This window comes from Rhinolophus ferrumequinum, chromosome 14 (assembly GCF_004115265.2).
Source record: "Rhinolophus ferrumequinum isolate MPI-CBG mRhiFer1 chromosome 14, mRhiFer1_v1.p, whole genome shotgun sequence".
Classification (NCBI taxonomy): domain Eukaryota; kingdom Metazoa; phylum Chordata; class Mammalia; order Chiroptera; family Rhinolophidae; genus Rhinolophus; species Rhinolophus ferrumequinum.
In genome coordinates, this window is record NC_046297.1 from 14,303,283 (window position 1) to 14,591,640 (window position 288,358).

The 288,358-nt window shown below is 38.2% G+C and overlaps 3 protein-coding genes and 1 pseudogene across 7 annotated transcripts; 2 read left to right on the plus strand and 2 right to left on the minus strand.

Annotated features, from left to right (window-relative positions):
* Positions 1-37,252: 37,252 nt before the first annotated feature.
* On the minus strand, positions 37,253-37,799 carry LOC117034053 (translationally-controlled tumor protein-like; annotated as a pseudogene).
* A 13,419-nt stretch (positions 37,800-51,218) lies between these two features.
* On the plus strand, positions 51,219-135,646 carry PDE7A (phosphodiesterase 7A). 3 transcript variants are annotated; one of them, XM_033126385.1, is made up of 13 exons: positions 51,219-51,420; positions 93,400-93,460; positions 97,349-97,432; positions 110,910-111,061; positions 112,784-112,847; positions 119,276-119,371; positions 121,438-121,538; positions 126,079-126,210; positions 126,427-126,518; positions 128,781-128,844; positions 129,424-129,520; positions 130,166-130,246; positions 133,878-135,646. In XM_033126385.1, the coding sequence occupies exons 1-13, from the start codon at positions 51,283-51,285 to the stop codon at positions 134,060-134,062; spliced, it is 1,347 nt and encodes a 448-aa protein (XP_032982276.1). In that variant the 5' UTR covers positions 51,219-51,282; the 3' UTR covers positions 134,063-135,646. The 3 variants fall into 3 exon arrangements, with proteins under 3 accessions (XP_032982276.1, XP_032982274.1, XP_032982275.1); XM_033126383.1 differs by having other exon boundaries at positions 128,700-128,844; positions 133,878-135,645; XM_033126384.1 differs by lacking the exon at positions 51,219-51,420 and adding an exon at positions 86,694-86,868 and having other exon boundaries at positions 128,700-128,844; positions 133,878-135,644.
* Positions 135,647-141,554: 5,908 nt separating this feature from the next.
* On the minus strand, positions 141,555-197,462 carry MTFR1 (mitochondrial fission regulator 1). Of its 2 annotated transcripts, none has more exons than XM_033126647.1 (8): positions 197,355-197,462; positions 177,565-177,707; positions 170,654-170,752; positions 164,653-164,768; positions 146,366-146,589; positions 144,476-144,725; positions 143,846-144,014; positions 141,555-143,060 (listed from the first exon to the last, which is right to left on the minus strand). In XM_033126647.1, the coding sequence occupies exons 2-8, from the start codon at positions 177,628-177,630 to the stop codon at positions 142,992-142,994; spliced, it is 993 nt and encodes a 330-aa protein (XP_032982538.1). In that variant the 5' UTR covers positions 177,631-177,707; positions 197,355-197,462; the 3' UTR covers positions 141,555-142,991. The 2 variants fall into 2 exon arrangements, with proteins under 2 accessions (XP_032982538.1, XP_032982539.1); XM_033126648.1 differs by lacking the exon at positions 197,355-197,462 and adding an exon at positions 185,382-185,459.
* Positions 197,463-206,028: 8,566 nt separating this feature from the next.
* On the plus strand, positions 206,029-241,593 carry ARMC1 (armadillo repeat containing 1). Of its 2 annotated transcripts, XR_004424991.1 has the most exons (8): positions 206,029-206,223; positions 211,083-211,303; positions 216,764-216,855; positions 228,106-228,295; positions 237,804-237,920; positions 238,003-238,077; positions 239,130-240,451; positions 240,654-241,591. XR_004424991.1 is itself a non-coding variant. In XM_033126533.1 (7 exons), the coding sequence occupies exons 2-7, from the start codon at positions 211,121-211,123 to the stop codon at positions 239,319-239,321; spliced, it is 849 nt and encodes a 282-aa protein (XP_032982424.1). In that variant the 5' UTR covers positions 206,029-206,223; positions 211,083-211,120; the 3' UTR covers positions 239,322-241,593. The 2 variants fall into 2 exon arrangements, 1 of the variants encoding a protein (XP_032982424.1); XM_033126533.1 differs by having other exon boundaries at positions 239,130-241,593.
* The last annotated feature ends 46,765 nt before the right edge of the window (positions 241,594-288,358 follow it).

Here is a 288,358-nt window from a genome sequence, read left to right on the forward strand (position 1 = left end):
TCCACCTCTCAAAATCCTTACCTTCATTTACACCCAGGGAAGCCTGCATTCCCCTTCCCCCATGCACGCGTGCAAACACACACACACACACACACACACACACACACACACACACACACACACACACAGAGCTAGGGGTTCCTGTCTCCCAGTTAAGTCCCTATCCCCGCCCTGAGTCAAACCAGAATATCCCTCCTCAGTCCACCAGAAAAGGTGCGTGCTGACCTGCGGGTACTGGTTCTCTGGTAAACTCAGGGGCCACCCTTCCTACCATGTGGGGTAGGATGTGTCTAAGATGATTGGTTTCCACCTGGGCTCTCCATCTAGGTGGACATGGACAGGATCTTGATGCCCATTACTCCACACTCTCCACTGCGGTGAAACAAAAGCAATTTAGAAAGATAACAGTTAGTTTTTAACAAACATTCAACCTATTTGTTTTACAGTTTTTCTTTCTCACTAAGAGTAGAAGTTTCTTGAGGAAAGAGAGAATGCCATGTCCTCCATAACATTGTACTTGCTACTAGGAGGTGTTTTAACCATTACACTGTACTGGTGGGTAGCGAACTATCTTTAGAAAATGGACAAACTTGATAATAGTTAAATAGCATAAAGTAAGGGTAAAAAGCATAGAATTAGACAAATCTGAATTTGAACACATGCCCTGCTACTTAAAAGCTTGTGACTTTGGTGTACCTAGAATATTTGACAACCAGAATAGATCATTATTTTTAACATCCTCTCCTTTATATAACTCCTCACCGAAAAGGTATTTTCAGTAATACTCATGTGATAATTGCTAAATTGTTGTTATTTTCTTGATTCTTTCATTTTAAACCAATTAACAATTTTTAAAAGTAAATTTCAAAGCTAAAGGTATTCAAATTCAGCCAAATATTTAATGAATGACCTAAAATTTGCATTTACTAAATAGAAAGATTACAACTCACAGTTGACAGTTTTATTACTTTAATTTTAAAGAAAAACAAAAACTCCAAATTATTCACATAGAATGATAGCATTAGAGTGACTCAAGTTCTTTGTCTTCACAGTCATATGCTATCATTGTTTATTTTAAATTTAGTATTTAAACACAGGAATATGTAGTACAACAAGGGTTCAAAATATGAATTGCACTCAAAGTAAGCTCAAACAATTTCAAACGATCACAAACTTATTCTCTAAACAAATAGGGGCAGAATCTGTAACTCTTGTTCTCAGAATTAACTTCCATGTAGAACCCAGTGTTTATTAAAGGGAAAGTAATCTTTAAAATGTGCTAATTTCAAGGCATACACTACATCGTTAAAATTCAGTAATACCCACAACAATTGCCTAAAACTTGGACCAACAAAAGATTTTTTTCAGGAAGGAGTATTTTGTCACTGACATTATTTATAATTGCTGCCACATAATGACTACACACACACACACACGTTTATAAGAGTATATATTCATAGTAGCCAAAAAGTGAAAGCAACTCAAGTGTCCACTGATGGATGAATGTATAAACAAAATGTGACATATACATACAATGGAATATTATTCAGTCTTTAAAACGGAAGGAAATTCTGACATGCTAAAACAAGCATACACCTTAACGACATTATGCAAAGTGAAATAAGCTAGTCACAAATGGACAAACGCTGTGTGGTTCCACTTACATGAGGTACTTAGAATAGTCAAATTCAGTAAGACACAGAATAGCATGGTGCTTGTCAGGGAGGGGGAGGAGGGGAATGAGGAGTTATTGTTCGGGTTCAAATTTTCAATTTGTCAAGATGAGAAGAGTTTTGGAGCTGGATGGTGGTGGTGGTTGCACAACATTGTGAATGTACATAACGTCACTGAGCTGTACACTTAAAAGTGCTTACGATAATACATTTGTTATGTATGTTGTACCACAAATTTCTAAAATGCTAAAAAAAAAAAAACCAAGGTAGTCTGAGTTTCAGTCAGTTTTATTTTTATATTTAAGTTCTTTGCAGACAGTGCACCTTCCTATTGCCTGAACTCAGGGCAGCCCACCCCACACCCACCCCTCGGTGTTCTCCTGGACTTGGGGAGTCTCAGTTTTCTTATTTGCAAGATGAAGATAATTTCTTTAAGGAGTTGTTGAAAGAATTAAATAACTGCCCTTGGCAAGTAGTAAATGCTTGGCAGTGCTATTGTTATATTCATATTTAAATGATTTTTAGGTGCCATGACATCAATTAAGTCAGGGAAATGAGAGAATAATGTTGGCAGAACTAGAAACTGGCAACATAATTGGGTCCTTTTTTAGGCGCGAATACTGGCAGTGTATACCAAAGTGCAGTGTGCAGCTTTGACCTACAATTTCGCTTTGGTGAATATGAGTTCCGGTGAGGGTCCAAGCCCATCCCACTGCTTCTACTGCCCACCGACCCCAAGCTAGCATTCTGCCGGTCCTTGAAATTAATAGAAGCCAGCCTAGCAGAGTTAAGGTGCTCCCTTTGGCTAAACAGCACCTAAAGGGTAAACTGAGGCACCACCCTCAACAAATTATCAGCATCTTCTTAATCTGTTTTCATCTCCCATGGCAATGTTTGGCAAATTAGAAGAGAACATGGAGCGATAGCAGCAACGTTTAGCTATCATTAGGGCTTCCTCTCTTGTAAAGTTATAATGATAATTTTTAGAATACTTTTCTGTATGGAATTTATCAATTGTCAGAGGCAGCATCTGCTTCTGCAGCATGAAGGAAGTTGTACTTGTTCCTGCAGAAACAGGATGTCATTGACCACATCTGACATGACAACACAGGGAGGAAGCTCGGTGCCTTTGCTAAGTGTGTGCGACCAGCTGCAGTGACAAGAGTTAAACAAAAATAGTAGGGGAGGATAGAAAAGCCAGTGTAACATATAGAGCATACACCACACAAAATATTTACGGCGTGTTTTCAGTTCCAAAACTAGGACGAGAAACTTAATATACTTTTGATTTTGTTTTTATTAATTATGAGAAACAAATTTTCCCCATCCCAGCATATTAGGCAAGCTATTTCAAACATAGTTGTATTACAAATGACAACTACTGATTGGGATTGTAAGATCCAATAGCAGTAATGTCACCAGATTTAAGCAGGAAAATTATTTTTTCTGAAGGGTGAATAGAAAAAAATACTGAGCCCTATTTTTCAAAGGAGGTAAAGACAAGTGATATAAAGAAAATTACTTCAGTCTTATCTGGCATACCACAAACAAGTATCCACAGTGAGTCTAGGCAGAAGTTTTTAAATTGAAGGACATTTTAAAAGGCAACCATTGGAATGACAAAATGAGTTTTAGTACCACCACCACCACCACCACCACCACCACCACCGTCTTTTTTCCTGAATCCTGGTGTAGGTGTACAAGGGGACATTTTGAAGTGTAACCCAAGTTTGAAGAAGAAGTGGGGATCATATAACCTTAATTAGGTACAGGATTCTTACTAACAAGAGAAAGGCAGGAAGGAGGAGAGTAAATGAGAGAGAGAGAGAGAGAGAGAGAGAAAGAGAGAGACCTAAAATGTCTTTTCAATTCTTGTTATTCAAATTGCGGTCCAAGAACTACACTGTCAGCATCACCTGGGCACTTGATAGCAACGCAGACTCTCAGCTTCACCCCACCCCCCACTTATGAAATCATAATCTGCATTTTCAAAAGATCCTCCAGATGATTTGTAGTGTATCAGAGGGAACAGTACTGTGTTCCAGAACCATGCCAAGGCTAGATGGTGGCAGGGCCTCAGCCATACTCTCCTTCACACTGGGAACTGGTGCCTCAGCTGAAGAAAGCAGAGACAGCCCAGGCTAGATGGCAGGTCAGGAGGCATGGAGGTTACCAGAGCTAAGGGAGGGCACAGGCACAGGTCCGGGCCTGGGACAGATGGTGCCTGTGGCCACACAGAAGGCACACTGGGAGGCACAAAGCCATGGACTGAGGCCTGTGCCGCGGATGTGGCTGGAAACCAATCCCAAGTGCCTCTGCTCCGAGGACTCTGTGTGGTTAGAAATCACCTCTGGAAGCAAAGGGCTGAGTGACACATTCCCTGTGTGTCTGCCTGGCTATCCAGGAAGCCATTTTGTTGTGAATTCTGTCCCTCTCACGCAGAAGGGCTTCGGAACTGAGGTTACTCTTGAAAGTGTCAAGTAAAAATTTTTATATTAAAATAGAGACAGTCTGTTGTCACATAGCAGCCTGGTCGTCTGTCTCCTTTAGCCTTTCCTTAGGAAAGAGGGTCGCAGGGTTGTATATCCTAGGGGTTGAGTTAATAAGTCTCTTTTCTAGGTCCCAGTATGCAGGGTCTGCGGTCGAAGACGAGTAAGATTCCTCTAGGGAGGGACGACTTAAGCCAGACGGGACCCCGGGGACCCCCATGAATATTGCTAAAGCTTAGAGGAAGCTCTCCTCTTAAAAGTTCCATCACAGGTTGCTGACGCATGGCTCATGCGGCAGAGACCTTGATGTGCAAGGAACAATAGTGGAGCAGAACCTCCTGGCTCCTCGTTTATCTCATGGGAAAGCAATACAGAGACCCGCTCCCCCCGAGGCTTAGCATACCACACCAGTGACCACCTGGGGACAGTTTGCTTAGGTTGCTTTGGGACACAATGAATGGGTACTGGCAATAAGGTGACTGTCTTAAGCGGTGTTTGAGATGTAACAGACCCTGCCCAGAGTCACGTAGTGCCTTTTGGAAAAATCAATAAATACTCAGGAGAGACCCGATTCGGGGCTCCAGTCTCTTGTGGCTGCGAGTCCCTTGGTCCTCTGTGATTTCTTGCTATATAAGTGTTTGTGTCTTTATTTCTTAACCTAGCCCTCGCCGCCTCCCTCGTTTCTCCCCACTGCTTGTGTTGTGCAGGTCGCAACACCAGTCAACAAAGGAAGCTTTGCTGAGGTAATAGAGGTTTTAGGAAGGAGTGTATTAGAGGACTCTTGACTACTTGGGAAGGAGATTGTCACTGAGGAATAAGTGACTCATTGTGAAAGATGGAGACATTGCTCTCTACTCTGAGGGACACGTCTACCAACAAACCTCAAGCTCAGGAAAGCCCGTTAGTGCACGCCTTCTCCAGCAGCTCCATATAAAGGAGATGCCAATAAGAACAAACAACTAACCACTCCCGTCCTCTTGACAAACAGGATGTCATTCTACTGATAATCAATTTAGACACATAAAAAGGGAAGTATTTTATAGAGGTCAGAGAATCGAATGATAGTTCAGCAGGTTAATTCTCAGTCCAGGAATTTTGACGTAGCCAAAATAAATAAACTGAAGTTCTGTCGGGCAAGGAAGGATGTCAGTACAAACTGAAACCATTTGTTCTACAGAAAATATAAAACCTTCCCTTTTCTGGAGGGTCTTGGAGCCTCTTACCATAAGAACACAGGCCCGGCACCTCAGAAGGTCAAGAATCTTCTGAGCAGTGAGAGTTCAGCTCCATTGTTAGAGTAATCAAACCTGAATGGGGTATCCTTTGTTTACAAGGGCAGATTTCTCTTTACAGTTAGGAAAACAAAAAACAAAAAACTGATTTTAAGTAAGAATGTTATGCAGAAGATAGAGTGGCGGAGACCTTAGAGAAAGATCCCTTCCAATAACCAGAGTACACTCCTAGTTCTTGGAACCTGCTGCTCCCTTCATATTTGTCATTAAAAAGCTTTTTTGTCCTTGTCTAGACAAGTGCTATAGGCTGCATAAACAGTGAATTGCTGCATAAAAGCCTCTATTCATCCAGAATGAAAATGTGTCAGTGTGCAGTCTTTTAAGATTCAAGAGGGGCCTTTGTGCAGAGAAATAGCTATTTACAGTTACTTTGGTTTTACATTAATATTTAATTATTAACATTACAAAATTGAAAACCTAATTTCCTTCCTTTTTAAGTGCAATTTACAAGTCATGTTATTCTAGTTAATATTGTAAAAAATATATAAATCATTTTTACTTAGTCTTTTATTAATATTTGATGAAGTCAAGCTAAATTATTTTTAATAATCATTCCCATGTATGAACTTAGTTAATTCCCCAAGTTATTTAGTCACTTCCTTAAATATTTTATCTACATTCACAAATTTTACATATTTACTGTTCTCTTTTAAGATTTCAAATACTTGACAGGGCAAACAAAACAATCCTTACAAGCAAAAATTCCGTAAGCTAATAAATGTTACACACACACACACACACACACACACACACACACAGCGAATCTCAAGTTATCCTAAAAATATAAGAGCTATTCATAAAATTAACCAATTAACCAAATTCTTAATGCCCATCAATTTAAAATTATAAGTCTGAAACCAATAATGTGGGTAAAGCTGAAAGCACATGGGTAATCTGTCAGATTCTCCTAAGCATTACAATTTAATAGATGACCGCGATGATTACTTATTTGTATCCTTTACACAAAAGTATTATTTGCGGGTTTGGTTAATATTATTCTCTCTAAGTTGAATTCTAAACTTCGTGGGGTTGGAAGGACATTTAGCTGAAGAGCCGTGGCATTGCAGTGCCCCAGTTTAGTTGAGCTGATTGTGCCGACCATGAGACATTGACACTATTGCTTACCAACCAGTGACTCCAGGCAGAGACACAGCCCTGAAGATACCTGCTTGCAAAGGGAAGAGCCGTGACAAGAGAATTCTTATGCTTGTTCCCTGGGTTTGTTTTACCTTTATTTTTTTTCACCTTTTTCCTTTTTTCATGATTATAGCTTAGTTTTGGTAGATGGAATTCTACAAACCACCTTCCACGCTCCCCTGATTAACCCTGGCTGAATTAAACTAATCCAATTATTGCATGATTGGCTCTGAATTCTATGTAGATCTTTTTCAGACAACAGTTCTTCAGCCCTATAAATGTCATCTCTTAGATCATGAATTCCTGTCAATCCTCTATCTGGCTCTGTGGCTACAAATCTAAAGTCATACTCGTGGAAAAATGTGACACTAATCATTAGTATACTCTAACTAGAATCTCTAAATCCCTGCAAGCAGACTGTTAGAAAGGTTAAGAGTACTGACCTACACCATTTCCTAACCATACTTGTATGACCTTTGGCTGTGTCACAAAATGGATTGATGAAGTGTGTGTGTGTGTGTGTGTGTGTGTGTGTGTGTGTGTGTGTTCAAAAACCCCTATATATATAGATGATACACAAAATTGGGACTATACCGAAAATATTTTTAAATTGTACTTTTACCAATTGTTCTGTTTTCTCATGTAATTAAATTTTCTTCAAAAATGTAATAACTGCTGGGAGTTCTACTTCTGGAATGGAGGAAGAATTTGCTCCATGGACCCACTCCCCAGCAAAACAACCATATCTTGTGAACATTATAAAACAAATCACCATTTAACATCTTTGGAAATTGGCCTAATTTCCAAATATACAGCAAATGAAGAAACACTTATTCAAGAAACCTAAATATCCATTAAGAACAGCAAGTTTGTGGCACTTGAGCCATAACTCATTTCCCCCCTCCCCACTCCCAGCTCAGCGTGATGGCAGTTCCAATCTAGGTGGGTGTGGCCAAAAGAGGGTAGGGCCACCCCTGTCCTCAGCTCATAGTCAAGGAATTGCTATCTCTCTGGGAGAGTCAGGCCCACTAGCATTTCTCATCTCCTCAGCTACAAGTTGCAAAGGCTAAATCCTTGGCGAGTGTGGCTGAGGGTGGAGGCTCCCTTCCTCCATCCAGCCTCCCCACATGTGGTGGAAGCTCTCCCCCAGGCATGGCAGGCCAAGAACACGGGGACCCCAATTGACTTCACTTGAGGATATCCCCTCCCCCCATGCCTTACTCATAAATCAGGTGTGGCACTCTGAAAAAAATGGGCCCCTGTCTCTGCACTCAGCTCATGAGCAGAGTCTGAGAGATTTTGCCCAGGAGGCAGCTAGTCCTTACGAAAAGAGAGCTCTGAAGTACAGCCCAAAGGAACTGACTTTATTTGAAACAGAGAGTGGAGAAATTCAAGCCTAAGGATGCTCTTGAAAACAAGAGATAATTTGGTGGTAAGCAATTAGTAGAAATCTGGTAGCTCAATGAGAGCAAGGAGCTAAATTTGGCCAGCCTAGTTTACCAGAGAAAACCAGAGGAAACAACAGCTATGAACTCGTAGTTTTCAGAAAATAAAAAACCTCAAAGATTGGTCTCAAAAACTACCCCTGCAAAGGAAGTTTACTGTAATTTGGTCAGACTATGGAGCAAATTGTGCCCAAGCCACTGCTGAACACAGTAAGGCAGTCAGCCAGCAATTAATGGAGTCTAACAGCGAGGTGTGACACCAACCAAGGCAGATGGTGCAAAGGCGAGATCAAGGGAAGAGACTGTCAAAGAATGCCATGCTAAACCCAGGGTGACTGTGCACATGCCCGTGGGTATACCCTCTGAGGGGCAACATCAGAGACTTTACACTGTGGGGAAATAGACTTGATCAGTATAGTCCAGCCAAGTTACAAAACAAACAAATAAGCAAACAACAAAAACAAGCCCCAAGGGTGAGGGACGACAGTATCCAGTGTTGTTACAATGTATTACCTAAACTGTCCAGTTTTCAACAAAAAATTATGAGACATGTTAAAAACAAACCCCAAAAGTATGACCCATAGATGGGGAGTTGAGGGAGGAAACCAACTATGTACAGAAACTGTACTCTATGATAGTACCCAGATGTAGGATTTAACAGATCAAAGCATCCATTATAAATATGTTCAAAGAACTAAAGGAAACCTTAAAGAAATAAATTGAGGTAGGATGATAGCATTTGATTAAAGAGAAAGACATTATTTAAAAAAAAAAAGAACCATATCAAAATTCTGGAGTTGAAAAAAACAATAATTGAAATGAAAATTTCATTAAGGGGCTCAATAGTATATTTGAACTGGCAGAGCTTAGAACCAGTAGATTTGGAGATATATCAGTATAGATCATAAAGCCCAAAGAACAGAGAAAACAAAATGAAGCAAAACAAACAGAGCCTCAGAGAAATGTGGAATACAATTAAGCACACCAACATATGTGTAATGGGAGTATCGGAAGGAAAGGAGAGAAAGGACCAGAGAATATATTCAAAGAAATATTTGAAAACTTCCTAAAGTTGATGTAAACATTAATCTACACATCTAAGAAGGTCAAAGAACTCTAAGTACAATAAAAATAGAGACGTTCACATTTAGAAATACAGTAAAAATGAACTATACTTTAAATGGATGAATGTTATGGTATGTATGGAAATATATCTCAGTAAAGCTGTTATAAAAAATGTAGTGACTGCAGTAACTTACAATGACTACAAGATAATTTCTTATATGGATTTGATAATCTGTGATAACTTTAACCATTAGTCTCTTTTGAACAATTATGTTGTTTTTAATTTTAAATATAACAAATAATGTTATAATAAGCATCCTATACATAAATTACATCATCTCTGATATTTCCTCAGGATAAATATTTGCATAGATAAAAATCTGAAAAGGAAATATTTTACAATATTAACAATTCTTATCTCTGAGTATGGGAATTATACGAGGTGTGATCAAAACTACGGTGAATGTTTAAAAAATTTATTACACTAAAAAATACCTTTACATTAATCCCCCTCACTTCGAACACACTTATCCCATCATTCTTGCCACTTTCTGAAGCAGTTCTGGAAGTCCTCTTTCGTGAGTGTCTTTAGTTGCGCTGTCTTGGCTGCCTCAATATCCTGAATCGATTCAAAACGGTTACCTTTCATGGTCGTTTTGACTTTGGGGAAGAGCCAGAAGTCGCACAGTACCATATCTGGTGAATAAGGTGGAGGAGGACAAACTGTGATGTTTTTATTTGACAGAAATTGCCGTACCAGAAGTAATGTGTGACACGGAGCATTGTCATGATGAAGGATGAAACCATTTGCCCTTTTCATGTTAATGTGTTGTTCACGATCCATGATTTAAGGCACACTTTAAAACACACCTCCTCTCAACCGTAGCTCACACCACACTGACTGCAATGAACAAGTTGAAACTTGTCACACAGTTACTAAGTTTTGACGTGCCGCTTCCTGTATTGAAGATTCCTGAGTTTCCATTGGCTGGCACTCGGCAGCAGAATTCACTGTATTTTTTTATCACACCTCATAGGTGAGTTTTATTCGACTTTTCTTCATTCTCTATACTGTGTTACTTTTATAATCAGAAAAAAATTAAAATGATAGCCTTTATATTATTTACATTTATATGAACTTAGAAAGAATGAAGTAGTTGAACATAATACATACATAGAAATAAATGATGCGTCATACTAAGAAATTTTTAGATCTTCCATTATTGACATGAATAAGGAATCTACCTTACTCCAGAGACCATTCAAGAATATAGAGACTGCAAATAAAAAAGGAATCCATGATGACTAAGTTCCTGCTATGTACTAGCACTATGCATATGGATGCCTGATAAAAAGGCACATATCTAGTGGGACCCTTTCATTTCAGTAATCTATAATTGAGATGTTTAAAGAAGAGTAAGAAACAAAGATGTATGTAGAACCATTTCAGATGACTTATGGTTAACTTATATTAGATAATATATTGCTTGAAGTCTTGGACTATACCTGACGCTTCTTTGTATCTCCCATAGCACATAGTAGGTACTCAATCATAGTCGTTGATTTTTTTCTAGTGCTCAGTAGGATATAGGCTCAGAATCTTCTATTAGTGTAAGATGATACTGCACTTTCATGAAGAGACTTTAATACCAAAAAATTCATTATAACTACATTTAGATAAATATACAGAGGGTGACAAAAAATGTACACACATTTTAAGAAAGAAAAAACGGTATTAAAATTGTAATAATATAATATGTACTGATAACAAAGATGAATACAATTCATGTGTATACATTTTTTGACACCCCTGGTATTATTTAATGACCCCATTACGTGTTAGCCTCTGGTAACAAAATAAGAAATTGCCACACATTTCAGAGAGTATTTTATCAGCATATAAGCACTCCTGTAAATGTTTCTCTAGATTTTTGCTTGGACCTCTGATCCTTCTAGAAGCAGCAGAGGTATGTGTGGTCAGGGACCCATTTGCAGAAAGATCGATTGCCCAGACAACATCAGTAGGGCAGCTGACTGGGAGAGGCCATACTAACTCAGGGTGAGGAGAGAGCTGGAACAGCAGTAAGATTAGAAAAATGGTTTAGGCCAACCAAGCTGCTCTGGAGGCAACTGTCAGCCCTAGGACTTAAGAGACATCCCGGAAGAGAGAACCATTGAGGTCTTCTCATTTGCTGGATGGGAACTATGGATCAAGAGGACTTAGAGATAAACTGTCAGTTTGACCTTGCTTAGGATCCAGAGGCTGGTGAGTTCTAGAAATATGACAAATGTGATCAATGTTAAACCCTTTGGCCTGTCATACAAGACTCTTTAAACTGGCTCCCAGCTTCCTTACCAATCCTATCTCCCAGTGCTCACCAAACTTGGTCGTGATAGTTATCACCGAGGTGCCGTCTAGTGTGGTCATAAAGAACACACAGTGTGGGGCTGCACTGCCTGGGTCTGAATCCCTGCTCTGTCACTTCCTCGCTGAGGGACCTTGAGCCAGTTGCTAACCCTCTTTTATGCTTCAGTTTTCTCAAATGTGTAATGAGGAACATGATAACTCCTGTATCTTAACATGAGGTTGAGATGAGTTTACTAGTTTAGTGCCAGTAACAGTCAGCCATGGCTAATCTTCCTAACAGTTCTTTCACATCTCCACACTTTTTTTAACTTGTTTGCTCTGTCTAGAATTCATTCCACATTGCTCCTTCCCCTCTATTTCCCTTCTGATAGCCAAATGCCAATCAGCCTTAAATTTCAACCAAAGACTTACCTCTCCCAAACCCTCCTCCGTTCTACAAAAGTATTCACTTTTCCTCTGGACCTCCAACTATTTACTCATTACTTTTGCCCTCTTTGCATAAAAAAGAATAACTGTAGTACAGATGTGATGGGGCATGAGCACTCAGAAAAGAGGCTTGAAGAGCTTCTATCAACATATTGCGAAGGAACACACACTGTGCTTAAATTGTGAATGTAAAACAACTAAAGATGGAGAGAATAAGAGTTTTCTCCAATTTGGCATAAAAGTCCTGATTACTTCCTCCTTAAAGACATTTCCAATGCCTTCTTCTCTCACATGGAGAACAAGAAACAGAAACTTAAATTTCATCTTTGAATCTAGGAAACATCTGTAACCCCAAACCGCATTATACCAGTGGGGAAATCAGATGGAGGAATGATAAATGACAGCAGAACACAAGGAGGTCAAATCTAAGTGCCTGCAGAGGTAAGTGCCAGACCAGAAGTAAGCCAGTTTGATTCACTCGATCTCCATATGGCTCAGAAACTGGAGACACCAGCATCTTGCAAGGCAAGGTTGAGTGAGTGTTAACAGTAGGAAGATTATTGGAAAGTTTGTAAAAGGAAAAATTGAGTCCTCACATCTTCATTCCCAACTCTCTCAGCCTGGTGGTCATCCTTCTGGAGAAATGTGAACCAGAGAGGATACTAACAAAGAGAATGGTGAAGGGAAATGCAAGAGTAAAAACAGAATTTTAAGCAGAAGTCTGCATATTAAAGCTCAAGAATCCTGCCAGCTCTCCTTTGAATGCACTAAACATAAGCATTCAGGTTTATACCTTCCAGTAGGGGACTGAAAGATTCTTCCCGAAGAAAATGACCAGACACACCGGTGAAAAGCCCTTTAGCTATTGATATGTGGGGTCCATAGTGAGAAAGCAGGCTGGCCATACCCCTACACCGGGGTTTTTTAACTTAAGCACTGTTGACATTTTGACCAGATAATTCTTTGTTGGGGTTGGGGAGATCAGGGAGAGCTCTCTTCCTGGTTTGCAGTTGGCCGTCTTCTTGCTGTGTCCTCACAGGGAGGACAGCCTGGAGATAGGAAGCAAGCTCTCTCAAGCCTCTTCTTATGAAGGCACTAATCCCATCGTTCGGGCTCCACCCTCGTGACCTAATTACCTCCCAAAGTTCTCATTTTTCAAATACCATCACATTGGAGTTTAGAGTTTCAACATATGAATTTTGAAGTGACAAATTCAGTTCATAGTACCTGACCTCTGTCTTTTTTTTAAAGATTTTTATTAAAATATAGGTATTATATTAGTTTCAGGTGTAGACATTGTAGATATTCAACATTTATATGCCTAAAGAAGTGATCACCATGGTAAGTCCAGCAACCATCTGACACCGTACTATGCTATCACAATACTCGTATTATTAACTATATTCCCCATGCTGTATATTACATCCCCATAACTTATTTATTTTATACCTGGAAATTTGAACCTCTTATTCTTCTCCACCTTTTCCCCCCATTTTTAATTTTTCAATTACAAGTCACATTCATCATTACTGTATATTAATTTCAGGCGTACAGCATAGTGTTTAGACATTTATATAATTTAAGAAGTGATTCCCCCTGATGAATATAGTACCCACCCGGCACTATACATAGTTATTACCATATTATTGACTGTATTCCCTATGCTTTACTTTACATCCCCAGGTCTATTTTGTAACTACCAATTTGTGCTTCTTAATCCCTTCACCTTTTTCACCCTGCCCCCCAACTCCCCTCCAATCTATCACCCAAACAAATATAGTACCCATCTGACACCATACATAGTTATTACAATATTATTGACTATATTCCTTATACTATATGCTATATCCCCATGACTACTGTGTAACAACCAATTTGAACTTCTTAATCCCTTCCTTTTTTGTCGGTATACTTGATTTGTCCCAGAGGCCCCTTAAACTGTCCTCATGTTTTCAGACTTTTTTTTTTTTCCTATTCTGTTTTGATGTTTTCTACTACCTTATCTTCTAAATTGCTGGTTTGATTCTCTGCTTCATCTAATCTACTGTTGATTTCCTCTAATGTATTCTTCATTTCAATTATTGTAGTCTTTATTTCTGACTAGTTCTTTTTTTATGTTTTCTATCTTTATTTTTATGTTCCCTGTCTCTTTGTTGAAGTTCTTCCTGAGGTCATTGAGCATCCTTATAATCAGTGTTTTGAACTCTGTATCTGGTAGATTGCTTATCTCCATTTTGTTTAGTTCTTTTTCTGGAGCTTTGTTCTGTTCTTTTATTTGGGAAATGTTTCTTTGTCTCCCCATTTTGGCTACCTCCCTGTATTTGTTTCTCTGTATGAGGTAGGGCTGCTATGTTTCCCGGTATTAGTAGAGTGGCCTTATGTAGTAGGTGTTCTGTAGGGCCCAGTGGTGCAGTCTCCTTGCTCACCAGAGCCAGGTGCTCCAGGTATGTCCCTTGTGTCAGTTGTATGTGCCCTTGTGCTGTAGTTCAGCCTTGGTTGCACTTAGCACATTGTCAGTGAGAGGAACTGACCATCAGGCTGATTGACTGTGAGGACTGGCCATTACAGTGGAGAAGTTGTTGTTCTGGGTCTGATCCTACAGAGCAGGGTTAGCTTTAGCAGGACTCTGGTGCCTGCCCAGTCTGCCATTTGGGTGTGTTGTCCTTGGAGGTGGCCAGGTGATGCTCTGTCTTGGTCCAAAGATGACCAAAGAGTGTGCCAGCTCTGGAGTCTCCTGAGAGACACCCTGCCACAGGCCAAGTTTAGCTGCAGCCAGTACCCTGCCCAGGGCCACCGGGGTGAGCCACAAAACTATCCGCAGGTGGTTGCCACCCACCCTGAGAGGTGCATCGAGAGGCCAAGTCACAAACTGAGGCTGGCTGCCACTAACGCTGGGCTTGGAGCTGCTTAGCAAGAGGCAGGAATACACCAAAGCCAAATGCTACTTGTTTGGGTTTTGGAACCCTTTGAAAATTTTAGGAAAGTCTGCAGCATGAGCCAAGACAGGCCATTTGTATGGAAAAGACACTGGAAACAGCTTTGGTGTACCTGAAAGTTAGGTGGGGCAGGGTCTCAGGGACTCATCAGGGCATGGTGAATGAACGGGGTTACCTAGCTGATTGAGACTCAGATATGGAGGCTGCCTGAATCTGCATGCTGGCAGGGGGAGCGCTCAGCAAAGAAAAAAATGAATCCTGCCAGCTCCTCTGTCCAGGAAAAAGCTGCCCTTTCAGCCCTTGCCCTGAAGTGAGACTATTTAGTTCCTCTCTGTATGTCCCTGGTGCCTTTTGAGCTGCTGCCCCAGCACTGGAGATTAGAGCAAGTGAGTCCATTAACAAGTAAGTTCATGCACAGACCCTTTAAGAGGATTGCCTGCAACCACCCCTGTCTCACTCAGCCACAATCTCCACTGGTTTTCACAGCTAGAAATTATGGCGTCTTCTCTCCCTGGCACTGGAAACTTGGGCTGGAGTGCCTGATGAGGGGCTGCGATCCCTCACTCCTCGGGGTTTGGGGGGGGGGGACTTCTGCAGCCAAGTATCCCTCTTGATTTTTAATGGTCACACACAGGTGTGGGACTAGCTCATTCTAAGTCTCTGCCCCTCCTACCAGTCTCAAGGTGGCTTCTTCTGTATTCCTTAGTTGTAAGGCTGTGGTTCAGCTGGACTTCAGGAGATTCTTAATGATGGTTGTTCTGTAGTTTAGTAGTAATTTTGATGTGGTTGTGAGAGGAGGTGAGCACAGCATTTACCTACTTCACCATCTTGACCAGAAACCCTGACCTCTCTTCTTCATCCTAACAGCTGATTGGCTTACTAAACATAAGCAGTCCTGATAGCAAATGTTCCACTAACAAACAGATGGAGCAATTTGATATATATATATATATATATATATATATATATATATATATATATATACACACACACACACACAAAAGTGAGGTTTCATCCCTACACCATACACAAATGAATTATGAATTCTAGGTCAATTAAATTAACATATAGAATAACTTTATAATCCCGAGATGGGAGAGGCATTCTTAAATAAGAGGGAAAAAAAGAATCCATTCTTTTTGTCATGTACTATCTAAATTTTATCCACTAGGCATTATTGGCAAAGTACCTAGGGTTATGTCATTTTTGAGAGCCCCTGGTATATTTTGTACTGAAAAGAAAAATAATGCTGGCTACAAAATTTTAAAACATTTAATTAAATGTTTATAAAATATAGTATGTCAACTGGACGATTCTTAACTTCTCTCAATGATCATGTAATTATATATAATACAATTTATATCATGAGAACAAAAACATAATTTATACCTAATAGAACTGGAAAACTCTAAGAATTATTCCAGTGTTTTGAAGCTGTCAGAGAGTATATTTCACGTAGGACATAGGAGCAGTTTAGTGAGATTGATTGGATGCAGGGAAGAAGATGTGTCTTGGTTTGGCTCTGAGCAGCTCTGGTGACGCCCAAATGCCCCTGTTGTGTACTGTCCAGAGTCAGCGCCACTTGGCCCTCATCGTGTTCTCCTCTGAGGACGTTCCTTGTCAGTCATATAGATATCAGAAATACGACACAACTCTTTAAAATGTGAAACTGTTTTCTGGCTTGGATTTAACTTTTTCTTCCCAGAGTTGTGCCCTTCTTTCCCCTTCAAAGAAAACCGTCTAGAAATTGATTTACATTATGCAGTTTTATGCATGATGCATGATCAGTGAAAGACAGTAAAGCCCAAATATAATTAGCTTCATTTTTGCTCTTCTGATGCTATTTTCCTCTAATAATCTCCTAGGAAAGCAGTATCTGATTTTACATTCCTCTACCAATTATTGTAATGATTCTATACACCACCAATTTAACAGGATCCGTAACTGACAGCACCAATTATTCATAATTGTAACTTTTAATACTCACATTTACATTTATATCACCTCTCTATTCATTTGGCAGTGAGAAAAAAAGAGGACAAAGTTAAAAGAACTAGTTTCTTTTTTGATTCTCCCCTATAAGTACAAGAACAGCAGATAAAGGATATTTTAAAATCCTGAAAGAACTAGTTGTATATCTTTTACACTTAGACAGTTATTTGAGTATTGGGGGCCTATGATATCAAAATGAAGGTCCTTCTATCCATGCTTCTATTATAGCATTTCTTACATTCAATTACAATTAACTTTCCCCCCACAATAATCTCTCTTGAATTTAAGAAGTTATTTATCTCCACATCCTTAAAAACAGCATTTTCTTATCACCTACTAGATGCTTAATACATGTTTCTCAAATAACTAATTTGTACCATACCACTGAATTGATATAGAAATTATAAAACTGTATCATACTTTATCATCAAATAATAAACTGCTATTTACAGTTCATTTCAAGGCTACTGGAATCCATCTCCAGTAATTCTCTTCTCTGTATAATACATCATAGTTTTTTATTAGTATTGGATTATCTCCATCATCATAGTGACACACTCTGATTCCCTCTTATATTAAAAAAAAAAGTTATCTTGACCCTTTTTCTCTCTTCAACCATTGCCCCAAGTCTCTGCTCCCCTACACAGAGAATCCCTCTAAATGTTTTCTATATTGTTGTTTACAACCCCAATAGGGGAATGGGTGGGGTGAATGGCTTGGCTAGTTAATCATGTCCTGGAATCAGCAAAAATGGAAAATCAGAGACAAGGAGGTCTGGGGAAGACGCACGTGGATGGATTTCTGGGAGTAGGCACAGAGAGTGTGGATCTTTGTGGTTGCTTTAATAGTTACCAGAATATACCCATTGCAAGGGAAATTCTCAACAACCAGGTGGGCGGAAAACACTTCTTAGCTGACCCAGTGCCTACAGTGTGTTCACATACAGAGTAGTCATGGTGACAGGGTTGGAGGTTGTGCATGGGCTCAACATCACAGGTTCTCTCTCACCAGGGCTGACCTCACTATTGCCACTGCTGACACTGACCTGAGAAGCAGCAGAGACCGACGCTGTGTTCTCAGTATAGTATCCCTTGAGAAGACCAATTGTGCTCTTGGATAAATTGATTATTTCAGATCCTTTCAATCCTGGAGAGACGCTAATTATTCTTTGTCACTTTCTTTGCATAAGGGTATGACTTTTCTGCCTGCAGAACTTTTGACAGCACCACTCTCTAAGGGTTTATAGAATGTACTTTGCCAACATGGGATCTTGCGTAACACTACCACAGACCAAAGGAGCCATTTGACAGCAAAAATGTATGTCACGGTGGGCATGTGGCCCTGGGATACACTGATCCTACCATATACCGTGTTTCCATTGCATCAGTCTGATAGATCTTTGGAAAGGTGTGAGGAAGGTGCCAGCTTGGAGACAATGTCCCATAGGGTTGCTGCAGAGTCCTTCAGGATGTGAAACGCATTTAACAATTGTATGATCTCTGGTGCCCCTTCCTCACGAGTGTTCTACACAGATCCAGGACCCAGGAGATTGGCTCCTCTCAGCATGACCCTCTGGGCCCACTTGCAGAATTTATGTTTTCCACCCCTGCAACTCTGGGCACTTCATTCAAAGTGGGCAAAACTGATGCAGTAGATTGTGATAAATCACATTTGTATATTGTCATGCCTAGAGCAAATACCAACAAACTGTATGAAAGGATCTAAATGTAATGGCATCAAACAACAGAGCATCAGAATACACAACACAAAGCTATCCCTGTTGTGCTATCCCCACCCCAGAAAGGGGGCTGGCTGATGGGCTAGAACAACTTATATGGATACAGTGGGTTTGGGATAAATTCTTATATGCCTTATCATAGCTGCCCTGCAGGGAGTGAAAAGAGAGGGAAAATATCACACTCAAGAGAGAGCTCCAAGGACCAAAGCCAAAGGTTTGGAGTACTGACCACAGGAAGGAAGGCCTTAGAGGAGAATACAGTCCAGGACTCAACAAGCTGGGAATACAGAGCACAGAACTGTAGCTTGAAACAGGCAAACAGCAGCAGGAATACCGAGGCAGAGTGAGGGATTTCTTGCTACAGTTGAACAAATGGCATGTCCAGATAGCATGTTGGGTGAAATCCATGGATCCTTTTAAAGGGCCTACGATGCCATGAAAACTTGCAGATGAATGCATGATGACCCAAACTTTTTCCAAAATAATAAAAAATTACTAACATTGAGCACTTCCTATTTGTCAGGTAATAGTATCATATATGCATTATCTCATAATTTTCACGATGGACCTGTTGTATTAGTTTTCTATTGCTGCTCTAACAATTTGACATAACCTTGGTAGCTTACTACAACACCGATTTATTACTTTATAGTTTTGTAGGTCAGAAGTCTGACATGGGTCTCACTGGAATAAACTTACAGTGCCCACAGGGCTGTGTTCCTTCCTGTACACTCTTGGCAAAATCCATTTTGGTGCCTTTTCCAGCTTTTAGAGGCTGCCCACATTCCTTGGCTTGTGGCCCCCTTTAAAGCTAGCAGAGGCAATTCAAGTTCTTCTCACGTCCCATTACTCTGAACTATTCTGCCTCACCCTTTCACTTTTAATCACCCTTGTGATTACATTGGGCCCACCCAGATAATCCATAATAGCATCCCCATTTTCAGTCAGCTGATTAGCAACCTTAGTTCTATCTGCAACCTTAATCCTGCTTTACCACGCAAGGTAGCATAGTCATAGGTTCCAAGCATTAGGATGTGGACAGTTTTTCTGCCTACCACACCTATCAAGTGGGTTCTATAATCCATAAATTACCATCAGAAGCAGTGGTTCCCAACTAGGGGTGATTTGTTCCAGTAAAATGTGCAATGTCTGGAGACATTTTTGTTTGTCAAAATTGGGGGTGGCGGGGGGAAGTGCTACTAGCATCTAGTGGGTAGAGATACCAAGCATCCTACAATGCACAGGACATTCCCCCACAGTAAAAATTATTAAAATGGCAATAGTGCCACTGTTGAGAAACCCTGGTCTAAAGAAACGGAGATTTAGAGAGGATAAGTGTCTGACCGCAATAACAGCTCATAAGTTTCAGAGCCATGATCTGCACCCAGGTCCACCTGACTTTGGATGATAGACCCGTTCCACCTTCGCCACATGCTGCACTGTACCATGAATTGTCCTGTGACAAGCAAACCTGAATGTCCCCCTCCTTACACAGCAAAACGAGGATTTCTTTCGTCTCTTATTCTGAAGATTTAAATGTGCAGCTCCAAGTGCTTTGATGATTTGGACAATGCACTCTTATTCAGTAGTTGAAGCAGGTGTAGTTGTTACATGGATGCTTTCATTAAATATAGTTCGTTCGGGACTTAGAGTAATAAAAACAAAATGTGTGGAGGAGCATGCGCTGTCAGAGCTACAGGTAGGAAAGGAATTGGTCCTGGGAGATGAAATGTCACATCAATCTTTTGCTTTTATTCACCCATCTCCTCAGTTACGGTTGCTCCACTTACCGGGATGTCAGCACTGACAATATGCAGAAATATGTGTTGCCTCTGAGGATGGATAAATACCAGAGTGCGTGCATGCTAAGTGAGTGCTGTGACCCTTGGAAAAATCTCATCCTAGCATATTTGTGTAAATGATGAACCGTGTTTGAACACAACACGTCATATTTATCATCCAACATGTGAAAAAATATTGCTGTAGCATAATATAACAAAAAGTACATTATCCAGTCACAGAAGATTTTTCTAATGATAATGTAACGTACTGTTCTCAATAATCACATCGTTAACAACCTACTGCATCTGAACATCAACACTGCATAAACCATTACATCATTAAACACTGAAAATAATTATATCAACATTATTATTTGCTATAGCCACATGTTCCCTGAAGCAGCAAGAATTCATTTGAACATAATTATAGCACCTCAAACGTACAAATATCAGCACGAATTTAAAGACTTTAATTAGAGAACACCTTTAGCTTTCATTGGGTAAACAGTTACATTCCAACATCAATAACAGCAATTCACATAATTACATATTTGTGTAAAGGGTTTGCTTGGTCTAAATTATTTAACAGTTTGAATCCATTTTACTGCCTTACAGAGTTTCAATTTCAGGGTATCAAGGTGCCACCAAAAAGAAAACAACGTCAGCTAACTGCAGCATGACATGTATGTAAAGGAAGTTGCACGTCTTTTAGATGTGGTCACTAATGACTTAAGTTTCCATAAAAATCAATCACCCTGCTGCCTCCCCTAAGTTTTACTGATTAGAAAATAAATCCATTTTCCAAGAAGCTCTAAAAGCTAGTGACTTTCTCAAGGTCCTCCAGCTCCTGAAATCAGATCGAAGACCAAATCTCAGGTCTCCCAATTCTGAGATCCTTGAGCTGAGAGATTGCATATTCCTCATTCCTGCTCTGCCCTGAGGGGCTTACATGGTGTCTGACACAGAGTAAGGTATGATCTGACTTGAATTCTTAGCCTAATGCTCTTTCTACTTCTCATGCTCTTACAAATGTCGTCTTTTATGTTCAAAGCTAATATTCAGCTAAATTCCCAGTCTATCTGACCCTCTCCCATAACTCCTGGATGGGCCAGTAAACCAGGAACAAAAGGGAACTTACCAGCCTCCTGGACCCTGCTGCAGGTCTATGGTCGACGTCCATTCTGATTGTCAGGTGTCCTTGCTGTAGACGATTAAAGGCTGTGAACGTCACCCTGATTTATATCTAACAACCTTCAAACTTGACATTGAGTAAGTTACCTAACCTTTCATCTTAAAATGAGGGTGAGAATAATAATGGTTCTATTAATGGGGTTGTGAGGGTTACATGAAATCATTTGCATAAGGTTCCTTACACAATGCCTGGCATATAATAAACTCTTAATAAATGTTAAGCTATTATTATTTTTCTAGCAAAAGTTATTTGCTTCAAATAAGAGAAGTCATTGCACAAATATTTAAGATGCGCAAAATGCCGAGGTTCAAAACACAAAATCTAAAACGATTTTTAGGGAATTAGAATAAGAATAATTGTAGCCAATTATTCTTGGGTAGCAATTATACTGGGATAGAACCTTTCCTAAATACTTTAACATGTTTACAAAGTGCTTTCTCATACATGATTGAATTTATACCATAAAATGAAAAATAGTGGCTGGTCTTAGAGATTCTCTGGTAAAGGTAGCCTCATCAAAAGAGGAGTTATATATGACTTTAATTTGTGGAACACTAAAGAAAGCTTAATGCGCAATATATTTCTCCAACCCAGATGCCACAGAGTCTGAATTCCATTATTGTAGTAAAGATAACAGCTTTATTTTTGCCAGCTCTTCTTTAAAATGCGATTACTTCTCCAATTGCTGATCGCTCAGGCTAAAGGCCTGCAACATATATTTTTAAGACATATATATATATAATATCTACTGCCCCAGAGGAACTGGGACTTCTTAATATACTATAAAACAGAACAATTGGGAATAAAAAGAGAACAGAATCTATTTAAAAAGAACAAAGAAGTAGAGAATACCAAACTTCAAAGTGTGAAAGGTGGGCACCGAATTTATTTTAATGCCTTAGCAACTATGACAGCAGTTGAAAGCATCTTGCATAACATGGTCTATGTTTTTGGACAAAAAAAAAAAAAATTGTCTGCAAATGCATACTTTCTCCTGGGAACAAGTAGTACTAGAAACGTTGCCAAAACTCTTCTGGTTTGAGTGTGAATCTCTTAGGATTGACTCATTGTCTTATGGGCAAGAGGTCTGCTGCGGAATTTAGAGCCCTCCCATATTGTTAGGATTACTCTCACTGTAGAATGAAAATCTGCCTGCCTTTGCCTGGTTAACGTTTTTGCCGTTCCTATGCATGTCATGTAAAACCATAAGGTCAGCCAAAGTTAGGCTCCACTATTAAAATCAAAGAAAATATGTTACAATTAATTTAACATGTCCAAATTCATTATTTATTATCATTAAAATATAAGAAAGATTTCAAGTAATCAGAGTATGAATAATGATTACAATTACAATACCATGTAAATAAAACTTTATAGTGTACAAAAATATTTTCACAGACATTATTGAAATCCACTGATGAATTCAACAAATGTTTATTGAACATTGATCATGTGCTAGGTGTGTATTAGGAAAGAGTAGTGTAAAATATAGTATGGTTCTTGCCTTCTTAGACTCACAGTTTAGTGGAGAAAGTTATACCTTGAAGAAATAATTAATAAATTACACTTGTTTGAGTGCCACGATGGAGAAATATGGGGGCCTGATCTAGAGTAGGAGGTTAGGGAAAGCGTCCCCGAGGAAGTGAAATTGAGACAGGTTAGCTAGGAGGTCCCTGGTGGAATAAACAAAGACAGTCATATCCTAAAACTCCAGGTTTTGAAATCACTCCTTCGCTCCAGGACATAATGTAACAAGGCCTTGAGGTTAATCATAAAATTCCTTTTGGCCTGACAAATGGAGCTGATCTGATAGATAAGAGTGGGTTATTTTGCTAATTCCTTTAGGATGGGTAAGCAGAACAAACCTGGTAGACGAATTTCATTAGAAGGCGCCAGTTCCCTTCTTCAAACAGTTCCTTTCTTCAAACAGCTTCCCTTCCCCAAACAGGCAAGGGAAGGTAAAAAGTAAGAGCTTTTGCCTCAGTCATGGGGCACCTCCATTCGGGGGGCCCCCTCCCGCTCGGGAGCTCTGACCCTTTGCTTTCAATAAACTCTCCTCTTTTTAAAACTCTTTGCCTCTCCTGGGTCCCTGTTTCCATTCTTCCGTCTCACGAGATGCAATCCCGGCGCTCACTCACTCACTCCAAACTCCTCATTCGAGGACTCACAGAGACATATTCCTCCTTCAAAATGAAGGTGGAGACCTAAAGAATAAGGGAATAAATGTTAGCCAAGCTAAGAGGAGAGTGAGCGTTAGAAGCCAAGGCAAGAACCTGTGCAAAGGACCGGCGTTGGGAAAGGGCACAGCCTATTCTAGGAAGTGATAAGTGAAGAACAGGGTGGCTGGGCATCCAGAGCCTAAGACCAGTCACGTAAGATTAGCGCAAATAGGGAGGGAGGCCAAGGGTCACATCGTGCTGAGCCCTGAAGAGTACAGTCCTTTAAGGATTTAATCATAGGACCTCATACATTTACACATTCGGTGGATAGTGCAAGGCAACGCCAGCCATTACGCATGGGGGGGTTCCGCGGAGTTTTATTTAGTCAGATTAAGGGAAGTTTAATTCCCCCGAGTGCCACCCCAGCTGCCTTCAAGCTACAACAGCCTACCACTGTAAAAGAGTTACCTTGACTCTCAAAGTATCTAAACGACTTAAAGAGTAGACTGTCAGGGTATTGGCAGTTAACAGTTAGACTTTCTCACCTTAATTCTAATTCTGACTCACTGCTTTATGACTGTGGGCAAATCTTTAGCTGCTCTGAGCTTCAGCTTTTTTTATTTACAGAATGGAGATAAGTTTTGCCTCACCTGGTTATTGGGAGGATTAACAAAGAAAAGCACTTTGCAGAGATACAATAAATGCTCAATGTTGATAGTTTTATGATTCTGAGTCAGGCGATGTTTTCCTTAGTGAAACTCTTAAGTAATATTTCATTCTAAAAGGTTTTCGAATGCCTTCTTTCATATGCTTAAAAGACAGCTTGATAAAATAGAAAAAGCTTTGGAGTTGAAAACACCTGAAGACAAATGCCAGTCCTGGTTCTTCCTAGCTGAGTGACAATGGGACCGTTGAGCCTCAGTTTTTTCATCTGCTCATTGGAGGCAATAAATTATACCTCTATTGTCATTTAAAGTATTAAATGACATAACATTGGTGAGACTCACACTATAGTGTCAATTACATAACAGCTCAGCAGTAAATGACCCCTACTTTCAGCGCCTTTTCTAAGGGGAAAACATTTCTGTGCTGCATTTAAGGAAGTAGTATAGACCAGTGCTTCATGGAGTTTGAAAATGCATAGGGAACACTCGGGGATTTTTTAAAATGCCCATTCTGTTTTGGTAGGTCTAGGATGATACCCCACGATTAAGCATGTCTGAAAAGCTGCCTGATGATGCCGTCCCAACTGGTCCGGAGACCATACTTTTTAAGTAGCTCGGGCGTGGATGATCTGGCTAGGTTTAGTTTACAAGTACCTTTAACCTACTAGCTCTATCAGAACAAGAGTTAGCTAATGCTGGGATGTATCTTGGTAGGACTCCATGCTTCCTGGAATAAGGACATAAAATCTGAGACTTCTTATTTGATTTCATTTACATTTCTTGACCCTGAAATAGGAACATATTCCCACCATGGAAAAATCTAGTAAGCATCATTCTTAACATAGAGGTTTGCTGATCACTTATTTGAGGGTTTCTCAAAAATGCTAAGAAAAACTAAAAATGAAGAGAACAAAAATTGCCTATTACGAGGAAAAGCAAAGTTTCTCTTGCTTTTCAACTAAAACAGTGATTATGGAAGCCAAGAAATCTAAATTCTAAATGTGGCAGAGAAGGCAACAAAAAACAAAATTCCTCTTTTTTAAAAGTATAAAATATATATAATCTAAAACTTACCATTTTAACCATTTTTAGGTATACAATTCACTGGCGTTAAATATATTCATATTGTTGTTCAACTATCACCACTACCCATCTCCAAAACACTTTCATCACCCTAAACAGAAATTCTGTCCTGTTAAATAGCAATGACTCCCCATGTCCCCCTTCTCAGCCTCTAGTAACCACTATTCTATTTTCTGACTCCATGAATTTGACTAAGGTTCCTCATACAAGGGGAATCATACTATATTTGTTTTTTTGTGTCTGGCTTATTTCACTCAGCATAATGTCTTCAAGGTTCATCCATTTTGTAGCAGGTGTCAGGATTTCCTTCCTTTTTAAAGCAGAACAACATCCCATTGTATATATAGACCACATTATTTGTATTCCATTCACGCATTGATAGACTTTGGGGTTGTTTCCACCTTTTGGCTGTTGTGATTCGTGCTGCTATGAGCACTGATGTACATACATTTTTTTTTTTTTTGAGTCCCTGCTTTCAAGTCTTATGGTTTTATAACCAGCGTGAAATTGCTGGGTCATAATTCTATGTTTAATTCTTTGTTTTGAAGAACCACCTTTTCCACATAGGCTGCACCATTTTACATTTCCACGAGGAATACCTGTCTCTTCTTAAAAGAGAAAAACCATGTTTTTCAATAAGGAATCATTGTTTGAAAGATGCAATGGGATTGCAACTCCTTCCTAAAATGGACTACTTTTTGGAGCCTCTGATCAGATAAGTGAGTTGGTTTTACTGAGTTATTAAGTACCACGTATTTAACTCCAAACGTTATTTTCTTTCTTCTGTTCCTGGTTCTTCAAAGAAACTCCTTTAGACAAGGAAGATATTAGTGTGCTATAGCAGAAAGAACAAGGCGTTTTGAGTGGTATATCAGAAAGAACAGCGATTTGTGGTTGTGAGATCTGGCTTCCAGTATTGACTCTGCCTCGTACTAGTTGTGTAACTTTGAATAAGTCGCTAAGCCACTCTACGTCACTTTCCTCAGGTGTAAACTAGAATGACGTGGAGACCAAATGAGATAAGGCATGCCATTGATTTCCATAGAGGAAACAGAGCCCCAAGCAACACCTTCCAACCACCACCAACAAACACACACACACAGTAACCTTCAGTAGAGCAACTCCACTTTTATTCATTTTATATATTAAGTTTCCCCGGAAGATTGGTTTGAAGAAACAGCTTTATAGTTAACAGAAATTGAGAACTGCTGAAATATGTGTACCTGCTTCCTCTCCCATTTCTTTCTCTTTAAGTATTTTCAACTCTTTTTTGCTCCTTCCTGACCCTTGTCATCTATGCAGCTCTCCTCTCTAATGGAGGAGGAAAGGGAAAAAGGTAACTTCTTTTAACCTCTGCTGCTCCTCCCAGATAATTTACTATTTTTCTACTTTCTTTCATTGCTCAATTCCTCTAAGGAGTGACCCAGCTCTGTGGCTATTTTCTTTCTACTGCTCTCCTTTTAGTCCCTTATTATCTGAATTCTGGCCCGAGGACTCCATTGCAACTATGTACTTGAAATCAACTTCTCTCTAAATTCCATTCCCATTCTCTTAGCAGCTTTCAAAATGGCTTAACTTTCTTCCTCAAAACGTCTTTCTTCCTGGTGTTCAGGGAAATGATCAGATTTGGCATACCTCCCTCCTTTGGCAGCAGCGTCCTTGACTCTTCCTATCCCAGGACAGTGGTGGGTCCCCAGGGGTCAGTCCTCAGCCATCTGCTCCTTTCCCTGCTAGCCCTTCCTCAACTTCAGCGGTTACGTTGTGAAGACCCAGATATAACTAGGACCTCTCCTGGGCTGCAGTTCTCTGGCTTCAATTGCCTGCTGAACATTTCATTTCAGATGTCTGGCGATTGGTGATATCCATAATTGAAATCATTAACCTAGTCCCCAAATCCCTCCCCCTGCAGACTGCCTGTTTATGTTATAGCACCAGCAATCTCACTGTACTGAGATTTTTACTGAGTTACCCTCATACTTGTGTAATCCCCGTCCTCACCCCTCTAATCCCCGATCTGATTAGCCACAAACTACTATTGATTTTTCCTCCCAATGCCTTTGAAATTTCTTCTCCTTTCTTCACTCCTTCCTCTATCATTCTAACATAGGCCATGTAACAAGACTATTACAGTAGTCTCCTGCAAAGACTTATCTCCGGTGTCTGTCTTTCTTCAGCTTTTCCTGTGCACCATTACTTTATTTTTGTCAATCTCCTATTAAAAACCTTTCATTCCTCCCTTTTGCTTCTAAAATACAATTCAAACTTCTAAATTTTGCATGCTGAGTCCTCTACAATCTGATTTAACTTACTTTTCCAAACTTATTTTCTAAGTCTTCCTTACTTTAAATTGTAACTTACTTTAGTCAAATATACTGACTCAATCTCTCGTCCTAGTTCCAAGAAGCAAGAGTTCCAAGAACAGAGAGTGTTATAAGCTGATTTTGAATCAAAGTCCCAACTCTGGTCCATCTCCAGAAGTCATGGTCATGCTCAGGTTTGCCTTTTCTGTGTATGGATAGAGGAGTTTTCTACATAGGAAGTACAGATGAGGAGAAAATTATTTCTAGTATTAAGAAAATGCTAAGTCAGTGCCAGCACCAAGAAAAGAGTGGTGGAGAGGCTTTAGCTCCGTTTTCCAGACCTACCCTAATTTACCTCCTTTGGAAGCTTCCTCAATCTTATGCAAATATAGTCTCCATGCTTCTCCTCCTCCCCCATCTAGAGAGCCCCACCCCCCTTCTGAGATGTCCTGGAGCAGCCATGAAAGTCTATACAGGATGGCACATTTGTTGGATATTTGCTGTGACCCAAATGACAACTGACTTAAGTTTGTTTATTTGCATATTTGTTAACGAGGCTACAAAATATAACCATTGTACTTAAAAATATTAGAAAAACAGGGGCGGCCGGTTAGCTCAGTTGGTTAGAGCCCAGTGCTCTTAACAAGGTTGCCGGTTTGATCCCCACATGGGCCACTGTGAGCTGTGCCCCCTGCAACTAGATTGAAACAACTAGTTGTCTTGGAGCTGATGGGACCTGGAAAAACACACTTAAAAGAAAAAAAAAAAGTTTAAAAAAAATATTAGAAAATGATATTTGGTATTCCATACGTACAGAATTGGTCCAATATTTTGCTTTCTTGACTCTCTTTATCCATTATTAGAATGAATAACAGACCCTACTGTGTATACGAAACCAGAAAGATAGTCATTATGACAACTATTAACTCACTTTATTTTCTCTTCACCAAGATATTTTGGATTCCTTATTGTCCTAACTAAAAGTTGATGTTCATCTCATGGAATAAATATTAAACTTGAGCATAAAAAGAAGAACCATTTTAAGAGAATGGGGAAAATGTAGTGGATCTAATAAACAGATTAAGAACTTGACATTGAAATGAATTTGTGAAAAAAAGGAATAAAAGAATGTTGGAAATGTCTTTACATTGTGTAAGAGATAGAAATTCTACAATCTAAAGAGATGTTGAGTTTCCTAAGTTATACTTCTGTGTTATTTTTTACAGTTTTATTGTATAGATTTCACATACCATAACAATCTCCCATTTACAGATTACAGTCCATTGGTTTTCAGTATACTCACAGAGTTGTGCAACCATTACCAGAATCTTTTTGTAAAACCTTCTTGGGCTAAAAAAAAAAAGCCTAAAACCTAATCCCTGGCAACTACTCTTATTAATCTACTTTGTGTCTTTGATTTGCCTATCCTGGACATTTTGCATACATGGAATCATTAAATATGTAGTCTTTTGTGACTTCTTTCATTTAGCATGTTTTCAAAGCTCATCCATTTTGTAGTATTTATTACAGCAGTACCTCATTCCTTTTTATGGCTGAATGATACTCTATATGCCACATTCTGTTTATCCATTCATCACTTGATGGACATTTGGGTTGTTTCTACTTCTTGGCAATAATTAATAAGGCTGTTAAGCACATTTATTTTGGTGTGGACATATGTTTTTATTTCTCTTGTACATCTATGTAGTTGTATAATTACTGGATCATATTCTAACAATATATTAAATAATATATCTAACATATATTAAATAATACCAACTCTATGTTTAATATTTTTAAGGACTGCCAAACAGTTTTCCAAAACAGCTGCACCATTTTACATTTCCATCAGCAATGTGCTAGGGTTCCAGTTTTCTACATCCTTGCCCACACTTCTTATTATCTGTCATTTTTATTTTAATTATCTTAGTGGGTATAAAGTAGTATCTCATTGTGGTTTTGAGTCATCCTTAATTTAACAAGAGGAAACTGAAGCCTTGAGTATTATGCTTTGTGCCCCAACTAGTCATGGGCAAAAATCTGATCTATAAAGCTGTGTTGTCTTAGAGAAAGATATGGGAGAATACCTAACTGTTACTCTTAGTTACTAGAAAGTAGAGAGAAAAGGAAGTGGGGAGAGACTATTAACTTTTTTTTTTTTTATGTTTACCTATTGTTAAAATGAGCATTGTATGTATATACATTGTGTGTGTATATATATATATATATACACACACATATATACACACACACACACACACACATTGTATATATGTATATTTTTGCTGTAATAATTATAACAAAAATATCAAAAAAACAAAATAAGAAAATCCACATCTTCTGATTTCTAGTTTTTAATCCTTTGAGGTTTGTGTTAAATTCTTTTTGTGCATAAGGATTACATATATACATATGTATTATATAATATTGATATTAGATAGCATATTTATAATATTATATACATATAAAAACTTAATATACATACTAGCAAGGTCAAACTTAGCCAAATAGAATCTGAGTGTTCTGTGGCAAGAGTGACGCAATGGCTAATGATTTGCTGGAATGTTGGATAAAAGTGTTACACTATCAGTGTTTTCAGATTGTGGAGCATTGGCTGGAAGAAATTTGTTTCTTAGTGATTAAAATGGGAGATATGGTGGGTCATATTCTCCTTGCAATCCTTGAACACAGTTAATAAACATAAAAGACTCATGACTTGATAAGCTCAAGTAAGCACCAGGTTGTGCCATTTGGCAGATTTGCTGTCATGCTTCTGGGACTGATTTTTCTGATCTGGTGTGACACAATCTATAGAAAACCATTTCTACTGACTGGTTTAGCAGTTCACAAACCTCTGTTGAGTCATTCCTCCAAAACAAAGAACACATTAAATTTTAAGTAATTTCAAATACTTACTGGTAATAAAACCAATATGTGGGTAAAATTTATGAAATTAAAAAAATAACGCCTGATGTATCTTCTATATAGCGTCTCAAAACTTTTTTGATATAATTTTTTATTCATCATGTTGCACCAGAATATGCAGAAAACTTGACAGATACAATATGTTTCCCATTAAAAATTTCCATTAAAAATTTGATTTTTAAGGACTATGTTGTTTTCCTTTACAGTTTGAGCAAAACTGTCAAGTAGTGTTTCGCAAAGCTCAAGTGAAAGGAGAGAGAGAAGCAGACAGTCTCTTGATCTAGTTATTACCAGTAATCAACTATATACTACCTGTAAGATTTATATTTGGGAAAGAAACCTGATAATAAATACTCCAGAAAAAAAGGGGGCCTAACTCAAGAGTAAAGGATAAACATTCAAGCAGTAGTGGAAGTAGAAGAGAGTTTCTCTGTGCTTTTCCTGCAATACCATTACCCTTCTGTAGGAAAGTCAGTCAACAGGAAACCAACCAGAGTGAATAGCACTTTCTGAGGCTCCAGGCATGTATGTGTTTGGGATAGATAGGATCAGAAACTACCCAATCTCAAAAGAATAACAGAGAATGCAAATTCCACAGACAAGAATCTACCACCAACAATATGCCTTTGCTTGCCCCAGAGCTTCAGACGTTTGGAATGAGGAGTAAGAATTAACTAATCATCATGGCAAGGATTTATCGAGGCAGTACCAAGAAAACTGGTTCTAGAACACTGTAATAATCTATAGCTTGACATGTTCCTGAGACTCATTACACTTTCTAAGTAGCTGAATTTGTAAATACACTTAAGATGAAAAGTAGGCTCCCCTGGGCACAGCCTTAGATAAGTAGGTAGGGAAGACAATTCAGTACAATGTTACTATGTATGTTTTGGGGTTGTATAGTTTAGAGAAAATTCCTCTAGTATAAATGAAAGTATCCATTAAAAAATCTAATTGGCAAAAACCCCGAAACTGGGCTTTAAGAAAATGTTTAACATTGATATTCCTCCAATGCTCTAAGCAACTAAGATGTTTTAAAATGAGAGAGAGGAAGTGGAGCTAAATAAATGAAGTAAAATTTAAATGTTTAACCAAGTCACACACACTTTTCCCTAAATAATTGCACCTAAACCTATGCTCATTATATTCACCAGCAGAAAATATGTAATTCTCTTTTTAAATATATCCTAGCATCTTGCCTTGACTGTACCTTTTCTTACTAACTTCATTTCTTGTTTGATTAGTTCATTCAGATGCCAGAGATCAGCTTGACCTAGCTCATCTCATTCAGAGGCAGATCCAGGTTTTGTACGGAACAGAAGTTTACATAATTTGGGGACCGTCTTTAAAGAAAAGAATACAAAATTACAAATGCAAATTAGGTAAAACAAAATAGAAGGGTAATAGAAATAGCAATACGCTTAAAATTTTTAAATGCTGAGAAATACCATAAGGAATACAACTCCAGGAAAAATCACATATTTTTATTAACTAACTGCCTGACATACCATGATAATACTTTTCTTCCAGATTTTTTTGTTTAATACTCTTTAGTAGCTTCTTTATACAGCAGCTATTTTGTAATATCGTCTTCTATAAAGAGAATAGAAAAGGAAGTCAGTCTTTCCTCCATTATACTGATTGATCGAAATTTGTTTTAGATATTGAAGTTTAGGATGCATAAATCACCCCGCGTCATATACAGATAGATTTGCTGTTTTCAGTGCTGCTACAGGTGTGTGCCCTAAAATCAAAAGAATTTTGATCAATTCTATTTTACACAATTCGCATCACAAAAGAAGGACATACATGGTGTCTTGAACATTGTAGATGTTGCATCATCATACATAGTCCAACTAGAAAGCGATGGGTGTGCCTAGGCTTCAGTGCAAACTGAATCCTCTGCTTACAATTCTACACAGCTGATGATTGGCAGGATTTTGTATAGGCTAGCTTAGGACACTTCAGACACATTTCTCCACCTCGTACCTACACAGTCCTGGTAAGAGGTACGATAGGACCCATTCCTGTTGTGTAAACCTTGGCTTTGCATCTCTAAGTCATGACACTGGGGGAGGGGGTCAGAGCATAGTGGGAGGTAAAAGCATTCCCAGAAGCTATAATTTAATGACAGAAATGACTGCGAACCATATAAATATATTTTATGAAACTTAAACTAAATGTATCACCAGTTGAACTTCCCCTTACCAGGACCCTGTAATATCCACAGCCACTCCAACATACCGAACACGAGGGCAAGTGCTACAGAAAGGAAGTCAAGGGCAAGAGAGTACGGTTAACTGAGGGTGACTAAAATACCTTTATTCTGCAAAATTTCCAAAAACGTATGACGTATGAATACATTGCTAAGACCTTTCCCAACGTCTTGAAAAGACCTGTGCAAAAAAAGGAGACCTGAAGCTTCAGCATTCAATCAATCTGTCCTGCCCTCATCTTGTCTCAGTGGCATTTGTGGTCAACACACGGTGAAGTGTAAACACATCCACACAGAAATAAGTCATGTGATTTGAAGTATTTCGTCTGTTTCTCCAGAAGGGAAAAAAAATCACTTTCTGTTATAGTGAATAACTTTAGTTGAAGCCATATTCCTCTGAGTCTTCAAGAATTCTTTAATGGAATTGTCTGTGGGAAATGAAGGGAAATGACCTACCGTTGTTTCTCTCCGAAAATTAGACTAACAGGACAATCAGTTCTAATGCGTCCTTTTTGGACCAAAATTAATATAAGACCTGGTCTTATTTTACTAATAAGACCGGTCTTTATAATATGATAATAATATAATATAATATAATATAATATAATATAATATTGTATATTAATTACATAAGACCGGGTCTTATATTAATTTCTGCTCCAAAAGATGCATTAGAGCTAATTGTCCAGCTAGGTCTTATTTTCGGGGAACACGGTAGTTGAGAAAACAAGGAACAAATACCTTGTAACAAAGCCCAGCGAGAATGTTCTGAGTGCCAGCTCAGCGAGCCCACCTTGAACTCTAGTCCAGGGCTGTTATCACAGGTATGTGACAGCTAGGGCAGCAGGTATGGCCTAGAAGAAAAGAGGCCCCAATAGGGGGAATGGAAAACATGAAAGATGATCTGTGCTATCTTGAAAATTTATGCCTGAGACTGATCTTACCAGGTTACCTAAAATAAATTTAGATGGCGACTCTGAGGTTGGATTTACACAATCAGAAGGAGAATAGGCAGTATTAGCAACGTGTTTTAGCTCCCGACATAAAATTTATCCTTCCAAATTAGATAAAGATTATTTGTATCTGAAGGCAGGAGTGATTAGACGACTTCTTAAGTCATTCATCTCAATTTATGATATAATATGAGAGAAGAATGAAAATTTATTCTCAGAGAAAGATGAATGATATATATTGTAGATTCAAGGACTATTCTTTTAATATTCTGTATAACTCATGTAGGCTATTTAAAGCCTTTCAATATTTTGGATGTTATAATTTTCCCATGGGCGAAAACAGAAAGAAGCAGGTGAGGCAATTTTTAAATGTGCTTTGAAAAACCATAGAAAAATCACCAAGATATTATTCTCTAATACATTTTCTTTAGGTTCTTCTTGAGTGATTTTTTTCATTTCTATTTGTATAGGAATATAACAGAATTTTGCAATTATGTTTAAGTAATACACGGAATCTGAATTATTAACAGGCAATAATTGCTAGGAAAACCAACACTTCTTTTACAGCAGTCTCTCTAGATGAAAATTATAGCTTTAATGATCCTTAAAATACTAAATTAGAAAAATCATGCAAGTTCAACTGTACCTAACACTTCCTTTCCTAGGAGCTTTGACCTTCTAGCAAGTGAAAGCTTTCTTTTTCTTTTCACTTCTCCTTTGTAAACGTGATGCTCAGATAATTTTCTCATGTTCTTTGTCCTGGTAATGTTACATCTTCCATGGCAACACTTAGCCAGTCTATTATAAATAAGCTAAGCAAATCTTGGTTGCTTTAAAAAAAATGGTATATCGTTCCTTAAAATGTCAGATACTCTATCTATTTACTTTCCCACAAAATTGAATGAAATATTGGGGGCAGGATACTTTAAAACATGAGCATAAGTGAAATTTAGGTCAAACTGGGAAGATAACATGCTAGAGATTTTAGTAATCAGTGCCAAGGTTATATAATGACAATGCTCTCCTTTCCAGCCCTTCTCACTTGATGTTTATGAACACAGGCTTAGTTAAAAGTGGCCTACGGAGGTAAATGGCAACAATGGCTTTTGAAAAAAGAGCTTGCAAATTATGTCATTATTTTAAGAAAAAGGATCTGAAACTGCAACTACATAAAACTATTTACTTACCAACAGGATTGGAAAGTAACGTGCATAAATAAAAATGGGTACTTCAATAGCAAGCGGGTAATATTTTTTTCAAAAAAGTTTTTAATCTTGTTCTCTCAGCATCTCAATAACAATGATTTGAAAACGGGTGCATCAGCCCAGTAGTGCACCACAGCAGCCAAAGGCGGGGCCTCTCAGCTAGCCATGCTGGGGGACAGCCCCATTGAAAAGCTCACCTGCAACAAACATGATCCCACCACAACAGAAGGGGGTGCGCAGCCCACACAGGGGACACCCCTCGAGTATCCAGAGGGGATTGTGCTGCTGGGTCCCAGAGGACATCTCTTACATCAGGACCACTTCCTCAAGACCAGAAGACTTAGGTGATATCCCTAATACATAGAAACAAACACAGAGACTTAGACAAAGGAACATGTTCCAAATGAAAGAACAAAATGAAACCTCAGAAAAATAACTGAATGAAACAGAGATAAATGACCTACCTGATAAAGAGTTAAAAGTAATGGTCACGGAGATGCTTACTGAACTCAGGAGAAGGATGGATGAACACAGTGAGAACTTCAACAAAAATAGAAAATATGAGAAACTACCAATCACAAATGAAAAATATAACAACCGAAATGAAAAAAATACACTAGAGGGAATCAACAGCAGATTAGATGTTGCAGAAGAATGGATCAGCAATCTGGAAGTTAGAATAGTTCAAATCACCCAAGCTGAACAGCAAAAAGAAACAATAATTTTAAAAAATGAGGATAGTTTAAGGGATCTCTGGGACAATATCAAGTGTACTAATTCTCATTATTAGTGTCCCAGAAGGAGTAGAGACAGATAAAAGGGCAGAAAACTTATTTGAAGAAATTATAGCTGAAAACTTTCCTAACCTTGGGGAAAAAAAAGAGATATGCACGTTTAGGAATCAGAGTTGCAGGCAAGATAGACCTAAGAAGGTCCACAAGATATATTATAATTAAATTGTCAAAAATTAAAGATAAAGAGAGAATCCTAAAAGCATCAAGAGAAAAGCAACTAGTTACTTACAAGGGAACCCCCATAAGGCCATAAGGTGATTTTTCAACAGAAACTTTGCAGGCCACTTCCAATGCATAATAACTTTTTAAACCTAAAACTTCTGCCAAAAATATCTTAACTGATTAAATAAATATAAGTGAAATCAAGAACGTTAAACTCACAAAATAAAAAATGTAAATTTTAGAAGTATGGAAACAATACCCTTTCCCACCAAAACCAGAACAAAATCCATTTTGAAAGAAACTTTATGTTTAAGGTTTCTGAACTGGGTCTGGAACATCAGCAATTGGAACGAATTCCCAAGGAGAGAAAGGAGATTACTTTTAAGAATTTTGCTGTGTCATTTCTAGAAGGTTCCATTTTGAAAGACTAAAATCTCTAAACTAGACCAAACTTTACTGCTTCACTGGAATTCAGAGTTAAAGGCAGTCTGATGAAAACAGATGCCGCCATCTGCCATTATAATCTTAATGACTGTTATCAACAACACTGCAATTCTTTCTTGAAGCAAAAAAGGAAGCCAGTTTGGTTTGTAATGTAAAAAGATGGCCAGTAGTGTTACAGTCTTTCATGGCTAATTTAAATAACTTAGATCAAATAGCCCTGTGTGGTCTTTCTTGGGCAATTCACTGAACCCGTTTGAGGCTTGTTTTCTCATCTGTAAAATGTGAGGGAGAAAAAAAAAAAAGCTACCTCATTGGGTGGTTATGAGAAATAAATGAGATAATGTTTACAAAGCACTTAACAATGTACCCAGCACATAGAAATGACTGCAATAAATGGGTAACTGTATTCTGTGAACAATCAAACTTGACCTAGCCTGCCTTTCAGAGGGTGTTCTCTGAGAATAGTTTTTGAGCAGATGACTGCTCTGAGTCAGGGCCTTCACCTGAGAGCAGACCCCGGGATATTTCTGGGAAAGGAAGAGATCTTCTACAAGACTGTAAGTCCCATGAAGGACTATATATAATATCAAATTTTACAGAAAACATTAGACATTTTTAAAATCTGAATTTTTTTTTTGTTTCAATGTATTTTATTTTTAGAAAACCTACATGACGTGTTTTTCTTAAAAACAATGCCTCCGCTCCAAGTATCATCAAGGTCAAGAGAAACGAAGAGCTCAAGGTAACACTGGTCTCATCTGTCCTGGTCCTGGTGTGTGGATGAAAAGCAGCAGCCGGTTCTGATGGTGACAGGTGATGGATCCCAGTGGCCAACTGCGTTAACATTTTTGCATTTCTAAACCATCCTTAAAGAAAATCATACATGGGGTCACACCATCCTCGCGGTAGTCCAGCAGAGCAACCATGCCACCTGGATGCTTGTTTTCACCAGTAAAGAACTGGTAGTTTTTGAAATTAGCAAGGATGTACTTGATTTGTTCTGCAGCCCCTGTCCTAAATGGTTTTACTCTTTCTGGTCTGTGTTTTTCAAGTTTCACCCTGATTAATTTCATGTAATCTCTGATGTACTTCTTGTAGGCTTCTTTTGTGAAGCTGGTTCCCTGCAAATGATGGTTCATGACAACAGCAACACCAGTGACTACTGTACTTTCGGTTCCTTCGCCCTCAGGGCCTTCACCTGAGGCATTTCCACCGATGAGCGAGTCACTAATGTCCCGCCTCTGTCCTGCTGACCATCTTCCCCTCCACCTCCAGGCACAGCCCGTCTGAGATCGCCTGCCCGGATGTTGTCGATGTCGGAGAACATCTTACGGCTGATGAGGTCCGGGTAGAGGATCATGATTGTTGCCGGAAGGAGAACGGTGCTGGCTGGCTCAGCAGGAGCTCGGAGTGGGTGCGTTGCAGCCTTAGCAGGGCTGGGGGAGGAGGGACGGAAGGGAGTGGGCGCAAAAGGAAAATATGAAAAATTTAAAGTAGTATCGAGTAGTTTAAACAAGAAATTTTAAATCAAGATAGCTATGGTAATTAGAAAGGTACTCTCTTGACTAGGAGAAGTGTAAGGTATTCTTTTTTTGGAGCTACTGTGGATACGAAAATGAACCAGACGTGAATTCTGCCTTCATGGAACTTACAGTCCTGTGGAAGAGTTAAGACATAGCCACTGGACATGGCCACTGGACCGGTTAGTGTACACTTATTGCTTTATTCTGAATCCTCTTATAAACATAGAGACTTTCCCATTATATGAGAATTTGGGAGAGACAGCCTTGCCACCTCCTATGAAAGTCAAGAAGTCAGGTATCCTGTGCCCTGAGACCCTCTGGACATATACCTAGGAGTAGCCAAATATATGTACCCACCCAGGACTTTCAACCCTGAGCTGGTGATGAAAGATGAAGGATGGTGAGAAGAGATTGTATTGGCTCCTAGATCCATCAGTGGCTGGTTATGGCGACAATATAGGTGGTGGCATCCATGCCACATGCTTCTGTCTAGCCTACAGATTATCCTGCCTGTTTTTCAGCCGCACATTCATTGGGGAGAGTCTCCACCACATCATTCAATACATTGTTTTTGTTGTTCTTTTTCTTTAAAATAATCAAAGTTACCTACTGTTGTTTGCAACCAAGAATCCTGACTGTTCTGAAATTTGCCCTTTTGGAAAATTTCATGGGGACTAGAGCAACTGAGTTTTACCTTGAAGAACCGTGTAATTATTGGCAATGTGGTACAAGAACATTCCAAAGTAAGATAACTGCATGCGTGAGCAAAGGCATTGGGTGGGAATTGACTCATTCTTTCAATATGTATTTCTAGAAACTGTGGATACAGTGGTGAACAGGATAAAATAGTAGTTGGAGGTTGGGGAAAGAGAAATGGGGTGGAGAGAAAGGGGTGAAATGACCATGGAATTGTACGACAGAAATGTAACTGGATGTGGGCAATGAGGGTGGGCAAGGGGGTTTGCCCCCAAGTGACCAGCAAGGCCGGTATTAGCATAAGGAGGAAGAAAGTTGGGCAAGGAAGATGGTCATTTCTACTGTAGACTTAGTGAGTTTGAAGTTGCAAGGGGCAGCTTGGTGCAGAAATCTAGCAGTTAGAAATAAGGGACCGAAACTTGAGAGAACCATAAGACTGAAGATCAGAATAGAGATGTTGGAATCATGTCCATAGAGGTAAGAGATGGTGAAGCAGTGGGGAGATGGTTGTGGTGAAGGGATACGGTGTGTGGATGTAGTGTAGACTAAGTAGGAAGAGGGTCCAGCAGAGATCTTTGAAGAACATCTGCCTTTAGGGATCCAGACAGATCATACGTAAATAAATATAATGTATTTATACATATATGTACATAAATAAATATAATACCTACCATGCAGAAAGAGGAGTGCCCGAAGAGAAGTACAGAGGCGCTTATAGGACTTGATGAGTGAGAGATTGCTTTCCGCTGATGGGTTTGGGGAAAGGCTTCATGCAGGATGGACCTTTACACTGGGTCATATGTTATGTGGGATTGAGACTTGGGGAGCCTGGGGGCTGGGTGGGAAGGAGAGGATATTCAATTCGGAGGGAATAGCACGAGCAAAGATATGGAGACGAGAGGACAAGCTTTGCGGATGTGAGTAACTGAAGACTCCGGTGTTTTGTGAGTTGTGCAGAAGCCAGAGCATTCTCTCCCCGTCACTGCCATTTCCGGTCACTTATTTTCCAAAATGGTTGGTATATTTTTTCAATGATATCTTGCATTCATGCATGTGAAAACATTTTTATTTGTACTCCGTTGTGAACTTTCATCATTACTACATTTAGTATTATAAGTCTGAACAGTGTTTGTCGTTTCACGTAAGCATGATGGAATGGGAGAGTTGTGTCATCTGAGGATTATCTGGCAGATGAAACTCTCCACAGATTAAGAAATACATTTTTTCCAGTTATCTCTGTCATCTGACCAACTTTGTCTAAAGTAAAAGCGAATTGTTTCTTGTGACTGTGTTCCAGCTTTTTTAGACATTTGGTTGTTTTTTTTTGTTTTGTTTTGTTTTGGAGGACTTTTTTTGTAAAGCACTCCTTTGGCTTAACTCTTTTAATATTTTTGTTTGTGTTACAGTTTATCTGTTCATTTGTCTTCCCATGTGTGTACAGTTTTATCTGTGGTGCTGACTTGTAGACTGTATGGTTTATCATAATTGCCAGCAGGTACATTATAATTACAGTATTTTGCCTGCTGGGATTGGATAGATCGCTCCAACCAAGGAAACATACAAGAGCTAAGCTGTCAAGGCATTTGCTGCCAGTAAGTATTTGGGTACTACTGACAACATTCATGTCACCTCCAATAGGCCCAGTCTGAATTTAAAAGTCAACATATGGAAAGCATTAAGGGAAATAATGATAAGCGTACAAACTTCAACTTGGTAAATGACTCTTTCTCTGTGAACTATGAGAATATTTGAAAAGCGAAAGCAAGTGTCATAGACTATCTGAAGTTTTTTTCAGCCTTTCCTGAAAAACAGTAGAAGAAAAAAACACACATAATAGGAACTCTAATGAGATGTATCACTGGCTATGATTCCTGTGGTGAAGGGAGGCCGCAGCCATGCTCTATCAAACCCCATCTGGGGGAAGAGAACTACTGTGAGCATTGAAGAGGGTGTGTGTGCTTTCAGAGCAAGAGTGGTGACCTGCCTCCATGGGTTTTTTTCTAGAGCTCAGAGAGGTTGGCTAAGGCAGTGAACTCTCACAGCACATGTCTCGTCCCTTTCTATTGTGGTAAAAAACATGCCTAACCTAAAATTTTACCATTTGAACAATTTTCTAGTGTACAATTCAGTGGCCTTAAGTACAATCACAGTGTTGAACAACCATCACCATTATGTATTTCTAGAACATTTTTATCATATCAAATAGAAACTCCGTCCCCATTAAATAACTCCCATTCCTCCCTTCTCCCAGCCCCTGACAACCCCTATTCTACTTTCCGTCTCTCTGGATTTGGACTATTCTAGGTGTCTCGTGAGTGGAATCATACAATGTTGGTCCTTTTGTATCTGGCTTTTTTAGCATAATGTCGTCATGGTTCATCTACATTGTAACATGTATCAAAATTTCCTTCCTTTTTGAAGCTGAATAAATTCCTTTATATGTATATGCCAGGTTTTGTGTATTCATTCATTCATCATTGGACATTTAGGTTGTTTCCAACTTTTGGCTATTGTAAATAATGGTGCTATGAACATTGGTGTAGAAGTATCTATTTGAGTCCCTGCTTTCAGTTATTTTGGGTATATATCATGCGGTGAAATTGCTGGATCATATGGTAATTCTATGTTTAATTTTTTGAGGAACTACCAAAATGTTTTCCGTATTGGCTGCACCATTTCACATTCCTGCAACAGTGTAAAAGGATTCCAATAATCTTCACATCCTCACCAATACTTGTTACTTTCCATTTCGTTGATAATAGTCATCCTAAGTGTGAAGTGGCATCTCATTGTAGTTTTGATTTGCATTTCCCTAATGACTAATGATATTGAGCATCTTTTCATGTACTTATTGGCCACTTGTATATCTTCTCTGGAGAAATGTCTATTCAAGTATTTCGCCCATTTTTGAACTGATTGTTTGTCCTGGGAAATTTTTTAAAAGCTTCAACCTTGAATATTTAATCATTTCATTTTCTAAAGTCAGTGACCACTATTACTAATTATATTCATTTATTCCCAAATGAAAAAAATTTGCATTAAACTTAACTGAATTTTGAATACTGACTCCTTACACTCTAAGAATTTAAACTTTTACTAATTCTTAGACAATGTTGAGGTTCCTCAATACTATTAGAAGGATTATTCTAGTTGCATTTAAAAAATTGACTTGATACTGCTAATATGTATATATATGTTTGCTCATATATATGAGCAAGCATATGTATATATAATTTATTTTGCTACACTTGTACAATTTTAATTATTATAAGTTGTTCACCTAAAAAATTAAACCTGGGATTGTTCAATAGTAATTTCATTTTTATCCCTCAGCTTTAGAGTTCTTTTAAGTTTTTGAGCTACGGATACAATGTTCAGATGGATATTAACTGGTTTATTTAATAACTCCTACAGTTTCTAACCTAAAGAAATTCAGGGGATGTGAAAGAACCCCATTCCTGTGGTGATTTTTTAACCAGAAAGGGGGATGATATTTACAGTCTTAGATGGTTATCTGTAAATTTGTGCTGTTTACATTTACATAGTGCCACCTCCAAAGATGCCCGGAGGGCAATGCCATCTCTCTTCCAGGCTATTATTTAAAAGCTTTTCAAAAGATCTCCTTGCTTCCACTCTTCATCCAGAGACATTGGCTACAGAGCAGCTGGAGAGATCTGTAAAATATACAAATCCAATAATACCATTTCTCTGATTAAACAAAACAAAACAAAACAAAAAACAAAACACAGTCCAGTGGCTTGCTATCACACTTAGATAAAATCCAAATCCTTAGCCAGGCTTCCAGGGACTACATTGATCTGCTCTCATCTCCTTCCACGGCTTCTCACTCACTGTGTTCCCTCTACACTGGTCTTATCCATACACAAGGCCTACGTCCTGTTTCCCTTTATCCAGAAAGTTCTTCCCTACCCCCCAGTCCTTGCCTAGCTTACTTCCTTAATCGGGACTTGGCTCAGATGTAATCTTCTCAAGATTTCTTCTGTGACCTCTATATTCTACTTTCTAATATACTTCCTTGTTTTATTTTTCTTCACAGCACCTAGTAACACTAGCTTGTGTTATGTTATATTGTTATGTATTTGTTTATTGCTGTTCTCCTGCATTAGAATTTTCACTTCATTAAGTCAAGGACTTTTCTCTGTCTCATTTTATTTCAGTGACTAGAGAGTACTTAAGATGTAGTAGTTACTTAACAAATATTCAGTGAATAAACAAATGAATGAAAAAAATTGGAATTGAATTTTTTTTTAAAAAATCATGAGATACCACTATACACCTATCAGAATGACTAAAATTGAAAAGTAGACAATACTAAGTACTGGAGAGGATGTGGAGAAACTGGAACTCTCATCCATTATGGGTAGGAATGGGAGATGGCACAGCCATTCTGGAAATCAGTGGGGCAATTTCTCATAAAGTTAAACATCACTTACTATATGATACTATCATCGCACTCTTAACAATTTCCTCTAGAGAAATGAAAACACTTCTTTGTGAAATGGACACCCAAAAGCACCGGATAGAATGTCAGACTGTGCCCTTTTGGTAAAGGGCTCGGTATGGAGATCAGGACCCAAAACTCTGCTAAAGAGAGGAATGTGTCAAACATTCATGCTGTTTGTTTCTCTCTAAAAATGCTCCATGCATGTTTTTGTGGTAAGAGTAGACATTGAAATCTAAATAACTATGACAATGCAAACATTAAAAAACAAATTTTTTTAAAGACTCCCCTCCCCACAGTATTATAATTTTGATAAAAACCCTATATATTTGTTTCCTGTGGCTACTGTACAAAGTTTCACAAACAGGGTGGTTAATGGTAAATTTTATGTTATTCTGTGTAAACCGGGTGGCTTAAGACAAGATAAATTTATTCTCTCACAGTTCTGAAGACTAGAAGTCCCAAATCAAGGTGTCAGCAGGGTTGATTCCTTCTGAGTGCTCTGAGGGAGAGTCTGTTCCAGTTGTGTCTCCTAGTTTCTGGTGACAGCCAGCAATCCTTGGTGTTCCTTGGGAGTAAATGCATCACTCCCACCTCGGCCTCCATCTTCACATGGCCTTCTCCCTGTGTTTGTGCCTTCACGTGGCTGTCTGGCTGTCTTCATATGAGGACACCAGTCATAATGGATTAGGGCCCATCCTAATTCAGTATGACCTCATATTAATTGTACTAATTATATCTTCAGTGACCCTATTTCCAAGTAAGGTCACAATCTGCGGTACTAGAGGTTAGGATCTCAATGTATCTTTTCTTTGGGGGTGGGGGGGATGGAGTGGGGAGGAGCGGACACAATTCAACCCATAACACCCTGTAACCAGCTGTTTTAAGATCTTAAATATCTCATTACTTGAACTATTTTTCAGATGATACTGGACCTTGAAACAAGGCACTGGAATTAAAAGTGTAGGAAATGTAAATAACATAGGTGCTTTCTTTAAATCTGTCATGATTTCATATAAAAATGATAGTTAACAAGTTCAGGTACTTGATAGTTTGAAAAAATATTTAGAAACCAATTTTCAGGCCACTGTAAAAGATTTTGTTGTTCTAAGTAATATTCATTCTGTTCAACATTTTACAATGTTATTGTGTGTGGCCCTTGTTCTTTATTACTATTCTTCCTCAGAGGTAGCAAGAGAGAACAGTATTTTTAAAACAGAAAGCAAACCTCAGACAGGCATACTCTTAAATATTTATAACTAGAGACTAAAATTTGTTTCACGTTTGCCAGTTCTCCCACATTCCTTAATTGAACAGATGGCTTCTATACTTTGTCAAAAAGAAACAAAAACAAAAAACTAACTTGATCAGTTTTTGTTGACTTTTTTTTTAACCTCAAGTGTGGAAATGAATTTAGAAGAATTGACCCTCTGTGAAACGTGTCCTGCTTCAGGTAAGATACACAGAAATTGAGTAGCGTGATTGTATTAGTGTGTTTGGGCTGCTGTAACAAATTACCATAAACGGGGTGGCTTAAAACAACAGAAACTTACTCTCTCACAGTCTAAAGTCTTGAAGCCCAAAATCAAGGTGTTGGCAATGCCCAATGCCAAGCTCCCTCTGAAGAGAATTTGTTTCGTACCTCTCTCCAAGCTTCTGGTCGTTGCTGGCAATCCTTGGTGTTCCTTGGCTTGGAGACATGTCACTCCAATCTCAGTTTCTGTCTTCACATGGTTTTCTTCCCTGAGTGTATTAGCCTCCAAATCTCCCTCTTCTTATAAGGAAACCAGTGTTGGGTATAGGGCCCACCCTAATTCAGGATGACCTTATCTTAATTTGATTACATCTGCAAAGACCCTATTTCCAAATATGATCATAGGTATGAGGAGTTAGGACTTCCACTTATCTTTTGGGGGACATAATTCAACTCACTACAATTATTTTAATTTTTTTAATGAGAGAAATAATACACACACATAGTTTTTAGATTTCAATAGTTCTATGTTATAATAAACCTAGTAGCCTCTTGTTCCATCTCAACACTCTACCAATGCTTGTTCTGCTAAAGCAAGAATGTTCACAGTTTTTAGTTGTTCCTTAAAATATTGAGCTCCATATTATTAACTCACATCTCAATTTTAGATATTACTTATTAATATTCTACTGTGGAAGATGAAAACTTAGCTTCCTAATACCACTCAAACAAACACACTTTTTGTCTTCTTACACCTCTCAATATAGTTAGTTATAACACCATATTTTTGTTAAATCAATGTTCAGTAATTACATTATTGTGAATGCAACTCTTTATAGAAGAGGCATACCATGTATGATGATTACATTTATTTTCTTTTACAACACTGTTTTCTTGGTATTAGTAATTTAATCTTTTTTGTGGAGCTTAGTAGACTATATCGTAGTAATAAACTGATTCCCAAACTCTGCCAGAGCTTCTCTCACTATGTCCAGTTTCTACAGGTCGTCTATTAATTTCACTCTCATCTCAGAGCCCCCATACTCCATACTGTTCCCATATGCCTTGGTTTCTCTCTAGGTCGTCTCTGTGGCTGTGACCTATGGACTATCATTCTGGGTCCCCCTTTCCCTCTTTCCTATGGTGAAGCTCTCATTGGCTGAATCCCAATATTTCTCTTTCTTGGTTTCCTCCCTCCTTTTGCTAGAGCACATCTTTATTTCCTGAGGAAAGGTGCCAGCTAAATACTTGAGTTCTTCAAGGTATGAAAAATATCTTTATGTCACTCTCACACTAAATTCATTTGGACCAAGGTATACAGATTCCTAGGTGGGAAATCAAATTCCTTCACAATTTTGAAAGCTTTATGTCAGTGTCTTCTGGTTCTAGGTGTTTTCACTATAAACATCTGTGCCGCAAACATTTTTGCTGGAAACGTAATCGCAGCACGACTAATTGGGCGTGAGGCAATTTCACCGTAAAAGATAAAATAACTAGTTGACAGTTTGGTTTACACTTGGCAGACTTAATATATTTAAGCTAGTTTGATTTTATGGGTCAGTTTTGGTTTTATTAGGTCAGTTTGGTTTTTGCTTTCACTCCCTAGAAGATTTTAAGTTCTTATTTTTGTCTCCATTGTACTGAAATTTCATGATATGCCTTGGTGTAGGTCTTTTCTCTATCCATTGTTCTAGGACAAACTTGGCTATCTCCATCTGGAAATGTGTGCCCTTCAGTTCTGCTGAATTTTCTTGAATTATTTCTTCCCTACAATTTTCTCAATTCTTTCTTTCTGAAACCATCCTTATTTGGATGTTAAACCCTGTGGACTGGAACTCCAATTTTAATCTTTTCTCATATTACCAATATCGTTAATTTTTTCATTTTGCTTTTGGGACGATACCTTCAACTTTATTTTCTAACACCCCCATTAAATACTTAATGTTTGCTATTATAGTTTTCAGTTTTAAAGAGTTATTTTATTTCTTTTTATATCATCCTGTTCGTATATATTATGACTTCTCATCTAAGAATATTATTGGTTTTCTTGGAGAGGGGGTTCTCTGTATTGTTTGTTTCCCCTTGTTTGTTTCTATTTTCTCTCATGTTGTGGAGTTATTCAGGTTCTGGTAATGCTTGATTGTTCTTTCCTATTTAAGGATGACATACTGATCTGTTTTTTGTGAGCTCCATGTGCATGGGTAGGACTTACCTTAGAATTATATGTGGACCCACTTATTTGGGTAGAGGTCTCTGAACTAATAATGACTGTAAAATGTTTGCCTTGGACAGGTCCACTTTTCTAAAGAGTAATCTTCCAACTTCTTGCCCCAAGGAAATAAACTTGGCTATCAGCACGTAGTCAGATTCACATTTATCTCACCATTTTTTATATGGTACTCTACTCCCACCCTCACCTCTCTCTGCCTGGTGAACCCAAGCCGGAGGCTGTTCGGTTCAATCCATCCAATCTTCTGCAGAGGTGAAGGGGAGCGAGTTACCTGTACGCACAGGATTGAGGAAGAAATCTGGGGTTCTAAACACTTGGTTTTTGTTTTTAATTAGTTTCATGTGTACAAAGCAACATAGTGAGTAGACGTTTATATACTTCACAAAGTGATAATCCCCGTAAGTCTATTACCCATCTGACACTATACATAGTTTTTACAATATTATTGACTATATTCCCTATGCTATACTTTGTATCTCCATGATTACTTTTTAAAATTCTAGTTGACATTCAATATTATCTTATATTAGTTTCAGGTGTACAGTGTAGTGGTTAGATGCTTATATAATTTATGAAGTGGTCCCCCTGATAAGTCTAGTACCCATGTGACACCATACATAGTTTTTACAATATTGTTGACTATATTCCCCATACTGTACTTTACCTCCCAGTGACTATTTTGTAACTACCTATTTGTACTTCTTAATCCCATCACCTTTTTCACCCAGCCCCCAGTCCTCCTGCCATCTAGTAACCATCGGTTTGTTCTCTGTATCTTTGAGTCTGTTTCTGTTTCGTTTGTTTATTTTGTTTATTCTTTATATTCCACATATAAGTGAGATCATATGGTATTTGTCTTTCTCAGTCTGACTTATTTTACTTAGTTTAATACCCTCTAGGTCCATCCATATTGTTGCAAATGGTTAAGATTTCATTTTTTTTATGGCCGAGTAATATTACATTGTATATGTACCACAATGTCTTTATCCAATCATCTATTGATGGTCATTTTGGTTGTTTTCATATCTTGACTATTGTAAATAGTGCTGCAGTGAACATAGGGGTGCATATACAAGGTGTGATTTAACAATACAGTGAATGTTTAAATAAAAAACTTTATTGCTGTAAAAGACACATTGCCATTAAGCCCCCCTCAAAATACTCCCCCTCACTTCAAACATACTTATCCCATTATTCTTGCCACTTTCTGAAGCAGTTCTGGAAGTCCTCTTTCGTGAGTGTGTTTAGTTGTGCTGTCCTGGCTGCCTCGATGTCCTGAATCATTTTGACTTTGAGGAAGAGCCAGAAGTCGCACGGCAGCAGATCCACTGAATAAGGTAGATGAGGACACACCATAACGTTTTTATTTGACAGAAATGGCCATACCAGTAGCGATGTGTGACACGGGTTCTTTCCATTATGATCACAAAATACAGTGAATGCTGCTGCCAAGTGCCATCCAATGGAAAGTGAGGGATCTTCAATACAGGAAGTGGTGGTGGAACCTGAGTAACCGTGTGTGACAAGTTTCAATTTGTTCGGCGCAGTCAGTCGGTTGTGAGCCACGTTTGAGAGAAGGTGTGTTTTAAAGTGCCATAAATCATCCTCCATCATGACAATGATCCATGTCACACATCGCTTCTGGGATACAGCAATTTCTGTCAAATAAAAACTACAAAGTGTGTCCTCATCCACCTTATTGATGGGATCTGGCACTGTGTGACTTCTGGCTCTTCCCCAAAGTCAAAATGATTCAGGACAACAAAGCAGCCATGACAGGGTAACTAAAGACACTCATGAAAGAGGAATTCCAGAACTGCTTTAGAAAGTGGCAGGAAAGATAGGATAAGTGTGCTCGAAGTGAGGGGGAGTATTTTGAGGAGTGAACAGAGGTGTGATATACAAGGTGTGATCCATAGGTGTGCATATACAAGGTGTGATCCAACAATACAAACAATAATGTGTCTTTTACTGTAATACATTTTTTAAACATTCACCATATTGTTTGATTACACCTACTATATTATAAATCTCTCACACACACATCCTATTAGTTCTGTTTTAATGGAGAACCTTAATACACTCTCCAATGCAGTAAAGAACACTGAAAACAGCTGAAGTTCTGGTCTTGAGATATCACATGGGTGGTGGAAATGCATGGCTCTAAAATACACTGAACAGAATTTGGTGGCACAAATGATTTATGGTCTTGGAACCTGATTCCTCGTCTGTAGAATTGAGAGCAAATATTTACTTATGTGGCCATTATGTACAGTTAAGTTAAACATTGTATGTAGAATACCTATCGGCTCGCAGTGGGTACTCAGTAAATGTTAGCTCCCCTCTCTGCTGAAGAGCGATGCATTGCTTAGTTAGTGCCGAGTCTTATTAAATGATTTAATTGAACTGAATCTCTTGGATATTATTAAATGTGATAGTTATTTGGTATATACTGTCTGATATCACACCAATACCACCTTCTGGGTGGTTAGTTGTACACACAATTGAAACGTTATTTGAGGTTAATCCTGCCACCTATGTGTGTGAAATCTAACAGGGCAAGTTATGTTTCCCTAAGCCTTGTTTCAATTTAAATATTACTACCTCAAGTGGTTTTTGTCAGAATAGGACAAAGTGCTCAGCTTAATCCTAAGCATACAGTAAATGCTCAATGCATCTACTAGATGTTGTGAGAGTATTTACAGTGTCAAAGATGAGTTGGGCCAGTTGTTGCACTAGAGGGGAGTTTATCAACTAGTGAAGATAAAATCCATGAAACCACAGGGAAATTTTTATTTCCTTTAATGACAGAGAGCAGACAAGTAAAAAATACCAATGGAGGAGATAGAAAATTTTAAGTGCTAGAAAAGAAACAGATGCCATGGAAAGATGGTAAGTCTTGCAGACTTTCACTGATTTATGGAATCATGAACATTTGGTATCTGCTCTTATCAGTAATGGCTATGAAGTACTTTCCACTTTGCCAGTGGCTAGTCGTAAGTGGAATGGTGGGTGCCCTGAGAGCGAGCCAAATTAACAATTTTGCCAGCAGGCCAGAATGCATTTGAAACAATGGGTTACAGCTGAAAAGCTTTGACATTTAAGGATGTGAGAAAATGAACCTGCAAAATTACATATCCAGCTTACAAACCAAGTCAAGAGCTTTTCATCTTCTCCTACTTTCTAAAACTCAAAACCAACAAACAAAAACACTTTTCGTAAAAGGGCAAGCAGTCTCCTTTTTTCCTTTGTCTTCTCAATGTCATCGTTTCTCATTTTTTCCAGGGCACACTCTCACTTCTTTCTCAGTCTCGGTGTTTTCCCTCCACTCCTTCGCCCCTCTTCACTCTCGCATTCTGCGCTCGGCCCCGGACAGTCCCGGGACCCGCACCTGCAAGGGAAGCGCCCCAGCCCGGGCCCACGGAGGGACTGGCAGTGACGTAGCCTGGAGGACGGTGCCCGCGCGGCCCGCTGACGTCACTGCCGCAGCGGTCCCGAGCGAAGCCCAAGAATGGGAATTCAAGGAGGGAAAACACGGCGGTGACCCCGCTGTCGGGGCTGAGCGCTGCGACTGCCCTGCATACTGTGGGTTTTGGGGGTCGACAGGCCGGAATGGCGCCTCTAGCGCAGGCCGAGTCCACCCCCCACCTTCCGCGTGCCCGCACGCAAGATTTTACTGATAAGGGGAATGCCCCCACTCGGCCGGGCCTGTGCGCACGCGCCTGGGGTGGGGGGCAAACGCGGGGGAGAGCGGGCGGGCGGGCCGCGGGCTGAGCTGGGGCGGGGAGGGCGGCGTATAGCGGGAAGGACAGTGACGGAGCGCGGGGCTGCGGGGGAAGGCGGCCGACTCCCTCCGCCGCTAGCCCATCTCCCTGGGCGCTGCGGCGGCGCGGGGCCTGCGGCGCGGCGTCGTGACGTCACGGAGGCGGCGGCCGTGGTTGGCGCAGGGTCCCCGGCTGCAAAGTGTGAATTACGCCGGGCTCGCACCGCCGGCGGAGTGAAGTCAGGCTCCGGGGGAGGGGAGGGGCAGGACGGCGGCCGTGGCCGGAGCTGGTGCTCGTCCCGAGCCCCGCGCACACCGGGTCTCGCCACTGGCTCCAGCCGTCTTTTCTTGCACCGTTTTTTTCTGCCTTTGCTCCGCTCCTTCGGCGTGAGCGCCCTGGGGCGGCGGGGTACCCCCTTCGACTTTGCCTGTGCTGCCTTCGCTTGCACCCCTGAGCTGGGCGCGCGCAGGTCCTCGTAACTGTCGCCGCGGCCGCTGCAGCTCCTTCCCGCCGGCGACCGGGGCGCAGTGTTCGCGTGGGGGAGGCGTGAGCGCGGCTTCCCGGTCCGGGGTCGGCAGCCGCCCGCCCTGCCCCCGCCTCGGCCCGGTGCCCCGCAGCCGCGGCCCCTTCCCAGCGCAGGGGCCGGCGGCCGCGGCAGGGCGGGCGCCGCGCGGAGGCAGGGCGGGCGTATTCAATGGAAGTATGTTACCAGCTGCCGGTGCTGCCCCTGGACAGGCCGGTCCCCCAGCACGTCCTCAGTCGCCGAGGAGCCATCAGCTTCAGCTCCAGCTCCGCGCTCTTCTGCTGCCCCAATCCCCGGCAGCTTTCACAGGTAATCGCCGCCGCCGCCAGGGGCACACACTTGGGGGCTTCTCTCTTTGTTTCCCTCTTCCCACCCGGCTTCACCTCCGCGACACCCTCATTCCTCGCGGTTCACCCAGACCTAGCATTGCCCATTGTTTGGGGCTTTCTAGGCTGCCCCTTCGATTTGAGAGCCTTTGTTTTCTCCTGGGGGCTGTCCACTCTCTGTCCCCAGCCTCCATGCGGGTGAGCTCCGAGAGCCCTTCAGACCCTCCCTAGCTCCCTCTCTCCTCCTCGACTCAGCGGGTTAACCCTCAGTAATGACTTTGTCTCCCTCCGTTTCTCGACGTCTGGGTCTGGAAGTTGGGCCTCTTCCTTGTGGCTCTAGCACACCTGTGTGTCCCTCCACACACACACACACACACACCTGTGCCGGGTTCGCGCCTCGCCTCCTGTGCTCCCGCGCGCCCGGTGGTGCTCGGATGGTCCTGCGGTTCTCCAAACAATAGGCCGATTCCCTGTTGTGTTCTCCCGACTCCATCGATTCTGTGCATGGATATCAGAGAAACAAGTATCGAGGGTGCTTCCCTGAAGCTTCGCTTTCCGCCAGGAATCGGTTTTGTTTTTAATCTGATAAAGAGATTTTAGGAGAGCAACTGCTGATGAGCACTCACCGGAAGACTTTGTTTTGAATGATCCAGTGCCAGTTGCTCCTGAGAATTTCGGGTTTTTGCTGTGGTGATGCTGTTGGCTCACTTTTTACTTCTTGCTGATTTTGATTGCCAGATTTAAAATAGGGAGGCAAAAAGAATTTTGTTTACATTTAAACTGAGTGCCCTCTATTTCTGCTGCCAGAATGTTATATGTTCATAATCACTTTATAATTCAAATGTATTTATTTTTCCTACCGGTTAATATTAATATTATATATATATATGTGTGTGTGTGTATATATGTACACACACACATATATGTTCACATATATGTGTGTGTGTGTGTGTGTGTGTGTGTGTATATATATATATATCTTGAGCCAGGTCTGTTGTTTTTTTTTTAAACAGGTAGTGTGGAGCACCTGGTAGAGATTTTCCTTATAGCAGGTGTGTCCAGTAAATATTTGTCATTTGCTGCTTGCATAGACCAAGAGCCTGTATTTGGGTTTCCATCTGAATTGTTTTTATTTAAAATCAGACTTCTTTCACAGGACAAGGTAGTATACTTATGAGGTCAGAGCCAACTTGTAAAAATTACTGTGCTATTAAGTGACATTTTAAATAGCACTACATTGTTATTTTGGAAGTTGGGTCCAGGATCTGCCTTTATAGTACTGCTTAAAGCATTTTTAGGTTGCAAAATGAATGTTGGGGAGAGATTAATGCACAGCTGAAAAAGATTTTTAATGATAGTAACTTTTCACTTCTAAATATTTTACTTTCTCAGCAGTAAATAACTAATACCCGTTTCCGGTTCAGTCTAAAGAATAAAGGCAATCACTAATCAATTATAAAATCTAAAATATGAATGGTTACTTATGATCCCAGAGGAGAAAGTGAATGAGAAGGGAGATTCCAAGGGAATTAAAACACGCAAGGCTGATGCCAGGGGTTTGACCTGACGTCTTAATTAATCCATAGAGACCAGTTTCAAGCTGAACTCCTTCTTGACTCATTACCCCGCCTTAGAATTTAATGGATAATGGAATTTAAAAATTATGATTGTGGCAGATAAAGCCAATATTGTAGAGTCACACCATATTTTACACTTAAAAAAAATTTCTATACGCCAAAGTGAAGTATATTGAAACATCTGAAAATTTGGACAGAAATTTTCCTCAGTTAACACTTTTTGCTAATTAATGTTGCTGAACATTAAAATGATGGTAAATTTACCACAATGCTGAAATGGGTATGATTATCATTACCAAGACTGTATCGTTTAATACTAAAGCATATGTTGATAGTGATTTCTTGAGGGCTGGATAGGAATTTGTAATACAGAAAAAAAGAGGTGCAAAATCTTGGAATCTTATTCAGAGCTTTATAAAATAAATATTTGGTTAAATCAAAAGGTTTCTTTACCCATGAATCTTCAGTTCCTAAGTATAAAGCTACAGAAATTATAAAAAATTTAGGTAGCTCGTAGTTTTATTTAAAAGACTTTAAAAAAACCCTGTTTTTTAATTTTTTAGGCAGTAGGTAGAACAGTCTTTTTGTGTTAGAGTTTTTCTATTTTAAAATATGTTCAAAACTAGCTATCTTATCTTTTCTTTATTTCCACCGTAATATTGGAGCCCGTCTCATACGTAGCGATACTTAAATATTTGTAGAATGAGTGAATAGATAATGAAGTTGTGACTGAGCATCAATTATAAGTATGAAAACAATGTAAGGACTTGCATCAATACTTAGCAGTAGCTCATTTATCCAAAGCTTGGTTTGCAACTTGTACAATATAGACTTTAGCAGATTCAGGAAATAGAAGACTCTGCACAACCAAAATAGAGTAGGAGGTCCTCTCAAAGCCTGTGTATTTAAGGCAAAATTCTGACAAACTTGTTTTCCTAGTAGTAGCAAATTTGAAGGGGGGAAGGGAGGATGCTAGAGTCAGGTTCACACTGATGGCTGCAAAAGTTGACAGCTGACACACCAAAAGCCAGGGATCAGAAAAAAAAACTTTAAAGCTTGCAACTTTTACAAAGGCACCCTGGGGACATACAGTGTAGGGGCTTGAATGTTGTACGGAAACAATCATTATTAGTCAAAATAATGTAAATAGAGACTATTCTTTTAAAGTTTAAAGATCTGTACTGTTTTTTGTTTGTTTGTTTGCTTGTTTTTCCATCTTCACAGGAAACAGTTTAAGTTTTGATGCTTAAAAGGACAAGTGTGCGTTATCTGGAAAATTCATTTATGTGGAATACCACCTTTCCCAAGGATGCCAAGGAAATGAGGCATTAACTTTTTGTTTTAAACCAGGTCGTGTACTACTTTAGAGTTTTAAAAATCCATTTGAAAAATAAGGATAATAAAAGCTTGTTTTTGCCATATTGGAGTATCTATTGTTGATAGCTGGGTTTAAAGATTTACCTTGCAGAATGAAGTTCTTATTTGGGGGGAAAAAAAAACATGGTGAGAGCAGAAATTGTCTTGTTCACTACTGCTTTGCATAGGTAGGTGCTTAGTAAGTGTGGAAGTTGAGTTCCTGTACTGATGGCAAGCCAGAGCCCTGCACCTGGGATTATTTTAATCATATTTTCACTGCACTGGAAACAGGTCTTATTTGGGTTAGAAATTTGAGGTTTAATTTTTAAAATTTATTATAAATCTATGATATGTATTATTGAACAAAATATTGGTATCTGACATGTAAACATATGCTTTTAATACCACGATAAGCTAAGTGTGTTTTCTAATTTAACATCTATGCCTTTTTTTAATAGACTGTTTTTTCAGATCAGTTTAAGTTCACAGGACAATTGGGTGGAGGATCCAGAGGTTTCCCATATACCCGCCCTGACCCCACACCTGTATAGCCTCCCCTGGAATCAGCATCTCCACCGGAGCGGTGCGCTTGTTACAATTGCTCAACCTATGTTGACATATATCATTATCACTCAGTCCGCAATTTACATTAGGGCTCATGCTTGGTGTCTTTTTTTTTTTTTTCAAATACAGAAATGATTCCACAAATATTTACTGAACACCTTCTGTGAGTGAAGCTCCTTGTGTTAGGTATAAAGAGATGTAAAGAATTAGTAGTTTTAAAAAAACACAAAAAAAACTCACCTGTGAGCCTGCCAACCTAACCAAGTTTTTCTTTGATGCATTACCTACCTTACACGTATGTATTTTCACCTGTGGTCATAGTGGACACCTGGGTTGTCCTTAGCAGTGTCCTTAGTTATAACAAATTATCAAGGTCTTAGACGTGCCAGAGCAGTCCAAAGCCCCTGGACAAAAGTTGGTTCCTCCTTCAAGAAGCTTCCAAGATTGCGGTGGAGAAAATGGTATGATTATAGGGGATACCGTTTTTGTATTGAAGGTAAACCTAAATATCCTGGGTAAATCAGGGGAAGCTTCACGTGCTAGTTGAGGCTTAAACCAAGGCCTGAAGGGTAAGTAGGTGTTTCTGGATAGACAGGTGGGTGTAGGGGGAGGAGGAAAGGGATGGCCCAGGAAGCTGTGAGAGCTGCACTGTCCAACAGAACTTGTGATGCTGGATGTGTTCACTGCAGAATCCAGTTTAATAGTCACTAGCCACATATAGCGAGGTGAGCACTTGAAATGTGGCTACTTTGAGGAACTGAAGTTTAAATTCAGTTGTATTTAAATAGCTCCACGCGGGCCGTGGCTCTTGTATTGGCAGAGCAGATGTGGAGCTGAATTTAATAATCATCAGTGGTGCAGTGTTGCTCTATCAGCAGCCCATTCTCTGAATGTTGAACATGAGTGAATATCAGGTTCTTGCTGTTGTGTGCAAAACTTCATTTAACACCTTTATGCACGCTGGGTACAGTCTTTACAATGGAATCACTAGGTTGAGTCAGTAGATGAGAACATTTTTTGGCTTTCTAGAATGCTCTGTCTTTTTACAGTACCAAGCTAAATGATCATATCTCCTTCATTTCCAATTATGTATTAGGTTATAATACTGTATAATTATTTAATATGCATTATATATATTTTATAAACATTTATATAAACGTTTTAGTACTTTGGTAGATGCACTGTGGAACACTGAGTTAGTTTTAACTTGCAGTTAAGCAAGCCTGTACACTTTCTGAAGTGTTTTGTGTGCATTTGCATTTCCTCTTGTGAAATTTCATTTGCATATCTTGTGCTCATTTATTAAGGACTCTTACATATCTGCTATCAGTTTGTAAATGTGCCTTATTCTAAATTACTTTTAGCACAGTTGTTGACTTTTCACAAATCTACATCCAGAAGCCAGTACAGGGGATATAGTCGTGGCGTGGCAAGCCCTCTGGGAAGTGGTGTGATGCCCCCAGGGGAATGATTCTGTCCCCAGGCCTTCCTTCCCTCATGCCCACTCCCCAGGTGCTGCTTCTGTTGGGACCTTGGTTTTCTTTTTCTGTTTTCAGAAATGTTTCATACTTTGATTTAAATTTAATACTACTACCATGTTTTGGCTTTTACTTCTGAACCAATATATACTTAAACTACAAATATATGCTCAAACTTAATATTATTGTAAATTTGTAGTGTATTTGGAGTCTAGTTCTGTTGAAGGAATAGGGTATTCAAATTGCTAATTTGTAAGTTGTCATCAGGAATACATTCAGTCTATGGAATGTAATTTGCCCAGTTTTTGCTGCCTTTTTTCTGGGCCTAGAGTTCCATCAGTTGTACATATTGTCTACTGAAGAATTTTTTTTTTTTTTTTTAAACACAATTGTCCTGCAAGGGGTAAAACATTACGCCCTTTACTGGAGTTAGGAAAATTAAGGTGCTCAGTTTTGGGTAGAAAGAGGGAGAGGTACCATCCTTTCTCTTTGAGGCAATTTGATAAGACTTCTGGTAATATGTTAGCATAAATTTCATCACTTCCATGTCTCTCTCCTTTTATTCTTTTCAAACAGGATCAGAGCAAATTTAAAGAATTGACCTCTTTTCTGGGGATGGATATAGAGAAATGTTTGGGAAGAGAAGAGCTGAAGAAAGGGGAAGTGACAAAGTTAATTCAAATTTTTGTCTAAGATTAATAGTTATTTAGTTGGACCAAAGACACCTAGGAAATTTAGGTGCTAAGGAACCCTCATTGCATGCAGAGCCTCGTGAAGAAATTAATTATTTTTTCTGTACTAAAGACTATATCACGTTTGTGTTTATATGAAATCTATTTCTAATTTTGTTAGAAGTGTCTCGACTAATGATCTTTTCATATGTGGACATTCTTAAAATCCCTTTGGCCACTCCAGAAAACTGCAACAATTAATTTTTAATCTTCTGATTTAAAAACAACTCAAAACTGTTTTATTCTGGGTGCAAATTGCTCATATTTTATGATTCATTTGAATTGAGAGAAAATTCAGTGTTTATTCTCTTCCACATTTAAATGGCCTATCTATTCTTGCCTAAAAGTACCGTAGATTTGTTGATGTATATGTTGTCACCAAATGTATCTTTCAAAAGGTTATTCACACATAAATGATACTTTTGCATGTTTGCATTCAGGTGTAAATGTTCCTATGATCAGTACATGAGGAAAGGAACAAAAATTACGTTCGCAGTTGAGCCTTCTAAGTTTGCAGGGCCTCACTTTGGCTGCTGCCAGGTACGCTGCCTAAGGGACCAGTACCACCCATCTTGTGATTGACGGCAGAAGTGTTTCCTGCTGAGAATTTTGAGTGGGAATGTTGAATTACTGCTCCATGCCTCCACCTGCTGGTAGGGATGGCTCTTTGTTTTTTGAAGATGATGGCTAGAGGGAGGAGAGGACAAAGGGAGGACAGGGCAGAATTTGGGGGGGAAATAGTTAAATGGTTAAGTAAGTTTCAGCAAAGCCTGCTTTATTCCTCGGAGTTTTGAGTAGACCAAACTCTAGCTCAGAACCATGTAAAGTACTTGGCAAATGGTTCTTAAAAAAAACGCAGTGATCTTGGCTTCAGTAATTACTATGCTTATTTTCATTTATTGACTACCTCTTGCATGCCAAATGCTGTAATTGATGTTTTTGACCTTTAAAAAAAAACTCTAGAAATGATTGTACTCCCATTTTACCAAGGAATAAACTGAGCTTAGAGACATTAAATCACTTCCCCGAGGCATCATAAGACCTTCAAAAAAGGCCAGTCATGTTTCACAGCTTCCCTTTAAAACTGGCCTGCCTCGTTGGTGAAGGTGAATGGAATATAGGTAGGCTTTTAGTTTTATGGTTTATAGATCTGTTAACTTGTGAATCTGGATAAAAAATACAAATTTGATGATTTGAGATGATTATTTGAAGTGATAATCTTTTCTCTGTTCTTTTCAAATTATATCTGGAGTATTTTGTACTAGATGTCATGTTCTAGGAAGACATGACTAGTTAAATCATACTCTATTGAGGATAGTGACCAGGGTGGTGAGGTGATTTGAAAACACATCGTTTGATATGTGACTGAAGAAATTGGAGGCATTTATAGTCTGGGGAAAAGAAGACTCAGGATTTGGGCCAGGAGGGGTGAGGTTCCGAGTTGACATGAATTTTTGGTGGACACTATTCAGTGGACTACATCATTTAGCACTACAATGAATTGCATTGTAAAGTGGTAATATTCTCATTCCAAAAATGTTCAAGCAAAGCTGAGTAGCCAAAATTAGTATCTTCAGCAGAAGAGATTTCTGTATTGCCCTTGTGTGTCCTTGAACCTCCTTGGTTTCAGTTTATTCATCTGTATGTTGAGAAGCTGATTTCTATAGTCTCTTTTAACATTAATGTTCTATGATTCTGGGTCATAAATTTTCTTGAGGACATTTTATATTTTATAAATGTGGTATGCTAATATAGAGATACTTAGATATTTGAGTAAATTAAATTATAGCAGAAAGCTTATCTTAGCTCCGAAATAGGCAAAAAATTTTTTGTTAACTATCCTTGACCAAACTCACTTCATTTTCTATTAAAAATGCAATGTATTCCACCATACATCAAACCACGGTACTTCCATTTTAATAAATCACTTTGAATACCTACTACTATTTGCCAGTGAATAACACACTTTTGCCCCACCTACTTAACAGTTATTAAATTATTAGCTAACTAGATCTCAGTTTCTTCATAACTTTATTTTTACTTAAATGATATTCTGCCTAATAGACGTGAGTTATTTTTTTATGGTTAAGTTTTTGGGTTTTTTTTTTTCCAATTTATTTGGGTACCTGTGTTTTTTCCAGGACACCTCAGCTCCAAGTTAAGTGGTTGTCCTTTAGTCTAGTTGTTCAGGGCGCAGCTCAGCTCCAAGTCCAGTTGCCGTTTTCAGTCTAGTTGCAGGGGGCAAAGCCCGCCATCCCATGTGGGAATTGAACCGGCAACCATGTTGTTAAGAGTACACACTCTAACCAACTGAGCCATCTGGCCGCCCATATGGTTAAGTTTTTTTAAAATAACTTTATTGATTTCTGCTTACAAAAAATGATATTGTTTAAAACGTCATAAAAGTACAAAGATAGTAAAACATAGCCACTGTAACATTTTGCTGAACTAACTTCTATATTTGTATGTATTCAGATATTGGTGTATACAATATCCTCCATGTTTTTATTCAGAGATATTATGTAGAAAGTTACATTAACAGGCGAATAATATGTCACTTTGCAGCCAGTATTTTTCCAAAATTGTTATGTTTACCTTTCCAAGACAAATATGGTTATATTGCATCATAAAACTGGATATAGAGTTTTGTGCTGAAGTAAGACACCATATTTTATGTCAGGTGGGTACTAGACTTATTTAGGGGGTCACTTTGTAAGTTGTATAAATGTCTAACCACTATGTTGTACACCTGAAACTAATATGATATTGAATGTCAACTGTAATTGAAAAAATTTAAAAAATTTTTAAAAAGACCATATTATCTCCCATTGATGAGCACTGGAATGTAAATCGATCATTTCCAGTGTTTCAGATTGTTACCCAAAAAACCTATGCACATTTGTCTTAACAAATTTCTGCAGTTGCCCCTTTGGACAAATTCCAGGACTGCAGAAAAGGTAGTAGTCATACTTAAAATTTTGATTTATATAGTAAAGACCTACTGTCCTCCCAAAATGTTGAAACAAGTTCTCCATACATAAGAATACCCTTTTTCTCATACCCTGCTAACATTGGGTTTTGTCAGTTTTTGCCAATATGAAAATGTTTCCCTCTTCTCCTAACCCCCCTCCCTCTTTGGCATTTCCTTTATTACTAGCAAATTGGAACATATTATTCCTGTTTGTATTTCTTCCTGGAACTGTGTGAGTCTTCCACCAGTTTTCTACTTAGTAGTCTTATTTTTTTCTATAGATCTTATTTCTGTTGCCCTGTTGAAAGTAAAGAATCCTTCAGAAATAAGACAAGGATGTCCCCTCATCATCGTGAAACAATACATTAGCACTCCTCAAAATAAAATGCTTAGGTATAAATCTAACAAAATATGTACCAGACCCATATGAGGAAAAATACAAAACTCGGATGAATGAAATCAAAGAAGAACTAATTAAATAGAGAAATATTCCATGTTCATGGATAGGGAGATTCAACATAATGAAAATGTCAGTTCTTCCCAGTTTGACCTATAGATTTCAAAGCATTCCCAGTCAAAATCCCAGCAAGTTATCTTGTGGATGTCAAGAAACTGATCCTGAAATTTATATGGAGAGGCAAAAGACCCAGAATAGCAACTCAGTATTGAAGGAGAACAAAGTTGGAGGACTGACGCTGATTTCCAGACTTACTGTCAAGCTGTAGTTATCAAGACGGTGTGGTAGAGTAGTCCCCCTTATCCTCGGGGGGATACCTCCCAAGATCCCCAGTGAATGTCTGCAACCAGGGATAGTACCAAACCCTATATACACTACTGAGTGTCTCTGAAAATAAGACGTAGCCAGACAATCAGCTCTAATGCGTCTTTTGGAGTAAAAATTAATATAAACCCGGTATTATATTATATAATAATTATATTATTATATTTATAATATAATTATAAAATTATATTATTATATTATTATAAAATTATATTATTATAAAAAATATATTATCTTATATTAATTTTTGCTCCAAAAGACGCATTAGAGCTGATTGTCCGGCTAGGTCTTATTTTCGGGGAAACACGGTATGTTTTCTCCTGTACCTATATACACACCTTTTCATTTAAAGGAAGCACTGTGCGGCTCCTCTTTGGAATAGTTGTTTATAACTGGAATTTTTCATTTAACGTTTTTGACCTGTGGTTGACCACAGGGACAGCAGAATCACAGATAAGGGGGGACTGCTGTATTGGCAAGAGAACAGACAAATAGATCAATGGAACTGAATAGAGTGCCCAGCAATGGACCCACAGAAATACAGGTAACTGATACTTGACAACAGAGCAAAGATAGTCTAGAGTAAAGATAATCTCTTCAACAAATGGCACTGGAACAACTGGACATCCACATGCAAAATAAAATGCATCTAGCTACAGACCTATATTCTTCAGAAAGATGAACTAAAAATGGGTCAGAGACCTAAGTTTAAAATACAAAACTATAAAACTCCTAGAAGAAAAATTAGGAAAAACCTAGATGACCTTGGGTATGGCAATAACTTTTTAGATACAACATCAAAGGCATAGTCCATGAAGAAAATCATTGGTAAACTGGATTTCATCAAAATTAAAAACCTCTCCTTTGTGGAAGATAATGTCAAGAGAATGAGAAGACCAGCCACAGACTGGGAGAAAATATTCGCAAAATACACTTCTGATAAAGGACTGTTATCCAAAATACACAAAGAACTCTTAAAATTCAACAAGACAAGAAACAGCTCAATCAAAAAATGGTCCAAAGACCTTAACAGACACCTCACCAAAGAAGATATACAGATGGAAAATAACCACATGAAAAGACACTCCACATCAGCTGTCATCAGGTAAATGCAAATTAAAACAATCAGATACCATTACACACCTCACCTGTAAGAATGGCTAGAATCCCAAACACTGACAACATCAAATGCTTGTGAGGATGTGGAGCAACAGGAACTCTCATTTATTGCTGGTGGGAATGTAAAATGGTGCGGCCACTTTGGAAGACAGTTTGGCAGTTTCTTACAAAACTAAACATACATTTACCCATATCCCGAAATCACACTCCTTTAGTATTTAGCCATAGTAGTTGAAAACTTGTGTCCACACAAAAACCTACAGGCAGAAGTTTGTAGCAACTTCATTCATAATTGTCAAAGCTTGTAAGTGACCAACGTGCTCTTCAGTGAGTGGATAGACTGTGTAATGAATATATTAATAGTAAACCAGTGGTACACAAACTAGGTCATGAAAACATATCCTTGGAAGTACATGACTGGAGAGTTGCAAGGGAACTGATTTCTAGGTTGTTTCACCTTTCTTCTCTTCCCCTCTGACACTTTATAAAAGAAAACTAACAATATTAAGGAATACTAAAATTTAGCCATTTGTAAACTGTTATTATGTATCCCTTAACTTCTTCAAAGCACTTTTATAGTTACATAATATAGAAATAAATACTGTGTACTCACAATACTATAACCATTTATAAATTATGTATTTCCAATTTTTCACAGTGATAAATTCATGATGACTGTCCTTGAAGGTTAATTTTTATCTACATTTCCACTGATTTGCTCAGGAGATTTCCGAAAATAAATTATCAGCAAAAAGTATTTTCTAAGTATTAATATTTTGATTCACTTGCCACATTGCTTTTCAGAAAACTTTGTTTATAATCCTACTAGCATTACATATGTGTAGTCTTCAAGCTGCACACTTACTGTTAAAAACGTGTCAGTCTCAGAGCAAAAATGGATATCATTCTCTTGCTATACATTTCTTTGATTATCAGTGTAGGTAAAGACAAAGTATAGAAATAAAAAGGGTTCTATTTCCCTGTTCTTTCTACCTATTCCTTATTCTGTCATCTATGGTAGAATCTTATTCCCTTGTAAAAGGAAGTAGAAGGGATTCATGGGCTTCAAGGTGAGAATGACACAGGGTTTAACCTGTTTCCCGTATCGACTTGTGTTACTGTGGGCCAGTAACAACTTAAAGCTTGTATCTTCTCCTGTAGATCAGCAACTGCCCTCACAAAGTGGTAACAGGGTATAGTAATTAAGACACACAACCAATCAAAATCGAAGTTAATCCTCTTCTCCTTTCTCTCAATTACACATAGTCGTTCAAATACTGGAAGACAGCATGCTCTGTCATCTGTTACCAACCACTCCCGAATGTGACATTTGGAATAAGGCTCTTTGCACATGTAATCCAGATGAAGTGATATGGGATTAGGGCAGAACCTAAATCCAATGCCTGGTGTCTTTATAAGAAGTGAGGACACAGTGAATCATACACACGATACACACATGGGGAAGAAGATGCAGCAGAGACGGGAGTGATGCAGCCATAAGCCAAGAACGCCCAGGAGAGCTGGGGTACGCCAGAAACTGCTAAGCGGCAAGGAAGGCTTCTCCCCTAAAGCCTTCAGAGGGAGCATGGCCCTGCTCACGCCTTAATGTTACTTCTAGCCTCCAGCACTGAGAGAGAACAAATTTCTCGTTTTAAGCCACCCAGTTTGTGGTACTTTGTTACAGCAGCCCTAGAAAACTCATACGAATGGCTTTGATTGTTTTAAATGCATTCATTCTTTCAACCAGTAGACATTTACTGAGCACTTTTTATATGCTAGGCACTCTGCTGGGTATATCAAAGATAAACTAGACATGTTTCCTTCCTTCATTCTTGGAGCTTGGTCCAATAGGAAACACTGCTATGTGAATACATAGATTGCAGTACATTTGATACATATTCTCGTTAGGATGATGCATGAAGTTCAGTGGTGGCAGATGGAGCTGGGAGAGCCAGGGAAGGTTTTGTTTTATTTACAGAGATCTTTGTGCTTGGTTGCAAAGAGCAAAAATTAACCTCTGTGGGAATTCTGCTTGATTCTGCTACTAGTACTATCATTCCTTCCTAGTTCGAGGCATGTTTGACCTCCTGCAATAGCATCCTGGCACTAAAATTTTCTTTCCAGAGATCCATTGAAGTAATTTTTAAAACGCAGTCAGATGTTGTCACTGTGCACAATACGTCAGTGGGTTCTTATCACACAGTGAAAATAAAATCCAAACTCCTTTACATGATGTGTCCCCACATAGTGTGATCCCCGCTTGCTTTTCAGTCTCATCTCCTTTCACAGTGTTCTTCTTGCTGTCTGAACTTGCCAGGTTTGAGCCCATCTTTGACTTTGCACCTGCTCTTACCTCAGGTTGAATATCTTCCTGCGGCAACTTGTCCTTCAAATCTCAGCCCACTCTTTGCAGAGGAACCTTTCTTGACCATCCTATTTAAAATAGCCCCCATCCTTCTATCAGTCCTATTTGGTTTGTTTATGGCACACACCACTAACTGGATTTATTTATCTCTCTCTCCCTGGCTTTTACCCCAATAGAATGTGTGGTTAGGAAGCAGGGATCTTTTTTTACGGTACTCACTGCTGGGACCCTAGTGTACAACACCTAGGAGGTGTTCCAGACAGAAGAATGAAGAACAACTTACTCTTTTCATCTCATGCTTATCACATCAGATCTTATGTCATTAGAGCTCTCTTTGGGATGAATCCCAAATTGTATTCTTATAATTGGATTTTATAGTCCCACCTACTCCCATCCCCCACAGAGCTGCCCTCTGTGCTATTGGAGCTATCTTCATCTCTAAATTGACGTGATCTTATTTAAGAATACAGTTAAGTTTAGAAAAGTTGCCCAAAGTAACACAGCTGTGAATGGTGTTTCTAAGGTTTGAACTTAGATCTCTCTCTGACTAGAGCTCCGCTCTGTTGTGCGGGTGGGGGGACTGCTGTTTTTGGTGAGCGGGAGGTAAAAATCCAGGATGAGAAGAGGAGCCCTGTCTATTTGGGATAGAAATAGCAAACAGTTACTGTGTGTTTCTCTAAGAACTGGGTGATATTAAAAGGAATTCTAGTAAGTGACTTGAATTTTTTTTTGGACTAATGTTAATAATAGTGCTTTTTATAAAATACATGGAATATACAAAAAATACAAAGAAGAAAAAAGTAAACACCATCCATAGTCCTACCACCCAGAGATAACCACTGTTAACATTTTAGGACATTTTTATCCAATATTTTCTATGCAGAAACAAAATATTGTGATACCATTTTCGTACATAAATCTTTCTCTAAATTTGGAAGTCATTTTCTAATGTATTACTAGAGCAAAGCATATTATCAAATTTCTTTCCAGAAAGGTAATAATCAATTTATATTTCCATGAGCAACATGTGAGTGCCTTTTCATATCTTGCTAATATTTTTAGTTTTTATTTCTTGGATGTTTGTTATTAAACTTGAAATATATATTTATTATTAATTACCTATTATGTATCTTCTAGGACTTGTCTGTATTCATTGCCTATTTTTCTGTTGGCCACTTAGTATGTTTTAAATAAAAATTTGAATTGTTTTATGTTGATAATGAATACTTTGTCAAATTTGTGGCAAACCTCCAATGTTTTGCCATATTTTTAATGGTGGTCTACGACACTGCTAAACCCTTATCTAGCAAGTTACTAGTCTCTTTAATGAAGTCATCATGGGAGTCAGTTTCTTATTGATAGAAATTTTTAGTATTTTAAATTCACAGGTAAACTTTTTTTCTTCAACATACTAATTTGATAAAGATCTTTTCCATTTTAATAAGTTGTGTGGAGTAATTGTCAATAGACATCGCTGATTATGTCTAAGGAAGGTGATGGTAAATATTCTGGAAATGCAAATGTGGAGTTGGAGGAAAACATTTTTATGCTTGGAAAAGTCGTGTGGAAATGAATGACTTGAGAACTTCTGAACATACTACCGAAATACTGTCACTGTTACAGCAGTTGGCACACAGCCAAGCGAATGTGTTTAATTTTGTAATAATACCTCAAATTTTATAGTAAGAGAAATGGAAAATAGGACCCATTTTAGATAGCTTTTCTAAAATCTTTTTAAAAGAGGATATACATTTTTAAAGATTTATATCTTATAAACATTTAAAAGGATTTTTAAGGGCTTATAATATTAACATAAAGAGGACAATTTGAAGATAAAAGCAAAACATGGTTTGTCTGAAATGTGTAGAATCAACGTTTTCATTTTTATTTGATTCACAATGAAAATACTCCAAATTCACTTTCAGAAAAACTTTCTGGAAGTGACTTCAAGGATTTTTGTGGCTGGCCTCTGTTCATTTCCATTTGAGGTATAGTTTTAATAACTTTGTCAAGGCTTTCCATTTTCATTTCCCCATCAGCAGTGTTTTTTAATTTTCTTTTTCTTTTTAAATGTTAGCACATCTTAGAGCAGGACTCAAGTGGGCTATGCAGCAAAAACCATTGAAGATATAAAAATAAAGTTTTAAAAGTTTTATTTGTATTTATTTTTAACCTTATTGTTTTAGATCCTAATCTTATCCATGCTGCATTGAGAACAGAAATGTGTATGTATACAGGAAGTCCTCACTTGTTGATAGGTCCCTGGAACTGTGGTGAAACATATAACAGAACCAGTTTTACCATTGGCTAAAGTTCCTACGCCATCTCATTAATGTTATGACAAAACGACAGTATTTGAGGACCTGCTGTAATTTGTAAATAAATAAATGCATTGCAAGTTTGGAGACCACACTACCTCAGAGAATCTGTTGATTGCTGTGAATTCTTCCACATACACACAAGCCGTGCAGAAACCTACAGAACATTTCAAAGGATTCCTGGAGTCCATCATTCTTCTAGAATACCTGGAATTCCATTTAACCATAACCTTCCTTGCCTCCTGAGTCCACTTAGCCGCAGCTTTTTGTCTACTGATTTATTTGACTTTATTAACCCACTCTGATTTTAGTCCTTCAAGTTACAGCCCAGGAATAACTGTTGGGACAGCTCACCTTGTATACTGATCTGTCCTGACTCCTGTGTGATTAGACTCTGGACTTTTAAAAAGTGGACACTGTCTATATAGCTTTGTTCAGCCTGGTGCTTCACACATAGTAGGTATTCAGCACATGTAAAAAGTGCCTGAGACCTTTCTGAAGTCCTGTCGGTGGTGCAGTCCTGTGGAGTCCAGCTTTCTGCTCCCCGTTCCGCCTCCCACTGCATGACATGCTGTCATTTCTGTTGGAAAGGATCTTATGCCATCTCAAGATGGCCACTGTTAATTCTTTGATGACGAAAGGGTTTCTGGACAGCCTCTTGAAGTGGTATTAGTATTCAGATCCCCTCATATGAAGCTGGTAAAGGACGTCAGAATGAGGGACAGGTTTCCAACCCTTAAGGACTTTATAACAGGTCTCTGGATTTCTCCTGGGGCCTTGGTTGTCTTAACAGGTTAGATCCCCTGTTGTTGAGTAACCGTGTGACTGTAGACAGCCTTTATCTTCCATTTTCCTAGGTCAACACACCCGCTGTTCTTAGCACAAAAGTATGAAACTAGAGAGTATTGAACCAAAAGACAGTGGTTATAAAATTTTGCTTGTTAGAAACTGGACTGGTTTGTTCGGGTATAACAGCAGTGATATCCAGTTGAAATATAGTGTGAACCCATATGTAATTTAAATATTTTGTAGCCACATTTTAAACAGTAAAATAAAACATGTGAAATTAGTTTTAATATATTTTGTTTAACCAGCTATATCTAAAATATGAATTTAACATGTAATCAGTATTAAAAATATGTTAATGATGTATTTTATATGTATTGGTGAGCACACCTCATTTCTGAGTAGCACCATTTCAAGCACTCTGTAGCCATAAATGGCTAGGGATTCTCTCATTGGACAGCTTAGCTACACAAATAATGATATTTTATGCTATATCTTGTTAGAGGGAGTCAGGGCCACTTCTTTTAAAAAAATTTTTTAGACAAACTTGTAGTTACATTTTATGAGGTTCTATACATTTCTCCCATTCAAACCTTTAATTTTTAAGAGGCTTGGAAATATCAAGATACTGTAAATTAGCTGCATTTTTATAAAGAGTTTCAAATATGAGGAGACAGCAAAGTTTTTATCAGCTCTATTTTGTCGTCTTTGGGCTGAGCTATTTTAGTTTCTTCTTTTTTGGGTGTGAAGAACTTTAATCTTAAAGCTATGCTTTTCATTATGGGACCAGTTCAGATCCTTCTTCAGAAAGATTTCTAGTTTGAGGGAAGCTGCTGGGTAAGGAAATGCATAAAGCTTCTTTTTGGGGCAGGTTTTTCACCCTGTTTGCAAGGTGATAAACGGTTTCAAATCAGATTGAATTCAACAATTTCAACTTAAAATTATCAAAGTAATTTAAACAATATTATTGAAAGTTTGAAAAGAAATAATTACTCATAATCCCACCATCATAACATTATTATTTTTATGTGTTTGCCATGTTTACATAAATATTTTAAGGTAGTTGTGATGGGTATATTTAATTTTGCAGCTTTTTGGAATGTGTTACTTTTGAAAATAGGATTTATAACGTTACTTGTTAATAACATTTTATTTTGTTGTCATACAATAGCCTGGAAATAGGTACCTGCTGGTGAAGTGATTCCAATCCACAAAGTATTACAGGGATCCATTTGTCATGGTTTGTGAATTGCTGCCAGTCCACACTTCAGCCTGTGGGAAGGGGAAAGGGAAGAAGTTCAGGGCAGTTTACCATTGAGGTGAAAGGAAGTTTTAGTATCTCTCCCAATCTCATTGCATAGGTGAGAACTTAGTCACAAGGGAGAAATAACATTGTAGGAACATGTTTATAACAGCTTTCTCCATATTTTGGGTTATTTCCTTGGGATGATTTTTATAGAACCAAGATTACTGGTCCAGTATGAACATTTGAATAGAATTTTTATTTCTACCTTACTTTTCTAAAGCAACCATTTCAGTACTCTGGAGATTGACCAAAGGTTAATTGTATAGAACTTTGAAAAGTGTCATGATGTTGAACTTAGAAAAGTGGAATCTGTGGCATTCTAGCTCAGGGCTACTCATATTTCACCCCACTGCCCCATCTTGTTTGCATGGAGATTCTGCCAGCACGAAGCAGGCCATAAAGACCTCAGCTTGAAGGGGTCTCAGCTTGTTGGATGGTGGGTGATGGCCAGTGATACTGTCTGTGGATATGAATTTTCAGAGGGGCAAGGAAGGGCCAGTGGCTCAGCTCAAATAGCCTGGATCTGCAGTACTGTTGGGGACAAACATCATCTCTGGATGAGGCTGCACATAAATATAGGAAAGACCTGAGAAGGCCCAAAGTATTCACATAATTTTGACTGACCATGAAATTGCATGCATGTACCTAGGATATTTGAAAGGGCCCTATGGAAAGAGAAAGCAAACCTGGGGCAAACTTGAAAATAGACTGAACTTCAAATGAGCTCTCTGCCCCACACACATACCCTTACTGGCTGAGGTGTTTGAGCATACAAAACCTCCCTCCAATAATAAGTTGATCACTAAGTTATGCAAAGGGGCAACCCCTAGGAAGCCAGACTTAAAAATAAAAACAAGAATATATTTAAAAGAAAACTGAGCAGAGATAATCAGTGACTGCATGCCACAAGGAGACAGATTTCACTTACTTAGCCCACACATGCTACTAAGCAAAACAAAAGAAGTAAACAACACAGTAACTACACTTTTAAGGGAAAAAGAATCAAAATCCAGAGTTGCCACAATGTATTATACTAACTCTCTAGATTTCACAGCAACAACAAAATTATAAGCCACGTAAGGAATTAGGAAAGTGTGACTCATGCGGGGGGTGGGGTGGGGTGGGGAGGAGCAGTCAGAAAAGTTTCTCTGATGTTAGATTTAGTAAGGACTTCAATCATTATAAATATGTTAAAATAACTAAAGAAAACCATGTTTAAATAATTAAAGGAAAGTATAACAATAGTAAGTCAACAAATGGAGATGCTCAATAAAGGTATAGCAATGAGTAAAAACAGTTACAACCAAAAACAGCAAAAAACAAACAAACAAACAAAAAAACAAAGAACAAAATCACCCCTTGATATGACCTCCTGAGAAGGTACTTCATCTCTGTAGTATTCTTTCCCAAGACTTACAACCTGAGTCTGATCGTGAGAAAACAACAAAGTGTGCAACTTGGGATCATTCTACAAGAGCACCTGACCAGTACTCTTGGAAGCGGTCAAGGTTAGGAAACACTGAGAAATTATTACAGATCAGAGGAGACCAAGGAGACTAAATGCAATGTGGCATCCTACATTGGACCCTGGAACAGAATAAGAACATTAGTGAAATGACTGGTGAAATTTGAATAAAGTCTATAGTTTATAATTGTGTACCAGTGTTAATTTCTTTTGACTAAGTACCACAATTATGTAAGATACTAAGATTAGGAGAAGCTGGGTGAAGCATATACAATGTTCCTGTTTTTGCAACGTTCCTATAAATTTATTCCAAAGTAGAAAGTTTTTTTTAAAAAAAAATCAATCGGAAATTCTAGACTTGAAGAATACAATACCTGAGATGAAAAATTCACTAGAAGGGCTCAACATCAGTTTTGAGATGCCAATAATAAAAAAAAAAAAATCAATGACTTTAAAAACAGACCAATAGATGTAATTCAATCTGAAAAACAGAAAAACAAATGTTTGAAGAAAAACGAACAGAATCTCAGAGATCTGTGGAAAACATCAAGCATACCCTTATGTGTAATGAGTGTCCCAAAAGGAAAGAGAATTGTGCAGAAAATAACCTTTTGAAAAACTTTCCAAATTTAATGAAAAACTTTAAACTGCGCATCCAGAAGCTCAGTGAACCTCAGTAGGATAAATACAAAGAAACCCATGCCTAGACACAGCAGTCTGTTGAAAGAGAAAATCTTGAAAGCAGCAAGAGAAACATAACTCCTTACAAACTGGGGAGGGTCAATATAATTAATGGCTGTCTTCTCATTAGAAGCACTAGAGGCCAGAAGGCTGTGGAATGACATGCTCAAAGTGCTGAAAGAAGGAAAACCTGCCTATGAATTATTCTGTGTTTAGCAAAACTATCATTCAAAAATGAAGGTGAAATGAATACATTCCTATACAAAGACTGAGAATTCGTAGCAAGCAGACCTGCCTTACAAGAGGTTGCCAGCAAGTGACATCAGATGGTAACTCAAATTCACAGGAAGAAATTAAGGCATTGAAAATGTAAATATATAGGTTACTATAAAAACTTGAAATACATTTTTTTCTCCTTCCTTAACTTTTAAAAAAAGCATTGAGTTCTATCAAAAACTCAATTTAGTATCTGTAATATTTCATTCCCACTCCACCCTCTCCATATTATAGTTCATTCATCCTAGTTGGAAACAAATTGTTCCCAGGTGATTGCCTTTTGGTCTGTAGAATCTCAAAAGTTTTGGTTTTAGGACGACTTTCCACTCTAAAAAACTTACTGAAGACTCCAAGGGATCTTTTGCTTATGTGGGTTTTATGTATTGATCTTTTCTTGTATTAGAAAATAAAACAAAAATTCAAATACTATTCATTTAAAAATAATAATTATACTAAGTAATGTTAACATAAATAACTTCTTTTAATGAAAAAGTAAGTTTATTTGCCAGAGCAAAAAAGTTAGCAAGGAGAGTGGCATTGGTTTACACTTTTCAAATCTCCTTAGTGTCTGGCTTAGTAGAAGACAAGCTGGATTCTCAGATACAGGCTTCCACATTGAACTTGTTGCTTTGGCTGAAGTAGATGAAGAAAGGCTTACCCCACTCAGATTTAGTTGCAAAAGGGAGGTGTATGTTAGTACCCTTTCCTTCTAATTGTGAACATTTTTCTTTGATGTGATGCCAAAACTGAAGAAGTGGTAGTTTCCAAAAGGTTAGTTACAACAGGGAATACAAAAACATATTTTTTTATTCATTGTTACGTGAAGCACTGTACTTTGTTACATTAAAAGCCATTGCTCCTGTTTATCTTTAAAGGATAATGGGATCAACAGAAATTTTCTGTCTGAAGTAATTACATTTGGGGAAAAAAAAACTGGTAGGGTAATGGAGTGTTGCATAAGAATGTCTTTTGAAATGCTTTCAATTAATTAGTATTTGAGATTTCTAAACTTTATGTCTTCTGTAAATTACGGTTTAAACTCCTGGAAGCTAGAATCACAGATCTGTCATTACTATGTACTTAATTTAAAACTTAGTTATATTATCATCATCATTGTTGTTGTAAAAGCCATACCTCCTTGTGGTAAAATTAAATAAGTCACGAGGCTATAAAATACAAAGGAAATCTCTCCTTACCAGTTCCCCATAGATAAGCAATGTTTATAGTTTCTTAAATGCTTTTCCTGAAAATTTGTTCAGATGTCTTAATGTGTGTTATATGTAAATACATGGTAATTTTTTTTAAGCACATGGAATCATACATGTTCTGTAAATGTACACATTTTGAACATCTTCGTATCAGTATAGTAGGTATGTCATTCTCTTTTAATTCCCTGTGTTATTAGATTGGTTATCAGAAGAACACATTTTTAGTAGTAAAGCACCATTTTTGAAATTCCCATTTGAATATTGCTCCTGATTCTTTGTTAACATTTTAATGGTCAAATACAATAAAATCAGTCGCAAACCAAATTCGCATATTGCAAAGTATCTGCTTTTTGTGAAGTTCCTGGAAGTGATATTAAAGAACTCAAAGCTGTTGACAGACTAACAACTGAAGAGAAAATTATCAAGGATGGATGACTACTAGATGCTTTTCCCCACTACCTGATCTTGCATACGTGTTTATTATTCTAGAAGAACTTATCATTTGTCAAAAACTACCCCCTTCCGTCTCATTACCCCTAAAATATTATTGGTATTTTTACTGGAATTGTTTGAATTTGTAGGTTCGGCAAGTTGGCATTATTAGAATTAACCCAAATAAAGTGGTTACAGCAGTGCGTATCATAAAGTAAGCAGTCAAAAAAGATAAGCTGCTGTGGTGGATATTCTTTTTGCCCCTTCAAATATATTCTTCATTCTTCCATCTTGCTCTATGCCTCATGAGGCTCACCTATGTAGAATGCATCATCCAGGCTCTCTTGCCCCTGGCTTCTTGTTGGGTTTGGCCAACAGGCCAACCGGAGGTCTAGGAGGAGATGGGAGAGTGAAAGGAAGGAGAGGTGAGGGTGTCATTTCCCAGCCTCTCACCCTGTAGGTCTGTATTTGTCTACCTAAGCCACACCTTTTGCCAGGTGGTTCATCACAGTGAGTGTTCACTAGGATCTAGTAGGAACGTGGTAATGGCTTCCTGTTGTCGCCAGCCCCTGGGAGCTTCACGCTGCCCAGACCTTTAGTAAATACTAGTTCTTGCACAAATGTCTCTTTACTCCTTCAAGAGTGCCTTCAGTTTCCTGCTGGGAGCCTGACTGATAAAGCTCTCATCCTAATACTGAATCTTTCTATTCCGGTCTTCTTTGAGATTCCTCAGTAGAGAGAAAAATTTTCTTCATAGGATCCTATATTGTTGTTTACATTCAGGTTTACTTTCATTTGTTTGCAATGGAATCTTTTATCATTGTTTTCTGTTTATATGTAGCAAACTATTGATTTTTGCATGTTAATTTTCTAATCAGCTGCATTCTGAATTTTCTTATTGTTTCTAATAGATTTTCAGTATCTTTTCTTATTTATTTCATAATCACTGGCAAATGCATCACTTGCAAATAATAGTTTTGCCTTTTTACCTTCACTTTATTTGGAGTATTTATTTGAGGGGGGTTCATTTTATTCAAATGCGTTTTGGGGCATCTACTGAGATGCTTAGTTTTCCACCTTTGATCGACTAAGTTGGTAAATTATCCTAGTAAATATTCTAATTAACCTGCTGTATTTCTAGAATGATTCTTACTTTGTTAAGACATATTATTCTCTTAATGATTCTACTTGTATTTTCTTTAGGACTTTTGCAGCAAATATTCCTTACTGAAAATGATCTATAGCTTTCTCTCCCCCATCCAGTGTCATGTTGTGGTAACAGTACCCTGTTGATATCATCCTTGTATTTTTTGAGGCAAGTTTAAAACAATAAAGCAGAAGAGAACAGAGATTTTTTTAATACAAAGATCTTTCAAGCAGTGAGGAAATTAACTTGTTACCAAGGAAACTGGCATCATGCATTGCTGGTTATAAGGCTGTGTTTTATATCAAAGTACAGTTGTTAGAAGACTTAAGATATGTATGTAATCTTATGACATCTATGTAAGATATGAAATGGTGGCATATAATACTGTCTTTCACTTGATAGTTCTTTCATTTACTTGATCTCATCCTATGAAGAGAAATGGGTAGGTAACAAATGAGAAGGTTTAAGTTCAGAGAGAGATTGCTGTTTGCCAGAGGTCATATGGCTAATAAGGTTTACCTCTAGACCAGGTCTTCTGACTCATGGTCAGTGGTCCTTGACTTCATTATCTTTAGCAAGAGAGTTAATGTAATTTCATGGACCACATGCATATTTTGAAATAGGAGAGATCTTGGTTCAGGTTTTTTTCCCCTCAAAATGATCATGTGTGAAGAATTCACTCTTAGAACATGTAATTCAGTTCATGCGTACAGCGTCATCTTGAGGTAGTCAGAGAACATGGTTATAGCTTTGTACTGTAGATGGTAGCACATTTTAAAACTCGGGCTACCTTCCTACCTGCAAAGGATTGTAGGGGCTCTTCCTAGACACATGGAAGAAAAATAACGTCGTCTTGTGCTCATGAACAAAAACGCTAATTTTTTTCCTTTTAAAAGCATGAATTGTATTTTTCTTTATTAAGGTAATACATATTCATGATGGAAAACTTGGAGAAAAAATAGGCAGAAATATAAGAATCATCTGTAATCCCACCACTTAGAGATGATGACGTGAGCATACTGGTGTGTAGCTCAAGTGTCCTGGTCTCTGTCCGTCTAAATGCATTCTCTCTCACTGCGCATGGATTTTTAATGTACATTATATTATCAGTATTGTGAAATATTTTATCGTAATATTTCAGATACTGGAATCTTCTCTAAGTAAAATCTTACTGGAAACCCACATATGTGCAGCAATATTTTAGTGGTAAAAATTTCATATTACTAATTTATAACTTTATTATGGGAATAAAAAGGTTGGATGAACAGAAAAATTTGAAATGGGGTTCTGACCAGTGGTATGATGGTAAATGCTTATATTTTCTGAAGGAAGAGTAGCCTTGATTTGTGGTGTTCGCAGATTCCTGTGGTGTGCATACTCTTACCATGGTTGATTTGAAGCTCTCACTGCATGTCACTGAGTGACTTGTTGGGAAGAGTTGTGCAGAATTGGCTGCCTTAAGCCAGAGTGCGCAGACTCACACACCACTGGCCGTACAGCTAGGCTGTATTTAGTTGCAGGTAGTAAAACACTGAAGCTGATTTCTTCAAACAAGACTTGCCAAGGTTGAGTGGCTATGTTTTGGTTAATTCAGCAATTCAGTGTCATCATCACTGACACCCATTCTTTCTGTCTTTCTGTTTTGTCACCTGCAGTATGTTATAGTTGTCCTCACGCTAGCGTCCATTATGGTTGGAAAGTGGCTTTAATAGTTCCATGTATCCAGACATGACAACTTCCAGAGGAAGAGAAGGACTGTCCCTTCCCTTTGTGTCGTTCTAAGCGCAAAGAAACCCATCCCATGAGGCTCTCCCGGTAGAATTTGCATCACACGTGGCCATTTCTAAACCAGTCTCTCTGGCAAGACAGGTGCTTTGGACCAGTCAGGGCCCTCTCTTCAGGTGTGAGGCTGCAGCCACACTGCTCTGACGCACACACACACTTGGGCTTGTCATCTTCCGGCCAGTGGTTCCCAATTGAGAATGGCAGATCCCAGGAGGATCTGGGCTTTTGGCAAGGGATTCCTGAATCCCCACGTATTTGAAATAGTAAAGTTAAATAAATCTCACACATATATGCTAGTGTTTTTCACATTTAAGCAGATACTGTTGTGATTAATGAATAAAACTCATTTAAACATAACTGTTGAACTCACAGTGTTCTATTTTGTGCTTTCTCAATCAGTTTTGTATTTTTTATGAGATGGTCAGTCAGCTGAGGCCACACAGGAAAGGCTCAGGAGAAAACAGAAGTATTATACTCACAGGTGCCAGAGGCAGGAGGCACGGCTCCTCACGCAGGGCCACCTGGGAAAACACCAGTGTGGTCAAGAGGCAGAAGAAAGGATTAGGCCGTGGCTTTGACTGGGGTTTCCAAGGGGGAGGCAAGGCAGCGCAGAGCCAACAAACAGTTTAGGACTGGCTAATCGCAATAATTTGGGTGGGCCTTGGGGTATAGGAGTGGGCCCTGCTTGCCTGGTACCTGGCCCAGGGATGGTTAAGGCCTCTTGGGGTGCAAGGGTCTGATAAAGGTCCGGCTGTGGGTTGGTTATCAGAGGCCAGCTCCTGGCTGGGCCCTGTGCTATCTCTAAGAATTGGCTAGGCCAGGGAGGGGCAGGTGTTCCCCAGGCAGAAAGGTTTTGAAGATGTCAGAACATTGTAATATACAGATGCGCGCGCACACACGGAATACAGGATGCTAGAAGAATAACTCCTGTATCATGAGGAGGTGTTTGACACTTATTCCCACCAGCCATGTGAGGTTTCCTTAAAGAGCAAAATTGTGATTTAGACTCTGAGCCACTTGGACAAATTTCTGACTAGTTTAACATTGGAAAATGCATGCCTGTTCTTGATGTAGAGGGCTGAAAGTGGACTATTGCCATTGGGTAGCAGCTGGCAGAAATTTGAAAAGGGGAGCATTGTGGTCAAACTTGTACTTACTAGGTTAATGAGTGTTTTTTTTTTTTTAATTCCTTGACTGTTTCGTATTATAACTTAGAGAAACTAGCAATTTAAATAGGAGCTAGGTGGATTAATGTCTGCTCTGTAGAGAGGGCCAGCCATTTGACAGAATTTGAACCGAGTCTTTGATATGCCTGAATATGTTGTTGAATCACTGGTTAAAGGACATTAGATGATTTTTAAAGGTTTGCAAATTTTTGTTAATAACTTTTCATTTGGACTGTGTCAGAGAATTGGTACGACACTTTGGTGAGGTTCCTGGATTATTTTATGCGTATCACAACTATCTGTTTTAATCCTCACTACAACTTTGTGTTTGAGTACCTTCCCATGATCTAAATGGAGGAAACAGGCTTTCGAATGTAACTTGTATCGAGACTCCATGGGTAGGAAGGGTAGCCCTCAGACTGGAATCCATGATGACATGACTCAAAGCCTCTGCTCCCCTAGTCCAATTTTAAGAGGATATTGGTTTGTGAATTCCAAACTTTAAGGAAAAATAGATGAAAACATTTTTCCTATGTATGTTTTTTATTGTGCTAAAATACACCTAACGTAAAACCTAACCATTGTAACCATTTTTAAGTGTTCAATTCAGTGGCCTTACTTACATTCACATTGTTGTACAACCATCACCACTATCCATTTCCTGTTCTTTTTCATGGTGCCACCCAATAACTGTGTCTCCCCCTTTGCCTACTCCCAGTAATCTCTATTCTACTTACTGTCTGTATGAAGAAAATATTTTTTTTTTTAGAGAGAGAGACTTTTGTTGATGTTAGGTGATATAAATTAAGTTTTAAATTTCTTTGTGGAGTGATGATTATAAATGCATTTCTTTGGAACAAGAAGTACCATGTACCTCAGTGCAAATTAAAAGTTATTTTTGCCTTTTTTAAACAAAGCATATAATTGTATACACTAAGTACAGAAACCTTTGTGATTTCTGCATTTTATTAAATATAAACAAGTGGTGTTAATTTAAGAGAAAATAATTCTTTTATTCTGAACCTTACTAAACTACTCTTTTATGCATTGTTCTAGTTAGAGCTCCTTAAAATAGTGTGTCTTAATTGCCTTTGCAATTATGTTCATCAAAATGGCAGCAAATCCAAAAGATGACAATCTTTTTGCTCGCCTGCATAAATTTATATCATGATTTTCTAGCCGATGGTTGTCAGATTGCACATAATTTGATTCAAGCTATTTTTTTAAATGAGCGCAGAATGTCATTATTATTGCTCATTGTATTCCATTAGTCGTAGTTACTGGGAGGTTACACTTTGGCCAGACCTGGGCTTTGGTCTTCTTTTGGTTCCATATAACCATGAGGTTGTGAAAAACACAAAGCCCAGGTTCACCCACTTTACTTTGACCTTGCAGTGAAAGCCAGCGTTAGTACTCTGCTTACCCTTGTGCATTCCTGCCTTTACTTAGTTTTTGCTGAGTGTTCATTATTTTCTTACCAGCTCCTGGAGTCATTTCAGTAGATATTTTCAGTATTTTTCAGCATTTTCAGTTGTTCTCAGTGTTAGGGTCAGTTCTGTAAACTAGTCCACTGTTGAAAGTGGAAGTGCTCTCAGAGACTTTACTAAACATTCATTCATGCCTCTTAGTAAATAATAATAATAGGAATAGAAACATAGATTTTTTTTCTTGGTTAGCTATAATTTATTCTTGGCTTCTTCCAAATCTGTCTGTTACAGAACTGGATGAAAGAAATTTTAATATTATCCGCTGTATTTTGCTTTCATCTTCTAAAGGGACTAAAGGAGCTTAGATTGAGGGGAGGAGCTAAAAAAACAAAACAAAAAAAGCCTTCTTTCTCTAGCCTAGATCTGGGAGGAACTTTAAGTATAAAAGGGGATTCAGTTTGAGGTTTGTTGAGCAATGGCCTTTTTCCTTTTTTTTTTTTTTATCACTTGCTTTTGTATTCCAAGCTATTTCTTACTGGCTTTGAGATTACTTAGGTGTAAAAGGGAAAGGAATGTTATTTGTATATATGTGTGAGAGAAAAAGCAGATAGCATGGGAGGTATGTTATTTAGTTTGTACAGTTACCATTTGTGAGTTTTAGCCTTTTGTCCTCCTAGTCCTTTCCTGTTTGTGAGCCTAAAGATTTTAAACCATCTTTTCTTCTCTCCTTGGGTAATTGAACGCAGCCTATGGTCTTGCTTAGTGTAGAGCAGGGGTGTCCAAACTTTTTTCAACGTTTTTCACCAAGGGCCATATGCGGTAAAATACACAAACAGCCGGCCACTCACTCGAGGTGAAGTACGTATTGCCTCACCTGGTTTATTTAAGTAAACTAAATATATTTTTGGAATTTGCTGCGGGCCAATTAACAATGGATTGCGGGCCGCAATTTGGACACCCGTGGTGCAGAGCATTCCTCCCAAATCCCTCTCTCCTGCCCACTTATCTTTCAAGGCCTTGAGACATGCAAGCCCAGCTACCGAATGAACACTTCCACTTAGCTATCCCTGGAACACTTAGCCCTCTTGAAACATTAAAGAATCATTAAACCCTCTTGAATGCCTCCCCTTTCTCTATTCCCATGACCGCTCCCCTGATCGAGACCATCATCTCATTCTGGAGTAAGGCAACAGCCTTCTTACAGGTCTCTTGGAGACTGAAGTCTTCCACCACATGAATCTGTTCCACACACTGGGACCCAAAGTATTTCTTCCAGAATATCATTTATGCATCATTCTCCTAAATAAAACCTTTCAGTGGCTATCTTTTCTCCTTTTTACACAATTCAGACTCCTTAAAACTGTTGAAAAGTCTTTATTACATCTCTAATTTCAACCACTGCCAGCGCGTCACACTCTTAACTACATTAAGCTTCCTTTGTGGGTGGAAGAAGATAGATTCTGCGCCTCTTTTTGAAATTGAACTCTGTGTGTGCGTTATGTGCCGTTGAGTGAGCTCCACCTCCTGGCGACTCTGAATGAGTGGCGTCTTCAACAGCCCCATTCAGATCTGGTAGACTCATGCTCTTCTTTCATGGAGTCAATGCATAATTCAGCTTTACTGGGGTATAATTATACAGTTTGGTGAGTTTTAACAAGTGTGTACACCCATGCAGCTAATACCCCAATCAAGATACTGTATGCTGCAGTCACCCCCAAAAGTTCTCTTGGGCCCCTCTGCAGTCAGTTTCCCCAGCCATTGTCCCAACCACTGTTGATTAGTTTTGCCTGTTCTGGGACTTCATATAAATGGAGTCATACAGAATGTACTTTTTTTCCCCCTAATTTTTTTCATTTAGCACAGTATTTTTTAAGATTTAGCCATGTTGAATGTATCAGTAGTTTTAATTTATTGCTGAGTAGTATTTCATTGTATGGATACACCATAATTATGTCGTTATCAGTTGATAACTGATTATTTCATTATTAAGAATAAATCTGCCATGGACATGTTCAGGTCAGTTTTCGGACATATGTTTCATTTGCAGAGTTCTGATTGCTGCCCGTCGGTGCCAGCCCTAGGTATTGTCTGTCTTTCACATTGTAGCCATTCTTGTGGTGTGTAGTGGTAGCCTGTGGTGGCTGAGCAACACTTCATGTGTATTAGCTATTTTATATCTTTTGTTGTGATTTGTTTATTCAAATATTTAGCCTGTATGTTTATTTGAATTGTCTTATTAAGTTGCATTTTTAATATATGTTTAATATATTCTGGTTACAAGTCCTTTGTCAGATTTATATGTTGCAAATAGTTTCTTGGAGTCTGGTTTTCTTTTTCATATCTTAACACCGTCTTTGGAAGAGCAGAAGTTTTGTATTATAATGAAGTCCAATTAACATATTTTTTTTCTTTTATGATTAGTGTTTTTATATCTAGAAATGTTCACTTAATCTGAGATCATTTCTTGGAAATTGTATTATTTTAGCCTTGATGTTTAGATATATGATTTGTGTTAATTTTATTGTATAACATGAGATTGCATGTTGAGGTTCATTTTTTTCATGTTTATATAGCTTTTCCGGTGCTATTTGTTGAATAGACCGTACTTGCCCTTGAATTACTTCCGCAACTTTTTCAGACATCAATTGACCATATAATTGTGGGTCTGTTTCTGAACTCTCTGTTCAGTTCTATTGCTCAATGTCTGCCTTTATGTAAGTATCACACTATCTGGATTACTATAGTTTCAAAATAAGCTTTGAAATCAGGTAGTGTAAGTCCTCCAATATTGTTCGTTTTTTTTTTTCCCCCCAAAAATTTTTGGCTATCCTAGGACTTTCGTGTTTCTATATAAATTTAGAATTAGCTTGTCAATTTCTAAAAAAGAAAAATATGCTGGAATTTTAATTGGAAATGCATTGACTTTATAAATTAACTGGGGGAAAATTGACATCTTAACAATATTGAACCTTCCAATCCATAAATGTGTGTATTAATGTTCTAGCGCTGCCAAAATGAGGTGTCACAAACTGGGTGGCTTAAAGTAACGGATGGTTATTCTCACAGTTCTGGAGGCTGGAAGTCAGAAATTAAGGTGTCGGCAGGGCCTGCTCTGAAGGCTCTAGGGAAGGAGTCCTTCTAGTACATTTAAGGAAGTCAACATGGCTAGGTCGGTGGGGAGTGATGGTGGAGCCATTTCCTGTTGAAAAGCCTTTAATAATAGTAGCTTTCTTAGGAAGGCTTCTTTGGTATGAAATTGAGTCATTCATCGTATTGAGGGTTGAATTGGCCGAGACCTTGAAGGTCATTTATTCTAGCCTGCCCTACAACCTCTTAGACACAGGCTGGTTTGAGACAGCTTCTTCCAATTTACATGGTTTTTGTAGAAATTCTTAGAAAGTAGATAATATTGAGTCAAATTCTATTTTCCACAAACTTCTACCATTGGTTCTGCTTCCACCTTCTGTAATTTTACAGAATGAAGCTAAAATCCTTAGATTATTTTATAGCAGTTTAACACCTGTTCTCTCATTTTATTTCTTTGCCTAAAGCATCTCAGTTTGTAAAACTATTCCTTACATAGTATCTTTATCTGCATTTTAAAAGGTCACGAATGTATGCATCTTCCAGTGTAGGATTCCGAACTAAACTCAGTCTTATGAAAGTTGCCTGTATTGAGAATAACGGAGCATTCTTGGTCTGGATAATTTTCTGACTTTCAGTGCTTCTTTAGCTCGCCTTTACTTACTGTCTCTTACTAATTTAGAGTTTAAACATTCTGGCCTTTTTTCTATTTTTTTAAGGAAACTTTTAAAACCCACTTCCATTGTTCTATACCCGTGCAACTTAATAATATCAAAATGTAGGCTATTTTTTAAAGTGATTTTGTAATTAAGTATGCTGGTTTACCTTTTGTGTTTCACACGCAGATTTGATACACATTTGTCTGATCTGTACCCCAGTAAATAAAGTGTGGAACAAGACAAGGTCAAATGCAGAGTTTTGTGAGTTACCTCTGGAATTCTTCCATTAGTTTGATTTCAAGTAGTTAATTGCTGAGTACGTTTGTTCAGTCAGCTAGGAGTCTGCCTAACTAGTGTGGGGCTCACATTGCTCCGTTTTGTTCTTAAGGACATCACCAGACATGTGCAGCCTTGCTGAAATGAAGTCGTCTTGTGTCTGTGACATTCTTCTGGTCCAGTGTCCTAGTCACCTTATGCTTACGTTATATACATTGCATAACCCTTTTCTAAGTCCAGACTCTACAGCTGTGGAATCTATACCGCTGCTTCTTTTCTTTTTCTGGAAAATTGTGACCATTTCTACTTTTCTATAATTTTAAAAATATTACGAACAATGGTTTGATAAGCATATCTCCAAGTTCTTTTAATATCACCATAGGTCGTTTTCTGGTCCAGAAGACTTGAATGTTTGTAAAATGTCACGGTGTTTTTATTACTTCCCTCCTGCTAGGACTAATCACTTGTCTTGCCATCAAATTCTGGGATACTGTATAACAGAAAACTTAATTCCAAACTTTAAATCAGTATGACAAAAAGGTCTTAACTTGTAAAACTCCTGTGTTTCCATAGTTTTAAAATAATTTTTGTTACCAAACCTAATTTTTTTGGTCAGTTTTGTATTTCTTGAAATTCATTCCGTTTGAAAAAGAAAAAGTCCTGATATGTGGTTTTTAAGTAAAAGAAATGAAAAACCCACCCTGATTTATTATTATCAAAATTTGTGGAAGTCAAAATTATAAAAGCACAAGTTTTTGGCTATAGTGCTCACATTTTTCTACTACAAACTTGGTTATAGTTTTCTACAGACACTACATTTGTATAAAGAACTCTGGGATAGGCTATTTCCGTCAACAGGATTCCAGAATTACAGACGCTGATGTGAATGCAGATGAGGTTAGCCTAATTTGGGCAGGAGAAGGACGTGCTGAGTCCCAGTATGGGTAGCTGACGGCTGTTGCCAAGATTGACAGGTGTCCTGTGGGTGGCAGGAAGTCCCAGGGATAAAATTTGCTCTCGGATTGCTTCTCTCAGACACAATGATCAAAGTCATACCTTTGCTTTCTATTGATCACACATACTCATAAAATAGTGAAGTCTGCTTTTAATACTTTAATTTTTTTAGGTATTAGTTCTATAAGCCACAGGAAGGTAAGAAAAAGTTTTATATGTTCCTCTTACAGTATCATATTCTGTTTTGGAAAGTTGAGCTTTATATTATGCATTAATTTTTCTAGTATAGTCAGTGACTTTTCTTTTTTTGGCTACCCTGCCATTTCATTAAGGCTTTGTGAGATGAAAAAAGTTAGTTAACATAACAGAATACATTTGTTATTGGTGTAAAAGAGGCAACTATTTCTTAATGGGGTAATAAATTACATGATTCAATCTGGAAAGATTAATTTTTAAGAGAATTTACTAAGAAATAAACATAACATTGTAAAGGAGTGTTCATACTAATTGGGTAACAGCTTTTGATTTTATTTCATCTTATTGACATTTTTTTATGAAGAGAAGCTTTATAACTTATCAAGATAAATTAGTAGTATTTCATATCTCAAAGCAAGTAGTTTTAAAGCCATTAGGTGTATGCCATTAAGAAAATTAAGTGTACTGTTTTAAGAGAAACCTGTGTTCCCTGAGATTTCAGTGATGTAAACGTGTTATTAACAGAGAAGGATCTCTGATTTTAAGCATAAACTTAATAGCTGTTTCTATTCAAATAGGAATTTTCTGATCTGGGAGGATTGTGTCTTAATGAATCTCTGTATTTCAGTGTCAGACATACAGTAGAAATTTTAAGAAGAGGGTGCTTGGGGAACCATTATTAGGGAGCCAGCCTATTCACTAGTGTGAAAAATGAAAGCCAAGACCCCAGGCCTAACTAGGGCTCAGAAAAGGTTTATATATTTAATTCTGATTTAGCTACAATTTATTGAAGTTCTACCATGAGCAGGTTATTATTTTATAGATGTTATGTAACTCCTGTGAAGGGAGGAACATTAGGCCCACAGAGGTGGTAACTTGCCCGGCGTCCCTCAGCCCTTGGCCATAAAGATGGGAAACAAACCCTGGCTCTTGGCTCCAAACCTAGCAGAGTTTTGAGATGGTGGAAATAATCTCAATAGAAATTCATTGAAATGGTAGAACTTTCAGGGCTGCCTTGCTTACTGTCTTTTTTTTTTTTCCCCTTTCCCTGTGTCTCAGTTCTGATTCTTTCTCTCTTCTCCAATTCAATCCTCTTTTCGACTAGAAGAAAGGGAAGATTCTTGAGCTCACCATTACCCAAAAAGACCTTTATAAAAATGTTTAAGTACTGTACCAAAAATAGCAACAGATTGTTGTATTTGCTTCTCAGAACTTAACGTTTTAAGCAGCTGATTGGAAAGGAACTATGACGATAAGTATTCTTGGACTAAGCCTTCGGTGTCGTGGGCTAATTTGGAGCGTGAAACGAAGGCTAGAGCGCAGGTAATGAATGACCTTGAGTTCATTTTAGCCACTGGCTGAAGCTCCACGGCCCCTGAGAGACGACCACCAGCATTTCTCCTGAGCGTGGAGCTGATTTACACTCTGCTGCTCTGTCCTACCCCTGGGCTTCCTTTACGTCTGCTTACTGTTTAATACACTGGAATGCCGAGGGTAATCGAAGACCCTGACCATCTCATGTCACACCTAGTTTCATGACAAAATTAAAAAGTTACCTTGATTTGTGCAAGGATCAGCATCACGGCTTGTTAGTTCAGTAGATATATAATGTATAAGGTGTGGTGAGAAATTTATGGCCACGTGTTATGAATGCCTTCAATGGAGGAAAATTTATCTTTACTCTTGTAAATTTATGATTCATTTTGACAGGTCTAGAATTAACTTCCCTTTTTAAACACGTTGTACTGAGGGTGCAATAATGAAAATAGCATTATATTTGAACGATTTGGGCTGTTTCAAATATTTTAAACCATCATTTGTGTGTCATTGGTAAGCAGATGACTCTGTCTCGTTGTGAGCTGCAGCCCATGCATGACACAGTCCAGTCACAACCTGCGTGTTTGTCCGGCCAATCCTCTCTACCTGCCACCACCCCGTCACCTCTGCAGCGTCCCCCTAACTGCCCTGCCAGCCCACACCCCACCCCCCTGCTTCAGCAGGTTGGGATCAGCTGTTAGGATGGAGACAGATGACCTTCGTGGGGCCTCACTCGGGCTTTCCACGTTCCGTTCCCGCACTGCGGTCTCCTGTGCACGTCTTCCGTTTCTTCTCCTTACGGGGCGTGGTGTCATCTGCGCCTTGGCCGTCACGCCTGAACCTTCATTTCGGCTCAGGGACGTTTCCCGGAGTCAGGGAAGAAGTCCCTCCCCTTTCAGCTAGCTCAGAGCACGCTTTGTTGGCACGTCCTCCGTTCCTTTGTTGGCAGTATGGCAGCTTCGTTGCACTTGGTACAGTTGCAGTTGTGTGTTTATACTCAGACTTGGATAATGTGGACTCGGACTAACCTATAAGCTTCGCCAGGACGGGAGCCATGTCTGCTTTTACTCAAGGATTAGGCCCTTGGTGTCTACATGTGGCACAGGGCCTAGTACATAAGAGTAGCTTAATAAATACGTGCTGAATATTTGAAAGTTTCATGAAAGGTTTTTCTCAGCGTCATGAGGATGGATGTATATAGGCCCATTTTGCTATTACAGATCTCACTCACAGGCAAGAGAATGAGACATGTACCAAAAATATTGTAATATAAGCTAGATTGCAATTAGGGCTCGGAAGTAATATACTTTGCTTGAAAAATGCCCTGTTTGACTAGCGTTTGTCAATAAATTCAAAATGAGTGAATTACAATGTTAAACAGCACAGACAATATTTATAAGAGCCTCTAGCATTCTTACACCATGCTAGCTCTAAAGGAAATAAAAAGTTGAACAAATTCAGTATTAAAAGTAGAAAAGATAGAATAAAATGCATTAATATCCTTAAATGCCAGGACATGTGAAAGAAATGAAGAAACTTTTAGTACTGCCAGACATTTTGTGCAAGTTGTTTCCGAGCCCTCTGTTGGTATGAAAAGTGTAGACGTGCTCGAGGCTACCCTGGGACCTCTTGTGTCTTCATTTGGCAAGACTGTTAGGCCAGCCCTCACTGAGGTTTTTCCCTTTCCTCTTCCAATGTTCCTGCCGCTGTTCTACCCCAACCCTGGGTTGTGGCATTGAGCAGGCGCGGGGGAGAGGCTGGCTGGCAGGCGAGCTCAGAGGGTCAGGTGATCGCTGTGTGAAGGCAGCTGCTTGAGGTGCAGGGCAGTCAGTGCCCCCTGCGCCTGCCTCGGGACAGCTGGTGATTATCAAACTCCTAACAAGCCTTTCTCGCTCATTGCTCGCTGCGAGAGAAGGGAGATTATGCCGCGGGCTTTTGATTGACCCAATGGGAATTACATTGATCTGGTGTCTGGCTTTGGTTCTTATCAAGTGGATCGCCTCTAAGGTAGGCCATCTTTATTTTTAGGATTGTGACATTAATCATTAGTCTTTACATTTGGTAGGAATGAAATTTCTGGTCAGGTTTCTTCTCCTCCTGCTTCAGTTTTTATTTCTCTGATTAAAAGAGGTATGAGGTTTACCTGTCAGCTGAAAAACTTAAAATTATGGTGTGTAATGTTTATTCTTCTCCCGCCTTATTCCTCCCCAAGGACTTTTTATGGTATCATTCTTCGGTATCAAAGTGGCTCTCCTCAGGATCAGTCCTTTAAAGAAGTTTTTATTAAAGCAGTTCAACTTTTAAGATGATACAATTATTAAACAATTTAAACTTTTGGTGTACATATTTTAAACATTCTTTTCTGGAGATAAAGAATTTACTAATGCTTATAAATGGAAAGCACAGTTATTGAGGATTTCTAAACAATTACTGTGTAAAAAACTAAATACTACCCTCTATCATGGTGTCTCTTGAAGCCCTGCTGCTACTAAAATGTATGCCTTACTTATATATTAAAAACATTTGAACTTACTATAATCCGTTTTTGAATTTGAATTCTAAATATCAGACTTGAGAAAAGCTTGATAGAATGCTAGCCATTTACCATCTGGATAAGAGTCTAAAGTAGAAAATATTTAAGATTACTACTTGAAATTATTTGAAATTATTTTTTCTATACTTGCATTAAAATGAGTATATCTTTCATCTACCATGCAGCTTTTTTCTTCCTATATGAAGACACTGAAGAATATTAACTTAAAATCTATAAGGCACTATTTGCTAAGCAATACAAAAGCTTCTAAGGTTAAATTTCTTTTTCAAGCAAGGTCTGTAATTTTTCACATTTAACATAATGTCTTAAGCATAGTTCTCTCTCACTTGAAGCAGTTCTTTTTTTCTTAGTGATATGATTGAAAAACTCTTAAAGAAAAGCAGTGTACTCAAAGTTTTTAAATCCTTGTGTTTTATAAGTGAAGAATTAATTTTGTTGCACTGAGAGCTATTTACTCATTGTGTTTAAAGGATTAGCTTACCAAGTTATTGAATGAAGGTCAAGTTAATATTAATAATACATTAGTTAAATTGTGGATGTTTTCAGAGACTTTACTTTTTTATAACTACCAAAAAATTTAAATTACGTTTTTAAGCAAAAAGATTGTTAATATTTTGTCACTTTTTTTTTAAGTATATTGTTTGCATAGGGCATAAGACTGGGCAAGATACTGTTCAGTGGACCAGTGCAATCTTCGAATCGCAAACTTGAGCATGTTTTTCTAGCATATGTAAGATGAATATACTCTGAAAAAACTCTACTGTCTCAGAGAAAACAGCTTTCAGAACTTTGCCTGGGCTTCATCTTTTGTAGTATGTTACTATTTTTTGGTAATGTTACCAAAAAATTAGTTTAGTGCTACTGTATCTAAGCCCTTTGACCATCAGTTTACTGCTTAGCAAAACAAGCCCAATAAAACCTCCCTCTTGTGCCGGTTAAGTGAGGTTTTGTATGAAAGCACCGGGGAACATTTTCTGACACAGAGTAGGAAAGAGCTCAGCAAGTGTTAGTTAATATATTGTTACTTTTACCATGTAAGGGAAATGCCCACGCTTTTGCATAATAGATCATTTTAGTGGAAACTTGAACGAGATAAAAACAGTAGCACTTAAAGTATCTTTGCTCAGTTTTAAAACATGTCTGTCTTTAAAAGTTACGTATTAACTAATCTCAGGAACAACTTTTACGCCTTTTGTCATTTACTTTGTAAGTCATGTCTTGTGGAAGAGTGATTCACCCTGATTCAAGGAGAGTGAGTGTCTTACCCGGGCACTCAAAACGCCTGTTAGTGGCAGTGGATCCTGTACAGTTTAACTTGTTTGTGCTGCGGCTGTCAGTTTCTGATTAGCTCAGCCTCGCCCATGTTTTGACCTATACTAGTTGCTTTACAAGCTGTTCCCAGATGGCTAAATTAGAAAAGTCACGAGTAGAAGCTTCTCAGTTATTTCCATTCACTGGTGAGGTGAAATGGGAATGTGGAGGATAGCTCAGAGTGTTTTATGACAGACAACGTGACACAGGATTTTGATTAAATTTGTTTTACAATTTTTAGTAAAAGTAGAATTTTACTGGTATGTGGCTTGTAAAATGATAAACTTTAAAAATACATATGTTAAGTCTGTGCTGCAGTGTTGGTGTATAAAGCACATAAAATTATTTTTTCATATGATTCTTACACGGAAATCAAATTTGGATTGTTACAGTTCATAATTTACACTGTATTTTTTTCAAAATGAGTCACATTAGATTATTCTACCTAGGTTGCTTAATGAGAGAATTGAATAGTGTTCATTTTAATCTTGGTCCTTGAGGTGATGAATGATCGATCACTCAGGATGTCGTTGTTGATGGGTTCAGACACACATTTTAAGTCCATTCTTAAAAATATTTTTTGTCTCATTTTGATTTATTTCATGAGTTTTGTCTTGTGGTTTAGTATAGCATTTAAGCTAAGTATTTGTGGACCAGAATTACTTAAATTAGTGAATAGAATAACATGAATATTTGGCACATCCCTATGTAATTTGTTAATATACTGGGAGTGCCAAAAAAATGTATGTACATGACTTGTATTCATCTTCTGTTATTGGTATATATTGAGCATTACCATTTTAATACAGTTTTTTTCCTTTCTTAAAATGTGTATACATTTTTGGGGCATCCTCTGTATATTTAAAATTAAATTCTATGCTTTTGCCAAGTTTTTATTATGATTAATACAGACCCTAACCATTTCAGTATCTAAATTAGTGCCTCTATAAATAAAAGGATTATCTTAAAATAAATTTAGTATGTCAAAGTTATAATCTATATTATGTTCATTACTCAGTTTTTGACTTACACTATTTTACTTAACAGAGAGCTGATATTAGTCATTCTCAATCTTTAATATGTGAAGTGATAAATGAGGTTTTCTCTTTCTGATTAGTGGCTATTTTAGTAAATACCCTTCCAGCATGAAAAAAATAATGCCAGCCACTCTCCTAAAGAGGACCGTTATAACAGGTTAAAATTTGTTTTAATGAGCTATTATCCAAGTCATTATTGGACACTAGCAGGTTGATGGGTATTGACCAAGACAAGGTATTACATAATGACATCTGTGGCTTCATTGATACGATTTAGCTGATAGAAATATTTATTTCCACATATGTGCTTTCCAGGCTACTAGGTGTTCCTCTAATGTGGCAGTATTAAGGGGAGACCTATGATATAGTATCTTCGGGGTGGAGCCTGGAACAGCAGGTGTGAGTGGTGCCTTTTCATACCAAGTGATTATGGAGACTGTTTGCTCCAGAACAGCACGTTTACCGCCAAGCAGCTGGGAGGCCTCCTTAGGATGCGCTGTTAGGGGAAGACGCTGTGAGCCCGATGCTGCCAGGAGCGCGTTCTGTATGGTGCAGTCTCTTGGCGTGTGAGATCATGCTTTTCTTTGCAGTTTTCTTTATAGTAGATTCTTATTTTACTTTTAATTTGATTTATTTTGTGAATATATAAGAACTACACGTGCTACAAAACTCAAAAGATACACGTTGAAGAGTCATCTTCCTTCCTTTGTGTCCGTCTGCCTCCCTGGAGGCTACCAGTGTTAGACTTAGAATTTTATTTTTGCTTGAAACTTTGGTTTCTTTTACATTTCATCAAAGGTTGTTTTTTTTTTTTTTTTTTTTTTAAGGATACATGAAATCATATAAGAATTTAATTGATGCTTTTTTCTTAAATGGTAAGCATTAAGGAGAGAATGATTTGGGAGTTGTTTTGCATATTAAATCCAAATGAGGGCTTTAAATAAAATAAATTTTCTTTATAATAATAATGAAAGTATGATTATTTTTCCTTGAGATTTTTAGGTCTATGTTGAGTTGTAAATCTTATAACAGTTTTGTCAGGGAAGATCATTAATCTGATACTTAAAAATGTGATCTCGCTGCTGTAATGTGTATTTCTTTTGTTAATGAAATCAAGCATTTTTTCTTGTGTTTATTGGTTTATTATTTCTTGTAAATAGTATGATTGTGTTCTGTTTTCCTACACTCTTTATTGTCTTCTAATTGACTTGGGGAGACACAAACTTTTTGTCCTTTCCTTTTTAGGGAAAAATTAGCCCTTTGTCATATCTTGTTGAACTTTTATTTCTTGGTTTGAGGTTTCTTTAGCTTTTGTTTATATTTTACTATACATAATTTAACTTTTAAGTGGCCAAATTGATCCATTTTCATGACTTTTAGATTTTATGGAACAATTAGAAAGGCCTTTTCTAGTTAAGATTTTCTTTTTAATGCGGTCATGTTTTCTTTTAATATTTTTGTGCTTTAATTTTTTTTACATTTAATTTTGTTGTTTCATGTGTAATTTATTTAAATAGGAGGGTAATAATATAGCATTTTTGGTTTTCCAGATAGCCAACACTTAATCTATTATTTTTTTATTAATTCAATATTTTCCTCACAGATTTTAAATCCTATATTTATCACATAGAAAATTACTGTATATTCTTGATTTGATTCTAGATTCTCTGTTGACTATTTTCACTGTATCTTTATAGTGTGCACACTACTTTATTAATAGTTTGTGGCACTAGTTCTATTTATTACTGTTTTTAAAAGGATTTCCTTACCTGTTTATTTAACTAATATTATTGATCACTTTCAATGCTCTAGGCACTATTTTAAATGTTGGGATTTCTAGATCTGGGGATACAGCAGTGAATGAAGTCTCTGCCGCCACAGAGCTTAGTTTCTAATAGGAGGTGTAGTTAATTTTACTTGCTAGATTTTTAATCTGTCTTTATATCAATTCTGTTATTCATTAATTTATCAACTTATAAATTATTTGTTTATTTGCAATAAATGCATTTAATCATTTATTTACCAAGTATTTATTTAGAATCTACTAAATAATAGCTACTGTTTTGGGGGCCAGGGAACAGTGGTGAATGAGACAGACACAGTTCCTGTTCTCGTAGAGCTTTTATTTTAGAACAAGCAAACGTGGTCACATCAGCTAAGTGGTGATGTAGAGGCCATGCAGGTAGGTAGCTGTGGAAGAGCGTGACTTCAGATTTGGTAGCCTGGGAATACCTCTGGAGAGACGACTAGAACTAAGAGATGAGGACACAGTGATGCAGTGACCCTGGGCAGGGGAACAAGTGTAAAGGCTTCTGTGCATTTGGCGGGGCTGAACGAGAGCAAGGAGGCTGGCGGGACTGGGTCAGAGGGAGGCAGATCATGGAGTCCTTTGGAAATCAGAGCGTGCTGATTGGACTTTAATCCAAGTGTATGGGGAGCCATGGGAGGAGTCTGAGCAGTAGTTGAAAGGTTCACTCTTGCTTCTGTGTGAAGAGTGGGCTGGGGGACAAGAGCTGCATCAGGAAAACCAGCCAGCAGCCCATTGCAGAAGTGCAGGGGAGAGATGCTATTGCCTCAGACAGAATGAAGGAGTTTCGATAGAGGAAGAGAGTTGGATGTGAAGGTAGAGTTGGTAGAACTTGTTGACGGTGCTTCAGCTCTTATAATTTTTGTTTTGTTTTAGCAATTATTTTTTAAATTTGCAGTATTTTTTTATTGAGCTATAACTCATACCATACAATTCACCCATCTAAAGTGTACAAGTCAATGATTTTGAGTATATTCACAGAGTTGTGCAGTCATTAATTTGAGAATATTTTCTGGACTGCAGAGAGAATCCCTGTACCCATTGGTATTCACTCCCCATTTCCTGCCAGCTCTCCCAACTCTAGGCAGCCACCAGTCTACTTTCTGTCTCTATGGATTTGCCTGTTTTGGACATTTCGTGGGAATGGAACCATATAGTATGTGGTACTTTGTGACTGGCTGCTTTCACTCACCATGCTGTCCTCAAGGCTCAGCTGTATTAGTACTTGATTCCTTTTTACGTCTGAATGCTACTCCATTGTGTGGCTACACCACATTTTATCCATTCGTTAGTGGATGGACATTTGGATTGTTTCCAATTTTAGGCTATTGTGAATATTGTTGCAAGAGACATTTTTATATCTGTTTGTTTTATTTCTTGCTAGCCTCTGGGCCATTTGGTTTATTTTGTTCCATTTCTAGCTAATGGGTTTCTTCAAGTGTCTGATGATTCTTGTTTGTCTGCTTATTCATCCACATTTAAAGTAAGGGAACAGTAAAGCAGTTGAACCATTCTGTCTTCCTCAGTTCTGTTTCCCTTTGTAGAAGATCTCTCCCCAAGTGGGCTTGTCTGACATACTTCAACATTAAATTTCCACCTACTGCATATTCCTCACTTTGTATCCATCTTTATGGTCGTGTTTAACCATATTGTATTATAATTCTTTGTCTTTCTCACTACTATAGATTTCAAGAGCAGATGCTATATCTAATTTCATTTTTGTATATCCAACTTTTCTTGCACTGTGCTTCACAAATAATAAATACATGCTGGTGAATTTAATACATTTAATTGTCATGCATTAAAAATGTATATATGTTTTTTTCTAGAGGCGTGGAGCTATTTCCTATGACAGTTCTGATCAGACTGCGTTGTACATTCGTATGCTAGGTAAGCATTTTTTATTTTGTACTGATATCAGTTAATTTTGTTATCTACTGTTATTTGAAATTGAGATATCTTTCATTAAGTAGTCTTTCATCACTGTTTGCAGCAGAAATAATCTATTACTTTGAAGTTTAGAATCTAGAAACCAGTATTGAATGTGATGTGAATGAAGAGGCATTTTAGAGTCATAGGTAATTGAGAAATCTCTGGCGTAGTACCTGGGACTCTGTCACTGACACCCAATATTAAATTGCATCCTGAGTGTTCTTCCCGAAGAGTCTGAGATTTGTATTATAGTTGCTAAATACTAAAGAAATGTCCATGCTAACATAGAGGGGAGGCCATGAAATAGCTAATCACGTAGTCCTGTCACTGCATGTATTTTGTTCTCAGTTGGCTGGTGAGAAAGACCATTTGTCTTCTCATCTCAGTTCTTAAATTTTTAATGTATTACTCAAGTCCACAAGGTAAAATGAATTTAGATGTGTATCTATGTGGAATTCTCTCTCTCCCTCCCTCCTTCCCTCTCTCCCTCCCTCCCTTCTCTCTGCCAGATTTATCTCTTGATCCACATCCTTGATCCCTTGTACTTTTAATTCATACTATTAAATATGTGCTATTCAGATTCCTATAGGCAGGTTTACCCATCTTTTCTTGGAGGCATCTTCCATGGCTACCCTCCCCATGTTCAGAATTCCTCCCTCAACTCTATGATTTTGAGCCATCCTTATTCTTCACCTACCTCTGTTTTTTTGTTTGTTTGTTTTTGCGGGGGTGGGTGGGTGCCTCTTGCACTAATTCCTTTTCATACTCTTCAGCCTAAGTGCTCTCCAGTGTTCTGGTCTTGCTTTTTCCTTTTGTTTCCTCTTTAGCTTCACCTTGTGTATCTTATCTGCCTCAGTTTCATTCTACTCTAGTACATATTTTCTTCCCACGAATGTTCAGCCCTTTCCTTTTCACTGTCTCCATTTCTCCCTCCAGGATTCTGCTTGCCTTAAAACAGCACTTTAGACACACATATATGTATTTTTCAATTCTGTAGAACATCTCCACGTGGGTGTATTATGGGTACTTTATATTTAACATGTCTGTTAAAATAAGGATTTATGAGTATGCTCCCCGGGCTGTTCATTTTGCAGTCTTGCCATCCCAGAAAATGTAACTCTGTTCTTCTGGTTGTCGGGTCAGAAGCATCGGAGTCCTTCTGGACTCTTATTTCTTACATACGCTATGTCCACGTCATCAGCAAATCTTCCTGGCTGATACCTTTAAACTCTATCCAGAGTTCTACCACCCCAGTGCTGTTACCACCCCATTTAAGCCATAGATGTTGTTATTTTTGTGTTGTTAACTGGAGTCACACTGCTGTGCATTGGAGGGCCAGAATTCTCTTGCATAACTGAAACTTTACAGCCTTTGACCAACAGCTCCCACGTCCCCCTCCCCCCAGCCATAATTACTGCCTCGTTTATTGCACCTGTTCCTTAACGGGTCTCCCTGGTCTACCTCCGTGCCTCTACACGATTCTCGTCTACCCAGCCAGTGTGGACTTATTCAGACATGAGTTAAACCACTCTCACTCCTTTGTTCAGAATTCTCTCATGGTTTTCTACCATAGAGTAGCAGCCAAAGCTGTAACGGCCCATGAAGGTCCATTACGATCTAGCCCAGGACCTCTCTGACCTCACCTCCCACCAGGTCTCCTCACTCCAGCCATGTGGGCCTCTCTGCTTGACCTTGAACATGCCAGGCATGCTGCCTTCTGAGGGTATTTGTACTTCCTGTTTCTTACGCCTGGAGACCTCTTGCTCCAGACGGCCGTGTGGCTCACGGCCTCACTTCCTTCGGGTCTCCGCTCCAATGCCTCCTCTCCAGTGAGGCCTTCTCTGACCACACCGATGAATCTCTCCTGCCTCTTACTCCTCTTAGCTTGCTTTCATTCTCTCCACGTAATCTTTGCCGTCTCCACAGGATGAAATTATTTATTTGTTTTATTATTTGTCTCAGTGAAAGGATAAGCTTCACGAAGACAGGACTTTATGTAGTTTGCTCACTGCTGTATTTCCCGTGCCTGACGTGTAGTTGGTGCTCAGGAAACATTTGTGGCAGAGTGAAGGAATCACCACGTGAGAGAAGTGATTAATCATTGTAGGATGGACTCATGGTAGATGACGTGAGCCTTGACGGAAATGATGGCCTTATTTGGAGAAACAAAGAGCAAGCAGGAAAGCTTTCGAGGCAAATAGAATTGCAAGAGCTCAGGGTTAGGGACTAAAGACTGAAAGGTTATGAACTTGGAGTCTGTGAAAGTATCGTGGGAAAGGTCCTGTCTTTGGAGCCCCCAGACGGAGGTTTAAATCTTCACTTACCCTTCATACTAGCTTTGTGGCATGGACATTCTATATTTCAAGTCTCAGTTTCTGCATCTGTAAAATGGGGTAAAGATCCTATCTCTCAGCTGGATGGGAGGGGGGTGGGGCTAGGGGAGAAGGTAAAGGGATTAGACAGTACTAATTAGTAGTCACAGTATAGCCACGGAGATACGAAATACAGTTTGGGGAAAATAAGCAATAACGTAAAGATTATATAGGGTGCCAGATGGGCACTGGATTTATTAGGGAGACCACTTCATAGACTGTGTAGATACCCGACTACTATTATTTACACACACACACACACACACACACACTGCTAAAAAAATGTATACACATTTTAAGAAAGGAAAAAAACTGTATTAAAATTATGCTGATGGTAAACACTTTGAACACCTCTTGTAATTGCAGAAGTCAAATGTGACTTGTATTCAACTTTTGTTATCGATTTACTAGGTTGGTGCAAAAATAATTGTGGTTTAAAAGGTTAAAAATAATTGCAAAAACCGCAATTACTTTTGCACCAACCTAATATATTGACTATTAGAATTTTAATACATTTTTTTCTTTTTTAAAAATATACATTTTTTGGCACCTTCTGTATATATATTTATATAGTCATGGGACGTGGAGTACAGCATAGGGAATATAGTCAATGGAATTGTAACAACTATATATGATGTCAGAGGCGTAGTAGATTGGGGGGGAGTTATCACTTTGTGAGGGGTGTAAATGTCTAACTATTACATTGTTTTGTTCACCTGAAACTACTAAGAAAAGATCCTATCTCTCAGTTGGTTAGAAAATTAAATAAAATAATGCCTATAATAGGCACGAGAGAGTGCCTGTACACGGTTTTCAGTGGTGCTATATGGAGAAGTAGGTCCAAACGTCGTATCGATACATGTATTATAGAAACAGTACTGAGCTGTTTCAAGAGCCAGCTAAAGACCTTGGGTACACCCACTGTCAAAGACAAAAGAGAAGATTGCTCAGATTAAACATTTAAGGCAGACTTTTTAACAATTTTAATTTTCTGTACATTTAAAAAATGATAAGCTGCTTGAGAATAGGTTATATATTTTCTATTTCTTCATATCCCTTGTAGCCTGAAATATAGTGCTAGGTACAGAGTAGACACTTCATAAATATTTGTTTCTCGCTGTGGCTTTTTAAAGTTTTGTGGTGAGCATTTTTTTTAATTCCATGTGAGTAATAAAATATTATGTTGAATTTTTACTTGAGTCATCTTTCAGAAAGCTAACTTTAAAATGTAGATTATAATCATTGTATTGTAGGAGTAGATTTTAAAAAGACAAACTTCAGCTAGCCTTACAACTCAGTACTGAAAAATTTGTAAACCTCTTCAAATAAATCAGCTCATAGCTACTTATTCCGTATATATTATTAGTGGGCCATTACTTCTGAATATGATACCACATAGACCTTTGTTGCATAGAGGTGCTTCTTCTCAAATGGCTGCCTTCTAAACGTATGTTTTATCCTTGATTCTGTCCAGGAGATGTACGCGTAAGGAGTCGAGCGGGATTTGAATCAGAAAGAAGAGGTTCTCATCCGTACATTGATTTCCGTATTTTTCACGGTAAGTGTTGACAGACACAATATTTCTCTCAGACTTTTAGTTAACTTCAAATCTTCATAAAATTATGTAATTTACTAAGGGAAAAAGTATACAAGAAAAAACTATATTATGTGTGGAATGTTTTAAAAACACTGGGTTGTGGTAAATGACACTTTATTTCTAGATAATGTTAGAAAAATGTTTAGAGACAGTTAGAAATATGAAAGCTGATATAGTTTTTCTTTTTAATTTAAATATGAAATTACTTTGGTACATTTTTTCATATATATATATATATGCATATATATATATATATATATATATATATATATATATATACATATATATGAAGTTTTTTTTTACTCCAAATATTTTTGTCTTCACTACTCCAGACATTTCTGTGCAAATGACATTTTCTAAAGGTATTGCCTAATTGACAAGGTATATCCTTTCGGTTTATCTGAAAATACATATCATCTTTGTTTGGTGATGCATATTTTGGTAGAATGCTTATTTTTAAAACAAACATGTGGGTCTGGCCCATAATGGAGAAAAGGAAAAAAAACAGAATTTCTAAAACCGTTAAATATGAAACACATTAAATCTGTTTTTGGAGAAGTTCCACTTTTGGTAATTTGACTAAATTATTTGGATTGACACTCCAATTAAAAATATGAGAATAACTGGGAAAAATATTAAAGACATGTATTTAAGTATATCAGAATGCTGTTAAGGCAGAGAGATGAGCCTGGCATTTTAGGCTACTTTTCCCCGTTAGTATCTATTGATTCCGGGAAAGGTGGATGAGAAGCTGAGCAGAGATTTTGATGGACACTTAAAGCTAGAAAAGCATAAATGGATGTTTATTGCTCATCAATGTTTGGGGGTTTGTCCTGGTAAACCCTAGATGCTTAAGTTGGAACCCCACAGTGCTATACCTTAGAAATAAATCCCGACTTTGAAACAGCTCAGTCAATGATTAGATTAAGGTGATCTGTAACTTTGGTACCTCTAACCACCTGCTTGAAGTGGCTGTTAATCCTCTTTGGAGGAAGCTGACATTACGCTAAATCTCAAATTCCCTCTAAATTTTTCATACGAATATCAAGCACTGAATTAAAAATAAAAAGGCATGAGGAGACAAGACAATGTGACCAAAAATGAAGAGGAAACAACAGGCAATAGAAATAGCCACAAGGGATCCTAATAATTGAGTTATTGTACATGGGCTTTAAAATAACTAAATGTAATTACATTGATGGAAGAGAAGATACAGGATTGAGAACTTCATTAGAGAACTGAAAATTGTAAAAGAAGAACCAAATGGAAATTCTAAGACTGAAAAATATACCATACCTTAAATAAGAACTCACTGGGGATGGTTTTAACAGCAAATAAGGCCAAAATGAAGAGACAATTAGTGAATTGGAATATAGGTCAGAAGAAAATATTTAGAATGAAACACAATGAGGAAGAAGGTATAAAATACAGAAAATACATGGAATATGTTCCAGTTATGTATTGCTCTGTATTTTGCTCAAGAATTTGTCAAGAATTGTGAAAGATCTGGGATTCTACCTTGTAAGCTAAAACATAAATTAGCCTGTTACTGCTTCCTGGATGCTGGCAGAAGACATAAGACCCGTGGGTCGGAGACAAAGGATTTTATTATTCGTGACACAGCAATTAACGTGAATATCATGTTGGTTTTTCTAGCGACCCCCATGTCCTACGCTGGCAACACAGAGGGGTTTAGGTGGATATTTTGCAAACAATGAGTTTGTATCACATCTGAGGAACAATGAGCTTGAGGAATTTAGCCCCTTTTGTAGTAAGACTACTCTTTGTTCCAGGAAAACATGTTACATATTCCCCAAGGTTGCTAGGCGCAAACACAGGCCTGAGAAATGGCCCAGGTAAAGATTGGTCAGGGCTTGGCATTCTAGGCACATCTGGCAAGAATGTGCATGGACAGGTAAGGCCTCTGTGGAGGATTATCTCTCCCAATAGGAGCAGATGACCCAGAACTTATAGGCAGGAAACAACCTTTTTCATGATCATTGTTCTGAGGGTTAGTAATTGAGTCCGGGTTAGATTTGTCTGTGCTGCACAGTATCGTGATCTTTATCTGGGGTAGTTGAAACAGCGAGAGACGGCTGGGTGGCTGCACTAGATCCGTATGTCTGGGGCCTTGGTTCCTTTCTACATGTTATTTCCTGAGGCTGGAACATCCAAGATGGCTTCTGCACTCTCATATCTGGTGCCAAGGCTGGGAGGGCTGGAATTTCTGGGGCCGGCCAGGAATTCTCTCTCTCCATAAATGGTAGTCTCAGGGTAGTTGGTGTTGGCAGTTGCCTTCCCCCAGAGCAATCATTCCAAGAGACAGGAGGAAGTGAAGGATCTTCTGGTCTCTGATGGTTTGGGCCTGGTACAACATCACATTTTATATTCTGTTGATTCTCTCTGTCACACAGCTTGCTCAGATTCGTGCAGAGAAGACATAGACCCCACTTGTCAAAGGAAGTAACATTAAAAAAAGTTTTAATCTTCTATCTTTAATTTGGCACAAAATAATGTTGAAAGGTGATTAGGGTCCCAGGAGAAGCGAGGGAGAGTATAGCAGAAGCAGTCTTTAAAAAGATAACGACTGAGAAATCTCTAAAGCTTGATAAAAGACATTAAGATACGGAATCAAGAAGCATTATGAATCCCAAATATAGTAACATTAAAAGAAAACCACACCTAGATGTGGCACTGAATAACTGAAAATCAAAAGAAAAGAAAAACTTTTAATTTTCAAAAATTTATTTTTCAGTTACCATTGACATAATATTGTTAGTTTTAGATGTATAAAACAACATAGTGATTAGACATTTATATACCTCACAAAGTGATAACTCCAATAAATCTACTACCTATCTGACACTGTACATAGTTATTGCAATATTATTGACTATGTTCCCTGTGCTGTACTTTACATCCCCGTGACTAGATACAATATTTTTTTTCAATTATAGTTAACATTTAATATTATATCAGCTTCAGGAGAACAGCACAGTGGTTAGACATTTATATAATTTATGAAGTGATCCTCCCGATAAGTCTAGTACCCAGTTTTTACATGATTGACTGTATTTCCCCATTCTGTACTGTACATCCCTATGATTATTTTGTAACTATCAATTTGTACTCTTTTTTTTTTTTTTTTTTTTTTTTTAAGGAGGGCACACCTCACAGTGTCCATGCAGGGATAGAACCGGCAACCTTGCTGTTAGTAGCACCATGCTCTAACCCACTGAGCTAACTGGCCACTCCCCAATTTGTACTTCTTAATCCCTTTCTCACCCAGCCCCCAACCCTCCTCCCATCTAGTAACCACCAGTTTGTTGTCTGAGTCTGTTTCTGTTTTGTTTGTTTATTTTGTTCTTTAGATTCTATGTATAAGTGAGATCTTATGGTATTTGTCTTTCTCAGTCTGACTTATTTCACCTACCATAATACCCTCTGTGTCCATCCATGTTGTCCCAAATGCTAAGATAAAGAGAAAACACTTAAAAAGTAGTGAGAGAAAAAGAAAAATTATTACCTTCAAAGGAGTGATTATGAGATTGCCAGAAATAGATTGTGTTTCATTTTCAACAAAAACCAAGACCAAAGAACCATTTTCAACCAAAAACCAAGAAACTAGAAGACAAAGGATAGATAGCTTCGAAATGATGGGGAAAAAAAACCAAAAAAACCTGCCAAACTAAAATTTCATCCACAAACTCTTCTAGAGAATAAGAGAAAAAAGGATACACTTCACAACTTATTATGTAAGGCCAGCGTAATCTTGATACTAAAACCTAATAAGGATATGACAAGAATAAAAAAGTTACAGCTAATATCACTTGTGGATATCGATGAAACATACTAAATAACCAAAATCCTATCCAAGCATCCTAAATAACCAACATAATGCATGACTTATCTCTGAGGGGTGAGGAAATGCCTAACCCTTAACAATAAGACTAGTCTTTTAAAAGAGTTTTATATAGACTATTTTTATCAAATGCTGTCAAAGTGAACACTGAATTCTGCAAACTAAGGCTGTAAGAGTTGCTTAAGGGAAAGAATGCTGATTATACAGTTTATTCTCACGTTAACATTTTAGATCTAATTTTAGATGATAAAGAACTCATTTCTTTGATTTGTAATAAAGCTTGGACTGTGTATATATTCACTTTAAGTATTGAGATATGCCTATTTTGAAACCTTTTAAATAGGCCTATTTATTTCTATAGTATGTAAAAGTATGCAGTTGTCTTCAGGATGAAGTTATGCTGTCGTGTAGAATAAATCTGATTTTGTTAAATAGCCTGAAGCCATGTGTTCAGAAATATTTGAACCTGAAACTAATATGTCACTTATACCTCAATAAAAAAGCATTTGCTATCTGTAATAACTATAGCATTGTGTGTATTCTGTACCCAAAAAGACATTGCATGTATTATCTCATTTAATTTCACAACAGTCCTGTGAGGCTTATTTTATAGTGAGGAAACAAGGATCAGAGACCTTAAATAACTTTCCTGATGTCATAAAACTAGTGAAAATGGCAGAACTTGGATTCAAACTCCAAAGCCCATGTCTTTCTCCACTCTGCTGTACTGCGTCTCCATATGAGCACGTGATAGTCTACTAGGTGAGACCATTGCTGTAAGCACCTAGCTGACCCCCCCATTTATCCATGCACAATAAATGTAAACTTATCCCATAGATGTAGATGAAAGTACTTATTCAGTGTTAGTAGCCTTTCAGATATGGCTCCTGTTCTTTTTGAGGAAAATTAAAGAAGGGGGGGTTTAGAATAAAGAATGTCTTCAGATTTTTTATTCAATTATTATTCAACAAGACCTTGCCCTAGAGTTAAAAACTTACAGCACCAAAGTAAAAAAAAAAAATTTTTAAGACAGTCCCCAAGGGTAATTCACGATTCTGTGCATCTCAGTGATGTGTTTGGGTCTAAGGTGGCAGATGGAGTGACTGGAGGGCTCCCTCTGGTGGGCCATTAAAACAAGTCGTGGTCACGTCTCAAGATCCAAAGGCTTTTCTGTTAAAAAGCTCTCTTGTCTAATAACTGAGTATCAGTGGCATCTTTGGCTGTGCCATGCGGATGAGAGAGCAGAGAGGCCGTGGGACAGATGGGAGGAATACTGCTCAAGATGTATTGATTCTTCAGCCCTTTTGTTTCCTTAACCTGTTCCCTGTGTTTCCTGACCACTTTGTAATATGAGGGAAAAGAGAAAAACGTCCCTTCTGAATTTGCCTGCTATCCCACATTTCATTTTTTTGACTCAGAAAAGCTAAGAATGGGTGACTGGAAGTAATTCCCATGGTCATTCAGTAACACTCTCATTTAGTTGTGGTGGAGGCTGATTAGTTTGCTCATGGTCACATAGTGAGGTAATGTGGTATTTTAGAAAGGAACCAGCAGAGCCAACAGCTCTTTAATAGTAACTTGATTAACTCACTGAGCCCTGTTGGCTTTCTAAGCGGGATCGGAATGTAGGTAACCATGTAAACTAGAACAAGCCTGGGACTTGAAATAAATAGACCTAGCCTAGCAGAAGCTGGGCTTTAATAAAGACAATTTTAATTTATTGTGTATTATGCTGTGAAATAAATAATGGTGTATCTCAAGTTATAGAATGAGCTCGTGAAAATACTGGTAAAAGGCTCAGATTTTATGTAATATGGTCAGAGGGTGAGGTTTTTAGTAAATGTCTAAATGAAAGTACTAGTTAAGTTCTCATAGTCAGTTTTCTGTTCCCAGTTCCTTTTATATATTCCTAATTACTTGTTCAACTTGATATTCTTTCCTCTCTGTAGTGGCTTCTACTTGCTTATTTCAATATAAGAATTTTGCTTCTAATCATTACAGAGGGAGGGAGTGTGTGTGTGTGTGTGTGTGTGTGTGTGTGTGTGTGTGTGTGTAAAGGGGAAGAATGGGGGGAGCAAACCAGAAGAAACTAGAAATTTCCATCTTAAATGATCTCCTCATGGTTCATCCTTGATTTATAGTTACCGATTCCACAGATTATATTTTGGAAGTTATTCTAGGACAGACAGTTCTGGAAATCTGTCTAACTGTCTTTTAGAAAACTTACTCTTCAGTTTGGCATTGTGTTTTAGAAGCCATTGAAATGCGCTCCTATGTGCTTATTCTACATCTGAGGATTTATTCTCAGGGAATCAATTAGGATGTGCTTAAAGATTTAGTTATAAGAATTTTGTTACAGAATTGTAAGAAAAATAAAGGTTAGAAACAGTCTAACAGCAAAAAGGTTAAGTAAATTATGATAATTTCATACCTTAGGATAATACATGACTAGTCAAAATGATGGCACACATAAGTGTATTTATTGACTTGAAAAGGTATTTATGAATTTCAAGCAAAAAAATATTATGAAATGTCTTCAATAATAGAAAAACTATATGTACACTTGCATATAGAAAATAATTCATAGAGGAGCATTTGAGATCTTGCTCTCTAGCATCTGCCGTCAGTTTGGCTCAAATAAACTTATTAAAATCCTCAAAAAAGAAAAGAAAAGAATTCATACAAAAATATCTAGAGCCCTAGGCTAACAATGGTTGTTTCTGGACAGGCAGGCCTTTCCATGCAAATTCTGCCCTTTCTCGAACCTACATTGAGCAGAATATAATGCTTAGGGCAGATTTCCCAGAAGAAGGGACCAGGAAGGGGTTGGATGTCACTCAAAATGACAAGGTAGGAAGCTCTCTAGGTGTTGCTCTCACCACCAAAACAACCACTAAACGGGTAGCAGGGGTGGGGTGGAGAGTCGGGGTGGGGGGACAGAATCACCTATTTCAGGACTCTGGATCCTGATTGGACATTTACAACAACAGGGGAGTGCTCGATGGAGGGAACGGCTGCTGTTCTTTGGTAGTTGGGCTGTGTGTGTGGACCAGTGATCATCCCCGTGCCTCAGCTCCTCAGACTGTGGGGATGGATAGTGGCTTATGGTCCTGGAGTGGCTTGCTGAAGCCAGTGTGGGCAGTGGGGACCTTGTGCTTCAAAAATTTATATTAGAGTGCATGTTTAAGTTAATCTGGCAGATCCTAGAGGTATAGGTACAGATGTTTGCTTGGGTTTGGGCCCTTTTGGTTGCAGAGGCTTCACCCATGGCATCTACCAGAAGATTTAAAGAATCAGTACTTTTCTTTCACCCACCCCCACCCTGCCTTTTAGAGCCAGACGTTTCAGAAAATCTATGTTGGGTCACTGGCTGACTGCAGGAATTTCAGTGACCACACACAACAAGGAATAAACAAAGGCAAATAGATATGCAAAGGCAAAAATAGTTTGGAAAAGTCACAATATAGATGGCTCCAGCCCACAAACAAGCAAAAACAAACAGTCCTGGAGAAGTGAGAGATTGTATTTCCAGTATAATACTCAGAATGTCCAGTTCTCAATTAAAAACACTATAAAACACACAAAGGAACCAGAAAGTATGGCCAACTGTCTTAAGGGCTCAATGAAGTAAAGCTAACCATGGACAAAGAATGAAAGGAAATGAAGAGAATTAGAAAAAATTAGAATCTCAACGGATAGAAATTATAAAGAGGAACCAAATTCTGGAGCCGGAAAGTACAATAACTGAAATGAAAAATTCACTAGTGGGATTCAACAGCAGATGTGAGCAGGCAGAAGAAAGGATTAGCAAGCTTGAAAATTAGACCACTGAAATTACACAGACTGAAAAGAAGAAAGAAAAAAAAATGAGAAATGAATAGATCCCAAGAAACTAGTGGAGGAACATTATGCGTATCAATATATAAATCATAGGAGTCCTAGCATGAGAAAAAAAAAGGGGGCAGAAAAAAATATTTGAAGAAATAATGGTGGGAAATTTCCGAAATTTGATGCAGACATGAATATACACATCCAAAAAGCTCAGCGAACTCCAAGCAGGAAAGAGATCCACACTGAGATACATTATATACAAAATTTTAAAACCGAAAGTCAAAGAATTTTGAAAGCAAGAGAGAAGCAACTTGTAATAAATAAGGGATAATAAATAAGATTAACAGTTGATGTTTTGGAGGCTGTAAGGGGTGGGGATGATGTATTTCAAATCCTGAAAGGAGAGGGTGGCTATCAACTGAGAAATTTGTATCTGGTCAAATTATCCTTCAGAAATGAAGACGAGATTAATATACTTCCAGACAGACAAAAGCTGAGGGAGTTCATTACCAGTAGACTTGTCCTACAGGAAATGCTAAAGGGAGTCCTTCAGGATGAAATGAAAGGGCACTAGAGAGTAACTCAAAGCCATAGAAGTAAAGGATACTGATTAACTACATAGGTAAATACAAAAGCCAGTAAGTATTATTGTACTTTGTTACTATTCATTTATAAACCTATTTAATGGTCTGTGACAATAACAGTATAAAGGGGAAGAGATGGAGATTAAAAAAGAGTGTACACTGTTGACACTAAGTTGGTATTATTCAAACTAGGGTGTTAGAAGTTTAAGATATTAATTGTAATCACCAAGATAACCACTAAGAAAATAACTAAAAAAATATATAGAAAAGGCAAGAAGAGGGAATCAAAATGGCACACTATAAAAATCAACAAGATGATGGGGTGGCCGGTTGGCTCAGTTGGTTAGAGCTCAGTGCTCATAACACCAAGGTCACCGGTTTGATTCCCACATGGACCAGTGAGAAACAATGGCTTGAGCTTGGAGCTGATGGGTCCTGGAAAAACACACTGTTCCCCAGTATTCCCCAATAAAAATTAAAAAAAAAAATCAACTAAAGGCAATAATTGAGGAATTAAGGAACATAAATAAAACATAAAAAATGGCAGAAGTGAATTCTTCTGTGTAAAGGCAGAGATGGACAAATTGGATTGAAAAAACAGTCCATCTGTATGCCGTGTAGAAGAGACTCACTTTAGATATAAGGACTGTACAAAGAGGTTGAAAGTAAAAGGATGGGAATGACATTCCATGCAAATAGTAACCAAAAGAGGGCAAAGAGGGCAGGGCAAAGAGGGCTGGGTGGCTATATTATTGTCAGACAAAGTAGACTGTAAGTCAGAAAAGGTTACAAGAGACAAAGAAGGACATTATACAATGATAAAATGTTCAACGCAGAAAGAAAATATAAATTATACACACATTAAACCACAGAACCCCAAAATATATGAAGCACACATTGACATCTTTGAAAGAAGCAGCAGACAATTCTACAATAAGGAGACTTGACCTATTTTCAATAATGAATAGAACCAGACAGAATCAATAAAGAAATAGAGGACTTGAATAAAACCCTAAGCCAATCAGACCTATCAGACATGTATGGAACACTCCAGAGTACACATTCTTTTCAGACTTTCTCCAAAATAGACCATATGTTAAGCCACAGCAGAATTCTTAATAACCTTTTTCTTTTTTTCTTCCTTTTTTTTTCTCTCTCTCTCTCTTTTTTTTTTTAGTATAAGGGACTCACCCTGAAGTACAAACTTAAATGTTTTACTTGCCACACTTGGCCTATGAGCTGGCCTGAGAAGGGGTAGGTGCAGTCCACCTGGGCCCAATTTAGAGAAATAGCAAAGGCGTGTTGGTAAGAAGCAGAGGAGAGCGCCATTGGGGTGGCGAAGCTCAGAGGGCTCCTCTGTCCTCTCCTAAGATCTCGCTCCCATCCCCGCTGAGCACTGGGTGTAAAGGGTTAGTCCTGGAAAATTCAGCCCATTCCTAATGACTCTTTAAAACAAAGACAGTGGCATGTCAGATTAAAAAAAAAGCAAGATGCAGACCAGGTTGTATACTATGCTGCTATTTATGTAAAAGAGGTAGAAAAATATATAATGATGTTTCCATATATTTGATGAAAAACCTCAGGAAGGATACACAAGAAATTCTGAGAAGAAGATTATCATTTTAGGGGAGGCCTTGGCACTTGGTGGGATGGTGGATCTGGTAGGTTGAGGTTTTTCACTGATCTTTCCTCTCTCCCTCCCTCCTTTCCTCCTTTTCATTTTTGAAACATGAGTGAATTACATATTCAAAAATTAGATTGGTGAGAAAATCAAATATCCACCCCCGTCACCAAGTTCTGATCCTGTATTAAGTCTTAGAGCTTCCAGGTAGTTTTAGTTGCCATCTCTGCAAGTTCTCGTGGGATTTTCAGTTCTTTCCAGAATGTAATCTTAGGTGTAGGAGGCTCCTCAGGCCCTCTGTGTGAAGAAAATACTTTTCTCTAGATGATTTGCTGTTTCATCTGGACAGGATCTCTGTCCTTAGACTGTGAAATAATCAGTTGTGAGTAAGGCTGGTTCTATCATTAAAGTAAAAGTCTGGAAGGCGTTGGGCTCCTATTATGAGTGAGAATTTCACCTTGAGTTAATGTCTAACATTCATTCTCAACTTGAGATGGTCAAAACAGAAAGTCCCAATTTCAGGGCTCTGTGAAACAGGCAAAAGACATGAATTATTGTTAGTTTTTTTCAGATAAGGAAAATGAGACTTTGAGAACTTGTGACTTGTGAGAAGTCATCCAGAAAATAGGAGAAAGGCAGGGGGAAGGTATAACCGTGACCTTGTGGATAGAGTCCTGACTTCCAGACAATGCCAGTTGTCTTAACTGCTCATGGTGTGAATCCTGCCATGTTGATATAGAAACTTGGCATAGCAGATTGAGTTGTTGGGGTTTTCTCCTCAGATAAAGCTCATTCATTTTTTTGGATCTTATACAATTATCCTCCCAAAGAGATTCTCAAATTTCCTTCAAGGATGTGTTCATTAGTTTGGGCATATAATTTGAAAGCAGTGATCCTACTACCCTGTTTCCCCGAAAATAAGACCTACCCCGAAAGTAAGCCCCAGTTAGGATCATCAGCCAGACAGACGCATTTACGTTATGACAATGTTCCAGAAGAAGATGACATGACTGTGTATTTGAATAAATGTAGATTGTTGTACAAGAAAAAATAAAACATCCTCTGAAAATATGCCATAGTGAGTCTTTTGGAGCAAAAATTAATATAAGACCCGGTCTTATTTTTGGGGAAATACAGTATTAGTGTATATGCATGTGCATATCCATGATGCAGTGTAATTGCCAGTAATAAAATTATTACCATTTGTGTGTAAGATAAATTGAAGTCACGCTCATGACCTCGAACTCTTTTAGGTTTTACTTTTCCATAATGGATAGAATATGTGTCTTCTGCAACATTTTGTGAAACTGTAAAGTACCTTATAATACAGAGATGGTGGTGCTACTATTGTATCAATTAGAGCTCATCTGCTCCCCATATATTTGTGCCATTCCATTCTGTCTCTTCCAGATCTATTCTAGGAGAAGACTAGAAAGGTTACATTAAATACTTACATTCCTGTACATTAGCGTTTTTTCTGTGTTGCTTTTTGTACATATTTTCATCTAAGTAAGAATAATTTTGAATAATGGTATGTATAAAATTTTTATAATACACAGTTAAACAATACTGTAAAGATATGAGTAATACTGTGGACACAGGCGTTGTAAACAGACATCTATGCTTTAAAATCCATTTGTCACCTGTTATTGGCTGTATGTCCTTGGGCAGGTTACTTAACTCTTGTAGATTCAGTATTCTCGTATGTAAAGTGGAGGATAATATTTATCTTTTGAGATTGCTGAAGGCTAAATGACATACTTTTTGTAAAGCAAATAACATTGCTTTCACTGAACTTAGGCTACCCTAGTTTCCTCAAACATACTAATTCTAGTTCAAACATAATCACTTGACATTAATAGTTTTACCATTTGGTTCCAGTCCTTTTAATGTGCATTACATTGATAAAGATCAAAATTTAACTCCACAATTGTTCTAGATGTTTTCTATTTTAGACTCACTGGAATGAAAAATAAGGAAGTAAACCTTAATAACAATGTGCATTATTTTATTTCTCGCTTATGTGAGTATACAGAAACCTCAAAACTCATCAGATATTCCAAAAACAGTATGCATTTATTCAACATGTATTCAGTACGTTTTACACATACCTACTTGGCACTATTATTAGGCTTTGGAATACAGAGATAAAAAAATAGTTTGTGCCTGCGTTAGAGGTCATCGTTTGTTGAAGGAGAAAGGTACATAAGCAGTTATAATGCAATATTAGAAGTAGTCTCATGGGTGTCTGCACGGGAACAATGACAACCCAGAGGCCATGCTTCCCATCTCTCTCAAATGTGTATGTGCAGGTGTTCAGGTGTGCTTCCCAGGTGAGGTGACACCTGAGTCGAATTTGGAGAGAGCCAGAACCTGGGACAGGGAACATCCATCTCTTCCAGGCTAAGGAGATGGAGTTCATTACAAGATAACGAGGAGCCAATGAATACTTTTATTGAGAGCAACATGAACAGATTTGGAACTTACGATAATTAAGTAGAAGCATACCTGCGAGCAATGGCATCAGCATCGATTTTATCATCTATGTTGCCACCATTTATGTAAACCTATTATTATACATCTGACTTGTGTAAACATTATCTCATTTAATCCAGAACCCTTTGTATTAGATAGTATCACTATCATTTTATAGATTAAATAGAGGAGTTAGTGACTGGACACACAAGAGAGAATATGTTTGATTACCTGCCTTTGCACCTGGTGATTCTAAGTTAGTGGAAGTTAAGATGAGAGTTGATGATTTATTGATCCTTCATCTTCGTTTTCATGAGTTTATATTGTGAACATTTCACTGAATTTAGTTTGATTCTAGAATTTAAAGATACTATGTTCCCTAGAAGATAACTTTTAACCCAAGTCTTTGTTGCTCAAAGAAACTTTGGTTTATTCTTACATGAGAAGGAAAAGGTTGTTAGACTTACGGAAAGAGAACATTTCAGTCTCCAATGAGGAACCACACCTTTTCTAGAATTTGTCGTCATACATAATTTTTATCCCTTTCCTTTAGGTCTCTTACAGGATATAAACTATTTTATTCTGCATTCCATTTCCTTTTCCCCTAAATTGTCTTAAGGAAACATTTGAAATGATACCTTATTAGGATTTGAGATGTGTAATTGCTAAAGTCTTATGTAACTTGGGACCTGGCTTCTCAATATGAAGCATAGTTTGAAACTAGAGTTTGTCTTTCTGCTCCATAATGTGTATATAGTGTATTGAAGCAATCGAGTGAGGGATAATTCTTGGAAGTTAAAAAAACAGACAAACAAAAAACAAATTAGTAATCTAGCCCCACTCCTCATTATTAGCTTTCTGAATACTGTCAAAATTACATATTTACCCCTTCGTTTTTAGTTTTTTAATTGAAAATACAAATAAAGTACCTCTTCTTTCCTAGAAATGTGGTATAGCAATTAATTAATTTAAAATAGTATTTGTATATAACTAGAAAAGGGTATTACAAAGATAGTATATGCAGTTTTGAGTTGCTATACTCACCTTTTACTCCTTTTATTTCAGCTCAATCTGAAATTGAAGTTTCTGTGTCTGCAAGAAATATCAGAAGGTTACTAAGTTTCCAGCGATATCTTAGATCTTCACGCTTTTTTCGTGGTACTACCGTTTCAAATTCTCTGAACATTTTAGATGATGATTATAATGGACAAGCCAAGGTTGGTATAGCTTTTTCAAGAAAATGTTAATTTTTTCATAAGTTTAATGAAGCCTTTTTTTCCCCCATATGGTACTGATTTATGGAGTCTTTTTGTATGAGAAAGTCACTTAAGCCCATTTTTCAGGTTTTTCCTTTAAAGTAGCTGTTCATTTCATGATTAAGTATTACAGAGCAAGGGGCATTTTTGAAGTAACTAAATAAATGAAAGTGTTTTCATTTATTATGACATTAAGTAAAAAGTAGATCAATAAAACATTAAGCTATAAGATCACACAGACTGTTAATGCTGGGAAGAATATTATGGATTATCTGATCGAATTTCTGTGTTCAGTAGATAAGGAAATGATGGCCTAATTGAGCAAGAGACTTGTTTGAGCCCACCCACCTGACTCAAAGGTAAACCAGTGCAGCAAGTTAGGGCTCATGACTTTCAGACGAACGATTTTTCATAGTCTCTTGCATCAGTGAGGTATTTTGAGAATTTAGGTGCGTATTAATTATATCCAGTGATTTTTGAGCATTATTTTCTTACAAGAAATGTTTCAATGAAAGTAGAGGTTAGGTGAGCTTGTTTTTGACCAAATGAGAATTTTTAATAATCTTACATTTCTGATATTTTTTAAATTAGTCTTTGACTTAATATTTCAGGCCAGATTTTGTAAATGTGTGTAGATAGGGCTGGGGTACCTTTATGATGACATTCAAGTGAAAAAAATTTGCTTCCCTGTTTGATAAAAGAAATCAATGGAAAGTGTTCATGCTTTTTTTAAAAAAATCTAACGAGTTCTGCGTTTTAGAAGGAGAATATTGATCTGTGTGTGATTATATCATAATTGATCTCTTCTAGTAGTATCTAACTATGCTTATGTCAATTTATTCATAAATGCATGCATACAACTTTGAACTTTTGGAAACAGTAAATTTTTTTTCTTAAAAATAAAGTCCACAGAATTTTTAAGTTGCATATATATAGTGTAAAAATATAATCTATTTGGTTTTTAGGATCACTGTGTGGTTTGTTTGCTTGGCTAAAGTACACATCAATCTAAAAATTAATGCAGTATGTGCTATTATTTTATAAGGATATTTAAAGAATATAAATAAATGCCCATAAGTTTGGAGTACTTTTTAAGAAAATGAATAATAAATAATTTAAGCATGGTACGATATAGATTTCAGGTGCCTAGGTTCCTGAATCAGACTGCCTGAGTTAAGACCCCTGCTCTATTACTTTCTAGCTGAGCAAGTTACTTACTTTTTGCCTGTTTCCCCCATCTATAAATGAGGATTGAAAACAATGCCTCTTGCTAGTATTGGTGTGAATAGTAAGAGTGAGTAAAGCACTTTTAACAGCACCTGGAATATAGTAAGTACTCAGTTATTATAACTTATTTTTACTAGATTTTTAAAATCTAGTTTCTGGACCGTGCAATGTTTGAATCACACTTCTGTGAGTTAGAATTCTTGAAAGATTGTGGGCGTATAGGAATATGTTGAAAGAAACACTAACCAAAGTAATATTTGGTTTTTTAATGGAGTTTAATCCCTTTGGACCTTTTTTGGAGCCAGTTGGAAAGGCCATGATTAAAAGGACGATGATATTTAGCATTTCTTAAAGTAAATCAATCACTTACCATTTTCATTAACTTTTCTGAACTATCTATAAAAGAGAATGTTATTGAAATTAAATTATAGTAGGAATGTTTGGTTTTCATTTCAGTGTATGCTGGGAAAAGTTGGAAATTGGAATTTTGATATCTTTCTGTTTGATAGACTAACAAATGGTAAGTGAAGAATTTGATTTTCTCAAAGTAATGTGTTGTCTAGATTGATACATTGATGGGTTGTTGCTTTCATTTACAAGCCCTCTGCTGGTAGAGGGGCCATCATTTTGTCCCTTCTTTATGACTGATTTATAAGCCTGGAGAATCAATCTCATAATTTCAGTTTTTGATTATTCTTATCAGCAATCCAAAAAAATCATCACTTGGCCATCCCTAATTAATGCTACTATTACTAATAACCCAAAGTGAGAGTTATTATATCATGTTCTTGTTTTTTCTTTTTTGGTTTTTTTTTTTTGGATTGTGGCCATTTACGATGACATCTTCTGATGCCATATTCCAGCTTTGATAGCTACAGACACTGTGTTTCCCTGCAAGTAAAACCTAGCCGGACAATCAGCTCTAATGAGTCTTTTGGAGCAAAAATTAATATAAGACCCGGTCTTATTTTACTATAATGTAACATAATATAAGACCGGGTCTTATATTAATTTTTGCTCCAAAAGACTCATTAGAGCTGATTGTCCGGCTAGGTTTTGCTTGCAGGGAAACACAGTATGTGGTAGATTAACAACTTTTCGAGAGCTATCCTTTCTTCTAGCTTTGTGATTCTCAGGCTTTTCTTTCTCCACACACTTGGGAGATATGGCATATGTGGTTCCCTCTGGCACTACTTCTCCATGGTGGCGTGGGGAAGAGCTTCTTTAGGGGGCTTATTAAAATCTAGAGTAAGAGTGGTTTGAAGAAAAACGGGTGATTCTGCTTTGTTCACCCCTTCCTGAGTTTTGTTTTGGGGAGAGAGTTCATGTTCCCTTACTCTCTTTGGGAACAGGAACAGGATTCCCTTTGGGAAATCAGTTTTTTTTTTTAAGCGTTTTTAAAAAACAAAGTTAGCATACAATGTTAGTTTCAGGTGTACACGATATTTATTCAATATTTATATACTTAAAGAAGTGATCACCATGGTAAGTCCAGCAACCATCTGACACTGTGGAAATCAGTTTTATTTGGCATAAAAAAATTGGTGGTACATGTAGTTCAACTAGACTTTGCCCCTTTTGTCTAAATACCTTTTTAGTAAATGAAGCAGAGTGGAGAGTTCACTGAGTCAGTTCTTACGGTTCAGATGTAATAAATGTGTGGTTCACTGCTATACTTTAAAATCACCTCTCTCTTTTTTCTCATTTTGTTTTGGATTGAAGTTCCTTTTGTAAGGAAGCCAAATATGGAAAATGCACAAGCAAATACAACTTTATTCATCTTGAGAATCAGTGTGGTTCTAGCTTTGTAGTATCACTACATTATTCCCTTTAAGCTGTGTGGCGTACATAAGTGAAGATACCTTTGTAGTCACCTTCTGTTTGTCCACACGCTGTTGACAGAAAAGAAATCGATGGATCTCAGGCACAATTGTACAGAGAGTAAAGTTGACCTTATCAGCAAAGCCCCCCTCCCAGTGAGTTCCTGCCTTTTTGTTTTTCCCCTTTTCTATTTTTCTCCCCTCTCCTTTGCCCTTTGGTGACTGAGCGAGTGTGGTGTTCCTCTCCCTGCCCCCACTTGGGCCTGTCCACACAGGACAGGCTCTGATGTCATTTATACAGTTGTCCTTCTCTTCTGCCTTCCCCTTTTTGGAAGTACACGTGCTGAACTGTCAGGTGGCTGGGCTGCTTCTGGGTCTGGGAAACTCCCTTTCCTAATTCAACACGAATATTACTTTAGTTATCCCATTACTTTAGATATCTCTCTGTAGTTATCTCAAATAAAATAATGCCTCCCTTAGCCCCTTCAAGGTTTAGCCTTGTATAAACTAACAGTTCATAGCCTAGTATTAGTCTACTGGGACATTTGTCACTGTTGAAATAGTTGACCTCTAAATTTTGTTTTTTAAAAGTGCTAGTCAGGGGGCTTGGTGATGAAAGTGGAGGAAGTTTGGATCGTGTAGGATGGGCAGAAGTAAAGGCCCACTATTTCAGTTAATTTGTTTTCCCTTTAATCACCTCACTCCTTTCTGTGGAGAAGATGGCTGAATGGTTTCTACGTAGGGTTTAGTTAGCTGCCCACCTGTGATTTTACAGATGCTGAAAAATATATTCAGTTAACTACAGCCACGAAAAAGTTACAGGAATTCTATACATGAAGAGAGATTATCTAGAAACAAATGGGCAGAAAAAAATTCCTTTAACTTGGCATTCTTTAATCAGCCCTGCTTTCATTTCAAAATGGCTTAGCGTGAAATGAATTCTGGGTGATATATGTACATGGGATCCAAATGTATAGTTTTCCCTGCTTGTTTTTGGTCCAATACTTTCTGTATTTCTTACTCTGGTAATTTCCCAAATGGTACTGCAGGGAAGGCAGGGAGGAGGCAAAATCAGTGATTGCCACCAAGACAAACGTCCCCATCTGTCCGCTGTGAGGAGGGGAGTAGTTACTGTCCGGTAGGGTATATTTCATGTTCCTTTTACAAGAATGAGAGTAAGGTTATGTGAGGTAACAAGATGTGCCTTGTCACCCCTGAAAGCCACCTGGCGTGTGAGGACCCTCGTTCCAGGTCTGTGTTATGCAGGCAGCCTAATGCTGCAGCTCCCCCCGGAATCGCATTCCAAAAACTATCAAAGGCTGCTCTACCTGCGGCAGGCCTATGCTTTGGTCTATTTTTATGAGGGTAGCTTTTCTGTAAGTACAGTTTTCTTGTCCAAGAAAGTGTTTGTTTCCATTTTCATATAAAATAAGTTCTACTGTGCCTGTTTCTTATTTAACATATCAACTAAGCATCACTTGTTTTGAAATGTTTCATTGATTTGTGTTCTTATTCACTGGTATTAAAATATTCAGTTGTATCTTATGAACTGAAATGAGAAAAAAGTGTTGCATGCAGTTTTTCAATTTGGTATGGATTGTGCACTTGAATAGATTGGTTCTTACTAGATTCCTGGAGTTCTTGGTGGAAGATGTCACATACATTTCTTGAAGTTTGTCTGAATTCCCAAAGAGGGTACTTTGCCATTAGATTGCAGCTTTCTTAAAACTTATTCCTAGAAATTGCAAATTTGTTTCATTAGGTTTGGAAAACGATTTTGGGAGAACACTGTCATAACCTAAACATACAGAATGAATATACATTTTTAAAAATTTGAACTATAGTTTACATATGACATTGTATTAGCTTCAGGTGTACAATATAATGATTTTATATTTGTATATACTGCAGAATAATCACAATAAGTTTAGTTAGCTTCTGTCACCATACACTGTTAAAAATTTTCTTGTGATGATAACTTTTAAGACCTACTCTCTTAGCAACTTTCAAATATGCAATACGGTATTATTACCTATAGTCACCATGCTGAACATTACATTTCCAGGGCTTATTTATATATTTTATACTGGAAATTTGTATGTTTTGATCCCCTTCACCCATTTTATCCACCCCCAACCCTCACCTCTGGCAACCACCAATCTGTTCTCTGTATCTATGAGGTCAATTTTTTGTTTTTGTTTTTAGATTCCACATATAAGTGAGGTTATATGTGGCATTTGTCTTTCTCTGACTTATTTTACTTAGCATGCCCTCGAAGTTCATCCACATTGTCACAAATGGCAAGATTCCCTTTTTTGTGGCTGAATTATGTTCGTGTGTGTGTGTGAGAGAGAGAGAGAGACATTTTCTGTGCTCATCCATTGATGGACACTTGTTTTCATGTCTTAGTTATTGTAAATACACAGCAGAAAACATTGAAGTGCATGTATTTTTTCGAATTAATGTTTTCTTTTTCTTTAGATAAATACCCAGAACTGGAATTGCTGGATCATAAAATAGTTCTATTTTTAATTTTTTTGAGGAACCTCCATAGTCTTTTCCATAGTGGCTGCATCAATTTGCAATCCCACCAACAACAGTACATAAGGTTTCCCTTTTCTCCACATCCTTGCCAGCCCTTCTTATATTTTTGATAATAGCCATTCTGACCAGTGGGAGGTGATATCTCGTTGTAGTTTCATTTGCATTTCCCTGATGATCAGTGATGTTGAGCACATTTTCATTTACCTGTTGGACATCTGTATGTCTTCTTTGGAAAATTTTCTGTTCAGATCTTCTGCCCATTTTTAAATTGGATTATTTGTTTGACTATACATTGTGAAATATCTTTGGATATACCCAAGAAAAGTTGGTTGTTACAATATTAATAACAGAAATATAGCTCACTTTTTCACAAGTGCTTCTAAACTCATGTCTGCTTCTGGGCTCATGTCTGTACCAATAGAGTGTTATCAAGATTTGAATGAATCTTAACATTTAATTTCATAAAAAGAAAATATTAAAATTTTTTTTCCCTTTTGAAGGCGATATGTCAGGTAGTTTAAAAAATAAATTTCTTTTGCGTTGCTACATACTTTCCAGTATTGCTCATGCAAATATTGTTCCAATTAGTTTCCTTTTTTCTCAGCCATGAGTTTCTGTTGGCAATTGTTTAGGCAGTTTTAGGTAATGAGTTTAGCCCAATAGTCCTCTGTAATCCTTCCTAAATATTTTTACAAAAAATTTTCAATGTGGGACTAGTTAGGCCTTTCATGCATTTTTATAAGAATCATAGATTTCTTTAGGGAATACTAGAATCATGTTTATGTTACTGTAATTGTCTGAATGCTAGCAGTAATTATGCACTCATACCCTTTAAAACACAGTCTATTTAATTGTTAAAATAATATAGTATGTGTGTCCTATAGAGGAAATCTACAAAACTTTGAGAAATAATGGAAGGTACAAAAAATGGAGAGTTGGAAGGGAAAACTAGACATTATAAAAATGTTTTTCCAAAAACATTGTTTTTCCAAATTTAATTTCTACACTTGGTGTGACTCCAGTTTGTCAAGGACAGAGGAGTGGAAGTGAGGGTGAAAATGATCCCTATGGCATGTAGCAGCTCCTTTAGAAAACTTGGCTGTGTAGGGGAATAGAGAGGGTGACAATCGGAGGGGGCCAAGAGAGCTGGAGATTCTTTGTAGTTTTAAGGGTAAGAGAATCGCAAGCATCTGAGAGCTGATTCTGAGACCGGGACAGCAGAGGGAGGGAGGGATGTTTGGATTTAGTGGGACTAGGGTGGGGGGAGCTGTGGAGGAGTAGAGGGGTTGGCTTTGGAAAGAAAGGGAAATTTGTCTGTTGTGTCTGTGAGTGTGTTTCTTTTTTTGTCTTGTTCCTTTGTTGCTTTCAGTTTTATATCCCACATATCAGTGAAGTCGAATGGTTCTCGACTTTCTGTCTGACTTATTTCGCTTAGCATAATAATCTCAAGATCCATCCATGTTGTCGCAAATGGCACTATTTCATCTTTTCTTATGGCAGAGTAGTATTCCATTGTGTATATAGTCACATCTTCTTCATCCAATCATCTGTCGAAGGACACATTGGTTGTTGGTTACCAGAGGGTAAAGGGGGGAGGAGGGATATTAGAAGAGGATAAACGGGATCAAATATATGGTGATGGAAGGAGAACTGACTCTGGGTGGTGAACACATAATGTGATGTATAGATGATGGATTACAGAATTGAACATTTGAATCCTATGTAATTTTACTAACCATTGTCACCCCAGTAAATTTGAATTAAAGAAAATCATATCCAGTACAGAAAAAAAGGGGAAATTTGAGGTCTTGTATTTTTTTGTGACATATGAGGTGGTTGAGAATGAGGGTTGAATGGACTGTGAGTATGTTGAAAGTTTGAAGAGAGTAGAGAAGGTTTGAAAAGAAGTATCTTGGAATATGAAAGAGCCATGTCACTAGAAAAACATAAGATTACTGAGTAGTGTTGACTGTGAATTTATAGTGCTAGAATTCTGCCTAGTTTTAAGATTTTTCTTCTCCTCCCCTCTTCCAGCAACTTTCAGATTTTCTGCTGCAAGTATGGGATAGGCAAGTGGTTGAGTTCAGAGTTTGGTTCTTGAGGTGATTCCTCCTGCTGTCCCTGTGTGTTTCAGAATAAATACAACGTCCACCTAACGAGGTTGCAGCCAAGGCAGTTTGCTCTGGGACTTCCCTGTTCAGCTAACACAGGGTGGTAGAGGGGCTGTTCCAGAAGAGGTTAGGGGCAGCCATGTTTTAATTGCTTTGGGATGCCTTAAAGTCATTGTGGGACAATTTTCAGTTTCCACTGATTCTAACTATTTTGGTGTCTTTTAAAAAAAGTCAGTCTATTTGAAAATGTTTATCTTATTTGGTTGTGGAAAATGAAACAACAAAAAAATTTTTTTCTTAGAATGGGAAAAAAGATGTGATATTTGAAGTTCATAACTGGTAAAATAAGAAGATGTAAATTTTAGACAAAAAGTAAGAATTAGTATTCTACATGTTGTATATTCGAAACCCATATTTGGAAAAATAATGCAATTAATGTTAGCTACTAATACCGCCTTTTTTTTTTTTTTCAGGTAATAGTCTAGTAAGTTTAACCTTTCATTTATTTAGTCTTCATGGACTAATTGAGTACTTCCATTTAGATATGATGAAACTTCGTAGATTTTTAGGTAAGTGATTCTGACCCATTTGATAGTAATGAGATTTATACAAGAACTTAAAATATATATATTATGTGTGTGTGTATATATATATGTGTGTGTGTGTGCGTGTGTATATATATATAATCAGTTAACTATTACTCTAAAATAAACCACCCCAAATTTAGTGGCTTAAAATGACCCGTATTAATTTAGCTTCTCAGTCTGTGGGGCTGTCGAATGCTGCTTCTAGTGTGGCTGAGCTCATTTATGCGCTGCAGGTGCTAACAGGTGAGCTGCATGGTGGCTTTGCAGGCCTTGGCTGGGGCTTCAGCTGGAATACAGGGCCTGACCTGGCTGAACAAACTCTACATGGTCTTCTGTTAAATGAAAAGGAGACGGGGGAGTTTGGCACCATAATAGATTCACATTAAAAACAAAGAGAGAAATATTTCTTTTACAATAAGCCGAGCTTGTTCAAAGAGCGGTGGCCAGTTTCCCAGAGAGTGCTGGCTTGCGCAGACTCCTGGAGCCCCCGTCTCAGCGCTGGCCGGCCTCATTCCGCCACGTCCTGGTGGCCAGAGCAGGTCAGATGGAAATGAACTGTACCTCTCGGCAGAGAAGCTGAGAAGGCTGAAAGCCATGGGCGGTGGGGCTGGGGGAAAACTGAGACAGTTTGCAGTCAGTCTCTCTCCCATTGGCCACAGCTTTCTGATGAAGATGGCACAGTCTCTGTCCTTTTCTAAATTTTTGAAGGCAAAACTTTAAAAGATTAGGTACATTGCACTCAGGTCTCCTATTTTGATAATAAACTTCAAAGATTATTTTGAATATGTTTAAATGTGCAGGATGATATTTACTTAAGACTGCTCTGCTAGAAAAAAAGTTGTTTTTCACTGAATAAAGAAATATGTTAGAAAAACATATTTAGTAGCATGAGGATTCTTTTTGTTTTTTTTTTAAGGAAGAAAATATTTTCTTTCCTCTTAAGTACCAAATTAAAATAAATGTATTCCCTAGCACTTTTGAGAAACTTTTAATGCTCATTTATTTATAAATTGCCCGTAATACTGTACTAATACATAAATTATAAAACATATACAAAAATAGATATTAACAAGAGTATTTAAAAAGGTTATTTTAAATGACAGGATCAAAGTAAAGACAGAATTCTGATGCTGTTTCCCTCTCACCAGTGGGTCATAGTTCACCACCTTGGGGTTGGCTCGCTTTACTTGGAAATCACTAGATTTTCCTGTTATGCTTCTGGGACCAGAGGGCAGGTTTGACGACAGCCGGGACAACCCTACCTCTTTTTCTACTTTTACATGATCATATAACAGACACTGAGCAAAGAAGGCAGGATCAACAAGATCCATCCGTACTATTGAGAAATGAATTCCAGATCCAAGACTTACCTCACTGATGATGTAACCATAGGATCATTTTCTGTACCACAATATTTATACTATTTTAGATTTTTGTTCATTGATGAATTTCTAGTATTACTCAGAACAGTACCCGGCACAGTTAATATATAGAGTGCCAAAATAATGTGTACACACTTTAAGAAAGGAAAAAACTGTATTAAAATTGTAATATCAATATATACCGACAACAGAAGATGAATACAAGTCACGTTTGACTTCTGCAATTATAAGAGGTGCTCAGAGTGATTACCATCAGCATAATTTTAATACCGTTTTTTCCTTTCTTAAAATGAGTATACATTTTTTTTGGCACCCTCTGTATTTGTTGAATGAATTGTACTATTTTTATTAAACCAAGAGACTCTTTTTATCTGTTTAATAAAAACTACTTAAGACAGTTTTTTTAAAAAGAGAGTTTTTTAAAATGATAGATTCACATTTAAAAAGAGAAAGAGAAAACACATTTATTTATAATTTTGAAATGAAGACCTTCTCATTAGTGGTATACACGTGAGTTATGAGGTGTTTATCATCTCTGAATCTGAACAGTTAGCTGATAGCCACTTGAAAAAGCATAAGTGGAGAACTTATAATTTTCACAGTTTTTGTACTTGGACAAGCCTCCCATTGACAATTAAATTTGGGGTCTTTTTTTCTTTGATGCAGTTATGATTCAAGAAGATTACCACAGTCAGAACCCTTACCACAACGCAGTCCATGCTGCAGATGTTACTCAGGCCATGCACTGTTACTTAAAAGAACCTAAGGTAAGGTGTGGACATTCACAGTAGGTGGAAATCCTCAGAAAGCCCCTTTGCTTTACTTTCTAATACATTTTCTTCAGTTAGTGCTGTGACTCCAAATCAGAAGTTTCCTGAACTTCACAAGAATGAGATGGAGCTGGATTGAGTTTCCAAATGTGGCTACCTTTGAAAGCGCAGCAACTGTGGAATTGGGTGATTGTTGAGAGAGCAGCTGGAGAAGTCAAGTGAGGGCTGATCACACGAAACCTCGGATGCTGTCTCAGGACGTTTGGCATTTAAGCTGAGCTCCACGAGGGTGGGAATAGCACCAGTCCCGCTCGGTGAATGAATAGGGAGCCATGGAAGGGAAGCAAGAGACTTTAGAAAACTACCCAGGCTGTGGTGTAAAAACAAGTCAGACAAGACGAGAAACATGAGTACCTGTCAGGGGCTATTTTCAGTGCTCCTTGAAAGAGCATGGTGGCCTAAGCGAGGCAAGCAGCCATGGGGAAGGAGACAGGTGATGGTTTGTAAGGTCTCCTGGGAGTTAGAATGACAAGGACGTGCTGTCCAAAGCACATGGGGGAATGAGGTAGGGAGAGTAGCTGACGAAGACAGCCGTGGGCAGTTGAGGGGAAGGTGGAAGTCTTGTGAGAGAAAGAATGCAGCAAAAGGAGCAAGTTTCGGGGGTAGGGCTGGTAGAGAAGATGACTTCCGTTTTGAATATGTGAAGTTAAATGTGTTTGTATGATACCCAAATGGATATCTGTCTAATAGAGACTTGAATAAAAGAGTCAAGTACAGGAGAGGGATCAGAGGTGGAGATACAGATTTGGGAATCATCAGCTGTAGACGTTAATGAAAGTCATGTTTGCCCATGGACGTTTCCTCCCCTGGAGGTTCTCAAATGACATCTGCCTTCTCTTAGCCCTGCTTCTAGACTCCTTGCCATGGGGATCTTAGTTCCAGCTTAGTGTCAGGAGGGAAAGCAGGCTGACTAAACGACTTTGTGCTAGGTGATGCCAGCTTGAGAGTATAGCCACGTGGCTGCCAGTCTTCTCATATTTCAAGAGATTGTGGAATATGTGATAATACCCCAATTTTTAAAGTTTACATACATAACTTTTTTAAAACTCAACTTTGTTGTGATATCACATATACAATAATAAAATGCATACATTTGATGTGTACAAATGTACGCTCCCAAGGGCTTCAATTTTTTAATTAAACTTAAAACAAAAAGCTCTGGGCCACGCCTGGGAGAAGTTGATAAATAATCACCATACAGCCAGGTAAACGGAGGAGTGGTGGAGGTAAGTGCCATGTTCTGTGGGCCGCAGAGGAGGTTAACCTAGTCCACGTCTGTGACGGCTTGTCCCCTCGCATCCCCCACTGGCCACACTCCACCAGGAGCACTGGGTGGGGTCAGAGGAGCAGAGAATGTAACAGTGGGGACAGCTGGGGAGGAAAATGGATACAAACGCTGTCTTACCCATGCAGCTCTGGCAGTACTAATTTTAAACAGTTTTGGCCTATGTAGGTCTGGTACCAGTAACTCTTATTCTGAATACTTGTTTGCCTATGCGGCTCTGATAATACTTATTTTAAACCCTTTTCATCATTCATATATTCAGTGAACTCTTAGTCAAAGCTTCAATGAAGGACACGGATAGAATCACTAAGCCCTAAGATGCAACAACTCTCTTCTCCGTTATTATAGTTTACATTTAAAAATAAAGTCACTCAAAGTCTTAAAAGTGAATTCTAAATAAAGCTTTAAGGTTGTATCTTTACTTCCTGGGTCTTCACATGGCACCACGTTTTCGAGTGTTCAGTCACTCAGTACATTTTCCCAGTGCTGGGAATCTGGTGGTAAACAGGACAGGAAAGGTCCCAGCCTTTAGGAAACTCACCTTCCAGCCGGGGAGGTGATCATTAAACAAACAGATATAAATAGAACTTTGACATTTACTGTAGTGATTACTGCTGTGAGGAAACCAAACTAGAGAACTAGAGGAATGTGCTGGAGTGAATGGTAGGGATTGCAGCCTGAGGCAGAGTGGCCGCAACCCTGTAAACTGAGTGAATGTCAGAGAAGGAGTCCTCCATAGGGAAATCCAGGTGCAGAGGGAATCGCAAAGAAAAAGGGTTAAATGTCACGTTCAGTGAGAAATCTACTTCCATTTTTTATCTTATGATTTATATGTAAGAGCTAATTCCTAGCTTCTTCTGTAAGTGACAAAGAAATATTCAAAGCCCAAGAAATTATTGGAAATTTAGGGGAAAGTTCCTTCTCTCTACACGCATCAGCTCTGACTGTAGTATTTATTTATATGTCCTCAAAGCTGAACTTACTTAGATGATAATTTTGTTCCAGTTGAGCCTAGTAGCAACAGTGAAAACTGAAGTTTTTCATTGAACACAGGAAAACTCAGTAGATTTCTATCTGATTGAAAAAGAACACTGATGATACACATGACACATGTGAAATCTGACTTTCATAGACATTAAGTGGTTTGCAGTTGCTTCTTCATACAACTTTTGTTTACTGTCAGGTATTACCAGATATTATCACAGGAATGGAAATAACATTTCCCTTTAACTCACTTAAAATTTTTGTGTTAATATCATTGACGTCCTTGCCTTTGTTATAAAGCTTTTATAGTTTTCTGATGAAAGGTACTACTTTACAAGCAGAAGTGTTGCATTATTATTCAGAAATTTTTTTTTGCAGTCATGATTTGTTTTCAAACTTAGAACTTACTTTCCCTTCACAGAACTTTTAAATATTCAGTTGTTTCTTCTCATGTTTCTATTTTTAATGGTTCGCTCTTTAACCTACTTAAAATTGTTTGATGTCATGTATAATCATACATTAATTTTTTTTAAATAAGTAATTCTGGGTTATTGGATTGTCCCACGATGGTACATTCTTCTGCCACTTCCTCTCTGTTTAAGTTATCATAAAAATACGAGTATAACACTTTTATAATTTGCTTAATAAAACCCATAAGATATCCACAGCCATCCCCACACATTTATATATTGGGGAACGAGCAGGTTACTTTATGAGCAGGACGCTGCATTTTGTATGCCTTCTGTTCCTCTTGATTAGTAAGCAGTGCTTTTAAAAAGCTGTCTTTTTAAAACTGCTTTTGCATATCCTAAAGAGGAGTTATTTTCTTCACCACCTTCTCCCTGTTCATTGAGCTTCTCCATATACGAGTTATAGGTAATACAAAAATAAATAATACGCATTATCTGCCTTCAAACAGTTTATCATTTCGAGGGAATTCAAACCCTTAGTGATTTTTTTTTTTTTTCCAGCCTGAGATGAACTTGACACAGGGTGTGGAAAAAGATACATTCTGGCATAGCAAGAAAATACTAGATTTTGAATCAAAATGTGTTTTTTAAAAATGCTCATATTCAAGAATTCTTCAGTTTTCATCTTTGTTTTATCATGTGCAATATATGTTAGTTGAGTAGCATAATCTATAAATATACCTGCATTGCTGGTGTATGTGAAAAGTTTTTACTGCTAGGGCGCGGATCATACAAGTTTAGAGAGTGCTGCCCTAATGTAAAGCTAAATAAAAGTGTGCTGTGCCGAGTATTTATGGACGAGTATTTATGGCAGGACGTGTGAAGTGCTGTAGGAACACAAACCAGTCATCTGCTGGGGAAGAACCTGGAGGCAGAGGACGGGGGAGGGTGTTCAGTGGGTTTGGGCCTTAGAAGATGAGCAGACTTGGCCAGAACATGAAAAGAGAGGTGATATGTGAAAAGCAGGTGATGTACTCAAGGTGATTGTTTCTGTCATTAAAACCGTCAGTTAATAAACTTCTTTATTTTGATTACTTTATCAGATAATGATTATTGAGAGTAATATTTAAAAGATGCTTTTTCTGACCTGGTTAGATTATTTACGCTGTTCTGAATGTATCTGCTGGGAGCGGATTTTATTACAGACTTGACATAAACTTCTGCTCCATGACTACTTACTTAGTGGCTTCCTTAAATTAGGATCTCAGAGTTAACTTTGCACTTTAGATTCTTAATTGAAATCCAGGAACCATTTTGTTGATAAGTAAACACCCTCAGTCATAAGTCTTCTATATGGTACACTTAAAAATCTGTTAAGAGGGTAGCTCTCGTGATAAGTGGACTTACCATAATGATTTTTTTTTTAAAACCTTATAGGTCTTCTCTGTTTGGTAGTGGCTACAGTAATAAAAATCCGCACACCTGTGTGTGTTGTTTTAAAGCCGTTCTTTCCCAAAAAGACGGTTTGTACTTGACCTGCCATTTGAGTTAAGCTCGTTTCAGAGGAAGCAGTGTAAGGTGGGGCCCGTGGACTCTGTGTGGGCAAGGACAGTGGCTGCTTCCCCAGTGTTGTGAGACCCGCACCGGGCAGGCCCTCAGGGGCCTTACTGAACAGTCTGGGCAACACAGAGCGGGAAGAGATGTTGACGCTACGATGTGGGCCTGTTCCAAACGGTTGTAATGGTGCAGAGTCGATTTCAGCTATGTCTGTAATTAGTTATCCTCTTGTCAATTCTAGCTTGCCAGTTCTGTAACTCCTTGGGACGTCTTGCTGAGCTTAATTGCAGCTGCCACTCATGATCTGGACCATCCAGGTGTTAATCAACCTTTCCTTATTAAAACTAACCATTACTTGGCAACTTTATACAAGGTTAGTGTAATTTTATCATCAAAATTTAATATTCTTGTATTCTAGAAAATGTTATATGCTTTTAAGAAAGTGAAAGTGGTAAACAAGTGCTCGTTGAAGGTTAGGATTTAACCAGGTTGATATTACTTCTAAATTCTTTTTTTCCCACCCCAAACAATTCTTTATGTTCAGAAAGAGGCTTACCATTAAATAACTCAGATATGCCCTTTCTTGTAGAATACCTCAGTACTGGAAAATCACCACTGGAGATCTGCAGTGGGATTATTGAGAGAATCCGGTTTATTCTCACATATGCCATTAGAAAGCAGGTAGGTTGGATTAAGACAAATTTTATTTCCTATGAACTATGAAAATTAAGTTGGCAAAACAATTTTAAAAGTTTTAAAAATTACATTATTCAGATGTTCCACAGTTTTCAACTTTTCTTAAATTTATGGGTAAATTATTTTATTTTACAAATTTATATCAAAATTTTTGGAATTTGAACTTATTCTACAGTGTACTTAGTAGTATTTTGTAGTGAATTATTATGAAGGATCATTCCATACATTTGAGTACTATAAAATTCACTCCAAATACACCATGGCTCAGTCACAGTTTATTGCTTATTTATATCAATACCGTGTTTCCCCGAAAATAAGACTTAGCCGGACAATCAGCTCTAATGCGTCTTTTGAGGCAAAAATTAATATAAGAACCGGTCTTATTTCACTATAATATAAGACCAGGTCTTATATTAATTTTTGCTCCAAAAGACGCATTAGAGCTCATTATCCTGCTAGGTCTTATTTTCGGGGAAACACAGTAGTTTTACATATTTCCATTTATGCTAATTTGAATAAAACCTTAAGTTCTGAGTATAAATTAGATAGGAAGTAAACATTTTATGTAATAAATAGACTCGTTAAAATCTGTTTCAGGCAGTTTTCAAAACTGATAAGTAAAAAGAATGCTCTTTATATCCTCAACAGGATAGTCCTGGAGTCACTTCTGGATAAAATAATGATGGAAAGAACAGAAAACACTAATTTTTTTTTTAGAATAGATTATTTAATGTTAAGCAGGCCATTTGAAAGCCTAATAAAAAGCATTAATGTAACTGAACCCAATATTGTGGTGGTCGTTAACAAATTCCTATGTCATTGGTCCATAAACAAAAGCTTTTAAAAATGAATGCCTCACTGAGAGAAAGATGTACTTAAGAAAACCATGTAAGTGGATATAAACCATCTAATTCTAAAAAAAGGTGAGGCATAAAAATGTTTGGGTATTAACTTTTAAGTTACTGTCATTGTTCTTTCCTTTTTCCCTTCCATGATTTAAAATAACTATAAAAAAAAATGAAGTGTTTTATGTAATGACCATAAGAAAAGAGCTGGACTTTATTTTTTATTTTTTTAAATCTTTATTCATGGATACCATTTGGAGTTATGACAATACTTCTGGTAAGTAAAATTGTTTCTTGCTGTAGTACAAATATAAAAATTGCTTAAACTGTACACTGTTTGCATATATAAATTGTTTTTCTTGATTAAGATAGATTAAAATGTTTGCTTTGTTATTCCCTTTTCACCATGTTTTGCATTTGATTAACCCCATTGAATTCTCAGATTTAATACGAATAAAAACAGTAGCGTTCCTTTATATTTTATTTAGGGTTTCAGTTAATATTCAGTATTATAAGTGTTTTACTCTAGTGACAGCTCTTTCTGATCATTATACACTGATAATGTTTGCTACGGCCTAATGAAACAAAAGGCAGGAATTTTTCTAAACGTTTATTTTTATTGTTATTGACTTGAGACGGTTTTTAAAATTTCATGTATTTGTTATTTACATTAACATGTTTCCTTTTCCCTTCCAGAAAATTTGGATAGTCTTATAGATAACTGATTGATTCCGGAATATACATATACAGCTATTCAACTACATATTGTACAACTTTTACAATATTCAACTATACATATAGTTGAATCTAAATTTTATTAGACCATTTGGTGAAATTCATCAGGATTTAATCAGGCCTCTTAGTCAAAATGTCTGCAGGAGTCAGTTGTTGAATGTGCTCTTCTTCCTCTATGGGAACCTTCCTTCTGCCTTTCAGATCTCAGGCACCAAAAAACAAACCAAAGTTGTTTACCCTCAGCACATCCTAGCAAAAAATTTTCTCAAACAACATACCAATCCTACATAGATTTTTTTTTTTAAGGCAAATAATTCCACCTTCGCTGACAAAATAAAAGCACTCTTTTGGGAATGTTTGCATATTGGTATTTTCCTACATACTGTCTTTTAGTTTTGATTATTTTAGTAGTTTTTTAATGTATTCTTCAAAAATCATTTTTTGTCATAGGTTAAAAGTTGAATGGCAATTAGAATATATTACGGCTCTGTAAAGCTTTCTGAGTATTAAGTTTAAGGGAAAAAAATCAAGAAGTAACTGTTTAAGTGAAAGTCTTGTGTTTTCTCTTTTATTTTTCTAATTCCAGGCAACAAATGGAGACTCAGATAGGTGCTTTGATACTAGCCACAGACATCAGTCGCCAAAATGAGTATCTGTCGTTGTTTAGGTCCCATTTGGATAGAGGAGACTTATGCCTAAAAGATGCCAGACATAGGCATTTGGTTTTACAGGTAAAATGGAACTTGGAAAGATTGTATTTCTAGGGCAAAGCTTTTGTCTAGTAGAATAAAAATGAAACATTCCAGTGTAGTTTCCAGAGTGGTTAAATCTTGACAGAAAGCTATGCAGTTTCCTTCCATTCGTAAAATACTTTCCAGAAGGAGAACTTGCTCCCTAGGAAAACACCATCGCTTTTGTATTTCTCATACTGGAGATTTCTAACAAAAACAGCTTTTGCAAGATTTGGGTCCCAATCAACTAATAGCATTTTATTTTAATAAGTTCTCACATTAAAAAATGAAAGAATTGCATGATTTATTTATGGCTTACGAGTATGGTTAATTCAGTCCCGTGCGTGGCTCTTTGGTATTATCAAGCCTGTACAATTAGGTTAGCAGCCTTTTAGCATTCCTGCAAAAATGATTGGTAGACCTAATAGCTTTATAAAATTCATATAAAAACAATGAATTTTCTGTTGCAATATTGTTTTAAGTGTTCTTTTTACCACTTTAAAAGTATATTACCACTTTAAGAGTACAATTGAAATTTTACTTTCTTTCTTAAAACAATTTTAATGTTTTGTTTGCTAGATGGCTTTGAAATGTGCTGATATTTGTAACCCATGTCGGACCTGGGAATTAAGCAAGCAGTGGAGTGAGAAAGTAACCGAGGAATTCTTCCATCAAGGCAAGTTCCAGTATTGAGTGATACTTAATCGATCCAGTTCATTTCTTAGCATCATATAAATAAAATAACTCGGACATTTACAGGAGTTTGATATTTTCAGTGACAATTTACAGTAGATGCACACATAAGCAGTAATGTATGAATTGAGCATCTGTGTTGAAACTTAGCAGTTCTCTTTTGAAACCATCAGGTGTGTCCGTGTGCACTTGTGAGTAGTCATAGGTCAGGTTGGAAATTGTCCTGAACAGAAAGATTTCCTTGACCTTGCTCCTTCCTTGTTCTGTGCGGAGGTCATGGCCGTCTGAACGTGCAAGACATTTTCATGGTTTAAAGCAGAAACCAGAGATCGTCATTTCACGCACGTTCCTTTTAGAAATCTAAGTTTTAAATTAAAATCCTGACAGAGTTACAGTCTTGGGGTAACACCTAGTAAAAGCTTTCCACCTACTCCATTTAGAACAGGGTTTTAGCTTGGCAACCTTTTCCATGTTTGAGTAAGTTAAAGAACTCATTTAGAAGCTGTCCTCTTAGAATTAAGGGTGTTACGTTGTTCCTAAGGGATTTACAGGTAAGATAAAGACTTTACTTACATATTTAACCAATAGGTGTGTGCTACATTAATAATTTTGTTTTTATAACTTCTAGGAGATATAGAAAAGAAGTATCATTTAGGTGTGAGCCCACTCTGTGATCGTCACAGCGAATCGATTGCCAACATCCAGATTGGTAACTATACAGACTTAGATGTGGGCTGGTTAGAAAAATGCCCCTGGTTTTAATTTTGTCAAGAAGAGAGATATGCATTTGAAATACAAATATTAAAATTATGCTCATTTCTATTTTCTAAATAATTAAAAATTTTACCCTTGTTTTTCCTTTTTTTCCCCCTTATAATTTATTTTCATATGATCATAGGTCCTAAAAAGCATAATTTTTGCAGAGCTAATAGCAGTCACTTTGTGTTCTAAAACTGAAAGAATTCGTTATTTGCCCACGTGGAAGCCTCTTTTGCCTAATTCTGGGGCTGCCATTTAAAATGAAAACGGTGACTGCTGAGTGCGATTATAATGTGGACAGTTGTCACTATTGCTGACTTCTCTTTTTATTGCTGCCTGTTGATTAGGTCCAATTCCTCCACATCTTGCACAGGCCTCTTGTAACTAATCTTGAATTGTCCCTTCAGTCTTCTCCCCAGCAACTTCCCCTTACTCCTACAGCACCTCGGGCCCCCTTAGTGTTTCCCATTCACAGGAGCTTCTTCACTCTGTACCTTGCTGGCCCTTCTCATCCGCATGACAGATTCTTTCCTTGAAGCTTCACCTCAAATGCCGTGTCCTCCAGAAGCCACCTGACTCTCCAGGCAGAGCTAGTCACTCCCTTCCAGGCTTCCAGATGTGTCTCACAGCTGTAGGGTTGTTGCCTTTCCCTTGCTGGGGTATTCCTGAGGCCGAGCACTGCACCTGGAAGCAGGGGGCACCTGAGAACTCTGTGGGGCCCTAGAGAAAGCATCATGGAGGGTGCTGGGAGCTTTGTTGTAGAAGAGCATCCGACGGAAAGCGCGACTGGGATTGGCCGTGGGGGGCTTGAGTGGAAAGTGACGGGACGGGAGGGGTAACTCAGCAGGTACTGAAGGAAGGATGTGATTTTGGTAGCTGGTGTTAGAGCCTTTGAGAATTAGGTTGAACATAGTAAAATGTGTACACAGACTTCAGAAAGGTAAGTCTGTAGGAATTCAGAAGAGCGCAGTCCTCTGAAAAGAGGACTGTGCTGTGGGGTCAGATTCAGAAATAGGGAGGGTGCCAAAAAAAAGTACACATTTTAAGAAAGGAAAAACTGTATTAAAACTGTAATACTCAATATATTCCAATAACAAAAGATGAATAGAAGTCATGTGGATACATTTTTTTGGCATCCCCGGTATAATTCTTACATTGTAATTGTAAAGGATCCCCATGTGGAAGACGGTGGGTGGTAACTGACTTGCCTCCAGAGGGATAAGTGGGGGTGAAGGTCTGGCCTGCGGTGTGGGGCACAGACCTGTGGAAATGGTGTGGAAATGCTGGGTCCCCGAGGAGCTCGCACTGGCCAGGGACGCTGAGGTGATGAAATCACTCCAGCTACTTTCACAGTCTTTGCCTGAGTAAATTACCCCCAGATTAATGGGAGAATTTACAGATGAGGTTTTTAAAAATTGCAGTTTCTAGAAGAGAAAAGGAGTTGGATCTCTTAAACTGTTCGTCTCAGTCCGTAGATGTTGTCTGGACCGGACAGTTCTAGACTGGTTGTCAGAGGGGCAGAGACAAGGTGAGGGATGGTCGTAGCTGGCGTCTCCTCACAAGCACCCTCGGACACACGCGCTGCGAGTGTTCCCTTTTCCAGATGGTTTGCCCAGTCTATACAGTTAACAGGCGTTGGTCTTTCTGACATCAGGTACTAGCTGGAAAGGGGCTGGGAAAGATTCTATTTCTAGGGTAAATCATGTGCCCATTAGAAGAAAGACGACGCTGCGCAGTGAGTACTCGGAGCCAGCATAGAGGTCAGTAAGCAGGAGCCGTGTGCGATCGATAGTTTCTTCTTTGGTAGGAACAGTAGTTTCAGGCACAAGAATATCGTGTGCGGGGTGAGAGCAGGCACTTGCCCAGGTGGTATCTGGAGATAAGATGGAGCGCGTGGCCATGTCAGTTACGTGGGTTCCCAGGTGCCGGAGCAGCTGATGGGCAGAGTCCTGCCCTCGAGGGGTGCAGGGTGGCCCGGCCTAGTCATTCCTACCAGGTACTTAAGACCTAAAAGAAATTTTAGGTTGGTATAGAGCCAGAAGCGATGGTTAAGTTGTCGGATGTTAGAGGCAGGATCCAAAAGCTCGCAACCAGTTGGAACAATAGAGAGTCAAATAAGCTGAGTCGTGTAAAAGCTGTAACGAGGTCCAGCTGCTCGTGCTAGCTGTGGCACCTGGAAAAGACAGGGCTTTGGGTGGTCGGCCAGCCTGTCCCGTGGGTATGAGCACGGCTGCCAAAGAGCTGCTGTGTCCCTTGTGCCGCAATGACGTCTGTTACCTCTTGCTCCTCACCAGAATGTTGCTCCTTGAGGGCAGACCCATCTCATCTTCACTGCTCTATCCCAGCCACCTAGGACAGTGTCTGGATATATAGGTTCTCAGCTAGTATGTGTGGAGGGGACGAAAGAAAGAAGCCTATTCTGACGTCATTGCTATTAGATTGGTGCACAAGTAATTGCGGTTTTTGCAGTTGTTTTTAACCTTTTAAACCGCAATTACTTTTGCACCACCCTAATGTTTCAGTTGCCACAATTTGTACTTGAGAAATTCAACCATTAGACCATAGGTGACTTTTCCAATCAAAAGTAGTGGGTGCTGCCTGCTTTAATTTCCGTGAGATTGTTTTGTTGGATACATGGAACCTGTTGTCTGTGGTCAACATGGTCTTTTGCTGCAAAGAAAATGTTTTGGAGCTGCTGAAAATTTAAAAACTGGTTTATAGGAGCAGTGATACAGTTTGTACATTTTCCCTGTCCTTCACATATCCAAAGTCAGGAAGATAATGTTATTCGTTTCTCCTAATATATGAGATTTGATTGCTCAGGTACTTTCTAGGAGGCTGCTTTTCACCCTGCGTAAGCTGCTCTCGTATTACATCAGATGTGTGCTCTGGAGTGCTGTGCAGCCTAAAGGTGCAAACAGTCCTGAAATTACTCATCTTCCTTTTCCGACTATGAATTAAGGGGGATCAGTCATATGAATTGTTTATAAAGTAGGGCCCTGGTATACTTCTAATGTTCACATTAATAATTGATGAATCTCCTTTGTTCTGTTTAGACTCATAATTTTTGTCACGAGTTTTGGCTTTATAAGTTCTGAGCTAAATGAAATGGCTAATTGTAGTCATGACCAGGTGTGAAGATTCCATCCCTGTGGGTATCAAGCGGGAAACAACCCCCAGGTCCCCTTCAGTTCAGGCTTTGTCCCCACTGTCCTGGAGGGGATGCCCTCTTAGCCTCCAGCCGTGTCGCGGGAACTGCCCCTGGAATTGAGTTATGCCCTGTGTCCCCGCGGAGTCCATCCTGCCGCTGTTTGCTGAAGTAAAGGGAGGTGGTGTGCGCCTGGGAGGACTCGTCAGAAAAGGTGGACAGGTGTGGCAGGCACCTCTCCTCCAGGTTCCATCGAGTTACTTGAATACGTTCTTCAAAGATACAGGAATTGCCACACACGTATATTAGAACTTTTGAAAAATAAGGTTTAGGTAATACTGGAACAGGACTTAAGAGAGTAAACACTGTGTAGATGTTTTAAAGATAAAGTTTCAGAACATTCGTTGATAACGTTTTCTCTTATTTCCTCCAGGTTTTATGACTTACCTAGTGGAGCCTTTATTCACAGAATGGGCCCGGTTTTCCAACACCAGGCTGTCCCAGACGATGCTGGGACACGTGGGGCTGAACAAAGCCAGCTGGAAGGGACTGCAGAGAGAACAGTCCAGCAGTGAGGACACCGAAGCGACGTTCGAGGAGTTGAACTCACAGTTATGACCTCAGGAAAATCGGTTATCATAACCCAGAACCAGTGGGACAGACTGCCTCCTGGAGGGTTTAGAAATGTGACATGGGGTCTTGAGGTGAGAGAACTTACTCTTGACTGCCAGGTTGCCAAGGGAATGATGCCAGCATTATTTATGTCCCAAGATTTCCTCTGTTGGATCATTGGAATCCACTTTTTAATTTAAGACCTGAACTTACAGCAATATGCACTTGGCTTTCACATGAAACCTTGAATATGCAAAGCCCAGCGGGAGTGAATCCAGAAGGAGTAGCAAAGGAAGTTTTGTGGCGTGCCACGTGTTTCTCAAAGCATTTATCCTTCGAACCATGAAACTTGAACTGAACCTTTCAGCAGAAATCTCTTGGAATTTCACCAGTCTGATGCAACATTGTGTGTCTGTACCTTCCACTAAGTTCTCTCTGAGAAAATGGAAATGTGAAGTGCCCAGCCTCTGCTGCCTCTGGCAAGACTCGATGTTTACATATCAACTCTGAAATACTGGTTCTAAATTTGCCTTGGAGCATAATTGTGAAGGAACCACTAAGAATTTTAAGATCAAACTGTAAACTGCAGCTCTTCCCCCCGGTTTGCCTTTTTTCTCCTTTGGATGCCACCAAAGCCCCTGTTCGCTCGTTTTCTTTTGTGCACTGGAAACTGTGCATTCTCAGAGTCCCGCCAGGCTTTCACTCCAGTGCTGCTTGGCAATGCAATTCTTTTTAACTATTCGTTTTTAATGTGGGGCGGGAGGGGAAGAACGCCAGTGTCCTAGCTGTATTATGATTCTGCAGTGAAGACATTGCATGTTGTTTTCACTACTGTACACTTGACCTGCACATGCAAGAAAAGGTGGAATGTTTAAAACACCATAATCAGCTCAGGGTATTTGCCAATCTGAAATAAATGGGATGGGGAAGTGTGTCCTTCGAGCAAGGGTACGGAAGTCCCTTTCGCTGCAGTGAGTGAGGTGTGTCGTGTGTGAATGGATGGTGTGTGTGCGTGCATGTGTTCTATTTATCCACGTGGGAAAGGATCTGAACTGTAAGCCTCTATTTATTATTTTAGAATGTGACGGTGAGCAGCCACCCTTGGGGGAGGGGAAGGTAGGTAAGCTGTAAGATTGCTCCAGTTGCCTTAAACTATGCACAAAGCTAAGTGACCAAACTTCTTGTTTTGATTTGAAAAAAAGTGCATTGTTTTTTCGTCCCTCCCTTTGATGAAACGTTACCCTTTGATGGGCCTTTTGATGTGAACAGATGTTTTCTAGGACAAAATCTAAGGACTAATTTTAAACTTAAAACATTCCACTTTTGTAATTTGTTTTAAATTGTTTTATGTATAGTAAGCACAACTGTAATCTGGTTTTAAGAGAAACTGGTGCTTTCTTTTAGTTCCATTGTATTTCCCTTGTTACTGTAAAAGACTGTTTATTAATTATGTTTACAGTTTGTTGCAACAGCCATTTTCTTGGGAGAAAGCTTGAGTGTAAAGCCATTTGTAAAAGGCTTTGCCATACTCATTTTAATATGTGCCTGTTGCTGTTAACTTTTGATGAATAAAAACCTATCTTTTCACATTTTTATCTTTGATATTTACCTCACCTTATAATTCAGTCCTCTGGAAATCGTAATGCTAAATTACTAGGAAATCAAAGCTGTAGCTCCTTGGCTCAAGCATTCACTCCTCAGGTATTTATTTATTCAGGCAGAGTTGGGTGCAGGCCCGCCCTGGGGGGCATCCCGCCCTGGGGGGGATCCACTACCAAGAGCTCCTGAATGAGCAGGCTGAGGCCCACGTCACAGTTTGCTGAGTCCTGCTAACACTTGGTGGAGCCCAGCCTTTCATTCCCACGATTGGAAATTGCACCTCCTGCACGTAGTAAAAGACTACTGTACCGGCCTTTTTAAAGTAATAAGAAATGGCCACTTAATTCTTGGTTGATACCAATGTAATAAAGGTCCGCTTGGCGTCTTCTGTATCTTCCCAAGTCCAATTCATTTGAAGGGATGCAGTACAGACTTTTAAATCAAACATATTATTTGCACAGAAGAGTGACATCCAATAGAATATAGGCGAGCCACATAAGTGATTTTCAACTTTCTAATAGCCACATTTAAAAAAGGAGACAAACCAGATGGAATTAATTTTAATTCCATGTATGTATGTATGTGTATAGCATAATCATTACAATATGTAGTCATTATGAAAAAACAATTGAGATGTTTCACATTCTGTTTTTGGTACAAAGTCTTTGCAATCGGTATGTATTTTACACTTACAGCAGCCACGTTTCAAGTGTCCAGTATCCACATGTGGCAAGTGGCTCCATTTTGGACAGTGTGGATGTAGATGGCAGTGATGGCAGAGCTGTGTGTTACCCGGGGAAGGCCAACTGGCCACTCGTATGCGGTGACATCCCCTTGGCCAATCGGATGCTTCCGGAGTCTGATAAAGACCTTTCTTTCCAAGCTCGGAGACCTCGTATGACAGCGCATGGAGAGAGACTATCTCATAGCAAGCTCACCTTGACCAGGCGCACAGTAACTGATGTTTGTCAAGTGTGATTATTTAAATGCAGTGAGACACAGAACTGTCAATCATTCTCTCCTTTAGGCAGATCTTGGGAAGCCAACTGGGACCCGCCTCCCCGCGGATGCTCGCGCTCACGGAACCGGGTGCCCTGCTCCCCTGGACGATGCTGGAGACCCTGCCAGCAGCTACTTGTCCATCCACATCAGCTTCTGATTGGCTTCAATCCCACGTCAGTACCTGTCGCCTCGTGTGTCTGAGCCGCCTGGGCTCCAGCTGCTGTGTGGCTGCTGCTTCTGCTCTTGGCCACTCACTCAGTTTCTTATTTGATGCTCAGAGAGGATTGTCTTATTTCCATTCTCGGGGGTGGGGGGTGGGAGGGAGACGCCTCAGACTGCCCCCATTTCCTGCCTACACCTATAATAAGCCCATTGTTTTTCGTTCCGTATTATGTGGGAATCACCGCCTATGGCTCTGCTTTTTAAATATGACCTATATTCCTTGAACATGAATTTTCTATGAAAATTTGAGTCAACAGTTCAATAATTTAGAAGATCACATTTAAAATAAATAATTAGATATTATGGAACACAAGGCAAACTTCACATGAATGTTTAAGATAAAACAGGAGACTTCAAAGAATTATTGCGCAGGTAGCAGCCCCCTGGGGCTCCAGGTCCCACTTCCGTTGGAGGCAGCGCAGGGGAGCGGAGTGCATCTCTGCTCTGGGGGTGAAGTCTTTGCAGAGAAAATGTTGGCCAGCCTAGCTTAGTGGGAAAAAGTGTGGTTCCTGGTCAGTGTCTGTACTTTGTAAATGTGACGGGTCATGATTCCCTGTATAAAAGAAGTAAATATTTTATGTCCTTTGCAAACATATTTGTACCTGACGTACAGGTTAGAGGTGCTAGGAATTTTTTGAAGATTTCGTAACAGTCTCTTTTTCCAAAATGCCTTTTTGGCTCTTCCAGCTTTCATAAAACTTGCACATCAGAGGTTTACAGTGTTTTCATGTGTTTTTTGTAAAATGTATAAATATTTTAAATTCCCTGCCAGCAGTATCTCCTGCTTGGGAAGGTACAGTGACCGATCGCTGCCCTGCATTCAGGAATGCTTTTACGTAAACGTGCGTAGGAATCACCATTGCATCAGCTTACAGGTGGAGCTATGGTTGTGCGGGAATGAGCGAGGCCTAGTCTGAGCCATTCCTCACTTGCTAAGGGTCTGCGGGGACCTGGAAGGCCCCCAGAGGTCTTGGTCTGTAGGTAGAATGACCACACTTGGGGGCGCGCTGAGGGGGGCGCACAGCAGGTCTCCACCTTCTCTCGTGCTCAGCATAGGGCTAGTGTAAATTGGGCCATCAATAAATGCCTGTTGAACCGGTAACTTGGAGTTGTAATTATGTGTTTCCTTTTTAGCTATCAGTCTATCATGAAGAGAAATTTTAATTAATACTGGGCTGAAGTTATGTGGTGAGCAATATCTGAGTTCCTGTTGGTACAGAGCCCTGCGCTGGATGCAGTAAAGGTATTAAAAATGATAAAACATGGTCTCTGTTCTCAAAATGTTTGGGTGACAATGATGTTTGCTCATCAATATGGCAGGTTTTCATACTGCACAACATGAATGCAAGGTTTGGGGCTATTGTTTACAATGAATGGTTCAGCGCATTCTCTCCCAACATGTTCGATTTGCAGTGCTTTTAGTGCATTCTCCATCTCATGTATTGAGTCCTTCAGCTCCAGAATTTGGTTTTTTTATAGTTTCCATCTTTCACAAAGTATTCCTGTTCATTAGTTTTATTCCTGAGCTCATGAACTGCCTTTCAGAGTTTTCTTGTATTTCACCGAGTTTCTTCATGACTGAGATTTTGAATTCGCCATCATTTCGGTCAAGATCAGTTTCCCCATGACTTTGCGTTTGGTTGCTAGAGAACTGTCTTTTTCTGTGTTACCTTGGTGATTCGTGGTGCTTGATGTGTTGTTTCTCTGCAGTGAGCAACCTTAGGTGCTGGTTTGATTTTAACTCAGCAGGTTAGAGGTCTTTCTTTTGTTTGCCAGTAGATGGTGCTGTAGACAACTTTTTGTTATACCTGCGTTACATGCATCCCTGTGGTCAGGGGCGCCACTACTGTGCTGAAGGATTGTGGGGGGCGGGTTTGCGAACCCGCCGCGCTGTTACCTGGTTCCCTGTGGTCAGAGGCAGTGGATGCATTTCCGCCGCTGCTACTGGGCTGCGCTGCAACCAGGAGGTAAACTTCAAGAAGCCAGTGCTGCTTCTACCCCGAGCCCTCCGCCGGGCCACACTGACGACCCCACCCCTCCCTACCATGCTAGCTGGGGCTGCGGGCCTGTCCCTGGCCTTCGCGCCCTGCGTCCCCTCCGCCTCCCCATACGCGCACCTTGGGATGGACCCGTGTGTAGATCTCAGGCTGCGAGTGTGCGAGCAGAGGAACCGTTGTGGGGTTACTAGTTGTGGAAGGAGGGATACAAAATGGGTTTTCTCTACCATGACGCTGTGAGATGCTTTGAGCAACAATGTGTTTATCATTGAGCCACATCCTATAAAGAATCAGGAGGCTGCATGATATAAGGTATATATTTAAGCTTTTGGAAGGAAGTATCTCAAAGGAATGTTTAACGTACCAAGTCGAACATTGGCAGAAAACAGAACTTTTCAGTTTCCATCTAGGAATCATCACAAAATAGGGAGTTAGCTTTTTCCATTATCGGGACGGACTCAGATTACTTCAGGTTCACTGGGGGCTTTATCAAGAGGATTCACCTTCATGACAACGGACACAAACCCTTGTGAGGGCTGCAGAGCAGAACCCGGGTCTAATCACTGAAAGGAAGCTTCTTGCCACATCTGCTTGCTTCTCCCACTCCTGCTCCTCCCGAACTCGTCTCCTCTCCGCCTTAGGGAGGCAGTGGAGCGTAGTAGCGTTTTTATTAGGTTGGTGCAAAAGTAATTGTGGCTTTTGTAATTATTTTTAACCTTTTAAACCGCAATTACTTTTGCACCAATCTACTAAGTGTTCTTTACAGCTAGACACACCTGGCTCATTTGTCATATATTAGCCGTGGGTCCTTGGGCAAGTTACCTAATCTCCCGAGTAGCTTCCTAACCTGTAAAATGTGTTTCCGAAAAGTAAGATAATGTATTGACTGTTAAGTGTCAGATCACTGGCCTATTTCCTCATAATCTGTTTTGTATAAACCGCTCAGGGGTACGGCTGTATCTCACAACGCCCTTATTTGAGCTCCAGGTGACAACTGCCTCTCTCCAGGTTTCCTGTCCCAGTGCCCGGACTGGAATCTGACGGGACCAGCTCCTCAAGGCCGTGTCCTTGAGCATTACCAGGTGCTGGGCAGTGAGCTGGGCTGAGGAGTATCGGGGTGACCTGACCCCCGAGATCAGTCTGGTGTACTTCTCTACCCTAGTTGCTAACACCAGTAGTTCAGATCACTCCCCAACAGTCTGGTTCTCATCCTCTTTCACCCTTTGATAAAAAGCACGACTGGCCAAATGGGATGGCCGCACTTCGTACCGCCACTAAGTCCTGGTATGAAGAGTTGGGCCTTTCTCCCCAAGTTAAGGCTTTTCCAGCCAGGAAGAGAGCACTTGTGAGTGACGGGCCTACGTAGCCATAGCTGTTTGCTATGGAATGGAAGGCACTACTGGGGTTCTCTTACCACTTACCTTCTTGAAAATGTCTGTTACACTGTGACCTTTGGAAAAGGCTGGAAAATCTACCAGAGGAGAAAGTTTGAGAAACGCCAGCTGTAGGAACAGTCAGGTTTCTAGCCCATATGAAGTAGATTAGGACCGTCTCAGAGGAAATATCCAACAGAGAACTAGCCCACGTACAAGGCTTACGAGGAGAAACTAAAAAGAATTATAAGAAATAGGGTCAATGGGATAGCTCAGAAGAATGTCGAATCTCTCATTTGAGAAGGGGAAGGACTCAGGAACAGCAGAAGGAACAGTGATATTGTCATAAAACCAAGTGTCTCGTTCTGCCCGACAATCCCAGAGCTGACTTTACTGGGTTAACTCCTGAAAGTTTAAACTTCGATCTGCCAAATTCTAACCCAGAGAGAACTTCTATTTGGGGTTAGTTATCGAAAGGAATTTGTTTTTGGTAGTTGTTACCTCATGTCATCTTCTTTACCAATTAGACTCATTATACAGCAAGAGGACAGGATTTTCTACAGAAGAGCTTATGACAGGGGAGACAACCAGAAGTAAAGACTGTGCGCCACCAATGCACGCCCCGAGCCTGTGCAGGTGCTGGGGCCCAGCCACGGGTCCCGGGAGACGTCAGTCTATTGGGAACTACAGTGACCTCATGTAAAGTGACGTAAGTAACTTATTTAGCACTCCTGTTCACAGATTGTGTTCAAAATCATTATTTCACTTAGTCCTCAACAATTTTTTGAGCTGAGCAGTATTCCCATTTTAAAAACAGAGGTGTGACGTGGCTGAGGTCACACACGGATTGTGTGTAACTCCAAGTCCAGTGCCCCCTGACACATACTAGCTACATAAGTGAGTCCCCGCACTAGTCAGAATCATTGTAGACAAAACAGTGTACCAGTTACTTAACTTTTTAAGCCTCAGCTATAATATGCACAGCTTAACTATTTTTAAGATCTTTCACATCAGGTATTGTGTTGATTGTGAGAACCAGAAACTGAATGAGATGGGTGTTGAGGAAGCCGGAGAAACAGATTTCACCAATTCCAGAGGTAGATTATAGGCTTGAACCCTGAGGAAATGCATCCCAAGGGACGTCCTTTTCGTTTAATGCTGAAATTCCTTGAACAGAAAGGTGAATGAGAAGTGATACAGTTGAAGGAATATATTTCCACTTGAAAAATGTAGAAAGCAAATTCTTTAAGCTACATGTGCAATATAAAATAATCTTACCTATCGTAAAATAAATACATAAGTAAGTTTATGGTCCAAGGAAAACAAAGGTTTGCTTTATTTCAAAACAGTAACTTCCTTGTATTGGAGCACTGACCAAAACTCAATACTGATACAAATATAAATTTCTTAGGAGGTCAAAATATGTCAGGTGAACTTTCTGAATGTCTCTTAAAGGCAGAATTTTTAAACCATATAAAACAATCAGAAACTGTGTACATCAAACAGCATGTGTAAAATAAGAGACGGTTCAAATTTAAGCTGAATAGCCAAACCATGTAAATTACCTTAATATTTGCTAATATCCAGAGCATTGCACATATTTCCAATAACTTAAAAGTGAATGTCTGTCTACTCTTCCCATCTCCCAATCCCCCCCTCACCCAAGGAAATACAACTTTTAAAACTATATTTAAATAATAAACTCAACTATTTACTTATAGTAGGAGATTCTGGCATTAACTATATATAGCTGAGTTTAACAAATACAGAAAATCATGAAGATTTATTATCAAGCATTTAAAAAGGATCACTTACAGCAATTCATTAGAAGCCCGAGAAAGGCAGTTCTCCACTTTCTAATAACACCTAAGGTTTATGGTGCATAATGTAATTCAAGAGAACAGCATTCTGACCAATGACGAACAACATAGAGGAAATTCTTTCGCCTATTCAGTGTTTAAAAATGTTTTGATATTGGTCAAAATAGTAAACTCCATTATGCTGGCAATTTCCATAAGTATTAATTTAGCAACAAGTCATCTTTATGATGCCATTTACTAAAATGAAAATAGCTTACTTAAAAAAGAGATTCACTATTTGAAAACTACGCTTTCCTCCTCAGCACTGACGGCACTGAGGTGAAAGCCGGCTTCGTGGTCCCCGCCTTCCCTTTCTGAAGGAAAGCATTATGGAACTTTAGTAGTGAGCATTATCTGGGTCCTAGTCAACCCATCTCCAAGACACGTGAGAGTGTAACAGTTCTGCTCAAGGTAAGAAGATTCCAATCTCAGATATTTCACTCCAACAAACTGTTATGCCAGCTCTTCCATCATTGAATAGTAAATGATCACTGAAAACGAATGATAACAGTACCCTCATTATACAATTTTACAGATTGTTTTATATCCAAATTATGCGTATAGAACACTTGTACAGGTAGTGTTAAGAATTAAAAACTCACATCTACAAATCTGTATAATTGTTTTCAAGATTGGAAATCTAAACATACTACACATTAAAAACATGTCAGAATTCATGCATGTTCTGGAAAACTTCAGAAATGACCTTCTCAAAAGCAAACTTAGAGTGCTTTTGTTATTGCTTAATCCTCTAGTCAGATTTAAAAGGAGACTACTGAATACTAAATTCAAGTATTTACTAAATAGTGTTGATTTCTACTAGCCAAACAGCCCTAACAAACCAACAACTGAACCAGTACAGTCTTTCTTGGCTTATTGTCTACTAGGAACTTGAAACATTTTCAATCAAAGCCTTCATTTTTCCTGTAGACTTCAACATGTGGGGCCCAAACTAGAAGAGAAACAAACAAAAGGTATAAATAAAGATACTGGTTCATGTAACAATAATGATGTACCCCCGCCCGTCATGGATCAAAGGATTGGGATGTTATGTGAAAAACCACGCAGCCAGATAATGTGAAAACCTTTATGAATTGACACATGGTTATAAACATGACAGAAAAGAAAACTACAATCGTCTTAGCAAGACCCTAGCTTACTTGGAAATACCACCGTTTCCTTTTCAGTGTTTAAAGAGTTTAAAAAATGCTGGAATTTCTAAGTTATCTGCCTCTCTGAAATAGATAAGCACATGTTCCCCAGGAATAAAGGGAATGTCCCGATTAGGAACAGGAGTGTCCGTGACATCTGCTTATCTCCACCTAAGCCATGGCCCCCCTCCTGCAAGGCCCAGGGTGAGTCTCACCCGGTTCAGACTTGTACCCGGTGCCCAAGAGAAAAGTGATCTTTCTTTATCTTGAATTTCTATATCACAACATATATGTTGTCCTAAGATATAAATTTTATTATACTAAATTTAACATTATGTTTAAATATAAATAAAACACAGCATGGAAATTTTACCATTGGAAATGTTTAGTGAAACTAGGGGTTAACTGTTGCTTCTTTCTTTATGCTCTTCTGCATGGAAACTGCTTGTAAGTAGGGGCTGAATCGTGGAACATCCTTTTGAATCTTGCAGAGGACACAGCTGATTACCTGGTAAAATGCAGGTGCTCAGCAGCGGTGGGAACTAGCACGTGGTATGGGAAGGCAGTGCGTGGGCCCCACACTCACCAGCACGGTCTCGGATGTGGCCTCCGGTGCAGGCTGTGGAGCTCCTTTCTCGGCCTCACCATGGCTGTTGCTTCGATACCGGTACGCAAACTTCTTTTTCAGAGCTTCTGCGATGAGGGCAGCAGGGTCGGAAGTGTCCACCGGTTTGGGCTTTAGCTCTTGTTCTGATCTGACAGAAGTGAACAGAAACCAAGGGGACATGTTTCAATATGCTGACAGCACTTCCGTAGCCTCACAGAAAATAAAGACACTGACAAACACTGATGGCAGTGAGTTGGAAACCCTAGATTTAAAGCTCAGTAAAAGAGCACTGGTTAAGCTCTTTCAGGACAATGGCGGTGTCCCTCTCCACAAGCCCAGTGAGGACCACAGCAGGTCACACACAGCTTTATTGAAAGGCTGACTGACAAGACTTTACATGAAAGGGCTTTAAATGCAGTGAGAGAAAAACTAAACAGTGAGTGACCTGGAAGTGTTTATTTTGCTAATCTCTCAGTTAAATATGTATAGCAGCCACTGGGGCATCTGTTTTAAATTAAAAACTTAGAAACTGAAAGTTCTCTAGAAGCCCAGTACTTTTACATCACATTAAAAAATGAGGGAAGCGAGAGAGAAGGTATGTATCCTCACCTTTTTACTGACCGAAGTTTTACACTGTTCATATCTTTAAGGATCTCTAGCATATTTGGCATATCAGGTTTCTTTGGGCTGCTCTTGTCCGAAGTCTTTCCAGCACAGGCTTTTTTCTCTCTTCGTGCTCTGATCAGATCGATGGCAGATGTGCTTTGGGGGGGTGCGGGTAGAGGCGGGGGTGGTGGGGGAGGCGGGGGTGGAGGGACAAAAGGTGGTGCTGGGGTAACAGTGGTAGAATCTAAATCACCTACGGAGATAAGCAAAAATCAATTTTAAGCCTGAGTGTGATGGGCAAATAAAAATTTTTATGTTAAGGACCTCTGTATGCTTGAAAACATTATCCCTAATAAGAATCTCAGTTATGTAAGCAGAAGGAAGTTTCGGTTACTTGGTTAGAATCTAAATGCCTGAATCTCAGTCATGGTATCATTTAATCCCAAAACTCTCCAGATGGAAAAGTTCCATTTAACTTAACAGGAGTGTTTTTGTGATATCAAATGTTCAAGTCTGACTGTGGCATGATTTTTAACTACTTTTAGATGAAATAATTTAGTACTATAACTTTTTAAAAAACTATTTGATAAATTTATGTTCATTTTAAGTATATTTACATATAAGACTTTCTAAACATTAAAAGCCTGCATTCGACTAGAATGTGTTTGAAAGAAAAGATTTAAATTTATTGCTGAACCAATTTCTGGAAGAAGAAAAAAGTGTTATCTTAATTACTCCTTATTTTGGAAATTAAGTATAAGAATTAACGTGGTTATAAAATAAGAACCTTGAAATTTATCTTTCTGCATTATTAGAGGCTAGTTTTTTGGTTGGGTGAACTATACTGATTACGGGGCACTCGATGCAAAAAAGTTTTACTCAGGGATTTAGATTATAACCAGAACACCTGTCATAAATCCCCAAATTATCTCACTATTTATGGCACTTTTCCTAGTCTGGCAGAAGAGAAAGAGAACTGCAATATAAAGTTGAGAAAAGGGCAGGACCGTTGGAGTTTACAAAGTTACACGCTGATTTCATCTAAGTAACACCGATGCGCCTCTGGCATTTGGTACCCGGAGTGCATTTATCTGCGCTCTGTCCACCTCGGCCGTACAGGCTGGATGACATTAAACTCAGGAGCCCCCGCAAGTGGCTCCGAGGCGGAGTGACTGTCTTTACCCTTCAGACACAGTGGGGTAACGCCGAGTCTAGTCAGCACTCAGGACAACACAAGGAAAAACAAGTACTACCTGCCAACAGGTTAGTGGACTAGGATTTTAAGGCTATGGTTTCTTCCCCAGAGTGAGAGAGCCACACAAACCAAAGCAACAGGATCCGCCCAGGAGTCAGAGGACCTGGACTCCATTTCTACTCTGGCCAAGAAAAATGCCTATTAAGTAGCGACTGTGCACGAAAGGCATTTTCTATCATCGCCACATTTCCTCCCACAGTCACTCCGTATCACCTACTGTAATCCCCATTTTAGAACAGGAAAGGAAGGTAAAAGGTAAAGTACTTGCCTCAGAACTTGCAGGTAAGGAAACGGCACTCAGTGGAGTGCTGTTCTGAGATGACTTTGCCTGACAGAGAGGGTCGGTGCCAGCACCACGGACCACTGAGTTCCCCAGGGCAGTCATCTGAGCAGCAATTTGCCGACAGGAATTTCAGTGTTTTCCAAATACACTCACTCATCACTCTCTCTGACAGCATTGAGATTGTTCAAAACAAAAACCACTTCAATGTGACCAGGTCCTAGACTGGACTATGCAGAGGACTGACCCTTGGTTTTCTAACAACCCCAATGGCTGTTACTTGCTAATAAACTTCAAAATCAGTGATATTCTCCTGATTTCCAGTTTGCTGGTTAAAACAAATGTAGGACTTACTGACCTGTAATGAGATTTTGTTGTTCTTGCAGGATCACAATTTTGGCAATCTGAGCTCTGAGAGCAGCAAGTTCATTTTCAAGAGCACAGATCTTCTGCAGTGCTTCCTCGTTCGCCAGTGGTGTCTTCAGTGGAGACTCTTCTGGAGACAGGTTCGGTAAGGAAAACGGCCTGCTTAGGGGCTTCTCGGAGAAAGGAGGATCGTCCTGCAGGGACTGGACCTCTGTCCTACAAGGAAGACAGAAGGCTATCAGGCTTTGAGAGAGAATATAAAAAGTCATCATGCCAATTAATCAGAAAACACCTGAGAACCACTTTTCAGGCTGACTTTGCATAAATCCCCTCCTGTAAGTTTCAAAACAATAAAGCACTTGGCAACCTAATGTGTATGTGTGTGTGTGTGTGTGTGTGTGTGATATACATACATACATACACATATATATATATATATAAAGAGAAATGCAATTTAAAGTTAAGAAAAGGGCAGGACCGTTGGAGTTTACATTATATAATATTTTATATATATACATATATATATACATATATATGTATATATATATGTATGTATATATATATATATGTGTGTATATATATATATATATATATATATATATATATCAGGCCTGGGTTTCTCGTTAACCATCATTCTTAATCTCTAGATAATATGCACAAGCCAACACTATCCTATCAAGAGGCATCACTGATTCCAACAGTGCTTTTGCTAATTCATGTTTTGATTTGGAATAAGTGAAGACACTTTTTAATGTACTTAAAAACGGTAAACTAATTACTAGTTATATTTGACAACAAAATTAAATCAATAATACATTAGCCCCAGGGTGTTGGCTTCTGCATTTCAATGTCAGTATTTTTCATGTATAATATCAAATTGTAAGACGTAACAGTATGGGCCAAATACAGCATCAGAAACTGAAAAGGAGAAAAAAGAATAATTGAACCCATGTACTAATACCTACATGGTAACTAATCGGTTAGGTGTTGAGAATTTTTTTAATGTGCACTGCTCCTTAGCTCCCAAAGGAAGTCTTTTGGAGCTAAGAAAAAAATTCAGATTTCTTCTGAACTGTCAATTTGTATATGTACCATTTCTTCCAATTTTCTACAATTAGTTTTTCCTGCCCTCTAAGCCCTATTTCTATCCTTCCAGTTTTATTGAGGTATAATTGTCCATAAAGTTAATTAACATTGCCCAGCTTCCCTCGGTTTCATATGGTCGTGTGGCCGAGTTTTGGCTAACGAGGCACGCAGGCAGTGTTGTGAGCTAGTATCTAGGAAGGCTGCCGACAGGGAGATGAGTCCACGCAAAGCTCCTTCATCCGCACCCCTTCTCCTGAGAGCCAGCAGCTAACCTTGACATGGAAGCAAAGGATGGCAGAGAGCCTGGCTCGGTCCCTAAGGATGCTCGGGGGCCACTGTCAGCTCCAGAGTAGAAAATAAACCCCCATCCTGCTGGAGTCACCATTATTTGGGGGTTCTCTGTTACATGCAGTCAGACTTAATCCTAACCGCTATACAACACTAGCATTCAGTTCTATTTTAGTTTTCTTTCACTGGATCTTCGTTCTGCCTGTGTTTTGAATGGGGAAGTCTTGCACTCTTAGGTTATGGTATTATGCACTGAATTCAGGTGTTTTTCTTCATATCTAATTTTGTTTATTTGCCATGTTAATTGAACTACCATACTCAGAAGATACTTGCAAATTTTTTTTTTTTTACCTGTAATGTTATCAAACAAAAATATATGGAGAATTAATGTCCTAGCTCTTAGCTAGCAACCAGCTTTAATACTAACTATATTATTTGGAATATATGTGGGCTAGGGAAATGTGTTTGGCTTGCAAAGCTCCAATTACCACTTTCTTATCCCCACAAGGGGAAGGAACAGGTAATGAAATTTCTTAAAAAGTACACGAAGATTAGACAAAGGTGAAAACATCTATACAGAATAGTACCAATGCTTTGAATATATTAATGTTCTTTGAAAGATTGTTACATAAATTAGAGATTAAATGCATATGCTTAACCAACCTGCAATAATAAGATTAAATTTTTTTAAAATCACTGTGGCTCTTTGTTGATGCACCAGGCTAAATTCTAATTTCTACCTACCTTTTGTAGGGTAGATCAAACCATTTTGTTAAACAGCTGTATACAAGAAATACATTAAGTTACAAGCAGACAGAAATTAGTCAGTCTAGTAATGAAGTTTTGGGATATTTATATAGAGTAATTAATTTCAGTATAATGTCAAATACTTTAATATGCTTCTTCAACTATATTCTTGATAACTTTATGTTAACAATACTGAATGATTTTTTAAAAACTACTTGAAAGAACTAGGGGAACTGGGGGTAGGTAGGATAGTGATAATGATAGAATTCTAGTCTTAAGAACAATCTGGGTAAAATACAGAAATCTCAAATAAATGTAGACTTAAAATATCACATTTGTTCAAAACAACAGTGGAGAAAGATGCAAGAGTAGTGGTAACAGATTGAATTTAGAGGAAGGGAGCAGTGTTCTGGGGACAGGCTGGGGCCACTGCTGCCACCACTGTCCCAGGTGAGAGGCAGCACCTGGAGGATGAGCTGGGTGGGAGTGGAACTGAGCGGACAGGGGAGAAAACACACAATCTGCAGGTAAAGACTCATCTCTCCTCCCACTGTCTTTCATTGTCACATCCCTAAAAGAATGAATATATTCATATCTGGAAGTGAGGGCGGTTTGTTTTCATACTATGTGTGAATGCAGACATTTTATGAAGTCTATATTATAACAGCAAATAAAAATTTTGGATACTAGTATCTTGAGTGCTACCAAGAAATGTCGTGATACTATTTATTCAAGAACTAGTGGTCATTTTTGTAGAGAGCATTTCCCCACCTCAAATTATCACAGGAACCAAAAGTATTAAATGCTTGTAAGTTTGTTTTTAAATGTTTTCAAGAAAGATAATCTTCAAATCCCATGAACATTTACTCTAAAGTATCCCAAACTGGAAAAGATAAGACAATTTGGATTAAGATATCAACTATGTGGCATGTTTGAACAGCTTACTTTCTTGAAACTATCTTCTAGCCAAAATAAATTGTAAGAGAAAATTAATATTTAACAGCAACTACAATGTTAAGAAGAATTAATCTTCTATATCTCCTCATAACTCCTGCAAGTAAATTTTATCCTTTTGTTTTCCCATCTACTGAAAATTAAGGACAAAGCACTCGTTAACCTTGAATACCACTGTGCCCAGGTAAGAGAAAAAAAAGCTAGGGTCTTTAGCAAAATTACAAAATGATTTAAGTGACAGTGTCAGATCATCTGTATTTTATGTCTATCCTATTTTTATGACTTTGATTATATAGTTTCTGCACTTCGCTATGTGAAATACTATTGATGGTTATGGTTCAAACAAAGTAATTATAGGAAATGTGTAAGTTTAAATGTGCATTTTTAGAAGCTGAAAAAGGAAAGTAATCCTGAAATTACTGGAGATTTGACATCACAGGAGCTCGAGAATCAAAAACGAAAACAGAAATAAGAGTTGCTCTGTAATATTCTTGTGTGTAATTAAAATTTAGATTTTATGACAATTCTGTCACGTTTCCCCACAGACATCTGCTTGATGAGGCAGTCAACAAATAATTCCTTCTCAGAGCCACCTGTTTTGCCATCCTTCAGAATAGAGGCTATGAAGAACTAGAATAGAGGTAGAATTAATCCAAACTAAAAGACATGCTCTTCAGATTTTTTGTGTAAAATTCAATTTTAAGAAACAAAAACAAAAGAAGTATCAAGTATGGATGTCCCCAGAGCAGAAGACAAAAAGCCAGTGTGACTGTTTTTTAAATATGATTTTGGCTCCAAAGTGATTACGGCAGAGGGCACAGGCCCCTATGCAGAGTGGAGTGCACCTGAATTAATTATCTAGCTCTCTTATCTTTTCAATGTTAGAATCAGGGACTGGCACTTTTGGAGAACAACTTACATAAACATGAAAGGCTTTTTAAGCTCCACTATTTAAAAATCTCTAAATTCAATATAATGCATGTCTGGGGTCCTTTCCCCTTATCTCAGTTAATGAAAACTCAAAATCTGCTATTATTTTTAATTATCTGTGTCCTAGGAATGGTGGTGTTCCTGAAATGGTTATTACTGGCCCTCCCTCACCTTTTTAGAGAAAGGTATAAAAATACACCACACTGTCAATAGGATCCAGTTTAGTTCTCTGAAAACATGAAGTTGGGTAGAAAACGAATAATCTTTTCAAAGTGAGCAAGTAGTTGGATAAAGATGCCTGGACCGGGGAGGTTACTTAGACTGAGAGAAGCCGTCCACGCAAGAAAGAATTTATGGTGGGGCGTTGGCAGGAGGCTACAGGCCCAGACCATGTGGAATCACCACATTAGCTGTTCAACACAAGTCTCTTATATTTTAAAAGTCAGATCTTCCTAAAAATGGTATTAATGGAAATGAAGTTTCTCTCTGGGATGCAGTGTATTATTGATGTGTATTATCAATTAATGTCTAGTGTCAAACAATGAAAATTAAAACGGGAGCGAATAACACCTGCTGTTTGTGCTGCGATCCCCGGGGTCCCGGTGTGCGCCCGCTCAGCCGCTCACTGAGTCACTTCCTCTGGAGCCCGGTTACTCACGGCCGTGCTCTGTGGGCCTCTTCCCTGACACCCTTAGGGCAGCACATCCCACTTCACACTTACTGTTCACATGTGAAAAAGCACAGGCTGGATCTTTAGTCCAAGTCCTCAGGCTCACGTTAGTCACTGTCCTTCCAGCACAGACTTTTATAAATACGCTCATCTTAGCAATCAGCGAATAGCCATTGTGGTGTAAGGACAAGCGCTACCTGAAATACCTTTAAGTCCTATGAACCTATAAATTTGTTTAACACTCAATTTGATATATATGTGGCACTTAGAATTAAGAATTAGATACAACTAGAAATTAATGTATTACTATAGAATGACCAAACCAGAGTTCAACTGCAAGTATTTCATTATTCCTTAAATAACGGTCTACTCCAAGTTATTCAAAAACAGGATGACAATGTGTATGTCTACTGGAAGCCAGAGATTACAGTCTTTAATTTTATCATGTTTAGTGCAAGTATTAGGCTGTGTGTATCCAAAAACTACACATTCTCCTTAGGCTTCTATTATGAAAGAATAAATCAATTATCTTAGATAAGATTATCAGCTATATTGATTGTTTCAGACAATCTTAATGCTTCTTATAAAAATGAGACTTCTTTTCAATTCTGAGGCCACTCTGTTAATTCAAAGGGAAATGAAAATGTGTATAGAAAAGAAATGAGGCCCTACTGTGTGCGTGCCACTTTGCTCAGTTTTCTCATGTTATCTTTTAAAACTCTCCGTTCAAGGTGGGTATTAATACGTACTTGCAATTTAGAGATAAAGTTCAGTGCATGTGGAAAAGAAATCATTTGTACAATTAACCAATTGTGAAGGGCTCACGTGTATGCTGTTTTGCCAGAGACACAATACTGTGACAGAAATATCACAGTGACAGGTAGATAAGAGTACTAGTATTCAGTAATTCTCAAGACAAAGTAAAAATCCATCAACTCTCACCCGTCTTTCTGCTTTGTCCTACTGTTTAAAATATACAGTAAATTTGCTACCTCTTCCAACTGTACAATAATCTGTTTTTCTGGTGTGTGAAACGGATGAAGCAGAGCTTCCCCAAAGCTCCCTCCCAAGGGAAGATGGTGAGACTTAGACGTGTCAGCCTGTTTACTGGGTATCAACCAGAGGAAAAACACCACTGAGAGGACCCTTCCCAGCTATCTAGATTTATGCACATCTACAATTTGTTACAATCCATGCAAAGAGTGATATAACACCATACTGTAGAAGAGAAAGTCTGCCCAATGTTCCTCGTCCCGTGGAACTAACCTTGGAATTTGGGGCACACTTCACTACCTGTTTCCTTTTTTGTGCAAGTTCGGATTATCTTTACCTAGAGGGCTTCAGGTACCTTTTCAAAGACCCTTTAGCCAATTATTTTCAAAATCACAGACACAATCCAGTATCCAGAGCCATTATGCCAACTCAATTCCTCTATGCTCACAATCCCCATAATGACCACTCCATTATGTCATATTCAGTGTAACATGACGTGGTAAAAACCCTTTAGAGACTTCTTTTTCCAGGCAGACAGAACAGATGTACTCTTCCCTATTCGTCCTGCTCACTATTACTAAAAACACTGGACAGCATATATAAGACAGATAAATGTAAGAAGACTCTGAAAGGTGGAGAGAAGGCCGACTGGCTGGGACCCTGGGATCCAAAAAATAACACAGGAATGAGCTCCCTGAGTTTTCCTTTTGCCTCATATTTCCTAAGCTGAGTGCAGGAGTCAGTGGTAAGTCAAAAAAAAATTTAAAAAATTAGTTGCTGCAAGGGGGCGGGGGGAAGCCCCAACAAAAGACTGCTCTCTCAGCTAAAGGACCGAAAAAAAGGCAGCCTCCTAAGACAGACAACTTACACAAAATAATTGCTCTACTCCAGCCAAACACCACAGAAAACACTGTGGCCCCACCTCCACCACACAGCAAAGGCCAACTCCCACCCTTGCCAGGCTGTAATGTGCCCCAGACCGTGCAGGATGGTGTCAGAAAAGGCAGGGAACAGAGCTTAACAAGGCACCTCACCGCCCTGTGCTATCAGTGGACACAATATGGGGAACCTGGAATTCCACCCCATCTAGATCTACTTCTACCCACTGGGGTGACGTCACAGGAGGCCTTGTGGGAAGCCAGAGCTCTCACCTGCCCAGCAGTGTTAAGGAGCACTGCCCCTCGGGGGTGGACTTCTGCTCCCACCTGGCAGTAACAAGGTGGCACCCACGCTTCTTCTACCAGAGTGTCATCAGAGGAAACCAGCTAAAAGGTTTAAGTAGGATCAAGTTTCATGTATCTTGAGATCACCTCCTCCCTCAGTTACATCAAAATTACAACTAAATTATAGAACAACCATAACAGAACCACCACCTGAAGACTAGCTGAACATGATTCCTGTAACTCAGGATATAAAGAAAACAACATGTCAAGACAAGCAGGAGGGGCGGGAACCGCAAAATGGGCAGGTCCACCCCCACGGTGTGGCGATTAAGAACTGGGAGGGATGTCATGGCTGCAGAGATCCTCCGAGAAGTGACTGTTCCCAGCCGGGGGCACCAGTGCTGGAAGAGGAGCCCCCATACATCTGGTTGTGAAAAACCAGCGATTTTGTCACACAGACACACACAAAGTCTCTCACTCTAAGCTCCAGCACAGGGACACATGGTGAGGAACTAAACTGACTAACTTCAGGGCGAAGGCTGGCGGGATGGGTTGGGGCACTCTGCGATGGAAGCACTGGCAGACACCATTGCTCTGTTGTTGAGCTCTTCTCCCGACCAGTCAGCCTGGCAAAAAAAAGACGCCAAATCTGAGCTCTCCATTACCATGGATAACATCCTTCGCCCCCGCCCTGGTGATTCCCAGGGACCCTGCCCCACCCAACTCGCATACCAGCCTCTTCACCACTCGTCCACCGGAGTGGCCCAGCTGGGCTCATGCTGCACACTCACTCGAAGGACTGCAAACCCTACATGAGTGGGGCTGCCCTAGGCTTCCACTGCAGACTTTTTCAAAGGTCTCCAAATCCCACACCAGTGGCGGCTGCCCTCCACTCAAGCGTCACACTCTCTAAAAGGTCTACAAACTCCACACTAGCAAGGGCCAGCCTCGACATGCACTGTAGCTCCTATCAAATGACCCCAAGCCCAGCACAAGTGGCTACTGGGATCAATTTGCATTGTAAATCCGACCAGGTGGCCCCAAACCTGGCAAAAGTGGCAGCCAGTCTTGGCCTGTAACAGCTCCAGCTAAGTGCCACAAGAGGCAGCCACTCTCGATTCAGTGTAGCCTCTATCAAGTAACCACAAGCCCTGCACAAGTGGTGGGTGAATTTGGCCTGCACCGGGGACCCTCCAAAGAGTCTCCAGACAGCACCAAAGCCCCACCCAACTGGCTCCACAACTGACACATCCAAAAGGCAGACGTGGCCCAACTATAACTACTGGTCATACAACCCACACAGGACCTACCTGGAACACTCAGGTGACCAGGGAATCGTCACCACTGAGCCCCACAAGACACTTTCTACAAATGACCACTCTGTCAAGACTGGGAGATGTAGCAAATCTACCTAATTGTATTACATACAAAACACACAGGGAGGAAGCCAACACGAGGAGACAAATAACATGTTCCAAATGAGAAAACAAAAGTCTAGAAAAAAATAAACAAAATGGAGAAAAACAATCTAGATACAGAGTTCAAAACATTGGTTATAAGGGCACTTAATGACCTTAAGAAAAAAACAAGACAACTCAGTGAGAACTTCAACAAAGAGAAAACATAAAAAAGAACCAATCAGAACTGAAGAAAGAAAAGAAGGAAGAAAGAAAGGACGGAGGGAGGGAGGGAGGTAAAGAGAGAGAGAGAGAAAGGAAAAGAAAAAAAAAAGGGAATGAAGGAAAGAAGGGCAAAAAAGAAAAGGAAAAAAGAGTGACAATACTAAATGATGGTGAGGGTGCAGAGAAACTGGTTCAGCCATACATCGACATTGGGAAGGTAAAATGGTACAGCTATTCTGGAAAATAGTTTTGTCAGTTTCTTAAAATTGAAACATACAACTACCTTATAATCCATATGACCCAGAAATTGCATGCATGGGCATTTAATCCAGAGAAATGAAAACTTATGTTCACTCAAAAACCTGTACACAATGTTTCTATTCCAAAAACGAATCAAGCCAGATGTCCATCAACTGGTACATGGGTAAACAAACTGGTCCATCCATACCAAGAAATACTAAGTTCCATTTCAAAATGGCAACACAGAAAAAATAGCAAGATCCTGAACTCACCTCCCACGGTCACACCAAATTTACAGCTACATATTTTCTTTGGAAAAAAAACGTAAGACCTAGCTGAGCAATGACTACCCATCAAATGAGAGGCAAAAACGGGAAAAAGAAAAAAAAAAAAACACACACTAAAGGTGGCAGGAGAGGCTGAGACACAATCTCACCATAAACCCCATCCCGGTCACACTGACCCACACTCAGGAGGAAACTCAAAACCCACAGCTTCTTCCTGTGGAGGGAAGAGTTTGAACACATCGGACACCACAACTTTTAAGGCCTGCACCTGAGATGAGCTCCCAAAACATCTAGCTGTGAAAACCAACAGAGCTACAGTGAGCTGAGAAAGGCACTTAAAGTGCTCGCGTGCTGGGACTCTCTCCCCAGAGTCCAGAACATCCTGCCCAGCTGCTGCTTATGTAAAAGTATCATCCACTAATCTTAAAGCATCGGCCTGAGGGGATCCCAGGGAACTTTCCACACATTCAGGGGCCTGCTGGGATGTGTTCTGGGGATGGTGGCTGGCAGGCTCCAAATTTAAGTGCTTCCCCCGACTCCCCTCAAAACTCTAGGCCTTCTCCCCTCCGTCCTCTGCAGGCCCCATCTTTACCTTCCTTTGTGTCTTGCTCCAGGGCAGCAGAATCTCCCAGAGCGGACGTTTAATATGTGTCTGTGCCCCAGTTTTTATGTCTGGTGTCCCAATTTTTGGAGCTGCCACCCATGGGACAATCCTTGATCACTTGGCTCTGCAGGCGCGGAGGTCTTGCACTCTTGGGTCCCCTGGGACCAAAACAATTGACAGTTCTTGGAAGACTACCACCCCCACTGCACAGACAGCACACCGAAACACATCCCCAGTCTTTCTGAGAAGAAAGCCTCTTTACTTGTCCAGGAGCTCTGGCCTGTGGTGCAGGCTTCAGGGTTGGCACACACCTAGAGGTCTATGGAGGTGCTTTCAGGGAATGGAGGCTGCTTGATGGCATTTTTGCCCTCTCCCTTTGCCTCACTACAGCTCACGGTATCTCCCAGAAAGCTTATACACTTGTTAGAGCCCCGATTTCTGTGGTTGCTGCCCAAGGGACACTTCCAGAAAGCCTGGCTCTGGTGGCCAGCAGGGCTTACACATGGGGTCTCACAGGACTATATATATTTGCATACTTTAAAAGCGCTGCCTGAAGGTCTGGCTTCTAATGAGCCTGAATCTAGATACTGACTGAGATCCTCTCCTTTGGAACAGTGACAGGTCTTGGCATACCCTCAACTACCTGGGACGATTAAAAAGAAAGCAAGCTGCTCAATCACAGAAGTTTGAGGAACAACCAAGAGCTAGGCCAGGGTTGAACGAGAAGGCTCATCTTCTACAAAAGATCACTCGTTCTAGACTGGGAGAAGTAGCTGTTTCATCTAACCCATAGAAACCAACACAGAGAGTCAAGCAAAATGAAGAAACAAAGGAATATGTCCCAAACAAAAGAACAAGATAAAACCTTAGGAAAAAACCTTAATGAAAAGGAAACAACTAATTTAACTGATAAAAAGTTTAAAGTAATGGTCATGAAGATCCTCAACACAGAGAGTCCCAAACAAATAGGCCCACATCAAGGCACATTATAATTAAAATGCAAAGGTTAAAACAAAGAGAGAATCCTAAAGGCAGCAAGAGAAAGGCAACTAGTTACTTACAAGGGAGCTCCCGTAAAGTAGTCAGCTGATTCTCAACAGAAAACTGCAGACCAGGAGGATTGGCATGAAATATTCCAAGTGATGAAAAGCAAGGACCTACAACCAAGGGTACTCTACCGAGCAAGGCTACCATTTAAAATAGAAGGACAGTAAAAGAGCTTCGCAGACAAGAAAAAGCAAACGGAGTGAGTTTATCACCACCAAATCAGTATTAGAAGAATTGGGAAAGAGACTCTTTTAAGGGGGAGAACATAAAGATGAATAATAAAATGGCAATAATTAGATATCAATAATAATTTTAAATATAAATAGATTACATGCTCCAATAAAAAGACACAGGGTAGCTGAATGGGTAAGAAAACAAGACCCTAACATATGTTGCCCACAAGAGACCTACTTCAGATCGAAAGAAACACACACAGAAAGTAAAGGGATGGAAAAAGATATTTCATGTGAATGTAAACAAATAAAAAGCTGGGATAGCAATACTTACATCAGACAAAATAAACTTTAAAACAAAGACTATAATAAGAGACAAAAAGAAACATTACATAATGATAAAGGGATGAACCCAACAATATGATATAATCCTTGTAAACATTTATGCACCCAACATAGGGGACCTAAATATAAAGCAAATATTGATGAACATAAAAGCACAGATCGACAGTAATACAATCATAGTAGGGGATGCTGACATTCCACTCCCAAAACATCTAGCTGTGAAAACTAAGACAGATCTGAAAACCAATGGACAGATCTTCCAGACAGAAAATCAACAAGGAAACAATGGCCTTAAATGACACACTACACCAAATGAATTTAAGTGATATTTTTAGAGCATTTCACCCCAAAGCAGCAGAATATACATTTTTTTCAAGTGTACATGGAACATTTCCCAAGGTAGACCACATGTAAAGCCACAAAACAAGTCTCAATAAATTTAAGAAGACTGAAATCACATCAAGCATTTCTCTGACCACAGTGATATGAAACTAGAAATTACAAAAACAAAACAAAACAAACCCTGAAAAACACACACGAACACATGGAGGCTAAATAACATTGATGTAGGTGATGTTGGATCTGCCAGCAGTTTCTGAATGCGGGCAGGGATCGTGTCTCGTGAAGCCGAAGAATGGAAACACGGACCAGGGAGAGGCAAAAAGTTTTAAAAAGAGGATAGTTTATTAGAGGCAGGAGAAGAGGTTGCAGCTCCCGAGCGGGAGGGGGTCCCCAATGAGGAGTGCCCCATGACTGAGGCAAAAGCTCTTACCTTGATATCTTCCCTTGCCTGCTTGGGGAAGGGGAGCTGTTTGAAGAAAGGAACTGTTTGAAGAAGGGAACTGGCGCCTTCTGATGAAATTCGTCTACCAGGTTTGTTCTGCTTGCCCATCCTAAAGTAATTAGCAAAGTAACCCACTCTTATCTATCAGATCTGCTCCAGTTGTCAGGCCAAAATGAATTTTATGATTAACCTCAAGGCCTTCTTACATTATGTCCTGGAGCGAAGGAGTGATTTCAAAACCTGAAGTTTTAGGATATGACTGTCTTTGTTTATTCCACCAGGAACCTCCCTGTCTACCTAGGGACATGTTAACTCTCCTGTATCAACGTGCTACTAAGTAATGACTGGGTCAACAACAAGATCAAGGAAGAAGTCAAAAGATGCCATGTGATAAATGAAAATAAAAATACAAGACCGAAAATCTATGGGACACAGTGAAAGCAGTCCTAAGAGGAAAATTCATAGAAATACAGGTCTACCTCAAGAAACAAGAAAAATCTCAAATAAACAATCTAACCTTACACTTAAAGGAAACTAGCAAACAAAGCCCAAGTGAGTAAAAGAAAGGAATTAATAAAGATCAGAGCAGAAATAAATGAAACAGTCTTAAAAAAGGAGAAAAGATCAATGAAACCAAGAGCTGGTTTCTTAAAAAGATAAACAAAAGTGATAACCCTTAACCAGACTCATCAAGAAAAAAAGAGAGGATCCAAATAAAATCAGAAATGAAAGATAAGTGACAACTGACACTAAAGAAATACAAAGTATAACATTACGAACAGTTATATGCCAATGAATTGGACAATCTGGAAGAAATGAATAAATTCCTAGCAACATATAATCTTCAAAGAATGAATAAAGAAACAGAAAATCTGAACTAACCAATTACTACTAACGAAATCAGTAATCAAAAAACTCCCAACAAACAAGTCCTGGACTAGAAGGCTTCACAGGTGAACTTTATCAAACAGTCTAAAAAGAATTAAAACCTATCCTTCTCAAACTATTCCAAACAATTTGAGAGGAGGGAAAGCTCCCAAGCTCATGTTATGAAACCATTACCCTCATTCTAAAACCAACAACATGACAAAAAAAAAAAAAAAAAAGATACGCCAATGTCCCTGATGAACATAGATGCAAATATCCTCAAAAAAATATTAGCATACCGAATTTAGCAATACATTAAAAAGATCATACACCATGATCAAGTAGAATTTATTCCTGGAATACAAGTTGGTTCAGTTCTTGCAAATCAATTAACATGATACACCACATAAAGAAAATGAACAATAAAAGTCATATATCATATCAATAGATGCAGAAAAAGCATTTGACAAAAACCTGCATCCATTTATGATAAAAACTCTCAGCACAGTGGGAAAACTCTCAACATAATAAAGGCTGTGTATGACAAATCCACAGCTAACATCATACTCAATAGGGAAAGGCTAAAAGTGTTCTCCTTAAGATCAGGAACAAGACAAGGACTTTCACCGCTTTTATTCAACATAGTATTGGAAGTTCTAGCCACAGTAATCAGACAAGAAAAAGAATTAAAAGGCATCCAAATTGGAAAGGAAAAAGTAAAACTGTCATTATTTGCAGATGACATGAGAACCCTAAAGATTCCACCAAAAAACTTAGACTAGTAAATGAAGTCAGTAAAGTAGGATACAAAATTAATATTCAGAAATCAGTTGCATTTTTATACATCAATAACGAACTATCACTAAAGAAATTAAGAAAACAGTTCCATTTACAATTATATAAAAATGAAACAAAATACCTAGAAATAAACTTGACCAAGGAGGTAAAAGACCTACACTCAGAAAACTATAAGACACCGAAGAAACTGAGGAAGATACAAATAAATAGAAGCATATACTGTGCTCATGGATAGAAAGAATTAACATCATTAAAAAATCCATACTAACTAAACTAATCTACAGATTCAATGCAACCCCTATCAAAATACCAAATGGCGTTTTTCACAGAAGTAGAATAATTAAAATGTATATGGAACCACAAATCGCCACAGTAATCTTACGAAAGAACAAAATTGGATATCAAACTATATTACAAGGTTATAGTAATCAAAACAGTATGATACTGGCATAAAAACACACACATAGATCAATCGAACAGAATAAACCCATGCTATATGCTCATTTAATCTGTGAAAAAGGAGGCAACAATAACAGTGTGGCGAAGAGTCTATTCAATAAATGGTGTTGAGAAAACTGGACATATGCATGCATGCATGAATGCAAAAAAAACACACAAAAAACTGGACCCCCTTCTTATACCATATAATAAACTCAAAATGGTTTAAAGACTTAAATGTAAGACCCAAAAACCATAAAACTCCTTTTAGAAAATATAGGAAGTAAACTCTCAGACATTACCCTTAGTAATACTTTTACTGATATATCTCCTCAGGCAAGGGAAACAAAAGAAAAAATAAACAAATGGGACTATGTCAAACTAAAAAGTTTTTGCACAGCAAAGGAAACCACCAACAAAATGAAAAGACAGCCTACTGAATGGGAGAAGATATTTGCCAATACATCTGATAAGGAGTTAATATCCAAAATTTATAAAGAACTCATACAACTCAACACCAAAAAAACAAACAATCCAATTAAAAAATGGGCAGAGGACTGAACAGACATTTCTCCAAAGAGGACATACAGATGGCCAACAGACATATGAAAAGATGCCCAACATCACTAATCATCAGAGAAATGCAAATTAAAAACACAGTGAGATATCACCTCACACCTGTCAGAATGGCTATCATTAACAAACCAATAAACAACAAGTGTAGGAGAGGATGTGGAGAAAAGGAAACCCTTGTGCACTGTTGAGGGGACTGCAAATTAGTACAGCCACTATGTAAAAACAGTAGGAAGTTCCTCAAAAAATTAAAAGCAGAACTATCCTATGACCCAACAATTCCACTCCTGGGTATTTATATGAAGAAATTCAAAACACTAATTCAAAAAGGATGATTGTATCCCTATGTTCACTGAAGCACTACTTACAATAGCCAAGATACAGAAGCATCCCAAGTGCCCATCGATAGACAACTGGATAGAGAAATTGTGGTATATTTATACAATGGAATATTACTCGGCCATAAAAAAGAATGAAATCTTAACCATTTGAGACAACATGGATGGACCTAGAGGGTATTATGCTAGGTGAAATAAGTCACACTGGGAAATACAAATACCTATGATCTCGCTTATATGTGGAATCTAAAGAATAAGATAAACAACGGACATATAGATAAAGAGAACTGAGCGTTATAAGGGGGCGGGGGGCAGGAAAGGCTGGAGAGCTGGGTGAAAGGATTAAGACAAAATAGTCATGGGGATGTAAAGTACAGCACAGAGAATATAGTAATAATGTTGCAACAACTGTGTATAGTCCCACGTGGGTGCTAGACTAATGGGGGGATCACTGCATAAATTACATAAATGTCTAACCACTATACCATACACCTGTAAGTAATATAAAATAATACTGAATGTTATCTGTAACTAGAAAAAAGAAATAAATTGAAAAAGGAAAAAAAAACATAAAAGTTTTCTTTGGACCTTACTGGGGACTACAGTCCGGGAGCAGAGCTTCAAGAAGCCTTGATACTGCTCTAACTCTGAAGAAGTGAGTACCGCTTATTTAGGCAGAACAGTAAGCAGAAATACATCTGGTACACCAGAAATTTCAATTAGGGTACATACATTTCAATGATTGACAGCTGTATATTGAATAAAAGGAATATATAGAAAGATATGGTTGAATTGCTGTGCCCCTTGGCATCAGGAAGTCTGAAAACAATCAAATCGCCTGGAAGCTTTTAGGTGATTTTTATCGCGATGTAGCAAGAACAGAAGCTGTTTTTCTGTGATCACTCACCTGTAGTGTTGAAACCTTGCAGGAGGTATGTGTGACTAGCCCCCATGGTTTGTTTTAGTGAGGAATTTTAGGGAGGCTCATTATTCTTTCTTAGTTACTGATTTAGTCAGAGGAACTTAAGCACCCTTTCCTTTCCTCATTGTCATACCAAGAAATACTACTCAGTAGTAAAAAGGAAAGAACTATTAGTATACATAACAATCTAGAGAATCACTAGTGAATTGTGGTTAGTGAAAAGTCAGTCCCAAAAGGTTACATAGTGTATAATTCAATTTATATAACATTCTTGAAATGACAGAATTATGAAAATGGAAAAGAGAGAAGTGGTTGTCAGCAATCCAGTAGGAGTTGGACACGGGAGGGTAGTGGGTGCGACCATAACACGGCAATGTGAGGGAAACTTCTGGTATGGAAATGTTCTGCGTGTTGAGTTTATCAGTGCCAATATTCTGGTTGTGATATTGTACCACAGTTTTGCAGGGCATTTCCACTGGAGGAAACTGGGCAAAGGGTACAGCGAATGCTTCTGCACTACTTCTTACAACTGCATGTGAAAAATCTACAATTATCTCAAAATAAGAAGTTTAATTAAAAAGATAAATATCTTAAAAAAGCAAGTGTCTTTACCTGCTAATCCTGCAATACCTGGTCTGTGTTCATCTACTGCTATGGCCTCACTTCTACTTGTCATTCAAATCGAATTCTTTCTATGCTCTTGAATTACTTGATGCTTGTCTTATCCAGCTAATACCACTCAAATGAAATTACTTTTGTTAAAGTCAATGATAATCTTCCAACTGCAAAACAAAATTGAAACTTGCTAATTTTCTGATGTACACAGCCTCTGAGTTACCTGACACCGGTGACTTTACTCCCCTCCCATGGGACTCTCCTATCTCTTCTTCCATGAGAACACCCTCTGCCATTTCTTCTGCCTCCTGAGCTGCTGCTTCCTGGGCTGGGGTGGAGAAGGGTGCTTCTCATTTTCTCTTTTTTCCTGATTATTCTCCATGACACACTGACTGTCAGCCATTCTAGCTACATGTTGAAGTGCAAGCATTTCTTATCAGTCTCCAGCTACACAAACTGTTTCTAGAGCAATGTGAGTGTCCCATAGGAAACTCAAATACAGCCTATTCCAGACAGGACTAACTCTTCTTATTCTCACCCATCAAAAAAAAAAATCTGTTTTCCTATATTGCTATTTATTCATCATTCTCATAATTATCCGAGCCAGAAACCTCGGAGTTATGGTAGACTCTTCCCTTCTTAACCTAATTTCAATATTGAAAATGTTTTTAAGTCTTTTCTTCTTACTAGCTCTTGACTTCGTCCCTCTTCTCCAGGTCTTCTGTCAGTTTCTTAATTTAGTCTCTTATTTGGCCTATTTTCTGGCCTGGCTCCCTTTTAATCTTTATACTATTTACAAGAAATTTTACAAAAATACAAATTTGATAATAATACTGTGGCACTTAAAACTCTTCCATGGTTCCACACTGCTTTCAGGAAAAAGTCTAAATTTTTTAGCCTAACGCATAACCTTTAAACCTCTGCATACTTCCCACATTCGTGTCCCACAGCTTATCCTTCTCTGGAACTCTCTAGCCTCACTGAGCCATTTGGAATTTCCTAAAAAATGCCATGTGGCCTCTACATTAGTACCTTTAAACACATTGTTCACCTTTCCTGGAATACAGCCCTATTTGCTCCTACTGACCCTCATCACTCCGCTCTAGGCCCCTGAGAAGCTTTGGCACAGCTCTCTCATCCCACAGAGGCCTTAGTATTTACTTAGACGTTACAGTATCAATATTATTGACTTCCTCTTTAATTTCCTCTAGCACACCAAGTATTCCTGGAAAGCTGGGACTGTATCTTATTTTGTCTCTGTATCCTTGATCCTTGAAAAGAATGAAGAGTTGAATATGTTGAATATCTGTTTATTAGACTGAGGCATAGTAATAATTTATACAGGCTCTTTCAAATAAATGGAAGTCCGTCTTACATATTGTTTTCTTTGAATCACAACTTATCTTCACTCAGAATTTTTAGGAAACATTCTCCAATGATTACACAAATTCCCTAATATGACCCATACTGACTCTCCTGCTCCAATAACACCACTATAATTACTGTACTTATCTAAACATATTTATGACAGTTCTTCCTGGTCTTTCATATTAGAATGTAAACTTCTAAAAGGCAGACAATTCTGTAATTCAAAAGGTCTTAGGACACAGTTATATGTCTCTAGGAACTTTAGAAATACTAGCTTGAGTCTTAAAAAGAACAGAAGACTGCTTAAAAAAAAAACTGGGTTAGTTACTAGAGATCAAATTCCATTATTAAAAGGAAATACTGCAAAGGTATCACCTTTCAAAATAACAAATATCATGTGTCCCCTCTCATAGGATTCCAGACTAACCTTCGTTTTGTGGAACACTCGCCTCCTTCTGTGGCCACCCATCCAACATCAGCAAAAGACACCACTGCATCCTCTCCTGGGTCACTGGGGCTCCATTCTGCGGTAGGGCTGGTGAGCTTTAAGTTACAAACAGGGAAAGTTTGTCATCTAGCAGCAAAATGTTAGAATAAAACCTTTTAATCTCCTGAAGGAAAAGCATCAACTTCAGTGCTACAAACATATAGATAGTTTGTAACATTTCCATTAAAGGTTCCCATGAAAGGGACCATAGTTATATCACACTGTTGCCTAGTAGCGTATGACAATCTCTGAATTCTAATTTAATTTTATTCAATTTTTATTTTACAGATCAAGTGAGACTGGTTAAAAAAAAAAAAAAACTCTGGTCATCCTAAAATATTAAGAAAACTTTTAGAATTTAAGTATCAAAAATCATTTTTTCCCCTGAAGGATCTAGTTTTTAAAAAGCGTAAGAACAAAAATAAGCAAGTGATCAATTTGTGCTAAATCTGGGAGTATTTTTAAATGGATATTATATATGCTGTTAAAATACTGAAAATACATTTTTTAAAATCCTTAAATCTTTTAATTTTTAAATAAAACTATTAACTATGTTAAAAACAAAAAATACAAATAGCAGAACAGAATTCTCTAGCTAGCTCTAGCTAGAGAACACATAGATGAAGAAACAGAATATTTTCAAATAAATACATCAAAGAAAAAGCACGTTAAGTTCTGAAATTTACCTGAAAAAACATGGAAATATAGTTTAACTGAAGTAAAGTTTTGTTGTAAGTGTAATGCCTCAAAGCCAGATAGATGATCAATGAATAATAATTAAAATATAAAGTTATCAGATAAATATCGCACTTCCTAGAAGTTGGAATGAGGTTCAAAAAAAAAATACACTTTTTTTTTTTGAAACTTTTATTTATTCAAGTGTTTCTACAGGACCCATCAGCTCCAAGTCAACTAGTTGTTTCAATCTAGTTGTGGAGGGCGCAGCTCACAGGGGCCCATGTGGGGATCGAACCGGCAACCTTGTTCTTAAGAGCACTGTGCTCTAACCACCTGAGCTAATGGGCCACCCCTAGACTTTTTAATTGAAGAAAAATTTTTACAAGGCCAAAGAGATTTAATTATTAACATATTTTTCAGAAAGGTTGTTACTGTAACCCATGCTTTGTTTGAACCTTAATACTACCATCCTCAGATCAAGCTTTTGGAAGCTACACTCAAATAATGCTTCTTCCTCAAATGCAAAACATACGTAAACACCTAGTACTACTATAGTTAAAAGTTTAACATCTTTAATATTATGAATAAAACTTTAACTGAACATATCAGCTGCTGGTATGTGTACCCATTCTGATATCGTAATTATCTAACATTATCAACTTAATAAAGTAGCATTAGAAAACTGACATTTTAACAATAACATACTGAGAACATCAAGTATTTAAAATGCCTTAAATTACTGCTTTTGGGGAAGATGGGGGTACAGGCAAGAGAGAAAACAATTTGTATCAAAAGAGTACAGATTTAAGAAACTAATCCCGAGCAAACACAAAAGTAATAGTAAGCTTTCACAATAGCCATGTTTTACATGTGGTGGAGTAACTGTGGTCAGAAGAGAAAAAAAGTGTAAGCTTCAGCAAGTACTCTCAAGGGATATGATCAAAGAAAAATCAAAAATTAGATTTTTGTACTTCTCCCTTATGCATTTCAGAAATTTATCCAAGTAAGTCAATAAACAGATATTCAGTAAATGGATATCTGATATAACTTAAATAACCTTACTGAAGTACGTATCACATCTTATCTCAACAGGCTGAGAAATCTGGTAATATTCTCTTCCTAATCATTACTACAAAACAGAATGTATATTAATATTCCTATATCATCACAATAGGGCGATTCTAAGTGCGTTATATGGAGATCCTTGAACAGGAAGGTCCCCAAGCCCTGTGGAAGCTCCCAGAAGATGTATTAACGGGCTGTTTTGTACGAGCGAGAGATCATAAGAGTAAAACCTGAATGGTGCCTTCCTAAGATGCTAGTTCATGAAGATCATCTGATCATAATTCTTTGTTTAGAAAATAAAAATTTGTTTCAATACAGTTACTAGTTTCTAGTTTGACTTTAGGACTTCTTACTTTCCCATAAAAGTACAAAAATTGCTGTTTTCTTCCCCGATATTTCTGTTTATAAAAGGATGCAAAATGATACTTTAAAAAATAATACTCAAAAATATTGTGACAGCTTTTCATCTTATAGCGTAATTAAAGATGAATTATTTCTCAAATTTATACCTGTAATACTTTATTTATTAAACATGAAAGGTTGCTTTTCGCGTCAACTTAAAAAAATTATTTCATGGTCTTAGCTTGCAATCGTACTAAGCATGGATTCCATTAAGCCGCTGAAATATCATGTCTGTAACATGTGCCCCATGAAATGAAAGGGTTAATGATAACGTCAAAAACCAATTACAGAACCGATAAGATCTACGTGATTTCTAATGGTGATTTATGTCACTAAAAAAGAAGCCTAGGGCCAGCCAGGTGGCTCAGGCGGTTGGAGCTCCATAGTCCTAATGCTGAAGGCTGCCGGTTGGATTCCCACGTGGGCCAGTGGGCTCTCAACCACAAGGTTGCTGTTTTGATTCCTTGACTCCTGCAAGGGATGGTGGGCTCCGCCCCCTGCAACTAACAACCGCAACTGGACCTGGAGCTGAGCTGCGCCCTCCACAACTAAAATTGAAAGGACAAACAACTTGACTTGGAAAAACGTCCTGAAGTACACACTGTTCCCCAATAAAATCTAAAAAAAAAAAAAAAAAAAAAAAAAAGCAAAAGATGCCTAACGAAGTCCCTGGAGAAACCAAACTCATTAAAAAAAATAAACAAAACTGAAAACGTAATAATACTAATTTTTTTAAAAAACCATTTCAGTTGTTGCTGCATTTCAGTAACTACACTAAGCAACATAAGCATGGAATGGGAAGGACAGCTCAATTAGTAAAGTACCAGTTAAGGTGATGTCAGTACAGGCAAGGGGACTTATGATACGTAATTCTTTATGATTTATGATTTAGACGCCACGACTGACATACATGGATGACTGATGGGAAGTTTGAAAAAGAAAAGGCCAACTTACTGAAGATTCCAGCAAGGTCCTGTCCTACCATCACTACTACTAGTAGAAAACAAAACAAAACAAAACAAAACAGTGAAAGGAATAGATTTTACCCCCAATATCAAGGACATTATAAAATTTAAAATTAATGCTTATAAATTTATAAGTATCCAAGTTCCTTTCAGAAAGTATGAAAAACATTTTATTCAGAACAAAAATTCAGCAGTAGCATTTTATTTTTTACTATTTAAGGAGTTTAATTGAACATGTTATACAATTTATCTAAAATTCAATTATATTTCAAGAATTTTACTAAAGTAACTTCAGCTAATTTAAAATATTCTGATAATGTAAAACTATACCAAGGTAATTGATTCATTTAATAAAATGAATAAAAGAAAATACAAAGCATGCACAAAAGTTGAAATATTTTATTAGAAGAGTAAACACTGTCCTCATGTGACTTTTCATAAAATAAACACCCTGGCACGAAGAACGAGGATGCTCTCAGTTTCTTGCCAAGAAGGGTGTAACAGTAAATAGACTCAGTCTATTTTACCACCCTTTGTTTATAGCCAAATAGAGAACATGCATTCTTAAAAGCAACACAGGAAAATAATGATCTCTGGCTTTTTTGTTTACAGACTTATTTTTTTCTTTCAATTCCTACCATAGTAAGGAAAACTGAAAACAAAATTTCTGTTTTAAAATAGTGACATACAGTGATACAAAAAACCAAGAGGTATGTACACCTGTGTCATCACACTAATCTGAAGGATGTAACATTCAAATATTCTAGCCAAGATTCAGCCACTAATGTTCTGAGTAATATAGTCACTTTTTAAAAATTGAGCATTCATTAATGCTTTCTATTCATGCCACACCTAGAATGGGGAAAGGGAGGAAGAAGGGGTGAAGAGAGAAAGAGGAGCATGAAAGGGACCAGAGAGACAGGAGGAAGGAAAAGGAGTGTGTCTATCTCAAAATAACCTATAAGGTAAGAAACAGTATCCCTGGATCCAACTGTGGTTCCCTAGTTCCCACTTTCCATAGTAGTGCTGACCCGTGTTGGACTCCTGGACAGTTCAAATACATTCCCACAAATGAGCCAGAAAAATAGCAAACATGCATTTTCAATTTTATTACTCTAAACGGAAACTTTGTTTTTTGAAGACTGCATTTTTAATATTTCTCATAGATGTAGTAAAAAAAGATATAGAGCAAAAATAGATTTAAAGTATCTAAGTAGTAGAAAAAATACCCACTTCAATACTGATGTTGAATTTGAAAAGACTCAGTACACTACAAAATTGCCTGAAAGTAAAAATCTCACTATAAACATGTCCTCTGTCTTCCACTACATTCTCAAGTGTCACCAACACATATTTCTCTTACTTTACTCCTCTCCTTATGTTAACCCATCTTTTTTCAAATGCATCTTCTGTACTAAATCTAATATTCTTATTCTGCTCATACCCTTTTACGTGACTAGTAACACCGAGAAACAGAATCCTTCCAAGGAAATGAACTTGGCTCTAGGACTTCATCAGCCCATGACTGTTGAGGCAGACTTGGCTGCTACCAGAAAATGCTCGATTATCTCCACGTCCTGTTACAGGTCTCTAGCTACATGAACACAAATGTTGAAGCAAGTTCTCCTGCCACCAAATTAAGTAGATAAAAAAATTTTAATGGAATTGAGCAATCAGAAAAAAAAATTAAACCTTAGTTAACGTAACAGTTATTTGAAAGAAGCTGACAAAGCAATCAGTAATTTGTGTCTTAAATGAATTCTCAGAAATTACTACCACAGAATTCTTCATTCTGATTTTTTTTTTAAAAGCCTATAGTTTGATAAAAATTACTTCTTAGCAAGTTCCAATTTGTCAATTTCTAGACTGATGCATAAAGTTTTCCCAATTTGTAAATGGAATTGTAAGCACAATGAACAACATTCAAACAATAAACACTAATTCCTACCACTTACTTAGGAACAGATTTTTCACCTCTACCTCCCAGGAAGAGTGATTTATAAGCATGACATGGTATCAAATAAGCTCACAGGGGCACTTCTGAGCTGTTGAATTATGAGTTAAATATACTTTCCACATACTAATCTATTATTTTAAATTGGTATTGATATCTGAACTTTATATTATTAAATGTTAAACTGAAAGGTTTTGCTGTATTATTGAAAAATAAGAACAAAATTATGTGATACACGTCTAACACTGTAACAATAAGGAACAAAAGCCCAACCAAGAAATAACTTATCTCCAAGCAAAGAGTAGAGCTGCTCCTGAGCTGGTGCTAGAAGAGAAAACTAAGACCTGAGGCTCCAAAAGCAACCCTAATTCAGGGTTTGACTATCACCTCCTTCAGAGAACCACAATTACCTCTTTGTCTTAACAATGTTGCTGCCAAGGCAAATAGTTCCTACCATTAATGCTAGGTTTAAACCAAGGATGAGAAAGCAAGTTACATGGAATGCACAAAAAAATCTAAAACTAAACTATGGGTACAGAGTAGCTGTTCAAAGAGAAAGGTGTAATAACAAAAGCTCCTAAAATAATGTAAGGCCTACGTTTGAGGTCACCTGGGAATTAACAACTGCTTGCTTATTATGTGCTTCTAAATCCTCAAAAAGGTATTCTTACGAAGGATAAATGTCTTAAAAGATTTTGAATAACCACCTCACAAAGGAACTAAGATTAGAAAGACTTTACTGTGGTCTTCATCCTCTTTTATTTTATTGATAGTGGCATTAGAAAGGGGAAAAGGTTCAAAAAATACTTTTAATGCTGTCTTGCCTACTTATATTCCTAATATACATATTAATACAAACTTTTGAAATACACAGTACCTGAAACTGAACTCTTGGACACTGGATCAGAGATAAATTAGTACCAATTTTCCTTACAATACTTCGAGATGAACCATATGGCTTCCCAGACCAAAGTACCTGAGAAAAAGGAAAAACCAAAAGTTTAATTACAAGACTTACAGTATTGTTGTAATAAAACACACTGTACAATTAACTGCATAACATGCTGACACATTAATTATGGGATGAGAAATGTCTAAATGTTATGGGAAATGAGCTAATATTTCTCAATTAAGAATTAAAGGATATATATATGGCTGGTTATTAATGCAATAAAGTTCAATGTATTATACAAAAATATAGAAAAATAGTAATTGTAAAATAATACTATATTTTAAGTAAAAACTATTTTCATACTATTCTGCAAAGAAAAGATAGCAAAATATATATAGTATACTATATATTCTGTTGTATTTTTAGAATTTTATATACACGTAAATTTTTTAAAACTATGAGCTACTTTTGCTATCATGGACTTTCAAAACAAATCCAAATGAGTACACAGTTCACAATCTAAATTTGTACCATGTACAAATGTACCATGATGCATTCTGTTTGCTACACAAGAACGCATGGGGCGGGGGGGTGCAAAATCCAATTGTACTCCATATTTTTGTGAGGCCGTGCCCTAGGGGAAAGGCGCCCTTCCTTAATTTACACAAAGATACTAAAAGGACTAGTGATGGCCCTAATGAGCAGAATTTCCCAGATGAAATCATAAGACACACAGGACATGATGCTATGCTTAAAGCAAAAACAAATCCCCAGAGCAGAAAGCAAACAAAAAACACATGTAGAATGTTAAATCATTACAAATTGTACCTTGAAATTTCTCCCCAAGTATATGATCTTTCCTTAAAGAGAAAAACTATCCATCTGTTTTGAGTGCTACACTTGAAAGCCTGGACAGAAAAGGAGGTAAAGAGAGGTAGTATGCTATTACAAGCAATTTGAAAAGAAAAGAAAGAGAGAGACTGATATGACTATTATAGTTAATCAATTAAACTTTAACATTCAATTATATCCTAAAAGAATAGTTTCAAATCAGCTGAAATGTATTCTGAGCAACGGACACTGACCCCTTCCCTTCCGCCACCGGTTCAAGCCATTGTTTCTCAGACTCAGCTCCCTGGCCCAGGCTGGTATGATGAGATTTGTCCCCGCTTCTCCCCCTTCCCTCCCCTCCCCCGCTGAGGCAGTCGGTTGCCGCCCGTTGATCAGCCGCTCCGGGCAGCTCATGCCAGCCCAGCCCTAGGTTGAGCTGTTGTTCACAATCTTAGCTGTAGAGGGTGCAGCTCAGTGGGCCATGTGGGAATCGAACCAGCAACCTCGGTGTTAGGAGCACAGCGTTCCAACCACCTGAGCCAGGGGGCAGTCCCAGACACAGACCCCCTTTTTAAAGTCACCCCATGGCCATTTTAATTTAAAGAATGGAATTACTGTAACATAAATAGTACGATTAAGAAATAAGTGTTATAAAGAGTGGTGGCTCCAACACATAATCCAAACTAGACATTTAGACTATTCTAAAAGTATGAAAAACTTGTAAAATGAGCATAAAAGCAATCTGACTTCTTAGGGTTTAGAAACCAAATCCAATTTAGGGATAACGGTATAAGTTAAAGTAGGATCATATAATACCTCTGGCATCTGCCTCAGCTGTTACATAATTCTTACCATCAAAATGTTCAAAGTTTCACTGACTATTACCTGGTAGAATTCCAGAAAGTACTATAACCTACACTGCCTATTACAACCAACAAAAATATAACTCTTGTTTTGAAATATAAATTTAAAAGGTGGTACAGATTGAAAAATTGGTCAATAGAAAGACAAAACATCAATATTGAAGTATGAATATTATGTAAAGAATATATGAGGCAAAGTTACCGTGACACTTAGAAGGGAATTACCTGTAGCTCTGGAACTCAAATCATGCCTACCATGCTTATACAGAGGATGTTTACTTTAATAGTGCTAATAACAAGAGGACTAAAATAAGGAAAACATCTGACTAGAGGAAAACGGGAAGCATCAGTTTCACAAAGTTAGCATAAGAGGCCAAGAAAAAATAAAAACATGGGCAAGTAACTCTAAATAGACAGTATTTAAGCAAACTCTTTACCTTATACATATTAATAGGTCTTGATCTTTTAAAAACAAATCCATGAAGCAACAGAATTTAGACCATTTGGTCATCATTTCTTGAGTCTTCCATTTAGTCACAAGTCAAAACTCCCATCGGAGTAGTGGAACACTGCGCATCACAATGTGACAATTCCACAATCTAAAGTGAATCTCCTGTCCCTCCCAGTAAGCAAAGATCTTAACTGGAGATGAAGAGGACAATAGTTCACAAAGAAAAACTTAGAAAGGATTTGCCAAGGTCAGGAACTAATGTTTCTGCCAGCTTCTAGCATTCCTGGCTATGCATGCTTCAGGGCTATTTCAACTATTACCTTCCCATCTGCTTAATATCAGAAGGAAAGAACACCAGGCGCCTTCTCTCCAACACAAGGTAGACAAAGACCGAGCTTTTACTTAAAGGAATAAGCACACTACTTAGGCTTATCCAAATTAAAGAAGTGAAAAAACAGATTGTTCTATGTGATTATTTTTTCAAGCACACATAGCAGACTAACATAATGTTGTTCTTCTGTTACTTGGGAACTGCATAGAAGTTAGCACCAGGAAATAGGAAGTGTGTATGTAATATAATGATTAGAATATTTAGAAAGAAGAAGAGCCATCCCCTTTACTGGATTATAGAAAAAAGTGAGGGGAAAGAGCAGCTGATTTCCAGGAACTCTAAAACTAGGTCTTTATTTTTCCTATCTAGCCCTCATGGAGGGGGAGAAATTGTCAATGGCTGTGAAGAAAGAATGAACAGATGGTACTGAGAAGTCGCCACCTGTATACTTGGGAGGCCCAAGTGCATCTCCTGCCCTAACGGTGGCTGAACTGTGTCATGTCAGTGTACTTGCTTGGAGAAGGAAAGAGTTTCTCTAAAGATAAACTTTCATTAATATTTTTTCAGATATAAGAAAGAAGAAAGCCGTCATTACTAGACAATTCAATGTTATTAATAAGAATTCATTTCCCTTATAAAGCAATTAAATAACTTATTTAGTAACTACTAACAATCTAATAATGAATCTGTGTGGCGTGTGTGCTTCCATGTCTGTGTCTATTAAGGACAGTCCATAACATTTAGCAACAGAGTTTAAAAGGCATGACAGCAAGGAGGAAGAGGACAATAGGAAATTTTTTTTTAATTTATTGGGGTGACAATTGTTAGTAAAATTACATAGATTCCAGGTGTACAATTCTGTATTACATCATCTATAAATCCCATCGTGTGTTCACCACCCAGTGTCAGTTCTCCTTCCATCACTATATATTTGATCCCCCTTACCCTCATCTCCCACCCCCACCCCCCTTGCCCTCTGGTAACCACTAAACTGTTGTGTGACTATGAGTTTTTGTTTCTCATTTGTTATGTCTTGTTCTTTTGTTGTTTTTGGTTTATATACCACATATCAGTGAAATCATGGTTCTCTGCTTTTTCTGTCTGACTTATTTCGCTTAGCATCATACTCTCAAGATCCATCCACGTTGTCACAAATGGTCCTATATCATCTTTTCTTACTGCCGAATAGTATTCCATTGTGTATATATACCAAAACTTCTTTATCCATTCATCTATCGAAGGACATTTTGGTTGTTTGCATGTCTTGGCCACCGTAAACAAAGCTGCAATGAACATTGGAGCACAAGTGTGGAAATTTTTTTTTTTTTAGTTGAGAAATGCTATTGCAGAAGTCTTGAAGTGTGAGGCTGGAATCTGAAGCTGTCATCTGTCTCATCATGATGACTGCACTCAAGCTTTATGTGCTAATTCATTTATTATAGACTGGTTTAATCTCCACTATTATTTGAGAGGCACCATTTAGCAGGAAAAAGTATAAACTTAATTCTAAATAATTTTCCTCAAGATAAACTATATAATATTAATGCAAGGGTTCTTATTCTGGGGTTCACATATCCCTGAAATTACAAGCAAAATTGTGTGTATGTATACACAACATTTTTCTGGGAAGAATGTCCACACCATTAATCAAACTTTCAGGGAGTCTAGATCCAACAGTGTGTGAATTCCTAATTTCAAGGGAGCCAGGAGAATATTAACAGTGTTAGGAGAGCAGGGCAGAGATAGGAAGATGAAACTCTAACAATTTCAAAATCCTCCACTGAAGATAACACTTCCTCCAGTTCTCTTCTTCCTTACTCTGAACTCCCAGCCACATTCACATTCTTCTTCCAAAGCACAAAAAGAGAACAGGGTTCAATTTTTAAGTATTACTGGAAATATATTACTAATACAAATTACATATTTGCTATAACTTTTTTCAACATAAAATACTGAGATTGATCAGAATCACATTAGCTTCATATTATTCTTGTGTTCTCTATTTAAAAAATATTTTTGCTTCAGGACATAAGTATAATGATAGACTGAGAACCAAGTTTGGACAGATGTGAATACTTTGTTTTAAATTCAAACAAATGCTGAGGCAAATGGAAAGCAGTAAAAACACAGAAGGCCTGACAGCATATAAGCCTGGCTTTAAAAGTAGGCTCTATCACTTAATACCTATATAAAGCTGCTCCCTCTATGCTTCCGCTTCCTCATCTATAAAATGGAGACAATATCTACTTCCTGAGCCTATGACCATTAAATGAGTTAAAGTATTTATATATAAGATGTCTTTAACATATATTAAGTCTTTTCCTGTTTTTATTATAAGAGGTACTAAAGTACACTAAAATGAGGAAGGGTTTTAGAATCAGAATTGAATTCATATTACAGCTCTGCCATGTATTAGGTAACATTGGTCAAGACAGTTAAACACTCTGAAACTCTGGTTCATCGTCTGTTTAAAAAAAAAGGTGCCATTCTAGTGAACATACATAATATATGTAAAAGAACTGGGCTAGTAAGCCAATCAGTGCTAGCTATTATGGTGGTGCTGATGTGTACAGTAAATACAAAAAGCTACTCATCACCAGATGTTCTCATGGTTAAAACAAAACCTTGATCTCAAAGGTTATACTTTTTTTTTTTTTTTGGGCAGATAAAATACATAAAGTATGCAGGCAGTTTCTGCTCTCAGAACACTTTTTCAAACACAGTATCAAGTTCGTTTATATCAAACCACTGAGACATTACGTATTTATCATTGAAAGGTGAAGCTAAAAAGTTTTTTTGAATTTTCAGATGCCCAAAGGTAAAACCTTGGTAGACCGCACCTTTCTATTCTTAGGCAACAGGCTGAGCGATCTTGTAAACTAAGAGACAATAAAGGAGCAAATTGCTTTATGTTAGAAGAAAACTTGTTTTATATAAATTTTCAGTTAACTGATTAAAGTTGATGATTATGTTACATAAAAAAATGATCTTGTTCACCTGCTATTAGTGGAAAGGGCCCTCAGTTGTGATTACAATATTGGGAGAAAGTTAATGTTCTGTGAGCTGGTCCATTCTTTGATAAAAGACACCCGTTTACAGCTCAAAAAAAAAGCTCAATAAAGTGTTATCTGTTCCTGAAAGAAAACCCTGTACTTTGGCCTCAATCAGCACCAGTCACATTCACCTGACTTGGGGCGCAGGTGTGGGGATGACAGAGCAAAACCAAAGGAAACTAACCTCTACTGAACAGACCTACACTATATACACGCCAATGTACTAGGTGCTTTATAGACAGCGTCATTTTACCTACATGCTAACTCTGCAGTAGTCCCTCTTACCTGTAATTTGTAGATGAGGAAAGTAACTGGCAAACATAAATTTCAGACCTAGGTTTGTTTGAATCTAGGACCTACATTCTTTCCACTAAAGTATACTTCTTACTAAAATTGCAAATAAATAGGAATCATAAATTGTAAAGCTTCACTTTTAGGGAATCATAAGTAATAAATGCTTCACATTTTTCTGAAAGCAAAAGATTCTTTTGCTGTCAGTACTAAAATGTTAATCACAAATAAGAAAGGTGGTGTAGCTGCATTAAGTGAAGTCCAAAATACAGGAAGATGTAACTAAAATAGATGAAAATGCTATTAACTTTACAAACTATTTTCCTATTCTTTATCCTCAAGCTAATAATCCCAAAATTACACAGTTATATAAAAGATAATTTTATTTGGTTCTTTGCTTTTTATCGCCAAAGAAAACAGATGTAACTTTGGGGGAATTAGGAGGGGTCTCACAGTTCGAGTTTTTAAGATATTAAAAGACACAAAAACAAAAAAGTAAAAGTAGTGCATTAAAAATTACACCCATCTTCAAATTATGTTTTCTGCCGGTATCTTTAATAAATAAAACTTAATTCCATGTCACTGATGTCAAGATCAGAACATCTTTGGCACAGGATAACCATATTATACTAATCTTTTTCTTTATATCTATAGTTGTTATATTTTAGGAGACATGACTTACCTTTTACTTTAAACAGTTGTGTGACAAACTACATTATAACACCATTCAATATTAATAGTTCTACAATACTGAGTTGTCATGTGTTAGTCAAACATATTTTATTCAACGATTTCTATATATATTTAAGACTTTTTCACCCTAGTAACAAATGCATTGCTTTTAATAGTCAAATGAATATTGGTAAGTTTTCAATGTAACCCAGAAAGTTACTCCCTTACTTGGGATGCTAGGTGAAGATTTACTTCTATCATTTAAATAGGAAGCAAATTAAATAGTACATAAATATACTGAATTCAAAATGTTGGGGTCATATATAGATTAATTTCACTTTTTCAGAAAAAATGCTTAAAACATCTAAATGTCTGGATTTTAAAAATGAATTTTGAGCACTCACCGATTGCATGCTTACTCCAACCTGTTGTAAAACCATCCTAATTAGGCGTTTAATCCAGCCAAGCATTTAGATGGCAAAGTCTCTCCAAATTTGCATTTCAAGTACTTCAGGCATACATAGCAGCACATGGTCCATAAAGCACACTGAAATTTTTAAAATGAAATAATGATTATTTAGAATCTTTATCTATCTGCAGCATGTCTGACAAAGTCAGTCTAGTCTAAAACATTTAAAAAGTAGTTTAAAACATTTTAAAAGTGTGTAAATTTACTTAAGAGAAAACAGTTTTGCTTGTAATCAGCTTTGAAAACACCTAATGATACAATTTCTGAAGTATTTTTTTTCAGTCAAGGTTCTTAGTTGGAAGCAACAAAAACCTACTTATGGGTAATTTAAGAAACATTTATGAAAAAATACCGAGGAGATAACAATCTTAACAGAATCTGACTTACAGGCTACACAGCCAGGAAAGACATCCAACTGTAGCAGAATTGGTCCTGGGAAGACACCACTGTAACTGCTACTGCCACCCCTGACAAAACAGTTTCCCAGGGCGCACTTTTCTGTTTCACTGGCTCCTGAGTTGCTGTCCATATTGATGGCATTTGCTGGCCAAATCTACCTGACTGTGGTTATAAGCAAGTTCTGTCTCCCACCCAAAATCATAAAGCAATTCCAGAAATATGGAACAGGAATTCAGATGCTAGAAGATCAAAAGTAACAACAAAAGTCCTTTCACACGCACTGACGCACTATAACCACTGCCACTCAGCCCTCTCCATCAATACACTGCATATCTGATAGAATTAAACCGTTAACTCGTAAGGTGTAAACTAGTTTACTGGAAGTGTTGGTCTCCAGTGAGAAAGGAGTTTGCACCAGACTATAAATCAATGCACTTCTTCCTCATCAAGGTAGTCTTGATTAAAAAACAAACAAACCAAAAAACCACAACAGCTAAACAAAACAGTATACTTAGTGATACATTTCATTTACATTCTGATGTAGTAAATTCATCCCATCATGGACCAGAAACAAAGAGTTTGTGTTCTATACTTTGAAAAGAATTTTATGAACAATTATAGAGGATGGTGGTGGTGGTGGTGGTAGATTTGTGCCACAAATATAGCAGACCCTGGGTAAAACATGAACTAAAAAGAGTCAGGCCCTAACGACAGATGATAGTATGTAATAGATTCTAAACACTAGCAGGAAAATACAATTTGATAACTATGAAACGGTCATGCCTAGAATTTTGGTGAGACGTATACTTTAATGTACCAATATCTATTATTGCTTGTAAGAATGAACATCAAGCATTAATGGGGATAAAAAATGCAAAGGGCTAAAAATAATGTCAAAGCTGGAAATGACTGACAAAAAAACTGATCAGAGGAAAAGGATGGTTTTATGTAGAATTTGAAAATCTACTGCATTTTTTTGAGATAGAAATTAGAAAAGTACACAAGTTTTAAGGGTCCAGCTTCATGAATTTTTTTTTAAAGTAACTTTTTTTTTTTTAAAGGAGAGTGCAGCTCACAGTGGCCCATGTGGGGATCGAACCGGCAACCTTGGTGTTATCAGCTCTAACCAACTGAGCTTACCGGCCACCCCCTTGATGTTTTATATATGTATAAATCTGTGTAGCCACCATCCACATCAAGATATAAAACATTTCCAGAACCCTAAAAATTACCTTGGGCCTCTACTCAGTCGATATCCATGCCCCATCTATCTAACCACTAAACTAACTTTACAAGCAAATATTAGAATCTGTTGTAGGGATGGTACACTACAAATTAAAAATAAGGAAAGTTCTTCACCTGGCATCAAAATGTTAGAATAAAGCTTTTTTAGGAAAATCATCAGCCCTTAAAGGGTTCGTGCCCAAACTCACATGTTCCATGCTCCAGCACAGAAGCAGCAGTTTGAGAAGCGCCTGGGTCATACGAGGAATTAAACTAACTTCAGGGCAAGCATTGGAGAAGCAGGCACTGGAAGGAACTCTCTCGGGACAGAAATGCTGGCGGATACCAACATTCCTTTGTTGCGCGCTCCTCTCACCTAGCTGGCGTAAAATCTGTTAACTCTCCATTAACCTAGCTACCACCCTTCACCCTGCCCTGGCGTTTCCCTGAAACTACTCCCCATTCCACCCAAGTGCCCGGGCAGCCTCGTCCAGCAGCCGACACTCTACATAAGCAGCAGCCAGCGTCAGGCACGTACCAGTCAGTCTCTCCCAAATGCCCTCAAGGCCAGCACAAGCAGTGAGCAGCTTCTGCTCACATGAGAGCTCCTATCAAGTGGCCCCAAGCCTGGCACAAGAGAGACTGGCTTGGGCTCGAGCTGTAGCTCCTACCAAGGGGCTGCAAGCCCAGCACAAGTGGTGGCTGGATGGCTTGCATCATAGCCTCTCCCAAGTGCCTCCACGCCCTGCACAAGTGGTGACAGGGAACAGCCACAGCTTCCATCATCACTCCTACCAAATGGCCCCAAGGCAGGCACTGCACCAGGGGACTCAGCCTGCACCACAGCCCCTCCCAAGCCCCGCCTCAGCTCACTGCCCTTCCTAAGAGGCTCCAGACCCAGCACACCCAGCCTGAACCATGCCAGCGCTCCACCACCTACGAACCCAACAGGCTGCCCAGGCTGGTACCAGGGCCCCACTAAAGCAACTTCCACTCCCGCCAGCCCCCCGTACAACAGCTTGTGTACTGAAATCAGGACCCATCCTCACAGCCAGCTTCCCTGATGGTCAACCACACCCAACAATGTGCCCACAGCAGTCTCAGCCCAACCATAATCAGTGGGCATATGCAACCCATATGGGGACACCCCTGGAGCACCCAGCTCTGGTGAACCGGGGGGACTGCAGCTTTGGGTCCCACAGGACACTGTCTAAATAAGGCCACTCTTACAAGACCGGACGACACAGTGGATCTACCTAGGACATAGAAATAAACAGACTCAGCTAAAATGAGAAAACGTAGTCCAAATGAAATAACAGGACAAAACTCCGGGAGAGGAAGGGTGGGGGAGGGCGGGAAACAGGAAGAAATGGAGATAAGCAATCTACCAGATAGAGTTCAAACGATGGTTATAAATATTCTCAACAAACTCAGGAGAAGAATAGATGAATTCAGTGAGAACTTTACCAGAGAGAGAGAAACATAAAAAAGAACCAATCAAAACTTATGAATACAATAACTGAAATGAAAAAAAATACACTAGAGGGAATCAACAGCAGATTAAATGAAGCAGACAAATCAATCAGTGATCTAGAAGACAAGGTAATGAAAATCACCCAATAGGAACAGCAAAAGAAATCCAAAATACTGAGGAGAGCTTAAGGAAACTCTGGGACGACATCAAGTATACCAACATTCACACCATAGGGGTCACAGAAGGGAAAGAGAGACAGGAAATAGAAAGAAAACCTATTTCAATAAATAATGACTGAAAACTTCCCTAACTCGGTGAAGGAAATAGTCAAACAAGTCCAGGAAACACAGAGTCCCAAACAAGATGAATCAAAGAGGTCCACACCAAGACACATCATAATTAAAATGCCAAAGGTTAAAGAGAAAAAGAGAATCTTGAAAGCAGCAAGAGAAAAGCTGTTAGTTACTTATGAGGGAGCTCCAATAAGAAATCCAGCAGATTTTTCAACAGAAACTCTGCAGGCCAGAAGGGCATGACATGTTATAATCAAAGTGATGAAAGTAAGAAAACCTACAACTAATAATACTCTACCCAGCAAGGTTATCATTCAGAATTAAAGGAGAGGTAGTTTCCCAGATAAGCAAAACCTAACAGTTTATCACCACTAAACTGGCATTACAAGAAGTATTAAAGGGACTTAACTTTAAGTTGAAAAGAAAAAGTTAAAACTAAAAACAAGAAAATATAGAAAAAAGTCTCACTGCTAACAGCATTTAGCAAAAGTTATCGATTAACCAATTATAAAGCTACTAGGAAGGTTAAAAGACAAAAGTAGTATCATCATATCTAAATACAATAAATTAAGGGATATATACACACACAAAAAATGTAAAACATAATGACAAAAACATGAATGTGGAGATGAGTAAAAAAATGTAGTGCTTTTAGAACGCATTCAACTTAACCATCAACCTAAAATAGATGGCCATAAACATAGCTTGGTGTGTGTGTGTGTGTGTGTGTGTGTGTGTGTGTACACATGCAGAAGATGACCAAAAAAATGTATACACATGTTAAAGGAAAAAACTATTAAAATTGTAATAGTCAATATACACTGATAACACAAGATGAATACAAGTCATGTATATACATTTTTTGGCACCCCCATATATATGAATCTCATGGTAACCAAAATCCAGAAACCTATTAATATACAAAAAAATATAGAGAAAGGAATCCAAACAAACCACTACAGAAAATCAATATATGAGAGCAAAAGAAGGAACAAAGAAGAACAACAAAACAAAGAAAACAATTAATAAAATGGCAATATAACTACATAACTATCAATAATTACTTTAAATGTAAATGGACTAAATGCTCCAGCAAAAAACATAGCTAGGATGGCTAAATGGATTTAAAAATAAACAAGATCTGTACACATGCTGTCTACAAACGACTTACTTCAGATGGAGATACACATAAACTGAAAGTTAAGGGATGGAAAAAAGGTATTTCATGTAAATTGAAACAAAAGCTAGGGCAGCCATACTTTATCAGACAAAATAGACTTTAAAACAAAGGCTGTAACGAGATAAAGGGTATTACACAGTGATAAAGGGACCAATGCAACTAGAGAATGTAACTCTTGTAAAACATCTATATATCCAATGTAGGACCACTTACACACATAAAGCAAATAGTAACCGACATAAGGGGAGAGACCGACAGCAATACAACAGTAGTAGTAGATTCTAACACCCAGACAGATAATCCAGACAGAAAATCAACAAGGAAACAGTGGCTTTAAATGATACATCCGGGAAGATGGACTTAACAGACATTTACAGAATATTCCACCCAAAATCAGTAGAATCCACATTCAAGTGCACATGGAACAATTTCAGGATAGACAACATCTTGGGGGCACAAAACAAGTCTCAATCAATTTAAGAAGACTGAAATCACATCCAGTATCTTCTCTGGTAACAACAGTATGAACTGAGAAATCAATTACAAGAACACTGGGAAAAAACAAACATGTGAAGGCTAAACAACACGCTACTAAACAATGATTTAACAAGTTCAAAGAAGAAACATAAAGATATCTTGAAACAAATGAAAAGGAAAATACAACAATACAAAAATCTACGGAACACAGAAAAAGCAGTTCTAAAAATGAAATTCATAGTCATACAGGCCCGCCTCAAGAAAAAGAAAAATCTCACATAAGCAATCTAACCTTACACATAAAGAAACCAGAAAAAGAACAAAGCCCAAAGTGAAAATAAAGGGAAAAAATAAATGAAATAGAAATTAAAAAAAAAAACGGAAAAGATCAATGAAATTAAGAGCTGGATCTTTGAAAAGATAAAATTGATTAGCCACACTAATCAAGAATAAAAAAGAGCCCAAATTAATCAGAAATTAAAAAGTGACAACTGATATGACAGAAATACAAAGGATTACAGAAAATACTAAGAACCATTATATGCCAACAAACTGCACAACCCAGTAGATAAATTCCTAAAAATACACAACCTTCCAAGACTGAACCAGTAAGAAACAAAATCTAAACAGACCAATTACTGGTAATGAAACTAAATCAGTAATCAAAAAACTACCGACAAACAAAAGTCCAGGGGTCCAGACGGCTTCTTAGGTGAATTCCATCAAACACTCAAAGAAGAATTAATACCTATCCTTCTCAAACTATTATAAAAAAAAATTAATCGAAGAGGAAAAACTCCCAAACTCCTGCCATGAGTCTAGCATTACCCTGATACCAACACCAAACAAAGACATCACAAAACTAAGAAAATTACAGGACAATATCCCTGATGAACATAGATGCAAAAACCCTCAACAAAACATTAGCAAACTGAATTCAGCAATACATAAGGGGGATTCATTCCTGGTATGCAAGGTCGGTTCAATATCTGCAAATCAAACAATGTGACACACCGCATAAACAAAATGAGGGATAAAAATCATATGATCATCTCAATAGATGCAGAAAAAGCATTTGACAAAATCCAGCATCCACTTATGATAAAAACTCTCAGCAAAATGGGTACAGAGGAAACATGTACCAACATGATAAAGGCTACATAATTACAAACCCACAGCTAACATCATACTCAATGGTGAAAAAGCTGAAAACTTTTTCTCAAAGGTCAGGAACAAGACAAGGATGCCCACTCATCACTTTATTCAACACAGTATTGGAAATCCTAACCACATCAATCATACAAGGGGAAAAAAAGGCATCCAAATTGGAAAGAAGTAAAACTGCCATTATTTACAGATGATATAACACTGTATATAGAAACCCTCAAGATGCCACCAAATAATAGAAGAAATGAATTCAGAAAAGTTGTAGGACACAAAATCAATATAAAAAATGTTGCATTTTATACCCTAATAATGAATTTTAAGAAAGAGAAATTAATAAAACAATCCCATTTACAACTGCCTAAAAAAAAGCAAAACCTAGGAATAAGTTTAACCAAGGAGGTAAAAGACCTATACTTGGAAAATTGTAAGGCGCTGATGAAAGAAAATGAATAAAACACAAATAAATGGAAGGATATACTGTGCTCATGGATTATAAAGTTAAATATCGTTAACATGTCCATTATTCCCCAAAGCAATCAACAGATTCAATGAAATCCCTATCAAAATGCCAACGGCATTTTTCACAGAAATATGAAATCATTGTAACATTTGTAAGGAACCACAAAAGACCCCGTATAGCCAAAGCAATATTAAGAAAAAAGAACAAAGTTGGAGGCATCATGCTACCTCAATTCAAACTATACTAACAAAGCTATAGGTAATCAAAACAGTATAGTACAGGCACACACACAGAAAGACACACAGACCAATGGAACAGAATGGAGAGCCCAGAAACAAACATATGCTTATATATCAATTAATCTAAGACAAGTAAAGACAGTATCTTCAATAAATGTTTCTGAGAAAACTGGACATACATACATACCGTGTTTCCCCGAAAATAAGACCTAGCCAGACAATCAGCTCTAATATGTCTTTTGGAGCAAAAATTAATATAAGACCCGGTCTTATTTTACTATAAGACTGGATCCTATATAATATAATATCAGGTATATATAATATCAGGTACATATACCTGGATCCAGGTATAATATAATATCATATCATACCGGGTCTTATATAAGACCAGGTCTTATATAATATAATATATAACACTGGGTCTTATGTTAATTTTTCCTCCAAAAGACGCATTAGACCTGACTGTCCGGCTCGGTCTTATTTTCGAGGAAACACGGTACTAACCTCACATTTTGCTGTGGCTATAAATGTACTACCCCCAATCTCAACTGGGCCCTCATTGCTGCCTAGCATTCTAGGAAAATTTTATTTTCTTACTCTTCTTCCTCTTCCATTCTCCAGAGCTCCAATTTCAAGCATTCTCCATGCTATCCAAATCTCTCCAACCCTTCCTCCATCATTTCTCATCAGATGACCAAGCACACTACTTCAAGTAATAGAGAAGTCATCTGACAAGAAATCCCTCAAAGTCCTGTCACTCCACATGCCACACCTGCACCTATTCCGACCCCCTCTCCTGTTCCTCCTTCCAACTAAATGCTTAGGATCCACCTACTCACCTCACAGATCTCATTACACCAGCTCCATCCTCTATTACAGAAATTCTCTCTCCTCTCCCTTTTTAACTTCAATCACATGCCATCTTCTGGTTTCTACCATCTGCATTTAAACCAAATAAAAAACTGAACTCCTTAACATTCCTCCTTAATCTGTTGCTCAAATGTATTCCCTACCTCAGAAAAATGTCATCAATATTGTCAGTTATTCCTTCTTTCTCTTTCGTTTTCTACAATGAGTCAAGTTCTATTTTTCCTCATAAATGTATCAGATCCCACTTCCATTGCCCTTACTGTTATTCTAAGCCTGCTCTATTATTAAAAAAAAATCTATTAATGAGACTAGTTGCCCCTCCCCCAATTTTGTTCTTCATTCTCAATATTGAAGTATGTCCTTTATAAGTTGGTCTCTATTCTTTCCTATCCTCCCCATCTTTCACACTCTACTCTTTGATCCTGTCACACAAATAATTCTAGAAATTTAACATGCTCTCTGGACTTTTATCCAGTATTCCACTTCCTTACTGTACCCCTATACCAAGCTAGCTCCTACTAATCCTTTGTTTCAACTTAGTTATCACCGCCTCCAAGAGGTCTTTCCTGATTAATCACAATTAGGGCCATCCTGTCTGTGTGTACTTCCCTACGTAGCACATTAAAACAATGTACCTAAAACTGCTTACCTCCTCCACTGTACTTTAATCACCTTAAAAGCAAAAATTCCATCTTATTCATCACAGCAACCCCAGAATTTAGTAGTGTATGGCATAGAGTGGTCAATTCCTATTTGAATATTAAATGAAAGACATCTAAGCCCAAGCCAGTACCTTTTCTACACTCTCAATTGTAAGCAAATATCTAAGAAGAATTTTGCTTCCATTTATCGGTGAATGAGGTAATATTCACCGATAATATTCACTGTCCTTCCACTGAGGACAGTAAATAAGCTGGACAAAAATCATCTATTTGAAAGCATCAGAGAACTACCAAGGCAGAGAAGTATAACCAGGCCAAGAGCTGGTTCTTTGAAAAGACTAATAAAAAAGATTGACCTTTAATGAGATTTGTCAAGGAGAGAAGGCACCTATTATCAACATCAGGAATGAAAAAGGGGACATTACTATGTATCCTACATGCATTAAGAAAAGCATAAAAGGCAAAACAAAGCTACACTATAAGTTACTACGGATGGGGGTTGGTAACAGAAGAGAGCACGTAGGAGTTTTCTGGAGTGCATACAAATACAACTTTCTATTTCTTAACCGGGGTGGTCATTACATAGATATTTGCTCTGTGATAAGTTATTGCACTGCACATTTATGTTTGTTCATTTTTCTGTTACACTTTGTCTATTTTATACTTCAAAACAAAAAACGTTTGGAAAAAGATGTCTCAGAATCACGCTGCATTTTGTTTCCTAGGTGCTGTTGGACTATATAACTTCTAGAAATTTTATAATGGCATGGCTTATAGTCCCATCTATTCTAGCATAGTTATCATTATGTATTATGGGGAAGAGTGGTTGGCAGGGCAGAAGAAAACACCAAGACTATATGAGAATTAGATAAACTTTGAAAATAGACTCTTTTCACTCCACAAATACTATGAAAAAATATACTAGTGTAGAGTCAGACCAATTAAAGTTTATAGCTATCACATCAAAGTAATGCAAAATACAGTAGACCTCCCTTATTCACGGTTTTGCTTTTCCCGGTTTGTTACCCAGAGTCAACTGTGGTATGAAAATATGAAATGGAAAATTCCAGAAATAAACAACTCATAATTTTTAAATTGTGCACCCTTCTGACTGCTGATGAAATCTCACACGGACCCGTTCTATCCCATCAGGGTCATGAGTCATTCCTTTGTCCAGTGTGTCCAGGCTGTATATACTGCCCGCCAAACTGCCACAGTATCAAAGTACTGTGTGTGTCCAAGGAACCCTGAGAGTAGTAATTCTACATCACTAGTAGAATTAAGGATGACCTACGTCATTTGCCTCAATTCATCTCATCACGTAGGCACTATATCATTACCACAACACGAGTACAGTACAATATATTTTGAGAAACCATATTCACTTAACTTTTATTACAATATATTGTAATTGTTCTATTTTATTACTATTGTTAATCTCTTAATGTGCTTAATTTATAAATTGAACTTTATCATAGGTATGTATGTATAGGGAAGAATAGTACACATAGGGTTCAGTACCATCGGCAGTTTCAGGCATCCACTGGGGGTTGTAAGCGTATCCCCTGAGGATAAGGGGGAACTACTGTAATACTGCTTACAACTACTGCAATTTATGTTTTTAAGGTAGTTATAATAATTTTCAAAAATTAGCAGTGTAATTTCACAGTAACTCTGTTAGCAATAATAACAAAGCAGCATTAAATTTAAAATGCCAAAAATTTTAAAAGCTACCAAATTAATGTGGGGCTTATTTTCATGTCTTTGGAAACTACTCAAGGAAATTGCCATTTAATTATCTTCATGAGAGAGGAGTATGACCATTTTACAGGAGATGTAGGGAGTCTAGGAAGATTAACAGAACAATCTTATTCACTTGACTAAATTATTAGAATAAGATTTGCAGTTCCCAGAACACTAAAAGATCAGATAACCCATATCAGTGCATCCCAAATGACAGCCTACATTCTGGTGTCAAACAGTGATAATAGAAAAATAAGGACCATGAAGTAAAAAACATAAACTTATTTAAAGTTACTATACTTTGAGAATATGTCCTTCTTACCTTTTTGGTGTAAAAATGTCTTTTCTTTTAGGATATGGGAACAGTAGATGGCTGTTACTTGATTTTTTAAAAGATGTATTTAACTGTCACAATGAAAAGTTGTCAACCCTGTGTCAACGCCCTACCCTACTTTCTAGAAATTTGAAATTCAAGTCTACTGACCACCACTACGCTTCATATCAGTCTGGTTGAGACTTTAAATCAGAACACTTTACCATGCTGTAAAACAATGATATAGTATTTAGCGTATGGGAACAACTTACTGGCAATAATTCAGCATTGGTAATCTACACTCTTCATGCAAAATTAAGTACACTGCTATATTCCCAGCACTTAGCACACAATATAACATATAAATGTCATTGTTTTCAGTTCACAAATGAATAAGTCTCATGACCTATACTATACCTCTTAAGGACAAAACAAAATGTTTACATATGAAGTCCAAGAACACAAGTTAATTAAACTTTGATGAAAATTCTTTCAAGCTAGTGGGTTTTAGATATGGAACCAAATTCGTGAAGAACACTCCTGTAACATTTTTAGAGGTCAACTTTCTATGATATAAAAGGTTAGAGGTAGTCATATTTCAATTTGAACTAAAGGTCTGCCATTTTCATGTAAGGATCTCTGAAATATAACCTTACAGTGAATATCAGTATTTTCTTCTTAAAATATTTTTATTTTAAGCATTCCTGTGCAAAAGAATTAAGTACTCTGGCATCAATTTAAAAATAATTTTTAAAAAATATTTTTAATTTTTTAAATTAGTTTCAGGTGTACAGAGCAACATAATAGACATTTAAACCCCTCATAAAGTGATAACCCACACCCCAAGCTACTACCCCTCTGACATCTTACATTGCTGTTACAATACCATTGACTATATTCCCTATGTTGTACTCCACATCCCGTGACTATATCTACCTATATATTTAGTTATAGTTGGCATTCAATATCATTCTACTTCAGCTTCAGGTGTATAGTGCATTGGTCAGGCATCTACACTGTGTCTGTGGAAGTGATCCCCCTGATAGGTCCAGTGCACATCTGGCACCTTATATGATCTTTACAACTTTGTTGATTCTATTCTTCATACTGTATTAACTACCAATTTGTATTTCTTAATGCCTTCACCTTTTTTACCCTGACCCCAACCCCATTCCTCTCACCCTGACAGATCTAGTACCTATCTGGCACCATACCTAGTAATTACAATATTGTTGACTATATTCCTTATGCGATAACCTACATCACCATGACTACTGTATAACACCCAATTTGTTCTTATTAATCCCTTCCCCTTTCACCCATCCTTAAGCCCCCTCCCAACTTAAAGAAGTCCCTCTAAGAGTCCTTGTAATAACTGGTTTGGTGGTGATGAACTCCTTCAGCTTTTTCTTGTCTGGGCAGCTCCTTATCTGTCCTTCAATTCTAAATGACAGCCTTGCTGGGTAGAGCAATCTTGGTTGTATGTTGTTGCTTTTTATTATTTGGAATATTTCCTGGCACTCCCTTCTTGCCTGCAAAGTTTCTGTTGAGAAATCATCTGACAGTCTTATGGGGGCTCCCTTGTAGGTAACTGCTTTTCTTTTGCTGCTTTTAAGATTCTTTGTATTTAACCTTTGGCATTTTAATTATGATGTGTCTTGGTGTGGGCCTCTTTGGGATTATCTTGGTTGGGACTCTGTGCTTCCTGGGCTTGTATGTCCATTTCCTTTACCAGGTTAGGGAAGTTTTCTGTCATCATTTCTTCAAGTAGGTTTTCAATTCCTTGCTCTCTCTTCTCCTTCTGGTACCCCTATAATGAGAATGTTGGTACACTTGATATTGTCCCAGAGGCCCCTTAAACTCTCCTCAATGTTTTGGATTCTTTTTTCTTTTTGCTGTTCTGCTTGGGTGTTTTCTGCTACCTTATCTTCTACATTGCTGGTTGGATACTCTGTTTCATCTAATCTACTGCTGATTCCCTGTAATGTATTCTTTGTTTCCATTATTGTATCCTTTATTTCTGACTGGTTCTTTTTCATGGTTTCCATCTCCATTTTTATGAGATCATTAAGCATTCTTATAACCAGTGTTTGGAACTCTGCATCTGACAGATTGCTTATCTCCATTTTGCTTAGTTCTTTTTCTGGAGCTTTGTTCTATTCTTTCATTTGGGATATGTTTCTTTGTCTCCCCATTTTGGCTGCCTCTGTGTTTGTTTCTATGTATTATGTAGGGCTGCTATGTCTTCTGGTGTTAGTAAAGTGGCCTTATGTAGTAGGTGTGCCATGGGGTTCAGTGGCTCCAGATGTGTCCCTTGTGTGGGTTGTGTGTGCCCTCCTCTTGTAGTTGAAACTTGGTTGATAATTGCACATCAATATGAGGGACTGACCCTTGGGCTCACTGGTTGTAAGGACTGGCCTTGACTGCAGTGGAAGGGTTGTTGTGCAGGGGCTGACCCTACAGAGCAGGATCAGCCTCAGCAAGACTCTAGTGCCTGCCAATCCACCCCTTGGGTATGTCGTACTTGGAGATGGTTGGGTGATGCTCCAGCTCATTTTGAAGCTGGCCACTGGGGCGCCAGCCCCAGGACCACCTTGGAGGGGATCTGGTTTAGGTCTACTTCAGCCACAGCTGGTGCCTCACCCAGGGCCACCTAGCGGGAACCAGAAAGAAATCTGCAGATGTCTGCCGCCCGTGTTGTGCTTGGACGTGCCTTTGAGAGGCCAAGCCATGAACCAAGGCCGGCTGCCACTAGTGCTGGCTTAGGACTGCTCAGCCAGAGGTACAGGAACTGCTTAAGCCAGATGCTGCTTGTCTGGATTCCATGAACCTTTGAGAGACCCTAGGAAAGTGCACCCACTTTGAGCCAAGGCAGGCGGTCTCTATGAGAAAGACACTGAAAGCAGCCTGGGTGTGCCCCAAAGTTGGGCGGGGCCAGGTCTTAAATCGCGAGGGCAGGGCGAACGAATAGGGGAGACTCAGAAATGGCGCCCGCCAGCGTGGGGAAAGGAAGGGCTCAACAAAGAAACAATGGCCTCTGCCAGCTCCAGGAGAAAGCTGCCTCTCCAGCCCTCGTTCCAAGCCAGACAACTCAATTCCCCACCATTTGTCCCTGCCGCCTTTCTAGCTGCTGCCCCAGCGCTGGAGCTCAGAGCGAGTGATTCCACTGAAGGGTACGTCCTCGGGCAGTCCCTTTAAGAAGAGCACCTGTGAGTGCAGCCACACTGTCTCACTCTGTCTCACTTAGTCACAATCTCTGCTGTTTTTCACAACCAAAAATTATGGGAACTTCTCTCCCCAGCACTGGAGCTCTAGGCTGGGGTTGGGCTGGTATCTCTTGCTTCTTTAGGGTAGGAACGGACTGCCACAGCCGAAATGGCCCTCCGGATCTTTAATGGTTACACACGGGTATGGACTAGCCTATTCTGTGTCTCTGACCTTCCTACCAGTCTGGAGGTGGCTTCTTCTGCATGTCCTTCGTTGAAAGGCTTCAGTTCAGCTTGACTTTAGGCGATTCTCAATAATGGTTGTTTTGTAGATTAGTTGTAATTTTGATGTGGTTGTAAGAGAAGGTAAACACAGCGTTTACCTACTGTGCTTTCTTGGTTGTCCTGAAAAGAATCTTTTGAAAAGACATTTCAAGTATCTTAAATGATCCTGGACATCAGCAGAAACAAACACACTCACTACTTGGAAGTCAGTTATTTGTTCACTAAAAGTGCTGTCCTTGGGCCCAGCAAAGTGATGAAAACTCACTACAACAGTGATTTTGATAAATTATGTAATAATTACTGTCCCCAGCATATTATGTGTGTCAAAACTTCCTTACTGGCAAATTATACCTTTATAAATTAAGATGTTTAGTTTTAAAAGCTGGTAAGGGTATTTACCATCAATGAAGCATTAGTTGTAAAAGAGAAAAACCCAGAGGCAAACTAAATGTCCATCAATAAGAAAATAATAGGTACTAGATTTATCAGGGGGATCACTTCATACATTATACAAATCCCTAACACTGCACTGTATACCTGAAACTAGTATAAAATACTGAATGTCAACTATAATTTAAAAACAATACACACACACAGTCACGAGATGTAAAGTACAGCATAGGGAATATAGTCAGTGGTATTGTAATAGCTATATACAGTGTCAAATGGGTAGTAGACTTGTTGGGGTTATCACTTTGTAAGGTGTAAATGTCTAATTATTATTATGTTGTTTTGTACACCTGAAACTAATGATTAAAAAAAAAAAGGAAAAAAAAAGAAGACTGCCACCTACCAAAAAAGAAAATAGTTAAATTCAATATACCTACCCATTCAAGTTTATTGACATTAAAACAAAAAAAAAACAGCTATATATGAAAGGATTTCATGATAAAACACTAAATAAAAAAGTTGCAAGCTAACATATCTGTTATTCAATTTTTCAGAAAATAAAGCATAGAAATAGTGGTAAAAAAGATATTTTTCATATACACACACAAGAAAAAGATTTGAGAAGATACCAAAGCTTAACACTGGCTGTGTCTGAGGCTTGGTGATGGAATCTTCCACTTTTTCTTTTTCACACTTATGCCCTTCTGTATTATTTACATGGTTTTTATCAAAATGATAAACTACTTATGGAATTTTTAAATACCAATAACATTTTCTAAACTAAGTAAATGAAATCTAAAAAGTAGAGATATAAAAAATATTCAAACTTTGTGTGATATAAGTAAATAATCAACACTAGCAATATATAAACTTTGGGGAAACAAATAATACTTCCCACCTTCAGACATTATGACTTATTATTTTTTTATGACATTATTTTTGTCATATTTGAATGCTAATGATTTAGTTTAAATCAACTAACTTTTTAAAAAACTAAATAAATTTAACCTCATCCCAAGCAATAATATCTATGTAATCAAAGCTCGCTATTTCAGGATACTTTTTCAATATATGTTAAAAAAAAAAACTTATATAAAGTTTGCACTCTTTCTACGAGTCCAAACAGATTGGGATAAAAAGAGATACCTTGACTAAAATAAATACAAAATTGATTCCTGTTCCACTTAAAATCATCTCTCTAGGATACTAGCCTACTCTATTGCAAGCACACACTATATATCACATCAATACCTACCAGTATACAAGTATTCCATGTCAAAAAAATTACCAACAAAATTTCTTAAAGAAAAAAAACTTAGTTATACTGTTTCATATATTAATATATTTAAAGAATGTATTACGATGTCTATTTTTTTAGATATTTAACTTGATTTAACTTTCCCATTTAAGCTGTCTGACTTTTCACATTTTAATCCACAACCAACTCACACTAGTCAAATCCAGTTGCATAAATTAATCTGTTAAGTGGTATTAAATATTTATACAATTTATTTGGTAATAATTACTTGCAGATTGACTGGTTGGCAACAACTTCAGTATCATGAAAAAATTGTTTCAAGAGGTGTCATGTGCTGGTCCCTAAAACTGCAGCCCTGAGTGCTCTCCTAGCAGATACACACATTTCATTTTATTAGCCATTATACAGCACTTAAGAGACAAAAGACAAGTAATGGAGAAACTATTTGCAACTTGCATATAACAAATGGTTAGTATCCCTAATGAATATAAAGTGCTTGCAAATCAAGACATAAAAGATTAGAAGCCCAGTGGAAAAATAGAAAAACATAAGTAGGCATTCTATAAGTAGAAATACTAATAGACAATATTTTTTAAATATTTAATGATCTCACCAAATAAATGTTAATTAAAACTTTTCTCACTTCCCCCCATCAAACTGACAAAGGTGAAAAGGGGGACAACCCAATATTGGTAAAGGCACAGGCAAAGAACCACCTTTTTGGTGGGCAACCTGGCAATATGTACATAAAGCCAATTTTCCTTCTAGAAATTTGTCCTAAAGAAATAATCTGATATACAAAAGCATGAATAGAAAAAGCTGGCTTCTTAAATATTATGAATAATTGTTTAAAAATCTGGACACAACAACATCTAACAAAAGAGGCTATTGTTTAAATAGACTGGTATGTCATAAGAGACTAAGCAAACACTAAAAAGATGATAGTTTTAAGTCTGAAAAAGAAAGATGGTCAATACATAATCCAGATTACAAGATATTGTCTATAATCTCACTTGTAAAAAATGTGTATATTGTGTTTCCCTGAAAATAAGACCTAGCAGGACTTAATATAAGACCCGGTATTATATTACATTGCATTATATTGTTTATTATAGTAAAATAAGACCCGGTCTTATTAATTTTTGCTCCCAAAGACGCATTAGAGCTGATTGTCTGGCTAGGTCTTATTTTCGGGGAAACACGGTAGCTACTTCATTAAAAAGGTCCAGAACAGGAGCGGCCAGATGGCTCAAATGGCTCAAATGAGCTGCCTCTGAGCTTCCAGAGGGGTGGCCAGAGGGGCAGCCGGATGGCTCAGTTGGTTAGAGCACAAGCTCTTAAGGAGGTTGCCGGTTCAATTCCTTCATAGGATGGTGGGCTGCGCCCGACTTGGAACTGATGGGCCCTGGAAAAACACACTGTTCCTCAATATTCCCAAATAAAAAAATTAAAAAAATTTTTTTGAAAAAGGTCCAGAACGGGAGTTGGCACGTTTTCTGTAAAATAATAAATATTTCAGGTTTCTGGGTCACACGGTCTGTCACAACTAACTAAAATCTGCCCTTGTAATGAAAAAAGTAGCCATAGATCATCTGTAAATAAGTGGCTCAATTAAAAAAGAAAATCACCTATGGATACTAAAATTTGAATTTCATACAATTTTTACATGTCACAAAATAGTCTTAAAACTTTTTTCCAACCTCTTACAAATGTAAAAACCATTATCATCACCTCACAGTTCAAACAAAAACAGACCTCAGGCCAGTTTAGGCCTTCAGCCCACAGTGTACCAACCTCTGGTCTAGGACACACACTACAGCATCATTGGTTTATCCTTAAATGACGGGATTACAGCGTCATCTTATTGCTTATCTAACTTGTGTGATTTGTATCAACAGTACACAATAAACATATAAAACAGTCAAGCAGCTGAGCAGTAGTAAACATTTCAAAGCAGTGATACAGTAATAATACTCATCACCAAGGCTGCCCAAGGAAACAAACCTGTAGAAACTGAAGTTTACCGGCATTTAAGAACCCACTGCACCACGGTACCATGCTGTCTTTTCTTCTCTCTTTCAGACTTCTTTTTTCTCCATTCCTTTCCTTATATCCATAAATTCACCAATTACCCACACTTATTTCCTTTATATTCACCAGGTCAATTCACTAACCTTTTCACATTTCAGGTGAGATGGCTGTGATCATGTCACTTCTTTGCTCAAGTTAAAACTCACCTGGCACTCAAGCTCCTTCACAAGTGAATCTAACCTTACTTCCAAATTACTCCCCTACAGCAGGAATTCTAAACTCCAATTTAACAAGTCTTCTCTACTGTCCTCTGAATAAGCCCAGCTGTCTCTAGTTCATTACTGCTCTAACACTGGATGAAGATTCTGTCCTAGGAATAGTAGACAATTGGGAAGATGAGAGATACAAATGAAAGTATTCAGGATAAACAGCCAGTATATATTAAATGCCAAAGGACGTAGAGACTATTCACTAATGTATATATTTTTTCCCTTTTCCATTCCCCTTTAACTGGAATATACTATAAAGAAAATAATTTAACACTTGTACTTACTGAATTACACATATACTTTGCTCATAACTTTAAATTCAATTGTATTAACATTTTACTGTTTCAAAGAAACAAAGATACCTATACTACTACTGTACTCATGTCAATTTTCAGGGTTTTTCTTTTTCCACTATGGATTTGTAGCTCAATAGAAATAATTTTCCACGGCAGTTACATTTACTCCACAATTTTCAGAACGTTCAATTATGGTTAAAAGAGCAAGAAGTTTGCAGTGATCAGGGTTAGCATCCTAAATCCCAGGTGGGCCCCCATCACACATGAATGTGAACTTCGGCAAATTGGTTACCCTCTCTAATTTTTCCTTATCTGTAAAATGGGATATCTACTTCACACAGCTGTTGTAAAAATTAAACAGATGGAAACAATTTCTGAGTGCTTCACACATATTAAGAACTCCATAAATAGAAATTAACAATACTAGAATATTATTACTGCTCAAAACCAGAAACGCCACTGCCAAGACAAAGTTATTTGTTACCTCTGTTTTCAGGGATTTTGAAAACCCGAACACAAGACAGTGCAAGTGCACGGTCGGAGAATACCCCACCTTCTTGTAGCACAAATTAATTTAGCTCCGTCGACACCTTAACGTGTGCCTTATTTTACACAACCCCTCTAAAAAGCAAACAACTGGAAAAGAAGCATGGCAAATCCGTAGAAACATGCAGAAGAGATGAAACATACGTCTGGGATTCACTTCAAATTAACCCGGAGAGGAAGAGCGAGCCGGGCCACGTACTGGTAATCGCCGACCTTGGATGGTGGGTACATCAAATGCTTTACACTATCCTCTCGACCTCTCCACAGTTTGGACATTTCCATAATAAAAAGTATTTTTAAATGTCCAAAGGTCGATCTTTTCTTTGGGACTTAAGGCAAATACTGGTCACGGTCAGGAAGATACATCGGGAAGTGCTGGGAGGCGAAAAGTCAAACAGAAACACCAGCCAGGTGAGGCTGGAAAACCTCCCAGGTAGAACAGTACTGTGCTCCTCCACCTGGAAAGCCCGAGGCCGTGCCTGGAGGTGCAGCCACGGAGTCCCGCCCGCCTAGTCCAGGGAAACCCAAGGGAACAGCCGCAAAGGGCGGCCTTCCAGTGACTGTCGCCTGGCGGCCGGCGCGCGAACTGCGTGCGGGCTCCCACCGATAGACCGAAGGGCGGGGGAGGGGCAGATAAGAGGTAAATGGGTGGGTGGGTGAGTCCCAGACTTCAGGGCGAGTCAGCCGACTTCCCTCCGCTCGGCCAAAGCTCTAAGCCCACCAGGGCCGTCAGCCGCCCTCGATGCCCAAGACCCTCTCCGCCTCCCTTCAGCCACGGCGCGGCCACCCAACCAGCCCACGAAGCCCGCCCGCGTGCCCAACAAACCCGAACCCGGCTCCTTCAGCTCCTGCCCTGTTACCAGGGCTCCCCACCGCCGTCAGGCCCGCAGGCGCCTCCTAGACCCCACGCCAACCGCTTTCCCGAGTCCTTAGCCCCAGTTACCTCCGCCCGGCGGCAGCGAGGTGCCTTCTTCTCAGCTACTCAGGCTTCCAGCTTGGCGGTCCCGACGCGTTGTTGCCAATCACCTAATCTCCGCCCCTAGGCTGGGCCAGACTGACCAGTCAGCTGCTTCTTCCGGCCAGGAGGCGGGCACTGAGAGCCCAGAGCGGAAGGCGAGGCGACCGCCCCAGCACCGCCTGCCGCCTCTCACAGTCAGTGCGCGCACGCGCGGGGCTCCGCGGGGGTGCGTAGTCTTTCGTTTGGATCTTTCTTTGTGGCCTCACTGCTCATCGCTGGGAAGTACTTTGTAAACCTAATGCTGTAGGTGTGCTGGAAGACCCACATTCAGAATGTAGCGTAAATTGTGTATTATTTTTAAAGAAGTTGTGAGTTTTAAGCCCTTGTTAACCCAACATATGCTGAGCCCGTTCCCATGCTGTAGGGACTTGTGTTCACGCGGCAGATCTTCTGCGTCTGAGGACCTCATATCTGGGGTGTGTTTGTGTTTATGGGGAGTGAGGGTGCGGGGTCGTACAAAGTGTCTGATAGATGAGGATTTTATTTTACGGTCTCCATTTCCACCGTTCATTTCCTCTGATTCATCTGGACACATGCTTTTTAATAGTTGAATATTCCAGGACATTCTGGACTTCAAAGAATTCTGTCATGAAAATATGACCATTACATTTATAGCTAACAGTGTATTCAGCATGGTAAGGTGTGTAGGCCTGATAAAAGATCCCTAAGTAGGGTGAGAAATCTGTCAATATTTCTGTAGGGCCTTTCAAGAGGCTGTTGCTGATTGGCTGTCTCACTTTCCCTCCCGTTGTAATTGATTCCAGAGGTCACTGGGCAGGCACCCCAGCGAGCTCTGATGTTCTTATCCCGGTTGCCCAAGTCTCTTCCTGGAGAGGGTTTTCCTACTTCAGCAAAAGCATTAATTCATTTACTCAACAAGGGCTTTTGGGGAGTCCACTATGACGGTACAAAGATTTTTTTGAAGACTTGAACCACGCCCTCAGTGAGCCTAAAGGCTAACAGATAGAAATACAAATTTAACGTATATAATCAAATGTTAGGTATAATTTGAAGGTATAGAGGGAGTCTGGGAGCTAAGCCTGCCCTGGGGCTCAGGAAACAACAGAGAGGCCTGAGTGCTAGATCTAGGCATTGGGTGTACTTATTACTGCTAAAGTGTCATTGAATCTAGCATCTCTTAGCGGGCAGAGCTAGGAAGTATACTACCACCACGTTTTTTAATTCTTTGTTTATATCTCTGTGATAGGCATCCTCTAAGATGTCCCCCAGTGATCCCTGTCTCCTGCCGTGTTTCCCTGAAAATAAGACCTCGCCGGACAATTAGCTCTAATGCGCCTTTTGGAGCAAAAATTAATATAAACCCAGTCTTACATAAGACCCGGTATTATGTTATATTATATTATATTATATTATATTATATTATATTATATTATATTTATTATACCTGGTCTTATGTTACACCTGGTCTTATTTTACTATAAGCTACGGGCTTCATCCACACTCTTTCCAGGTCTTATTTTACCTAAGACCAGGTCTTATATTAATTTTTCCTCCAAAAGATGCATTAGAGCTGATTGTCCGGCTAGGTCTTATTTTCAGAGAAACACGGTAGTATTCGTGCCCTTGTGTATCCCCTTGCCTTGAGGGTGGGTTGGACTTAGTGATTACCTGCTAATGAATAGACTACAGCAAGAGTTAGGGGATGTCATTTCCAAAATTAGGTTACAAAAAGTTTGTGGCGTCCATCTTGCTTGCTCTCTCTTGGTCTCTTCTTCACTTGCTTTGAGAGATGCTAGCCATCATATTGTGAGCTGCCCTAAGGAGAGGCCCATGGCAAGAAACTGGGGAAGGCCTCTGGCCCACAGCCAGCAAGGAACTAAGGCACCATATCCACCAACATGTGAGAAACTGAATGCTAACAGCTATGTGAGTAAACTTGGAAGAAGATTCTCTCCTATTTGAGCCTTCAAAGGACTGCAGCCCCACTGACACCATGAGTGCAACCTTATGAGAGACCGTGAGCCAGAGATACCCAGCTAAACTGCACATGGATTCCTCACACACAGAAGCTTTGAGATAATAAATGACTGTGGTGGTAAGCTGCTACTTTTTTCAGTAATTTGTTAGAAACCACTGGATAACTGGTATGATTTCTGTCTCTTCCACGAGATTCATGGCTCTTAAATTTACTTTGGAGCTTGTTTGAATATACATATGCCCAGGCTCCATCCCAAAATCTTAGGTGATTTTTCTGCATAGCTAAATTTAGAAACTAATGTAGAACGTTACAGGGCAAACCCTTTGGGGATTTTAGAAGAAAATAGACTTTTCTTTTCTTTCTTTTTTTAATGTATCTGATCCTGGAGTTCTTTATCCAAATTAGTGGCTCAGCATTCTTGGCAGAATCCAGAATGACTGAAATTTCATCTGCTAGTTGGAGTATTTATTAAATAGAGGAGAAAGAATCAGAGCTTTCACTCACTTTGTGACCTTGAAAAAGTCCCTTGACCTTTCTATGCCTCCCGATTCCTGACAGGAAATTAAAGGATTATAATGCCATTATTTAAGCAAGAGATTTATGCCTTATTACGTGTACATTAGGCTGGTATATTAGGTGACCAAGACTGATTGTGGGCCAGCTTCCTTGTAGAGATTTAATAAAAGGTCAGAATCCCATTTGTTCATGTTGATAGATGGTGAAGCTGAATTCTGCTGTAGAAAGAACCTGGGCTTCCAAGTTAGTGAGACCCACATGCAAAATATACCCCTGCCACTATCAGCTGTGTGACCTTGGGTAAGCCAGTCAGCCTTCCTGGGTTCTCAATTTATTGACGTGCATAGTGGAGAAAAGAGCCACCTCAAAGGGTGGCCCTGAGGACAGTGGAAAATACCAAGGGCAATGCCTGGCTTCTCACAAGGGCCCAATAAATAATATCCATGCAGGATATACAATCAGCTCATGTGGTTGTGATCCAGTGGTTAGTAAAGTAGTGGTTAGTAAATGTCCACATGTATCTCTCAGCCTGTTTCTCTTATTAGGTTTAATGACAATCCCATTTGGTGAGATATGAGATAGGCTGAATAATTTGCAAATCTTACACAATATCCTCCTTGGACATCCAGACCCTTTCTCTTTAGTTCTGCTTTTTATCCAGCTCTGATTGCCTGTCTATAGAAAATATAACACACTGCAATGGTCTTCAATTGGTCCTGACTCAGAATCCAGGCAAACCTAGCTGGTAAAAGACCATTGGGTAGAACAGTGAAGTGCCCATATGAGGGGCACTTTAAGACAAGGTGGCACTGTATGTGTCTGGGAGAGGTTCAGCTGCCGGACAGCCGTGAAGGCTAATTGGTGGGCCAACATCATCTCACATGAGGTGAAAGTTCAGAGATGCAGGTAAATGCGTAATAGTTCAGACCCACTGGTTTCAAGCTCTGATCACTATTAAAGGCAGATATTATTGGGAGAGAATAACATTTAAGTCCACTTCAGTCATGTAAATCTTGGTGCAAACAAATGTTTTTACCGTGGTGCCCAATGAAGAACTGTTGAACTATTTCGATTTAATCATACACTTGGGTGTATTTGATTGTTCTGAGCCTTGAAACTTTTTCTTTTCAGATCAGTGTACAAAGTGATCAGATGTATATCCAAAAAGGTGAAGGGATCACTGCCTTCTAGAGACTATGCCATTTCTTTCTATAAACTCGTTCTTGGGATAGTCCCTGACCTGCAGAGCTCTTTTTTATGTTTTTAAATTGTTTTATTTTTAAAATTATGATTATGAAAAATGTCAAAACATACACAAAAGTACGCTTATACAATGAATCCTCATGTATCCATCATAGAGCTTCAACAGTCAGTAGCTCATAGCTACATAGGCTTCATCCACACCCTTTCCAGGCCTTTGTTTTGGAGATGCTGGGGATGAATGCTGGGGCCTCTAAAAGCAAATTCTTTGATTCTTTTGAAGCTAATCTCAGACATGTCATTTCAATCATAAATATTTCAGTGTCTATCACTAAAAGTTAAGAAGTCTTTTTTAAAAAACATAACTGTAATGCCATTATAAGGCCTAAATCATGGATAATTGTTTCTTGATACCATCATCAGTTCTGTGTTCAAATTTACCTGGGTGTCTCATTTATTTTTTATTTTTTTACAGTTGGTTTCTTTGAATCAGAATCTTAAAAAGAGCCACACGTTACATTTGATGTATATGTCTCTTAAATCTATTTTAAATTACATAACCCCTTCCCCTGCCTTTTGTTTTGTTTTGTTTTGATGAAGAAACAGATTTTTATCTTGTAGAAATTTCCTACATTCAAGATTTTGCTGATTACATTCCTATAGTGACATTTAACAAATTCCTCTGTCTCCTTTTATTTTCTGTAAACTGGTAGTTACATAAAAAGGCTTGATCTGATTCAGGTTCAATTTTAGGCTAGAATACTTCATAGACAGTCGAAGCTACACAATGTTCGTGTTTCTCTACTTTGTAACATTAACAGCTCTTGGTGAACGTTGCCTAGATCCATGATCTCATTAAATATCAACGGTGATATTCTATCACTCCTTTTCAGTTATTAGCTAATTGTTTAACTTGAGGAATGTTTGTAAAGAAAAGCAAGTTGAATGCTTGTTTCTTAATATTTACAGTTTTCAGAATAATTATCCCACATCAACTGTTCTGTAACCCTGAAGTACATACAAGAAAAGCAAGTTTAATGCTTAGTTTGATTCTCTCTCTTTATTTACCAGTTTTCAGGAAATTGAGTTGGTTCCTTCAGATTCTCTAAAGGTGACCAATGATGTTTCTTTTCCTTACTTTTCCCCCAGGATCAATAAGCACTTATGAATTTTATCAGTATCGATTAGCTTTTATCTGATCTTTTCTAGGTAGATTCTTATACAGACAGAAGTGGGACTAAATGTACATTTATAAAACATCGTTTAGGCATTGGGCTGGGTGCTCTTAAACTATTTTATTTAATTCCCACAGCAGTCTTGGAAGGCAGGTGCCATGGTCTCTGTTTTTTGGAAGAGTCTGATGTCATCAATAGCAGAGTGACCAGTACAAGTCACACAGTCAGGCAAGTGGTCAAGCTCAGACTTGTCTGACCCACATGGCACCATGTAGCTTTTGAAATGAGGTCCTACAGACACTGAGTCACTAAGCAGGGCTCATTGGTTACCCTACCAGCCTCCTGTCTTACCTCTTATCATATATCCTCCTCAGGCATTACTGTTTCGTGACAGTTTGCCATTCTCATGCTTGAAAAGCAGTTCCCTGGAGGTGCTAAATACCCTCTGCCTTATAACCTAACACATAGATTTTTGCTGAATACGTTTTGTTACATTTACATGTATGATTTCATTTAATGCAAATTTATCATATTGTAGATAAAACTATATTTACCCCTCTCCTCAGTGCAGTTAATTTATTTTTAACTTTTCTTTGTGTGGTGGGGTCCTAGTCTCTCAGATCCTATTCTACTCATTCAGGTAATATATGCTGAAAACCTAGGTTGTATCTTTCTATATATTTTCCATACTCATACAATAGCATATAAAGATATATACTTACGTAAACATGTGTAGGATGTGATTTGTTATTGTTTTCAAAAATCAGATAACATACATACTTTTATGCACCTTATATCACTTAACATTGTGGAAATTCCTCACCATCTCTTCTAATAGCTCTAATTTCCTTATTTTTAACTGGCTTTCTAATATATATTTTTTGGCTTTCTAATATATTTTTCATAGTAGTCTATGGTCTATAGATGTACCATCATTTATTAAAACATTCCACTATTGCTATGCATTCATTTGATGTTGGTTTTTTTTTTTTGGTGTTTATTTTTTGCCAATATGAACAGTGCTGCGATAAACATCTTTGTTCTTATGTCTTTATGTACTGGTGTTTTTTATTTCGGTGGCTTATGGGATTGTTGGATCAAAAAATATATTATTTTTTACAATAGCTTTGCTGAATTGCTTTCTAAAAGGCTCTAATAATTTACATTTCCACAGCAATATCTGACAGTCCTCTTCCTACCCATTATCCCTGCCAGCAACTTGATCTCATTTTGGTTTGTACTAGTCTGAGCAGCATCAAGTGATCATTCTCACTGTTATATTAATTTGCATCGCTTATTACAAGTGAGTTTCAATGTCTTTTCTTGTTTACTGGCCACATGGATTTTTCTCTTAAATACCAATTTATATTCTTTACCCAATTTCTATAGGGTTGTTTATTCCCTTCTTGACAATTTGTAATTGATTTTTGAATGTTACCCTTGTCAACCGAGCATAAAGAATAAGGAGGCTTTGGCTAGAAATAAATGATGAAGATTTATTGAAGGGTCTTAGGATTTGCAAATCATAAATACAACAAGGCAATACCCAGAGTGTTTCAAAGGAGAAGACAGAATAGCTGAGAGTCCTTATAATAGAAAGTACATTCTTGAGAAACCCTGCACTCTTAGCCTCTGGATTGGTCCAGGATGATAATCTTCTAGATGTCCCATGGTCTGGCTAATGGATGTCAGGCACTCTGGATATGTTAACATTCTTTTCTATATCCTTCAGGGGATTATCAAAGGGTATCTATACTATATGTGTATGTATATATACATATATATATATGTAAAATCTATATATATAGTTTATATATATATATAAAATCTTCAATAATTGAATGAATGAAACTGACATTATCTGTTTCATGTGTCTTAAGCAACACAGCCATTGAGAAACTTGACATTTCAGCTGTGTTCTGTGGCAAGATAATGAGGCTAAGAACAAGCAAAATGACTCATAATAGCAGTTAGTGTAATTTCACTAGTCTCAAGTTGGTACATTTTTAATACGAGAATATATATTCTTAAAACCTTAAAGACTTGCTTGGCTTGTAATACCATAGGTGCTTACGAAACTGGTAAGTATTTTTTGTGAATATATCCCACTTTTTAATGCCATTTACTCTCCATTTGCCAGGAAGAATGTCTCTATGTTAGAAGAGTGATTATATTTAATTTTAGATTGTGAACTAGAAGACAAATACTGTTAAACATATATTCTGGACAATGCTACAAACCTAAGTCATCAATTACTTGTGGGAAAAATCCCAAGTGTCTTTTCTCTTTCTAATGTACAAATTAACCTTAGCAAAAATAGCAAGTTTACTTTCCTGGGTTAAGGAGTTGTTTTTAATAACAATACTGAATGAGATTTCATTTACTCAATCACATGGGTTATGTTTAACCTGACTGTGTGCCCTTTGGACTTCTTATATTTACTTTTTTACAGCTTTCTACATTTACAATTTTATTTTCCTTTTTTTTTTTTTTTCAGTTCTAGCAGTTGAGTGGTCTGGTTGATTGTTACAAATGAGGCTGGTTTTCCCACCACTGGACCTACCATCTCTTTTTTCTTTGTATTTCAGACTCAGTGTTCACTTACCCACCCCACCCTCATATGACTTTGGGAAACAGAAACCCTGCCAGACTTGTTTTTGCTAAAGTTCATATGGTGTGAGACCTTTCCTATTCCACTACTGTTTACTTCTTGAGCTTCTTAAAAGGAAGAGGATAACCAAGAATAAGGCAAGTCAAAGAATTTTGAGTAAAAGTAAACGTTTGTTTTTTAAATTTACTTACAGATGAAACTAAGTATTGGAGACATTAGCATAGACTACAGTCCGGGATATATATTCTCACCCACGTTCTTTCTCCATTAGAGGGCTCTCAAATTCCTTCTGACTTCAATATATTGAGCTACATGGCGGAATCAAACTGGAAGAGAATCCAAAATCTATTCAGTGAGGTTATTGAGTGCAATGGATGTATCATGCTCAGACTGGGCTGTTGGATTTAGATTACTTTTATACAGAAATATTAAAAAAAAAAATCTGTACCTAAACAAAAAAAACTTCAGTGACTGCCATCGATAAAACAAGTATATAAATCCTTACTTTGATAAACTAATAGAAAACAATATTTAAAAACTATTTCGTGACGAATTTGAGAAATTCCCTTTGATAGTAAGTTCCTATCCCTTACAAGAAAAAAAGATAAAAATCGTTCCAAAGTAGAATTTACTATTTAAAACAAAAAACTGGACTTCGCTCTGCTAGGAAGACAGTGGACATTAGCAAGAAATAAACACAAGCCAAGAAATGCCTAATATTGTGTTAATGGTCTTAGAAAAAACTCAAAACAATTTTTAAACATTATGAATTAAGACTCAGAAGCGAATGAAATAATTTGCAACTGCTTCATTAGAATTCAAAGAGTTGCTGGAGAAAGAAACGTTCAATTTGCATTTCCGAACGCAGCAGCGAAGTTCCTCCAGCGCTGGAACGCTGGGTATCGTAGTCAGGAAAGTGCGACGATTTATTAGCTGGAATCAAGTTTCTTCGCGTAGTTCTTGGAGGACGGAGAGGCGTTTGGTCCAAGTCAGTGTTCCTGGGTTCTCATTGGACCCTTCCGTTTAACGCTTAGTGCATTTCCCTAGGTCACCAATGAACGCTTTAGTGTAAGAAAGCCATCGCGGATTGGATGTCTTATCTTCGCGTTGGAATGGTATCAGCCAATGAGAAGGCAGAATTGACGGAGGTGTCAGGGTCATGGGGGAGAGTCTGTAGAGCCTTTTTCCGCTGGCACCCTCGCTCTTTGAACTACTAAAGTCTGGTGGTTTGCTGTCGCCGAGGCCGCGGCTGTGAACGGAGGAACCCGCTCCGCCCCTTTGGGTCCCTGTGCCTGATCCGCTGGTGTGGCCCTGATGGTGCGGCAGACCCTGGACTCCTAAAGCTCTGGAGCGGTATGTATGGTCCAGGGGCGGCAGACAAAGCGGTGCAGCCAGGAAGGCCGCAGAGAGCGGACCCTGCACCAAGTCGGCCTGGGTGGCGGCGCTCTGCTTTCCTTCTTATCAGGACCCAGCAGCGCGCCCCACTGAGGTCTTTAAAGCTCCCTGCTCCCATGTGTTCTGTGAAAATGTTAGCTTTATTCACTTCCTCTCCGTCCCCCGCACGTTCGATTTTTACGAACCCTAGCATCATTAATGGATGTCATGTCACTTCTTCATCTCTCCAAGTTGTTCATTGGTAACTTTGTATTCGTTTTGTGCACCTGCCTGTCTACAGTAAGAGCAGAAGGACGTGGCTGTGTTTGGCTTCATTCAAGAGCGACCAGTGTCACATTTCTGTATTTTAAGAACCGTTATTTGGGGGCATTCGTGCTTTTAGCAACTGCTTTCGAGGTAGTGTACTGATCTATCAGTGTGGTGCGGAACATACCCCAACACCTGGAGGAATAGAAAAGTCCCCATAGGATCAGTATTGTTCTCGTTTGGTAATTGCCGGTGCTGTTATATCATCTTAAGTTCTTATTTGATCTGGACAACCACTCAGGATTATTATGTGAGGAAACTGAGGCTCGAAGGTGGTCCAGCGCTTCACCAACTTCTAAAAGAGTTAATTAATTGCTAGTAAGGAGAAAGCCAGCTCTAATCTTAGATTAGATAACTTAAAAACTCTTTAAAAACTCGATTAACTGACTGTTGATTTAGGTTGTGCCCTCTGCAGTTCTTAGTATATGAAAGGTAAATAATTCTTTTGAGTTGAGTGGTAAATCTCGGCTGGGAGAAAAAAGACAAAAGACATCTGCCCAGTTACATCTATCACCTAACTTGTAGCTTCTCAGTGTGGTTCCCTGACCAGCATAGCGCTATCTTCAGCTGAGAGCTGAATGGAAGTACAGAATTTCAGGCTTCACCCCCCCATTGAATCAGAATCTGCTTTTTAACAAGATCTCTTAAGTGATCATAGTGCTTGTTAAAAGTTTGAGGGGCATTCATTGTCTTACAATGATCTGTCCAAATTGAACTAAACAAAAGAATAAAAGGTATGCAGTATATTCACTTGTGTTTTATAAGACTGGCACTACAAAGAGGAGAAACTGTTTTTTTCTCATTAGATATGATTTTGTTTAAAAATTAAATATGTCTGTATTGGCGATTTTAGCTTAGCACCCCAAAGTCTTAAAATAGACATGAATATTTAAATAGTAATCCAAAGCTAACTTCTAAGGATCAGGTGCTGGTCTTAAAATGGCTGAGACAAAAGAAATATTAACTACAGCTGCTGACAGTTAAATAAAATTTCAAGAACTTTTCTGTTTACTCACATAATCTGTGCCCAAAGTTTTCCACCATAATTTTCCCCTACAATTTTGTTTCATTGATCAAGAGCTTCCCGGCAGTTCCTTTGGAAAGAGGAGGTGGTTTTTCCAGTTCCTTAATTTGGTTATCTGGTAATAAAACCAAAACTTAGGCTCAAATTCACTTATCCCTCCTGTTGCTCAGTAATTAAAGAAAGTATTTTGTAGAGTTTTAATGTTCAGGGTTTTATTTAGATGTTCATAGCCATGTTAAAAAGATGCATTTATAGACCAAAATAAAGTTTTATGGCTCTTATTAAGGCACTTATTAAACTAAGTCTTGGCCCCTACCTCCAAGGATTCCCTTTTAGGTCTGGGCTTGGGCCTTAGAATCTGTATTTTAATAATCCAGTTTATTCTGATGTAGGTTATCCAGGTCTACAACTTGGTATTAGTATTTGAGATGAAAAATGCAACTAGAAAGCAAGCTTATTTTCTTTTGAACCCAATGCAGTACTCATTGTAAACAAAGGAAAGAGAAGAGAGGGTCTTTTTTATTATTATTTACATTTTGCTTCATTTGTTGCTATAAAATTGCTCAGTTAAGTGAGTTTAAAAGTTATTTAAAATTATTGTGAGGTCTGCCAAATTTGGGAGTAAGAGAGGGTAGGATAAAATGACTATCAAAATATGTTGTTTAAAAACATTCTCCTATGAATTGTAGATTTTTATCAAACAACTTGAGTATTTGTGTGAAATTGGTAGAATTAACACAAAAATATTAAATGTACCTAATACATGTATTGGAAGTAAAGTATATCTTTTGCTTACCTGTTCCCATTTTCTCATCTGTTCCATAGCTATCTTATAAAATCTGCTATGTGAACTCGGCAGTCCACAGATCATTTCACAGGATTCAGGTACTTCTCGGAGTAATGATAGTAAGAATATTCAAATAAGAAAAATTAACTGTAACACAGAGGAGTTATCTTCTGAAGTTTTACACAAAATCCCATCTAATTTAGCACATCACAGCTTTTGCCTGCCTTTCTTGCCTTCGTTTAGGTGCCATAGGAAATCCAGCGCTTGGCCACAGCTTCTGCCTCTGCTTATTATGTTAGGATCTTTGATACTTTTGATGTGTGATATTCCCACCCTTTTCCTAGGCAGATCCTTATTTGAGCCCTCTCCTTACCAGTGGCCTTTGAAGATTGGAAGTTTTAACCATTTTTGACTTTGGTTCATCTCAAAGGAACAGGAAGGACATACTTTTTTCAGAATCATTCCCATTGAATAGTTAGTTCTCTAGGTCTCCTTAGATGAAAATGGAGCTCTAGTTCCAAGTCCAGCGTTGTATGCAAAAAACCATCACCCAGAGTATTTGGTTCTTAACTGTGACTTGGCTCTTGGGCCTTTGAGCCAGCAGTTGGTTTTGCAGTTTCCATTTTGGAAGGGTTTGTGCTGGTGACAGCACGTAAAACTCATGGGTAAGCTGGTTTGTAAACAGAAATATTCAGGCTGTTGGTAAAAGAAGCACCTAAGAGGCAACACGCCCCCCCAAACCCTTTAGTCTTATCCCTGTGTTATCAGTCTGTTGTTTTTCTTTAAATCTTTTTTCTTGATGCAGTAACCATAGTATTTTCATTTTGAGAAAATTATCTGCCAAATACTATCCTCATAAAGCCCTGTTTGAGTCCTTTATTTTGCATTTGCTTGCAGAGTTAAAAATTTTAACTATAAATTTAATGTATTTTAATCTGGAATATGATTTTTTTTTCTGCCTGTGGTATGTGTTAAAGATCCTTAGCAATGGTTTTAAAATTGCTTAGCAATTATTCCCAATTATTGAATAATCTTACTGTTTTTCATTGATTTTTGACTTTGTGTAACTTGTAACTATCATTTATTGATCATTTACTATATCTCAGGCATTAGTATAAGTCCTTTACATGTACTTTTATTTCATTTGGTCAATACACCATTTGGTAGCTGCTGTAATTAATCTCATTTTACAGATTAAGAAAGTAAGACAAAGAGTTTGTGATTTGCCTAAAATCACAGTTACTCACTGAGAGCCTGCTTTCTTATACTGAATGTATAAATAGCTTTCCTAGAAGTGTCTTTATCTCCCCTCCAGCCCCCAGTGCTATTGCTTTACTCTTAATAGCTTTGTATATTTCCATACATGGTAAGGCTAGTTCTACTTATTACCTTCCCCCCCCAAACAACTTTAATAGCTTTTCTAGAGTTATGATTTTGTCCCCAACCCTTTCCCCAGTTAGCATTGTTATTGAAATTATCATTAAACTTACTGATTTGTGGAAAGTGTTTACACCTTTAGATTGTCCCTAAAAAGGAATATATTGTGTAACTTGATTAACTGAAGTTATTATTTATTTTTTTGTAATTGTTTTTTAAACTTTTATTTATTTAAGTGTGTTTTTCCAGGACCCATCAGCTCCAAGTCACATAGTTGTTTCAATCTAGGTGTGGAGGGCGCATCTCACAGTGTGGCCCATGTGGGGATCAAACCCACAACCTTGTTAAGAGCACCGCGCTCTAACCAACTGAGCTAACCGGCTGCCCCTAAAGTTATTATTTTTAACTTTCTGCTTATATGAAGATTATTTTTTGGTACTTTGTTTCTTTGTCTTTTGTATATTTAGCATGTTACATTTTCTAAAATACCCTGTGTACTTTTATGGGAAAAAGGTATGCCGAATTTTAAAGAACTGTATGGAAAGTAGAAAGACTGCTGACTATTAGGAGATAGTAAATAAGATTTAGCCCAGTGTTTGTACTAAATTTTGTCACCGGGGGCAAATTATTTAACTTCTCTGTGACTGTTTACGTATCTGTCAAATGAATTACCCAAATTCTATTTCATTCTTCTGAATATGGCACACTCAGAGGTGAACAGGTGTGATTAGATTTAGTTTCGATTCACCGTGGCCTCCCAACTCCACTGGTCTGAGGCACAGGGTGAGAGGTACCCTTCTTGGTTTCTTTGTTCACAGCCTTCTTTGACTCTTTCCTTTTTCCTAGGGGATTTTATCTTTTGTAGTCCCAGTACGCTGAGTTTTATTCATAAATGAATAAGAAAAAAAGCTGTCAGCTAGCCACTTTTCCCTAAGGCACTTGACCTTGGCTCCAGAAATGTTCTAGAGGAGAAAAAGGACAGTGTTACAGTTTGAGAAGTGTAGCGAAGGTTACAAGCTTGAACTGTAAAGATCTTGTCTATTGTACTCTAGTGTTAAAATGTGTATCGCTAAAAAGGAATTCATTGGAATTTTGAAGGAGACATGTTCTTTAAACATTGTGCATACATAAATAATTTGATTTATTTATTTATGTTTTAGTCAGCTTAGGTTCATTTTACTTCTCTTAAACTGGAATTGCCAGTGCTTTTTTGTGACTTAGATTCATCTGTTTCTTTCTAAAGGTGTTATAATCCTGATTATTTAACAAATGCCATAATATACTTCAGCAGCCTAGAACTAATTTTGCAAACCATTTCTGCAGAATTTAAGAAGATTTTGTTCATGTATACGGCATAGAAGATGAATTCTTCCTCCTCCACCATGAATGAAGAGCCTGACGCACTATCAGTAGTTAACCAGCTACGGGATCTAGCGGCAGATCCATTGAACAGAAGAGCCATTGTCCAGGATCAGGGATGTCTGCCTGGCCTTATTTTATTTATGGACCATCCCAACCCCCCTGTTGTCCACTCGGCTTTGCTCGTAAGTTGCCTTTTGTAGTTTCAGTCTCAGTGGTACAATTTTCAGTTAAGAAGGATTTGAAGAAGTGTTAGCTGACTGACATGGTAAAAAATTAAAAGTGACTGTAGAGCACATGATAGTAAGTCTGTATTTCTGTATGTGCAGACATACATGTATGCGTCTAGTCCTTTGACATAAATGGTAGTATACTACACACATGTAGTGTTCTGCAACTTCCTTTCTTCACTGAACAAGAAATCTCGAGGATTATATCAGTACAGATAGACAGTCATTAAAAAGGCACTTAATTGTGTTGTTTTTGTCTTGTAACACCTTTATTAAGGTGTAAATCACACACCATACAATTCACCTATTTAAAGTGTACAATTCAGTGGTTTTTAGTATATTCATAGACTTGTGCAACCATCACCACAGTTAGTTTTAGAACATTTTCATCACCTTGGAAAGAAACTACTTTTTACCTGTTCTCTAGTTCCCCGCCCTGTTTCCCCTAAACGGCTGCGAGTTTGGCTGCCAGTTTCTTTTTGTATTTGCCAATTTCAGCAAAAATGCCTATTTATTTTTATATAAATAGGATCAAGTAATATGTAGGTTTTGTGATGGGTCTCTTTCACTGATCATAATGTTTTCAAGGTTCATCCACATTGTAGCATGTGTAGTAATACTTTGTTACTGTTTATGGCTGAGTGATATTCCATTGTAGGGATATGCCGCATCCTGTTGGCATAAAGGATGAATGCGTAAATTCATCAGGGGATGAATTATACTGTTTTAATATAAGATGGGAAGGAAAGATAAGGAAAGGAGAGGAAAAGGAAAAATACACAGGGCCATAGCTAATAATACAGAAGGAACTACCATGTTACGAGAAATTGTGTGGGGTGGACAAACATGTTAAAGAACAACACAAGGCAATCAGGCAAATCCAGAATGTGATGATTTCTGGAGGACAAATAATCTGGGTCCGTAAACAATAGATGGCATTAAAGAGAAAGGCAGTGGTGTGGAGGAGAGGGATAGCAGTAACTGTTACAGATTAAAAGAGATTTAAGGGACATATCAGCCAGGTGTAATATGTGGACCTGATTGGATCTTGATTTCAACAAATCAACCATAAACATATTTTTAGATAGCTTGAAATGAATATGGATCAAATCGTAGATAATAAAGCACTACTAATACTGTTGCTGGTTATTATAGTAGTATTATCATTTAGTTAATAAAAAACCCATTAACTTAGGGATGTACTGAAGTATTTACAAATGAAATTGTTTGTTCTCTGAGATTTGCTGTAAAATACTCCAGTGTAGTAAATGGCAGGATAGAAGATGAAACAAGATTGCCAAGTGGTTGATAATTGTTGAATCTGAATGATGGGTACATGGGGTTCACCACACATTTTCTCTCCACTTTTGTGTCTTCTAAAATTTTCCTAACAGGATGTTTAAAAGAAAGTTAATATAATAGAAAAATTTAAACTCACTGCCCTTTACTCTTAAGGACCCATGATAAATTCCCATTTAGTCTAATTTTATAAAATCATACAGAAAAATGATACAGGCTTTTCGTTTTCAAAAATCCAACTGTGTAATACAGATTTCCTATTTTACCTTTATTGAATGAAATTTAACAGGCAAAACAGACATTGATAGAAGGGAATAGTAGTGACACGTGAAAGTTTGCATGACCCCTAGTTTTGGTCCTATTTCAATCAGCATAGCGAAAAAGTTGAGGAAAGAGTTTTGGTCTCTAGATAAGGACTTGGAGTTGAAGGGTTTTTATGTTTTTAAATAGACTAGACTTGAACCTGTTTAATTCAGGAGGCAAGGGGTTGCTAGAGTAAGGAAGTTTGAGAAGGCTCTCATAGTTGTTACAGAAAATGGGAAAGGTTGCTAAGTGAGAAGGGTGAGATTGCTCATGTATTGAGGGGCTGATTAGTTTGGTAACACTGAATTGATGACGGTACTTACGGCTTATGAAACTTTTTTTCACCCCCTTCAGGCCTGCTATTATACGCCCAAGAGGCAAATAGGTGGATTTGTTCAGGGTTGATTCTTAGCCGGGTAAGTTGAACAGACCGACCATATGAGGGAGTTTCGGATTTTGACAAGGGAGTGGTTGGAATGATAGACTGTAGATGTGAGGCTGAATAGGAAGGAGAGTCCTCAGGGAGGGACAGAGCTAAGGAGAAAGTAGAGGGGTCAGCGGGTGCAAGTTCCTAAACAGGTTGAAGAACAGGTGTGGTGTTTTTATAATTTCATTTTATCTTCACTATTGGCTTATTAGCTGTACCCTTTTATTTTTTTCTTTGTGGTTGCTCTAGGTTTATAATATACATCTTCAGCTTATCACAGTATACTTTTAAATAAATCATACACTTCATGTATAATGTTAGAAGCTTGCAACGGTATATTTCTATTTCCTCCACCCATCATTCACACTATTTTTGTTATACATTTTACTTCTACGTATATTAAAAAATCTACAACTTTTTTTTTGCTTTAAACAGTTACTTTAAAAAAATTTAAATTTAAAAAATCAAGTGTATTTTATATTTGTCCTCATATTTACCATTTCTGGCATTCTTCAGTCCTTAATATAGATTCACGTTTCTACTGGTGTCCTTTTTATTCTGCCTGAAGAACTTCAACATTTTTTGTATTGCAGGTTTGCTGGTGGCTTTTACTCCACTGCTTTAAAAGATGTTTTTTCCTTGTCTGGCTCATGATTTCTAATAAGACTGCTGTAATTCTTACTTTTGTTTCACTCTATATAATGCCTTTTTCTGGCTTTTGTGATTTTATCACTGGTTTTCAGCAAACAATTTTGAAATGGATGGTTTTGTGTTTTGTTTTGCTTAGGGTTTGTTGAGCTTCTTGGGTCTGTGTGTTTGTAGTTTTCATCGATTATGAGAAATTGTCATTTATGATTTTTTTCAAGTTTTTTCTGTCTCCTCCCTTTCACTCTTCTAGAATCCAATTATTTGTACGTTAGCTATTTCACGTCCCACAGGTCACTGTTGCACTGCTTTTTTTCCTTTTTTTTAGTCATTTTTTCCCCTTTCAATGGGTCATTTTGGATAGTTTTTATTACTACATTTTAAAGTTCACTTTACTACATTTTAAAGTTCACTTTAAAATGTAACACGAGATGTTGTTTTCCCTACTTTCTGATGGTTTTCTTCACTAGCCCTGTGGCCTTTTACCCCAGACATATTCAAGTCAGTATTCAACCAGAAATTCTTAGGGACCCTCTGAAGTGATCTCTGGAGTGTTCTTACTGTGGAGATCCATCCCTCATTTCTGTAACTCTGCTTTGCAAATTCTAGCCGCCTGGGGTGTTTTCTGACACCAACCAGTTCTCTGATCCTCTGTGGACACCAGCTGGGTGTTTAATCCAGTTCAATTCTGACACAAACTACGTGGAACTAAGTGTTTCCAGTTCAATTCTGACACAAACTACTTGGAACTAAGTGTTAAATTCCCCCGGTTTAAGGCTCAATTCCATGACTGTCCTCACTTCAAAGGCCAGTTGCAAGTATCAGGTCACCCATATTTCTGACTGAGTAGCCATAAATTGGGTGTTGCAATGACCCCATCCTTAGGTTTGATAATTGACTAGAACGGCACGCAGAACTCAGAAGCCACTTTACTTCTGTTTACCAGTTTATTATAAAGGATACACATGAACAGGTACATAGGGCAAGGTCCGGAAGGGTCCCGAGCACGGGAACTTCAGTCCCTGTGGAGTTGGAGTGCACCACCCTCCTGGCAGGTGGACGGAGTCACCGATTCAGAAACTGCATCTCCTTGTTCCAGTGCTTTTATGGGGCTCAGTTTCCTCTTTATGAATAACAAAGGCACTCCTGCCACTCAGCAAATCCCAAGTTTTAGGAGCTCTGTGCCAGGAAAGACAAAGACCAATGACTTTTTATTTGTTCCTGAGACCTAATTTTTTATTGCACTGTACCACCCCAACCTCCCCACCTCTGGTCTCTGCCTCCCTAACTCAGTAAGACCAGGGTGCTCCATTTGGGTCCCCCCTCCCTGTGCTACTGTCTGGAAACTGCCTCCAAAGCAGTGAGATGGGGCAATTGTAGGGCCCATCTCATCGTTTCTCTGGTCTCAGGGATTACATTTTATGCTGCCTCTTGTCCTCTGTGTTTAATATATGTTGTCATGGTTATTCATTTTCTATGGAGGGATGGCAGTTTCCATGGCAGTTAATCCTTTATGGACTGAAGTGAAAATCAAGGTAGGAGTAGTTGCAGGAAAAATAGGAGATTGTAGTCGGAGAGAGGTTGTTGTTTTTGTGATTTCATAGTTGGTACCACTTTCGATAATGACCACGTGCTTTGGAAATGGATTGTAGAGGACCACTAGAAAATGTGAGGGTCAGTGGACTAGATGGCAGAGTTTTGGATGGTGTAGTTCACGAAAGTATTCTCCTGAGAATCAAATACCACGATTTTTTGTGGATGATGAGAGAGTAGGAAATCTGTAGAACAGCTGATGAAATCCCTAAAGAATCAGCACGTGAAGGAAATACTTGCAAAAATTTACTTTATTTTATTTTTATTTATTTAATTTTATTGGGGAATATTGGGGGCAGTGTGTTTTTCCAGGGCCCATCAGCTCCAAGTCATTGTCCTTCAATCTAGTTGTAGAGGGCGCAGCTCAGCTCCAAGTCCAGTCGCCATTTTCATTCTTTAGTTGCTGGCAACCTTGTTGTTAAGAGCTCGTGCTCTAACCAAGTGAGCCATCTGGCTGCCCCTCCAGAAGCTCAGCGGCAGCTCGTTGTCTTCAATCTAGTTGTGGAGGGCACAGCTCACTGGCCCAGTGGGAATCGAACCGGCAACCTTGTTGTTGAGAGCTCACGCTCTAACCAACCATCTGGCCGCCCGCAAAAATGTACTTTAAATCTTAAAAGTACCCAAGAAAAGTTGAACTCAGAAAATATAAATTTGTGAGAATGAGTTCCTCTTTTGTTTTTCAGTTAAAAAAAATACACTTTAAAGGTGAATTAATAGAACTAGAGGTACTTGATTCCATAAAGGTAGTTGTATGTTTTGCTCCTCTCAGCAGTTTATTTTAACTCATATGTAAAAATCATCAAAGGAAAGATGGCTACTCCCTGAAATTTATAAATGGAATATAGTTCCTGGTATCCTTGACAAGATGAAGTGGTGAAAATAAAACCGGAACAGCCTAATTTTGACCTTGCAGATGAGTTAGGAACCTTTGTTTCAAAGAGCAGATTCAGCTGTTTCGGCTCAAAGGATCACCTCTCCCCGAGGGACTGCTGTGACCATCACACTGAAAGAAGAGTTTCAAACCACTTCAAAACCAATTGATTCTAAAAACAAAAACCTATTTATTTTCTCTTGCAGTTAAGTTAGTAGTGGGTTTAATTTTGCGTAGTCTGGACATGTGAATTAACCTATTACTATTTCTGCTGTAGGCTCTTCGATACTTGGCAGAATGCCGTGCTAACAGAGAAAAGATGAAAGGAGAACTGGGTATGATGTTAAGCTTGCAAAATGTTATACAGAAGTAAGTACGATGGTTAGTGTCTCCTAATGCAGTAGAAAGATGGAGTTTGTTAAATGTATACCGATTGTTAATATACAATTTTACTGGAACTTTTCTAATATAAAAGCATACTTTTGTGGGTTATATGTCCAAAAATGTTCTGCTGGTCAAAGTTCTGGTACATTAAACATTGATATTAATAATAGTCCTTATGCAAATGCTCATATTTTATTTAAAATGTTGATAAACATTGTACTTATGGATATTTTTTAAAAGGAGAAAATCCTACCTTGTATGAATTTTTGAAAATTGGTTTACTATCAGAGCAACACATTTGAAAATATGCAGCATTATAGTGTACAAATCTTTTGTCACTTCATCCCAGTCTTACTCTAAAGAACCTTTATCAGCGTCATGGCAAAAAAAAGAAGAAAAAAAAAGGCTTTTGGTAAGATTTTCCTGAGCATCATTGAGAGGTCTCAGAGACTTAGAGCTATGTAATTTGAATTTTTGCTAATGGGTAGTTTTTAATTGTACCTCTCATCTTACTAAGATTTTCATATCCATTGTCTCATTGTTTATCCCTTTTTGAGGTAGTTTTGACAGATAACAGTTTTATGGGTGAGGAAACGACAGAGGACAAGTTACTTGTCTGTATTCCTTCAGCTATGTTGTCTCTGGGGATGTCTGGTTTGCTCCTTTCTTAGGCCTTGTTGATTTCTTTGTAGAAGGCTAGAAATTGAAGATTCAGTGTTTTGATATTTCCACTGTATCTGGAAGGAAAAAGGTAAGCTTTCTGAGGCTTTCTCTTAGTGTACTCTATCGTGATCTTATACAAGACGTGGCTGCTTTAAAAATTAAAATAAGTAACCACTTAATTTATTTGATTTTTTAAAACTTACTTGCAGTTTCTTTCTCTTAAGTGGTCACAAAAGTTCTTTTGTAATTGCCAAATACTATAAGTTGAATTATGTCAATGGAGAATCACCTAAACTGACTTCCAAGACAGTGTGTTGTATTTTTTTCTTAGCGCTCTTGGATTCTGGATAAATTGTATTTTATTAATCTTATTTTTTAGAGATTACTTAAATATTTGTTCTCATGGGGTCAACTACCTGCTAAGCTAGTTCTTTGGTGCTTTGATCTTTGATAATGACAAGATAGAGACTGAGGTTTTTTTCTTGTCTTTATCCAGGTAATCAGTTGGGAATAAGTAACAAAATATTGACTGCCATCAACTGTGTTAATCATTGCCTATGCTTTGAGGTCAATTCCATTAGTGAAAATTTGAATTCTAGTTCTGACTTGAGACATGATTTCTTTGTCCCTCGGTTTTCTTATATATGAGCCTAAAGTAACACCTACCAAGTAATTGAGGATCCAGTGGCATATCTGTAGAAATGCTTTGTAAATTCTAAAGTGTTTTGTAATGTCTCAGGTTGCATCATTTTCGTTCCCAGTATGCTTTAATGCCATATAGTTAACTAGTTTTAACTGGCACATTTAGTTCTATTGGAAACAGTGAAAGGGTTAAGTATAATATGGATGCTTCTGTAGGGCAATTTTATTCATATGATGAACTTAAATTAAGGTTGTGTATTCCTTTAACTGGCATAGTAATTGAAATTGAAAATATGTGGTAAAAATTTTTAAATGTAAGACATTACCTGAAAAATTAATGTTGATTTATTAAAATACACTTTAAATTTGAACTTTTATTAGAACAAGTTTTAGAGATGTCATAGATTTAACTTATAAAACAATTTCTTAGCTTGGTTGGCTAAGGTTCGGTTTGTATGTATGTACGTGTGTATGTGTGTATGTGAGTGTATGTATATACAAGATGTGATCAAAAACTATGGTGAATGTTTAAATTTTTAAAAATTGATTACTGTGAAAGACTCATTGCCATTAATCCCCCTCACAATACTCCCGCTCTCTTTGAATGCTTATCCCATCATGCGTGACACTTTCTGAAGCAGTTCTGGAAGTCCTCTTTTGTGTCTCTAGTGGCACTGTCATCGCTGCCTCGACGTCCTGAATCATTTTGACTTTGGGGAAGAGCCCGAAGTCACACGGTCCCAGATCCGATGAATAAGGTGGATGAGGACGCACCGTAATGTTTTTATTTGACAAAAATTGCTATACCAGAATTGATGTGTGACACAGAGCCTTTCCGTTGTGATCACAAAATACGGTGAAGGCTGCTGCCGAGTGCCATCCAGCGGAAAGCCAGGGATCTTCAATATGGGAAGCCGCGTGTTGAACCTTAGTAATAGTGTGTGACAAGTTTCAACTTGTTCGGTGCAGTCAGTCGGTTGAGAGAAGGTGTGTTTTAAAGTGCCATAAATCATCTTCCATCATGGCAATGCTCCGTGTCACACATCGCTTCTGGTATACAGAAATTTCTGTAAATAAAAACATTGCGGCGTGTCTTCATCCACCTTACTCACTGGATCTGGCACCGTGTGACTTCTGGCTCTTCCCCAAAATCAGAATGATTCAGGACATCGAGGCAGCCATAACAGCACAATTGAAGATATTCACAAAAGAGAACTTCCAGAACTGCTTTAGAAAGTGATAAGAACGATGGGATAAGTGTGTTAGAAGCAAGGGGGAATATTTTGAGGGGAATTAATGGCAATGTGTCTTTTTACTGTAATCAATTTTTTTATTTAAACACTCATTGTATTGTTTGATCACATCTTGTATGTGAGAGCTACATCTATAAAACAGAAGGGAGACTGCTTTTACCTTTTTTTCTCAGAGAAGTGTTACGTCAATTGAGGTCATTATCTTGGCATATCGTGCGAGAAGGAGATCTTGAAATGGAGTTAGAAGTGGAAGAGGTTTATCGTGGGGTACGGTCTGTAAAGGTGAAGGAGGATGAAGCGAGATTGAGTCACACTCTTTAGACTACCATGAAGATTTAAGGAATGTGGGGAGGAAACTGAGTGGAGCAAGGAGGGTCTCAGCTTGCTACACTCAGTCGGATAGCCAACTGAATGGGGAGCCCCCAAGCAAGGAGGACCTTGTAGATGAGTTTTCCTTAGGCAGAAATGGCCGGGCCCTAGTGTCCCCACTGTTCAGTCATCGGCTGGGGGCTGCCCTGGAAGAGCCAGGCCTTGGAATGAAGGATTGAAAGGTGGGTATGATGAATCTCAAAGCCACAAGGAGGGCTGGTAGCTCTACTACTAGACTTCCTGCTGCTGGAAGGCAAATTTCTTTCTTAAAGGGAGATTCAAGCAGCGTATCTCCATGGCTGACACAAGTGGCTTATGTTTTTCAAGCCACTTAAATAAAGTATGTTTTTTAGAACACTGTGGTATTTGTGGCTGGCCCCTCCAGTAGTAAAACAGATGTACATCTGTTGCATACTTGATGGTTATAATTTGATCTGCTGGCCCTCTCAAAAGGGGAGATACGATATAATAATTCTTACATACATGTTGCAGCTCATTTGGCTGTTGGAGACCTCAGGTTTGAAGGTTGCTTTTCAAGCTTTTTAAAAGTCACCTCTGTTTCCCAAAATTACCATCTTAGAAGTTTATCAGTATATTTGAATGTTAAAAATATGTGTTTTGGCTTGTAAACATTGAGACTGTGAAGTATTAGAATCAGGCTTTGGTTCAGCATATTTCACTTTGTGTTGTGAACTATCTCATGACTTGGGCATGACTTTCTTTATTTTAAGAAATTAGATTGCTCTGGCATTTTCATTATGTCTTCATCTACCTGTTTCTTTCGGGTGCCTTTATCAACAACCCTCACAAATCAAAATGAAAAGTTTTTATCACATAGAGCAGTGTGAGTCTTATATACAGTAGTGTAGTGCCCCCTTGTCTGTGGTTTGGCTTCCTGTGGTTTCAGTTACCCACGGTCCACTTGGTCTGAAAATATTAAATGGAAAATTCCAGAAAACAAACAATGCATAAGTTTTAAATTTGTGTGCCATTCCGAGTAGTGTGATGAAACCTCGAGCCGGCCCGCACTGTCCTGCCTGGACGTGAATCCTCTCTGTCCAGAGTCTCCACGCTGTAGATACGCCCGTCCATTAGTCACTTAGCAGCCGTCTGGCTCATCACATCGCCTGCCTCGCTACCACAGTGCTTGTGTTTAATTCCTTACGTTACTTCATAATGACCTGAAAGCACAAGAGTGGTGATGCTGGCAATTCACATATGCCAAAGAGAAGCCGTAAAGTGCTTCCTGTAAGTGAAAAGGTGTGCGTGCATAGGGACAAAACAGTGTATATGTAGGGTTTGATACTATCCGCAGGTTCAGGCATCCACTTGGGGGTCTTGGGATATATCCCCACGGTTAAAGGGGGGACTACTGTATGCACAACTTACTTGAAACTTGAAACATATATTCTTTAGTCATTACTTTGTATTTTGATGTTTGCGTTACCAGATGCAGATGACTGATTATCACTAGTGTAGCGTAACTCATGTCTGAACTAATTGGCATCCATTTTATGTAGGTCACCTTATAAGCTGTAGCAGCTTTACCTTATAAGCTATAGCACCAGAGATGTATGCTCTATGCTCTGTTTTCTTTGATACGGCTGCCCCATGACAGCCAACCAGTCAGGATGGGATCCCTCTCAGTATGTCTCTGTTTAGCGGTACTGAATTAGGGGGATATTTAGCTGTGATTCTATGGAATTATGCAACAAAGGAAGTATAAGAAAGATCTTCCCATACCCCAGAAAGAGCCACAGAACAGAAAATGTGTTGTGAAGGGATGCTGCTTTATTGACTGAAGAGAAAGCTTCCATCTGGCAGTGATCAAAGGGGAACTCAAAAAGCAGAAGTAGGTAGCAAGAGTGGTGGTTATTCTTCATGTGGGAAGCAGAGAAGAGTATTTTATACAATAGGGAAAATTCTGTGTACAAACATTTTTACCCTTTAATCCCCGTAGTATGTTTTGCTACAGAATGTTGCTGAGATTTTTAACATGTTATTCAACAGCAGGTTTTACTTCTGTTGAGGTCAAATTGGTGCTTACAGATCAATAATTGGACTGAATTCAAAGTCACTATTTCAATTTTTTAATGGTGAAGAGAATTTGAAGTTTTCTATCAGAATGAATCTGGCATTATGTTGTAATTTTAATCTTTTCCATAAATAAAAACTCATCATTAGAGGTTAGAACCTTTTTACATTTTTTAAGTCCTGGATCCCTATGTGAAGAGAATTTTCAAAATGTCAACTTAGGGGAACATCTGAATCATCTGAATCCAGTTTAAGACATTTTGTTAATTTGTATTTCAGGAGTGATACTTCTGATATAAGATACATTTTATGAAGGCGCTTGTGAATATCTAACATGAATTATGCTATAAACAAAAACCACTTTTTTTAATTTAAATTTACTGGGGTGACAATTGTAATAAAAGCCACTTTAATAAAATGTGGCATTGCAATGAAAATATCTCATCTCATCTGGAGAACTTCCTAAAAATTCTAGATTTTGAAACAGTGCTATAATAAATGGTGGCCTATTCTTGCTAAAATCTTGGATGAAAAATGTGTACTTCATTTCTTTATGCCTGTTTTCTGTTCTTTTACTTTTTAAAATGTTATTTAAAAATCTTAGTACAGATATACAATATACGATTTACTTGTAAAAACTAGAAAATATAAAAAGGAATAAAACACATAATGCCATTTATCTTTTCATTTCAGTGTGTTTATGTATATTTTAAAACTTTAGATTAAAATGATATCAGACTTATAGAAAAGTTGTAAAAACAGTGCAGCTAGCCAGATGCCCTACATACAGATTCCCCAAATTTTAACATCTTTTCATTTGCTTTACCATTGAAACATTTGCTTTATCATTCTCTCTCCATACATGATGTTATTTAATGCATATATTCATAATATGCTGGGGGTGCCAAAAAATGTATACAAGTGTACACTTTGGTCAGTGTTGCTCAAGCAGTAGTTCGCCATAATCAGAAGTGTCTGGACGCTAATGGTAACCACTTTGAGCACCTCTTGTCATTGCAGAAGTGAAGCGTGACTTGTATTCATCTTTTGTTATTGGTACATATCGTGTATTACAATTTTAATACAGTTTGCATTTCTTAAAATGTGTATACATTTTTTGGCACCTTCTGTATATATGTGTATATATTTATATTCATTGTGAAGTATATCTTTTAGGGTTAAGAAAAGCGCCCTTTGTCATGTTTACTGCTTGGATTTGGGGCTGGAATTCTACTTTGATATCAGTACATGATCCCTGTTCTCATTGTTTCTACATTTGCCCATTCCTTTATTTCTGAATCACTTTGCTTTAACTGTGTTTTGTTTTGTGAGCCAAATTAAAAATCTTCTAATTGGTGAGCTAAGTCCATTTATGTTGTTTTGACTGATACATTTCATCCTAACTCATTTTTGTTGTGGTTTCCATTTATGTTATAGTAGTTGTGTTTCTCTCTCTGATTATTTTTCTTTTATTTGGAAATTTTTTCTGATAGAAAGATTTTCCCTATTGTTACAGTGGTTGCCTTTGTACTTATATGTTTTAAAACTGTTCTAAGTTGTTTTCTTGTTTAAACTTTTACTATCTTTCTTTTTAGTTTTTAATGATAATATTTTGACATATGTTCCACAGTCATTGAGCTTTTTCTAAACTTTTCCTCTTTTCTCCCTTTTCCTTTCTTAAGTTGCAGTATTTCTACTTGTCAGAACATTTATATATTCTTTCATTCTCTTTCCCACCTTTGTCTTAAATTTAGATCTACACTTAAATATATAAAATACTCATTGGCAGTCTTTTGCTAAAGTTTTCCCAGTCATCTCTTAGTTGGTTGAAGCTCATTCTCTAGTGGATTGCTCAAGAAAGGCCCAAATCTTCCTTGAGTTCTTTGATGTTTAAAACTCTTTTTCTATACCCTTTACTTGAGGGACAGCTGGACTGGAATCGTGGTCACCTTTTGTTTTCTTGAAATTCTGGAAAATACTTTTCCATTTTGCCTTGATTTTTATATTATTTATGTGAAGTCTGATGTCAACCTATCATGTAAAAGATAGTGACTATAGTAATACAGTAATGTCATTAATGTAGTACATTAATGTCGTTAACTTTAAATGAAACAATGTGTAATGAAACCAGTTTTACCATAGGCTAATTGATATAAATAAGAGTTAAATTCCTATCGCATCTCATCAACATTACAACAAAATGACACTGAACGAAACGATGTTATTCGAGGGCCCACTGTAATCTACTTAATATATCAGGAGCACTCTTCCGTATATCTGGTTTCCTGGAGCATCATTTTAAATGGCCACAGCTATATTCCACATCCTTTGTAGTTTTTCCAGTGTCTTTTTTGTAATTATTTAGAACAGAGGTTGGTAAATTTTTTTCTGTAAAATGTCAGATAGTAAATATTTTTGGCTTTGCTGGATATACAGTCTCTGTTGCGACTACTCAGCTCTGCCCTTGTGGGTCAAAGCAGCTATAGATAATATGTAAATACATGGGCTTTGGCTCAAGTATCATAGTTTCCCTGCCTTGGAAATTGTTACCTAAACAAAGCTGTTGACTTCCTTCTTAGAACCCTTTTCAAGTTAGGATTGTTTGTGTGTTAAAAAATGAGGGATGATTTTCTGGGTTCCATAAATGTTACAGGAACTCTTTGTCTTATCAAGTAACACAGGAAAAATACGCAAAACGAACTCCTAAAGGAAAAGTTGTGAAGTTTTTCAAAAGGCGATAGATAGCAAGTCTTTAACAGTAAAATAGTATACTCATTGATTTCGTGAAATACCGTATTTAGCTGTGTATAATGCACTCTCATGCATAATGCGCACCCACGTTTTCGGCCCAAATTTGCAGGGAAAAAATCTTTTGTTTTAATTTTCTAATTCAAATTTTTGTTTGTTTACATTTAGGTACTTGTTTTTTGTATTATAAAGGAATTTTAGCATTTATTTTTTAACATATGGTACAATAAATTTTATGTAACAAATAATTACAAAACACAAGAACAGGTACAAGGTACATGAAATTTTATGGACTGGTAACAGATTTATGATGTGTTTATGCGTCATAGAAGGCCAAAAACTCTTCGTCATTGCAAGTTTGTTGTAAGTTCAACAAAATCGATTATTGTATTCTAGGGTATTTTGCATACAGATATCATTATTGATTTCTAGAGTTATACTTTTAACTCATAAGCATAAATAAAAGAATTAAAAACATTTATATAGTACGGAATTAGTACTACCCATGTATAATGCGCACCCTTAATTTTACCTCACAAATTTGGGCAAAAATGTGCACACTATACATAACAAAATACGATATATGGAAGTCTTAACTGGCTTTTGTGAGCAATATAAAATGTTATTAGTGGTATCTAGAATTAGAGTGAATTGGTGTTTATGACCAATAAGGAAATATTATATTTATATTCAGAATGAAAATTATTTTTGATATGTAATAAAGATCAGAGTTCACATTTTGGTTGTGTTTTATGAATAACATGTTGAAACTACAATATAGATAACTAATTAGAAAAAAATGGTGGGAGTCAATATACTTCACTATGGAATAGTTAATTACTGAGAGCAAAATTCTAATTATTAAATGAAAGAACCTTTTAAGATAGTCTTTTTTTCTGATGTCAGATTTTAAAGACTGATCTAAATCCATGGCATTAATCAACTCTTTCAATTTTCACTTGGCCTAAGAAGATTAGGGCAATTAATACTTGCTTAATTTTACAGTCTCACATTTATGGCCAAATGTACCATATAACTCTAGACTTTTTCTACTTGAATGTTTTGAATTACAGTATTTGAACAGTAATTTTGGTTTATTTATTTATTTTTAAAAGACTAAGCTTCCAAATTTGTAGATGCTCTTGGATTTTTCTTTTTGATTTTAAAAGCATATTTTTAAAATAAGGACATAATTATTTATAATTGACTTGATCAGCAATATGCACAGATATTTGTGATACGTAAGATCAAGAAGTAACTTGGTTTATAATTCATTTTTGCTTATTTGCTTTTGTAAATTTCATTTTGCCTTAGACGGATCTGGGCCTACGAGTAAAGGTGTTTACCCCTTACCTGTTTCTGAGGAAGGACAGCAATGTAATTTCGTCCTGTGAGATACACTAGAACAACACACTTAAAACAACAGTGAGACCATCATGTTGATTTGATGATGTTATCCTTTTAAAATCTTTTGGTTTTAAGTGGATAGATACTGAAAATCTTCCAGAAAGAAATTTATTGTTGTATGAAAATGATGAAACTTTGGAACTGTGAAATAAGGCACTTAAAAATGGTAGTAGTAGCAGTATTTATTTCATTTCACCATTTTTGCTAATCTGTCATCTGTAATTGCTTTGCTTATCTAAATAGTCATAGTCTTTGTGTGTCTATAGACGAAGGGTACAGTTTTGTTATAAATCTTCAACTTTCTAATTGAAAGTATGAGTAACCTCTGTAGCTGTACAGGCAATCAGAAATGCGCATGTATCACCCATGCAAATTGTCTTTGTGAATAAATGGTAGTTTTCCCCCTCACTCTTGCTACATATACAGAAACCACTAGAATAGGTTTATGAGAGAATTAAGCCCTAAAGCCCTAAAGAATCCATTATCTTCTCTCCTGTGAATCTGGAAAGGTTCTAGCTCTATACCATCCTTGGGAGAATTGAGAAAATAATCACTCAGGTAGTTTTTTTGTACTCTTTTCCTCTTAAATGCATGAGTGCCTCTAACCAGTGTCCTCATATTCTTTACAATCTGTTGTTGGCTAATATTTAAAATATCTCAGAACTGCAGTGACCTTTTCAATAAACTGTAAAATGGCTATCAGAAAAGTGCTGAGACATCTCCTCAAATAATAGTCTTTTTCATAGCTTCCTGCAATACAGAGCCAAAGTCATTCAAAGTAATTCATCTCTGTGGTCAACAGTGGCCCCCAAAAAGCACCTGGTCTAGTAAATTGAGGGCCTGGAAGATTGCCAAATTACCACCTCTGGAATTGAAGGTCTTTATAGCTAGAATGTGTACAGTCCGAATATTAGAGATTGAAGTATTCCTGCTCATTCAGTAAACAAATGGATTGCAAAAAGTTTTGTAAGGCTTTGTGGAAGATACAGAGAGAACACACCTCTATTTTTTAAGAGAAAGAAATAGAAAATTAAGATGAGTTATACTCGCATACGCACAAGCATAGTACTTTGAATCCAGAGGTATGAATGGGGTGGGGTGGCTTCATGAAGAAGGTGGTGCTTGAGCTGAGCCTTCAGGGGAGAAATGAGTTTGAAAGCATACAGTCAGGTGAAGCTCTTCTGGCTAAAAGGACACGATGACCTGATGTTGGTCAAGCTGAGTTGGAAGAGGACAGATTGTAAAGGCATTGAATGTATGTTGAATGGTTTGGACTTAATTGTGGCTATTTATAGGTGAAATGAGGATTATTTTCTTACGGTTAATTTGTATACTTATTGTTTGTTCATCTCAACTAATAAGAATCATTAGATCGGTGCTGCCCAGTATGATAGCCATTTGGCATGTGACTTTAAATTTAATTAAAAGTGAATAAAATTTCTTCAATTACACGTCACACATTTCAAGTGCTCAATAGCCACATGTGAATGGACAGCGCAGACACAGAACTTTTCTTCAGTGCAGAAAGTTCTGTTGGACAGCATCGCACTAGCTGTTTATGTGAGAATCTGTAGCAGGATTTAAAAGTTTAAGAATGAAAACTTTTGTTTGCGTTGTGGTTTTATGATACATGCTTTGTGAAAGATATGCAAAAATGTAAAGTAAGAAACAGTTTGAATTTACTAAGAAATCTATTGAAATAACTATATGAATGGTCTAATTTTTCTTATTTTGGATTTTAATGTTATATTTTCTTGAAGGTCAGGGTACTTTCAAATTGAGAGTTGAATGTTAGTGTTAATCCAGGGACTTGTTATATCCTGATCTTTTTATTTGGCTTCCTATTTAATTAATGATTTCGATTAAATGGGCTTTTATACCATTATAGTGATGAGTTTTGAATTTCAATGAACCATGGGTTTAAAATGAAATGTGAAGACTTTGTTATAGACTAGAGGCTTTTTCTACATTACCAATTATTCTAGGATTCACTGGTGTTTCTTTTAAATTGAACAAAGCATCAGAAGGAAGGAAACAAGGCTTTGTAAACTTGAAGAATAAAATTGCAGAATCAGTAGAAGTGACAAGACTAATTTATTAATTTATGTTTCTTTTCGAGGACTACAACTCCAGGGGAAACAAAACTGCTGGCCTCTGAAATCTATGACATTCTTCAATCCTCCAACATGGCCGATAGTGATAGTTTCAATGAAATGAATTCACGTCGAAGGAAAGCTCAGTTTTTTCTGGGAACTACAAACAAACGTGCCAAAACAGTGGTTTTGCATATAGATGGCCTTGATGATACGGTAAGACTTTTATAAACACACGGTTCATAAGATGGGAAAGAGAAATCAAATTAACTAAATAGTTTCCTCAGTGTTACCTACTAACAGCCTTTAAGAATAAGTCCCAATATCAGTATTTAATACTGATAAAGGTGGCACTTTGTGCTAAAGGGGTAGGTTAATCAGAGGACGTAACAATTTAAAATATTTATGCCCTGATACTAGAACTTCAAAGTACATGAAGCAAAAACTGACAAAAATGAAAAGAGAAATAGACAAATCTACAGTAAGAGCTGGAGATTTGAATACCATTCTCTCAATAGAACAAGTAGGCAGAAAATCAAGGTATAGAACACTCAAATACACTAATAACCAACCTAACCTAATTGATGTTTATAGACTACCCGACCCAACAGCAAGATAATATTCATTCTTTTCAAGTACACATGGAACATTTACCAAGATGGCATCCCTCCTTCCCTCCCTCCCTCCCTCTCTCTCTTTTTTTGTTGGTTGATTTAGGGTTTGTTTTATATATATGTTTTATATATGATCTAACTTATCACAGTCTAACTTCAATTAATATTGCAGTAGTCCCCCCTTATCCACGGGAGATAACTTTCCAAGACACCCAGTGGATGCCTGAAACAGGCATCGATGGTACCGAACCCCATATATATTAGTTTTTTCCTATCCACGCACACCTTTTCACTTAAAGGACGCACTTTATGGCTTCTCTTTGGCATATGTGAATTGCCAGCATCACTACTCTTGTGCTTTGGGGCCATTATTAACTAAAAGGAGTGTTACTTGAACACAAGCACTGTGATACTTTGATAGCTGATCGAGAGGACTGCTAAGTGACTAATGGGTAGGTACCGGACACAGTGTGGATACACTGGACAAAGCGTTGATTCATGGCCTCGGCAGGACGGAGCAGGATGGCTCAAGACTTCATCATGCTACGCTACTCCGAACGGTGTGCAGTGTAAAACTTATGGATTGTTGATTCCTGGAGTTTTCTATTTAATATTTTCGGACCACAGTTGACTGTGGGTAACTGATAACTGCAGAAAGCAAAACCATAGATAAGGGGGTGCTGCTGTATAGCACTTCATGCATAGTATAAGACTCTTATAACACTGTATTTCCATTTCCCTATCTCTGCCTTTGTGCTGTTGTTATCATGTTTTATTTCTACATACGTTATAAACCCAAAAATAAATTTTTTTATATTAAGTATTTTTAAAAAATTTTCTTCTCAGTTTTTTATTGTGGTAAAATACACATAGCATAAAATTTACCATTTTAATCATTTTTAAGTGTACACTCCAGTGTTGTTAAATATATTCCTAATATTGTGCAACCATCACCACCATACTTCTATGTATGTACAACTTTTTATAGCGTAAACCTGAAACCCCACCCATTAAACAATAACTCCCCTGTCTTCCTTTCCCCCCAGCCCACCACTACTCTACTTTCTGTCTCTGATTTTGAAAAAGTTAGTCTCTTTTAAAGACATTTACAAAATAAGAAAAAATATTTTCCGTCTTCCTCCATATTTACCATTTCTGGGGCTCTTTATTCCTTTATATAAATCTAGATTTTCATCTATTAGGCTGGTGCAAAAGTAATTGCGGTTTTTGCAATTATTGTTAACCTTTTAAACTGCAGTTACTTTTGCACCAACCTAATATCATTTTCCTTCTGTCTGAAGGACTTCCATTAACATTCTTGTAGTACAGGTCTTCTGGACATGAATTCTTTTGGGTTTTTTTTTTTAATTGTAATAGCATTCACATACTATAAAATTACTATTTTAAAGTATACAATTTGGTGGTGTTAGTATGTTTACAGGGTTGTGCAACCATCACCATTGTCTAGTTCCAAAACATTTCATTACCTCAAAAGGAAACCACAGACCCGTTAGCAATCACTACCCCTACCTCCTGGCAACCACTAATGTACTTTCTGTGTCTGTGGATGTGCCTGTTCTGGACATTTCATATAAATGGAATCATACAGTATGTGACCTTTTGTGTCTAGCTTTCACTTAGCATAATGTTTTCAAGGTTCATCTCTTGTATTATGTATCAATCAACACATCATTCCTCTTGCTAATATTCCATTGTATGCATATACCTATTTTGTTCATCCATTCATCGGTTGATCAACGTTTGGGTTGTTTTCTCTTTTGAGGTGTTACGAATAAATTCTGCTATGAGCATTCGTAGCAGACATAATTAATTTTGTGTGGATATATGTTTTCAATTCTCTTAGGTATATCCCTAGAGGTAGAATTACTGGGTGGTATGGTAACTTTACGTTTAGCTTTTTGAGCAATTGCCAAACTGTTTTCTACAGTGGCTGTACCATTTTACGTTCCCATTAGCAATATATGAGGTGTCTGATTTCCCTACATTCTTGTCAGCATTTGTTATTTTCATTTTTTTTAATAGCTATCCTAGTGGGCGTGAAATGGTATCTTAACTGTGGTTTTGATTTGTATTTCCCTAATGACTAATGATGTTGAGTATCTTTTCACGTGGTTATTGGCCATTTTTTAGTGGTTGATTTAGGGTTTATTGCATACATCTTGACCACAGATTTTCTCTTTTGGAGAAATGTCTACTCATTATTTGGCCATTTTTAAATTGCTTATTATTTGTCTTTATTGTTGCATTCTATTAAAATCATATATTATAATTCATATATTGAACATTTCATTTCTAGTATAAGTTTCGGTAGGTCATGGTATATAATCCTTTTAATATGCTTCTGGATTCAGTTTGCTGGTATTTTGTTGAGACATTTTGCATCTATATTCATACAGGATGTTAGTTTGTAGTTTGCCTGTGCTGTATTTTTCTGGTTTTGGTATCAGGGTAATACTAGCTTCATAAAATGAGTTGGGAAATGTCTGGATGAGTTTGTGAAGGATTTCTGTTAATTCTTTTAAAGATTTGGTAAAATTCACTAGTGAAGTCATTTGGTCCTGGGCTTTTCTTCGTGGGGAATTTTCTGGTTAATTCAATCTCTTTACTTGTTATAGGCCTATTCAACATTTTCTTTTCTTCTTGAGTCAGTTTTGGCAATTTTGTCTTTCTAGGAATTTGTTCATTTTATTATCTAATGTGCAGGCATACAGTTGTTCATAGTATTTGCTCATAATCCTTTTGTTTTGGTAAGGGTGGTCATAAGAACACCTTTTATTCCTGATTTTAGTCATTTGCGTCATCTTTTTCTCAGTGAGTTTAGCTAAAGTTTTATCAGTTTTAATCTTCAAAAAACCAACTTTTGGTTTCATTGATTTTTCTGTTTTTTTCTCCCTGTTCTCTATTTCTTTTCCCCCCCTACTCTAATGTTTAATTCTTTCCTGCTGCTTGTTTTGGATTTAGTTTTTTCTTCTTTTTTATTGTTTCTTAGAATGGAAAGTTAGGTTATTGACTTGAGATTTTCTTCCATTTTAATATAGTTATTATTATAGCTATAAATTTCCCTGTAAGCACTGTGTTTTCTGCAGCCCATAAGATTTAATATTTGGTGTTTTCATTCATCTCAAAGTATTCTCTGATTTCTCTTGTGAGCTCTTCTTTGACTCATTGTTTATTTGTTGTTTAATTTCTGTGTATTTGGAAATTTTCCAGATTTCCTTCTGTTACTGATTTCTAATTTCACTTCATGTGATTAGACAGCATTGTATGATTTCAACCCTTCTAAATTTATTGAGGCTTGTTTCATGGCCTAATATGGTCTATTCTGGAGAATGTTCCATGGGCACTTAATGTTTATACTGTTGAGTGTTCAATAAAATGTCTATTAGGTTCAGTTGATTTATAGTGTTTAAGGCTTCCTTTTTCTCGCTGATCTTCTGTCTAGATGTTTCTACCCATTTTTAAAGTTCAAATATTGAAATCTCTAACAGTTTCAGTTTTTTTGGGGGTAACCTTTTTAATTACATCTATTCATTCTTTTTTTTTTTTTTTTTTTTTTTTTTTTAGTTTCAGGTGTACAAAACAAGGTAATAGACATTTACACCCCTCACAAAGTGATAATCCTCCTCCCCAATCGACTACCCCTCTGACATCCTATACAGCTGTTACAATTCTATTGACTCTATGCTGTACTCCACATCCTATGACTACTGTGTTTCCCCGAAAATAAGGCCTAGCCGGACAGTCAGCTCTAATGCGTCTTTTGGAGCAAAAATTAATGTACTTTACTTACTATACTATACTTACTTTAGTATAAGACCGGGTCTTATGTTAATTTTTGCTCCAAAAGACGCATTAGAGCTGACTGTCTGGGTAGGCCTTATTTTTGGGGAAACAATATATTAAATTATAGTTGACATTCATTGTTACTCTACTTCCTCTTCAGGTGTACAGCGCAGTGATCAGGCATCTACACCGTCTCTGAAGTGGTCTCCCTAATAAGACACGTGTTCTCAGAAACACTTTCAGTTTTGTATGTCTGAAAGTGTCCTTATTTTGTTTTTCCTTTTGAACGATATTTATAGGTATAGAATTCTAGGTACAGTTTTTTTCTTACCATATTATAAGATACTGTTCCACTATGTTTTCTCTTGTATTGTTTCTATTCAGGAGTCTATCAAATTCTTATTTTTGTTCTTCTTTATGTAATGTGTCTTTTTTCTCCCTCTCTGCCTTCTTTTAAGAGTTTCTCCTTTATCACTGCTTTTGATCATTTTGTTTGTGATGTGCCTTGGTATAATTTTCTTCATGTTTATGTAGCTTCTTGGATCTCTGGGTTTATAGTTTGTAGCAGATTTGGACAATTTTTTCCATTATTTCTTCAAGTGCTTTTTCTGTTTTCCCCTCAGTCTTTCAGGGATTCCTATTACATATATTCAACCATGTGAAGTTGTCCCACAGCTCACTAATATTCTGTGAATTTCCTTTTAAATTGTTTTTTTCTCTCTGTTTTATTTTAGATCGTTTGTGTTGCTATATTCACTGAATTTTTCTTCTGCAGGTGTTTAATTTGCTGTTAATCTAATTTGGTGTAGTTTTCACCATAGACATTGTTTTACTGTATCTCTAGAAGTTTGATTTGGGTCTTTTTAATATCACCTTAACATGTTTATATTTTCTCTATTTGAACATACAGAATATGGTAAGAATAACTGTTTAATGTCCTCGTCTACTAATTCAGTCATCTGTGTTATTTCTGAGTGTGTTTCTGTAGATTGATTTTTCTAATTATAGATTATAGTTTCTTGCTTCTTTGCATGCCTGGTATTTTTTGATTTGATGCCAGATGCTGCAAATTTTACATTATTGGATACAGCATATATTTGTATGCAAAGCCTTTAAATATTCTTGAGTTTGTTGTGGATCAGCTACTTGCAAACAGTTGGATCTTTATGAGGCATGCATTCAGGCTTTGTTAGGCAAGACGATAGCACCTTTAACGTAGGGATAATTTTGCTGCACTGCCGAGACAATACTTCTGGGTTCTCTGTCCATGCCCCAGGTTTGTCCAAGTTTTCACATTTTTATAAATCCAAAGTTGTATACTTTTCATATTAGGGGTGGCAACTGATGGATTACCACTTATCTCTTTAGCTATGCCAGGTAGGTAACGTTGGATTATCCACAGTGTTTTCTAGTTGTGGTGTTGGGGTGCTTAGGCTTCAGGATTTAAGGTTCAGTAAGTAAATGGGGGGGAGGCTTTTCATATGCATAGTGTCCGTAACACTGCTAAATAAGTTAACTATTTCATTGAAACTGGGACCACAAGATCCTGAAAGGTTTCTAGAAAGCAGGTTTTGGTAACTAAATTGATTGACTGGAAGATAGATAAAATATTACCAATACGTCTGCTTAATTTTAATGAATAAGAATAATATGGTTATGTTTTTAAACTAGCCCAAATGAAATAATAAAACCTAGCAAAGCACACACAAAAATATAGGCCAATATATCTAAAGAATATGATTGCTAAAACCATAAAATAGAATATTAGCAAATTAACTCTAGCACTGTACTATAGTGTTAGTTAGCATTTTTTGGGGGCATAGCCTGGTACCTAGTGTATGCCAGCCACTGTTTCAGATACCAGGGATACAACAGTGACCAAGATAAATAAAAGTTCTCATAAATCTTATGATTGACCTCATTAAGCTGATATAGTTGGAGGTGACAGACCATAATCCAAGTTGTATAGTATATTAGAAGTGGTAAGTTCTGTGGAGAGAAATAAAGGGAAGGTAGATAGGGACTACTAACGGGTGGGATGGTAGGCTTGCAGTTTTAAATAGGATGGTTCAGATAAACCTGGGGAAACTGACATTTCAGCAAAGACTTAGAGGGAGAGAGCCTGTGCGTATCTGTGAAAGAGTAGGTGTTCCCAAGAGAGGGAGCTGTAAGTGCCAAGGCTGGAGATGTCATCAGCTAAGAGTATATCGAAGAGTAATAAAAGCGTATGTCCGACCAGATCTTAAAATGTGCTCGTAAATTTCTTTAATTAAAACAATGTGTTCTTGACCCAAAAAAAAAAAAAAAAATTGAAAAAAAAAAGAAAGTCCTGAAGCAGACCCTAATATAAATTAGAACTCACCCTATGATAAAGGAAGCCTCAGACACCGGTGGGAAAGTGATAGATTATTCAATAAACGGTGCCAGGAATCTGACAGTTTTGCGGGGATGAGAAGGGGAGAGGGCATCTAATTAGTAAAAATTCGAAGTGTACTAAAAAAATTAAGTGTGGAAAAATGAAACTATGAAATTAAAGAAATCTGAATATTTAATTGATTTCTTTAAGGACTTTAATCATAAAGGCAGTAGAAGAAATCGCTTTAGGAAAGATCTCTAGTTTGATAATAAAGTTTTTATTTTGCTAAATATAATATTCTTAAAAGGTAAAAACAGTTGGAAAGTATTTGTAATGAATAATTGACATCAGGTTAGTGGCCCTAAAAAAATCAAAAGAAAATCTATAAGAAAAGTTCCCTAAAGAGATATAATTACCAATAAATAATATCAGCTTACATCTGTTACAATACTTTCAGAGGCCCTTGTGATGTGTTAACTCATTTATTTCTCATAACACTATAAGGTAGGTCTTTTTATAGGCCTAGTTTACAGATGAGGAACCTGAAGGACACCAGATTTAAATAGTTTCCCAGGGTCACACAATTACTAAGTGGAGGGCATGGGATTTGAACCTAAGCAGCAGAATCCCACTCTTAACTGCTACTTTGGACAGCACATGGCAACACGTTTACTCTTTACTCTTACTAGTAAAGAAAGCAGTGTACATTATTTTAGTGTATATATCAAGGCTTTTAGGGAGTTATTCCTGATTATGGATCCTTACAGGTCTTTTTCCCTCTGCTTTGTTTGTTCAGCTGCAATCATGCTACTATGGAGACTGTAGAAATTGGAGAGAGACCATTATGTTCTTTGAATTGATAGTCTCTTAACACACACCCACCCCACACCCACCCCCTACTCCCCCGCCCTACCCCTCATTCTTTTCTCCTAATCATTTCCAGGCAGTTAATCTTGACCCATCTACTTTCTTGCCCACTTTCCAGTTATATCTACTATGATTCTTTCAACCAGATCTTGACCCTGTATCCCAATCAAGAGGGTATTCGTCCTTAGTGGATAATTCTCGATCGTATTTCTTCCATTGAAACTCTCACATTTACTTGGAAATTGCCTATCCCAAGAGATTAAATCTTAGAATTGCATTTTCCACCCCTTTCCACTCCCCTCCAGGCTTTGCCTATTGCAAATGTGTTCATTTGTGTCAAAACAAAGTTGAATTGGCCTCGTGAATCTGGTTTCTCACTGTCACATATAGTTGGAATTTAGTGTCATATTCTTTACTTATGATGAACTCGGCAAGTTGCTTAACTTTTCTGTTTTTTGCTTTCCTCACATTTAAAATAAGGAATCAGATTAGACCAGTGGTATTCTAACTTTCGTGTTATATATGCTGTGCGCTTTTCTTCACTTTCACGTCTGCCTCGTGTTGAGTATGTGCAAGAGATAAACATGGACCTTTTGGGCCCCTGTTCCATAAGGGGGCCTCGCAGAACCCAGGACTCAGCCGAGCAGAGCCCGGAAACAATGCATTAAATGAGCCCCTGTGGGTTGTGGGTTTGTGTGCTGCCACATGCCACTGTACCCCAGATCCTTGCCTGAGTAGTACTGAAATGCAGAGGTAAAAGAGTGGGTTAAATAAGAAGATAAGCAAGGATTTGAGTTCTGAAGGATGCAGGGATAAGTTTGAAGACTGATTTTATTCAATAGAAGAGAAGAATGAATCGGGTAATTTGAAGGCAGTGCTTCTTAGGGTGTGACCTGGAGACTTGGGGTCAGTTGTAGATTCCTGACCCCTCGGAAGTACCAAATTAGAACCTGGATTCAATACAGGAACAGGAAAATTTAGATGGTGATTTGATGTATGGGCTGGAGGTGGAGGGAGGGATGTGGGCAAACTAGTTACGTTTTAATCCATTTTCTGTGGATATTGTGTTTGAGGTGACCACTGGCTGTCCAAGTGGATATATCTGTAGGCAAACGAAAATAAAATCATATTGGAGAGACACATCTGTGCTTCTCCAGGTAGTGATGGCTGAAGTGATGAGAATAGTCTACTGAGGGATGAAATAGAAAGGAAATCCCTTAGTTTTAGGTCCTGGACCTTGGAGATACAATGAGATGGAATAGTCAGTGCTGTAAATAAAAGACCAAGGTATTATTAGGGGTCAAAGAGGCATTGACGGGTGTGTGTTACTTTGTGTTGTCAGGGGAAAAAGAACCAAGAGAGGAAGTTGATAACCCTTGAGAATGCAGTGGTACCCACAGAAAATGCCATTAATGAAGGGTGCAGCAGTATTTATAAATATCAAGTATTTTTAAAAATAGTGACTCAAACGCTGAATGCTTACCAATTCTAACTTATGTTTATTAGAATTTATTCCTAGAGATTTTTAAGCTACAGCAAGGGTCAGTAAACCTTTCTGTAAAGGGTCAGATAGTAAATATTTTAGGTTTTGCAGGGCATATGGTCTGTTAATAACTACTAACTCTGTAGTAGCATGAAACTAGCCTCAGACAGTATGTCAACACGTGGGTGTGGCTGTTACAGAAACAGCTGGTGGACCAGTTTTCCCACTCTTGAGCTAGAAGAACCTCTGCTTTTCAGCATTTTTTCTGTATTACTCTTCCATTCTTTTTGCTTTAAGATTCAAATTAACATTGACTAGCTTCTTATTAAAATTATTAAGACTGAATATTAGTAATGAAGCTTGAAAAACTCTAGCAGGAATTACTATTCTGTTGATCTTATAAAATGTAATAAACTTGACTAAGCACCATCCTCTCCGTGCCCTCAAATACGAGATGGTAGAACTGAAATAGGGACATCCGCCCCGCATGGTGCCCCCCACCCCCCCAAATATAATGACTAGTTCAGTGTGGTTTGAGTTGATTTATTCCCTTTTTATTGTTTTACGAATTTTAATAACAATTTGCTTTTACTTTTTCAGTCTCGGCGAAATCTATGTGAAGAGGCTTTGTTAAAAATTAAAGGTGTTATTAGCTTTACTTTTCAAATGGCTGTTCAAAGATGTGTGGTGCGAATCCGTTCAGATTTGAAAGCAGAGGTTAGTATTTTAAATGGCTCAGTATGCTTGAGGTTCCAGGTACCAAATCACTGTTCAAAATTGTCCTTTTTTCTTGGCCTAGGCTTTGGCATCTGCAATAGCATCCACTAAGGTTATGAAGGCTCAGCAAGTTGTGAAAAGTGAAAGTGGAGAAGAGGTAAAAGGTTTCGTTTTCTCTATACCTGACTCTGACTATTGGTTCTTCTTTATGGCTAGCAGATTGCCATTCTTTCTAGACTAACCGTTACCAAAGGAATGTGGTTGGGTCAGATTATCTTAATGTTTCTTGGTTAACAGTGTTAACTCTTAGAAACGTGGAGAGATCTTTTGTGAATTTCAGTCTGTTTTTTATGTCTTATATTTCTTTGACTTTCAGACTCTGATCTTTATTTCAGTGGAGCTGTCTTACTGATATTACATGGAAATAAAGGATATGTGGTTTCCTTGCATTGGTTCTTAAATACTTTCTAACCTTAATTAGTTTTGCCAGTCCAAAAAATAAAAGGCCAGTCCCACCATTGGGCAAGTGTATATAATGAAGATCTTTGCCGCTTGCTCTTCTTTCCACTAGCTTTGTAAGAGAGAAAATGAACCTATATAGCTTTAGCTCATTTGAGTTCCCACAGAAAGGAGGTTCAGATACACAATAGCCAGATACTTGCTTTTGTCTTACTTATTTTTAAATTTTTTTAAATTTATTTTTAATTACAGTTGACAGACAATATTAGTGTCGGGTGTACAACATAGTGATTCAACATTTGTGCACATTAATCCCTCCTGGACCCCTAAGAGAAAAGCATTAGGTTTCATGTGCAGTTCTGCCTTTCTGTGCTTACGCAGTGCTCAGTACTGTGTTTCCCCCAAAATAAGACCTAGCCGGACATTCAGCTCTAATGCGTCTTTTGGAGCAAAAATTAATATTAGATCCAGTCTTATTTTATTGTAATATAATATAACATAATATACCGGGTCTTATATTAATTTTTGCTCCAAAAGACGCATTAGAGCTGATTGTCCGGCTAGGTCTTATTTTCTGGGAAACAGGGTAGTTGGACCTACCTTGATATAAGAGGAACATTTTCAAAGGAATACAGCCCTTGCAAATAAATATCATGATCAGAAGGAGGAGTAAAGTTGATCTTTAACTTCTGATACTTATCTATCAGTTAGGTTGATTTTTTTTAATACTGTTTGCATGTTCTGTGTCAGATGCTGGTTCCATTCCAGGATACGCCTGTGGAAGTAGAACAGAACACAGAGCTGCCCGACTACCTGCCTGAGGATGAGAGCCCCACGAAGGAGCAGGACAAAGCAGTGTCCCGGGTCGGCTCCCACCCAGAGGGTGGGGCGAGCTGGCTGAGCACAGCTGCAAACTTTTTATCCAGATCGTTTTACTGGTGACTTCGGTTTGGGGCTCAAGGACTGTGTGAACGAACAAGGGGCCAGTTTTCCATTGTTGTGGTGAACTGTCAAGTGCAATTTGCAATAAGTTATCATGAAAAGTTTTTAGATTACATGATTGCGTATGCTGCATTTTACATTTTATTGGACATCTGCCCCACTAAGTGGTAAAAAGGACAGAGGCTACAGGTGGAGTTGCTTTGTTTATGAAGGTATTTGGGTTGTATTTTCCTTTGTTTAATTGCCTCACTTTTTAAAAAACATGGGTCCACTGTTAAACCAAACATATGTGCAGCTTTACATTTTATTTTCCATGAAGCACGTGATTAGGAAAACAACTTTCTCCTCAAGCCTCAGGACCTATCTGAAGAGAAGTTTTCTTTTTAGCTCAAGTTGTGCATGAATTACTGAACATTTTTCTCTGCTTTTCTTCATGAGAGATACTTGCTTTGGTACTTTTCACTGAAAGTTGCAAACATTTCTCATTATCCCCCTTTTGTGCCTTTTTTAATTTTGCCAACCATGTTAATAGAAAGGACATTACTAATGACATTTTGTGAATTAAAATATATTAATTTGAATGTAGCAGTCCCCTAAAAATACAACTCTGCAAAAACTTTGCAATCTTATTTGTTATCATTTTAATAAGATTAACCCAGAATCATTCAGAAAGAAGGAAGCACATCGCTCAGCAGAGTGCTATTGAGACTGAATGCGACCAAATGTAGGTCCCGTTGACTGCTGTTCAGTTTGTTACGTCAGCTCTTGAGAGTCAGCTCTTGGAAGCAGCTATAAATGGTCTCTAGGCTTTACTTTGTGATTGATTACGCACTGTCCCCTGGTAGAAAAAAAAATGTCGTAAATAACTGACAGACTTGAAAAAAGAAAAAATTGGATGCCTATATGCCATAGTGCCATTTGGTAGAGTTTAACCATAACACATGAATTGCTTGGCAGATGCCTCCTTAGTAGGTGTTTCCTTGTATTTGCCTTTTGTGAATTTATTATGAACTTACAGTCGGATTGAATGAGAAAAGCCTCAAATTATTGCTTACAAAGAAATGCAGCCAGCATTGGTCTCCTTAATCTTGTTTCTCATGTCCAGCCAGAAAAAAAGAACTTCAGTGAAGGTAAGATAAATATAAATATATATACATATATATTTTTGGTAGAAAGAGCTCATTACATATATGTAATGCTTTATTGCATTTCTGAAATATTTGGCAACTAAAATTTCCCTTTTAGAAGTCCAACTAAATCCAGAAAAATTTTAATGCTAATATGATTAAAAGCGAATAGGAAGAAATTGAAATTTTTTTCATCAACCTGTAGAGCTGCTGTTTGACTACTTGGAGCATGTGAAAGGAAAATTGGACCCTGGAGGATTTCCTTGTATTTTCATCACTTCTCTTTTAGAGAAAATTAAAAGCATCCAGTGTCGCTGGAGAGAAGTGACTGTATGATACTTCACCAACAAGAATCTCGAGTTCATGAACATTGTAACCTGGAGGGAGGGGCATTGAGGGTGTTGAGAATGATAGTTTCTCATGTGTCTGGGCTGTGATTCAGGTGACACGCACAATTGACAATATAAGCTTTCAGGGCATGTATTGCTTTAAATGTATAATACAACTTGCTGCCAGAACCAGATGTGTTGAAAAAAAACAAAACAAAACCACCTCCTTTCTATAGCCATTAAAACAAAGTTTACTGTTCCGTTTTAACAAGCTTATATTTGATTTTGCATCGCCACACATCTGCTTATTTAAAAAACTACATCCCTTTGGTAGCAATGGTTCAATACAAGTAGGTATTACAGCTTGATGTTGTGTGTTCTGATTCTAAGTGTTCTTTCATTATCAGGTCTAATAAAAGGTAACATAATTAAAATTGAATGGTTATTGCATTTTTATGGTATAAGCATTATTAATTACTCTTGAGCCTGTTTGTAGCCACACTGCCTGGCACCTCCTAGCTCCCTCTAGGTGTGTTACCCAACCAATTCCCTTAACTCTTATCTCCTTCCCAGCATCACTCCTGACTTTGGATCAGCTGCCTCTTTAAGTATATTCATTGTAGCATTTATCACATCACATTAAATTATATCTACCAGTGTCTCTCCCCTACTCAGTTCTTTGAGAACCCAGAAAGTCCACACCTGTACCTGGCTAGTCGCAAGCACTTGAATATTTTTTTAGGAGAATAAATAAAAATTTTTTTCTTTCAAATCAGTAAAAATAAATGGAAGGTGCTAATTAACTTGAGCAAATAGGAAAAATGTCAGGGTTTTTTTTTTTTTCTGGGTGTGTTTGTTTCTGATTTATTCAATTTATTGTTTCATTTATTTTGTCATTTGGCTTTTTTTCCCCCCAAAAGAGTGACAGAGAGGCATAACACTTGCTCCATTGAATAAAGTTAAGATTAACTTACAATATCCTGATTCTAACAAAATTGTTATAGGAGAATATGATATATATATAAAATTGTAATACTCCGATAACAAAAGATGAATACAAGTCAGATTTGACTTCTGCAATTCCGAGAGGTGCTCAAAGTGGTTACCATCAGTGTCCAGACACTTCTGATTATGGTGAACTACTGCTTGAGTAATGTTGACCAAAGTGTCCACGTGTATACGTTTTTTTTTGGCACCCCTGGTGTGTGTGTGTGTGTGTGTATACATATATATAGTTGTATTTTTGATTTCTTATTTTATAATTTATTAGCTATGTAATCTAAGGTGGTAAATAATCTCTGAGGTTTTTCTTTCTTAGTAAAATGGAGAATTGAGATAATTCTTCTACTTCGTGGGTCATTATTAGAATCCAGTGGGATCATCATGCATAATTGAAAAACTGAAAATTTGCAAGTGTAAGATGGAATTATTGTTACTGGAGTTTGACACAATCCTCCTGTCCTTGATTCTCAAGTGAGACACTATACCTTTCTAATCACACTTTACCTGTCTCATCTTTCTGTAACCAATCAGAGGGACTTTTTTGAGACTTAGTCCTCAGCCTACTTCATTTTTATCTAAATGTTGTCCGTTGAAGAAGTCTCTCTATAATTATCTATTGTTAGGATTTCAGTTAGCTTTCAATGATCTGACTTCTAAATCTCCATTGTACCATCATCTTTGATAGCTCCCCTTTTCCTCTGCTGTATCTATTAAATGTAAAATCTCAATTTTTATTTCTCTTAGAACCAAGCTTATGGTAGGCATGCAACAAATTAAAAAAAAAAAAAATTCTGTGCCAGGCATTGTGCTAAGTGCTTTACAAATAGTCGTTTCACCATTAACAACTACGAGGCAGGTAGTGTTATGTCCCATTATATAGACGAGGGGAAATGAGACAAGACTGATTAGGGAACTCAGTAGTCCTAGGTCATATCTAATAAATGGTGAAGCCAGGCCTCAGACTCAGGCCGTCTGGCTTCTGAGTCTCTTCACTCACAAGGCATCCTGCATCTTACATCTCCTGTCTGTGCCTTTCCAGTCCTACCACCACCATTCCAGTCCAGACCCTTCCACCTGCATCATGTCAAATGACTTAACTCTGGCGTGTTAGACATCAAAAATTTGTCTGGAGACAAGAAAAGTTAGGTATGTGAAAGAAGTCAGGTTAGGCCACAATACAGGAAATCACATGGAGAGCACCTGGCCTGTCTGAGGAAGGAAACTGCCTTTTCCTCACATGGATTGTGGACTGTGTTCCAAACCCTAAAAACACTACGTGAGCCACATGAAACATGTCTGTGGGCCAGAAATTGGCTACTTTTACTTCTGGAGGGGCCACATTCTAATCTATCAGATTAATAGTATTTTTGTCATTTTTTGCTCTAATGTCAACAAAGGCCTAGGGATTACTTTGGACCAAAAATACCAAAGTATTTAGCACCAAAGTTTAGCACCAAAAATACCACGAGAGGTTAGCTCCCAACCTAGTCTTACATTCTGTAGCAGACTTCTTGTTACAGACTTCTATATCTCATTGTTACAAAAGCAGTCTGCTCATTTAGGCTTGTCTATTATAACCTAACTAGTCTATATTCGTCCTACCCTTCCAGTCTTGGCTCATTTTCTTATCTGGAATTTCCTCCTTTACACTCATGTCCTTTAAAATACTTTATTATTAAAACAAGCTCAGTGTGTTTACAGAAATCCATAAAGAAAACACATCACCTGTCAGCCAACAATAGTATCGATGAGTCAATATTTTTTAGTCTCATTTGTTTTAATTTTTTTCAATTGGTAAGAAATATATACACTAAGTTTTAACATGTTCGAAATAGGTATCCAATGAACGGTGACTCTCCCTTTGACCCTCGTTTACTTGGTTCCCCTCACCAGGAACAGCCATTGTTAATAATTTTGGGTACCCATCAGGGATATTCTGTACATTTACCAATCATTTCATATTTTTTCCCATACAAGTCGTAATATAATGCCCTGTCCCTTACTTTTTTCATTTAAAGTGTATGTTAGAAGTTATATCCTTGTATAAAGCAACTTCCTTTCACAGCTTCACAGTATTACGTTATCTTTGTGTCCCACCACTTAACTAGTGTTTTGATTGTAATTCTTTGCCCTTACAAATACAGTGCTGTGTAAGTCTAGAATGAATCTGTAAAATGAATTCCTAGAATTGTTATGTCAAAAATGGGAGTGCTTTTACTTTTGCTAGTTCCTGCCTCTTTAAAGATTAGTCCAAGTTCCCTCTCACCAACAAGGTATGAGGGTTCCTGCCTCTCCAACTGTTACCCCGTACTTAGCCCTTTGGGGCTAAAAAGGTATGTCTTATGAATAAGAGTGAGCTTTTTATACATTTAAGTGCTGTTTATTTTTTCTGTGAATTGTCCCTTTTTCATTTTTTTGGCAGGATGTGGGGAGAAGGATTTGGTTTTTCTTAACCTTATTTATAGAAGTTCTTTAACATGCTAAAGAGATATGCCCATTTCTTTAATATTTGCAACTCAATATTTCCCCATTGCTTGTTATACAGTGCATTAAAGCCCTGTGATCATTTTTCCTCTTAACTGCGGTGGTACTTACTTTCATTTGCAACCTGTCATGTATGGTCCATTACTTTCCCTAAGTATGTTTCTTATTGAGATCAAGATCTGTAAGGGGAGGGAGTGTTTATTTTCTTAGTATTTGCCACACTATGGAGCATACTAATACTGTGAGTGTTTGGGGGAATGTATACAAATGAGTTATGGTGGTGAAACAATTGTAGTTTTGTATATTGAGAGGGTGGGTATTTGGTATTTTCTCCTCTCCTCTAGATCTTAATGATTGCATATCTGGATTACTGCCACTGGCTTCTTAGTAACATTTAACAGTACTTGAGTACTTAAGTTGTTCCAAGCTCTGTACTGGGTCCTTTGTGTTGTCTCCCTTAGCCATCACAATGACAATGGTCCAGTGAGCTGGGGTTTTCCTACAGCTCCATTTGACATTTGACAGAGGAAATGGAAGCTTGGAAATAAAGTAACCAGAGTCAAATACAACTAATAAATGTCAGGGTTGGGATTTAAATCTCACAGGTCCTTCTTACCGTGTTTCCCCGAAAATAAGACCTAGCTGGACCATCAGCTCTAATGTGTCTTTTGGAGCAAAAATTAATGTAAGAAGCAGTCTTATTTTACTATAATATAATATATAATTAATATAATATAAAAAATATGATATAAGACTGGCTCTTATTAATTTTTGCTCCAAAAGACGCATTAGAGCTGATCATCCGGCTAGGTCTTATTTTCGGGGAAGCACGGTAGTGACCAACTGGTTGCCAAAATGATTATATATTGTTGTTATCTACTTTCCTAGCTATAAACCTTTAGTGACTTCTTATGTCAAATCTAAGTTATTCTTCTGTTTTCAGGGTTCTCTGTAACCTGCCATACTGTCCTACTAATTGACTTGACACTCTTGTTTTTAGTTAAATTGGCATCTTTAGTCTTCAGTAAATGCATTGTATGTTTCTACTCATCCGGAAAGCATTCTCTTCTCAAATGACCAAATTCTATCATTCTTCAAGAACTGGCTATTCCGTGGAACCTTTCCTGTCCGTTTTGGCCCTTGCCAATCTATTACCCAGTCCTTCAAACTCAGCACTTAAGTGGTCTGCTGTGACCATTTAGTTGTGTCATTTGTCTCTTCATTCCTATGTGTGTTCATTTTCGAGGTTATGACAGCACAGACCACTTTCAAAGCTCATGCTTCCTTTCTTGCACCACCCTCTTCTCCAGCCCGAATTGAAGCTGAACTCCAAGCTGCCTCATTACTGGTGGCTTCAGGACCAACCGGTTTCCTGAGGTTCTTTCCAGCCTTCAATGGCTCTGAAGTCCTATTCTTTTCTGATAGGGAGTTTAGTGTGAAAATGGAAGTTGTGTAAATACCCATTTTCTCATCTTTAAATATTTCAGGTGGGAGAATAGTTTATTAGGACACATTAAAAATAAACTCTTAGTTTGTGCAAACAGAAATATTCTAATTATCCAGTGGGAGCAAAATAGGGTAATGGACAACATACTTTCAGAGGAAAAAGTAATTTTGTGATTGGTACAAAAAAGGGAAATTTTAGCATAATATAATTGAATTAGAAGACTGATAGGCAAGAAAGTGGCATAGAATTAATGCAAACTGATAGGAAATGAAAGAAAATGGAAAAAGCGGACACAGAAAATCAGCCATGCCAACCTTACCAATGAAAAAAACAGGGTTAAAGCAAATGTCGGTGAAAACCCTAAGGCAGACTGAAAAAGTTGAGTCAGGACTCAGTTTTAGAAGACAAACTTTCAGGGAAAAGGGAATTGTTACCTCTCAACGCAGAACCTCAGAGAAAAAGTGTACCGCTTTAAGAAAATTTGTATGTAAAAATAAAGCTTTGTAAAACTACTGACACTTCTAGTTTTGATTTCTTTTTTTAATGTATCAGTTCCTCCAGGCAACATAAGGTCTGCTTTTTAAAAATTAGATTCACATGACACGGAATTAAAGCAAGACATACCTAATGGGAACAAAATTAAGTGTTTCTGGTCCCATTGAGATGGACAGATTAGTTTAAGTGAAAAAACTAGCTTAAGGACAATAAATGTAGACACTTCTGGGTGAAGATATTTATGGTGCTTGATGTAAGGACTGCTTGTCTTTAACTTTTTGTGGAAGCGGCATGTAGTAAAACTCATGGAGATGACAATCTGTGGAAATCTTTTCTCACTCTGTGATTGGATAGTAAGTAGCAAGTGTAAGCAGGTATAAGGTAATTAAAGAAAAATGTAATCAAAATTAAGACCCCAGCCACTGAGCTATTACTTATAATCCAGAATGGGAAAGTCAAGCAGCCTTTTTCCTTCAGTATACGATTTCTTAGTGTTAACAGTAGCAAAAGAGGTCAAGCAGATGCTTTGTCACCTCCACAAAAATTATCCTAGAGATACAACTTTTGTATTAGAAAAGTTATATTAGAAAAAATTATTTTCCTTACTCTATGGTATAGCCTTTCTGGTTGGTGAAACTCAAGGGAGACAAAATGATAAATGCCAACAATTACCAACTCACGATGAAGGGAACCACAGGCTTCTATTAGAGTGTAGCTCGTCATGCTATTTTTCAGTTATGTCATTGAAGTCAGTTATTAATTATTTGAAACTTATATTTGTCCCAGTCATGATGCTAATTGGTGGAATTACCTACAATCCTCCATAGGGCTCAGTCTAGTGGGAAGGAAGATCATGGAACATATAAGTTGGATCATGGAAGTAATCCAGGAGAGTTGGGAGACCTGAGGGTTGGCAAGAGGGTTGGGGGCGTCAGGGGAGGAAGTAGACAAACCTGAAGCAGGGGTTTGGTAATTTGCCTGAGGTGTGATTATGGAGGCTACAATGTGGAGAAATGGATGTGAGAGGAGAAAAGTGGACCTAAGGATTGCGATTATGTATAAGGCTCGTACCATACTTGTAATACAGGAGTAGTGGAGCCGCGGACTTGGTAAGTACCAGTGGCATGGGGAGGGGTGATGTGTCTGAGAGAGCTTTTTAAGGCAGCATCAGAAGAACTTGGTGATTTGTTCTGAGGGGGACTTCCAGGATTCTTAGCAGTTCCACTGGTGGGCTTGTTGGACACTGAGCTAGGAGACACCGGAAGAACAGGATAATTGGCAAGGGTGTCGATGTGGCATCCAGACTTGGGTTGGTGAGATGGATTCAAGAGAGAGATACGGAAAAGAGAACGTTTAATGTAGAATGAGGTTCAGAAGCAAATGGAATCCAGAGTAGGGGTGGAAGGACTGGCCTGTCTGGTTCCTTCTCTAAGTCTGAATGAAGACGTGCTGGATCGACCCATTAGGGAATTTCTTCTGTTACGCTTTTTAAATTCCTAGTGTGTTAAAGAATGCATGTTGAACTCATTCTGTCTTAAGGTTAAAATTAACCAGGTAGAGAATGTGCTCAGCCATGATGACTGAGTCACTCATTTTTTACATCAGCATGGATGAATTTATTTCTATGAGTGATTGACAGACTCCTTGGTTACCATCTGCTTTCTCTGACCCTTTCATGTGATCCTTGGCATCTAGTTCAGTGGGTCTTAACTAAATAGCATCGAGCATGGGGCCACCTATTTGACATTCTTTACACATTTGGAGTTTCTTAAGCTTGAAATTCTTTTCTAATTTTATTTATTTTATATTCTAAAATATTTTGACAGCACATAGCATGCCCCAAAATGTTTGGATTCCTCAGATATCCAGAATCTAGACCATGATCAAAGTAGAAAGATACCCAAAAGGCAAGAATATAGTTCAAAATTTTCTCAAGGTACTGGAGGGCAGATAGCTAAAAGCAGAAATGTTTTCAGATGAATGAAGAAGGCTTTGATAGTTGTAATAAGCTTGCACTGTTATTTGGTGTCTGTTATAAATTACAGCTCAATTAACATAAATATGGAATTATGTTGGTCTGTGAGTCTTGTGTAATGGATGTCACACATTTCCCGTATATTTATAAATTCTCCGAATTAAAAATGTTAATCCAAAACTCTAGAAGCAAAAATGTCATCAGTAGAAAAGCAGGTATTTTACACGACTTTTTGCAAGTCATGACTTATTTTTCTTCCCCTGTTTCAAAGGAATGCACAGGATGTTTTTATAAGTGTTTGTGTCCATGTATAACACACCTATTAGTGCTTACTATAGAGGAATTGTATTGACTAATTTCAGTTGTCTACATTTTCAAAACAATGAAGACATATCACTGATCATAAAATAGAAATAGCAACCATTCAAAATAGTGGAACATTTATTGTATCATTTACTCTATGGAGGTAATCTCATTATTAAAGTAAATATAGCCAGTTCACGTGCATATGTAGATACTGGGATCCATCATGCACATTGCAGTTTGTAACTATCAAATACACAAATGTAATGGATATTTTGGTTTATTTTCAATGCACACTTATATAAAACATTCTGTACCTGTGTGCTAAGGAGTGGTTTTGATTTCAACTGAAGATTCGAAAGTTATTAATGAAACTTTACGCCCCCTCCTTTTGGCAGATGAACTATTGAAGAAAAAGTACGAAAGGAGATTGATGATGTACCCACTTTTGAGATTTCAGATTCACGTGTGTTTTAATAGTTGCCTCCATGTAGTCTTATTCAGTTAAAGCTTTCTGGTTTTATAGTTTTTACATACAATTGTGCAAGGCTCTGCAGTGTGATATCTTTGTGATATGGGTAGGCATAACAATTTTCCAAAAGTAAGTCTAAAACTAATAAGTGTGCTCTATACAATCAATAATAAATCTGAATTGCTTAAAGAGAAATCTTGGCATGGTATGTGAAATTTATAGAGATACCTTTATTTTCCATTATATTTTCATTGTTTCAAGTTAAAAGAGGTCCATCCCGTGTGTGACATGGTAGGGAGAAAGGTACAATTCCTAAGTTTATAGTTCTGACTCAGAACCCTTCTTCAATGAACCCTTAAATGAACACAATTGTCTAAAAGAATAAAAACAGTGTTCATTATTTCTAATCAGTATCATACGGATGTATTACTCTAAAATTAAATCCAGTTCAGTAATAAAAAAGTCAGCAAGTCAAATTATGATAACGAGAAATTTTCTAGTTCAATCTTTCACTGAATATATGTAGTCTCCTAAAATCCTTTTCCAAAGAACTGTCTTTGCCATCTTTGCCAAGCTGTACTATACTAATGCCCATTCCAATAATTCTTGAAGGGGATGCAGGGAGTGGTAGAGTTTTCACAATGGGGGCATGCTCATGGTTGGTGCCCACACATGCGACTGTCATAGTAATGGAATGAACTATTGGCATTTCGTGCACTAGGGCCAGGGATGATAAATGTCCTTTCGTGCTCTGGATGCTCACAAATGTTGAGGATTATCCTGCCCAAAATGCAACTATAGAAACACTGGTAATATACTGAGTGTATGCAAGTAATAGTACCATAACTTGACTGATTAGTTAAAGGTATGTACGTTTAGATCAGATACTTGACATGTTATCTATGTACAAATTAGTAGTGGGCTCAGATGTTAAAACAAATTGGGACAAGATATTTTGTGTTATGTGTTTATTAAATCTCAAAGGAAAATTGTGGTAGCCATTAGGAAATCATGAAGTCCTAAATCACTAGTGGGCAGACGTCTTTAATCATTGACATGCTCTAATGCAAGGTGGTTTGGTCAATCTGAAAAAAAAAATCTCCACTCGTAAGCACTAAATGTAAGAAACAATTACATTTTATTGAGTCAAACAAATACTGATTTTTGAACTATCCATTTTTCTCATCTTAAGCTTCCTTACAACTATATTTCTTATTTTTTTATGTAAAAGTAGGAAAAAGGTAAAATTTAGATTATTTACTTGACCTTTTTGCTTTAGTCAGATAAGTAGTATGCTAAGGGAAGGGCAGTTTTACTAGGAACAAAAAGCTTTTACGCTTTGGTTATCTTTTTCCAGCAAGATAGGTATAGATGGCAGTCCTAGTTTTCCGTATGCCTGTAACACAAGTTGCTAAAAGTGTAAAATTCGTATCTCGCAGCTGCTACTCCGATCATAGACTGTCTTACCTTATCCTTGGGATCATCGGGAAGGTATCTGTAATACACAAGGATGAGGCCTTACAATGATAGCCTGTTAAGTTGCCTTTGTCAGAAGAAAGTGTCCCAAGGCAGCTTTGTCTATGGAATAGAAGTGTTTGCATTTTGTCATGGTGTGGATTCAGCCATGGCCACAACTTCAGGGATCAGAGATGGTGGATAGGGACGAAATGACGCAGTCAGCTTTCAGCGTGGATTATTTAGAGCTACAAAGCCCTGACATAAACAGAACAATGTCAAAGTACTAGTGCCACTGGTAGTGCTGATAACGTTTCTTATTTGTAACCAGAGCAGAGCAATAACAGAAATTGATACCAGGCATGGGATATGAACTACCATTGTAAGGCCTTTATTTCATTATCAGGGTCTTCATGAATATAGGGGAGTCTTATCAGAACATTCAAGTTTATGAATCTAACTATATGTGTTAGGCCAGAGAGAGGGAGAGGGAGAAGGTGAGGGGGAGGGAGAGGGAGAGGGAGAGAGAGAGATTGAGAATTTAAATCGTGCAGTTACTTCTGCCTTCCATTTCTCTCAAGTATTCCCCAGACTAAGTGTTAAAAGGGAGACATTAATCTATATCTCCTTCAATTGGTCATAGATTCTTTGTGCCTTGTGGTGCGAGCTTCTCACTGTGCAGAGTGTGATTTTAGTGTTTAAAGATAAGTATTTTATTTTTATGCAAGATGGCCTCAAATGCAAGCCAACTACTTCATCTGGTGCTCCCCCAAAGAATGAGCCATCTGTTTGAACACTGAAGGAAAAATTGGCTGTGTTGGACATATTGAGAGTCTGCTTCCAACATGGTCTGTAAATGTTGTATACTGTATTTTAAAGGTGACTTAGATTTCCAAGCATAATTTTGACTCCATGGTTTTTTTTCCTCTCGTGTATACATCTCTGTATGAAATGCAACTCCACTAAAATAAATGCTGCATCCTTCCAATTTTCTTTGTTACTAGATAACATAGATATTTGCAACAATTCTTTATCTTCCAAGGTGTATAGAGACCTTTTTTTTAAAAAAACTTTTCATTAAAGGATTTGAAATAATGACCTGAATATAAAGCAAGGTTTTGAGCAAATATTTTTAAAGGTTATACATAGCTATAAATGACCCATGCAAAATTAAGTCTATTATAAAATTTATCAAATTGTGTGTTTAGTGAGATAAGCCCAGATCATGGCAGCAGCCTTCTAGGGTTACCCTCTGGAATCATCTCTTGTCCAGTCTAGGAAGCTGTGGCAGGGTTGACTATGGGCTAGACATTGATGCTCTAAACCAGAGATTGGCAATTTTTTGTTTCTATAAAGGACCAAATAATAAATATTCTGTAAAGGACCAAAAAAGGTTTTGCAGGCTGTGAAGTCTCTTCAACTCTGAAGTTGTACCAAGAAAGTAGCCACAGACACTATGTAAATACATGAGTATGGCTGTGTTACAACAAAACTATGTAAAGAAAGAACAGGTTGAATTGGGTCCGCTGGCTGTGAGCTAGAAAATGATGCCTGGGCAGTGGTTCTCACGGTGTGACTCCCAGACCCGCAGCCCAGACTTCACCGGAAACCTGTTAGCAGTGCAAATTCTCAACCCCCAGCCGACAGTAGCTACTGAGTCAGAAACGGGCTGGGGCCCAGCAATTTGTGGTTAATAAGCCCTCCAGGGGATTCTGAGTCTTGCATGCTAAAGTTCCAGAACCACTGCTGTACAGATCTGGACTCCTTGAGGCCAACCCTGAAATAACATGGTATTTTCGGTAATGGGACTATTGGTGCACAAGACGGTAATTGGAACGTTGAAATAACGGTAAGTCCTCTATTAAGTCGGAAAGTAGTTTTATACTTCTGGTAAGGAAATACTTGTTTTTCCAATTTCTGAAGCTGTCACTTCTTTTTAACGTGTTTGAATATATGCTAAATTTCTCTTGAAAAACATTTCCCCTTGAATTGGAGACCAGCTTTCATTTGTGCCATCATCATGTGTACTAACACCTATGGAAACAGTATGAAGTTTCCTGTTGTAGGATTCAGTTTAGAGTAGAAGCTAGCAATGATGCAAAGTTGTTGCCTATGATCGTTTCGAGTGTGGTTGGCAAAGACCCGTGTCTCACAAATACTGTGTCAGAATCTTCAATAGGAATTTCCCATTATTGTGGAATTGCTGGCAAGGCCCAAAGCTGAGGACAAAGGGTACTAAATTCTTCCATTTCTACCTAAACTCTACTGTCCAACACTGCAGAATTTTGGGTTTATCCACCACTTCCTTTACCCACAAGTTTAAGGAGGGGCTTGAGGAGGAGGAGTGAAGTCTAGACCTTAAGAGGAAAGAGTATTTATAGCAGGCGGCCAATAAACTCTCTTCCTCGTGGGGGAAGGGGAAAGGGAAGGAGGGGTGGTTCCCCCAAGTCCAGGGAATAGGGTGGGTGGCTTTAAGAAAATCGATCTGAAACCAATAGCGCTTACAGATCCTTTTCGTATTGTCACTTTAGTGGAGCATGGGCAGAGCCTGGAGAGAGCAGGAAATCTATCCGTAGAATTTGGGGGCGGTATGTGAACATCTGTTTCTGTTTGCAGGTTTCTGCAGGTGAGAAATCTATGAGAGTAGCCTGTGCCAGCAGAGTTTGAAGGGACCTTGACGTGGAGTGCCTAGGTGGAGGGGCTGGTAACTGCTGGCCTGTGCTCGGTTTCCACAGCCACAGCCCTTTAGAGGCTATGGAGGAAGTCTCTCGGGGTTCTTTGGGTTCCTTGGGAAGGAACTTGGAAGTGAAAGGAAGGGCAGGAACTATACAGTTACCTAGGTCAAGTGAGAAGACAGTCCACCTCAAGAGGAGCTTGACGACATTTACCATGTCTGGGTGACAGGGACACCTCCTCCCTGAGGCGCTCCTGAGCAACTGAAGGAGATGTAGCCCAAGAAGACGCCGAGGCCAAAAGCCCAGTGCTTTATTTTTAATTCATTTTTAATTATAGTTGACATATACTAGTATAACACACGACATAGATGCATGTATACGATATTACTAAATGATCACCACAAGACCGGTAACCATCTGTCACTACAGTTATTGCAATATTATTGACTATATTCCCTTTGCTATACATTACATCCTTGTGACTTGTTTCTTTTACAACTGGAAATTTGTACCTCTTAATCCTTTTCACCTTTTCTGCCCACCCCCGCAATCCTCTCCTTTCTGGCAACCGTAAGTTTTTTCTCTTTGACTAGGAGTTTGTTTCTGTTTCGTTTTGTTTGTTCATTTGTTTTTGTAGATCCCACATATAAGTGAAATCATATAGTATTTGTCTTTTTCTGTCTGACTTATTTCACGTAGCATTAATATCCTGTAGGTCCACCCATATTGTTGCAGATGGCAGGATTTCATTCTTTCTTATGGCTGAGTAACATTCTATTGTATGAATGAACCACCTCTTCTTTATCCATTCATCCGTCAATGGACACCTAGGTGCTTCCATATCTTCGCTATTGTAAATAATGTTGCAATGAACATAGGGGTGCATATGTCTTTTGAATTATTGGTTTTAGTTTTCTTTGGATAAATACTCAGACGTGGAATTCCTGGGTCCTATGGCCCAGGAATTTTTAATCTTCTGAGGAATCTCCATATTGTTTTTCCATAGTGGCGCAGTGTTTTTTGAGCAAGCAGCAAACATTGTAGGAAAAAAGCAAGCAAGCCAGTCCCCTCTTCTTGACAGTGAACAGTTAGATGGTGACCATCTGGGAAGGAGGAAGGATGAGGCAAGGGATGGTGCCCACAGTGCAAAATTTAGGAAAGCACTCAGGCTCAGGTTTGCGCAAATGTAGGATTAGCAACTAGCATCCTATCGTGAGAGCCTCTTTGAATTTTGTGTCTTGGGCATCTTGCTTGTGTCACCTTATTCCTGGCTCTGTGGTCATGGCTACTGGTAATGACCTTGACTTCGTTGTATATGTGACTAGCTATAGAATTTGCTCAGTGTTAGAGGACACACACACCGGGCCCAACATACCTCTCTGAACAATGAGATTGAAGCTCAAAACTACCCGGGGCCAAACCCAGCTCCAGCTCATGGTTTGACATTTTTACAGAATTGCAAAATAAACAAGAATATGCAACAGAGATCACATGTGACCCACAAAGTCTAAAATATTTATTATCTGGCTCTTTACAGAAAGAGTTTGCTGAGCCCTATAAAAACTGAAAGACATTTAATTTGTTCATATTTTTAAAAGATGAGAGAGGGAGAGTCAATGTAGTACAGCTTGAGGCAATAATTAAAAAAAAAGTGTTTTACGTTTATTCCCCCAAAGAGCTATGTCTCTCCAATAAACTGGTTACACATATGATAGACATTAGTCCACTTTCAAGTGACAGAAACCCAACTTCAATTAAAGCCAGAAAGAACGCTTTGGTTCATACACACAAACTGTAGAAAAGGCAGGCATAGAATCAGCCCAAGGGCTGGCTGGATCTAGAGATTTGAATGCCACGGGAACTTGTGCCCACGCTGGCTTCATTTTCGTCTCCACAGACTATCTCGGAAGGGCTTTTTCCGAATGGTAGGGAACAAGGCTCACGACATTCCAGAATCCTCCCCATCCAGTGCTGCAATCCCAGAGGCAACAAGGAGTCTCCTTCCCTACAGGCTTAGCCATTGTCCAACATTGGGTTAGCACCATGGCCAGGGTAGGAGAGGGTATCCTGTGATTAACCCAGCCGTGTGCCATCTCTGGGGCCAGGGAGAGGCAAGCTCTGTTACCAGAGAGCCCTGAAGAGCAGTAGCACAGATGTGACCTTGGGTGATCACTGGCAGCTGCCCCAGTTGTGTCTCTACCTCAGTGTCCTTTAGTTTGGAATAAGGTAGGATTTTTAGGCCCTGTCAATGTCTGCAGTAGAAGCTCTTAGCCTATAAAATTTTCATGGGTTTTCAAATTAGCTGCTGTTTCTGATGGATGGATGAGATTGGCCTCTCTGCCTATTTCTGTAGCTTCATCACGTTGTTTGCAATTGTTCTTTACTGCGACTGTGCTTTGCATCACTTCGTCTTTTACTGTGGGCTGACCACGGAAGAGTTGCTCAGGGGAGCTTTGATGAATCTCCCTCTGATGGTCAGGCACTCCTGTCTTTCTGGCCCAGCCAGATAGTTGTGGCAAACATTACCTTCCCGATTCTAGACACTGTCCTATAATCGTGGGGATGATTCTGTTTTGCTAATTAATTTTTAGTGTGGCTTGTGGATGATGCTCATGAAACAAGTGAAATGTGACAGGCTTACAATCCATAAAGAAGCCTGAATAAAAGCGAGTATTCTCTAGATGGTTAACTCTATTTGGGACTTCATGCCAGGAAGATCCCAGGGCCCTAAAAGACTTGCTAGGTGAACTCAGTATGTGGGTCATTTGTACCATCCATCAAGGTCAAATATTGTATCAAAAATATTTCCCAAGTGTTAACTTCCCAGCATAAATTTTGGAGGTAACATCCACTTCATGGGAAACATCTTATTTATAAAAAACTCAGAATTGAGTGGAATGGTAGTAATTCAGTTCTACTTTGTCATCTGATTGCTTAAATATCCATCAACTTATCCCTTTCTAGGCAGCCCTTTTGGTTTTCAGACAGCTCTGATTATTACAAAGTTTCCTTGTTGTACCTACATGTCAGTGCTAGTTTTGTTCTCTTGGGACTGGTCTATCCTCTATCCTGTCTACACCCTCCCAAATCATCTCCTCTCCAGATGAATTTTAAAGACATTTTGACAAGGAAATGTATATTGGGTTTTCACTGGTTTTCTGCAATAAACTAGTTTCTATTTCTGGAAGCTTCTTATTAGGGTGCTAAAATGGTCAATAGCTCCTAAAGCCACAAATTTAAGAATATAATCTTTCACTAAAAGCTTTTATCTTCAATTGCATTTTATGACTCTTGTGAAACACAAAAAAGAACGATTCTTAAGAAAGTGAGTGTGAATTTGTGGAAGGTAAGCAAATTCTTCTGAAATAAATCTTTGTAAGAGTTGTATTATTAGAACATAAAGTTCAGACAAGTTTACTGTTTGAACAATGCTTTGTTTTAAACCAGTAAAGCTGTGTTAAGCACATCTGAGTGTTAGTAGATGACTATTTAGCAGTGGGGCAGTGCAAATATAGTAACAGCTTTTTGGACTTCAGTATATTGTTCCTGGGTTAATCCCAGCATATGTCATATAGAAAAACATACTTACGTCCTGAAGAAAAAAATTAAACTTTTACAGTTATTAAGGTAATATATACACATTGTTTAAAAAAATCAACTGATATAAAATGGTTTTAAATAAGAAGTAAAACTCTCGCACTCTATTCTTAGTACTATTCTCCACAGGTGGTCACTTCTTAACTGTTCTATTTTTAATTCTAAAGGTGGCTACCCCCAGACCAAATGTTATTCTTATTTCTCTGTTTCTTGATACATCAAATTTAGACTATATTAGTCAATTTTCTAATATGAGAGATAACTCCCATCTTTCTTTCTTGCCTCTTCCCTTGAGTTTGTTAATTATATTTTTTGTCTGTTCTTTTGGAGGTGGTTAACTTTACAACTTTAAATAATATACTTAAACATCTATTTTTATTCTATCAACCTTAGATGTAAAATATCTATTAATACACTATAGAACCAGCCTTCTCTTGCTCCCAGGGATTCTTGCCTGCTCATATTTAAGGACCCTGTCACACTGAATAGGGTTGATCTCGGTAACGAATAGGGCATTGCAGAAATGATGATGTGTGACTTCCGAGGTTAGGTCATAAAAAATATTGTAGCTCTGCCTTTCTCCTCTTGGATCATTTACTCTAGAGGAATCAGTTGTCCTGTCATGAGGACACTACAGCAGTCCTAAGTGGAAGTCGATGTAGCAAAGAACTGAGACTTCCTCCCAACGACGAGCACCAAATTTGCCACGTGAGGAGCCATCTTGGAAACAGGCCATCCAGCCCCAGTCAAGCCCTCAGATGACGACAGCCTGAAGCCAACTTCTTGAAAACAACCTCATGAGAAACCCTGAGTTTGAACCGCTCAACTAATTTGCTCATGAATTCCTGATCCAAAAAATTCTGTGTAATAGGAGATGTTTATTGGTATTTTAAGCTACTGGTTTTTTGGAGGGAGGTGGGCAATATTTCTTATGCAGCAATAGATAACTGGTACATACTTTCTAGGTAAGAGGATGTCATTTTCCCCTTCAGAGTAACCTCTACTTCTTTCCTAATCCTTTCACTTCTCTTCCAATTTCTGTCATCTATTTTATTGCTTTTGTCATTAATTCCTTCCATAGTTTATGATAGTTATATTCTGGTTTTTTAGCTATAATTACAAAATGTGACCACCCATGTTTTATTTGTCAATTCTAAAATTATAAATAAAACCAGCATTTAAGTTATAATTATGAAATGTAACCTAAGGACTGGCCAGTATGTACCATAAAAATTGTCTGTCCAGAGGTCTATATATCTATCTCACTATTATAAATGGTGGTGGGGGCAGAGGAAGAAACCCTTAATGACTGAAAATATCTGTTTAGGCCTGAAGTTTTATTAATTTTGTTAGGATAGGGAAATGTTGCTGAGGGGATTGGGAAGATTAGAAACTATTTTAAAATTATTTACATTTTAGTGGTAATTGTCCTAATTTGTTTTCTAGAAGAGATCAGCATATATATATATATATATATATACAGATGAAAAGGGGGCTCAATAATAAATCTGACAAGTCCAGTTACCGAAAGGAACCTCACGGGGTGATCTGATCATAAATTCCTAACTGGGTATGTCACGGTGAGTAGTCATGACTCAGGCATGCAACTTCTTTAGTAATAAGTTTATCTTTGCCTTCAGTAAGCCCTGTCCATTGTTTATGTGCATCTAGGTTAACACCTATGAAGTGGCTTTTTCTCAGACCCCTCAGAAGCTTCACCACCCTCAAGAGAGCACATAATCTTGCTAACTATACTGACATCCAATCCTCACCTTGCTTTCTCCCCCTCCATGTAATCTTCCTAAACTCCCTTTCTAATTCCAAATGTATAAAAGAAACTGCAAAACTGTCCTTTTCTAGAGTATTTGAGATCTGGCTTCCTGGCTTTGTTGTCAGTTTGGCTCAAATTCTTACAAAAAATGTGTACAGATTTGAATGTTTCTTATGTTAACAATAGGAACGTGGACTAGTACTGGGGAGACAGACACAAGACTTTCCCAACATGACATCAAGGATTTCTGAGAGGAAGACATCCTAAATTAAAAGATTTGAAGAAAGGGAAGTCAGAGCTAAGTGAAGATAAGTACTCCACTACTTGTATGTCGTTTTACCCTTTTCTCCCAGATTGAATCTCAGCTCTATTCTTCTTCCTCCCCCTTCTTATTCTTTTAAGTTAAAGTGAAAAGTAGAGGAAAGAAGGACTCTTGGCAATAAATAACTAGCATCAGTAATTTATTAGTCAATTTCCACACTCTGTCTGTTCTGTGAACCGATTCTCAACACAATGTGAATTTTCTGAACCAGTTTGTTTTACAAAGTCCAGAGATTAGCTTTTTGATGCAACCATGTGAGGACAAAGAATTGAATGAGTAGATTTACCTGCTGAATAAGCTAGAAGCATCACCTCTGACATTAATAATTGTCTTTTGGTTAATCGGCCTTCCTAACCGATTGTGCACTTTGCTGTAATTGGAGTGTTACAGAGTGGCAGCAATCTTTCTTGTAACTCTAAAAAAATTCTCAGTGCTTTAATAGCTTTGGTCTCTGGGAGCAGGAATTTATTCCTCTTTTGGAACCTGAGAAATGGACCAGTCCATCCTCATGGCCAGACCTCACCTGAGGAAGCAGCAGGCAGGCAAAGACTCTCGGTGGAGCCTGTAGACTAGGGGTAGCTGCTCTGATGCCCATGGCTGTGGGACTACAGGCTTCTGGTTTATAGAACAGGCATGCTGGATGAGATAGATCTCTAAGGGTACTTCCAGCTTTGACATTTTATCATCTGACAGACAATGTGTAAGTTTTGATGTTAATCAAGAGTCAGTACCGACAGTCCTTGTCTATGAAAAAAAGTAATAAATCTCTTTACTTATAGTTATACCTCATTAGTAGTGGACCAGGTTCTATGGGGGACAGAAGAGAGGTGTGAAATCCACGTGTCCTCTGTATTCCTGCCTATGTTAAACGTGTATCGTCTCTTTTGTGTCTTCCGTCTATTAGATTATGGCTGCTTGGGAACAGAGGCTGCCTCTTGTTGAACTTGACTTTCCTGGTGCCTAGCATGGTGATTGCAAGCAGTGGTGCTTACTAAGTATCTGAGCTACTGAACTGAATGATTCTACCTGACCTTCAATTGTACCTTAAATTATAACTGTAATGTAATTGCCTTTCTTTTTTTCATAATATTTGGAAAACCTGTTACTCAATGTATTCTTATGTTATTTTATCTTAATAAAAAAAATAGCTTTATGTTAGAAAAGAAATCACCAATTTGATTTTTTCCCCTCTAGTTGAGATGTTAATTTCTTTTGGGGAAAGGGAAGATTAGGGTTGCTAGATAAAATTCAGTATGCCCATTAGAAATTTGAATTTCAGATAAACGATGACTATGAGGTGTGATCAAACAATATGGTGAATGTTTAAGTAAAAAAATTTATTACAGTAAAAGATACATTGCCATTAATCCTCCCCCAAATATCCCTCCTTGCTTCAAACACACTTATCCCATCATTCTTGCCACTTTCTAAAGTCTGGAAGTCCTCTTTCGTGTCTTTTGTTGCACTGTCGTGACTGCCTCGATGTCCTGAATCAATTTTAAATATTTACCTTTCATGGTCATTTTGACTTTGGGGAAGAGTCAGAAGTCTTATGGTGCCAGATCTGGTGAATAAGGTGGATGAGGACACACAGTAATGTTTTTATTTGACAGAAATTGCCATATACCAGAAGTAATATGAGACACGGAGCATGGTCATGATGGAGGATGATTTAAGGCACACTTTAAAACACACCTTCTCTCAACCATAGCTCACACCCAACTGACTGCACTGAACAAGTTGAAACTTGTCACACACACTTACTAAGGTTAGGTGTGCCGCTTCCTGTATTGAAGATCCCTGCCTTTCCGTTGGATGGCACTCAGCAGCAGTATTCACCCTATGTTTTGATCACAACGGAAAGGCTCCATGTCACACATCATTTCTAGTGTGGCCATTTCTGTCAAAAACATTATGGTGTGTCCTCATCCACCTTATTCACTGGATCTGGCCCTGTATGGCTCTGGCTCTTCCCCAAAGCCAAAATGATTCAGGACATCAAGGTAGCCATGACAGCACAACTAAAGACACTCATGAAAGAGGACTTCCAGAACTACTTTAGAAAATGGCAAGGACGATGGGATAAGTGTGTTTGAAGTAAGGGGGAGTTTTTTGAGGGAGGCTAATGACAATGTGTCTTTCATTTTAATAAATTTTTGAAAATTTTATTGGGGAATATTGGGGAACAGTGTGTTTCTCCAGGGCCGATCAACTCCAAGTCGTTGTCCTTTATGGGCCCAGCATGCTTCCGCTGTGCCACTCTGCTATCTAGTCATTGTCCTTTAATCCAGTTGTGGAGGGCGCAGCTCAGCTCCAAGTCCAGTTGCCGTTTGCAATCTTTGGTTGCAGGGGGCACAGCCCACCATCCCGTGCCGGAATTGAACATGCAACTTTGTTGTTAAGAGCTTGCGCTCTAATCAACTGAACAGTCCTGCTGCCCCTCCCGAAGCTCAGTGGCAGCTCATTGTCTTCAATCTAGTTGTGGAGGGCGCAGCTCACTGGCCCAGTGGGAATTGAACTGGCAACCCTCTTGTTCAGAGCTCGCGCTCTAACCAACTGAGCCACCCAGCTGCCAATTTTTTTAAATTTAAAATTCACCATATCTTTTGATCACACCTCATACATTTTAAATATATGTCCCAATTGTTTTTTTATCTGAAATTAAATTTAACTAGGTGTCCTCAATTTTTTTCCCCCCAAAATCTAGCATCCTCAGGCTCTCCTCCTGGTCAATTTAATATTCTATCTCACAGGCCCCCAATTAGGTTCTACAGAACCCGATGGAGAAGTAGCATTTTCAAGGTCAGGATATGACTCAGAAGATATGATTTATCAAGTGCCCTTCTCTTTCCATAGAACCAACTAAATTACAACCAGAGGTAAAAAAATATCCAGCTGAGAACACATATTAGTAGCCTGCTTTCCCACCTTTCTTTAAAACTGATTTATTGTGTATACTTGTATTCTGCCCAGAGTACCAAGCTGCTGAAAGGTGCTGCCCTAGCAATGAATGTGGTCATACAAGTCCTAGATCTCGTTCATGGGATTCTGAAGAACAAATCTGAAGTGTCTCATAAAGAAATCTCCTAATATATATCCTTTTAAGTTCTTCTCAAGTGGGAACATTTTATACTTTCTCAGATTTACTGGGTGGGGAGTAGGAAACAAATTTTTTTTTTTTCCAGTTTCTTCTTCAGTTCTCCAATGCATAAATTATGACCAACAAGAATTTCTAGTTTTTCCCCTCTATCCGTTTCTGGGTTTTTTGCTGACCCTAAAACTTGGGCACTCCAAGGAATGCCTGTAAGTCCAGGCATGGTATGGGAGTGTAGCATGAATTTGTAACTGCACCTGATAGTGGGTTTGGCAGCGATAATTAAACAGATCCCCACATAGCACAGTAGCGTTCACCCACTGGGACTGAAATCAGAATCTGAGGGGGGGTGAGGATGCCTAAAGATTCTAACACCAATTCATTTTATTTTTTTTAACACTTTAAAAATTAGTTTTAGGTGCACAAAACAATGTAATAGTTAGACATTTATCATTTATGTCCCTCACACGGTGACAATCCCCCTCCCCCCATCCACTACTCCTCTGACATTGCACACAACCATTACATATATGAACATATTTATAAGTGGAGTACAGCGTTAGGAATAGAGACAGTGGAATGTACATCACCCCTGAGGTGCTAACACCAATTCTGGTAGGTGTGTTTTCCAACATTACCAAGCAATTCTCTGACACCATCGGGGTGTCCTACTATTCAACTCGATTCTGATGCAGATAGCATCAGGTTCCACAAGACTGCCTGCCGACCACCTCCTTCAGACGTCAATGGCAAGTTCAGGTTGTCACCTGTGCTTCTCACCACCTGGCTAGAGATTGGCAGTTCCAAAGACCCTTTCCTTGGGTTTGATTAAGTGGCTAGAGTGGCTCATAAAACTCAGAGAAATATTTTACCTACTAGATTACCTGTTTACTATAAAAAGATATAACTCAGGAATATTCAGATGGAAGAGATGCCTGGGGCAGGGTATGGGGAAAGCGTGCAGAGGTTCCACGCCCTTTCCAAGTGTGTGTCACTGTCCCAGCACCTCCATGTGTTCACCAGCCTTTTGTGATTTTATGGAGGCTTCATTACATAGGCATGGTTGATTAAGTCATTCGGCATGGGTGATTGATTCAACCTCCAGCCTCTCACTGAAAGTTCCAACTCTCTAATCACAGGGCTGGCTCCCCCACAGCCAGCCACCACCCATAGGTGTGGTCCAAAAGTCACCTCATTAACATAACAAAAATCACCTTTATTGCTCTCATCACTTAGGCAATCCCAAGGATTTTAGGAACTCTGTGCCAGAAACCGGGATGAAGACCAAATACGTATTTCTTGTTATAAATTACAGTCTCAAAACACTGTTTCCCCATTTCTTGCTGCCACCTTTCCCTGTTCCCAGACTTTGTGTAGGGGGAACAACTCTGAAGTTACACTCCTGGTTCACCTCGTAGACAGGCTGCCCACCGTTCCATGGGTGTTCCTATCCCCACCACAGTCACACCACCCCGGAGTTCACATGTCCTCCTCAGGGGTTAAGCCCCTTTGCTTTGGGGTGACTGGTGTTCACAGATGTTGGGGGAAAGGTGCTCAGAGAGCTCAGGCTATGGAGGGGTGGTGGTACCCATCTTTCACCTTACCCCCACTGTCTAAGACCACATATTAATTCTTGCTATGTATACATTTTCCAAACGCATGTGGGTTTGTAGAGACTGGGCGTAGAGTTAGGCAAAAGTGCCATATAAAGAGGGTGCCCAAAAAATGTGTACACATTTTAAGAAAGGAAAAAACTGTATTAAAATTACGCTAATGGTAACCACTTTGAGCACCTCTTGTAAATGCAGAAGTCAAACGTGACTTGCGTTCATCTTTTGTTACCGATAGATATTGAATATTACAATTTTAATACAGTTTTCTTTTCTTAAAATGTGTATACATTTTTTTGGCACCCTCTGTATGTTTTCCAGACGGGATTTTTAACTTTCTTTTCCGTATTTTAGTGTTAGGTGGTAGAGATAATGCCAACGGTGTATATGAAAAGCTGGTTTTTCAGTGATAATTGCTTTAACATAGAATTTTTATTACATATTTTATAGTAATTAATTATTGCCTAAGCAGTGGCAAAAGCATTTTGTTTCTCTATCAAGGCATCAATATTTAAAAGCTAAAAGATCATAAGCACAAAAATAAACCTGATTCTTAGGAAGAGGTTTAATACGTTAGAAATAGTATGTCATGTACATTAAGTTATATTTTGTTCTGTCAAATAAATGGCTTTAAGTAATCAATAAGTCTTTTCATAGTTGGCATAATTTTGGGGGGAAGGACTTTAGATTTGCCTGCTCCTGAGCTTTGACTGCATTACCTAGATAATCCACGAGATGGTAGCAGAGAAATGTTCATTTAAATTTGTCATCCACAGAGAGGTTGTTATAAGTCCACTTTAACAAGAAATAGACTAACCTTTGTAATTTGGTCCGTTCTAAACATAGAGTAGCCCACAAGAGCTGTCGAACAATTTCTCAGGTCTTTTATCAGCGATGTAATCAGGATTTTATTTTCTTTATTCATCTTAAAGTTGTTTTCCTTGCTTACCATATTTTGCAGTGAGAGTCAGGTCTAAAAGCAATGAGTGTATATGCCAGTCTGTGTGTTTCTGTAACAGTTAACATTCTCGTAAGTAATTTTAGAACATCTGGGAACAATAAACTTTAGAATCTTACTGAGTGTGTTCTGGGTGGTGATTTACAAGCTGCTCCCACCATCACTTATGAACAAGCAAGAAAGTGGTTTTGACATCTTGGTGCCTAGCGTAGCTGAGAGAGTGATGGTGGGTAGAGCAAGAAGAGAGGGAGTGCATGGGAAAAGGATATTTCTGTATAGACTGAAGTTTTCACCTAAATTTATATTATCTATACATTATTGGCTTCATTTTTATTTACTTGTTAAAGTAGGTAATTAGAGTTAATAATAGATAGTTGCAGGTGGTTTTGCGTCAGAAGAAACGAAGTTGTTTTCCTGTGAATGACCTGAGTTTTCTAATTTTAGGGTCATGTATTCCTTATGAAGGGATAAAAGGCATAATATAAGACTGTTCTATTGATATAATTAATAACAAATTTATTATCGTTATTCTGTGCCATTTATTATTTTGGATTTCATTATGCCTGAAACTTGGAGAACTGAATCACCACACATATGCACACACACACACAGACACACACACACACACACAGATGAATGTGGGTTTTGTTTATAGAAATAATAGATGCTTGTCACAAACTTTTAAATCTAACAGGAATATATGAAATAGAAAATGAAGCCCCCCCCCCCAAAGCCCCCTGAGGCAGTTTGTTAATATGTTCCTAAGTATTTCTCTATGTAAAGACAAACATTTACATTTTTAATGAAATGAGATCACACATGTGTTTTGCATTTATCGCATCACGGACAGCTTTCCATGTTTAATTTTTATAAGCTATAGATTATTCCATTGTATGTTTGTGTCACAATGTTTTTCACTGCCTCTGTTGATGGATATTATTTTCCATGTTACTTTTCACTGCTTTAATAACAATGCTGCACTACACAATTTTGTATGTTTATCTCTGTGTACTTAAAATCTAAACTTTTGACCAAGGAACATATTCAAAACTGGAACACCCACCGTTGAAATTAGTAATGAAATCCTACAATCGCTTTGTAGCCAGTGGGCAGAGTTTGTACGTTACAAATGTATGGTGATGGAAGGGGAGCTGACTCTGGGTGGTGAACACACAGTGTGATTTATGGATGATGTGATACAGAATTGCACACCTGAAATCTATGTAATTTTACTAACAATTGTCACCCCAATAAATTAAATTAAAAAAAAAAAAAAGAACATATTGATACACTCTCCTTTCCCTTTTTAAAGTATCAGGGTGGAGCCTGCACTTGAATGGTGGCAGCAAAGGACAGAAGACAAGCTTTCCCAAGTTTTACCATGAACTGCAGAGCACAGCAGGCATAGTTATAAAAGCCCTCCCCTCTCCTTGGAATGTCTTTACACCTGTACCTCTCTGACAGTGCAGGCTCCAGGTGCTGGCCGAGCAGGGTCAGGGACTGACTTTCTCTAGACAGCCGGGCAGCCTGGAGATGTGTTACTGTCCAAGGGCACCTCCTTTCTACGATTCCTCCACGGTGCTGCGGAATTCAAGGAACTGAAGGTTTGAAGCCGGGAGCTGAGGGGCAGGGTATTCTCAAAGAGGGATGAGGGACCCTGGAAGGCAGTCCCTCCCAGGGCCCCGCAGAGCCGGGGCTGTTTGCCTTCAGGGCACAGCAAAGACCCATCTGTTAACTCAAGCATGTGTCCGAGTGGCCGCCTTATGGCGGCTCCAGGAGCGAGAGCCCTGGTAGCAGCGGCATTATCTCCTCATCTTTGCCACTTCACATGGAGGGGCTGTTGCTGGCAGAGAATTGTTTTATAACAGGGCTCAACAGCCAAAGGATTCGGATTCTTATTTAGTCCAATATGATGATGATAAACATTTTCTATAAATGGTAGAAATGAATGAGACAACAAAGTGTCATGTTTCAAATTCAGAACTCTTTTTCAAGCCCATGATTATTTTATTATTTATTGAATCGTATATTTATCTCATTGTTTATATAAGCTGAGAATCTGGGGCCTTTTTTTCTCTCCTGGCATTGTATGAACTGGGGAGAAAGATCTGCCACTTTATAAGGTCCAAGATTTGCAAGTAAGACTATTAGAAACAACTTTTTCTGAGTACTGTATGTAAGGCAGCCATCTTCTCATTATTCTTAGACAGTAACTTCTTGTTCCACTTCTGAACTGTGTCTACGGCACTAGTCTAGACAGCTAGCTATGTGTCTGGTGTCTCAGAAGCCCCGTTTAGGTTCTAAGTGCACCGAACGCATTGTTGTTTGTGACCTGACAAGCAAAACAGCATGGCTCTCTGCCACTTACGAGGATAGCATATCAAAAGGTAAAACCATTGACTGTGTACTTCTGCACTCTAGAGGCTGGGTTTCATGTGTTCTGTAGCTCTATGAAGTCTTAATAGTAGCAAGGGCAAAATATAAAACTTGCAGTGTATTCATGCTTTGATTTCATTCATTCAACAAGTTTGCATGGTGCCACGCACTGTTTTTGTCACTGTTTTGTGAAAAACATAGACACAACTTCTTGCCCTCGGGGTACTGGCGTTTCCGTAGGCAGAGACAGGTAACAAGCAAATAAACCAATCTTAGTCTCTTAGATGGTTGGTGATCAGTGCCAAGGAGAAAGACAAAGCAAGGAAAGGGGATGAATTGTACTTTTAAGTGGAACATTCATTCACAGGAGGCTTTGCTACTAGGATGGATAAGATGACATTTGAACAGTGACTTGAAACAGTGGATAAATGAGGAAATTGTGACCCAAGTAGGAGGGGTAGCAAATGCCAAGACCCCAAACAGCAGACTGCCTTACCAGTGTGTGTCTGGAGGGCATTGGCCCCGGGGGACAGAGTGACATGAGGTCAAAGAGGGCAAGGGCAGGACGTGGCCTCTACGAGGAGTAACTTGGGAGCCATTTAGGATTTTAAGCAGAGGAAGGAAGTGATTTGATTCGATTTTTAAAAGGATAAGTGGAGCTGCTGTGTTGAGAACCGAGTGGAGACGGGCAGCCAGCGAGACCTGTCGAGGCAATTGCTGCAACCTAGAAAGAGGTGACAGGGGCCCACCCCAGGCAGTAGCAGTGGTTATGGAGAGGCTGCATGTATTTTGAGGGTCATGCTGACAGGATTTCCAGATAGTATGGGATCTACCAAATTAATAAGACTCCGTGGGAGGAGAGAATTTCTGAAATGATTTAAATGAGGGGAGAAGCAGGAGAGGCTTATAGTGCGGAGTGGGGTGAGATCAGTAAGGAGATAAACCTGACAAGATGGGGCGACTTTGAAACATGGAAGAAAGCTAAAGAATTCGGGTAATTTGTAGCACTTGATGAAGACTTTTGGTGTGATCAAAAGGTCTGTGAGATTCCATTACGATTTTAAAGAGTGAAACGGCCCCACTTAACGCAGAGAGAACGCCTTTGTCAATAGTAACACAGCTAGTATAAAGGCAAAGAGTTTTGGGAAAATATGATAAACTCAACGCAACTGTAGTGAGCAAGGAATAGAAAGGAAGGGAGAGTTAGGAAAAATTTGGTACAGAAGACACTGGCAGAATTTGGCAACCAATTTAGTGTTCAGAGTATGAGAGAGAATATGAATTCGATACTATTCCAAAGTGTCCAGTTGGTAGTTTTGAAGCAATACTGGCAGTCTTTCCAATACTTGGAAACTAGAACCAGGGGAAGGTCGTACATGAACAGTGAAGTCTTGAGAAACATTTAATTTAACAACAGATCTTATAGAAAGAGCAGTAAGCAGAGCGCATAAACTTCTAGGATGAAAACTCAGGGTCAAAGTCAATTGGAGGACTTACTAAGGTTAGATGAAGTCACAGGCAAAGAGCAAATGATCTTCTCTCATTGTAGTTAGAAAAAGGATCATTGTAGTTTCCTTAGATGATCAACAGCTTCCAGAAGAGGAAGGAGAGAAGGAAGCCAAAGCCATTCTGGAAGCCAATTCAAACAGGACTCTGAGAAGTCAGTGGGGCCCTGTGCCAGACATCACGAGTTATATAGAAGTGTCGGGTGGGGTCTCTGGACCATGCGAGGTCAAAACCCAGTTGACAAGATGTTAATTATCTTCTCCTCCAAGGATACCAGCCTGATTGGAGATGATGTTTTCAATATTCCTGGCAACAAGTTTTGGGCAGAACAGAAGAGGGGAAAAGTGCAAGCATAAATTAAGAGGAGGGAAGGGACATCCAAAAAACTCAAATCTATTTATTATTATTATGATTATAAATAACTAGGTGATGAATAAAACCCATCAAGTGTTTGCTGTAACAGGGCATGTAACTGACATCATTGCTCTATGGAAAAAGGTTTTACCTTCATGGAGAAAAGTTGCCTTCAGTAACTGCTGGCCAAAAATTCATTGATTTACTCATTCAACAAGCTTATTTAGGTCTGGCCGTGTGTCCGTTCATTGAACTAGATTCTGAGGATACAAAATTGAGTAAGGTAAGAACCTTATCCATAAGATACTCGCAGTTTAATCGGGGAGAGAGCCATTCAAACAAGTAATTGCTATACAGTGTAGTACACTTAATGATCAAAGTAAGAAAATCATTTGGACTTTGTAGTCAGGTAACATTTAAACGCCTGCTTCCCACTTCCTTCCTGTGTACGCTTGGGAAATTTATCTCTGATTCATAACCTTTTTGTCTAGAAAACTGATACAAAAATTTCTGCCGTGCATTGTGGCTGTGAAATAGCATGAACCATAAGAAGTTTGAAAAAATCAGATAAGAGCATTTCTGAAGGGAAGTTTTTACAGTGGGAGAATCAGGTAAGGCAGAGCTAGGAAAAGACCTTTGACCTTTTAAATTTGTGTGATATCCTTCTTGAAAACACTGATATCTGCTAATTACATTATTGCCTATCATTTTGGGCCCTGGCTTTATTATGAGACCTTTTCACGTAATCTATCATCATTTGCATGCTTAGCCTTAGACGAATAGTTCCTTGGGGTCAGGAATTATGTCTTATTCATTTTATATCCTCTCAAAACTTAGCTCCATGTCTTACACATCTTACACATAGTAGATGGCACCTAAACATTTGTAAAATTGAATTTGGTTAGGCGAGCCATTTCTTATAGTCATAGAATAAGAGGTAATCTGTAGTTGTAAAGGGTTCTGGATCATTGAATGAAAGCTGCTCTTTCAGCAGATCATAATTGTGCAAAGCTGGTAAGTGTATACTTTTGAAGAACAGGTTTTTCTGTGTTGCTGTGTTCATGTTACCATGACAACCTTAACGTTTGGCACTTTCTGAATTTAGTGTCCTACTTAATTTCCTGCGTTTGGCTCTGAGAGACCATTTGTTCTGTCCAAATTTGCTTCCTTATATGAATCTTTGAACTGAAAATCATTTATGAATTTATTTGCCCTATTACATCATAAATTCCTTAAGATTGAGGACTTGGTCTTAATTATCCTTTTGATCATTGATAGCACCAAAGTGGGCCCTGTACATTTTAGACAGTAAATATGTCAATAGACACTTTAGATGAACTGAGAAATCACGATGTCATAGGCTAGATAATGGTTGCCTTAAAGATGTCCAAATCCTAATCCTTGGGACTTGTGAATGTATTACATAATAAAGGGGACTTTGCAGATGTGATTAAATTAAGGATTTTTGAGATGGAGAGATTATCTTGGGTTATCCAGGTGGGCCAATGTAATCTCAAGTGTCTTTGTAAGAGGGAGGCAGGAGGATTAGAGTCAGTAGGAGGAGATACGATAATGCAAGAAAGATGTTGGAGTAACATGAAGAAGGGGCCACGAGCCAAGGAATTCAGGAATTTCTAGAAGTTGAGAAAATCAAGGAAATAAAATTTCCCCTGAAGCCTCCAGAAGGAATGTACCTTGATTTTAGACTCCTAACCTCCCAAACTGAAAGAGAATAAAGTTGTGTTGTTTTAAGCAGCTTAGTTTATGGTAATTTGCCACGATAGCAATGGGAAACTAATCTAGTTGGGTAGCCCATTTTAGTAAGTTTCAAAGACCACTTAGTGGAGCCGTTAAATGCAAATCCCAACAGAGGTATTTATTGGCTAAATTCCAGGTAATACTATTTCTAGTAGTACAAAAGGATGAAGTGGGAAGGAAGCAGAGAGATTATCTTGTTAATTATAATGTAGTGCTGTCAGAATTCCAATAATATATACAAGATGGATTCGAGTTGTCTATAACTAATCCACTAAGTTTAAAAGTGCCATTCATTAGAAAAACTTACAGTGAGTGTTAGGCACTGTGCTAGATGCTGGGTCTATCGTCCGCCAGGTCCGACCACATGAGGTTTCACTGGTGATTTCCTGTGGTTAGGGGGAGCCTTGTACCTTCTAGTCACCTATGGACTAGGAAGTGTGTAGCGCCTCTGGGGGGACTGAATTTGACTTGATTTATTGTGAAATGGGAATTTATATGTCAAACCATGTGTCAAAATCCAGAATGGTAGGAGTGTTCCGGATCCATGTGTACTTTCCACGCCAGTTATTCTCAATGTTAATTGGGCGGCAGACCCTTTGGTGAAGCTTTTTAAAAATACAGATGCCAGTGCCTCACCCATGGAGATTTTGGCTTGGTAGGTCTGGGGTAGGGCCTGGGAATTTATGTTTTAAACAGTCTTGGGTCTGTGGTGTACCAAAGTGTCGAACATGGCTACGTGTTGGTAATTAAGACTCCTCAGTCCTAAACGGACAACATGGTCTGCTGGTGATGAAACTATGAGCAGCATTTCCCAACATGTATTCTTAAGAACACATGCCCTTCGCTAGGGAAACACACCGACACAGGTTCATGAACTTTGGAAAACAATCTATAGTACATTTTTAGAGGTTCAAGATGGCCATCTGCACATTAAAAGCTCTGAGGTAATCTCGACTAAAAGAATGTGTTCAATCCTGCTTAACCCGTGTTCTTAACCCAAACTTATTTGACCATAGAATGGTCTCATCATGTAACACTAATTAAATATGTCATGCAATGAAGGCCTTCCAGGGTATACTTGAGGAAACACTGAACTAGGAAAATGGAAGTAGTGATGGTATTTGTCTGATTTAGAAGTTACCAGATGATGAGTGGGGATTTCTGCAATTATCATAAACACACATATGATGCATCAATTCACAGGAAAAAGCAAAGGTTACACTATTTTCTAACCCAGAGAATCCATCAAAAGTGTATGTTTTCAGGGGCGGCCAGATGGCTCAATTGGTTAGAGCATGGCACGAGCTCTTAACAACAAGGTTGCCAGTTCGATTCCCGCATGGGATTGTGGGCTGCACCCCCTGTAACTAGATTGAAAACGGCAATTGGTCTTGGAGCTGAGCTGCGCCCTCCACAACTAGATTGAAGGACAATTACTTGACTTGGAGCTGATGGGTCCTGGAAAAAACACACTGTTTCCCAAAATCCCCCAATTAAAAAAAAATAAAAAGACAGCTAAAAAAAAAGTGTGTGTTTTAAGAGTGACAGCATCGTTAAAGGTCTATCAAGGTTGTCATCTCCACGTTGATCCTGGGGAGGAGGACTGATGATTGTTCACTGAGTACTCACTGCTTCCCACATACTCTGCAGGCTTTATCTTACTTACATTTTAGGGCTACTCCACATATTATCATTGCCATTTTAAAGATGAAAAAGCTGAGACAAAGAAGTGAAATGGCTTGACTGGAATAAAACAACTTAACAATTCCACACCTATTGGTCACACAGTACTGTGTGTTTTACCTGCAGCATCTCATTTAATCCTCCCACAAAGTTTACAGTGTAAGCATGCATTAATGTGAATGAACCCATCCAAAGTCCCTCGGCCAATATGTGACAAATCTAAGACTGTCTCCCTAGCCCATGTCTTCCCCACTGCAAGGTGTTATCTTTCTAACTCCCAGGGCACCCCACATTTTTCTTTTCAGGGTGTAGTTGAATATGTAGATGTTGACATAGTACGAAATCAGTGGCTTAGTACAGAGATAAAATGTATGATCGAGGAAAAGAAGTTTAAGTCCTGATAGGCATGACTTCCACCAGGAAGGAGAACTAAGAATTTTGATAGAGATAGTAGGAGCTGAGTCATACTCAGGAACAAAGAGAAAAGTAATATCACACTTCCAAAATACATTGTCAGGAGATTAGATTAGCGGTATTTTAAAATCTTTCTTTGTGTTAAAAATATTGGTAGATAATTCAGTGTCTTTTTTTTCAGGTTCCTCTTTCCGAGCTATTGTTTCTCAAATGTAGTTGTGAGAGTCAACATATTAACAACTTGTAAAACAACACACATTTGAACCAAGTGCTTCGGGACCCCATGGACTTGGCACTGGAAACACCATGTCAGGCAGCATAGCTGTATGGGGGCTTCTGAGCAGCATTGATTCAGACAAGCTGGGGCAGCCAGCAAATGAAGCAAATCAACAGGAAGGCGAGACTGTACAGTCCCACAAACCCTAGAACGTTCTTTTGAGGAATCAATGAATTTATCATATAAACTTTTTTTTTTCCTGGCCATGCACAAGTGATCAAAAAAATCAGTAGCATTGTGTTCAATTAGGAAGGGTAGTATTTAAGCTGGGACCTCTGGAGTTTGATATAAACATATCCTTTCTGCTTCTGAAAATATTCATATGCGTTCTGGTTCAATGACTTATCAACTTGCCAGAATTATTTGTCGTTGTAACTTTTCTGAAGAATCATTTGCAGAAAATGAGCATAACCTTTTTAGGTATGCACCCAGTGTTTCCATTCACCTCTAATTCAGGCTCACAAATAGAATGTTTGTTTTTTCCTTAGCATTACTGCCAAAGAGAGGAAAGGAAACAAGGTTAGTTGTTTTTGCCCTTGGAGAAAAGGATTGAAACTAGGAGATGCCTGCTTTTCTGATAAGGAGTGGTTTGCTTACTCCTGTGTTTGGGTAATACAGGGTTTGTCCTCAGTGACAGAGTAAAAACGGGTGACCTTTCTGCATCAGGCACTCAGGTGAGCAGGCAATAGAGACAGTAAATGTAAATTCTAACTCTGCTGTGAGATTTGTGGGTGAGCAAGGCAGCTTTCCTTTTCTCCCTCTGTCAGCTTTTCTATTTGTAAAACAGGGTCACACCACTAATCCAGCTCATAGAGCAGTTGTGAGAGAAATGAACGAAAGCAACAGTATTGCTGGGTCTTTATATGAAATGCCTGCAGCCCAGATTTTTAGGGAGAGTTATTATTGTTAGAAACAAGTATACATTAAGATACTAGCAGGCACTTTTCAATAGAAGTTGGTAGGGAAGTGAAAAACTTTGCATTTCAGTAAATGGTCTTGAAATAACTCGACATACATACACCAAAAAAAAAAAGAAAAAAAAAAACGAAAAAAAGAAACCTGAATCTAGATACAGACCTTATACCCTTCACAAAATTAATTTGAAATGGGTTATGGGCCTAAATATAAAATGCAAAAGTATAAAACTCTTAGAAGTTGACATAGGAGAAAAATCTAGATGACCTTGAGTTTGGTGAATACTTTTTAGATACAGCACCAAAGACATGATCCATAAATAAATTAATAAGCTAGACTTCGTTAAAACTGAAGATTTCTACTCTGCAAATGACACTGTCAAGAAGATAAAAACAAAAGGCAATGACTGGAAGAAAATATTTGCAAGAACCACGTCTGATGAAGGACTCTTACACATCCTTAAGTAGATGAATAGTTAAATAAACTGTGGTATCTCCAGACAATGGAATATTATTCAGTGCTAAAAAGAAATGAGCCATCAAGCCATGAAAAGACATTGCGGAATCTTCAATACATATTACTAAGTGAAAGAAACCAATATGAAAAGGCTACCAACTGTATGTTTTCAACATATGACATTCTGGAAAAGGCAAGACTATGGAGACAGTAAAAAGATCAGTTGACAGATTAAGGGAAGGAGGAATGAATGAGCAGAACAGAGAGGATTTTGGGGGCAGGGAAACTACTCTCTATACTTTTGTCCAAACCCATAAAATGTACAACACCACTAGTGAATTGTAAACTATGGATTTTGGGTAGTAATGGTGTGTCGATGTAAATTCATCAGTTGTAACAAATGTACCAGTCTGGTGGGATGTCGATAGTGGGAGAGGCTGTACACGTGTGGGGGAAGGTGGTATACAAGAAATCTTTGTACTTTCTCTTCAATTTTGCTGTAAAACTAAAACTGCTTTTAAAAAATAAAGTGTATTTAAAAAAACACCTTTGTGAGCCAAAGCTTCTCATTTTCTTTAAAATAAGACTTCGAGATTTACACATATAAAGTTGTACATAACCAGCTACAACTCTTATGACAAAGCTACCTTTGTCCACCTATTTGTCATTTAATTTGTCAATCTCTAGTTGGTAGACATAATTCAAAATCAATGAAAATGAAAAAACAATTTGTTTAGGGGTTAACCTGAAAATGAAGGAACATAAAAAATGATTATCTCATTACCTCACATTTCTTAACCCACATGGGTTAGACCATTTGCTGAGCTAGGAATCTGCTAGGCTCTGGCAATAGATCACAAGGTTCTTCTTACATATTTGTCCCATCATTAGTAAATACCTGTCATAATCATATATTATATATTGCCAATGAATTCATACTTGAGTTATAAATGCAATTATAAATTACCACTGTTTATTCCCAAATGTTGCCACCAGTGTTCCAGAAGGACTAGGCTTTAGAAGTTACGAAGGCTATGTCTATTCCTATGTAATTTCATGTATCTTCTGTGTTGGTAAACTGTCTTATCCAAAACTCAGTATGATGATTGGTATCAAGATATGTAGGCTTTAACTATGTTGCTGTTTGCCACTGGCTCTTAACACGTGAACAACCTTTTCTTCGGTAGGATTCCTCCATTCAGCTCCATCTCCTTAGATTCTTTCTTCACTGTGCCTGACAAAATAATTTTCTCTGTTTACCATTTTGATTTGAAAAATGAATTTCTTATCTATTGCTGTATAACAATTTACTATACATTTAGAAGCTTAAAACAGCTTCCATTTATTAACTCACAGTTCCATAGGTCAGAAGTCCACACAGCGTGGCTGGGTTCTCGGTTCAGGATGAGCTCAAGGCCAAAATCAAGGTGTCATCTGGACTGAGTTCTTGTCTGAAGGCTCTGGGAAAAAATCAGCTTCTATGCTCATGCTTGTTGTTGGCAGAGTTCAGTCACAGTCGTGTGTTGCTTAAGGAGGGGATACATTCTGAGAAACGTGTCCTTTGGCGGTTTCATCACTGCAAGCATCATCGAATGCACTTGTAGTACACAGCTAGGCTACAAAACTGTATCGCGTGTTACTGTGCTGAATACTGTAGGGATGGTAACACATTGGTAAGTATTTGTGTATCTAAACATAGAAAAGGTACAGTAAAAATGTGATATAGAAGACAAAGTGTGCGTGCGTGCACGCATTGCAGAGGCCGGGGCTGTGGAGGGAGGCACCTTTGGAGGGAGAGTAAATGTCAGGAGGAGAGAGTTGGGAAGGAAGAGAAGGAGAAGACAAAAGGAGAAGGGGTGGGGAAGGAAAAAGAAGAGGAATGAATGGAGGAAAGGGAGCATGAGCACGAGTGTGCATGTGCGCATGCGTGCTCCCTCACCGACTCGGCCCCAGCCTCCTGTAGGCCCAAGGCCCATGGACAGCATGCTGAGCCTCCTGGGCTATTTAAACCACCCAGAGCTGGCAGTAAATTCCCCATCATCTCGTGTCCCGTCTTTTCTTTCAATATCTCAAGCAAATATTTTGTTTATAATCCATTACAATCTTAGGGTACTGCCATCGTATATGCGGTCCATCGTTGAAGAAAACGTCCTTATGTGGCTCCTGACTGTATCTGCAGTTGAAGGACTCAGATTTCCCTCTCCTTGCTGGTTGTCAGCTGGGACTTGCTCTGAGCAACTGGATGTCACCTACATTCTTTGCCATGGGGCCTGTAGGGACAGAGTCCCAGAGAGCAGTTTCCAGGCTTTCAGCCTCACGTGGAAAGGTGCTGGCTCGGTGATTAGATGGTCATCAGCTGTAATCAGATGGCCATCTGCTGTGGCCATCAGCTGTTACTGGTTAGCCATTAGCCACTAATGTTACAGCCATGGCTACGTTAGGGGGTTGGTTGGCAGAGAAGCGGATGGCGGATCGTGCATCATGTGGATCCTGCTTCCTGTATCTCCAACCCAGCCACTAGCAAGACTAGAGGGTATGAACCCTCTATGCATGGCTCCATTGATGTTCCTTTTTGGCCTCGCCATATCCTGCGTTCTTGTGCAGGGTGCGGGAGCTGAGACCCTGCGTGACAGGACTTCTCTATCTTCAGGTCTTCAATGGTGAGTTGAATCCTGCTCATGCTCTAAATCTCCGATTTCCTGTTTTTCTACCAGCCAGAGACAACTCCAGGCTTTTAAGGTTGCAGGTTATTAGGTAATGCACAGTTTGATAATCATTCTTAAAGTCACCTGCGCCATATAACTAATCACAGGTGAAAAGGCCATCAGGTTCACAATAGGGAAGATTATGCAGGCCGTGTACTGGGACGCAGAGAGGAGGTAGGACATCTTAGGGGCCACTTAGAGTCCTGCCTACACTGCACCCCTCCCTAAAGTTCTCTGGTCAATCAAATATGTGAACTTTAAAAGCCTTCTCCAGAAAACCATGGACAACTCAAATTCCATTTCGTCCCAGTCTGCCTCTCTCCCATGTCATTGTTCTCCTATTGTCAACCTTCCCTCATGGGAGCATCTCATTGCACAATTCCCAAATGTTCCCACATGCTCGCTGAGTTCCATCACATCAGTCCTCAGATGCTCCAGCTGCTCAAAGCTCAGTCCTTGGGGAGACTTGGTCTATAAACAATGTATGTTGTCAGACACTGGGGGGCACCCTGCTGATTTTCTCCAAGGACAGATGACTAATATTAAGATATGTTACAATTATTAGGGACAAAACAAAACAACAATAAAATTGAAGACAGCACAATTCCCCAAACTATAGTGCCTATAGTCACTTGACGGAATTACTTAAAATCTTAAGAGCTGACAGTACTCAAATTTCTACCAAGAGACCAGAAATTAAGTTTTCGCAGCCTGCCATCTGGGCCTTGGATGAAACAGAAAATCGCATCTAATCCTCAGTTCCAGTTTTGTTCAGAGACAAAAAAAAAAAAAAAAAAATAAATAAATAAATAGAAAAGGTCTTTTGCAGGCGTAACCTGAGGAATGGTACAGTATCCTGTTCCAATTTATCACGCTTGCTCATTTGTCACAGCACCTGGGTGGCCTGGTGATGAGTACTGTATACAACTGCAGGACAGAAGTGCTTTATTTAGTCTTTGACACAGTACTTCTTGATTTAGATTTTTTAAATAGATATAATCTAATCTTTTTCCTGGACCTATGTATCAGTTAGTATTTTTTTTTTTTTTAATTGGGGAAGAGGACCAGGTCTTTGGACTTCATTGGGGAACAGTGTGTACTTCCAGAGACTTTTTCCAAGTCAAGTTGTTCTTCGTTCAATCTTAGTTGTGGAGGGCACAGCTCAGCTCCAGGTCCAGGTCCAGTTGCCGTTGTTAGTTGCAGGGGGCGGAGCCCATCATCCCTTGCAGGAGTCGAGGAATTGAACCCGCAACCTTGTGGTTGAGAGCCCACTGGCCCATGTGGGAATCGAACCGGCAGCCTTTGGCGTTAGGAGCATGGAGCTCCAACTGCCTGAGCCACCGGGCCGGCCCAGTTAGTACTTTTCTTATTGCTGTTGCCAGTAACGGAAAAGCTCTGTCAAACTAGCTTAAAGTTAAAAAAGGTTGATTTTTTTTTTTTTTTTTTTTTTTTTTTTATGTCACTGAAAAACACAAAGCTAGGCTAGGCTTCGGAGCTTGATTTATAGAGTTCAATGGTGTTATTAAGGGCCATTGTTTTCCTTCTCTACTTTGCTTTCTAAGGTGTCTACTATATCCCAAGTTTGACATCCCCTAGTGGTTGCAAGGTGACTTCCAAGAACCCTCAGTGCAGTGTGGGGTTATTATATACATCTAATGAGAGAAAGAACATGTCTGAATCAATATTCTGAATTTCATGTTTACTGGATATTGTTAAGGCCCATGGCCATCCCTGAACAAAAATGTCACCTGGGAAACAGGATATGTTGGTGGGTTGAAATCAACGTAGGCTACCTGGGAAGGAGTAAGACACCTGAAAACAAATCTTGGTATTATGTACAAGATACCGAATACTATACAGTACAATCCCTGTATTTTAAAGAAATCTGTAAAACATACCTTTTTATACTTTTAAAGATTTTGGCATATAGTCACCTCAGCTATATTTGAATGAACCATGTATTGGCACTTGTATACATTTCATCATTTCATTTACTTTATATGTAGTCTAAAATTTTTTTTTTAATTTTAATTTTTAATTTTACTTTTTAAATTAAAGCTTATTGGGTTGACAATGGTTAGTAAAGTTACATAGGTTTCAAGTGTACAATTCTATAATACATCATCTATATATCACATTGTGTGTTCACCACCCAGAGTCAGCTCTCCTTCCATCACCATATATTTGATCCCCTTTACCCTCATCTACCACCGCCCGATCCCCTTACCCTCTTGTAACCACTAAACTATTGTCTGTGTCTATGAGTTTTTGTTTCTTTCTTTGTTTGTCTTGTTCCTTTGTTGCTTTCAGTTTTACATCTCAAATATCATGGAAACAACCAAAGTCTAAACTTCTAAGGAGTAATATGTACTCACTGTACATTTGACTATTTTTTCCAAGTTGACAGGTACCAAATATTGCTGAAATAGTTTCACATTTCCTTAATAGGTAACATGCAGATGCTGCCCACAAAGTGTTCCAGGAGCATTCTCCTCAAAGGCTACTCCTCTGATCACTATAAGCAAAGACACAGCAGGTGGAAGGTTGGGCCTTGAACTAGTTGGGAAGCAATGTGAGAAGGCTGGAGGTTGAGCTATTTTTGTCTACATTAAGGGTTGGATATTTTTAAATGAGTATAAGTAACAGCATTCTCAAAATATCTCACTAAGTTAATTCTAATAGCCGAGAATAACTTTTAATAAACAGAAGAAATTGTAATGTGTTTTGAATAAACGAGTTCCCAGATGGCAAAAGTATGCCTTTCTTGATGTAGACATGAAGATGAAATCCATCCCTATCTCAGGATCTCCTAACTTGGAGATTTAAATACTATTATTGCTGAGAATGGATAACTCAATAAAAATGTCAATATCTGAAATAGAGTTGGAGCAATAAATATGAAAAGGACCTTTCAAGACAGCAGGTTTCTCTCTGCTTTTCTGATTAGTGTACATCCAGAAACCTTTACTGTATGCTGACACCTGACAGTGAGCAAGAACTTTCTGTCCTCTAAAACATAGCTGTCAATTCAAATGTTAAGGAAAGAAGGTCAAATGAGTCTCCCCTATGCTCTTTACAAAGCTGCAATAAGGGGGTGGCTGGTTAGCTCAGACTGTTAGTGTGGTGCTACTAACACTAAGGTTGCCAATTCGATCCCCACATGGGCCACTGTGAGCTGCACCCTTCTTAAAAAAAAGCTGCAATTGTCTGGAAATTTTCTCATCAAATAACTGAGTTTTGGTGCGGTTATGGTTTTACCGTAAATGGTATTAACTCGTTCATTCCCCTTCGGTGGCTTTAATGTCCCCATCATGTTACATGTTGCCCGTGCAGCTTGGCAGCTTTGTCAGAAAAATAATGGCCAAGGGAGGGCTGTGGCCTCATACTGAGGGCTGACAAAACCACAGTGTCAAGGGTACATATTCAGTGTGGGAAGGTGGTTTCTCAGCATCTTGCCCTCACCTCCTAGGGCTTCCTCTTCAATACTTCTTGGAGGTCTTATAAAAGACTCTGTGTCATCTATTTCCTCCAGTGGGATATTTTACCTGGGTTATTATCACAACTATTTTGCTATGTGCAATGAAATTAGTGGTGATTCCATTTGTTGAAATCATATGTAGACGGTAGTACTCTCTGCCTTATTACCAAATGAGTACAGCGTGCCCTTCAATAATTCTTTAAACTCTCAAATGCCTTGGAAATAATATGCTGGAATATTACTGAGCTGTGACTGAAGCACCATTTGTGCTAAATATGACAGCGCACAAATGATATTCCTCTATAAAAGTTCAAACTACATTAATCTTTTAGGGAGGTTCATTGACTGGGAAGATGGCTTAGATATAAAATAAAGACACCAAGGGCTCACTGAGGAGAGCTTTTCTGGTCAGGATTTCTAGGAACCAGTGCAAGATAAGGTCCACAAATTAACCCCTTAGGGTTAGGATGTGAGCAAGAGAGAGCAATTCTGAAGGGGAGTGAATGAAATGATAATGCACGTATTTCAGTATGAGGGAAAAAAGGCTTCCAGGTCTGCGAAATATAATTAAAAGACAGGTGTTAAACCGCTGAGACAAATAGACCGTATTATTGTCATTGGGAATCTGGACAAAAATGTGAGCATTCCCAAGTTGATGTGTTTAGTCCCTACCCTGATCCATGTTTAGAAGAGTGGCAGACAGGCTCTTCCTGTGCAGCCTTTTCATGCCATCTTGTCAGTCATCTTTCCTTATGTGAGGGCTGCATAAAAAGAAATGATTGTGTGAATGGCTTTTTCTTTGACTGGGTTTCTAGTTGTGGCCAGTAAGTCGGTAGGGTAGTAGCCCGTAACAAGAGGTGAGAATGGGTAGGAGATTTAATTAGCATTAACAAAGGTAGTTTCAATGTAGTAAATATGTGATACTATGATGTTTTTTTAGTACCCATTTTTCTAAAATGTGTGGAACGTATATAAAAAAACAACATTGCTTTTTTTTTTAAATTATCAAAGTAATATATATGTGTATATATAGTCAATGCATGAAACACGTAACAGTATAGAAACATCCGAAGGGAAAGTCACCTATCATCACAGTGTCTGGGGAAAACCATCACTAATATGTTGGCTTGTATCTTGTAGTCTCTCTTCTGCAAAGACAGACACAGTATCATTTTATAGCTTGATTGTTATTCAACAATGTAGTATATTTTCCCATGTCAATAAATAAGTAGGATAAGACTCTTTCCACAAGTGAAAGAGCTGATTATTAACATTTTTATTATAAAATTCTTATAATATTATTTATTATAAATGTCATATCTATTTTTCCAAAGAAAAAGTAAGCGATACAAAAAGTTCTAAAAAGAAGTAAAGATCTTCTGAAATCCTATCATGCAGAGACAACCCCAATTAACATTTTGGAAAACATTCTTGGACATATCTTTATCATCAGGGTGATAGATGGGTCCCCTCAATTCCCTAAGGTGACCAATCCCTGAGTCACTGCTGAGGAATTCCTGAAATTCATAGGAACACAGTTCGAAAACCAGTGGATTGGAAGATAGATAAGACCTACATCAGCAATCGCTATAAGAAATGATGAGAGAATAACATAAGGCAGAAAAGACATGAGAAGGATATTTATGAGGGGAAAATCACCATGATAGATTGATAGAATGGATGGCTGAGGGAAGAAAAGTCTGTGGTCACTGTGACCTTTTCCGACTTCCATCCTGCTGTAGGAAGAGGAAAGAACCTGACCTCCCTTCTGTTATTCTTTGCCTCACTCCCCCACTTTAGCCAACGAGGGCCTCCTTGCGGTCCTGGCATTGGGCTTTTGCTCTGGCTGTTTCCTCTGCCTGGAACGCTCTCCCCACAGCAATCTGCTTGGCCAACTTCTCTCCCTCCGTCAAGTTTCAGCTCACATTTGACCTTCTCCTTGAGGACTCCCGGACCAGATTATCCAATACTGTCATGTACCCTCTCATTCTACCATATAGATCCTCATGACCTTACTTTAGCTTCTCTTTCTGTTGTTTTGTATTTTTTGGTGTCACTTAGCATGTGTGACCATACTCCATAATTTACTTCCTTATTCTATTTCTTGTATGTATGTTTTCCCCAGTAGAATGTAAACTCCTTAAGGACAGAGGTTTTGTCTGTTTGGTTCCCAAGTACCAGAATAGTGCCTGCTGTATCCATAGCCGCTCAATTAACACACGGTGAACGAATGAATGAAAGAGCATTAGAGAGTTTGGAGACTGTTGCATTGAAGGGTGAGGTAATGGGAGTGGATGTGGGTAAGAGAGGAGGGGAAAGATCTGAGAGCTATCATGGGGGTAATTGTAAGATTTAGAGAAAAAAATGAACTAGAGATGTCTCCAAGATCCTATATGAAAGTGATTCCCTGCCTTTTCACCGTTGTGTTATCCTGTGAATTATTTTTTAGTTTTTTCCTAATAACTTATAGATAGCTTACTAATAAAGAGAGATTTATAGAACTGTGTCAAAAGAGTCCGTTATTTTTAGGTTAAATATATATTGACTACTTGGAGCTATCACCAATTGACCTATTGATTTGAGAGTCAAGACAGAAAGTCCATTTATCTGCCAAGTTCTGATTTTCCACGTCAGAAAGAATCCCTGCACTATTGATTAGCTGCTTTTGGGTACCATCAATGTATTTCACAACTGATTGTTTCTAAATAAGGATTAAGGTAGAGATGGTTACTTTTATTTTTTTAATTTTTAAAGCATTGTTTAATAAGATTTATTGCAGAAAATAAACATGACATGGTGACTTTTAGATACCAATTCATGCAATAATAACAAAGACCAGTGTTGTAAATAAAGAGTTTCTATTCTACGAGCTTATGGGACAGGATTTGACTTTGCCATTCAACCTCATTTATTCTAGGGAAATCATTTAATTCCCCCCCACCAAACACATTTCTATCTGCCTTTGAGCTTTGCCTGTGGCACCAAGATGGTAAAGAACATCCCTCTCTCGGTCCTTCACTGTCAGTGGTATGTGGTGTGACAGTGCTAATAAACTACTTGATGATGGGTAAATACTTTGTAAATTTTTTTCTGACTTGCATAGCAAAGAATCTACTCAGCTTCAGTCAGCAAGCTTCACTCTCTTCTCACCCACCGAAACCCCTCCTACTTGCACTTGGATGCCCCAGAAGCCAATAGATCAAGCCCCAAATGTTCACATCTATCCTAGATGGGGAGTCCCATATATCTGGAAACTGTGGTGTGGTTCTAATATCTGACACTTGACGTACCTTTTCTTACTTGCATATCCAGTCAATAATGCCTTAATAAGAAGGTTTTCCTTAATAGTTGTGTTTTCCTTTTAAGCTTCCACCACGCCTCCCCAATTTTCCATTTCACAGTAAAAGGAATCACATACCTGATTACTTAAGCTGGAGCATAGCAGTTATCCATGATTCCACCATTATTCTCACCACCAGGTGGGATTCATATCCAGTCAGGAATCATATCTTCAGATACCTTAACTTCTCCCTCTTTGTGTCTCCAAAATGACCACCTTCATCTTCTTAACTGCCTTCGAAGGAATCTTCCCTCTTTAGCCTTTGATCCCCTTCTACTTATTCTCTAGAGGACAGCAAAGTGACCTTCTTGAAACATAAATTGGATCAGATTAAGCTCTGTTTATGCCCTTTCAGTGACTTTTTGCATGTACCCCCTTTAGAATAGAGGCTCCATCGGGTACTATGCCTAGTACATAGTTTGTGCCCAATAAGTACTTTTAGAATGAAGAAAGTTTGATGACTTACATGTTTCTAAAAACTGTGGAATCCTCACCCATTTTTTTTTTTTTTGGAATCATAACAGTAAGACTGGACCTTAGAGAGTGTCTGGTTCCACCTCCTTTTGTATCAATTCTACAGTGTGCTCCTAGCTCAACATTTTGTAGTTATTCTGATGCTGGCCCCGGCTTCAGGTTGCTATCCGATCAGTCTCCAGGTCCTAACAGTTCACCGTCTACAGTGTCTCTTGCGTTGGGTTTTTTCTCATTGCTTCTACAACTATAGACCTTATTCTGTCTTTTATCATTTTGTGTTCAAATTATTGAGACAACCCTGTAGTTCAGTATCCTTCTGATTTATTTTCTTCTAGTTTTTAAAAGGCACGTTTTCTCAGATATTTATTAGTCTGCTGTGCTTCTTCTTAAGCATGTAACTGCCTGATCAAATGTGAATTTCTCTGCTGGAAATGTCTCCTCTCTACCTATTCATGCCACTTCTCAGTCGTAGCTTCTCCTTTCCAGGCAAGCCCTACAATAAAGAGGTGCTTGTTCCCAACTTTGTTCAAGGTATTGCAGCACTTTCCTCATGATCAAGGTCAAGACTTTGTCTCTAAGATCTAAGTCCTAACTATTCTGTTCACATAAGTCTTTTTTTTTTTTAATACGTAATAACACTTACATGGCTTAGTGCATTTTTCCATTTGTTAGCTAATATGCAACAAGGGTCATCTTTCACCAGCCTCTAGTAGTCTCCGCAGCCCAGGTACAATCACTCGGACAGAGGAATTTCCATGAATTCCATATTCTTAGGTAAAGGAATGTGGGAGTCAAGAGACCTTGATCTTAGTTCAGAGTCTTCCACGAATTAGCTATGTGACTTTAGGCAAGTCACCGACTCTAGACCTCAGTTTCTAATTGGCAAGTTTAAAAAAATCCGAGACAACAGTGTGGATACCAGAAAAACTTATTTCCAAAAGGGACCCAAGTCTCCTGGAGGATGTGGTGAAGAGAGCTTTGGATTTATTATTGGGCCTCTGAGATACCGGGATAAACATAACTCTATAAAAAGGAGAAACAAAGGTTATTTGTTTTAAAAAAAATTAAAAAGGAGCTGACCTGGTAAGAAAGGGAGTTGTTTAAGGTCAGGTGCACTTTCTGAAATTAGGTCTTGTTTGACCTCAGGGCATGTATTTTCCCAAATAAGAAATCAAATTCAGGAAATTTTAGACTGTGTCATCACCTTTTAAAAAAATCTTCTATAAATGTGTGGGTATTAAATAAAGTATAATATTTGCATTGGCAAATTTAACATTTTTATATGAACTATATGGTAGTAATTCTCCAGCTGGTAGATTTGCTGAAGTGTGAATGGGACAAAGTCAAGGGCATTGCGAAGCTGTCATTTGGAGTATCTGAGCGAGGAAAGAAAGACCTCCATAAATATTTGCTGTGTGGATGAATTGGCTTCATTTCCCAAGGAGTAAATCTTTTGGAATGATCAGAGTGTTGTTTCATTGTGAAAGTATCTTTCAAAACACAGTCCATTGCCAGTTCTGTGCTACTGTTCCTGAATGTTCTTAGATCTGTGAGGTCTCAGGATACATTCCTTTGGGATGTCAAGGCTCCACTGTAATGGGTTTGGTCATTAGAGACCACCATACCAGTTTGCTAATGGAGACATTGTGACTTAAAGAGAAATTGATACTTAGACTTTGGCCATACTTTGTACTCATGGCCTTGGAACTTCCTGCTCATATAGCCATTCTGAAGAACTCTCCTGTTAAAACTCGTGATGGTCCTCCAAATACATGGACTCAATCAATCTTTTCCTCTATCCTTCCCTCTCCCTTCCTGCCTCCCTCCCTCCCTCATTTAAAGACAAATATTATGGGAATAAAAGAAGCTGAATATCCAGGAAGAAACATGTCCAGAAAGAATCTGAATCATTTTTTGTTATTAAATGATTTCCTGCTTTGCTAAGTCTGTGATTCAGCTCTGATTATATAAACAGCAATATAAAAATTCCTGGTTTGTATATTGCAATTCTGGGTTGCCTCTTGAAATACTTCAAAATTATCATCTCCTGTGCAAGAATGGATTAAAATTTTCTAAACAGCATGCTCTCATCTATAGTAGTTCACAGAAATATATCTTAAAATGCTGACATTTCAGCGCACTTAGGAGGATCTGTCCATTGGCACGGCGAAATAATCACTTTCTTTAATCTTTAAAACCAGCTGTTCACCAACATTAATTGCCATGTCACTTACACTCCCCGAAACAGTATCATTCGACAAAGACACACATTTTAATTTGTTTGCTGTGTCTGGTCCTATTACACTTGATACCTGGCCATTGTTAGTGGTGAAAGAGTGTCAGCCACTGTGGGTGGCTGGCATGGTCGTGTAAAATGTAATGATCCAAAGAGGATATTTTGAGAATAATTGCATTCATATAATATTAGTTTGGAATGTAAGTCTTTTTTAGTTGAAACCATCATATTTTCAATGACAATGCCAAGTAACTCAGTGCTTACTTTTTAAATTTTTTTTATGAAGGATACATTTATTTATTTATTTATTTATTTATTTATTTATTTATTTATTTATTTCTATTAATCATGCTTTTATTATTATTATTTTTTATTAGTTTCAGGTGCACAAGACAAAGTAATAATAAGACGTTTATCATTTATATCCCTCACACTGTGTGAACCCCCCACCCCCCATCCACTATCCCCCTGACATCGCACTGAGCCATTACATTAGGATACATTTATTTTTGAAGTTAGGCCCTCATAATGCACTGACATTTTTATAAGAAAATAAATAGTTGCATATTTAATGGCTGGGCCAGCATATTTTCCACTTCTTTTTTCTTTTGCTAAGATTTTGACAATTTGGTTACCAGATGGTAAGGGGGGTGGGGGGTGGGAGATGAGGGTAAGGGGGATCAAATATATGGTGATGGAAGGAGAACTGACTCCAGTTGGTGAACACACAATGGGATTTATAGATGATGTAATGCAGAATTGTACACCTGAAATCTATGTAACTTTACTAACAATTGTCACCCCAATAAATTAAAAAAAAAAAAAAAGATTTTGACAATCATCCCATAAAGCAAATAAACTATTTCTCATCCATCATTATCTTTAGACATTTTCATATAAAAATACATAAAATATATAAATCCATATCTCCTTGAATTGCAAGAGAATTCTACAAGAACCTAATGACTGATTGCTTAATTGAATTATTTTTCATGTATTTAATATGCATGTATAGAGTAGCTACTCTTTTGCACGTAGTGTGCTAGACTACAGGGATATAAATAAAAATATAATATTTCTGTACACTATTACCTCAAAAACTAAAAGGAGAGAAATATTTGCAAAGATGTAATTATAACACAGCAGCAGTGAGACAGTAAAGTGTGGTTAGAGTATCATGACTACAGAATATCTAATCATTAATTCTACCTGGAGAGTTCAAAAATTGACATAGTGAAAACCTCAGCAATGCGAATTCAAACTGTTTGTAATTTCTGCATTCCTATCTTGACCCTGGTTATTTACAGAATGTTGTCTGTCAGAAGTACTGGTTGACCCAAGATAAAGCTTCAGCAGGTGGGAGTCAAATTAAATTAAAGCTGAGTATCAGGGAGGCAAGAGTCACCAGGAAAAGATAGTCCCTGATAAAGGTCAAATTAAAATAAATCAGAGTCAGGATTTTGGAAATGAGAATCTGAGAAAGTCAATGGTACATTAATTTGGTTATTATTATTTATTTTTATGTTTAAATTTATTTTATTTTATTTTTATTTATTATTATTATTTTTATTTTCTCTTTGTAACCATGACAGAGCAGCTTAAAGCAAAAATACTTGTGTACTCTGGTCTACACAGAGTTCCATCCCTGTCACTCATCATGGTCAGCTTTGGGGTCACTTGCTCAGGCATGCTCCCTGAGTTCTCTGGGCAGAGTGAGCCCCTTTCTTCTAGTTAAGATTAGGCCCACCCCCGTTCCTGGTTATGAATGGGCCCTCACCAGCCAGTACTGTTCCCTACCATGATATTTGCTACATGTTATTATAAGCACAATAGCTAATATCAGTTTTCCCTGCTAGACTTTGCCTTCTGTGAGAGAAGAGATGATTTTGTTCTTGTTCATTCATCCCTATATTCCCAAAGCCTAGACAGAGTCTGACTAAAGGATGGTA

Coding starts and splice junctions, on each gene's coding strand:
- PDE7A (XM_033126383.1), top strand. CDS start 51,283: ATGGAAGTATGTTACCAGCTGCCGGTGCTGCCCCTGGACAGGCCGGTC. Junction 97,433..110,909: donor TGATTTCCGTATTTTTCACG/GTAAGTGTTGAC, acceptor CTTTTATTTCAG/CTCAATCTGAAATTGAAGTT. Junction 130,247..133,877: donor GATTGCCAACATCCAGATTG/GTAACTATACAG, acceptor TATTTCCTCCAG/GTTTTATGACTTACCTAGTG.
- ARMC1 (XM_033126533.1), top strand. CDS start 211,121: ATGAATTCTTCCTCCTCCACCATGAATGAAGAGCCTGACGCACTATCA. Junction 216,856..228,105: donor TTGCAAAATGTTATACAGAA/GTAAGTACGATG, acceptor TTTCTTTTCGAG/GACTACAACTCCAGGGGAAA. Junction 237,921..238,002: donor GTTCAGATTTGAAAGCAGAG/GTTAGTATTTTA, acceptor TTCTTGGCCTAG/GCTTTGGCATCTGCAATAGC.
- MTFR1 (XM_033126647.1), bottom strand. CDS start 177,630: ATGCTTGGCTGGATTAAACGCCTAATTAGGATGGTTTTACAACAGGTT. Junction 170,753..177,564: donor TTGGAGTAAGCATGCAATCG/GTGAGTGCTCAA, acceptor CCTTTTTCTCAG/GTACTTTGGTCTGGGAAGCC. Junction 164,769..170,653: donor GTCCAAGAGTTCAGTTTCAG/GTACTGTGTATT, acceptor TGTAACTTAAAG/CTCACCAGCCCTACCGCAGA.